Here is a 288,358-nt window from a genome sequence, read left to right as displayed (position 1 = left end):
AAGCAATTCAATTCAACAAGAACCTCATTTATTTGGAACTCAAAACATCCAAGTATCCAAAGAGCGACCCTACAAAGACCAAAGGCAGAAGGTGGCATGGCTCTACCTAACTTTCAGTTTTATTACTGGGCAGCAAACATACAAGCTATAAAATCCTGGACACAAATAGATAAACATACACAGACCTGGGGCCTCATGTATGAACAGTGCGTACGAACAGAAATGTTGCGTATGAACTTTTCCACGTTCAAATCGCAATGTATAAAACCTACACTTGGCGTAAAGCCATGCACTTTTCCACGGTACTTCATACCTTGTCCTACGCAACTTCTCTGGTCGGTTTTGCAGAACGGTGACACCCAGCGTCAAAGCAGTGCTACTGTTCCTGTGTGGCTACTCTTTATTTTCCTGACATGGCTTTATAAATACACTGAAACTAACCACATATTGTTTATTAGTGTAATGCATCTGATTGTAATTAACATGTAACAATATAATGGTCCAGGGAATAGCCATAGTATTCCAAATACCATAACTGCTTTAGCGTTGTTACTGTCACTGCACCTTCTTATTCTTTAGGAGTTGCCACAGTGGATCATCTTTTTCCATATTACTCTCACTGCACCACTCGGAGTATTTATATCACTGTATCTGAGTGGGGAATCACAGCAGCAGCTGATCAGAAAGAGAATTATTGGTATACACTATTAAGCAAACGCTGTCTCAGCCACGGCAAAATGCTTCAAAGCCTTTCCTGTACGAACCTCGCGGTTCAGAAACGGTTTCATCCCAAGAACTTGAAACGCACTCGGTCAATTGCTCCTTGTAGAACTCTTTGTACTTAAGTGCAATCACCCCACTGTAAACTTGCACTACAGTTATAATATTACACAACCTGAGCCACTTTATAAAGCGCATATTTACATATGATGACGATATCATTTTTAAGATGAAATGCAGCAAAATATGTTTATTATATTATACAGATAAAACTTTAGCTTCATTTAAATAATCTATATTCTTCACTGGGACTGGCGTGAAGGATAGAATAATTAAACATGTACTATGAAGATATTTCAATGTTCCTTAAACGTTTTGAAGAATCGACGCTTTAAGCTTACAGATGGCTTAACGTCTATTACAGAGCTGATTATGTTGTGATCGGTTACTTGAGAGAAAGAATAGCAATGACTGCAGGGACGACCACACCAATATACAGTGGTGTGAAAAACTATTTGCCCCCTTCCTGATTTCTTATTCTTTTGCATGTTTGTCACACAAAATGTTTCTGATCATCAAACACATTTAACCATTAGTCAAATATAACACAAGTAAACACAAAATGCAGTTTTAAATGATGGTTTTATTATTTAGGAGAAAAAAATCCAAACCTACATGGCCCTGTGTGAAAAAGTAATTGCCCCCTGAACCTAATAACTGGTTGGGCCACCCTTAGCAGCAATAACTGCAACGCAATGAGTCTTTTACAGTGCTCTGCAAATCTTTGCAGAATTGTTGTAATTCAGCTTTATTTGAGGGTTTTCTAGCATGAACCGCCTTTTTAAGGTCATGCCATAGCAATTGGATTCAGGTCAGGACTTTGACTAGGCCACTCCAAAGTCTTCATTTTGTTTTTCTTCAGCCATTCAGAGGTGGATTTGCTGGTGTATTTTGGGTCATTGTCCTGTTGCAGCACCCAAGATCGCTTCAGCTTGAGTTGACGAACAGATGGCCGGACATTCTCCTTCAGGATTTTTTGGTAGACAGTAGAATTCATGGTTCCATCTATCACAGCAAGCCTTCCAGGTCCTGAAGCAGCAAAACAACCCCAGACCATCACTCTACCACCACCATATTTTACTGTTGGTATGATGTTCTTTTTCTGAAATGCTGTGTTCCTTTTACGCCAGATGTAGCGGGACATTTGCCTTCCAAAAGTTCAACTTTTGTCTCATCAGTCCACAAGGTATTTTCCCAAAAGTCTTGGCAATCATTGAGATGTTTCTTAGCAAAATTGAGACGAGCCCTAATGTTCTTTTTGCTTAACAGTGGTTTGCGTCTTGGAAATCTGCCATGCAGGCCGTTTTGCCCAGTCTCTTTCTTATGGTGGAGTCGTGAACACTGACCTTAATTGAGTCAAGTGAGGCCTGCAGTTCTTTAGATGTTGTCCTGGGGTCTTTTGTGACCTCTCGGAGGAGTCGTCTCTGCACTCTTGGGGTAATTTTGGTTGGTCGGCCGGCCACTCCCTGGAAGGTTCAACACTGTTCCATGTTTTTGCCATTTGTGGATAATGGCTCTCACTGTGGTTCGCTGGAGTCCCAAAGCTTTAGAAATGGCTTTATAACCTTTACCAGACTGATAGATATCAATTACTTCTGTTCTCACTTGTTCCTTTCTTTGAATCTTGGCATGATGTCTAGCTTTTGAGGTGCTTTTGGTCTACTTCTCTGTGTCAGGCAGCTCCTATTTAAGTGATTTCTTGATTGAAACAGGTGTGGCAGTAATCGGGCCTGGGGGTGGCTACGGAAATTGAACTCAGGTGTGATACACCACAGTTAGGTTATTTTTTAACAAGGGGGCAATTACTTTTTCACACAGGGCCATGTAGGCTTGGATTTTTTTTCTTCCTAAATAATAAAAACCATCATTTAAAAACTGCATTTTGTGTTTCCTTGTGTTATATTTGACTAATGGTTAAATGTGTTTGATGATCAGAAACATTTTGTGTGACAAACATGCAAAAGAATAAGAAATCAGGAAGGGGGCAAATAGTTTTTCACACCACTGTATATTGAATATAAAACAGAAAGAGAAAATAACGACACACTAAAAACGCAGTGGCAAATTTACTTTCATCAGAGAACATAACTTTGGACCACTCGGCAGCAGTCCAGTCCTTTTTGTCTTTAGCCCAGGCAAGACGCTTCTGACGCTGTCTCTTGTTCAAAAGTGGCTTGACACAAGGAATGCGACAGCTGAAACCCATGTTTTGCATACGTCTGTGTGTGGTGGTTATTGAAGCACTGACTGCAGTCCACTCTTTGTGAATCTCCCCCACAATTTTGAATGAGTTTTGTTTCACAATCCTCTCCAGGGTGCGGTTAACCCTATTGCTTGTACACTTTTTTCTACCACATCTTGTCCTTCCCTTTGCCTCTCTATTAATGTGCTTGGACACTGAGCTCTGTGAACAGCCAGCCTCTTTAGCAATGACCTTTTGTGTCTTGCCCTCCTTGTGCAAGGTGTCAATGGTCGTCTTTTGGACAACTGTCAAGTCAGCAGTCTTCCCCATGATTGTGTAGCCTACAGAACTAGACTGAGAGACCATTTAATGGCTTTTGCAGGTGTTTTGAGTTAATTAGCTGATTAGAGTGTGGCACCAGGTGTCTTCAATATTGAACCTTTTCACAATATTCAAATTTTCCGAGATACTGAATTCGGGTCTTTCATTAGTTGTTAGTTATAATCATCAAAATTGAAAGAAATAAACATTTGAAATGCATCAGTCTGTGTGTAATGAATGAATCTAATATACAAGTTTCACTTGGAATTGCTGAAATAAATCAACTTTGTCATGATATATTTTATGACCAGTAGCTGTAGAGCACATAGAAGATCAAATACAAAACAAAGTATTTATCGTGCTACTTTAATTACGATATGATTTGAGAAACTGGTTAATTAAACGATTTTAAGATGAAGTTTATGAGGTTCTACTTTAATGACAAAATAAACTACATGATTAAAGTGAAAATTTCGAGATTGTAGTTGACATTTCGTGCTTTTTCCCCACTGTGTGCCTTTTTTTTCCTCTGTACCCTAATAAGCTTTCATATGACACTCAGACAGTGGGCTACAACTCGCCATTTCACGACGACTTTGATATCTGACAACTTCATTTTTATTTCCGGCACTGTGCGACTTTGTGAACGTGATTGTGACGATGTGGGTTCTGGCTCCACACTCACATTGCTATACAGGAGCACTTGAACCCAACACCGTCGATAATGAAACCGAGTGAGCTTGTCAGTGAAGGCAATAATTGAGCATCTGAGCAAGTGGATGGTTAAAAGTGAAACAGTGCTTTTATTAAAAACAGTCCATCAAAACAAAAGTGTCCACAAATAAATAGTGCAGTGCTTTCAAGTTCAAATAAATTAATAAATCCTTTAAGAAAATGTGGAGGTTAAACACAATAACAATAAAAACTAACAATTCTTTTTTAAGCGAGGTTAATGCATTTCTCAGGAAGCAGTCTTAAAACAACAACGAGCTCAGTGCTACTTTTAACATGCGACTCCCCTGCATCTCCCTGTCCAGGCTTCGCAACAGGGGAGCCACTCTCACTATGCGGCTGCCCTTTCTCACTCAATCACGAGACATGAGACCTCCCGATCCCTGGCTCCGGTATGGCACTCATCCCAGTCTCTGAGACTTGATTTCCCCCAATGGCCAGGACGGACACATTGGGGACTCCAACCATCAAGCCTCCCGACTTCCACTGCCTTTCCACGGCCTCTCTGCGGCCAGTCGCCTTCCCTTGGTCACTCCCGCTACATAATCGCTCTGCGGGAGCGACATCCAACTCACGCCTGGGTGTAGGCCCAATACCCCAGGCTCTCGCAGCTGCCCATGAGCACGCATTCACTCGCTCGTCCGCTCGCTCTTCGCGGTTCGCTCTCTTTCTCTCACCGACCTGCTTCCTCTCCTGCTCCCGGTAACCTCCGTCCTCTTTCTTTTCGTTCTTTCCAATCTCCTCCTATCCATAACCGACTCGCGCTTCTTTTAAATAACGTGAGGGGCCATCGCAGCTGTAGCATTAGCCACAGGAGCAATCACGGATGTGGGCAGTTCCTCACCTGTGCACTCGGTGAGAAACGCCCACATCGCCGACTGCCCCGCGGCCCGCTACAACAACGCCCCCCTCACGAAGCTGCCTCGGGTGCGGTGATTATTTATTTAAAATGGCCTTTACTCAACGAGCTGTGGACCCATAACACCACAGTGATCCTTCAAGTTTCTCCAATATGGTATGTCACTCGATCAACTTCCTTTTTTTGATTATGCCAGGGTTTAAATAAGCAAAAAGTATGTTTTTCCTTTGCCTCCACTTGGTATTCGCTGAAATTCTTATTTTCCCCCGTTTCTTTCCCATCATTGTCTTTTCACAGAAGGCTGAGCTTAAGGTCGATTTATATTGATTTGCATAATCAAAGAGGCGTGATTCTGGGAGGAGTTGGTGCGGGACAGAAGGCACGCACGAAGACGTGCACGAGTGTTACGTCTCACGCTGACCAGGATTTATGGAGCGGAAGTATGCAGAAGTTGGAATAAGCACAGATTCCTGCATCTGGATTTTTCTGTGCATGAGCACATTTTGGCTTTTGTGCTTATGTCATGTTATAGTGCAAATTCTACGCCCGGCATTATACATGAGGCCCCTAGTCCACATGGTCCGCAATAGAAGTAAAATCCTGGAGTACTTCTTTATATTCCCTGCTTTGTGCCCCAATAAATGAAAGTTATCGGCAATATACTGATAACCCAATTGTGCTGCAGTCACTCAGAATATGGAACCAATATATTTTAAGATGGAACCAAAGCATTTTAAGATGGAGAAGCTTTTATCTGTGGCACCTCAGCAAGAGAACCACCTCTTTCAATCTGCTCAATCTCAATGACTTAGACACCATCTCTGCAATATATAACATTATTTTACAGTCCCTCCCTCTGAAAGATCCAAGAGGACACTGGGAAGAAGATCTCTTAATCAATATATCAGAAAAGGAATGGAAAATAGCAATGCAGAGAATTCACTCGAGCGCAAAGCATAACATTTTCAACTCAAAATTATATATCGAGCACATCTGTCTCACCTAAAACTCTCCAAAATGTTTCCAGGGCAGGATCCAACCTGCAAATGCTGCAATCAAGTCCCAGCCTCACTGGGTCACATGTTTTGGTCCTGCACCAAATTAACATCATACTAGACCAAAATTTTTAATGACCTTTCAGATAGCCTTGGTGTCACAATCCCTCCTAACCCATTAACAGCTGTGTTTGGTGTTCTTCCAGATGGGCTTAAAGTGGAGAAGGACAAACAAACTGTGATTGCATTCACTACACTTTTGGCAGTAGACTTATTTTGCTAAACTGGAAGAATCCTAAATCTCCTCTTTTAAGTCAGTGGGGAACCGATATTTTATACTATCTGAAAGTGGAAAAAATCAAATACTCAGAGGATCTGTACAGATATTTTTCAAAACATGGCAGGATCTAATCAATAATATTTTAGAATAAGCTTTTAAAGCACCGAGGAAGCAATTATTTCCGCATTTCTTTTTCTTCTCCATTCATCTCTATTGCTTATCAAACTATGTTTATAAGCCTTACGTTTTACCCCATTGGCCATGCTGTCTCTCTCAGGGGGTGGTGGTCGACTTGTTCTCAATCGTACTTTTTGTAAAAATTGATTGATTTGTATGGAATGATTACAATAAAATTAACAAAATAAAAAAAATACACCAAATTTAGAATCTGTTTTTAGTCTGGAGAGAAGCATTTATTTTAAAATGTTCTTATAGTGTATAGTCAATAAAAATAATATACACTAGACTGTGTACCACTGATGTACAGTAACAAGTCACTATATTTCTTTTGGTTATTGAAAATGTTATACTGTATTTAAAATTCTGATTGGTGTTTCCCAAATCAATATTTTCTTCCATGTTTTCACCCCACTCATTAACCCTATATATTTAAAATGTAAACTACTAAAAGACATAAACATGAAATAGCATGGTTGTGAGTAAAGTTGTGTAAGGTATTCAGTGTTTTTTTAATTTGCTGTATTGTTTTCTAACAGCCTTGCTTGTTAAAACAGTAGCATCACCTAGTTTGAAACAGTAGTCTGTCATCACAGAAGGCACTTACTGACATTACTACACTCATTCAAAGTCTGTAGTATAACTCACAGGTGCATTTGTAAAATATGGAGAGGAAAAAAAAAACATTTGTTTCTGACATGTGGAAACCATGCTGATACTACAAAGACAGAGTAAGGGACTATCTGGCCTTAATGTAAAAGAAAGAAAGCATAATACAAACATTGTGAATATTATTTTATATCAAAAGTCACAGTTGTACTTTTGTTATTCTTGACTTGTTTAAAGAACTTTATTTTTGATTTATTAGTGGTTAGTAACAGACATGGTACAAATGCCATATTAAACACATCTTCCTTGCCGTCTGCTGGCTTGAAGTTTCTTTGGACAGCTGCAATTTTCTAGAATGGAAAAAGCAGATTTACAAATAGGTTGTTTTTGTGTGTGAAGTGTTTACTGAAAAGGATATATAAATAAAGCAGTAAACCTGGTAAAGTCAAGCATGTACTACTGAGTAGTAGGTAATACTGATGGTTTCCTCATTGTGATTATATAAAATTACTTCTATTTATTATGTATTTTATTTATGATGTTATATTTTATTTTTATTTATGTTATTTGTTTGTTTTCTTTTATTCTATTATTGTAAATCACTTTGGCCACAGCATTCCTATGTTGTTTTAAATGTACTATATAAATACATTGACATTGACATTTTGGTTGGTATGGCATATCACATTTCAAAAGCCTGTATCATTTGTCAAAAGACCTTGTTTTCAACAAAAGTGCAGGGTCTCATATCTTTACAGCTGAAAACTGCTATAGATTGTTATTTTTTGGACATGAGGCGAATTAACTAGAAATTTGGAGCTGCCTGCCGTCTGCAATATAGATTATTTAGGCTCTGTTTGTTTGGCTGTCCACTGATACTAAGGTTTATGGGTGACGTCAGGATAAATGATTTCTCAAATTTATGTTACAACAATGCTTAACTTCTGAGCTGAACAGGTTGCATATGGCTTTGCTTTTATCCAGTTGTTCTTTACTGATGCACCATTTCAAGTCCACGCATCTGTTTTAAGTGTCTAAGCTGCCGATTTCAGTGGAGGAGGGGACACCATTTTATACAGTCCTACCTGCAGCTGGACTCCTCTCATTCTATGTAAGGTAGTGCATTTTCCATAGAAAGCCTTAACCGGTGTATTATCAACATCTTTTAGATCGGATGCCAAAAACAGATATGCAAAAATGTACTTATAGTAATTGAACAGGACAGAGATTCACAAGATCGATCTTGAGACTTTAGGAGTTTATTTTGAATTGTTTAAACGAAAAATAATGATTAATGAGAAAATTTATATTTTTACCAAGGTCTACCTTCCACATTCTCCCTGTGATTCAATGTTTATTTTCTACCCCATTACAAAGATGTGCATCTCAGGTTAGTTAACAACTGTAAATTTGCTTTGTACAACTATACCCTCTGAGGGACTGAAGCCTCCACAGAAGTTAGTTACTGCCTAGTTGATCAAGCAGGTTCGATGATAGATTAATTGGTGACTATTAGGCTTATGCTTCACTTATTTTGATAAATTTATCAGATTTCAATTGTCTTTCTATTAATTTATAATTTCAATTACTCTGTGATCTCTTTTTCTCTTTGTCTTATTTTTTGCATATAGTGATTCCTGACAGTTCTTTTATTACCAATTATGTAATTAATCATGGTAGCAGTCAACTAATTTTATTTTTCTCTTTTTTTAATTTCAGTTACTTGGAGCAGCATTTCTAGCAATTGGTTTATGGGCATGGGCGGAAAAGGTAAAATGACTCCACACATAAGTGATTCAGTGGTTTTGCAATAGTCTTTGTTTATATGTATGCTAGACACTATTCAGTAGAAATTAAGGTTATTGTTTTTATTTCTTTTTATTCTTGATAATCAAGTGTAGAGTGAGAGTAAAAATAGTAGTGGATTGTAATTAATGCTTTGAATTATTTTTTAATGGTAAGTATTCATGAAAATAATATTAACAATAATTATTAATCTGCCTTTTAAGACTGTTAAGGAGACATAATGCTTAGTTTACCTGCCATGACAGGGAATAATGGAGATGTTTTACTTGGAAAAAATAAAATATAATGTTAGATTTGAAGAAAGCTTTATTATAGCTAATTCCCCTTGTATTTCTCTAGCTTCCAACTCTTGAGTGACCTTAAGTGATCAGTTTGTTTTTATAGCCAAGTTTCCATCCAGATTTTTTGCGACGTTTTGTTATCAACAAACAGAATATACAGAAAAAAAATGTGCGAAATTTGCTGTCTCCAGCCTGTTTCCATCCAACTGGCTTTTTATCGATAAAATGGTGTGGTGATGACGTCATCTCCTCCAAAACGATCTGTCGCATAAGTTTTGTTGTATCGCGAAAAAAAATCTGCCCTTGAGCCGTTTCCATACATAATTTTGTGTATGTCACAAATTATCTACCTTTTGTTTTACACGTTACACCCCCTCCACTAAACAAAGAAACAAAAAAATGGAGAGATTATTCAGACAGTTTTTTGAAATTTGCCAGCTTACTGTTATTTCAGTTTCACAAATAATTGTAATTGTACATAATATCCGAAGACGACAGCAAAATGAAGCAGTTGCTTGTCTGATAGCCCTAGAGCTCGAAGAAAGTACCCCAGTGCGACGGGTATGGGAGAGACGACGGAATAAGACCTTCTGGGAGGAGGTGGTGGGGAGACACTTCACAGAAAATCTCTGGCTGCAACATTTTAGAATGACACGGACGATGTTTGAGATGTTGTGTGGATTCATCAGTCCTGATGTTGCACCCATCACAGGTTGTCACCGACCACTGGTTCCAACCCCAAAGCGGATTGCCATTGCCCTTTACAAGCTGGCAACCTGCGCCGAGTATAGAGTAGTTGGAGAAACTTTCGGGGTTAGTAAAACTACCTTCCATCGATGTGTATATGCTGTGTGCAAAATTAATGCGGCGTTATATCAGACTTCCGACTGTAGCGGAGGCCAATGAAATTGCATACCGCAATTCCTTGGTGCATCTTGTGCCACAGATTTACAGTGCGCTGGATGGCACGCATGTGCCCCGACGGAAGGCTACCGCGATTACATTAATCGCAAAGGGTGGCCATCTATTGTTCTCCAGGCCCTTGTTGATGACAGGTGCATGATACAAGACATTTGCGTTGGCACTCCTGGAAGTGCCCATGATGCAGCTGTGTTTGCAGCATTGGATCTGTACAGGTGAGCCTACCTTTCAGCATCCCTTCTCAGTGCGATAACAACTGAATTAGTACTGTAACCTGCTTCCCTTAAGGTTTTTAATTAAAACTGAAATTTGAATTAATACAAAATAACGACGTTTAATCAAAAAAAACTAAAGTTAATATTAATGAGAGAATTTCTCATATATGCTAAAACATCTGCCATTTAATAATAAGAAAAAAATGTTTAGATAATGAAACACACGGTTTCTTAAATATTTTGACTGGCACAGTAAATTACCTTTGCGTTTTTTGTATTATTTAGACATCCTGAGAGACACCCCCAGGCTACAGTTGATGTGAAGGGAGTTCAGGTACCCCTTTTAGTAGCAGGAGACCCAGCCTATCAGCTACTGCATTGGCTCATCACGAGAAATAACGAGTCTCTTCATCAGACCATGCGAACCGCTCCGCTATTCTCGTTTTGATTGCACGTGATGAAAATGTATCATGTGACACATTTATTTGTGTTAAAGCCCTTGTTTTCTGACAAAAAGTGTTTCCAATGTAGTTTTTGCGACATCTGAAGTATCAATATGGAATTTATGCGCTAAAGTTAAACGGAAAAATATTATGTCGACATGTACAACATTTTATCGATAATTAGCATTTCCATCAGCTAAAATTTGAAGCGCTAAATATTTTTTTCGCAAAAACTCCTTGGATGGAAATCTGGTTTATGATACTGTTTGGATGCTTTTATATATTAATGAGTTGGGTATTGAAAGTGAAATGTATAAAATTCCATTTTTCCTGTCAGCAAAGCCGGCTATTTATGTGTTGGAATAAATTGAATTTAAAGGATTAGTCATAATTTCTCAGAATATTAATTTCAGTATTAATTGAATTACTCAGTTTATTTTCTCTAGGTTAAAAAGTACATACTCTTTGTTTCATGTAAGATTATTTCTTTTGCTGTAACCCAATGTTAATCTATTATTCCAGCATTACTTTGGAAAGATAATTTGCTTCTTTGATGTTAATTATTTCTTAAAATATCAGGTCTGTTCAGTGTGTTACCAAAACTGACAATCTCTGTTTAGCCATGTAGAAGTACTTGACTGCATTTTGTCACTGGTTCTGTTTTACATTTTCTATTAATAGTTCTTAACCATTGTATAGCACAGGTCCATTTTATAGGTGTACTTTATACATTCTGTCTCTATCTAAATGCTGCCTTTTTCAAATAAAATATCACAACTGATTTTATCATTTGAACCCGTTTTACATTTACAGACGTTAGGTAACAGTTTGATACAGTGCTGGGGTTGTGTAGGAGATTTTATATGAAAGTGTTTTCCTCAACATAATGAATCCAAAACTTTTCTAGAGGATAAGATAGAAAAGAAATGTCAACTCTCAAAGTAAGTAAATCATTTTGTGTATAATGGAGAGCTGCCTTAAACCTTATACACCTGACACTCTTTTAATACTGGATTGACTTCATTTGATTCAAGCAGACAGAGCCCCCTGTAGTGTAATGAAAAAAGACAGGAGGAAGACTAGTTATTTATGTGAATGAGGAATGGTGTGAAAAACAACATATTACATTTAAAACTAAAATTTGTAAGTTTCATTATAGTGATAAGTGTTTATGTTCCTCCCAATGCAAATGGGGACTTAGAAACGTAAAAGATTTATTTTGTAACCAATACTTTAATGTCAATTCAGTCCAGTCCTGCAGTTATATTTGGTGATTTCAACTATGTGACTTAGGAAGGAACAATTACAAACTTCTATCAGTATATAGCATGTTATATCGTGGAAACAGCAAGCTGCACCTGCTTTTTTCAAATGTTAAAGATGCCTTTAAGTATAAACTTGTGGTGCCATTGGGAAGTTCTCACACCTGAAAATCTCTGAAGGGCATGCAGAGAGTGCTGAAGAAAAAGCTTACAGGGAAGGCAGCTTACAAACCTAACATAGTAAACAAACTCCCTCAGAATAACTTGAGACGTTTGGAATGGTCTGCCATAATTAATATACTAAGCAATCCAAGTCTCAATTTTTCAAGTGATTACCTCCCCCCCCCCCTGCTGCCCTCTTCCAATAGCCAGTCCACCCAACATCATCTCTACTAATTCAACAACTCCATGTATATTTCTTACTCCTACCACTTCATCTGACATAGTTGTTGTTGAGTCTATCTCTGGCCATCAGTACAAGCTGTCTATAGCTGATGTCCAAATGAGAAAACAATGAAGGAGTATATACTGGAGAAGCCTTGAGTATTTAAGGCCTGTTCCGAACTCTGCTACCTGTTCAATCCAGAAAGTACCACTGCTGTGGAAAACATCTTGTATTTTTCCAGTTCTAAAGAAAGCTGCTGCCTTTTCACCTAATGACTAAGGACCAGTATCCCTTATTTCCCACATCAGGAAGACATTTAAGAGGCTGGTCCTGGACTATACAAGTCCTCTTGTGAAAGAACACATGGACCCACTGTAGTCTGGCTGTTGTACAAAGATTGGAGTGGTAGATGTAATTATTTATCTGCTTCAAAGGCACTTCCTGTCTGGACAAAGCACTCTGAGGATTATGTTTTTGATTTGCCAGTGCCTAAATATCATCACACCATCCCTGTTAAAGGGTATGCTCAGGGATATATCGATGGGGGAGCCAACTATGTCCTTGATAATAAACTGCATGTCTGGCATACCACAGTTTGTAAGACTGAAGGACTTTGTCTCTAAGGCTGAGTTTATACTTTATACAGAACACTTAACATGCACACATCATAGCTGCCACACATTCTCTGTGCTCTTTTGACGTATCCTCTAAGCACCTCATCAGAAATTAATGCGACACTTGTGCAAGTTGCAGTAGCAATAAAAATTTGGGTGATGTGTGTTCAAGTTGTGGAATGCGATGTCAGCATCGTTGTTTACTATGAACATCTTCATAGAGACAGACATGCCTGTCAGAACAGCTGGCATCATGTCACCAGCACTTTGAAAGTGGATGTGGAACCATGAAAGACGAAATGGTAGCAAATTTGAGATAGATCCGTCTGTGCAAAGTGAAAAATGTCTGAGAAAAAAAGTGGGGATTTGGCCTTTACAAAGTCATGTGATGGCAAGCCATGTTGCAGTTCCAACAGGATCAATGTGCATGCTTTAATGTTTTATGAATGGCTCAATGCAGTGAAGCAAATCATGAAACTTAAACGCTGATATTTGAAAGTATATGTGGTGCTTTTCTTTATTCATAGGCAATACAATTATTGCATATTCTCCACTGCAATGACGCGTTACTTTTAAAAGTTCTCACATACTATCTTCTCAGTCGTTGCCATCCTTTTTTTTTTTTTTTTCTTTTGTATCTTCGCAGCAGCATCGGAATGCAAAGAATTTTTTATCTTCAACATATCTCTTTCCTCAACATATAAAACCACTAAACCGGACATTTTTTTTCTCACAGTGATGATGCCTGCCACCTTATGGAATCATCAGGATTTAAATAAAGGATGATTGCAAGTATGCATGCAAGTATAGACTGTACGTCTGCAAGCGTACATGCCGCACAGTGTTAAGTATGCCTCGGCCCTTATATGAATGTGAACGACACTGGAGCAGGGAACAGTCCTGTCACCTTTTCTGTTAATATAACCAAAATTCTCAAATGATTCTGCACTAATGCAGTGTAATAACAAGTTGGATGAGACAAATTAAGAGCTCTGGTGGAAAACTTTCTGCCTGGGTGCTAAGACAATTATCACCAAAATCAAGAAGCTGGTTAGTGACTTTAGATAAACCAAACAGCCTCTATGCCTGGTGACCATTCTAGGAGTGCATGCTACAGATAATAGATGGTTTGAGTTACAGTGGTCCACATTAGTGACTTGTTGGACTGGTCTAGTAATACAGAGGAACTACATAACAAAGCCCAGAGCAAACTTTTTTCTTGGGAGACTGCATTCCTTTTTTGTGGACATTGACATCCTTTATATGTTCTTTAACTCTGTTATAGCTAGTGTGTTGTTCTATGCTGTAGTGTGCTGGGCCAGTAACACTACTTATCACTAGAATCCCTGAAGCTTACAAAAAACTTGTAATCCTGGCCCACCTTAAATCCCTTCGCCCCTCTCCATCTGCATCTTTTCTTTTATAAAAGTGATGATAAACACAAGCAGCGTGCTGTTCCATCCCCCGCCTTGATGGAGCTCAACACGGGCAAAAAGTTCTCTCAGGTCAAGCAAAGGCTCCTTATCTGGGTGTGGTTGCCTGGAGTTGTATAGGGTAAATAAACAGCATACAGTTAGGTCCATAAATATTTGGACAGAGACAACGTTTTTCTAATTTTGGTTCTGTACATTACCACAATGAATTTTAAATGAAACAACTCAGATGCAGTTGAAGTGCAGACTTTTAGCTTTAATTCAGTGGGTTGAACAAAAAGATTGCATGAAAATGTGAGGCAACTAAAGCATTTTTTAACACAATCCCTTCATTTCAGTACAACGAACTTGCACCTCCTTCTCTGAGTTGATGGCATTTATCTCCATTCTTTTCACAAGAGCAGCAATGACCACAGTGGGTGCTGTGGCTGATACCTGCTCAGAACTATTTGTTGCAAGATACAGTGTCCCGTGATCGCTATCAGGCAGGACCATAACAACAGACAGTTTCTTCATAGCGCCTTCGCTGGCTAATATACTGCTGTACTATAACGCAACTCTGCTTTGCATTATAAAGTAAAATGGGACTTCCACCTGCAGCTATAGTCACTTTAGTATGCAAGCAATTTGCCACGCTTGTGTTTAGATCTGAGAAGAAGCCTTTGATTTCAGTCTGTAGAAGCTGCTGCCTGTAAAAGGCGATATTGAAGGACTATAAGCAGACACACATGCTGGTGAATCATGTCTTCTGGGTATCTTTTTGTCACTTGAATTTTTTGTTATTCAGTTTAATTCTTGAATAAAAAAACACACTTGTTTTGTTATACCTTTTGTGAAAGTGTTTATTTTATATTCCAGTAATCACTTGATTGAAATCAAATCTGTCTCTGCCTTTCTCACACACACACACACACACACATTCTTACTTGAAACCATCACTATTTGAAAACGCTATGCTATTTGAACATGAGTTGTCATTCAGACATTTTTTTTTTTTTGTTTGATCTTGCCTGTACTCCATGGCATAGTCTCCTCTTCTAAATAGACTTCTTTCATCACTGTTGGTGCCCTCCAGCATGTAGTTGGATTGAGTGTATGAAATTCAGTGAACTCCTTGCGTTCACTTTCACCACAAAGAGTATGTGCTGCCTCCAAGTTCCTGACTTCCTTTGGGATGTGAGTAATTCTGTATCAGAGTTGAGAATTGAAAAACAAGGCTGTGTGCTAGCTATTCATTAGTGCATTCTTGCAACACCTTTTGCTTTTCCATTTATTTACTTCTGAAAGCACTGGCTGTCTGGCTTAACTCACCAACAAGTAGTGATTTGCTAACTGACCAGTACCTCTCTTTGCCTTTGGGTCCAGAACATTCAGGTACTGACCAGACAACACAAATAAAACATCAAAAGGTTACCTTTAGCACCCTATTCAATTTCTGCATTTTGTTATTGGCCAATATTTAAAATGTGCACACTTCCCTTTCCTAACAAAGAGCAGTGTGTTTTCAATAGCCATTAAGGCTTATTCATGTCACAGTATTTAGTTTAAATGTCCTTAAGGCATCATGTTGTAAAAGATTTCATGTGTATTATAGCACATGTCAATTGTATTCCATCTTGGTGACACCTCACACTAGCACCCAAGAGAAAACACTCAGTCCAAAGACTTCAAGAAAACCAACATTACCCCAGTCAAAACAGGAACAGTCAGGGTATGTATTCAAATGGGAGCTATCACTTCAATACCCACAGACACAGCAAACAAGTAGTGACGATGCCAGGTCAGTGACCAGGTTAGAATGTTCCCCACATAAACCATCAGGCAACAGACATATTATGCTGGGAGGTTATGAACCTGCAGTTGCCTCAGTGGCACCACAAACCCACAGTTGCCTCTATGATGGAAAAGCAACCCTCGACAGACACCTCAGTTGCATTTCGGTGGGCGGCACCTTTGGGGAGGGTCACAAAAGAGCTCAAAAATCACACAATGTGCAGATGTTATTCTTACACATAATATCTGATTATATAGTCTCAGTAGTTTTACCAGACATTATTCATAAGACATGGGCAAAATAATAAACTACTTTTATGATACAATTAAAAATGATTGAACCTTGTTTTTTTATAGATATTATCATAGAAAGACATCTTAATTGTTACTTTAATATTAGTATTCCATCTTGAACATAAGAGCACAGATGAAATGTTGCTAAGCAGAAATTTTACATAAATTTTCTAAGAGAATTTAAGGTTTATGGAATACTGTAAGTTAGTAGGTAATAGTACTGGTAATTTTTAAATCCTAATGATGGTTTTTTGAGACAAATTGATAAGTTGAAAATTAATAAGCTAACTTGCATAAATTGGAATACAGGTTAAAATCTATATGACTATACCAATATTACCTGAATTTTGTATGTGAGCAGAATTAATGAAGAATTAGTGAAAGGGTGAGAATTATACCAATGTTCAAGTATAATCCTTAAAAAAACTTGAAGATTACAGTTTGCAATCTTGGCTAAAACCATTACCACTACATATTAATGGTGCTTTTTTATTTTGATTTGCCTCTCAGATCAGTGCTCAGACATCATGCTCTGGTAGTCTGTATCATTGTCCACAATCGCCCTTAAATGTTGGCAATTTTGCGTTTGGCTTCCATGACAACATCACCTTAGCCATTGTTGCATGTGAAACATCACTAACATGGCCAGTTTTTGTCAATGAAGTTGTAACCTAACATTCCTGGTTTTTAAAGGTTGCCTTAAGTCCCATGTATTTGGAAACATCTTTGAGCACTTTTGTTGATCAAATAGTTATTGAGGCATCAGCATCTAATTAGGATAAGGCATCATGTTCATCCTGTAAGAACTTTTTTTAATGGAAAGTTTCTTTAAAGCCCAAAATCATGATCAGCATTCTTGGGGAATGGGAATAAAATAGTGCAGCTTAGTGAGAACATAAATTGTATTATTATAAAGTGAAAATTTATTTATTATTGAAATGTCACCTCTTTCCCTGTGAACTAATAAGTATTGCAAGTGACTGTATGCTCTAGTCTGTCATGTTATGGCCCTAAAATAGAAATGAACCTCATCTCGTATCGATTGGCTTGGAACCAAAATCTTTGGAATTTCTTTTTTCTGTTTATTTGTTAAAATAAAAATCTGGGTGGTATAATTTCAGTAATTTGTTCATATAATAAACTATTAGTACTTGTGTTTATTGTAAACTGAAAAGATAGATTACAAAAACTATCATAGTCAGTATATTGGGTCCTATATGTGTGTAGAAGGGGAATGGGAGGTGTTAGCTGCATCCTAAAATCAATTTGTAATAAAGTATATCTTCCACTGATACTACGTAGCCATTTCATTCATGTGTCTGGTTATCTCTTCTTTCTTACTGAACTTAGATCTGTCTTCAAAGCCTTCCTTCGCAAATGTTAAATACCAATCCATAGCTATATTTGCAGTCTGCCAGCTCCATTTCTACGCCATCAGATGGTACAAACTTTCAGAGACTGTGCTTTAAGTTGAAGTTTCATTATGAAATAGTTTCTTGTTTATTTCTTGTTCTCGTATATGTTAAACCTCATTTTAATTAGAAATGGCTAGTAATTTCTTTGTAACACATTTAATGTGGTGTTTTTTTTTTTTTTAATCTTCATCCTTTTCTCATATAGGGTGTTCTGTCAAACATCTCCTCAATTACAGACCTTGGTGGTTTCGATCCTGTGTGGCTGTTCATAGTTGTTGGAGGGGTAATGTTTATTTTGGGCTTTGCTGGCTGCATTGGAGCGTTACGAGAAAACACATTCCTGCTTAAATTTGTGAGTTTTTCCTATTGAGTTATTTATGTACAGTATGTAACTATTTCTGTATGTTCTGATAAACCATTTTTGTTCCACACCACAAGCCCAGTTCAGTTGAATATATCACTACAGATTTTATGATTTAGATATTTAGATCTTAGTGTATTTAAAATGAGGTTTGTTGCTATCAGAATAACATATTTCCATTCAGTATGTTTCTTTCTAGGGCCCAACAACTGAGAATACAATTTTGTGGTCCTGGCATAAATGCACTCTATTTCCATTTGTCTCAGTTTATTCTTATAATTGAATTTCCTGTACACATCACTAGGATGTAAACATGAGACCATTCATATTAAGGCCAGGCACTTCTGTACATGTCTAGCACAGTGCTGAGGGTAAAACAGCTAGCATCTCACATTTTCCTTGACCTTTCAATTGGAATGTGAGTTAGACATACTCTTACAAGGTTTTAGATTCTTTTCATTATATGGCCTGTTAGCAACCTGTTTTTATCCATTTTGGTTCAAACACCACCAAGTTCCCTGACAGCAATTTCTTCATCATTTGTGCTAAGATACAAGAACAGACTTTCAGAACATCTAGTACTGAAATGCACTTCACTCATACCCTGCTTTATTTGCTGTATTTATTGGTGAGCAAAAACAGGGAACTGTTTGTGATCATAACTTGACTAATAATTTTTTACTAAGAAGTGTGGTCACTAAAACACATTAACGGGTACATCATACATTTTACAGATGAATAGTATTTTAATTACTTTGAAAAATTCTGTTATACATTGTTGCTCAACAGGTCAGGTATATTATCTAGGTGCACACCAGATTTTTATGTTCAATATTTGTATAGGCCAATGTCAAAATGTAAAAGGGTTGTACTGTAATAATTCTTTCTAAATGTGCAAGTCAAATGTTAAGTAATATTTACAAGAGTCTGTAACGCATACAAAGAATAGGCACATTAGTTATTTTGCAAAATGTGATTTGTGTTTTTAGTTTGTCTTATATATGTGTACAGGTAAACACTTTAACTACATGCATTTTTTATTTAGTACAACTATATGAAAGTATTGAATATAATTTAAATTTAATGAATTTAGTGACCAACTTCATAAAATGGGCAGATTACTGAATACTTGGGCGAATATTCTGGTATAGAACATTCTGGTATTTTCAAACATGTTACTTTAACACATGTTTTCAAGCTGAAGCTACAAGATATTTGTTCTATATTGCTTCAAGAATTTGTTTGTGTCATGTATCACATTTTAAATAATTTACACCTGCCTCTCTTTCCAGTTTTCTGTGTTTTTAGGGCTGATATTTTTCTTGGAACTTACAGCAGGGATCCTGGCTTTTGTATTTAAAGATTGGATCAAGGATCAGTTAAATTTCTTTATCAACAATAATGTCAAAGCATATCGAGATGACATTGACCTGCAAAACCTCATAGATTTCGCTCAAGAATATGTAAGTAGAAATGTATTTTTTCCTTTCTTGTAAACAATCCTATTTACTCCTTTATTCTGGATTTTTTACATTTGTTTACAACATAGCCTGTTTCTTTCTAATTTCAACTTTGCATGCTTTTTTGGTACTATTTTAAAATTTGAAAGTGTCTTCGCTTACATCTACAAGTTTATAAAACCATTAACTTCAGTCTATCTCCACAAGCCTGAAAATTCTCCCATGGTCATACAAAGGACTGTTTATCTTTACAAATGCAAATGAATTGTTGCTCATGTTAGATATTTTATGAATGCAAGTCCATATGGTGGCTTGTTTTATGTTACTGATTCTATAATATAAGGACATAAGACCCTAACCTGACAGCCACAGATTCTTTAATTGGGGCAAAAGGTCATCATAAGATAATTTTATAATTTATTATTAATGTTTACACCACTTTTTGTGTGTTCATTAGTCCAAGCATCTTTGTATACTTGGCGAGTCTAAATAGGCCCAGAATATTGAGAACGGGTGGATTCTCTAAAGGACTCGCTCAGTCCCCTGTAGCACAGTGCTGGAATTTTTCAGTCTATATGTTAGTTTAGTTGACTGATTTGTAAGGCTTTTTGCATGTTCAGCATAGAACAGGTGGAGCAGCTACTTTTGTCCAGGATGCAGCTGATGCAGGAATTTCTTCTCCTGTTGCCACTCTTCCCTGCACAATGCTGTTTACATCAAAGGAGATGAGTAGTCATGGACTTTCTTTCCCTGTGTTTATTGCACAGGTGGTTTAAGGGACCTGCTCAGTGTTACTACTCCGCATTGTCCTTAACCTTAGTTTCTATTACTAGTCTAACCAATCCTTTCTCAAACCACAGTAAATACATGCTTGAATGCCATATGATTTGATTACAAGTGGTGTCTTAAAGCTCTTTATTGACCAGTGTATGCTAGACAATTTACATGAAAACAATTTGCACAACAGCCTATTTCCTTGAGTGAACCAAAATGGGAAAAGCAAATTCTAAAGCATTTCTTGTTGTTTGTGTTTAAGAAATCTATTACAATTGCTGGAGGTAAATTAATCCCACAAAATCAGAAATGAGGATGTGTTAGTTTTTTAACTCTGTATTGATATTGCACTACTAAGTAGCATTCAGTGCAGTCCCACAAATAACAATTCTGGTCAAAATACAATATTCATCCAGAATTGTGCTACACTAATATTTAAAAATACGTAAACATCAGAACCTAGTTATACATTCAATATATTTATGGTAAAAAAGTGGTCTTTTTATAGAGTAAAATGAAATTGCAATGTAAGTTCTTTTACATCCTTGTGTTCAACAAGGATTCGTGTATCAGTACAGAAATAGAGACATCGTCACATTAGAACTATTTATATGCTAAAGGGTTAAAGTGAATGTACTGCTTGGCCATAATAAATAAACTATACGTTTTCTAACCATGTCTTCTCAGATTCATACTGAAATCCATCTGTTTATAGAAGATGACTGGCTAAAGTTAGCCTTCAGACTTGTTCATTTAGGGGTTTATATAACTTTGGAATTTTCTTTCCTGCTTAATTTTTGAATCTGTTATTTATTCATCTTTGAGATCGTATTTAAAATAATCTAAATTTTCAGTCCTTTTTATATCTAGAGCCTTATGTTATGTAAAACATTTAATGAGTTAGTCAAGAACTGTAGTTTAGGAGTTCAAGAGGTGGTCTTGAGGCCATAAATCTACAGAGTTGCTTTGAGTAGATAGCTTATACTGCACATGTTCAGGATGAATAGCCACAGACTATATGAACTGTTTTGTCAACTGTGGGAGTGGGGTTGGGGGAGGTATCTGAAAGTAACCACATAAAATGTAATTTAATGAATTTTAATGTTCCTTTAGCTCTTTTTATTTCTCATTAACAGTGGTCGTGCTGTGGAGCTCATGGGCCTAATGACTGGAATCTGAATATATATTTTAATTGCACAGAAGCAAACCCAAGTCGAGAACGTTGTGGTGTTCCATTCTCATGTTGTGTCAAGGATCCAGCGGTAATTAATTTATTTTCTTTAGGATAGCCAAAAGCATATTGTTTATTGTACTGCATGCAAAACGTGTGATACTTTCACCCCAAATCAATTTCATTGTTGTCTCCTTTGTACTTCTTTGTGTGTTTCTTTCATTAGACTTTAATTTTTATTTTCTGTTTTTAGGAGGATGTTTTAAATACACAGTGTGGTTATGATGTGAGGCTTAAAGTGGTAAGTAACCATCTGAATAGTGCAATGTTTTACTTTCTAGGGGATGGTAGCATTTTTACAGTTTACTTATGGATAGAAAATACGCATTTATTTTCATTTATACAGTTAAGTTTTTCAGATGTAGCTAGTCTTGGTAGATTTCAGTACAAAACAGGGAAAAATCCCAGATGGTACTGCAGAGTGTATACTTGTATTAACTAGACCAGTTTAATGTGTCCAGTCTCTTTGGACTTGAGTACAATGTATCTGTTCTTTGTTGGACTTCATATGGACTTTAAAGGAGCAAAGGTGGCACTGTAGTCTAGAATTAACCATTGCTCATTGTGTCCCATTACCAGCCATCTGCAGAATAGTTTACTAAAGATTTTAACAAATTCAGTCAACTACACATTAGGCTTCAGGCCTTGTTTTGACTTCTGTTTCACAAAGGCTAGTTACCAAAATGATTAATCAGCAATGGTTATACCCTATTACCCTGCAATGCATCAGAGCAGAATCATTTTTAACCTAAATTTCTCAGCTAAACTATTTTGCATAAAGCAGTATAAAGTTACTGATTTGTTTTGAATGTTGCTATACAAGACTGTATCCATACTTAAATATTTTACTGAGTGAAAAATAACCCAATAATTTATTTGTGTATATATGTGTATAGCTGTATAGTATATATGTAGTAATTTATATTCAGTGGGATCTATACAGATCTTAGTAAAACACAGATGTGTGGTGCATGTAAACATGATATCAGTCACTGGAAAATTATTCATTTCTTGTTCAATCAGTTCCCTGAAGCCTTAACAGTGTATATTCAGTAGAGGAATCAGTTCTGGATCATTGTTTGAATGTGTGTTGGGTGAAGGGAGTGGTTTGGAACATGGGCATCCATTACATGGCGCACACTTACCCATACTTACTCACTCCGTCACTTAATCTTAGGGTACACATTATTGATATGTGGAAGGAAACAGGAATAAATTGGGAAACACATGCATAAACTAAAATAGCTTACAAAAATCCACACAGGCAGTGCCTTGAACCCAGATCTCTGGTGCATTTGATACTAAGATGCTATCCACAGTACTACTGTGTTTCCTATAATCAGTTCAGATTATTTTCAGTAAAAGTTTCACAAGTTTATATATATATATATATATGCCATTTTTGTTATGTTAAATTTTGCAGTAACCATTATTTCTGAAAGACCCCTGCATGGACATTTCTTCTCTTTCATCAGGTCTTTAATCACGTGTTAAATTTCAATTCTATACAATTTTCAGGAGTATTATAAGGAATGTGGCACTATGCATCTTATTCTCTTAGAAGGCAGTTTATTGTATTCGGTGAAATTTAAGTAAAAATATTTTATTAAATGTTGTTCTGGGGCAGTGATGGTCAGGGGTTTGTTGGAGGGAGGGAGTCTGCAAGTTTGTGGTTTCCAGTCTAAAGCATCAATCACTTAAAGTACATCCCTGACTTGAGCAAGAGAGATGTAGTGTGCGCAGTGGTTAAGGCTTTGGACTTCAAACTCTAAGACTGTGGGTTCAAATCCTGCTACTGGCACTGTGTGACCATGAGCAAGTCACTTGACCTGTCTGTGCTCCAACTGGAAAAAAAATATAACTAATTATATCATAAATGTTTTAAGTAGCTTTGGATAAAGGTGTCAGCCAAATAAGTAAATATAAATGATGTGCTCACTGTTCAATGGTTGTGTCATGTACACTTGACCTTCAATTTTACATTGTTTAACCACTTTTTCTGTTTTGAAAGTCTAGAGAGTTGTTAACCACCTGTCCATTAAGAGATAGGAATGACTAAATGTGTAATTCTGGAAGGGGGCATATGAATACAGCCTTTCATTAAATTTTGATTGTGATATAAGCAAAGGGAAGCGTAAAGAAACTCTGTTTGCCAATAGTTCTAAATAGTGCTGGGCGGTATACTGGTTCATACCAAAAAACGTTTTTTATTTTTGTTATGATATGGATTTTTCTTATACCGCAACACCGGTTTAAATAGCCTAAACAACGTTCAGAACCGGGGCGTACGGGAAACTGTTTAAGGGGGGACCTTTTTCACTGCTGCACCGCTAAACACGCATACAACGGAGTACATGCGTTAGTGGAGGTATTGAACGGTGAAAATGGACAGAGAACATTCCGTAACTGAAGCTGTAGCAGACGATAAAGTTGAACATGATGACACATAAGAACTTTTGCCGAAAAAAGGAGCCGTATCTGTTGTCTGGAGATGCTTTGGCTTTAAAAGGTCAGATGTGGACCATTTTATGTTCAAATGTGTGAATACTATTTCTATACTACTGGATAATACTGCAAGACAAGTTGCATTTGTCTTGTTTTATTTTTTTTCAATACAGTGTAATGTACCTGGGTACTGTATAATAGTGTGTCATTTCCATTTTAATCTTAATGCTTATGACGAGAATAAAGTCGACATGTTGACTTTATACTTGTAGTTTGTCATTAAAGTAGAACATTGTAAACTAAACTTCTTAACTATTTAACTAGATTTTCTCAAACCCCATCATACGTTATGTAGCACATTAAATGCTTTGTGTTAAGTGTTCCCCGAGCCATGTTAATCTCTACTTAAACTGTCTTCCTCTGCACTAAGAGGAGGCGCAGGCAGCGCCACACAGAATACATTCATTTCATAATATTCCTGGTCTCTGAAAATTTAGAATGTTAAGATAAAAACTTGATATCATTTTCATGATGAAATATATTAAAGCATGTATTAATAATAATAATAATAATAATAATGCATGAAGATCAATTAAAGCCTGGCACAATCAGTGTGGAATGGGTATTTTTTTTTTTTTTTGTTAGTAGTTCTTGGGTTTAGTCTTAGGTGCTCCCTTTGTCTGCACAGTTTTGTCCCAACCAATTTCTGCTTTCAATTAGAGTTGCATAATGATTAGGAAAGCTGTTATTTCACAGTATCCATGTTTTAGTGTCAATAAAGAAAGTGCAGCACAGTGTCTGCTAAATATTTGTAGGTGCTTCAAGTATTTTATGCATGTTACAGGAAATGTATTTATTTTTTTCCTAAGAATTTCATTATAATTATGATTTTCTTTATTGGTTTATGGTGAGGCTGAAGCAGAACCAGGTTATGATCTGCTTTCCCAAGCACAGGCAATGGGGTGGCGCTGTATGCGTCTTTAACGTTTGCATACAGTAGGCCGATAGTCCTATTTCCCCAGGTGTTACAATCCACATACTGGGAGAAGGCAGGTAATGTTTTGTCCAGCGTCACATGGTTAAAGTCTCCAGCGATTAGCACAAGTGCCTCAGGGTGCTGTGTTTGTAACTTAGCAACCGTGGAATGGATGACGTCACCCGCTATCTCCGTGTTTGCCCAAGGAGGGATGTAAACAATAACAACAATAACGTGTCCAAACTCTCTGGGCAAGTAATAGGGACGCAAACTTACGGCCAACAGTTCTATGTCCCTGCAGCAAGTGGAGATTTTAACGTTTACATGTCCAGTATTGCACCATTCTTGTATTTACATAGAGAGCGAGTCCTCCTTCTTTCTGCTTCCTGCAGGTATTTGCGTCTCTGTCCGCTCTAACTGTGCTAAACCTGTGTAGCTCCACGTTGGCATCTGGGATGTTAGTTGTTAGCCACGTTTCACTAAAACACAGCAAACTGCATTCTCTGTAGGTCCTGACATTTTTCACCAGTGCAGCCAGTTCGTCAATCTTATTTGGTAGTGAGTTCACATTTCCCAGGATCACAGAAGGCACCGAAGGTTTGTAGCCCCACTTTCTTTTTAGATGCTTGGCTTTTATCTTTGCGGCGGCTCTGCTGCCCTGATACCGCCTTCTTACCTCGTCAGGTAAATAGGGAGCCACACCGGCATGGGCACTTGTTCTCAGAGCTTGAAGTTGACTACTTGAATAGACAAGTCTCTGCATGTAAAAATCCATTTCCAAGTAGTAAAAAGTGTCCAGGGAACAGGTCCACATAAAAGAAAGTGGTAGGAGTGATCAGTGAAATAGAGAAAAATAGAGAAAAAAGGTAGAAAGATAAAGTCATACACAGTGCTGCTGGAATGGCTGCCACTTGCGGCGCCTGATGACTATGACTGATGACTGTGCCTTCCTATTGTAATTATTCCCACTCCCAATATCGAAAAAAAAAAACAGACACAATATATATATATTTAAATATTCACAAAGCATGGCAGCACCCGATATGGCAGCGGCCACTCTGGCTCCCAACAATGATGTGCAATTTATTTTAAATGTACAGTCTACTTCTACGTAGTTAAATAAGAGATTGGTGTACAGTTGGTGTACTTTGCTCAGGCTTCATGCATCAAAGTTATCGAACATCCTACTCAGTGGTTTACTAGCCTTAGAACTTAAAACATTCCGTAAACTGGAAATTTTACACCAGCAAGATCCAGATGTCTATGTGGGCTCTTCTACCTTAACTAGCCAAAGCAAGAAGAGATGCAAGCAGTGTGAGAGACCATGAAAATGCGACACTCAAACAGGTATCTGCTCTATACTAAAGGAGCCAAACCCCTATAAACCTGCGCTTCCATCTATTGTGTTGTCTAATGTCCACTTGCTGGAAAATAAAATTAACTATTTGAGACTGGATTTAACTACCCAATGCAAGCTGGGAAACTTATCTTCATCGAGATATGGCTAAATTCCACTATTCCTGATAGTGCCTTTCATATTGATGGGCTAATAACATTTTGTGCAGACAGTAGGCCATGCTCTTAGCAGTAAGTCTTGGAAGAGGTTTATGTATTCACACTAACATTAATTGGTGCAGTAACAATGAAATTGTCTCAAGTCACTGTTCGGAGAATATAAAGTTTCTGACATTAACATGCCGACCATTCTACTTGCCAAGGGAATTCACAGCTATATTGTCAGCTTGTCAGCTGTATACATTCCCCCTGGTGTGAACAATAAAGATGCACTATTCATACTTTATTATTTGGTCAGCGCAATGCAAAATACTAATGTGGACTGTTTTCATATCATAGCTGGAAACTTTAACCAAGCCAACTTGAGAACATTTTTACTACATTATTACCAACATGTGGAATTTATAACCAGGGGAGAAAACACATTAGGCTGAGTTTACACAAACATCAAACAGACATTTATGGCAGCCCCCCTCCCCTACCTTTGAAATTTGGACCATCTTTCAGTTATGCTTATTCCAGTATACAAGCCACTGCTAACTAGAAGAAAGCCCTCTGTGAAGGAGATAAGGATTTGGCCAGAGGAAGCAAGCTTCAGCAGTCCAGGACTGTTTTGAATGCACAGACTGGAATGTGTTTAGGGAGGCTGCCACTGTCAACCAACACTTCAGTCTGGGGGATTATGCCGAGTCTGTGACTGGATTTATATCCAAATGTGTGGAAGACATGACCATCCATCAAGAATAACCCCACATGTGCCAACCAGAAGCTCTGGCTCACATGAGAGGTGTATGTGCTTCTGAGAGCACAAAATGATGCCTTCAAGTCTGGGGACAAAAATGCTCATAGATCTGCATGAGCCAACCTGAACCGGGGCATGAGAGCAGCAAAGCATGCTTATCAACTGAAAATCCAGGGTCACTTCACTGATTCAAAAGACCCCAGGTGCTTGTGGCAAGGCATACCTTTGAACACAGACTGCAGATCTCCTCCACCACTCTACACTTAACACTTCAACCAGTTTGAAATAGAGAACAACACAACAATAATGAAAGCCCCTCCTATCCTGTACAATAAAGCACTCTTAACCCAGCTGATGTTCAGAGGACACTGTGCAATGTCAACCCACTGAAAGCTGTAAATCCTGAACATATAGTAGGGTGTGTACTCAGGGAGTCCGCTGACCAACTGATGCACTTTCTTACAGACATTTATAACTCACTGAGGCAAGCCATCATACCTCCGTGCTTCAAGGCCACTACTATCATACCATTGCCAAAGAAGTCATCAGCATCAACACTCAGTGACTATCACCCTATAGCTCTCACCCCCATGGTGGTGATGTGCTTTGAATGGCTGGTTATAGACCATATAACATCCAAATTCCTTGCAATGTTTTATCCTCTTCAGTTTGCATACTGCCTTAACCGCTCCACTGATGATGCCATATTGGCAACACCCTATCTGACAATGGCCTATCTGGAATATAAGAACAGTTGTATGTGGCTGATCTTTATTGACTTTAGCTCCACTTTTAAGGCAGTCCTAACAACATTCTACCAAGGCACTTTATAGATCCTCTTAAAGGCCTGACAGTCTGGTATGGCAGCTGCACAGTTTCGGATCACAAATCCCTCCAGAGAGTGGTGAGGACGGCAGAGGAAATCATTGGAACCATTCTCCTGTCTATACAAGATCTGTACTCGCACTGCCTTAGGAGAAGCCACCAAGATAGTCAGAGACAGTGGATTTTTCATACTTTTGCCTACCGCAGTATACAGTGCAAAAATGCCTCAGTAGGAGTTTCTTCCCACAGACCATCAGACTGCTAAACTCCCTCTGACAACAAATATCATGCTGACCTATTGGAGCTGTTAAATTCCTGAACACACTCACAGACCATTTGAACACATATATTTGTAATCTCATATCTCTTAAAATGTTGTTATGCCTGTGCATTATGCTAATGTTTTTTGTCACTTGAACACTTTATAACTATGCACCAATGTGTCTGTTGTATTATGCGTATATTATGTCTGTTTATGCTGTTATTTCTATGTTGTTGTATGACAAGCACTTATCTTTATGTTTGTGTTTGTACATTGAGCCTGGAGAAATGCAATTTCATCTAGTTGTGCACTCTTTGTTGTATGTTTTGAATGACAATAAAATAAATCCAGTCCAATCAATAATTGCCAGGTCCTCCACACTCATACATTCCATCAGTTCAAGGAGCAGTGTTGAGAACAATAAGAACTTTTCAGTCTGAGACAGAGCTAACAAATTGAAGTCTGTATGTACTTCCTTTCTGCCCATAGTTTACTTCCCATCCTTTTCTCACCTCCTTTACAGACAGTCCCTCCTAATTTTGTCAATTAGTCACACAAACTACTCTATTTGATCTAATTACTTCACTACAAATTTCAATGACACTCTTATATTAACATTGGTATAGCATATATAGTGGGTTGAAAAAGTATTCATTACAACCTATAAAAATCGCAAATGCAGAGTATCACAGTGTACTTTTAATTCTCTGTGTACATATTTTGAAACATTTAGAGCTTGGTGAACTAAACAAATGCAAATTGACAAGTCATTTTGTGAAAAGTGCTGTTGAAAAAGTAATTGACCCCTTCACATGACACACAGTCAATACTTGGCAGAGGCACCTTTTGCAGCAATAACTGCTTACAATCGCTTTGGATAGCCATCTACAAGCTTAGCACATCTGGATGGAGGCAATTTTTCCCATTCTTCCATGCAGAACTGCTCCAGCTGGGTGATGTTTGAAGGTTTTGTTTGTGAACTACAATTTTTGAGATCACACTGCAAATTTTCAGTTGGATTCAGATCTCGACTCTGGCTAAGCCACTGCAAAACCTGGATCTTCTTTCTGTCAAACCATGCTTTGGTTACTTTTGCACAGTGTTTCGGGTCCTTGTCCTGCTGAATGTGGTAGCGTTGTCCAAGTCCCAATTTCATGGCTGACATTTTGAAGGTTTTCTTCCAAAATCAGGATATAATTCTTACTATCTTTTCTTCCTTCAATACAGAAAAGGGGCCCAGTGCCTGCCTTAGAGATGCAGCCCCAAAGCATGGTGCTCCCCCCACCATGCTTGATGATCTGCTGGACAAACGCATTTGTGTTGAGTCCAAAAAGTTCTATTTTGGTCTCCTCAGACCAAAGTACATGACTCCAGAATGCAGGACTCTTGTCAAAATGTCTGTTAGCCAATTCTAATCAAGCTTTCAGGTGACATTTTTTTAGTAGTGACATTTTTTTGGCAACTCTGCCATATAGCCCCTCTTTGTGCAGTCTTTGCTTGTGCACATCCACTCCAGCTGCAGGTCACTGAGCGTCACCTTAGGATTTGCTCTTATTTCTCTGACTAGTCAGGCCGGTTCACTGTGCTTCCAGTTGTCTTCCACTTCACTATGATGGCCTTCACAGTGAACACACTGCGGCAAAGGAGCTTGGCAGTCTTCTTGGCACCATTGCCATCTTTTAAACTTCTTGATCACAGTGGTTCTAAAGTTATTAGAAAGTTCCCTTGTCTTCATTTTTGTCAGTTTATGAAGTTTCACCAAATAAGCCACTTGTACTGATTTCTTAGTTGTATGTTCCTAAGAACTGGCCTGCATAATTGCTTATAGACCAGTCAACAAGCTAGAGGATTAATTGCTTGATTATTTACACCCGGTTTCATAACCCTTATTGCACTGTTAACAATCATACAGTCTCCAAGCTATTAGGGGTTGAATACTTACTCAACAGCAATTTTCACTGATATGATCTTTATCGTTGCAGCATAATTTGATTTTCATGATTTTTTAGTGAAAATTTATTATCCAAGAGGCCCTCATTTATATGTAACAGTATGAAACTAAAGATACATTTTCAAAAAAACTATTCCAGGAAATTTCAACTTTGTCTAGGGGCCAAATACTTTTTCAGCCCACTGTATTACTAATAGATCTCATTCAGCTAGTTTTTAGTTTTGAAGCTGTTACAGTGCATCCGGAAAGTATTCACAGCGCATCACTTTTTCCACATTTTGTTATGTTACAGCCTTATTCCAAAATGTAGTAAATTCATTTTTTTCCTCAGAATTCTACACACAACACCCCATTATGACAACATGAAAAAAGTTTACTTGATGTTTTTGCAAATTTATTAAAAATAAAAAAACTGAGAAATCACATGTACATAAGTATTCACAGCCTTTGCTCAATACTTTGTCAATGCACCTTTGGCAGCAATTACAGTCTCAAGTCTTTTTGAATATGATGCCACAAGCTTGGCACACCTATCCTTGGCCAGTTTTGCCCATTCCTCTTTGCAGCACCTCTCAAGCTCCATCAGGTTGGATGAGAAGCGTCGGTGCACAGCCATTTTAAGATCTCTCCAGAGATGTTTAATCGGATTCAAGTCTGGGCTCTGGCTGGGCCACTCAAGGACATTCACAGAGTTGTCCTGAAGCCACTCCTTTGATATCTTGGCTGTGTGCTTAGGGTTGTTGTCCTGCTGAAAGATGAACCGTCGCCCCAGTCTGAGGTCAAGAGCGCTCTGGAGCAGGTTTTCATCCAGGATGTCTCTGTACATTGCTGCAGTCATCTTTCCCTTTATCCTGACTAGTCTCCCAGTTCCTGCCACTGAAAAACATCCCCACAGCATGATGCTGCCACCAATATGCTTCACTGTAGGGATGGTATTGGGCTGGTGATGAGTAGTGCCTGGTTTCTTCCAAACGTGACGCCTGGCATTCACTCCAAAGAGTTCAATCTTTGTCTCATCAGACCAGAGAATTTTGTTTCTTATGGTCTGAGAGTCCTTCAGGTGCCTTTTGGCAAACTCCAGGCGGGCTGCCATGTGCCTTTTACTAAGGAGTGGCTTCCGTCTGGCCACTCTACCATACAGGCCTGATTGGTGGATTGCTGCAGAGATGGTTGTCCTTCTAGAAGGTTCTCCTCTCTCCACAGAGGACCTCTGGAGCTCTGGCAGAGTGACCATTGGGTTCTTGGTCACTTCCCTAACTAAGGCCCTTCTCCCTCGATCGTTCAGTTTAGATGGCCGGCCAGCTCTAGGAAGAGTCCTGGTGGTTTTGAACTTCTTCCACTTACGGATGATGGAGGCCACTATGCCCATTGGGACCTTCAAAGCAGCAGACATTTTTCTGTAGCCTTCCCCAGATTTTTGCCTCGAGACAATTTTGTCTCGGAGGTCTACAGACAATTCCTTGGACTTCATGCTTGGTTTGTGTTCCAAATCATGTCAAAATCACATTCACTGAATTTACCACAGGTTGTCTCCAATTAAGTTGCCGAAACATCTCAAGGATGATCGGGGGAAACATGATGCACCTGAGCTCAATTTTGAGCTTCATGACAAAGGCTGTGAATACTTTTGTACATGAATGTACATGTGCTTTCTCAATTTTTTTATTTTTAATACATTTGCAAAAATCTCAAGTAAACTTTTTTCACGTTGTCATTAATGGGGTGTTGTGTGTAGAATTCTGAGGAAAAAAATGAATTTAATCCATTTTGGAATAAGGCTGTAACATAACAAAATGTGGAAAAAGTGATGCACTGTGAATACTTTCCGGATGCACTGTATGTCTCAGCTTCAAATGTTCCTTAATTTCAAAACGATTTTGACTTGTTTAATGTTGCTAGAGATCATACCTTTTACCTCAGTGGGAGGCTTGGTATCTGATGAAAGGCAGGAAGTACTGGATGCAGAACAAAAACTTTGCATGTTTAAATCTTTCCTCTAGCTCACTTGGTTAGTTGGAGCCATGGGGTTTTGCTTCAGTCATGTGTTCCTCGCCTAGGATTATACATAAAATAAGGACTGCTAGAAGGAGAGGGCTCTAAACATGGTATGCTTGAAGTGAACCGGGGTCAGCTCTGATGCAAGTTTGCACTAAACTAGATATTTTTATTTTTTTTTCCTATGTAAGTTATAAGCTAAGGATTGTACATAACTTTAGAAATAAACTTCAGACTTTGCAGTTGGTGATTTTTAACTCATAAACAAAACAAAGGAAGTGTAACCAACATACCTCTTTACTCCTCCTGTATTTTCTCTGTTTGAGGTAAATCTGAAATGAAAACAGGTTTTAACAAATATTTTAGAAACGGGTAACATTTACATTTGAAACCTGTCTTCATCTCACCTGTGATGCATTTTTCATGTTGAATGCAGTAGTGGTAACATGGTAAATTGAACAGTCCAGATTACATTATTGTAAGCAACATGTTCCAGCTTTTCCTGAGGAGCTACCAGGTGCTGTTAGTCCAGTCATGAGATATAACACTTTCTAGTATTTTCTAGGTGTATCTCTGGGTCATCTACCAGAGATCCAAGCCAAAGTACATTTCGCTTAAGATATTGCAAGGGACCAGACCAAGTACATGACTAAACGATCTCAGCTGCCTTCTCTCTATTCTGGTAGTTCTGTTTTTAAATCTTCATATATTTCTCTGCTTTTCATCCTATCAAAACACTTTCTGATTTGTGATAATTGCAAGCTGGTTGTGGTTCAAATTGATTGATAAAATTTCCTAGCCTGCTTTAGTTTTTTTTCAGATACAATTTAACACACATATCTTCAGTGCACAGACACAGTTTATCCATGTTTAACAACACTGCTTCAGAGCTCCAGTGTCTTGAGTTTAAGTCTTGCCATGGGTTCTGCCTGCTTACATGTTTTACCTTGTCAGTGTTAGTTTATCATGATTACTACACTTTCTATCCTATTCCAAAACTGACCAGGTGTGACTGAATGTTGACATTTGAGTGTTTTATTGTTGGGCACTTTCACTTCATCCAAAGTATGATTCTGCCATATACCTCATGCTGCAAAGGTAAGCTTTAGCTCCATGTGACAAGAACGAGAAAGAAAAGCTTATGGAAAATGGTGACATTATATCAGACTCTTGTATGCTTTATAAAATGTCTCAAAAGGGGCTATTAGTAAAAATGCAATATTAATGTTGCTTTTTATGCATTTGAAATAGGATTAGTCAGTGTGTCTCAATTTGGATTTTATTCATCATTCTTTCACTTAAATCCTTTTTTAATGTTTAATTCAGTGTAATAGAAGTGAAAAGTATCTTACTGTAAAATTAATTTTCTAAATGATGGGCAATATCAGTCTACATTAACAGCAAAGCTGCAGGCACTGAAGGTTTGTATTTAAAGTTATTAAACATCTTGGTGTCACTTTGGGTACATCCCTGGGAATAGTCATTTTTAAATCATTCTGCAGCTGTACACCGGAGTGCACATTTTTGGTGCATCATTTTATTACTTCTTACAACTAAATCTAGAGCTGTTTTATATTTTATGTACAGAATAAGCAAATGAGTTTCATTGTGTAACTGTTAATCTACATGCACTAAGCATTAGTTAAGCATTTCTGTCAACTATGCTTCTCTCCATCCTCTCTGTTTGTGTCTACATAAAGATATCTTCTGTCGTACAGTACATAAATACTGTGAGCTGACAGAAGCCATGTTTTATCTATGTGGTGTTCCAATGTCCTCTCCTTCTTGAATATTTAATGTATGATTTAGGAGGTACTGTTTGGCCTGCTTGTGCTTATTATGAGCTGTAAATTTTGTTGTCATTTTTTTTTTTACCTGTTGGATGCATATGCTAACTCAAACTGTACTTCTGTCAGTTATTATTTGGTACCTTACGTTATTATGTGCATACCATCACAGGTTAAGTTTGCAAGTTAAAAACAAGCTGAATTGAACTTATAAAATGGCATAGATAAAGTTGTGAATGTTATATATGTGTTATGTGTATATAACAAAAATACCTATCAGTAACTCCCTGCAGTGAAAGCCCACGTTCACATTAACCAGAGTTCAAGTTTCGTAAAATTGCATACAAATACATATTTTATTTGACCATTTTTCTATCAATGTTAATCTTAAAAATAAAAAAATGAAGAAATCCTCCCAATGCTAGAAAGAGGAGACAGAATAATTTGCTACAGTAGCATCATTCTTTATGCTCTCTTATACTCATCACTCATGGTTAAATACAGTACTTGTCCCTGCAGTCTGCTGCCTTCAGAGTTTCAAGAAGTTGACCTTTGAATACCCAAGGAAACAAAAGTCTCCCTCTGTTTGTGTCTGTGCTAACAAAGAAGATGTCTCTAATGCAGTGGGGGTGTGGGATGGCAAAGTCTGCCATGCTTTCTGGGACAAATAAATAAATAGAAATTTAATCTGATAGCTTCCTACATCTCACACAGTGTTAAAGAAGCCCCAGCATGGCAGAAATTACAGCTGCTGTTGCTATGCTCAGCTGCTGTGGTCTATTTTTAGACATTGAAGTATAATGTGGAAAGAAACCTATTATTTCCAACCTCCACCCACCTCTTCTTTTTGCATTTGGTATTGCTTAATCTGGGGGAATTGCACGTAATATTGGTGACTAGTGGTACGTGCTTCTGAAAATTTACCCTGTGTGAACTACTGTTTTTAAGAACGCATTTTTAAAATATTTCTTACTTGCTTTCTTACCTTGAGTGAAGGTGGAAGGTTTTATTGTTAAGCAGTTTGCTATAGACTGGTACAAAGTTATTTACAGTAGAAATGCCTAGTTATTCAGCAGTGATCATTAAGTTATATTGGCCTAAATGACTTAGTATTATTATCAAGAATTTTCTGAAATTTTTTTACATTCTAATATTGATGATGTATATGGTGTTACTTGGACTACAGTTTTACAAAGTGAAATACATTTTTCATATTGAATTTGAGAATATTTCCCTGCTGCTTATATTGCTCCAGGCCAATATTACTGTATTGTTGTATTTTTTGAACCTGACTAGATTTGCATTTTGGCAGTTTGCCACAGTGGTTGTCACTGCTGCCTTATAGTTACAGACTTCTGGGTCTTAATTCTGGCCTGGGCTATGTCTGTGTAGAGGTTGCCCATTGTCTCATGTGGGCCAGAGTGGACTATTGTTCCTACATCACAATGCATTTTTAAAATCTAAATTTTCCCTATGTGTGTGTTTGTGAGTGCGTATATATGTTTATGTGTATTAGTAAAAATGGATTGTTTCTGCCTTATTCTAAATGTTATCATTGGATGTCCTATAGTGGACAGGTAAAGCCTAGATAATTGAAAAATGTGGTTGTCTTTTTCATACAGCCTTGGAACCTTAGACTACTGGTTTTCATTAACCTAGTGAGAGTTTTGACATATCGCATACTGCCAAATTAAAAAACTAAGTTGCTGCTTGCTGATTGTATATTTTTAAATTTAAAAATATCTGCAAATAGTGTGGCTATATTTTTAGGCATTTCTTGCATATATGTGATTTGATTTACTTTAACTCTTAAGAAAATGTATATGCACACACACACTTTTGTGAAAAATACACTCTATACTTGTGAATATTTATCAGTGCACACATAATTTTGATACCTTTATCCAGTGTTGAAATTGCTTGCTGGGTAATGGATGTAATGAGGTAATACTGTATTAGTGAGGGATTTATGAGACTTGCCAAGTTGCTTTCACACCTTAAACTTACACATGTACAGATGTGCTTGAAAGTTTGTGAACCCTTTAGAATGTTCTATATTTCTGCATAAATATGACATAAAACATCATCAGATTTTCACTCAAGTCCTAAAAGTAGATAAAGAGAAACCATTTAAACAAATGAGACAAAAATATTATACTTGGTCATTTATTTATTAAGGAAATGATCGAATATTACCTTTGCTTTCAGTATCTGGTGTGACCCATTTGCAGCAATAACTGCAACTAAATGCAGTTTAGAACAGCTTCAACTCCGGGATGTTGGTGGGTTTCCTCACATTAACTGCTCGCTTCAGGTCCTTCCACAACATTTCGATTGGATTAAGGTCAGGACTTTGACTTGGCCATTCCAAAACATAAATTTTATTCTTTAACCATTCTTTGGTAGAACGATTTGCGTGCTTAGGGTCGTTGTGTTGCTGCATGACCCACCTTCTCTTAAGATTCAGTTCATGGCAGATGTCCTGACATTTTCCTTTAGAATTCTCTGATATAATTCAGAATTCATTGTTCCATCAATGAAGGCATGCCATCTTGGCCCAAATGCAGCAAAACAGGCCCAAACGATGATACTACCACCACCATGTTTCACAGATGGGATAAGGTTCTTATGCTGGAATGCAGTGTTTTCCTTTCTCCAACAATAACGCTTTTCATTTAAACCAAAAAGTTATATTTTGGTCTCATCTGTCCACAAAACATTCTTCCAATAGCCTTCTGGTTTGTCCACGTTAATTTCCTCCATTTGTACACAAACTGTCTGACTGTGGATTGGTGGAGTCCAGACTCTTTAGAGATGGTTTTGTATTATCTTAATAATGACAATTAAAAATGAGTAGAGCAGACACCCAGGCAAATAACACTAAATCATGGAAGGCTGCAACTACTTTAGTGTCAGACCCACTAATGAGAAAATAATGGGTTAATTAAACAGTTGGAACACCCAAAAAAACAATGAAAATCAAGATGAAAATATTGTTTAAAAAAAATTATTATTATTCCCATATAACTGCTTAGTACATTTTTGCATTATTTATATATACTGCTCAAAAGAATTAAAGGACCACTTTTTAATCAGAGTATAGCATAAAGTCAATGAAACTTATGGGATATTAATCTGGTCAGTTAAGTAGTAGAGGGGGTTGTTAATCAGTTTCAGCTGCTGTGGTGTTAATGAAATTAACAACAGATGCACTAGAGGGGCAACAATGAGATGACCCCCAAAACAGGAATGGTTTAACAGGTGGAGGCCACTGACATTTTTCCCTCCTCATCTTTTCTGACTGTTTCTTCACTAGTTTTGCATTTGGCTACAGTCAGTGTCACTACTGGTAGCATGAGGCGATACCTGGACCCTACAGAGGTTGCACAGGTAGTCCAACTTCTCCAGGATGGCACATCAATACGTGTCATTGCCAGAAGGTTTGCTGTGTCTCCCTGCACAGTCTCAAGGGCATGGAGGAGATTCTAGGAGACAAGCAGTTACTCTAGGAGAGCTGGAGAGGGCCATAGAAGGTCCATAACCCATCAGCAGGACCAGTATCTGCTCCTTTGGGCAAGGAGGAACAGGATGAGCACTGCCAGAGCCCTACAAAATGACCTCCAGCAGGCCACTGGTGTGAATGTCTCTGACCAAACAACCAGAAAGACTTCATGAGGGTGACCCAAGGGCCCCATGTCCTCTAATGGGCCCTGAGCTCACTGCCCAGCAGCATGCAGCTCGATTGGCATTCGCCATAGAATACCAGAATTGGCAGATGCACCACTGGTGCCCTGTGCTTTTTATAGATGAGAGCAGGTTCACCCTGAGCACGTGACAGAAGTGAAAGGGTCTGGAGAAGCCATGGAGAACATTATGCTGCCTGTAACATCATTCAGCATGAGCAGTTTGGTGGTGGGTTAATGATTGTCTGGGGAGGCATATCCATGGAGGGTCACACAGACTGCTACAGGCTTGACAAAGGCACCTTGGCTGCCATTAGGTATCAGGATGAAATCCTTGGACCCATTGTCAGACCCTATGCTGGTACAGTGGCTCCTGGTGCACGACAATTCCTGGCCTCATGTGGTGAGAGTATGCAGGCAGTTCCTGGAGGATGAAGGAATTGATACCATTGACTGGCCACCACACTTTCCTGACCTAAATCCAATAGAACACCTCTGGGACATTATGTTTTGGTCCATCCAATGCCACCAGGTTGCACCTCAGACTGTCCAGTAGCTCAGTGATGCCCTGGTCCAGATCTGGGAGGAGTTCCCCACAACACCATCTGTCATCTCATTAGAAGCATGCACCGATGTTGTCAGGCATGTATACAAGAACACAGGGGCCATACAAAGTGCTGCGTACAATTTTGAGTTGCTGCAATTAAATTTTGGCAAAATGGACTAGCCTGCCACATAATTTTTTCACTCTGATTTTTGGGGCGTCTTTGAATTCAGGGCTCTGTAGGTTGATCATTTTCATTTCCATCAAACGATGTGGCATTCTTTCAATATATAATATATTGTGGTAAGAGGCTCGGGCCAGACCCAGCCGGGACGCCTGGAAGGACTGGGAGGCGGTCAATACGTCCCCCGGGCCACGAGGGGGCAACTGCCCTGGATAATGAGGGGACCACGGGGTCAGAGAAGGGAGGCTTAAGCCAGGGGGCACCCCGAGCATTGTGGAGCCCAGAAGATTGGCACTTCCAACACACCTGGGAAGGTGGAGGAAGGACCTTCCAGGGACGCCCAGAGTGCTTCCGGGTACTCATGCTGCATTTCCGTCACACCAGAAAGTGCCACCGGAAGAACGTCGGCGAGCACCTGGAACATGTCCAGGTGACTATAAAGGGGGCCACCTTCCTACAGTCAGGGAGCTAGAGTCGGGAGCTGGAGGTGGACGAAGCTCCAGCAACAGGAGGAAGAAAGGCGGCCCACAGACATTTTGAGAGGCACGTGTTGAGGGGTGTTTGGTGCAGGGGCACTGTGTGATGTGCGGGACTGTGTTGGGGACATTTATTTATTAAACGTGTGTGTTTTGGACTTGGATTGGTGTCTGTCTGCTGGTGTTCGGGTGAGCTCTCTCTCTGTATCTACCTATCTTTCTAAATTTTGTTTTACCAGACATAGTTTTCTAGTTTCTATATTGTTCCCAACCTGCAGCCATGGTGGGTCCCCTTTGAGAACCCCTGCCCTAGGCCATTGTTATTACACCACTTTAATAAATGTTTTTTTGTTTTATATTTATAAACTAAAAAAGTAAACTGCACCTTGCCCATTAACTTATTTAGTTCTGCCCAGGAGCTATTAGGAATCATTTTGTCACCACATTTGAGTCAGACAGATGCAGTGTTTTTCAAGCACTGTACATCATTGGTTACACTCTGTGTTAAATACTTTAGACAAGTTTCAGATATGCCCAAATGAAAAATGTTACTTCCATAAGTGAACCACACTTTGAAAAAGGATGCTGATTATTTTGTTCATTCATATGAACAGTATTGTGCTCAGGGAAATTACTTATTATTGAACTTTCATAATTGAGTTATGTAACTACAGTGGAGGAAATAATTATTTGACCCCTCACTGATTTTGTAAGTTTGTCCAATGACAAAGAAATGAAAAGTCTCAGAACAGTATCATTTCAATGGTAGGTTTATTTCAACAGTGGCAGATTGCACATCAAAAGGAAAATCGAAAAAATAACTTTAAATAAAAGATAGAAATTGATTTGCATTTCATTGAGGGAAATAAGTTTTGAACCCCTACCAACCATTAAGAGTTCTGGCTCCCACAGAGTGGTTAGACACTTCTACTCAATTAGTCACCCTCATTAAGGACACCTGTCTTAACTAGTCACCTGTATAAAAGACACCTGTCCACAGAATCAATCAATCAAGCAGACTCCACACTCTACAACATGGGAAAGACCAAAGAGCTGTCCAAGGATGTCAGAGACAAAATTGTAGACCTGCACAAGGCTGGAATGGGCTACAAAACCATTAGCAAGAAGCTGGGAGAGAAGGTGACAACTGTTGGTGCGATTGTTCAAAATGGAAGGAGCACAAAATGACCATCAATCGACCTCGCTCTGGGGCTCCACGCAAGATCTCACCTCGTGGGTGTCAATGGTTCTGAGAAAGGTGAAAAAGAATCCTAGAACTACACGGGAGGAGTTAGTTAATGACCTCAAATTAGCAGGGACCACAGTCACCAAGAAAACCATTGGAAACACATTACACGCAATGGATTAAAATCCTGCAGGGCTCGCAAGGTCCCCTGCTCAAGAAGGCACATGTGCAGGCCCGTCTGAAGTTTGCCAATGAACACCTGAATGATTCAGAGAGTGACTGGGAGAAGGTGCTGTGGTCTGATGAGACCAAAATAGAGCTCTTTGGCATTAACTCAACTCGCTGTGTTTGGAGGAAGAAAAATGCTGCCTATGACCCCAAAACACCGCCCCACCGTCAAGCATGGGGGTGGAAACATTTTGCTTTGGGGGTTTTTCTGCTAAGGGCACAGGACAACTTAATCGCATTAACGGAAAATGGACGGAGCCATGTATCGTGAAATCCTGAGCGACAATCTCCTTCCCTCTGCCAGGAAACTGAAAATGGGTCGTGGATGGGTGTTCCAGCACGACAATGACCCAAAACATACAGCAAAGGCAACAAAGGAGTGGCTCAAGAAGAAGCACATTAAGGTCATGGAGTGGCCTAGTCAGTCTCTCGGACCTTAATCCAATAGAAAACCTATGGAGGGAGCTCAAGCTCAGAGTAGCACAGAGACAGCCTCGAAACCTTAGGGATTTAGAGATGATCTGCAAAGAGGAGTGGACCAACATTCCTCCTAAAATGTGCAAACTTGGTCATCAATTACAAGAAACGTTTGACCTCTGTGCTTGCAAACAAGGGTTTTTCCACTAAGTATTAAGTCTTTTTGTTAGAGGGTTCAAAACTTATTTCCCTCAATGAAATGCAAATCAATTTCTATCTTTTATTTAAAGTTATTTTTCGATTTTCCTTTTGATGTGCAATCTGCCACTGTTGAAATAAACCTACCATTGAAATGATACTGTTCTGAGACTTTTCATTTCTTTGTCATTGGACAAACTTACAAAATCAGTGAGGGGTCAAATAATTATTTCCTCCACTGTATATTGTATATTTTAACCATCACAACACTTTGTCTCTTAGGAAGTTAATCAGGAATATTGTAGCATGTTTTCTTTTCTGTAAAAAGTATGATTTTAAATGCTTTGAATATTTTGTGTTTTATTTTTTTCATAATGAGAAAAGGTAGTGGCATTATCTCTAGAATACAGTCTTTCCAGGGGGAATATTAAAAATGATAAGTAAAACACAAAGCTATGTTTTGCTTTGTGCACTTGAGTTTTCATCCCACATACAGTGCATCCGGAAAGTATTCACAGCACATCACTTTTTTCACATTTTGTTATGTTACAGCCTTATTCCAAAATGGATTAATTTTTTTCCTCAGAATTCTACACACAACACTCCATAATGACAACGTGAAAAAAATTTACTTGAGCTTTTTGCAAATTTATTAAAAATAAAAAAAAAAGAGAAATCACATGTATTCACAGCCTTTGCTCAATACTTTGTCGATGCACTTTTGGCAGCAATTACAACCTCAAGTCTTTTTGAATTTGATGCCACAAGCTTGGCACACCTATCCTTGGCCAGTTTCGCCCATTCCTCTTTGCAGCACCTTTCAAGCTCCATCAGGTTGGATGGAAAGCGTCAGTGCACAGCCATTTTAAGATCTCTCCAGAGATGTTCAATCGAATTCAAGTCTGGGCTCTGGCTGGGCCACTCAAGGACATTCACAGAGTTGTCCTGGAGCCACTCCTTTGATATCTTGGCTGTGTGCTTAGGGTTGTTGTCCTGCTAAAAGCTGAACCATTGCCCCAGTCTGAGGTTAAGCGTGCTCTGGAGCAGGTTTTCATCCAGGATGTCTCTGTACATTGCTGCAGTCATCTTTCCCTTTATCCTGACTAGTCTCCCAGTTCTTGCCGCTGAAAAATATCCCCACAGCATGATGCTGCCACCACCATGCTTCACTGTAGGGATGGTATTGGCCTGGTGATGAGCGGTGCCTGGTTTCCTCCAAACGTGACGCCTGGCATTCACACCAAAGAGTTCAATCTTTGTCTCATCAGACCAGAAAATTTTGTTTCTCATGGTCTGAGAGTCCTTCAGGTGCATTTTGGCAAACTCCAGGCGGGCTGCTATGTGCCTTTTACTAAGAAGTGGCTTCCGTCTGGCCACTCTACCATACAGGCCTGATTGGTGGATTGCTGCAGAGATGGTGGTTCTCCTTTCTCCACAGAGAACCTCTGCAGCTCTGACAGAGTGACCATTGGGTTCTTGGTCACTTCCATGACTAAGGCCCTTCTCCCCCAATCGCTCAGTTTAGATGGCCTAGGTAGCTCTAGGAAGAGTCCTTGTGGTTTCGAACTTCCTCCACTTACAGATGATGGAGGCCACTGTGCTCATTGGGACCTTCAAAGCAGCAGAAATTTTTCTGTAACCTTCCCCAGATTTGTGCCTCAAGACTATCCTGTCTTGGAGGTCTACAGACAATTCCTTTGACTTAATGCTTGGTTTGTGCTCTGACATGAGCTGTCAACTGAGGGACCTTATATAGACAGGTGTGTGCCTTTCCAAATCATGTCCAATCAACTGAATTTACCACAGGTGGACTCCAATTAAGTTGCAGAAACATCTCAAGGATGATCAGGGGAAACAGGATGCTCCTGAGCTCAATTTTGAGCTTCATGGCAAAGGCTGTGAATACTTATGTACATGTGCTTTCTCATTTTTTATTTTTTTTATTTTTAATATATTTGCAAAAATCTCAAGTAGTACTATGGTGTTGTACCGTGTTAACCATTATGAATGTTGTGAAAAGCCAAGCAAAATGACACCTTTTATTGGCTAACTAAAAAGATTACAATATGCAAGCTTTTGAGGCAACTCAGGCTCCTTCTTCAGGCAAGATCTTTAGGCACCAGAAATCTCAAGTAAACTTTTTTCATGTTGTCATTATGGGGTGTTGTATGTAGAATTCTGAGGAAAAAATGAATTTAATCCATTTTGGAATTAGGCCGTAACGTATTGTGGAAAAAGTGATGCGCTGTGAATACTTTCCGGATGCACTGTACCAGTGATGAACAGGGTAATTTCTTAGGCCAAATTTATACTTCATGCAATGCGACGCATGCTCCAGCGGAAGCTACCGCTACGCAATCATTTTACTGTTTACACTTGTACTTTATGTAAATCTGGTAGATTCCACCAGGTGGCCGTGCAAGATATTATCACGATGAGAAAACGTTCAGCTTCGCTGTGTTGTGAATTCTCTGAAATACCCATTAAATTTCGATGACACCTTGCTGCAATATCTCTGAAAAGGATGTTTAATGATTAAATCCATCAATCCAGGGATGTGCGCATTCCAGCTGGCATTTGGCACGAGGCAGAAATCATCTCTGCACGGGTCATCAGCTCATCGCAAGGGGAATAGAAGCACACACATACAATAGCGTCATTTTAGTGTCATCAAATCCCCAAATCTGCATATCTTTGGAAGGAAACTGGAGCACATTGTGGAAACCCAGCAAGAAAACATGCAAACTCCAGGCAGGGAACACTAGCGATGTGACTCCCTACGAGATAGCAGTAAAACGGCTCCGCCACTGTGACACACATATGTGTGTAATTATTAACGGTATTCATTATTTAAAAGAAATTATGATTTATCTGTAAAATGTAACATACACACTTTAATGCATTTCATCCTGAAAGTGATATTAAGTATAAATCTAAGGATTCTAAATGTGCAGAGAGTTGCAATATCATACATTTAATGTGTTCAGTGTGGTGATCTATTGCTGCTTGATGCTGCTGCCAGGTCAGGAGGAAGCCCCAAAAGCAGGTAGCGATTAACAACTGGCTCAGGTTTAAGATGACGTTTGCGACGGTCTACTTTAATGATAAAGTAAACTATGAGGTTAAAGTGGACATTTCGAGATTAAAGCTGAAATTTCCACTTTTAGTCACAAAATAGACCTTTTTATGATGTCCTTAATTTATTTCTCTGCGGCACAAATACAGCAATGTACATTCTGTTGCTGTTGTGCAGGTCCAAAAAAAAAAGATGGCACAGAATATGGTATGTGAGACTTTTAGAATGAATCGTGTCATAACAATGGTTAATATGCGACCCTTGAATATAAAAGCAGCATGAATGCATTTGTATGTCTGCATTTTGCTTCACCACATTGTACCATTCATCAAACATCAAAGTAGGCACATCAATCCCATGGGATCCTCAGTGTGGCTTTCTGTCACATGTAGATAGTAAAGGGAGAATCTGATGTCATGTTCCAAGTTTTATCACACTGCCAACCCCCTGACGTTTTGCTGGTACTGCAACTCGAGCACGCGTCGCGTTAATTTCTGTGGACGTGCTTAATGGACACGTCATATGAATGCTGGGAACGAGTGGCAGCCATGATGCACGCACGTACATGTTCAGAGCGTGAAGTATAAATGAGTCCTAAGAGTTCTCAGTTGAAATTAATTGTGAACTGAGCACAATGTGCCTGTTTTTTTGTTTTTGTAGTCTAAAATGCATACACTTAAAATTTTCACTGTATGACAGTTTTGAGCATGAGTAGTATCCTACACCCTATGATGGGTCAGCATTGTATCCAGAGTTAGTTCTTGCCTTGTCCTAGACTCCTGCCTGTGAAATCTTGAACCTGATTATACAAATAAAGAGGTAATCCAAAAAATGTAGTCAGTGATTTCAAGTTGTATTTGTTGTTTTATTGGGCCCTAAAGAATATTAAATTATGATTTAAAAGAATCTGATATTTTGTAAAACTAGTGGTAAAGACTTTATCTATTACAACTGTAGAGTTGATTATGCTGTTAACCCTGAAGACCTTAAAATTTATGATGATGGAGCCTATGCAATTATTATTTTATTATAACATTATATTATACCTTTTCACCATTTAGAGTTCAGATGAGTATGAAAGCATATTACTCTTAATATGAACAGTTATACTGTATGCATGCTGTGTGATTCTGTCGCAGCATTCCAAGCTTTGTTCCATGAAAAGGTTGCTTTACCAAATCTGAAGTGTAGAATGTCTAAGCATACATGAGTGAAGCTTCAAGGAGTTCTGTTTTGTATATACAGTGGGATGCAAAAGTTTGGGCAACCTTGTTAATAGTCATTATTTTCCTGTATAAATCGTTGGTTGTTACGATAAAAAATGTCAGTTAAATATATCATATAGGAGACACACACAGTGATATTTGAGAAGTGAAATGAAGTTTATTGGATTTACAGAAAGTGTGCAATAATTGTTCAAACAAAATCAGGCAGGTGCATAAATTTGGGCACCACAAAAAAGAAATGAAATCAATATTTAGTAGATCCGCCTTTTGCAGAAATTACAGCCTCTAAACGCTTCCTGTAGGTTCCAATGAGAGTCTGGATTGTGGTTGAAGGTATTTTGGACCATTCCTCTTTACAAAACATCTCTAGTTCATTCAGGTTTGATGGCTTCCGAGCATGGACAGCTCTATTTAACTCACACCACAGATTTTCAATTATATTCAGGTCTGGGGACTGAGATGGCCATTCCAGAACGTTGTACTTGTTCCTCTGCATGAATGCCTTAGTGGATTTTGAGCAGTGTTTGGTCGTTGTCTTGTTGAAAGATCCAGCCCGGCGCAGCTTCAGCTTTGTCACTGATTCCTGGACATTGGTCTCCAGAATCTGCTGATACTGAGTGGAATCCATGCGTCCCTCAACTTTGACAAGATTCCCAGTCCCTGCACTGGCCACACAGCCCCACAGCATGATGGAACCACCACCATATTTTACTGTAGGTAGCAGGTGTTTTCTTGGAATGCTGTGTTCTTTTTCCTCCATGCATAACGCCCCCTTGTTATGCCCAAATAACTCAATTTTAGTTTCATCAGTCCACAGCACCTTATTCCAAAATGAAGCTGGCTTGTCCAAATGTGCTTGAGCATACCTCAAGCTGCTCTGTTTGTGCTGTGGGCGGAGAAAAGGCTTCCTCTGCATCACTCTCGCATACAGCATCTCCTTGTGTAAAGTGCCAATGGTTGAACGATGCACAGTGACTCCATCTGCTGCAAGATGATGTTGTAGGTCTTTGGTGCTGGTCTGTGGGTTGACTCTGACTGTCCTCACCATTCATCGCTTCTGTCTATCTGAAATCTTTCTTGGTCTGCCACTTCGAGCCTTAACTTGATCTGAGCCTGTGGTCTTCCATTTCCTCAATATGTTCCTAACTGTGGAAACAGACAGCTTAAATCTCTGGGACAGCTTTCTGTATCCTTCCCCTAAACCATGATGGTGAACAATCTTTGTCTTCAGGTCATTTGAGAGTTGTTTTGTGACCCCCATGTTGCTAAAATTAAATTAAAATTAAAGGAGGAGGGAAACTTACAATTGACCCCCTTAAATACTCTTTCTCATTATAGGATTCACCTGTGTATGTAGGTCAGGGGTCACTGAGCTTACCAAGCCAATTTGGAGTTCCAATAATTAGTTCTAAAAGTTTTGGAATCAATAAAATGACAACGGTGCCCAAATATATGCACCTGCTTCATTTTGTTTGAACAATTATTGCACACTTTCTGTAAATCCGATAAACTTCATTTCACTTCTCAAATATCACTGTGTGTGTCTCCTATATGATATATTTAACTGACATTTTTTATCGTAACAACCAATGGTTTATACAGGAAAATAATGACTATTAACAAGGTTGCCCAAACTTTTGCATCCCACTGTATCTATGTTGATCTTTTGTTAACATGATACTATTATTCAATGTCTAGTTACCAGAAGTAAAATATAGACTTTTCCCTCTTTATTTTGACAGACTTGATGCAGGGTGTCATGATCAACTGTGGTGTTAACTTTTTTTCATGCCTTCTAGTTCATGGAATACATTGAATTATTAATTATAGTCACTAAAATTATACATTCTTGTAGGTGTCCTTAACAAGTGATTAAATCAATTGAGTAGTCTATCTGTCTCTAACAAATTGCCAGAAATAATAATAATCTTTAATAGCTGTTTCCCTTCTTGTACCTTGCAGGAACTTGACCAGCAAAGCTTCATTTACACAAAAGGCTGTGTTGGACAGTTTGAAAAGTGGCTTCAAGACAATTTAATAGTTGTAGCTGGAGTATTTGTAGGAATTGCACTACTACAGGTAAGTTAGTTGGCAATTCTTTTTCGCCAGGCAACAGTTACATGTCTTAAGCTGCTCAGTGATCCATGCAATCACTAAGAAAATTCCAACAATGTTACAAGATATAATATGTCATGTATTTAACCTTGTGTGTGCATTCATAGTTAAACCTTGCATTTTTAACCCTCTGGAAGGTCAGTTAAATTGTTCTGTTATGGTTAGCGTTTTCCACTCTTTTACCTTTAGGATTTCTCTGCTGGTATCTTCTCTGTGGAGGGTGGGGTGTGGGTGTTGGGGGGAGGTTTAGGGACAAGACCCTCCTAGATATCTCAGAAGCCTTCCTGCTTACATGCGGTGTCTGTCATACAATTTCTGAACCTACACTACTGCACTGTTAACAAGGCTACATAGTGATTTCTATATAGTTTTGAAAATGATCTGGGTTTTTCTTTTCCTCATAATGTCTAAAATGTACTTTTGAAAGTATAGTAGTTTAAGGACTTTAATTGTTGGTATTGTTTGAGTTCATTCAATCCATCAATGGTATGTATACAGTTCAAATCATGCATTTATATCTCCTGGCAGTATTTATAACACTTTCTCCATTTTTGGGAAATTCATGCGATAGTAAGAAATGGGTTTCTTTTATTAAGTAATAGTACTCAAGTGAAGCTGTTTGTTACCACAGAATTTTGCATTTGTTATATTAATAGTAATAATAATTAAAATTTAAAATTGAAGACATGCATGGCAACCAAAGAATTTAATGGACCTTGAAACTATTTCTGAATGGTATGTAGCTTGTGTGGCAAAGTGCTTTGATTTTTTTTTTTTCTTTTCTAATGAGCAATAGCTTATACAAAAGAGTGTCACTTCCAGATTGGATTCCTGCATATTCTGCAGCTGTCTAAAATCATGTATATTAAAATAACTCCAATCTTACCATTGACCAATAAAGATTAATTGCATATTTATCAATGAGCCAAAACATTATGACCATTCCTTTATGAAACAAATGACATGAAATATCTCATAATAACAGCATACATTTAAGTCTGGGATATGTTAGACAGTAAGCTGACATTAGACACTCATAGTCGACGTGTTGAATGCAGAAGTTGTTAGGTGTAAAAACCTGCATGGTTTTGGGAAGGGCCATATCATTCTGACCTGGCTAATGGGCCTGCGCAAGGTTTGTGACATGCTCACGTTCAGCCGTGATGAGTACTTTGCCAATAGTGGTCCAAGGACAGCGAAACTATGAAGCACTCACAGGGTGTTGGGCAGGTAATACTTATTGATGCAAGACACATAGATATCGATATTTCTCTCTCTCTCTCAGGCTCTGCTTCCTCATTGGAAGGCATGTTAGTGGTATTGAGGAGGTCTTCGAAATACTCCCACCACCGACCCACCCACAACATCCCGAGTCGAGGTCAGCAGCGCACCATCCCCACCATATTCAGTGTTAACACTGCACTGCTTCTCCTTCCTCAGACTCCGGATGGTAGACCAGAATCTCCTCAAAGCCATCCGAAAGTTGTTCTCCATGGCCTCCCCAAAATCCTCCCACACCCGAGTTTTTGCCTCAGCAACCACCGAAGCCGCATTCCTCTTGGCCTGCTGGTACCTATCAGCTGCCTCCAGAGGACAAAAGGGTCCTGTAGGACTCCTTCAGCTTGATGGCATCCCTCACCGCTGGCGTCCACCAATGGGTTTGTCGAGTGCTTACAGCCACAGCTCCGGTTAGCCGCCTCAACAATAGTGGCACAGAACATGGCCCATTTGGACTCCATTTTCCCCACCTCCCTCGGGACGTGGTCGAAGTTCTGAGGTGGGAGTTGAAACTACTTCTGACAGAGGACTCTGCCAAACGTTCCCAGCAGACCCTCACAATAGGTTTAGGCCTACCAGGCCTGACCGGCATCCTCCCCCACCTTCGAAGCCTACTCACCACCAGGTGGTGATCAATTGACAGCTCCGCCTCTCTCTTCACCCGAGTGTCCAAGACATGTGGCCACAGGACACGACCACAAAGTTGATCATCGAAAACGAGGCCTAGGGTGTCCTGGTGCCAAGTGCACATATGAATACCCCTATGCTTGAACATGGTGTCTGTTGTGGACAATCAGTGACAAGCACAGAAGCCCAATAACAAAACACCGCTCTGTTTCAGATCGGGGGTGCCATTCTTCCCAGTCGCGCCCTTCCAGGTCTCACTGTCCTTGCCCACATGAGCATTGAAGTCTCCCAGCAGTACGAGGGAGTCCCCAGAAGGTATGCCCTCTAGCACTCCCTCCAGGGACTCCAAAAAGGGTGGGTACTCCAAACTGTTGTTCGGTGCATACGCACAAACAACAGTTAGGACCCGTCCCCTACCCCAAAGGCGAAGGGAGGCTACCCTCTCGTCCACCGGGGTAAACCCCAATGAACAGGCTCCAAGTCGGGGGGCAATAAGTATGCCCACACCCGCTTGGCACCTCTCACCAGGGGCAACTCCAGAGTGGTAGAGAGTCCAGCCCCTCTCAAGGAGATTGGTTCCAGAGTCCAAGCTTTGTGTCGAGGTGAGCCCGACTATATCTAGCCGAAACCTCTCGACCTCGCGAACCAGCTCTGGCTCCTTCCTCTTCAGAGAGGTGATATTCCACGTCCCAAGAGCTAGCTTCTGTAGCCGAAGATCAGACCGCCAAGGGCCCTGCCTTCAGCTACCACTGAACTTACACTGCACCCGACCTCCTTGGCCCCTCCCATAGGTGGTGAGCCCATGGAAAGGGGAACCCACGTTGCCTCTTCGGGCCCGGCCACCAGGTGCTCTCCATCGAGCCCCACCTCCAGGCCTGGCTCCAGAGGGGGGCCCTGGTGACCCGCGTCTGGGTGAGGGAAAATGCGGTCCAAATTTTTGTTCTTCATAGGAGGTTATGTTGAACCGCTCTTTCTCTCATCCCTTACCTAGGCCCTTGGGTGGCCCTACCAGAGGCATAAAACCCTGGACAACAGATAGTGACAATAGTATTATTTTTTTTTAATCTTTTGATCTATTTATGTTGAATTGCTATACAGTGGTGTGAAAAACTATTTGCCCCCTTCCTGATTTCTTATTCTGTTGCATGTTTGTCACACAAAATGTTTCTGATCATCAAACACATTTAACCATTAGTCAAATATAACACAAGTAAACACAAAATGATGGTTTTTATTATTTAGGGAGAAAAAAAATCCAAACCTACATGGCCCTGTGTAAAAAAGTAATTGCCCCCTGAACCTAATAACTGGTTGGGCCACCCTTAGCAGCAATAACTGCAATCAAGCGTTTGCGATAACTTGCAGTGAGTCTTTTACAGCGCCCTGGAGGAATTTTGGCCCACTCATCTTTGCAGAATTGTTGTAATTCAGCTTTATTTGAGGGTTTTCTAGCATGAACCGCCTTTTTAAGGTCATGCCATAGCATCTCAATTGGATTCAGGTCAGGACTTTGACTAGGCCACTCCAAAGTCTTCATTTTGTTTTTCTTCAGCCATTCAGAGGTTGATTTGCTGGTGTGTTTTGGGTCATTGTCCTGTTGCAGCTCCCAAGATCGCTTCAGCTTGAGTTGACAAAGAGATGGCTGGACATTCTCCTTCAGGATTTTTTGGTAGACAGTAGAATTGATAGTTCCATCTATCACAGCAAGCCTTCCAGATCCTGAAGCAGCAAAACAACCCCAGACCATCACACTACCACCACCATATTTTACTGTTGGTATGATGTTCTTTTTCTGAAATGATGTGTTCCTTTTACAACAGATGTAATGGGACATTTGCCTTCCAAAAAGTTCAACTTTTGTCTCATCAGTCCACATGGTATTTTGCCAAAAGTCTTGGCAATCATTGAGATGTTTCTTAGCAAAATTGAGACGAGCCCTAATGTTCTTTTTGCTTAACAGTGGTTTGCGTCTTGGAAATCTGCCATGCAGGCCGTTTTTGCCCAGTCTCTTTCTTATGGTGGAGTCGTGAACACTGACCTTAATTGAGGCAGGTGAGGCCTGCAGTTCTTAGACGCCTGATACTTCGTTGTCCTGGGGTCTTTGTGATCTCTCAGATGAGTCGTCTCTGCGCGGAGGTTTTATGCGTTATTGTTATTTGGAATAGGAACTAAATTATTATTATTACTGTGATGTAATGGGACATTTGCCTTCCAAAAGTTCAACTTTTGTCTCATCAGTCCACATGGGCCAAAAGTCTTGGCAATCATTGAGATGTTTCTTAGCAAAATTGAGACGAGCCCTAATGTTCTTTTGCTTAACAGTGGTTTATGCGCCTTGGAAATCTGCCATGCAGGCGTTTTGCCCAGTCTCTTTCTTATGGTGGAGTCGTGAACACTGACCTTAATTGAGGCAGGTGAGGCCTGCAGTTCTTTAGACGTTGTCCTGGGGTCTTTTGTGATCTCTCAGATGAGGATCTCTGCGCTCTTGGGGTAATTTTGGTTGGCTGGCCACTCCTGGGAAGGTTCACCACTGTTCCATGTTTTTGCCATTTGTGGATTATGGCTCTCACTGTGGTTCGCTGGAGTCCCAAAGCTTCAGAAATGGCTTTATAACCTTTACCAGACTGATAGATCTCAATTACTTCTGTTCTCATTTGTTCCTGAATTTCTTTGAATCTTGGCATGATGTCTAGCTTTTGAGGTGCTTTTGGTCTACTTCTCTGTGTCAGGCAGCTCCTATTTAAGTGATTTCTTGATTGAAACAGGTGTGGCAGTAATCAGGCCTGGGGGTGGCTACGGAAATTGAACTCAGGTGTGATACACCACAGTTAGGTTATTTTTAACAAGGGGCAATTACTTTTCACACAGAACCATGTAGGTTTGGATTTTTTTTCTCCCTAAGTAATAAAAACCATCATTTAAAAACTGCATTTTGTGTTTACTTGTGTTATATTTGACTAATGGTTAAATGTGTTTGATGATCAGAAACATTTTGTGTGACAAACATGCAACAGAATAAGAAAACAGGAAGGGGGCAAATGGTTTTTCACACCACTGTATGTCTTGAAGGTTAGAAAACAATGGAATGGAAGATGTTTTGTTGATGGTTCTTTCTTAGAATATAATTTTTAAAAACAGTCCACAAATATTCATTCCTGTAGAGAGATGAATGTGAAAATTGAGAAGTATGCTCTAGAGAGCACTTAATTTCAGTAGTGTAACAAGTGTGAAAGTTTTCTTTAGTATGCTGGATTATTGGGCTTGTTTTGATAGCTGCTGCTGAGGCAGTATTGAGTGGATGTAGAGTTTCCTTGGTTTGTCTTTAGTTATTTTTTATTCATGCTCACAAAGATGTTTTGAACGGCAGTGTTAAAGGTTAGTTGTTTATTTTTGTTCAGTTGGGAACCAAGGGAATCAGGAAGAATACTTCTTTTGAATACTTATTTTTATTGTTTAATCTTGTTTAATTTTTTACTGTTTAGTCTAGACAGTGCACATGTTCCGAAAGACTGTTATTTCTACATCAGTACTTATTATTATTTTGCACAATAGTTATTTTGGAATCATTTGATCAAAAATACCCTTATGAAAGGAAACCAAAGTAGAACCATCCAGTGTTAACCTAAGGAGTTGGGTCAGCAGAAGCACCTAAACTTGGTTTAGTCTCAAAAGTCCATGCACATAGATAATATTGTTATATATACCATAACTGTGATCATTTTTAATTATATCATGATATACATTTAGTAGAGTTTAGTAGAGTATCGAGTTAGATAAATGTTGATAAAAGTTAAGTAGATATAATAAAATATGCATCTACATTTCAAAAAAATGTTGGGGGGGCACGATTAAAACTGTTATGAAAACTTGGGTCGCAAATCGGGTCTCAGGTCGCAAATACTTAAAGGTTGAGAAACGCTGTATTAATCGATTCTTCTGCTAATTAAATACACCATTTACATTTTTTTAGCTACCAGTTTTTATCTGGAAAAAACTGAATACGGAAAAAAATGGAGTATCTTAAAAATAATTAAAACACTGATGTTATCTGCTGTACTGTGCTACCTGCATGTGTGCACCTTACAGCACATATATGGCTAGAATTGAACCAGCAGCTGTGAATTTTATACTGAACATCCCTATTGTTTGCTTTTTTCTGTTTCTAAAAGGAATTAAAGTATGTTGTCAAACTATCATATACTAGCAAAATACCCACGCTTCGCAGCGGCGAAGTACTGCCTTAAAATTTTTATTAAGAAGAAAATTAAACCTTTTTAAACTGAGGGAAAATATAACAATAATTTTTTGTTAAGGATCTCTTTGTATACCACATTGTGAGTTCAGCCCTCCGGTTGTAATATGACCAAGCTGTGTGCTAAGCTTACTCTTAAGCATGCAACGTACAGTTGGCCTTGTGAACAGTAATCTTGTTTCAAATCTCACAGCTTGGATTACTGCTGTCATAATCGGTTTGAGTTTCATGGTTTGTTTCAATTACGACAGTATTTGTAGGACTTGTGTTGAAGAGACATTCGTCATCTGTCAAGCGTTGTAAGTATACAACCGGTTTCATCTTTAACTTTACATCCAACTTTTGAGAGTTTAAACATTCATAAACATCAAAGTGTCCGCTACTGAAATCGTCACCTGTGAATCTAAGATGTTTAAGAGGCATTGGCGGTTGTTGAAAGGTGTAAAATATTTGGCCATTTCGGTACACTTGAAAGCGACAACCGAACAATTCACCGGCAGCCATCAACTCACATGCAGATGCATAGGTGAAGGGCTTAAGCATTTCACTCTTCTAGTGCTCCTGTGTAGAATAATTATCTCCTGTTATCAGCAGGGAGACGTGAATGCCGTGGCGAAGCAAGGAAGGGAATGTAGAGACCGGAGCGATGGATGGCCTTATATAGGCAGGCAGCCAACAACGTGGGAGGCATTGGGATGGGGGACCCAACGGCGCCTCACACGGTGACCAAGCTGCAGGCTATGGACGTATATGTACGTAAGTAGGATTCAGTTAGCGTTGGGAACCCGCGTACCAAATTTCTTGAAGATGGGCCCATAAGTAACAAAGACCGTTGAAAAGTTCAATATGGCGGCTGACAGTGGCTTCATACCACCAAAATAATTACCAAATTTCAGCCTTCTACCTACAAGGGAAGTTGGAGAATTAGTGACGTTGGAAAGTTCAATATTGCGGCTGACAGTGGCGTCATACCACCGAAATAAGTACGCACATTGGTTTCGGTTAGCGCAGGGAAGCCGCCTACCAAATTTCGTGAAGATGGGGCCATGAATGAGAAAGTTCAACATGGCGGACGTTGTTGACCGTTATGACCATTATTCGTAGAATTTCTGTAAGGAATGAAACACAGGAAGCTCTGCAGTCTACTTGTGACTTTACGCTGTAGGAAGATAAGTAAATAAATATAGGTAAACAACATTTGATATGGCAATTATATAAGTAACATATAAATGTTTCTCATATAAACACCATCAAGAAACATAATTATAAACAGACCTTTGCATGATAGCTTGGCGAGCTCTGTAAGCCCTGCTGTTTCATTGAAGGACATGTGTGTGGCAGATTCACAGGCAGGATGACGGCCAACCTGTTGCTACATCCAAACAGTGCCATTTTTTGCCTTTACACTTGGTGCAGGTGCGTTGTTCTTATGTGTGAGTGGAGATTTCTTACAGGGAGGGCTTCTGTTCTCTTTCACCAACGTAGAATCCTTGTATGTTTTTACTCTATAAATAGTAATAATAAGAGCAGCTCACTACTCAAAATGGTAAATGTAGGAAGTGCCCAGAATCAAACCCACAATCTCTTGATTATGAGTCGGTAGTTATTTACCACTGCACCACCCAAGTTGTGTCAGTGTCGTACCCTAACCTAATTTCTTTTTCTTCGTTTATATTCTTAAAAAAAAGAGCTTTTTTTTGTTATACTTGTACCTTTTGTGAAAGTGTTTATTTGATATTTTTGTACTTCAGTCTTCACACATTATATACTTAATTTCAAAATTTTGTCATTAGTGCTATAACATGAAAAAACTTTCTATTTTAGGTATGTATTCAACATTTCCTGACCTCCTACATTTACCCAGTTCGTTCTAGACACAGAACAAACATGAAATGCATATGTTCCAAATAACGATGTATTTATCCTATGCAACTCCAGGCACCTCTCACACAGATAAACAGACTTGAACTGAGAGAACTTTTTGTCCGAATTGAGCTGCAGCGGTGGGGGATGGTATAGCAGGCTACTTATTGCTTGTGCTGATCGACACATTTGCAAAACAAATGACACTAATGGAGAGGTGCAAATGAGTTTAAGGTGACCCGGGATTCTGAGTTTTTTCGTAAGCTTCAGGGAATCTAGTGTTACGCACATCATCATTTTTTTTCATTCCAGTTTTCTTGTAGAGGGCCAGGGTCATGCTGATGAAATGCTTAGCTGGGCAGACCTGACAACCCTATCCCAAATAACTTCTGGAAAACTCACAAATGCACCTAGGCCAGTTGTAAAATATAAACTATCCAATATGTCCTGGGTTTGCTCATTGGTCTTCTCACATTGGGCTGTGCCTGGTACATATCCATGACATGCATTGAGGTGGTTAGAATGAAAACTTGTAGCCACTGTAGCCCTCCAGGACCGGAGTTTGACATCCCTGTCTTAGAGTATGAGAGGCTTGAAATAGTGGCCGAACAGTCTGCCATATCTGAACTAAATTAATGTGTTGTTTTTGGATTACTGTGTTAGTCACGGAAGTGTTCAAGCACTTGGGCTAGAGATCGAAGATGGTCTTTATAGTTATGAGACTGTATGTTTTGGACACTTTGGTTAAGAGAGGGGCAGAACTGTCAACTGATCACCACTTGATGGTGAGTTGAATTTGAATCCAAGGGCATAGGCCAGATGAGGGAAGCCTAGACATGTAGCTAGGTTTCCTGGGAATGTCTGTCTGAGGCTTCCATTCATGATGAGTTCAACTAATACCTCAAAAAGAACTTCTCACATGTGCAGAGAGAGGTTAAGGACATTGAGTCGAAATGGACCCTGTTCATGATGTCAGTTCTGGAAGTAGCTACTAAAAGCTGTGGTCTTAAAGTGGTGGGGGCATCTCATGGCGGCAATCCTAGGATCTGATTTTGAACACCAAAGGTGAAGTAAGCTGTCAGACCGAAAAAGATGGCTTTGTGAGAAATGCTTTCTGTGGATCTTCTGACATATTTGAGTGGTACTGACAGGCTAAGAGGACGGATTGTTGGGAAGCAAATGCTCGAGTATGGGAGGAGATAGGAGAGACCATGTAGAAAGACAATGGAATGGCCTTGAGGTTGTTCTGGCAAACTGCTAGACCCCTCAGAAGAGGAAAGCGTAACCTTGCCCAGGCTGTGTTAAGCAGGGATGGGGAGGTTCTGACTTGTTCAGAGGAAATTGTCAAGCGGTGGAAGGAACAAATCAAGGAACTCCTCTACCCAGTCGGCATGCCCTCCAACCAGAGGCAGTGTTGGACATGTCTGGTGGTTTATCTCCCATCACAGTTGCCAAAGTCACTATGGTGGTCCAAGGCCTCTGTAGCTGTAAAGCTGCTGGTGTGGATGAGATCCTGCCAGAGATGCTGAACATTACATGTCTGTACATTAATCTTATATTGTGGTTCATGCGTCTGTTCATTTAGGCTGTTGTGAGCATGAGAATGCGTGTGTGCATAAGTGGGCCTTGTGATGAACTGGAGTTCTATCCAGGGCTCTTTCCTGTCGTGTCCAGTGTTGCTGGGATTGGCTCTGGGCCCTCACAACCCTGAATTCTATGTTATGTCTGAACTGTTATTACATACTTTCAAACATTACTTTACCAATGCAAGCAAATGTATAGCAATCATATTGTGGCAGTTTTGTATAACTGCATTGTGCTTTAAGAAAATAACCAAGGTTCTTTTCATGCAATCTTCTTGTCTTTTTGCTTTGTAGATTTTTGGAATATGTCTGGCACAAAACCTTGTAAGTGACATCAAGGCGGTAAAAGCAAATTGGTGATAACATTTTGGTGAAGATCTGAAGATCAGAAAGAAAGATCCCGACTCCAGCCCTGCTGAAGTGACAGTCTGGAGACCTTTTGCATGGAAGAGAAATTGCAGTGGGGAAGGAGGCTTTTTTTAATATTGAATACTGACAGTAATGGATTATTTCATTAGATGGCCATAGAGGTTTTTTTTTTTAATTGATATATTGAAGATCGTCAGCAAGCCAAGGTAATTTCTCCTTCCAAAGACTTAAAGGACAATGCTGAAGTTGGAGCCTGCCTTGTCATATTTAACAGAAGATCTGAAATAGTTTCTAAGTCCTTGAATTTGGAAAAGCATAGCCACACCTCCTTTTGAACTGAAAAAGCTGCTATGTTCAAAGCTTCTGTCTCTTTTCTGATTCAATGTTTTTTTTCAGTCTTTCTGTTCTTCTCCATTTCTTTTAATGTTAGCCTTTTGCAGAAAGAAACTGCTTTGGCATACTTGGCTGTTTGAATGTTTACGTTCTTGATGAAAAATAACATTGCCCAAAGTCATTTTTTTTTTTGTGTTTTTTTTAATTTATTTATCCATTCCTGACACTGGAGCACTTGAGACATTCCACACAGTTCTGAAATCTGTAGTATCACTACATCCTTTGAGTTAATAAATAAATTTACAGTAAATAAATAGATGTAATTTTAGCCAGTGATCTCCGGAATCCGGTTCTGATCATGTTGGAAATATGCATGTATAACAAGACTAGTTTCAGCCAAACAAAGTGTATCTAGTATAGAATTTGCACCTCCAGGTATATAAGCTGAATACATTTATATTGCAGGTTTTGTTTTCATCCTTATCATAACGAGTACGGAAGAAGTTTGAGTTATTTTGGGCTTTAAAGCACCTGCTGCGTGTTTATTTTTATTATTTTTTTTTTTTTGAAAAGAAAAATTCCAGTTTTTGTTTAGAAAGTAGACATTGTGTTCAGGAAGCGAAAGTCCAGCATCCTGTACTACTTTTGCTTGTAACGTTTTATGTGCATACAGTATGATAATTTTAAGTCTTTGATTGGATGCAGAACAGTTTCGCCATTCTTGCTCTTTTTTAAATAGAGCTTAAATAATTACAGATGAGAACTTCTGTCTGCTACACTAAAATAATCATGGCAAAAGCTACATTTATGTAAGATAAAGGAAATTAAAGCATTTTCTAGATAATTCTGTTATTTTTTTATTTTACAAGTTATAAATATCTTTAGTTTCAACATTTGTTACATTTTGTGGAAAAAAAATATTTATGTTACAATTCAGAGCCTCCTCATGTGCTACCGCATACTTTGCCACTTCCGTAGGTCAGTAAAACATACAGCCACCTGTTTGAAACAGACACAAACGCACAAAAAATTCACACCTTGCATGATTGTTGCCTCTTACTGCTGCTTCAAAAACCAGCCATTTGTAATACAAAAACTTCAGATGTTCTTTTGTATGTCTACCTTTTGTGTTTGTGTTGCTCTTTGTCTATAGCTAGATACCTTTTTTTGTTTCTCTTACAAATCACTGGAACCTCACATAAATCTTCATTAGCTGACCTCAAGTGTAGACAGTTTTGTACTGCCATAGCCTTCCCTCTTGTCTCGAGTGCCTAAAACTGGATCCAGATGTCTCCACTGTCCAGGATATTTTGAGATGAAGATAAAAAATTGGTACATGAGGTTTAATGGGGCAGAAAGATTTTCTGGATCACTTACTTTACAGTCTCAAGAATTTAATAAAAGTACACTATATTTCAAAGAATTTAACAGGAAAATCAAATCACTTTGGTATGGTTACCTGTTTCAAATGTAAGTAATGTAATTATTGTTGATATTTTGCATTAAAGTTATTATTATTTACATCTTTTTTTCATTTTTGTGATAAAGGTTATGCAGTATCTGATTTGGAAATATTTAATTATGTTAATTGTGTCTAAGAGGGGTGATAAATACCAATCACATGACTTTGTGATGACTTTCCAGCAGTTTCACATTTCCAGGATATTGCAGACCCTTATTTCTGTGAGCCAGTAACGTTCTGCCTAACATTGTCCATCCTCTGAGTACTTCACAGGTCCATGGAGTTCAGCCACAATCTCTGCCTTTTTTATGTCTTTTTTCCATTCTGTTCTGGTACATAAAACATGCAATACCCAACTGACAAGCTTCTCTTTTGTTTGCAAGGCCCAAAACACCTGCATTCTTTATGAATAGCTGGATTGAATACATTGTACTTCAGGCTGCGTGCTCATTGGTTCTCAGCTTTTACACACAAAGCCTGCCACTATGATATAAGCCATGAGGTGAGCTAAAAATTTGTTAGACTGACTCACTGGAGATGTCAGACTACAACAACTATGATTATGTAAATGACGTCTGCAACTAAAAATCTGTGTAATGTGACAAGGCCTTAAAGGATACAGAGAGAGTCAATTTGGTACCCACAGTTGAAGTCAGAAATGTACATACACATAGGGTGAATTCTTTAAAACTCACTTTACAACCCCTCCACAGATTTTCTACTAACAAACTGTAAATTTGGCATATCATTTAAGACATCTTATTGACTATATCACAGTTGCTTTGGGTCACAAGTTTACATACACTTTGTTAACTGTGCCTTTGGAAAATTCCAGAAAATTATGTCAAGACTTTAGGTAATTAGTTAGCTTCTGATAGCCAATTAGCCTAATTGGAGTCAACAAATGGATGAATGTTAGATGAAGGTTCCATGCTCATTTTTCAAACAATAATACACAAGTATAAACCCGATGGGACCACACCTCAGTCATACCCTTCAGAAAGGTGACACACTCTTTCTCCTAGAGAAGAACGTAGTTTTGCACCAAAAGTGTAAATCAATCCCAGAACAGCAGCAAAGGACCTTGAAGATGCTGAAGGAAACAGGTAGACAAGTACCTACAGTATATCCACAGTAAATGAGTCCTATATTGGCAAAGCCTGAAAGGCTGCTCAACAAGGAAGAAGCCACTACTCCAAAGCTGTCATAAAAGAACAGTTTGCAGTGGCACATGGGGACAAAGATCTTGCCTTCTAGAGAAATGTCCTCTGTTTTGATGAATCCAAGATCGGACTGTTTGCCCATAATGACCATTGTTATGTTTGAAGGAAGTAGGGTGAGGCTTGCAAGCCAAAGAACACTATTTAAATTTTCAAGCATGGGTGTGGGAGTATCATGTTGTGGGAGGTGCTTTGCTGCAGGAGGGTCTAGTGCACTTCACTAAATAGATGGCATTATGAGGAACAAAAATTATGTAGATATACTGCAGCAAAAACATCTCAAGAGCACAGTACGGATGTCAAAGCTCAGTCGCAAATGGGTCCCCCAATGGAAAGTGACCCCAAGCATACTTCCAGAGTTGTAGAAAAATGACTTAAGGACAACAAGGTCAATGTGTTGGAGTAGACATCGCAAAGCCCTGACTTCAATTTAAAGTTTGTGGGCAGAATGGAAAAGGCCTTTGCAAGCAAGGAGATCTACGAACCTGTCCCAGTTACACTAGTTCTGTCTGGAGGAATGGGTCAAAATTCCAGCAACTTATAGTAAGAACCTTGTGAAAGGCTACCCAAAACATTAGGCTCAAGTTAAACAATTTAAAGGTAATGCTACCAAATATTAACAAAAGGTATACAAACTTGTGACCCTCTGCAATTGTGATATGATTAGTAAAAAGCAAAATACTCTGTGAACATTGTTGGAAAAAATTACTTTTGCCCTGCACAAAGTAAATGTCTTTAGTGATATCCCAAATTTATAGTTTAACTCCTCCAAAGATTTTATACTTACAAAGTGAGTTTTAAAGAATTCACCCTAAGTGTATGTAAACTTCAACTATATCAATAAGCAGTCAAATAATTTGAGTGGTTATTTTAAGCTCTTAACCCAGTTTAAACATAGTATATCTATAAGAAAGAAGTAACTTTCAGGATAAGATGACAGTTACTGGTAGAACCAGTTCAAGGGGCATTAACAGAGGATTGCATTGTTTCATTAGGGCCTCATCTTTGCTTCTTTTCTCTTATATATACATATAGATGGTGGCCAATAAAAAAGTGTCTTGCCTTTACTGAGATGACTTTTGTCTCGCCTGCCACCGGATAGCTCCATCTTCTTTGACACGACAGTGAAATCAGAGGTGTATCTGCAGATTTTTTACCAGTTCTACACACAATTGATAGACTAAGAACACGACCATTGTTACTTCCATCAAGATGGTGCAACTTGCCATACTTCCCAAATATCTATGGCTACTATTTGGGAGCATTTCCTTGGTGAAAGGATTGTTAACAGGGGTTTATAGCCACCATGATCACCTGACTTAACAACCTGCAGCTATTTCTTGTGGGGTCATTTAAAGGGCTGTGTGTATGAGACAAATCAGCTGAAGTTGAAAATGCGATATGAAGAATCAATCCCATGATGTTGCAAAGAGTGTACATGAACATGCTGAAATGGGCACAGAGATGTATTGACGCACAAGGAGATCACTTTCAGCATCTTCTGTAAATGTGAGTACCAGATTTGATCATTTTTCTCTTCGCCACATAATGCAGTTGTCTCGGTGGAGGCAGGCCATTATATATATATATATATATATATATATATATATAAAATAAAATGAACCACATGCTGTGGCACAGTGTAAAGGGACTTCGTCTCTGATGCTGACATCCGAGGTTCGATCTCCGCGAGGGGTGCAGTGGAGTGTGTACACCTGATGAGCCCAAATAAGGGTGAAACACACGTCGTATGCTCTTTGCATTATTTGACAGTAAACTATGTAACATTGCAGACTGGCAGACCAACCACATGAGTTACATAGTAGGTAACCACCCATACAATCAGATCGAGACTCACACTATGGATGCTATGAACTAAAATTCTGCAGTACAGTACAGTACAGTAGGTCTTGAGTTTTTCTACCACTGTCATGCCTGTCATATACAGACAAAGGTATTTACAATATTTCAGCTGTGGGCTGCCCAATGTGACCTCTTAGGCACAGCCATCAGTAGTGTGTTTGTCTGCGGAGAGTGTGTTGACTTTGTTGAGAGGTTTACTTACCTTGGCAGTGACATTCATGTCTGGTGACTGTTTCTATGAAGTCAGTAGACAGATTGGGAGAGCATGGGGGTCATGTTGTCGCTGGAAAGCGGTGTGTGGCGCTCCCGTTTCTCTGCAAAAGGGCGAAGGTCCAAGTCTTTAGAGTCCTGGTGCTTCCTGTCTTGCTATATGGTTGCGAGACATGGATGCTATCCAGTGACCTGAGATGAAAACTGGACTCCTTTGCTACTGTGTCTCTCCGGAAAATCCTTGTGTACCACTGGTTTGACTTTGTGTTGAATGAGCGGTTGCTCATGGAGTCCCAAATGAAGCACATTACCTGCATTGTGAGAGAGCGTCAGTTACGGCACTACGGCCACGTGGTGTGATTCCCAGAGGGTGATCCAGCTCATAAGATCCTCATTGTTGGGGACCCAAGTGGCTGGACCAGGCCAAGGGGTCGCCCACGTAACACCTGGCTGCGGCAAATAGAAGGTCACTTCCAGAGGGTGGGACTGGACCACGTGTCTGCCTTGGGGGTTGCCAACTGGGATCCCGAGCTGTTTCGTAGTGTAGTGAGCGCGGCAACACACTGTACCAGTGCATGCTCCCCAACTTGATTCGACTTGACTTGCTCCCCAATGTTTCAATACAGCTCAAGTATAAACTCTCTTGTATTTGACACATTGTGCTAAGAAGTTGCAAACAAACCATCTCTTGAGGATCCAAAGACTAGTCCAGCAGTATTTGCCCCAAAACAAGATCCAAACAAGATCCAAACCTACAGTAGATGTGGAATCATGTGGAAAAGTGTTGCCCCATGAAATGTTTTTTTTTCCTCGTTTGTAACATATGTATACATATTAAGATTTAATCTTAATTTAAACAGCGTCTTTAGGTAAGTCTGTAGGGATTACAAAATAAAAAATGGAAATGCCATTTTTGTTTGTGGAAAAAGTAAATACACCCTCGGCCTTAATAGCTAATATTTGCCACCCTTTCGCAGAAACAGGCTCAAGTAGGTTCTTCCTATAACAGTCTACCAGTCTTTGAAATCGACTATTTCCCCACTCCTCCATGGAGAATTCTTTCAGCTGTGAGACTTTTTGTGGAGTGACTTGTGTCCACACCCCACTTCAAATCACCTTACAGCATCTCAATGAGCTTTCACCTGACCCTTCCAGAATGCCCAGTTTCTTTCTTTTTAGCCATTCCTTGGTGGATTTAGTGCTATATATGAGACTATTGTCACGTTTTAAGGTCCACTTTCAGTTATGCTTCAATCTGTTGACAGATGGTCTCATCTCATTCTCTAGCATTCTCTGGTACAATGAAGAATTCATAGTGAATTCTATTATTGTGAGCTTCCCAAGCCCTGGTGGAGCAAAACAGCTTCAAACCATATTTTCCACCACCATTACAGGCCCAGCAACTCTTATCTTTGCTTATTCTATATTATTGTTTCAGTAGTCCTAATCTTCTCATAGGTGTTCATGGGCAAACTCAAGTCTTATCCTGATGCTTATCTAGACAGCAAAGGTTTCCTCCTCGAACACCTTCCATGTAGATGTAATTTTTACAGCCTCTTTCTAATGGTAGAGACTCTGGCACTTTAACATCAACAGTGGCAAGAGCAACCTGTCATCAACAACATCATGTATTTATGTACCGTGTAGCAGGTTTTCATGCAAATGATGTAGCTCAAAGTGCTTTAAAAGATAAAGAAAGAAAAATATAACAATAAGAATAGTCAATACTAAATAACAAAGAATAAAGTAAGGTCCGATGTCCAGGAGGACGCATAGAACAAGCAAAAAAATGAAAAACTCAAGTGGACTTGAGAAAAAAAAATCTGCAGGGGTTCAGAGGCCACAGGACTGCTCAGTCACCTCTGGGCACTGCCAGTCCCATGATAAAATTCTGGGGTCCTTAAGAGACATCTTTCAGCATCTTCCATTCAGCTTTTAGTCTGAACTTGCTGGGGCAGCCTGTCCTTGACCCACTGGCCATTGTTAGAAATCTTCTTCACTTGTAGATGATCTTCTGCAGTGGAATGTTTGATTTCCAATTGTTTGGATGTCCTGTGGTGGGCTGGCGCCCTGGCTTGTTTACTGCCTACTGTAGCGCGCTGTGTTGGCTGGGATTGGCTCCAGCAGACCCCTGAGACCCTGTAGCTGGGATAGAGCGGGTTGGATAATGAATGAATGGATGTCTTTTTAAATACCTTCCTCGACTCAAAGGCATTTGGAACCTTTTTTTTTCTGAAGGCCTCTGAGTGCTAACACACTTCAGCAACAAACACCAAACCAAACTAAATTTTTGAGGTTTAAATAGACAGCTTCATCCACTGTAATGAAATTCTAATCATCTGCACCGGAGTCTAATTTTAGATATTTGAGGTAGGGTTGTGCTTACTTTTTCCAGATGTAAATATTGCAATAGTGTCTTGTTTAACTCTTTGAGGGCTGAATATTTTTTCCAAAAAAAGATGGTTTCACACAGAAACCAACATAAAACATCTGTTAATGCATGCTGTGGCTGCTAGTTTGCCAAGAATGAGTGGCAGGCTTGCTGCCAGGCTGTCTTCACATAACTGGGACAGCAGCGACAGCGGTCATGGTCACAGTGCATTACAATTTGGTTTCTACCTCTTATCATTGTTAGGTGGCAGTCCACCCTGGCGAACATCGTCAGTACCACAACTAGCTGGGGACCGATCAGCTGAAGCTGGAACCTCACATTCGTTTTCGATTACTTGTATCAAATCTGAGTCCGACAATTTATAGTCCAGTTCAGCGATAATAAACAAGACGTCGTCCACGGAGTATTTTGCTTTTCATTCGCTTTGATCTCTTGCCATATGTCAGTGCCATTATTGCCGTTGTGTGTGCCTTGCTATTCACGTGAGCGCAGGGAATCTCAGTCAGATCTAACTTTGCTTCTAGCATTTGAAATGAGAGTCCAATGTAACAGTTGGTTTTGTCACAGTTTACAGTTGATTACCATCGTCAGCTCCTCCTTTTGACAAAAATCGACCTCAGCCCTGAAAGAGTTAAAAGATGCAATGGCATGATGTTTGTTATATCACCTTTGTTTATACGTACTGGTTACCTGTGCCATTTATAATTGACTTTAAAATACTGCTTATGGTTTACAAAGCCTTAAATAATCTCGCTCATCTTATATTTCAGAATGTCTTACACCTTACACTCCAAATCGTAACCTTAGATCTTCAAATGAATGTCTACTTGGAATTCTAAGAGCTAAACTTAAAAGAAGTGGTGAGGCGGCCTTCTGCTGTTATGCACCTAAAATCTGGAATAGCCTGCCAATAAGAATTCGCCAGGCAAATACAGTGGAGCATTTTAAAACACTGCTGAAAACACATTACTTTAACATGGCTTTCTCATAGCTTCATTTTAGTTTAATCCTGATGCTTTGTATATTCAATTAATTAACACAGGTCTACAAAAAAAAACTTTTTTTTCAGGTAACAGGGTTTTTTGAATGGATTTAGGGTATTTTGAGGGTGCTGAATTCAACAATCCCATTAATAACAAATGCAATAGCTTTTGGTTTGTCTTTTGACTCTTTAACAGTGTCTTAGTTAATGAAATATCCCATATAATTATTTTGTATTTCAATTTGTAGGCCTACAATGCTATAAAAGCGACTTTTTGAAACCAGAATTCAACTGTGAATTTGCAAAGGAAAGAAGTCGGCTACAGGATACGTTTGTCAACCTAGTCTTGGTTTATACCCAAAAAGTTCTGTCTTAATAAGTATATAAATACATGTAAAAATTATGACTTCATCAAGAAGAGCCTGCATCAACAATCCTGATGTATTCTGGTACATCTGTGGAGAGTACATGGTTGAAAAACAAAGAAGAAATATCACAGACTTTGTGCATCCAGTATACCTGGCTTATTTTGGAGTACAGCTTGGAGACCAGGATAAGTCTTGGGCTCCACATATGGTTTGCAAAACATGTGTGGAGCATCTACGACAGTGGACAAAAGGTGAAAGAAAAAGTTTAAACTTTGGTGTGCCAATGGTATGGAAAAACCACAATGACGATAGTTATTTTTGTGTTGTAAAGATTAAAGGCTTTAATCGTTACAAGAAAGCTCGGTGGGAATATCCTGATTTGGAATCAGCAAGACGACCTATTCCACATGGCAATGACATTCCCATATCATTGTTTACCAGACTACCAAACTAGCCACTGTCAGACTCTGAAGAGAGGCAGGGATTGGATTGTATGGCAGGTAGTAGCAGTGGAAGTGAATTTGAGGGAAGCTCTTCGACACCTTAACCATTAAGCCAAAAAGAACTCAATGACCTGATTCGAGACTTACATCTGTCCAAGCAAGCATCTGAACTTTTAGCGTCCAGACTTAATGCATGAAACCTTATAAAGGAGGAAGTTAAAATTACAGCTTATCTGACAAGAGAAGAGAGTCTCCTCCCATATTTCAACCAAGAGGAAGAACTTGTATACTGCAATGATATCCCAGGAATTGTAAATCAAATGGGACTAACAGAATATCGACCAGAAGACTGGCGGCTTTTTATAGACAGCTCCATTAGAAGCTTGAAATGTGTTCTCTTGCACAATGGTAACCGTTATGCATCTCTTCCCATTGCTCACTCAACAAAACTTAAAGAAGAATAAGAAAATGTAAAAATCGTATTACAGAAAATCCGTTATCATGAACATCAGTGGTCGATTTGTGTTGATCTGAAAATGGTGAACTTCTTGCTTGGACAGCAATCTGGATATACAAAATACTCATGCTTCATGTGCCTCTGGGATAGCAGGGCAACGCAAGATCATTGGACAAAAGTTTCATGGCCTACAAGGGAAGAAATGATTGTTGGTGCTGCGAATATCATCAACAAGCCGCTGGTGAACAAGAACAAAGCCATTCTACCACCGCTTCATATTAAGCTACGATTGATGAAGCAATTTGTTAGGGCTTTGGACAAAACGGCTAATTACTTCAAGTACATTTGTAGATCATTCCCTGGACTGAGCATGGAAAAACTAAAAGCCACAATCTTTGATGGTCCTCAGATTCGTAAACTCATGAACAATTCCAATTTTACCAAATGCATGAATGACATTGAGGCTTCGGCCTGGAAGAGTTTGTCTCTGTTGTGCAGAACTACTTGAGTAATCACAGAGGAGACAATTATAAAGAATTGGTGCAAGATATGTTTGCTAACTTCAGTAATTTGGGAGTTAATATGAGCATTAAGATGCACTGTCGACATAGCCATTTAAACAGATTTCCAGATAACCTTGGAGACTTCAGCGAGGAACAAGGCAAGAGTTTCCACCAGGATAGGAAGGTGATGGAGGATAGATATCAAGGCAGATGGGACATACACATGATGGCAGACTACTGTTGGTGTCTCCAATGTGATTGTCCTGATGACACACATAAAAGGAAATTGCATAAACTTGAGTTTATAAAGAAATAAAAAATAGCATTTTTTGAAGCATTTACGTTAATAACAATTAATAACTAATCAATATTGTATTAATTAATCAAATCATACATAACTTTTTTTCTGTCACTGTTAAATATGTTTAATTTCATTTTTGTATGATGTTAGACGTTTACTTATTAGTTGTAACTAAAATAAAAAGTGTTCAAATTCTGAATGCTTTTCAAACATGTTGCGTTAATAAATTAATTAACTATTAAATATCTCAGAAACTAGAGACAATCTGGCAAAACCAAAGTCATATTCTTAATCAGCACCATAAACTTAATATAAAACCGTTCAGACATCGTTGGCACCAAAATCAATGTATACCAGTGTTATCATTATTATTCATGGTGGCTCCAAAATCCGTACTAACCCCTACTTTCTCTTCTGTTCTTTTTCTAGTTTTCTGTGGTGGTGATCTGCACCACCACCACCACCTAATCAAAGCACCGTGATGTCCTTACATTGATGGATTAAAGGCCAGAAGTCCACGTGACCGTCATCATCAAGTCCTTCAATGAGAACCCTGAACATAATGAGGACTGATTGAGGTCATTTATGTTAGGTAGAATGCCCAGAGGGGGCTGGATGGTCTCATGGTCTCGGAATCCCTGCAGATTTCGTGGCAGCCCCTTCGCCCGCCAATGTCAATATGGTATCTTATTCACGGTGGATGGCCACGTCCGTTGCGGACACTGCATAGCCGCCTTGTGCTCATAACACAAGTGTTTAACTTTTCCCGAAATTTGCTGCTGCGTTTTTAGCTGTGTCGTTATTTTCTCTTTGTTTTATATTTAATATATATTGACGTGGTGGCCCCTGGGATTTGGTGGCCCTGTGCAGGTGCAAAGTTTGCACATGCCTAAGGCCACCCCTGCAGTACTACCTCTTACAAACGTACTAACCTCCAATTCCTGTCCTTTCTTTTCTTTCTCCAAGTAACTGATCACCACACAATCAGCTCTGTAATGGACGTTAAGCCATCTGTAAGCTTATAACGCTGATTCTTCAAAACTTTTAAGGAACTTTGAAATATCTTTGTAGTACATGTTTAATTATTCTATCCTTCATGCCAGTCCCAGTGAAGCATGCAGTGCGAGGCAGGAACAATTCGTGAGTGGAGCACAAGATCCTTGCTAGCGTAGCAACGCCGTGTCCTTTAATTATTAACAATATAGATTATTTAAATGAAGTTAAAGTTTTATCTGTATAATATAATCAACATATTTCGCTGCATTTCATCTTAAAAATGATATCATCATATGTAAATATGCTCTTTATAAAGTGGCTCAGGTTGTGCAATATTATAACTGTAGTGCAAGTTTACAGTGAGGTGATTGTACTTATAAGTACAAACAGTTCTACAAGGAGCACTTGATTGAATGCATTTAGAACTCTTGTGATGAAACTCTTTCTGAACTGCGAGGTCCGTACAGGAAAGGTTTGAAGTGTTTGCCATGTGAGAAGCAGTTCAAATAGGAAGCATGGCTGAGGCAACGTGTCCTTGATGCTGTATACCAATAATTCTCTTTCCGATCAGCTGCTTCGAGTGGTGCAGTGAGAGTAATATGTAAAAAGATGATCCGCTGTGGCAACCCCTAACGGGAGCAGCTGTAAGAAGAAGAAGAAGGTGCAGTGAGAGTAACAACGTTAAAGCAGTTATGGTATTTGAAATAGTTTGACCATTCCGTGGACCGTTATATTGTTACAGGTTAATTACAATCAGATACATTAAACTAATAAACAATATGCAGTTAATTTCAGTGTATTTATAAAGCTGAGTCAGGGACGTGGATCTGAAAAAGAAAGATAAACCACACAGGAACAGTAGCACTGCTTTGACGCTGGGTGCCGCCAGTCTGCAAAACCGAGTGGAGAACTTGCATACAACAGGGTATGGGTACCGCGGAAATGTGCGTGGCTTTACGCCAAGTGTAGGTTTTATACATCTCGATTTGAATGTGGAAACGTTCTTACGCAACATTTCTGTGCATACGCACCAATTAATACATGAGGCCCCAGATGTTGTCAGAGTGTGGAGAAGTTTAGAGGTATAGAGAGTGCCAACTGAAATGTTCCAGGGTTGATCAGGACAGCAGCATGGATCCTCTAGCACAGGCATGTCAAATACGTGGCCCCTGGGCCACATGCGGCCCACAACAGAAATCTGTGCGGCCCGCATGACAGATCCTAGTTAGCACTAAACTTATGCAATATGATTACTATCGTTTGTGATTGAATCATTCTGCATCTTCAGCGTTACTTATTGACTTTTCTTACTTCTGCCTTCTGACAAAAGCACGTTTTCCCATGGCACTATGGTACCGGAAATGTCATCTGCAAGTATAGTTGCAGCCGCGAAGTCGCAACTGAAGTGCTAGGCTGAGGTCCACGGCCCGGTAGAGGGGAGAACTGCCAGCAACAGAGACTCACTCAGTGAAGGGCTACAGAAAAAAGGCTGCCCCCTTTACTGAGGACACTTTTCAGAACGCTAGGCGGGCGGGGCTTTGCAGCGGCACAGAGACAGGAGAGGCCGAGGTGAGAGAGTATTACTACAAAGTATTTTTATGTTTCTCACAGTTTACCCATATGACACGAGTCCACAGAAATCTCGTTACTACGAAGTACATTCAGCAGCAGATACTTTCATTACAACGAAATGACATTGAAATGCTTGAATGAATCATCCACACAGCAGTTATTTCTGTGGTCGCAGCTCAGTTGTGGACATTTGCACAACGATCCCCTAACAGAAACATTGTAAAAAATGTTCTTTCCTCGTACTGTTTTTTTGATGTTTTTGTTTTGTGTGGTTTTAAGTGATATCTTTTCTTTATTGCTTGTCAACATTTGAAAAACATCCATTAGAATTAAACTTATTATCACCCTTCTATAGAAACAGCATACTTGTTATATGCAAAAAAGAAGAAAAATCTCGGGTTGCAAACGTACAACAACACCAACAACAACAACATTTATTTATATAGCACATTTTCATACAAAAAAAATGTAGCTCAAAGTGCTTTACAAAATGAAGAATAGAAAAATAGAAGACACAATAAAAAATAAAAATAAGTCAACATTAATTAACATAGAATAAGTAAGGTCCGATGGCCAGGGTGGACAGAAAAAAAAAAACTCCAGAGGCTGGAGAAAAAAATAAAATCTGTAGGGATTCCAGACCAAGAGACCGCCCAGTCCCCTCTGGGCAATCTACCTAACATAAATCAAACAGTCCTCTTTGTATTTAGGGTTCTCATGGAAGGACTCGATGATGATGGTCACGTAGACTTCTGGCTTTCAGTTCATCAATGTTGGAGCATCATGATGCGTTGAGTAGAAACCGGAAAAAGAAACAGAAGAGAGAGTTGGGGTCAGTACGGATTTTGAAGCCACTATGAATAGTTATTATGATGAATTGAACATACAGAGTATCAGTATTAAGTTAAAGTGAAGTTATAAAAGGCCATGTTAAAGTAATGTGTTTTCAGCAGTGTTTTAAAGTGCTCTACTGTATTAGCCTGGCGAATTCCTATTGGCAGGCTATTCCAGATTTTAGGTGCATAACAGCAGAAGGCCGCCTCACCACTTCTTTTAAGTTTAGCTTTTGGAATTCTAAGGAGACACTCATTTGAGGATCTAAGGTTACGATTTGGAATATAATGTGTCAGACATTCCGATATATAAGATGGAGCGAGATTATTTAAGGCTTTATAAACCATAAGCAGAATTTTAAAGTCAATCCTGAATGACACAGGCAACCAGTGTAGTGACATCAAAACTGGAGAAATGTGTTCGGATTTTCTTTTCCTAGTTAGGATTCTAGCAGCTGCATTCTGCACTCGTTGCAAGTGATTTATGTCTTTTTTGGGTAGTCCTGAGAGGAGTGCGTTACAGTAATCTAGTCTACTGAAAACAAAAGCGTGAATTAATTTCTCAGCATCTTTCAATGATATAAGAGGTCTAACTTTTGCTATGTTTCTTAAGTGAAAAATGCTGTCCTAGTGGTCTGATGAATATGCGATTTAAAATTCAGATTACAGTCAAAGTTACCCTAAGTTTTTACTTCCGTCTTAACTTTTAATCCTAATGCATCAAGTTTATTTCTGATAACCTCATTGAATCCATTATTGCCAATTACTAAAATTTCAGTTTTCTCTTTATTTAGTTTGAGAAAATTACTATTCATCCATTCAGAAATACCAGTAAGACATTGTGTTAGTGTATCGAAAGAGTCGGAGTCATCAGGTGCTATTGATAAGTACAGCTGTGTGTCATCAGCATAGCTGTGGTAGCTCACGTTGTAACCTGAGATAATCTGACCTAACGGAAGCATGTAGATTGAGAAAGCAGCGGACCCAGGATAGAGCCTTGTGGAACACCATATGGATATCATGTGTCTTTGAGATGTATTACCACAACTCACAAAGAATTTTCTACCTGCCAGGTAGGATTCAAACCAATTTAAGACACTGCCAGAGAGGCCCACCCATTGACTAAGGCGATTTCTAAGAATATTATGATCAATGGTGTCAAATGCAGCACTCAGATCTAAGAGGATGAGAACAGATAAATGGCCTCTGTCTGCATTTACCGCAAGTCATTTACTACTTTAACGAGTGCAGTTTCTGTGCTGTGATTTGTTCTGAAACCTGACTGAAATTTATCAAGAATAGCATGTTTATTGAGGTGGTCATTTAACTGCATAATGACTGCCTTCTCTAGAATTTTACTTAAGAAGGGCAGGTTAGAGATGGGTCTAAAATTTTCAAAAGCAGAGGGGTCAAGATTATTTTTCTTGAACAGGGGTTTAACTACAGCAGTCTTAAGACAGTCTGGGAAGACCCCCGTATCTAATGACGAATTTACTATGTCCAGAATATTATCAATTAGCACGCCTGATACTTCTTTGAAAAACCTGGTTGGTATTGGGTCAAGGACGCAGGTGGAGGATTCAGTTGAGAGATTATTTTATGTAATTCAGGTAAATCTATCCTGGTGAAAGATTTAATTTGTTTATAACGAAGTACTGGGGCTTTGGAGGTTCTGCAGTGTTGGGGAGATATACTATATTGTTTCTAATATCATTCATTTTTTGATTGAAAAATACAGCAATGTTCTCAAAGGTTTCACTGGAAGTATTCTTGGGGCATTCCTTTGTGTTACCTGGGTTTAACAGACGATCAATTGTAGAAAATAAGACTCTGGGATTACTAGCATTGTTATTTATAATATTAGAGAAATAGCAGCGCCTCTCAAGGCGGACTGTGTTATTGTATTCTGTTATTTTAACCTTCATAGTGGATAGTTAGTTTAGTTTTCCTCCATTTATGCTCAGCTTTACGACATGTTCTTTTTTAAGTCAGACACTCTTTGGGTCTTCCATGGAATAGCAATGCTAGAAGATTTTTAACTGTCTTTTCAGGTGCAACTATGTCAACAGCAGCTCTTACTTTAGAATTTTTTAGAAGTTTTCCACTTTACTATTTACATTATCCTCGCTATTATAGTTGGCACTATAAACGGACTGATTGCTTAGAATGTTTGTAAGTTTTAAAGCTGCTGATGAGTCAAAGAAGCGTTTTTTAACAAAATGCTTCTCATGAGTGTTTTCTATCTTTATTTCTATATTAAATAGTAGAAGGAAATGGTCTGATAGACCGATATCAATGACCTGCTTTATATCAACTTTAAGTCCTTTAGCAATCACTAAGTCTAACGTATGACCTGCTTTATGTGTAGGCTGATTAACGAGCTGTCTCAAATCAAAAGAGTCCAGGAGGTTCATGAATTCTTTTACTTTTGGTCACACTGATTGTCGATATGAAAGTTAAAGTCGCCGACTATTAAGAGTGTGTCATAGTTCGTAATTAAAATTGACATTAAGTCAGAGAATTCCTCAAAGAAAGACGCATTATATTTAGGAGGTCTATACATGGATAATACTAGAACGTGAGAATCTCCATGAATAAAAACATACTCAAAGGACTTAAATTTACCAAAACTAGCATCTTTACATTTTAACCGGCTTGAGTAAATGTTTGCCAAGCCGTCCCCCTTTTTTCCCTGGCGGTCTGCACGAGTAAAACTGTAATCCGGAGGCGCAGATTCGATTAAAACAGTCGCGCCATCTGAGTTAAGCCACATTTCACTTAGTGCAATAAAATCAATGTTTCTATCACTAATAAGATCGTTTATAAAAAATGTCTTGTTAGTTAAAGCTCTAACATTTAATAGTGCAATATTTAATGTTTCGGAGGGGCAGAGCTGAATTCTATGCTCGTTATTATGCAAACTGCTGCATTTGAAGACGCCGAAAAAGCCGTTTTTATGTGGTTGAGTAATGCTTGTTCAAGAAACATTCCTATTAATGCGGCACTCATTCAAGAATATATGAAATTTTTAAACTCTCCTGGAACCCGGACAAACAATCTCATACACGGCAATAGCGTTTCGAGACGCACTTCGGTGTGTCATTCCCGTTTGGTGGGGGGATCCCAGATCCCAAAAGAGTTCAGAAGCCTCACAATGTGAAGAAGAAGAAAAGAATGACTTGGCTTCTGATTGATAACTGTGCTGACCACAACATGCTTCCGCACTTATCGCGTTGAATACCTCCCACCCAATTGCACGGCAGTGCTTCAGCCTTTGGATTTGGGCATCATTCGCACCCTGAAAATGTATCATCGCAAGGAAATCCTGAGAAAAATTCTCGCCAGCATAACTTGTAGACAGGAGGATATTAAAATAATGCGAAAGAAGCTATTGAAGTTGTTTCCATTTCCAACATCCTATCTTTGTGATGCACGTTTTCTAAAGATTACGGAGTAGACTGAACATAAGCAACACACTTCGCGTGTCACTGTCTTCCATCCTCCCCAGATGGGATCGTTTGGTTGCAGGAAAACAAGCCCAGGGCTCTCACTAATTCTGCATTATGGTAAGCTGTATAATTTCTTTTACTAAATTATAACTTAATAATAATAGAAATGTAATGTAAAAGGTGTATAAAACTGCCCTACGAACCCGCCCATAATCACCTCATAAACTCCAACCTCCAACAGCCCACCGATCTCTGGAAAAATTTGCTTCTAGTAAAGCGGTCCTTGGTGTCAAACAAGTTGCGGACCACTGGGCTACACTACTGGCTGGGCTGCTGAGACTGGCTACTGGGCAGAACTGACCTCCACAAGTAGTAATGGCTCGCATATTTTCACATTTTTTTGTTCTAGTTTTATGTAATTTTGTGCTAGTATTGTAACGAACAGTTAGTGCAGACTACAGCTGAAGATCTAAAGTGGACGCGAGAAGTTTGGTGAGTTGTTTGTTAACAGATTTTTGTGATTTTGAGTTTGTATAATTAGTGTAGGTCAGGGGGCTTTTTGCATATCGGCTTATTTTACAATATAAACTTTGAAGTAAATTTAATAAAGTAAGATTTGATTTTTGGAGGATTTGTTTTCCAATATGAATTACTGAGCAATGAATTCAGTGAGCGTTTTTGTGATTTCAGTTCACACGAACAGGACTTTATGGTATTTATGTCACCATACTTTTACAACGTTGAGAATGCGCCTGAGAATATCCAAATGGAATTGATTGAACTGCAGTCAGATTATATTCTGATGGCAAAATACAAGGAAGTTGGTGTGCCAGGCTTGTATGCTTACCTGCCACCCTCATATGTGCAGATCCATAAGTTGGCATCGAGAGTACTGTCTATGTTTGGAAGCACTTACCTTTGTGAGCAATTGCTTTCATTAATAAAAGCTACCAAAACCCCACATCGCTCAAGACTTACTGTCGAGCACCTTTCATCACTCATAAAAGTTGCAGCTGCACAGGATTGCAAGCCTGAGATTGAAGAACAGGTTACTAACAAGAGATGCCAAGTGTCGGGACAAAAGAAATAGATCTCAGACTGTAAGACTCCTATATAAGGACCTAGCTAAGTGGCTAAGACTCTAATTGTACGCTGTTGTACAGAGATTGTATGTAAATAAATTGCTTTTCTTTAAACTTTAAACTTTAAGTGTTACATTTTTTAAAGTTTTCAGTATTGGAAAGAAAGCTACAGCAACTTTGCATAATAGTATAATAGTATTTGTTACAGTGTGGCCCGCTGACGCACGTATGGCAGTCGAAGCAGCCCACCAATGGTAGTGAGTTTGACATGCCTGCTCTAGCATGCCCAGGGTCCTGCAGTGCAAGCCCTGTATAAAAGCAGTCAGAATGAAGTTTCAATTGACAGCTGTTACTGTATGAATCATATGCATTTTCATTTGATGTATTACTATGTACCTTCTAATCTGTATACTGTATCTAAAAACTCAGCTTTTATTTCTTTATACACACAATGACAAAAACCTTTTAATTAATTTAAGAAAATTTGTTCTCTATAACAGCTTGCTGTGTATCTGAAGCAAGTTATCTCCCAACTTTGGCTTTTCAGCAGTGAATTATATGGAGGCCAAATGGTAGAGGTTCAGAATGTACTATCCCGTGACTTTCATTTCAGAACCGTGATACCTGGACCCTACAGAGGTTGCACAGGTAGTCCAACTCCTCCAGGATGGCACATCAATACGTGCCACTGCCATAAGGTTTGCTGTGTCTCCCAGCACAGTCTCAAGGGCATGGAGGAGATTCCATGAGACAGGCCGTTACTCTAGGAGAGCTGGACAAGGCCGTAGAAGGCCCTTAACCTATCAGTAGGACCAGTATCTGCTCCTTTGGGCAAAGAGGAACAGGATGAGCACTGCTGGAGCCCTACAAAATGACCTCCAGCAAGCCACTGGTGTGAATGTCTCTGACCAAACAATCAGAAACAGACTTCACGAGGGTGGCCTGAGGGCCTGACGTTCTCTGGTGGGGCCTGTGCTCATTGCCCGGCACTGTGGAGATCAATTGGCATTTGCCATAGAGTAGCAGAATTGGCAGGTCCACCATTGGTGCCCTGTGCTTTTCACAGATGAGAGCAGGTTCACCCTGAACACATGTGAGATATGTGAAATGTATCTGGAAAAGAAGTGGAGAACATTATGCTGCCTGTAACATCATTCAGCATGACTGGTTTGGTAGGTCAGTGGTGATCTGGGCAGGCATATCCATGGAGGGACGCACAGACCTCTACAGGCAAGACAACGGCACTTTGACTGCCATTAGGTATTGGGATGAAATCCTTGGACCCATTGTCAGACCCTATGCTGGTGCAGTGGGTCCTGGGTTCCTCCTGGTGCACGACAATGCCCAGTCTCATGTGGCGAGAGCATGCAGGCAGTTCCTGGAGGATGAAGGAATTGATGCCATTGACTGGCTCCCACACTCACCTGACCTAAATCCAGTAGAAAACCTCTGGGACATTATGTTTCAGTCCATCCAACGCCACCAGGTTGCACCTCAGACTGTCCAGGAGCTCAGTGATGCCCTGGTCCAGATCTGGGAGGAGATCCTCCAGATGCCCCGACATTATAAGGCATGCATATAAGCGTGTGGGGGGCATACAAACTACTGAGTACGATTTGGAATTTCTTCAATGAAATTTTGGCAAAATGCACTAGCCTGCTGCATCAATTTTTCACTTTGGTTTTCGGGGTGTCTTTGAATTCAGCCTTCTGTAGGTTGATGATTTCATTTTCATCAAACGATGTGGCATCCTTTCGTTCCTAACAAATTACACAGTCCATATTAGTAGAGATATCAAGCATGATTTTTTTGTTAAACTGTATATTAGCTGGAGTCCCACAGGAATCCACATTACAGAGCACATTTTTCACACTAAGACTTTGAAATTATGTTTATTATTTCTACTTGCTACTTCCTAAACTGAACTCTATTTAACCTTAATGCCCTCCAACATGTCTGTAAATGTGCCTCATTTAAAGTAAACGTAGCCTGTTTAAGTCTCAGTGTGAAATTATTGGATCCTAAGACCAACATGAACAACATGTGTGGACTTCTTCTGATAAATTCTAGTGTCAGAGTAATACTGAATTTTTATAATGTACAGATAATGCAGTGTTTTTAGTATAATGTACTGTAAATGCTGAGTACATTTATATTTGCTCACTCTTACAGAGTGATGTGTACATAATGTGGACTATGGCCGGCCATTTATCCTGGCCAATACCCCCAGGCCGCCAGAGGGAGCCCTCCCTGCAGCATGGAAGTGCCCCGAATGCCAGCAGGGAATCATAGACTATGGAGTTTTAATGCACAGCCCTGCTGGATAACGTCGGGGCCACCAGGGGATGCTGCAGGGAGGCACAGAGACGTTTATTTTCCCTACAGCCCGGAAGTACGTCCCAGTCACATGGACAGAAGAAATGACATACTTCCGGGTTGAAGAAAAAAGGAGTTTTTGGGTCATGGACTATAAAGGACTGTGGGAGATCCTAGACGGGCAAGCTGAGCTGGGAGGAAGGGAACAATGCGTCTGGGTGTGGAGAATTAGTTATTGTATTGTTATTGATTAGTGTTTATGAGTATTGTGGAGTGGAGGGTGCTTTATGCACATTATTGTCCGAATAAAAATAATTATTGGACTTTTACTTGGTGTCTGGCGTCTGGTCTGAGGGTTCAAGGGGATGACAGCGCCCCCTATCTGTCACAGTGGCATAGTTGGCAGGATTCTGTGGCCATCGGTTTGGCAGAGGACCTGAACCAATTTCTGTGGACAGAGGAACCCCAAGAAGGCAGCGTCACGATATGCAGAAAAAACAAAGAAATCGCCACCAACCCTGTTACCAAGTTCGTCATAGGGAAGAAGAAGGCGAAGCAGAGCGGCAGCGCCAGCAGGAGAACCACTCTCATCATGGCCGACGCTCAGGATGAGTTACGGAGCAGCTACACTGGTCAGGAAAAGCCTCCGGAGACAGAAGACTACCACAAGGTACGTGCCGGGGAGTTAATTGAAAATCTATTTAAAATAACTCATTTTGTCCCGTGCACATACCTCAGAGAAGATCACCTGAAGGCTCTGCGGGAGGCAGGAGAATATCCTGAAGACAATGGTACGCTCCTGTTCGAGCCTACAAGCAAAACAGACTTCCACATGTCGGGTGCTGGAAAGGACCACATGATCTGCCGCGATGGTTTGTGGGAAGGAGAAGGTCCGCATCCTGCTGCTTTCAACTTCGCACTCAAGGAGACGAACTTGGACTTTCCGAAGAGGAAGGGGGAGGCGAGCGAAGCACCGCTCAATCCACAAAAAAGGTAAGGAAGGCTAGGAAAGGACTGATTGATCCGCCGACAAATTAATGCAGGTGGGTCGCTATCCACCAAAGATGGCGACCCGGTCCTCTGAGAAGGGTACCTTTGCGAAGCCTGTCAGAGCACATGCCAGGAGCAGGCGTGCTCATCGGCTCCCGGCCAGAAGGCAAGGTGAGTGATAATTTGAGCCTGCCTCCAGCCGAATTAATTAATGTTATGGACTTGCGGGAACTGGAAAAATTAATCCATCCCATAAGCAGTTTTTTGCAGATTGCCACTACAATAAAGAAGATCGTGGAGGAGCTGGGAGCAGTGGCCGAAGCGCCTTTGAGAAAGGTGGAGAAATACCTGCGGCATTTTAGTCGAGAGCCTCCCGTAATGATTAATGCTTGGTACAGGTAAGCGAGACCTGTACCGTATAGGAAATAGGGACACAGAGTGACACAGGCCCGCGATTAATACATAGCGGGTGCCAAGCAGCTGCGAGCCTTACAAGGGAGTCAGGAACCTTGATCGAATGAGCGGGGGAAGAACCGATCATGCTGGAGCAGCTGAAGGGTGCTGTCTCCCGGAGCGATACGGTTCTGAAGACTCTGCCATCGGTCATTTATAAAACGAAAGGGGTACAAACAGTAAAGGGTCTCTCTTTAACAAATAGAGAGACTCAAACTGTGGGAAAACCCCAGATTAAACAGGAGATCCCAAAAGTGAAACGGGGGTCTCCTGACAAACTAGAAAAGGGAGCTGAAAGCTTAAGGGCGGCCGTGGAACCCTCCTCAGCGGAGAAAAGGGTGGAGCCAGAGTTTCCGGAGTGCTTCCAGTCTCGCCAAGGGATACAAACGGGGGGTGGCGATTGTGCTACGAGGGCTGCCGGCCGGGCCACATATGGCGAAGTTGTCCTCGGAGGACAGGGGATAAAATGTCTCCTTTTTACAATGTTCCCCCTAGGTTCTCATGGGAGTGGTCACGACATTGCCAAGGCCCGACCAATGGATCCTCCTGGAGGAAGATGTCCCTGGCGGGGCTGGCCGCTTTGAACTATGGTTCTTTGCTGGGGGGGAGTACTGTGGCCGGCCATTTATCCCAGCCAGTACCCCTAGACCACCAGAGGGAGCCCTCCCTGCAGCATGGAAGTGGCCCAAATGCCAGCAGGGAATCATGGACAATGGAGTTATCCTGCTGGATAACGTCAGGGCCACCAGGGGACGCTGCAGGGTGGCACAGAGACGTTTATTTTCCCTACAGCCCAGAAGTATGTCCCAGTCACATGGACAGAAGAAATAACGTATTTCCGGGATGAAGAAAAAAGGAGTTTTCATCCGACCGAAGTGTTGCCAATCACATGGACAGTGAGAAGAGAAACACTTCCGAGTCATGGACTATAAAGGACGGTGGGAGACCCCAGACGGGCAAGCTGAGTTGGGAGGAAGTGAACAACGCATCTGGGTGTGGAGGATTGGTTATTGTATTGTTATTGATTAGTGTTTATGAGTATTGTGGAGTGAAGGGTGTTTTGTGCACATTATTGTCTGAATAAAAATAATTATTGGACTTTTACCTGGTGTCTGGTGTCTGGTCTGAGGGTTCAAGGGGACAACAGCGCCCCCTATCTGTTACAATAATTTCTCGCCTCTTACATTTATTTATATAAGTGACCTTTTTTCTCTTTTTAAGGTTTACTTCCCTCATGTAGCAGAAGAAGTGTGCTGCATTTGACTAACTTTTATTAGGGTTCCAGTTCTCCATCAGAAGTGGTTGTTGGATGAGTAAAATAATGGAATATACAAAATATACTGTACATGTGGCCTCTCTGAAGGTAAATAATTAGGGTTAGGGGTAGGATTAGTGTTACGCAGGATCTCGCGGAGTGTTTCACCATCTCAAGATAGACGCGTTTACAAATTCACTCCATGCTTTTCAATGAGGGATTTTGAAATTTCAAATATTTATATAACGGGTTGGATAATGGATGGATGGATATTTATACAGTGTATGGAGTTTGAAAATATCTCAATGAAAACTGAACTTTACTGAAAAGTTTCTTAAACAATAACTGTGTAAACTTAAACAAATTCAGACCACTGGGAGCCGTTTTGTTTTACGTGAACAGACAGGCATGGCAATAACAATGGGTGCTTTTCACATTAGATGCCAATGCACCTTAAAAGATTCTTGTACTTTAACTCATTGTGGGTGTTTGTTGGTGCTCTCTCTCCATCCCTAGTGTGATGATTATTCTGTTTTATGTGTAATTTTATGGAAACCTCTAAAAGACAAAGTAGAAAATAATGGATTCTAAAAGCATTTGTAAACAAGAACTATGTATCTGTAACTTGCGGTAATATGTTTGCTTTTAATCTGCTGATTATTTACCTTTTTCTTCATTGTTCAGTAATATAACACATTCAGAAGTAGAGGCAACAGATGAATTTCCACAAACAGTTCTTTGGTAAGACACTGGGTGGCCTATAGCTTCAGAAGGATCATTTTGAGCTGTGTCCACATCACACCTGCTGTTTAACCTGCCATACTATAAGAACATCACTACAGCACAGCCAGTCCTGCTGCAGATAATGTGGCCACCACTGATTTCTCACACAGTAGGCAAATCCTGTGATGGGCCCATTGTATCCTTAAACTTGACATTCAATACAAAAAACAAAGCCATAGAATCAAATAATTTCCACTGGTCTGCATTCTCTATCATCTACTCATCATTTTAGACTGGAACATCTGTCTTCCAGACAAGCTGAAGTGGATTTTTTGTGTTCATCAGAATTACTTATGAGCGCTTCAAATTACTTCAGTTTTTTCGTCTGGTACCTTCTTACTCAGCTCTAAGACTAAAACCCCACATATGAAATATCATTCCACTCATCTTTAATGTTTAGTTATGTAAGACATTGAGCTTTTTTGGGTTCCCTCTAATTTCTTTGCTCTCTAGACCTGAAAAACCCATTTATAGGCCATTTTTGGACCATATTGTGAGTAGAAAATTACACACTTCTGATAAATGGTTAACCAATGGGGGTCTTGAGTAAAAATTATCAGAACGATTTGAAGTTGTGCATACCACATCAACTAACCCCAGGGGTTCAGCCCCATAGTGAGATACAGGGGGTCAAAGTTACTAATTTTTACAAACTTCAAAAAATGGAAATTGTTAATACAGGTATGTGGAGTTCCTTTTTATGCTATTTTGAGGTTGCTGATTACGATTTTGATCATAGATAGATAGATAGATAGATAGATATTTAATTCTTTACCAGTGGTCCTAGCCTATTAAGAGCCACTCCCAGAAAGTTAAAAATGATACATTTTAAAGCATAATTATATGGAGTCTCGTTTTAAACTATTTCAAGGTCAGGGATTTTAAATGTGATGTTATTTTTGAAATACTGATATTTTATTAGGGATCTAGCTCACTATGGACCTCCATCAGAGGGTGAAAATGACCACGTTACATTGCAATAAAAAATATTTAGAATTTAAGCATTTAAATTGAAGCACACATTTTGTATTTCAAATATTTGATGCCACAATTCTTGTTTATTACTTACTTCTACCTCATCAAGTAAATCATTACATTTCTTATGAAAATTCTCAATTAGGGAGGCTTGCACAAATTTCCGACTTTTTAAAGTTGCTTTCAAGAGAATTCTACTGCACAGTTGGTTAAGATGTAATTTTTCAAATATGTTGCAACCTATCAAAGGACAACATGGAACATGTTGGAAACGAAGAACCATATAATTTCCCTTGACAGGGGCGACACAGTTTGTATGTGCAAGTGATGGAGGTCTTGAATAGACATGAAGATTCAAAAGTGGATTTACTTTTCCTGAGAAACACTCTTCAGTCAGCTAAAATATGAAGTGATATTCTTAAAAATGATCCTATTACTAGATTGAAACTTGCAATTAGGCTCACATGTAACTGACTCACAGCTTCTGTTTCAGCGAAATGTATTATCAGTTCCATCGTATGCAATTATGTTATCAACTTTTATTATAAGCTTTGTGAAGAGATGTTTAGAAGCAAGTAGTGTAATTCTCACATTATATTCTGATACAAAAATTAAATCACAATTGAAATTATAAAATTCTCTTCATTGAGCAATTAAAACATACTTTATTTTGCGTGACAGAATCGACTTACGTCATATTCACAATTACTGTGGTTTTCTAATTTCGGGAGACTGGGTTCAAAGGTTGGCTTGTTTGTGCTTTTAGTTTCGCCTCGCATCCCTAAGATTTGATTGGGCAGCTCTTAACTGTGTGCCTTGTAATGGATCGGCATCCTCTCAAGGTTCTTGGTAGTATAAGCACTTGTTCACTCTGGCCCTAAAATGAAAACAGTGGAAATGTCTGTTTCAGTTATTATTGCATCCTCTCTGTGGATTATAAAGCCAAAACTGAAATAAAAATACTTGACTTTCTTTTTCACCTGCTCATATGCTTCAGATACCCCCAGTCCAATTATCTTTAATCTAGATAAGACTCTTACAGACACTGTAGCTCTTCCATTTTCTTTTTTGCTCTAATAACCTTATTGTTTTGGAGTACAATTGGTTCAATGGTTTTGTGGATTGATTCTTTGACATGTGATAATTTCAAAGTGTATTGAATGTCAGAGCTACATGACTCAAGGCTGATTTGCTCACAAAATATCTGGGCTGGGATTGTGATCAGCAATCAGCTTGACCTTTAATATTATATAGATTGCCTTGAGAGAATTTAGGCCTCCCAAAGAAATTATTTTTTAAAGATGGTCTTCTATTCAGTAAGTGTTCCTTTGCTGATGAAAACATTATATTGCATGTAAATAATTGCAGATAAACACTTATCCACAAAAAAAGTAAGAAGATTGCCATCTGTCCATATTTATGTGGCCTCCTTTAGCAAGCAACACTGAAGCAATATACTTTTGTACACTGCTGTATAATATTTTGAATGAGTCCTCGACTGAACTCTTTCAGGCTTCTTACTCCATTTGTCTTAACTCTTCATTTGACTTTGGCTTCTGTTTTTTTCTTATCCCTGTTCAAGTGGTCCTACACAGATTCTTTTATGTTGAAGAAGGGGCCCACAAAACACTATTAAGCCAGTGACATATTACATGACTTCTACTTGCTGGAAATGTCGAAATATGCAACTACTGATCACAGGAATGTTCCACAACTGCCTCCAACTCACTAAGATTATATACAGTCATGCAAAGAAGAGAAGTTTGTGAGAAATGCCTGTCACTGCTTTTTGTGAAACACGGTGGCTGCCCTGTGTCACACACATGCACTTAATAGACAGTCAACAAGCCCAGAGGTGAGTGAATTATCATCGGACGGGGGTTTGTTTTGTGGTAATAATGCCTCTCTATCTGATCTTGTAGAACAAAAGAAGAGAAATAAACCATTATCATCATCAACAAACCACATCCTGGAAAACAACATCACTACAAACCACACTTCTGGCCCCACTATGATGACTTCACTTCCTGCCACCTCACCTTCGGAGGCCATTTTACCTACTGTATAAAATCCCAGCCATACTGTACCTGTCTGTCGAATGTTTGATATCTTTTCAACTAAATTTGGACCAACAAATTTCTGTACGACAATATAAGGGGCTAATCCCCAAATCTTTATGATCGATATAAAGCGCCTAGTGGAAGTGATAATGAAGACTGCTAAAAAAATGAACAGAGAGCATTTTGGTTCTGTCTTTAGCTTACCCAGTTTCTGCACATTTTTCTATGACAGCTTGAACACCACATCTTGAAAATCCAGTCTGGTGTGATGTTGCTCATGGAGTAAAGCTTGGTTGATACAAAACTAATTTAAAATGTTATTGTTTTAGCTTCATCATGTTCAAAATTTTCCTCACTCCAGTATCATGCAATACACCACATTTATTTGTTAAATTGCACCACTAGCACAACTTGGCAGACTAATCACGACCTTATTATTCAGATGTGCTGTTGGTAGAGTTTAACAAATGCGTGGAATGGCTTGGGTGTCTTGGTGAGTGTTTTAGGAACCAAAGCCCTGTTGTGTTGGCCGTCTTACACGATATCACATTTTTGGAAAGCACAGTCATTTTTGTGACTTTTTAGTGTATCAGTGTTCAATTATATTTATCCCTAAGTGATTCCATTTTGCAAATAAACAGTTACTGCCACAACAATTGTTTAAAAATGGGTGTCTGAAGTCTTATACTCAGTACAGTATATCAGAAAATCGTCATGATTGTACAGTATCTAATAGTTTAAAATTGATTACGGTTAGTTAGTGTTACAAGCCGCTGGATTTAATGCCCTGATCTAGTTTGTAGGTTTGTTTCTTGGCCCTATTTTACCATCTTTAAGATATATTTCTGAAAATGAAAACAAGTGTTCAGTGTTGATCTTGTCATTTCCAATATTAGAGAAGACCTCCAGTATTGGTGAAAAGTGCAGGATATTCATGAAGCAGAGTGAATGGCTTAGCAGTACCTCAGTCTGTCCCTTGGGTACAGAATAATGACTTTACTAAGTTCAAATGAATGACATTTCTGAAAAGACTGCCTGTAGCAAAGTCTGTTTCTTCTCAAAGGTGCCATGACTTAGTAGCCCTATACATGTAGTACTAGGGTGTCGTATAGTGTTAGCCATTATGAACGCAGTGAAACGTCAAGCAAAATGACACCTTTTATTGGTTAAAGATTACAATGTACAAGCTTTCGAGGCAACTCAGGTCCTTTCTTCAGATGAGATCTTGCCTGAAGAAGGGGCCTGAGTTGCCTCAAAAGCTTGCATATTGTCATTTTTTAGTTACCCAATAAAAGGTGTAATTTTTCTGGATTTCTCACTAGATCTATGCATGCAATTCCTATTTTGACCACTAGATGGGGGGGACGGGAACAATTTAGAACTATAGAGCTACTATGGAGCAGTAGATCAAAGGAAGTCTTAACTCTTCTTCCTCTGGCTTTTTTATTTTATTTGAATTTACTTCATCAACTAGCAGGGTTTGCATTGTTTTGTGCCTATCAAACTACAACATTGTACAAGACAGAGAAAGGCCACAAATCTATCACACACTGGAGCACATCAGGGAGATAACTGTCCCCAAGTGAAAAGATCATATGAAAATGTTTTATTATTTGAATAATTTATTAATAGTTAATGGTTCAACACAGCTCACTCTGTTTACTAAGGAAGGTGAATTCCACAGCACTCATAGACATTAACTTTACAGCAAGGGTCTCTGCGACCCTGGCATGAATTAAGAGGTCTCTGAAAATTGATGAACAGGTGAAAAGAGTGGCTATAAAGTTTTTTTTATGGAAATGCTGTATAACAGTTGTATGTATTAATAACATAACATAACATTACACTTAATGTGTATATAATAGGATGCCCAGAGTGAAACGTAATGATGTACTTTTGTTGTAATAAAGACATTTCAGCACACACATCCAGGTTAGTCTCCTGGGGGAAAATATTATTTTAAAGGAAATATACATAAATACACAAATATACATAAGTATTTTAAAGGAAATATGCATAAATATGAAAGATAAGGTTAATGCAAATAAATAAAGTACATGATGAAGAAAAAAATGAAACGCTATTACAATAAAGCAAAAAAACAAATATTTACATATAAATATAGGTAGAAATAGCACTATGTAAATAACAGGAAACAGTAATAAATATAGAAAAATAAAAGATAATAATTGATTTATGTGTGTATATAAACAATTACATTAGGGCTATAATATGTATAATATGTAACAGAAAAAATGAAAACATAACAAAAAAAAGTCTATATAAAAATAAAATTGATAAAAAATACATGCTTTCCAAATAAGTTTTAATAGGTATAATGTGTGTAATTGGAAGGTCCTCTGGCTTTGTTTTAGTTGCAAGAAAGTATTAGACTAGAATACAAATTTTTAAATTTCAGGAAAGGAAAAAAACAGGTTTTCAAGGGCACAAGACCCTTGTCTTCAGGGCCATGTAAACCAAACCGTATGAGTCCATTCCTTCAATATGCCGAAAGGTATACCATCACCAATTTGTTGGACTTAAGTGTGCCTGTGGTATAGCGGGTCCACGGCCCAGTTTTTAAATAGATAATTGCCACACCCGCGGCTTATGGAGGGGGCATGATAGTGTGGCTGGAGTGGTTCTCAGTCGCTATATGATGCGGGCGTTTCCTCACTTATGTGCACAGGTGAGGAATTGTCCGCATCCGCAATTGAAGCAGGGAACTTCTAATCACCACACCTGAGCCACGTCCCCATTATGTATAGTAGGAAAGCGAGTGTGGAAGAGGGAAGTGGACAGAGGTTATGGGAGAAGAAGGCAACAGGAAACTGAAAGTGAGTGAGGGAGGGAGGGCAGGCTAGCTAGAGAGAGCAGGCAGCTGGAAGGAGAGCCCCTCAGGAGGGTTAGGCTGACATTTGGGGGGCAGCTAGAAGTGGTTGCTCCTGCTAAGCACTTTGGAGGAGCAGAAGTGACCAGAAGGTGGTTGGCTTGCCACATAAGGTCGCGGGAGTCTGGGACTTGGGAGGTGAAAGCCACAGCATGAGCGTCTTGGTCGTTGGGGAGCCCAAGTATCGGTCTGGTGGAGCCCACCGGAGTCAGGGTCTGGAAGGCGAACAGGCCAGCCAGGAACAGAAGGTCAGCTGCAGGTAGGGCGACTCCCCTGGTGCATAGCTTGGATGGAAGAAGCAGAAGCCACAAGCAGAAGAAAGCACCGTGTTTGTTTTTAAAGAAAGGATTGCTTCCAGCGTTTTTATGGATTTATTAATTGGATTTTGATGTCTACCTTTTCACTGTTTTTTATTGGATTATTTACTTAATGACTTTTAGAAGCACTGCACTATTTATTTTGAACACTGCTTTTGATTTTGCTGTTTTTTAATAAAAGCACTTTTTCACCTTTTTGCACCATACCCTTGCTTCGTTGCGATGTCTTCACTGATCAGCTCATCTGGTTACATTACCGACGCTGCCAGGTTCAAGAGCTGCAAAAAAGGAGATGGGAGCATGAAGTGGAACCCACATCGTCACAGTGCCCTGTCAAGCCTGGAGGCTTTTGTCAGTCCCTTGGTGCGCCTCTTGCTGGCCTTCTCACAAGAGTGCATGCTAATGCTCCATGGCCTGGGGTAAAACTGATCAGTTGAGCAATGTAACCAAACAGTGCAAGTTGGGCGTAGATAATAGTGGCTACATGGGCTCTAACCTTGTATGGGCAGTGACAGCTGAATACATATAAAGTTGAACCACCAGAATTTGGCACTGGCACACCATATGAAAAGACGGGAGTCTTTGTATGTCACAGGATAACAGGGCCCAGGACTCCCCCTTAAGATTTTACATTTTATTGTTCTTCAGAATTCGATGTTCGATATCGACGGTTCGATAGACCATAACTGCTTAATATCAATGCGAAAACAGATCTCTGCAAAGTGACCTACAGTAAATGAATTACAAATATAAAACACAAAATATTGGATCACATAAGTATTCACTCCCCTTTAAATCAGTATTTAGAGGATATAATTCAGAGTTGTGCTTTTCACTGCAATTTTCTCTCCATTCTTTTTCTTTGTAAAACTGCCCATGCTCTGTCAGCTTGCATGGGATTGTGAATGAACAGCCATTTTCAAGTCCAGCTAAAAGACTGAACTGGATTGAGATCTGCATTCTGCTACATTCACATTGTTATTTTTAAGCCATTTCTCTGTAGCTTTGATTTGATGCTTGGGGTCGTTCTGTTAATGGAAAACAAATTTACTTCTTGACACAGGTTCCTTGCAGACTGCATTAGGTTTTCCTCCCGGGGTTGCTCTATTCATTTTACTCTCACAAGCTACACACTAGCAAAATTAACCCGAATTGTTGTCTGATCCTCTCAAATTCTACATGGTTTAAAATGGGAAGGACTGAACAACCTCATTGCTTTGGTCACGTAAACTGTTAGGAATAAATGTGAAAAATGTATTGTAGCAATTCTGACTTGTGAGGAAACATGCAGGTTCGATGCAGTTGCATGGAGGTATGAAGGGCTAAACCATTTGTGAAGGAACAGGATAAAAGGAGAAGGTCAATGGGGTGAGGAGACAACAATTACTGAGGAGAGTTACAAGCACTTCATGGCAGCAGTAATTAGTCAGAATTGTTGTCATGAAAGAGCTAATATGGGGTGCCTCCAAGGGCCATTAACCACTGCTTGTGTCTGTGTGTCAATTCATTTTTTACATACCATGGGCTGTCAACAGTACATTTAGGCTGGAGTAAATAACTCAGCAGCATTTTAGAGTGTGGTAAACTATAAAACTGATTAACTTCTTTTTGCCACTAGATGGAGACCAAGAGCTACAGTTGGCTAACTTGTGTGTTGACTGGCTTGAAAGAATCCTTCTTGAGAAGAGCGGGAGTATTAATACAGACAATAATGAAAAACAAGAAAAAGGGTATTGCAAATGATGGAACCATCTGGAAAGAACACATCAGGCAAAATGGTTTTAAAAAAGGTCACATCTGCTGTACTCACCCATTGTTCCCAAGAGATGACTGCTGGGTCTATCATAACCATTGCAAACACAAACCCCTTGGATTAGATCATAGTTAGTGGCGCGTGCCAGGCAATCAAAGAGTCCTGCCAAATTCAAACAATTTTTCTTTTAATGAATTACAGAAAATTCAGTTATTATGGCCCTGCTATGTCACATTGCCCAGAATAATATCCAGGTATCTCTTGTCTTAAAAAAAAAATGGAATTTCATGTTTACTGTCAATTAGATAATTCCTTATTGTGTGCAATATTATGTTCAGAGCTTAAGCACTGGCAACAACTAACTTTCACAGTGCTGTTTTCCGCATTTAGATTTTGATACCTTATTTTAGATGTATATAGATACAGAAAAAATAAAATTCTGTTTGTTTTTTATGAAAACAGCTTATATGGTATATAAAATTTGTAGCATCCAAAAAAACTTTAAATTAGTTTATTGCCAAATTATGGAAAAGGATCATGGGAGCAGCCAGAAGAAGAAGTTTATTATCAAATGGCTCTTTACATGTGAGGCCTCTGTAGCAACTCTGTGAACAGAACATGAATTTGGCCAAACATTGTGTACCAGAAGTCTTGTACTCTTCCAGTTTAGCTCCTGGAGCTGTTAAATCATAAAGACAGCCTATGCATAAATGTGCAATGAACACAAATCAAAGGATTTACTTATGAATGCTTTGAAATCACTTCAGGTTTTTTTTGCCTCCTGACTCAACAGCATGAGAAAACCCCCAAGTATAGCATACCATTCAACTTGTCTTGATGTTTAGTTTTGGAAGACATCAAATGTTTCCCCCTATATTTGTCATACTAGACCCAAAAAAAACAAATTTTTATGCCATTTTGGACCATATTTTGTGCCGAAATTACACCCTTATGATAAAAAGTAAACCGATATGTGATTAAATGGATGATTAAAAGGACATGAAGATGTACACACCATATGAACCGATCTCATGGATTCACCTGTAATGGGATGTGAGGGGTCAAAGTTGCACCTTTTCACAACACTTTGAATGAATGCGCATCAGTAATATAGGCATGTGGAGTGTTGTTTTATGCTATTTTAAGGTTTCTGATTATGAATAAGATATTTTTGATATTTAATTCTTTACTTGGAATCCTAGCCCTCTAAGAGCCACTCCCAGAAGGTTACAAATGACAAATTTAAAACATAAGCATGTGGGCTGTTGTTTTACACTATTTCAAGGTCAGTGATTACAAATATGTTGTTATTTTTGAGTTTTAATCCTTTACTAGGATATTAGCCTTCTAAGGACCTCTATCAGAGTGTGAAAAATAATAAATGTCTACTATAATCAAGATTATTTAGACTTTAAAAATTTAAACTGAAGTATATATTTTAATATTTCGAATATCTGATGCAATTATTCTTGTTGATTATCTGCTTGTTCTACATTAAGTAAGTCATTACGTTTCTTATGAACACCCTGATTTAGGATGGCTTATGCTAATGCAGATTTCTTTTTTAATAATTCTGATCTCAGCGTGAGGTAGAATGTGATATAATCTACAGTGCAAAATTCATGAAACATTTATGTTTGCTCAGATTTGGCTAAACACATCTGTGGCAGAGAGTCAAAACTTGAAGACAGGTAATAAGTTGCGTCACTGTAACAATGTCCTGACAGCACACTGGTCGCCATTTCCTCCTTTCTGTCAGTCTCCATGTGACTGTGTGCAGTGTCTGCAGGGAGTGTGTGGCTTTTACGTCAAGAGCTGTACTATTATTTCTTGGAGGTTGGGACTTTCCTCATTTACACCCCATAGCCATGACCTCTTCTTATATGTACATGTAGCTCTTCTAGAAGTGTGAATATACCGTCACAGTACAGCTTCTGCTGTGTTTGTTCAACAGATGTTCTGTCATTCTGATTCCGATCACAAACAAAAAGTGGTAATCGACTGACAGACCACCATTACTGCTCTATGCCATGGTATCCACAACATATAGCTTCAGATCAGATAGCAACATTTCAAAGTTGATTGTGGCCTTAGGTACTCTAGTACAAGGTTCAGAAAAGAGTAATTCATTTGTGTCCAAACTCGTCATTTGTTTTGACACAATCCATGAGTACTGTAGAAATTCTGTAACCACTCTCCACTTGGTTTTGTATCAGACTGGCCATTCTTCACAGATATACTCTGGGTTTCTTGAACATTCCCAATGCTGTCATCATAGAGTCAGAGGGCAGTACCATTTTGAGCACCAAATCCTGTAGAAATTGCTAATTATTCTGAATAGTTGATGAACTCACATATTCAAATGATCTAAGGTTTCCTCTCTCCAGTTACAAATCACATTGAAGTGATTCTCTTGTTCACTTTTACAAGCTTCAGGGCCAGGGAGCTTCTTATTTTGAGGAAACTGCAGCGAATAAGGGAGAAGCCACTCATGATCAGAGCCTGTGCTGCGTATAGATGTGAGTCTGAATATATTTAATTTTAGTTAGTCCTTCACAGCTTCCGATGTATGCTTTTGACTCTGTTTCATGTCCTAATAGTCGGTTATCAAGAAAAGTCCTGTACAAACCTGTAAGATCTGCGTGTAAAGCTGAAAGCAACATAGATTTAAGTGACCAAAAGACATGGGAGCAAGCAACGCTGTGAAAGGCAGAAGAACATTTAGAGCATAATCAGAACTGATGCATTAGTGAACAAAAAAAAAAACTGGGTTTGGCAAAATACTCAATCAATACATGAAAGCATGAAGTTGAAAAACATAAGAAAAAGGTCTGGGCATGTGATAGTGAAGAGCTTAATCAGCAAGGAGCAAGTGGTTAGTCCCAAAATGATTATATTGCACCAGTAACGGCGCACTGCACGATAACGTGCAGTGAATACACTTGACTTGAGCATTCATAGTTTTCATTCTCTTTCTCTTACGTTAAGCATTCATTTGCTCAGAGGTTGATGCGCTTGCTGCTTCCTGAGCAGTTCCTCTTTTCTCCATCCTAGTGGCCAGCTTCTTCTCTTCTTTGTTTAGCATCTCTTCGTGTTAAAACTGATTAAGTCAGTGTTTGTATTACAATTACTTTTTCACTTAAGCTGGCAGTTAAATCTTCAATCTGCCTCAAGAATGATTTAAGATTTGAAGAGGTAGGGGAAGTGACGGCAAAGGTGGTAGGGATGAGAACAGCGCCTGTACACAAGCGCCCCATGGCCTCCCTGCTGGCCACTGCCGAGAGTTGATTCTACAATAAAATAAAATAAAAATAAAAAGAGGAATAACATTGGAGGTCAATCATCACCCCGAAAGCAGATAGTAGACGTCATGTAGTATATGTGTACCAAATTTCATCTTGCCTGAAGAAGGGGCCTGAGTTGCCTTGAAAGCTTGCATATTGTAATCTTTTTAGTTAACTAATAAAAGGTGTCATTTTCACTGGGCTTGTCAGGCCTTCTTTGCCTTCCTGAAAAAGTCTTCACTACAATGGGTGTAATTTCCTGTCTACTGACCTTTCTCAGGTTTTGCAGGCCTAAAAGGGATTTAACCCTCCAAAATAGCTAAATTATTTTTAAACATATCACAAAAAGCCATACAACAGCAAAGTTGAATGTAAACCCCTGCCTTGTATTAAAAAGGGCAAACAAAGAATCTTTTTAAATGAAAAATGCATTTAGCAAAAATAGTAAAATATAGAAAGGACTCAGAAGAGCAATGAAGAGGCACAATTTTCTTAATTTTGGCTCTGTGTGCCACCACAATGGATTTGAAACAGAGCAATCAAGATGTGATTGAAATGTAGAATTGCAGTTTCAATTTAAGGCATTTAACAAAAACATTGTATGAGGCATTTAGAATAGGCAGCCATTTTTATACAATCAACTGACCTCAGTCCAATTGGTCATGCATTTCACTTGCTGAAGACAAAACTGATTGCAAAAAGTCCTACGAACAAGCAGCACCTGAAGAAAGTTACAATAAAGGACTGTCAAAGCATTAGTAGGGTGGAAACCCAGCACTTGGAAAAGGTCATGGGTTCCAGACTTCAGGAAGTCATTAACTGCAAAAGATTGTCAACCATGCATTGAAAATGAACGTTCTATTCATGATTATGTTACTTTGTCCCAATACTTCTGAGCCCCTGAAAATGGGGGTGGTGCCATGTATAAAAATGGCTGTCATTCCTAAATGGCTCTCTCTCTCTCTCTCTCTCTCTCTCTCTCTCTCTCTCTCTCTCTCTCTCTCTCTCTCTCTCTATATATATATATATATATATATATATATATATATATATATATATAGTAGAGAAAAGCCAAGCAAAATGACACCTTTTATTGGCTAACTAAAGATTACAATATGCAAGCTTGAGGAACTCAGGCCCCTTCTTCAGGCAAGATGTAATCTGAAGAAGGGGCCTGAGTTGCCTCGAAAGCTTGCATATTGTAATCTTTTTAGTTAGCCAATAAAAGGTGTCATTTTGCTTGGCTTTTCTCTACATTCATAATGGCTAACACGGTACAACAACCAAGTACTATATATATATAGGTCAAATTCTTTTAACAATTTTTATTTGGTTCTGGCCAATTTCTTGTAGACCTTGTGTTTATAAAACTTATTGCAGCAAAGTCTGTTTATCTGCAAAATTCTTTAGAACAAATTCATTTTTTATAAGAAAGCCACAAAATGTGTATTTCTTTTGTACCTCTTTCAAAAATCGGATTCAGGAGATCTGCTGAACAATTAGATTGCATGTTAATTTCATCTGATTTACTTGATAGTTGTCATACCCTTGCAGCTGCTGAGCTCGAGAAGGGTTACTGCAGACTGGAGGCATTGTGGGTATATCTAGGAGCGGGATAACTATCAATCAAATTTGACTTCAGATGTACTTGCAGAGCTCTGGAGGTTTGCTTTGTCCCTTAATTCCCCATTGCTCGAGGTATGGTTTGAGTTCCTGAGCTCATTGATCAGATTGAGGATTCATTTTTGGCTCACCCTTCAGCAAAAGTGCTAATTGATGAGCTCCCCTCATGCTAATGCTACTCAAAAATTTTCTATTGTGTTTCATAAATTCACTGAGACAATCAATCTATTAGGAGATGTCAGCCAAAGTGAGCTGTTTTTGAAAATTAAGGGGAGCACGTTGGTCTTGAGACCATATATGGACATGGATAGGAGAGATAATTATGAGCTGCTGATGGCACAGTACATGTTGTGTTTGTAGAGCCCAATCTGGGAGTGGCATTCCCTCTGGCAATGGATACACAAAAATGCTCACCATACAAGAGATCATTGGGGATTCTTCCATCAGAAATCTAGTGGACATGGCCAATTCAGCAATGTTGGTGCTTCATCAGCAGGGTTTAAAGACTAGGGATCTTAGTACATGTATGGACCTCCTTGTTCATCATGTGATCTTGACATCTTTTTTGTTTAAAGTAGAGCTAATCACACAGGTGCTGTTGTTCCAGACTCTCTGAGTCAACTTGGCAAAGGTTGAGGTAGCATGGACAATGTCCCTGTCAATCTCTGCATCCAGGGGCAGGGTGTCAGTAGCTGCGCAGCCAAGGTAAGTAAAATGATGCACCAAGTTGCAATACAAAAACCGAAAACCAGAATTTTTAATCAGAAGCGCAAAAAATGAAACAAAAGCGGACCTGTCTGTCTTATATGTTGTGTTAGTTGTAATGCAGCAGAATGGAAAAAAATGAAAAGGGGCCAAGAAGGTGACTAAACTTGCTATACCTTGAATGCTTTCATACAATACCAGTGCTGTCAGCTATGTCAGAAAGTTGTAAAAACTTTGCTGTAACTATCATCAATATTTTCTCATTATTGTCATTAATGATGAAATTATTTACTTTGTAATTTTTCCTTTTTTCTATTATTTACCTTATTCATTATTTAATTTTTATTATGTTCACGGTTGTTTATACAATTTGTAGAACCATACAGCTTGGCTGTCAGGAAGGTACAGTTGACCCAAAAATGGATAGGCTGATTTTCTTTGCGGTTTCCTTCTTCAATAAATCTAAAAAATGTTTGAAACCCCGAGGCATCTCTTGGTCTATCAGCCATACCCAACGTGCTCAGGATTGAACACTTCTGGATATACTCATGGCTATCTGTTGATCCGACAATGACGCTGACCATCCATTTGTCCATCTCCGTCACTACCCATCCTATGCGTACGCTGGTGGGAGAGCAGACTAATTCGGGAAAGGCAGACCTGTGGGGCACGGTGGACAAGGTAATTGCCCTCCAGGTACAGTGGGTGGCCATTCTTGTCTCCTCTATTTAATGATGTGTCCATTATTATTCAAAGTGTTGGACTCCTTCATTTATTGTCTGTCTCCAAAGTGCACGGTTCTCAGTAGGCGTCTCAAGCTGCATAATGTGGAATGGAACAGACATTGGGAGAACTCTTCAAGTAGTCCTTTTTGGTCCACCTTGAGGTACCACAGTCTCTCTCTCTCTCTCTTTCTACAGGTAGGGATCTTTCAACAAGTTCACAATACAGGACAATCTGGGGAAGGGGAGACTTATCCAAGTGGATAATGTGCCACGTCCAGTGGAGTGCACGGTTGACCAACATGAACTCAATTCTAGATGATGAGCAGAATTCAAGAATTTTAGTGTGTGGAACCCTGCCCTCCCAAGTGATGCCCAGGATCTTCTGTAGGCAGTGGATGTGAAATGCTTCTAATGTGTGAATTTGCTTGCGGTAGGGAATCCAGGACTCACATCCTTAAAGGGGTGTTGATATACATACTGTGTGATATACCACAACCTTGGTTGCCACGTGGAGATTTTGGTTACAGAAGACATGCTTGTATAGGTGGGAGAATGCAGAAGAGGCTAATTGGAGGCAGTTTGCAATTTCCTAAGTCACTGAGGCATCACTAGATATTATGCTTCTAAGATTAGGGAAGGATTGTGTGTTCCCCATTGCCTCGTTGCTGATCTTGATGTCCACTGGAGGATCTGTATGCTGGAAGGCAGTCTGAATGGTCAGTGTCTTGTAGGTGCTGATTTCCTGGACCATCCAAGAATAGACTGAGTGTAAAGACTCAATACTCCACTGAAGGCTTTCATGGTGAAGAGCTCTGTTGACAATCTTCAGAGGTTGAACAAACTGCCATCCAGTCAATACCAGATCCACACTCCATCAGTGGTGGCAAACACATTTATGGAAAGAACAGTCACAGCAACAAGGTAAATGTTGAAAAGCACTGGAGCCAGGACACAGCCTTGCTTGACACAAATTGATTTTGAAGGGAGCAGATGTTTCCCTGCCTACAAGGACCTTCACCCTCATTCTGTCAGGGAACAAACAGAACATAGTGAGGAATTTTTGGAGACATCCAAACTTACAGAGTACAGTGGAACCTTTTACGACCAAAAAGAACGCCAAACTTTTGCATCTGTTCACGACCACACATATGATATACAAACAAGCCAGTTTCCCTTTCAGTTTGTACGCACCGATGATTTCCGCATGTGTTCAGTCTCTCCCTGTGCATTCCCTGTGCAGCAAGAGAGAGAGAGAGAGAGTGCGAGCGACACACACAGACACACACGTGAGAGAGAGACACACACACACACACGAGAGACACACACACATGCACGCCTGCGAGTGAGAGAGAGGGCTGGACGCATAAGGCCAAGAAGGCAGTTAAAGAATGCACTGGGCTTGTTTTTAAAGAGACAGATTTGAGCATTGTTTTAACCTCGTTGTATTTAATGAAGACTTTTTTCTATTGGATTTTAACCACCATTTCACTTCTGTTTACAGTGATCAGTTCGTAGCATGCATTGTTGCAATGTTACTTTTCTTGGTGATTTATTAAATTACAGATTTTTCAAATGTTCATTTTTTTCCCTGTGCTTAAAAATTTTAAAAAATAGTGTTTTTAGCGAGCAGTTCGTAGCGCTATAGTGCAAACTCTTGCAGTGTTAGTTTTCTCTGTTGTTCAAGGTTTTCTCAGTGTTATTCAATGTTTTTACATTTAGTTTACTATTACGCTGTGCATTCTATCATATACTTAACTATATTTATGCTTAAAAATCTTTAAAAAAATATATTTACATACAGTTTGTATGGTCCGGAATGGATTAATTGTATTTACATACAATCCTATGGGGGGAAATGACTTCAGTTCATGACCAAATCAGGTTACAACCTTAGTTTTGGAACGAATTATGGAACTGAGGTTCCACTGTATTTCCCAGAGCATCTCAGAGTTGACAATGTCAAATGCTTTCTGCAGGTTGATGAAGGCAAAACTGACGTCTCACTGGTGTTCCGAGCCTTCTCTAGGAGTTGGCAGGTGACAAAGATCATGTCAGTTGTGCTGTGTTTGGAACGAAAGCCAGTCTGCTACTCCGGCAGTGCTCTTTCTGCAATGTGATGAAATACCCGGAGAAGCATGATATGTCCAAGGATTTTTCCAGCAACATCTAGCAGTGAAATACCATGGTTGTTGCCACAGTCCGATCATATTTATATATTTTGTCAGATAGAGTGTCTTTACCGGCAGCTTTCTTGTTCTAAAGGGCTTGAATAGCAGTTTGGACACTCATCTAGTTCTGGGACCTAGGGGAGTGTGTGGATCTTCTTGAGGAATGAAGGCTTTGCTGGGTTCATTTGGTTCAACAATTCTGGAGAGTGTTCTACCCAATGATCCAAGATCTGTTGCTTGTCTTTGAGAAGTGTTGCACCATCTGCAGTCCAGACTGGAGCTACATTTACGTTGGGAAGGACCATACATTCCTTTCGGTGCAGTGTTGGATTTCAGTGGACTTGTTGACTCACCAGTTGTCCTGGATTTCATGGAGCCTGCATTTTTTATTTTTCACTTCTGCAGGAGGGAAACTGATGAGGGATTTACATTGTAGTCCTCTGGGAGGGGGTGAATCTTGTCTGTGGCCTCCTTAAACCAGTCTGGACCTCCTCTTGGAGAATACAAGGTTTTTCTTGGAGGTGGGTTGCAGGGCTGTGAGAAGCGAGGTCTACAGTTCCTCAACATCAGAAGTGGTAGTCATGATGTCACCCTCCATGGTTGGGATCTGGATGTGTTCAAGTTGCTTGTGAAGATGACTTATCAATGCATTTTTGGTGTTAATGGTTGCAAGGCTGAGGCGTGGCTTGGGGGATTGTCTTTTGGTAGGTGGTCTAAGTACAGTGCAGAGGATTGACCAGACAAGTCTATGGTCTGCTCAGCATTCTGTTCCTTGTATCGCTTGTGGGATCAAGAAATCCTGGAGATCACACTGATGGACAATCATATGGCCCAGAAGGTGCCAGTTCTTTGATCGAGGATGCATGCATGTCATCTTTTGTTTGCTGGGGAGCTGAAAATTTGTGTCGGTAATGGACAGCTGGTACACCACAAAGAAGTTTGAAATATAGAGCCCAATAGAATTCATGTTTACAGTTCCCTGTTTCCTCATCACATTACTCCAAACATCAGAGCTCCTTCCAACTCCTCCAACTTGAAGTCTCCAAGTAAAGTGGTCTTGTTTGAAGCAGGAACATCTGGACATCAGGAGGAGTTCATTCTTGACAATGAAACTAATTCCTTGGATCTGCATCTCTGACTTTGGTCAGCCATTCCAGAAGAATGTATATCCAGCTATTGTTCCAAGTGATAGATTCTTCATCAGTGAGATGAGTCTCATTGATGGCACAAACATCCATAATTTTTAACTCTGAGGCTATGAGGGATGTTCTCTGAGGTGGTCAGTCAGTAGTGGTGGAATTCATGAGTGTCTGTAAATGCCAAAAAGCTAGTATAAAAGATTTTGTAGTTTTTCAACCACATGTAGAGAGGTGACTCACCAATACCGATGGGAGAAACTTTGTTTAGGACACCATTTACTGTCCCCTCCCCATCAGGGGTAGGCAGTCCTATCCTTGAAGGCTGCTTAGTCATGCCGGCAGGACACAGATGAGGCACTTATCCTGGGTGTGCCTGTGAATGGCTATCACACCAACACCCCCATACGTGCAGGTTCCATACTAATACCATACACCATCAACCAATGGTAGTTCTCTTCATCTGTTGCCCATCGCCACAGGACTTTGATGCAGGAGAAAGGCTGAGGAAGATAAATGGAAGGAAGTGCCTGCGCAAAACAGTTGTTGATATCGGTAGAAGTGAGGGAACTCAATCCTCAATCACACTGCTTCCCTTTCTGTCAGGAATCCACGTGGCAAGCCAGTTGCAAGACGACAAGATACAGCAGGAAGTTGCACCCCTTTGAATAGACCCTTGGTGGGACGGAGTGTGGGTGGTTGAATCAGTCTTAGTTAGGACTTCACCTCTAACCTTGCTGCCATGGGTGGCCCTACCAGGAGTACATGACTCCCGACAGCATTGCTCAGGTGATCATTGAAGCACAGAAACCACTCCACCATATTAAGGCACTGACTCAATGGAGGGACTTCTGCATATAAAACTCATGCAATGGACTACTCCCATCCAACTCTGTTTTTTTGTGGAAACACAATAGCATGGAACTGCTTGGAAATTAAGTATATTGAACTATATGATTGACTATCAATTGTTGACTTATATATTTGGAATATAATTACTGCACTGTTCAACAATTGTTTTTGATATTTTTCATGTTTTGCGTTTATATCAAATATTACATTTATCTTCTCTCTTTGCTATCAGGCACTATTGACTATGAGCCAACTGATTATTTCAGATTGTTTTTGTCTGTGGAGTACTTTTGAGGTGTTGGGTATGGAGGCATGTAGACATGCAGAAGATTCTCCCTGTGAGTTATCAATGCATTCCTATTTCATCATTTTTCAGCCATCTATAATAACAAGAAGCACAAGCCAGACAGTGCAATTTGTGGTAACAGATGTAAAGAATGTCATCGGCATTGCAATCTGTACTGCAAACAATATGAATTAACAGGATTCTTACTCGGCTAGCATACTTCCATAACAGAAGGACCAGGGGAAGGAGCTTGCATGGGTCAATACCTCCCCCAGGATGACAGAGGGCAGCCCCTCTGGCTTGCTACAGTGCCATGGAGCATGGAAGCTCAACCCTGCTGGTGCCCGTGGCCACTGCCAGAGAGTGTATGGAGAATGGCTGAGCCCTCTTCTGCAGGGCTGCCGTCACACCTGGAAGTACAGCTGGAAGAAGATCATTTAACACCTGGAGCACTTTCAGGTGCTCTATAAAAGGGGACAGCTGCCACAACTTGGGGAGCCAGAGTCAGCTGGGGGGAGATGAAGCTGGCCTGGAGGAGTGGAGGAGGAAAAATAAAGAGATAGAGAAAGAAGAAGAATCATGTTGTGTTGTGTAAATTGGGACTGTGTTGTGTTTGTGGGAGACGAGGAAGTTGTTTCTCACAAAGGAGAAGGAAAATAAAAAGTTTGTGCTTATAATTGTGTCTCCTGCATCTGTCTGTGTCAGGTTGGTGCGGAAGTGTCCGCCTTGGTGGTCCACAGTATGCAATGAGTTGCTTTGAATGGTATCAGAATTACCACTTATGGAGTGTTCATGCGTTGGCAATTTCAGTGATAAAGAAGAATTTTCACATCTTTGAGGAAAGGTGAATTATTTAGGATAAAACAATTTGGCCTACATCCATGGTGAAAAAAATGAGACACTCAGAAGGGTTAAGCTAGCTGAGTTATTTCACATTATTTTTCATATAAGACAGCCCATGTAGTCTCTCCGCAGTCAAGCAATAAGCTCCAGGCAAGTCCAATTAATAAACTGCTTCAAATAGCAATTAAATACAGAGCTTAAGGTTTATCTGGTATTCAGGATAGGACTGGCATAAAATAAGCATCATGTCTCCCACTATGCTAAAACACTAAACATCTATATTTATTTATATGTTCAATCAGTTTTTTTAGCAAACTTTCCCACCTGTTTTAAGGCTTCCTCTAATTATATACTCTGCAAAACGCAAACAATAACAGACTTATTGGAGTATTTGTTTCTCCATTTCTCACCACTGATGTTTTTTCTAAAGCCCATCAGTAAAAGACATTGTAGACTGGGGTGTCTTCTTCCTCATGTGGGTAATGTAGAATGGGAGAAAGAAAAACAAATTGTCATTTTGTTTTAATTTGTGCCTTCAGAATAAGACATTGTAGGACAAAGAGTCTTTATGGATATGACTCATTTGGTTGTTCAAACATTTAAGGATTGCCTTTAAATCCCATTTACTTGAGGTGGAGCTAGATAAAGCATTTCCAAGTGTTGAGGACTCTTTCTGTTCACTATTAAGTTATGTTTTAGAACTACATGCAATGTTTGGTTAGCAGAGGGAGGCTAGAAATAGTGAGGGAGAGGTGATGTGTTATCAGAATGTTAACCAGGCAGCACAAGTTTGATTTGATATTAGAAGTGCCTTTGTATATCTCAGGATGACACATTAAGCCAGACATCCCTTTGCCAAAGCTAAACTAAAATAAATTCCCTGTCTTTTAATTTCCGTGTTTATGATAAGACAAAATAAGGGAAAGTGCCTGTACAGCCACAGCTTACTCAATTGTTCAAATATTTAAAGTTCACCTTAAACCTAGGTGCTATTAAATAAAATCACCCTTGGAAGTATTTCTGCCTGCCTTAGTTGACTTCTGTTTATTAAAGAAGAAGTTCAGTATTTTTCAAGTCAAAGTTATTTCTTCACAAACATGGTATATATACATTTGCCACACAATATTGTGTTCTAAAGTCAAGATTTTTTTATAATCTTTAAAAAATATCTTTCTGCCCTAGTATTCTATAATGGAGGAAATGTGGCATAGAGCTACACAGGAAAACAGAAGCTTAAAAACTTACCAAATATGTCAATTTTTCCAAGCCAAGAAATGTTATCGAGCATTGAGCCACATCTTAAGATTACACACATATGTAACAACAACAAAAACACCAATATTATGAGATTCAGCCATTATGCCTGTGTGTGCTGCCTCAGCATCTCCCTCCTTAATAATACTTTACACCTAGGGGCGTGGTTTCCTCTTGAAAGACCAAATCACAGTAAACTTTTCCTGCCACCTGCTATTGTCATGTTGATTTACTTCCTTATTTATCTGAGAACTTCTCCCACAATGCCTACTGCTATTGTACAGGCAAACAGAAAACACATTCTTACCTCAAGAAAAATAGTACCAGGAAAATGCAATAAAATCATTATTTCCAGATTTTTTTTGTTGGCTAAAACATGCATTGGAAACACAGAAGGCATGTTTTCTTATATCAGAAGTTGTGCAGCTTTAGAGTAGATGTAGATGTAAGCTTTGCTTTAGTTTCTGGTGATGCTCTGTGCCCACTAGTCTCCATTAATAAAAACCAGTGCAATCAAGATCTCTCTATTATAGAAAAAAATCCTGTGGGAGGGAATGACTAGGAGACGATACGTGATCTTCACGTTAAAATCATGGAAGACACTTAAAAGATCCGTGAGACTAAAGAGATTGGAGCGTCCTGTGGGGACCTTAAACATGATACACATGTGGCGAAAATTAATGAATATGAAAGTAGGAAAATTATAAAGTATAAAAAAAAGAAAGTAAAGATTGCAGTAGCGCAAACAAACGGAAATTATTACTCGAAAAAGGGAAAATAATCACCACGGACCAGGAGTCAATGAAAAAAAACAGGATAAAGTGAGGACAAAACACGGACAAAGAAGTTTTCTTGGATTTCTATATGAATCAGAAAGATCACGCATGCATATATAATAAACCAACATGTGACGAGTTATCAGCGATAATAGTTTAGAAAGACAGAAATATCAAAAGCAGAGTAGATATTCGTGTTTATCCGAAAGCAGAACATGAATCAACATTTCTGTCTAATAATTCACCACATTCCGATCCATTACTCTTTCCCTTGCTTTTCCCAGATGGAGAAACAGGAAGGTCATACAATAAGAAACACACGAATTCAGAAAAACGAATAACACCACCACAATATTTCGGGGCAAAATTAGCGATACGTTCCAATGTATTTAACCCACTTCTGTCATCTCAACGTCTAATGCAACATTGCATTATTAATGCATATCTAAAAGTCGAAGCTAATCGTCTTTTCTTTATTAAATCGAATCAAGCAAAACTTAGAACGGAACATATGCAAGGACTCATTGATCATGTTCAAAATTCAAATATCAATAGTTCAGACAAATCCAAAATAGGTTAATATTACCATCTTCATATCAAGGTAGTCCAAGAGCATTGCAACAGTTATATCATAATGCAATGGCAATATCCAGAACTAGAGATTCTTGAAAACAATGCCACCAGCTACAGTACATCGGCTCTGGATATTCCGACTTTCGTAAGTAGATTGTTTTATCAGAAAGTCCAATTTTATTGAAAGAACTCGAAAGGGTGTTCGGTCAAATCCGAGCATACATTTACACGATCGAATTTCAAAAATGGGGTTTAACCTCACATGCATTTATTGGTTACTTTACAAAAAAAAAAAATTAACTGCTGATAATGTACGTAGATCGTTTTGTCTGTGCTGAAATTCCAAACAGAGAAACCAATCCTGAATTATGCTATAAAGTCATTAAACACGTCTCACTGACCTCATTTAAAAGATTCAGCATGTTGGGACTTGAAAGAAAAAAGTGTTTAAAAATATTTCCAAAAGCTTTCTTTCAAACAACAGATATGACTAAGGCTGGTTTTCCAGATTATCGCCAAAAAGATAATCGCCATGAACAACACACTTATCATGGAAAGAAAGATGGAAAAATTGTGATGATCGATAATTCAATGATTATGCCATATAACCTGTATTTGCTAAAAAGATTTGATTGTCATGTTAATGTTGAGTATTGTGCATCAGTGATGAGTATTAAGTACATCTACAAGTACATTCATAAAGGGCACAATAGAGTACGCATAACTTTATTGAAAGAACAAGCACAGGATGAAGTTCAAGAATATTTAGATACTTGATACATTAGTGCAATGGAAAGTGGGTGGCATTTAATGAAATTAACAATGCACGGTCGAAGTCATTCTGTAGAATTATTACAGATTAATTTACCAGGACAGAATATGGTTCAATTTAAAGAAGGCAAAGAAGCAGATGCTTTACAAGTAACAAAAACAAAAAAAATTATTGGCTTATTTCAAACTAAATAAAAAGACGTAAATGCAAAGGCATTTACGTATGCACAAATTCCTCAACATTACACATGGCAAAAACAAAAAGAAATATGGCATCCAAGAAAAATTAATTGCAAAAGTGTTGCACGATTAAATATTGTATCACCAAAAGATAGCGAACGCTTTCATTTAAAATTGTTGTTACGAGAATCGAAAGGAGCAATGTTGTATAGAGATGTTCTAACTATAGATAGAAATATGTACGGTACCTTTCAAGAAGCGGCTCGAGCAGCTGGATTATGTAAATCAGACGACTATACTGTATGTATGAAATGACGTCTGATGCCACGTCTGTAATAATGCCTGACAAATTAAGACACTTCTTCGTATACTTAATTATGACAGGGGAAATTGATGCTTTACAATTATGGTAAGCGTTCAAAGGACCATTATCTGAAAAGTCAAATGAACAAATAGCTCTTTCAATCATCAAAGAACTGTTAGAAGTGGAAGATTTAACAATGCAACAATCTGGACTTTCACAAGAAATCAGAGGTGAAGAAAGAGATAAAAGCAGATGAAGATATAACAGTGGAAGACCATAGAAAAATATATCAGGAAATGTACTCACAATTAAACAATGATCAAAGATCCATTTTTGACACAATTCAAAAAAGTATTTTCAGAGAAATTAAACAGCAATTATTCTTCATAGATGGACCAGGCAGAACAGGGAAAACATTTTTGTATAAATGTCTACTCCATTATTGCAAACAGCTATTCAAAAACATGACATCAATAGCATGGACAGGTATAGCAGCAATTCTTCTTCCATATGGTAAAACAGCTCACAAAACGTTTAACTTACCTTTAAATATCACATACGAAAATGTTACATTGAACTGGGGGTTGGCGAGTGAAGCGAGCAGGGGGTGTAGCCCCTTAGCATTTTTAAAAATTAATTTAAAATGCTTAACTTTTTAGAAGCACAATTTCACATGGCAGATATTTATAAAGATTTATATACCACGTGAGTAATAACTTTGAATTGAAAAATACCAAACTTATCCTTTAATATTTTGTTGAAAGTAATGGTGATCAGGGGTGGCACGGTGGTGCTGCTGCCTCGCAGTTAGGAGACCCGGGTTCGCTTCCCGGGTTCTCCCCACATGGAGTTTGCATTTTCTCCCTGTGTCTGCATGGGTTTCCTCCGGGTACTCCGGTTTCCTCCCACAGTCCAAAGACATGCAGGTTAGGTGCATTGGCATTTCTAAATTGTCCCTGGTGTGTGTGTGTGTGCACCCTGCGGTGGGCTGGTGCCCTGCCCAGGGTTTGTTTCCTGCTGGGATTGGCTTCAGGTGACCCTGTGTTAGGATATAGCAGGTTGGATAATGGATGGTAATGGTGATCACATGCAAACCACACCAATGAAAAACAATTACTTTAACTCCAAAATAAGGGCAATTTGGACTTTCGTCAGCAGATGTCACTGCCACACTCTGTATGGTGCTGCTTTGAGACAGGTTTACACTAAACTGGAGGGAGAGATGCTCCCTTTAAAAATGTGTAGGCTTTAAAGAAGGTGAAACAGCAGGGGAGCCAACCGCAACTTGACATCTGTCAGAATGGCATCTGTTATTACTACATTGGTGTATTTATTATGTAGCATCATATACATGCTAGTTTGTGCAACTGATATTCGTTTTAAGGATGCCATCTCAGAGGTAAAGGCTGTGTGTTTCACTTTTTCCACAGACATGCAGCATATCTACACAATTCAAGATCACCCTCACACTGTAACTTTGTTATCTCCTCACTCAAATGCTAGTCTGAGATTTAAAAAATAAAGTAACTGTCAAGGCCTGGCATCTGGCTGAATCCTGCCTTGCCCACTGATGGGACCTTAATTGATGGAAAAATGCCTAATTTTTGGGCATGAAACCGAAATATTTAAATCTCATTATCACTGGTTGAAAAATCCAGTTATACTAACCTCAATAAATTTGGGACATACAGTAGCTGTCTTCAATTAATAATAATACATTCAAATTTACATAGCACATTTATAATGCTCAAAACCCTACAAAAACTCATAATAGAACAATACAAATTAAAGCAGAGAAAAGATTAAATAAACAATACTAGATACATTAATATCAGCATTAAACACCAAATGAATGATAAATAATAATGATAATAAAAATAGAAAAATACAAAATAGTGCAAGAACATCACCTACAAACAGCATCATTTGTGAGCATTCCAGAAGATGAACTCTGTGGAAGGGTAAGAATGTCAGTGTACATCAAAGGTTGGCCTTCCAGTGCAGATGGGCTTTAAGTTTCCTTTAAAAAGAATGAATTGAGTGAGCTGATCTAATTAATTTAGGGGAGGACACTCCAATGTCTGGGTGCAATAGAGCTGAAGGCTCCGTCACCCATAACAGGCAAACCTGTACATAAAAAGTTTGAAAGGTGTCATCCATTAGAATTGATAACTTAAATCAAATTCATTCATCCTGAAGTACTGACAGTAACAGCCTGCAGTTTAGTTAATGAAAGTTCAGCACTCTTTATTGTTTTTACCCATAATATGGTTAAATAATATTAATCATAAATACTTAGGCTTTCAGGCATTTTGTTTTTAATGACGCACAAAACCACATGATAAGGCATCAAGTTCCTGCAGATGGCATTTACCACAGATACTTTTAAATTAGTGTAAACTCTGATTCTGTCTTAGCTATTTTAATAAAGTACTAGTTTAAGAGCACATTAAAATTACAGATATGAAAGACAGATAAAGTGTGGTGGACTGCACGCTCATCTTCTATATGTTTATCCTCTTAGAGGTTTATTTTTTCATACAAGTTGGTTTTCTTACTATTCCTCTCCTGCGTTTCCATCTTTTTTCAAGGTCCTTTTAAGTCTTATGAAGTTGAATTATATTATGTCCGCATTTACTTACACTCTCTTTTATTTAGCTGTATGTCCATGTTGTGTTTGCATTACTAGCCTATAAATTGTATTGAATTGATTGCTTTCCATACAGTGGTTTATTTATTATTTTTTTTGTCGTATTGTGTTCATAAGAATTACTCATGGATGCTTGGAAATCACCTGTGTTTTTTTTTTTTTGTCTGGTGCCTACTGACTCAGCCGTATGAGAAAACCCCCTCATATCTTATACCGTTTGACTCGTCTCGATGTCTAGGTATGTAAGCTGCTGAGCTTTTTGGGGATGCCCCCTACACTTGTTTTCCTCTAGACCTGAAACAAACATAATTTGTTTGGTCATTTTGCTCCATATTTTGTGCAGGAAAAACTACATTCTTATAATAAAGATCAAACCAACAAAACTCCAAAAAAATGGAGATCTGTAATATAGGCTGGTGAAGTGTCAGTTTATGGTATTTTCAAGGTTGCTAATCACAAAATATAATCATATTTTTGATATTTGACTCTATAATGGTGGTCTTAGCTCTCTAAAAATGACAAATGTGAGCATATTAGACTATTTCAAGTTCAGTGACTATGAATAGGCCTGCGGTGGGCTGGCACCCTGCCTAGGGTTTGTTTCCTGCCTTGTGCCCTGTGTTGGCTGGCATTGGCTACAGCAGACCCCCATGACCCAGTGGTTAGGATATAGCGGGTTGGACAATGGATGGATGGATGATTATGAATATTATTTTATTTTTTTTATTTTAGATCATTTACTATTTAGCCCATCAATCAAAATGACAAATTTCTATTACAAACAAGAATATTTAGACTTTTTAAATATTTAAATTGAAGCACACCTTTTAATATTTCAAATATCTGACAAAACTACACTTGTTTATTATATACTTCTACCTCATTAGGTAAATCATTACACTTCATTTATGCACATACTAAATTAGGGCAGCTTACATTAATTCAGACATTCTTTGGTTATTAACATTCATGGCTATCAGGCTATAAAATTCAAACCTGTCTGTTGTTTTACCCCAGGTGGATGTTTACATAAACTGTACGTTACGTATGTCATGGGCCCAAAGATGAACTGTGCACTAGAACGTTTGCTCAAATCACTGAGCATCTGTCGTCATGACTGAGTAGTCCAGTGAGTGACAACCAGTGACACAGGCACAAAAGAGGTTTGTAAAACCAGAATTTCTACTTTATTCTACCAGGCACCAGTCATTCACAGTTCTTAATTCTTCAATTATTATGGCACAATTAAAAGTCAAAAATCAAAAGCAAGTGACTATCTATATATATAATTCACTAAGGCAAGACACCCATGGAAAGCACTCCGGAAGGGGTGTGGATTCACTAAGCTGCCGACAAGTAAGACACCTATGGTGCACGCAGGTAGGAGGCACGCCCACGAACTCCAGGACCATTGGATACGACGACAACTCGCAGAGCCACGCCCACCAACTTGGATGCGACGAGACAGAAAAAACAGCGTCATTTATATTCGTCTGTCATAGAGGCCACATGCACCTCTGAGCCATGTTGACTGTTCATAGAGGCATGTTTCTCATCGGAGGTGAATCGCCATATGCAGCGTGTAAAACGGTTTGAAAGGGGTATCCCGTGGGATCCTTAAAACAATCCTTTACAACTCACATTGTTAAAACACAATGAAGTAAACAGTCTTTAAAAAATGAGTTTTCGGTTACGACGCACGACTGCGTGCACCATAGCAAACTGTTTTACACGCTACATGCAGCAATTCACGCTACTGCCGTGGTTGGGTGTCTTGGTGGATTATATATAGAAAAGCAGCCAAAACCGCACAGAGCAATGAAAAGTCTATGTGAGTCACAGGTGCATGTGGACTCTGCAAAGATGACAAGATTCAAGTGACGAGTTGGAGGTGGGCACATGAGCAGGCAGGGCGCGATGGCGGTAAAGCCAGTTTTCAGTCACGGATGATTGTGTGTTGGTTCGTTCCGTTCATTGTTACAATGTTGCTTTTCTTGCTGATTTATTACATTACCGAATTTTTTTTCAAATGTTCATTTTCTCCCTGTGCTTAAACATCATTAAAAAACCGGCCTGATTATGCGGCGTATACACCGTGGGTTGGCTAGCTCAGTATATTTATGAGGGCTCCAAATACACACAATGAAATAAAAGAAGACACAAATGTTCTTCTTCCTTACTCAATCAACACCATTCAGTAAGGTTCTTTTACCAAAAAAATGAAATGAAAAATAATAAGGAAAATAGACACAAAAATACACAACAGAAAAAACACAGAATCCTCCCTGAACCAATCAATGAATCAATCAGTACAAACACAACCCATGTCTGATGGCTCATGAAAATGTTTACACTCGACAAGAAACAACTCTGACTAGAGATCTTGTCAAAGGCACACATTATACAGGAAGCAAAGCTCTTGGTTCCATAATTGGTTTTGTTTTCGTTGTGGAGCAAAACACTGAGTTCTGGTACAAATTCAATTTCAAGCATTTTCTTCTATTAACAAAGTTTCTATTTTGTCATTTGAAGAAAAAGTGCTTAGCTGGGGAAATAAATTTCTTGCATAAAGGTTCAGAAAATTCCGATTTAGGTTACTGTAACTTAAAAAAAATTCCAATTTTCACTACACACAGCTGAATTAAGTTGATTGAGTTGAAGTTTAATATACGTACTTTGCATAGAGATCACCCCTTTTAGTAAACTGATTTTTTCTGAATTCCATGGGTTTTGTGTGGTCATGGAAGTTGATTTATGATCCTATCTTTTTGATACAATAACAAATTTGGGGCTCACCCTACATCAGAAAAGCACCCTTTTCTTTGTCTTCTATATAAAAGAATCATTAATGTTAAGATTACACAAAAAATGAAATTATTCAAAATAAATGCAAAAATGATTTAAGCTGGTTTACTTAAACTGGGTTAGTAACATGGTAATTCAAATAGGTAATATTAATTACATATAAAATGAACCAACAAGGGTTGTTATAACAGCAGCTGTTGTTAATAGAATTATACTGCTTAGGGTATCATAAATATGTCAGTTTTGAACAGTAAAATCTAAAAACGTTTTGTGAAAATGTTTGAATTTTGTCCTATCAACAATTGTACTTTACACTGATGTAAAGCCATTTTTATAGGTTAAATCAACACTATTTGACTTGAAAGGAAATGTGTGGTATAACTGATACAAGTTCATTCTATTATTTATGTTTTTTGAATTAAAGTGTACTCCATAGATGGAATGCACAGGTTAAATAAGGAGTATTATCATGCATTGGGGCAACAGATAAGAGCTTTCCTGCTTTACAATGTCTCCTACATTGGTTCTATACCTTTAACAAATGGTTGACCACTGAATTGCTAGTAAAGGGAAGATAAATAAGGCATACTGGATCATGGAGCACAGCATACAAATAAGATTTAGAACAGGATTTCTTTTCCATCGCAAATCAAGTAGGTCTAAATTCATGAACTTCTTATGTTTCCAATATTTTATTTTGTGAAAATTTGTAAACCAGTAACAGAACATAAAGGTAGGTAGTGCCAATGGCGCATTCTGCTTTAGATCTTTGTACAGCTGCCTTTATGATGCAAAATGGGCAAACATTTTTGTGCATCTCTTGGATTGTCTTGGAAATCATCTTAGCAGCAAAATGTAGGCTAATGCTATAGAAAAATGTGCTACCACTTTAAGACATGAGCAAGTGCTCTGGTCTTCTTCTGGTGCATCATGGAGCACACTGTATGCAGAGAAGAATGAATGAAGTCTTCAAGCACTGGTATGTATAGGCGAAGCCTGCTACTGAAGCAAAACATTGGGACTGAAGCAATAAAGTGTCCTCGGTAAAAGTGGGATGCAAAGGCTTCGTATCAACCACTACCATCTGGTTATTCATAAATCTGAGGATCCGGGGCCAGGCCTTGAAACAAACTATAAAATCTGCCTCAGATGCAGAAAAAAAGAGAAAGCAGTGGTTTTGGTTGAAGAGGCATCAGCTGGGCTCCAAAGTAGCCTATGCTGAAAGTTAGGTAGACACAGAATAGAGTAATTCTAGGTCACCAGAGTTGTCATTATAACCTCCGAGGCATTGTGGGGTAATTAAATGTCAAGGAAGGAGGATACTCACTTAAAGTACCTTCAGTGCCAACCAGTCTTCACTATCATGGACACTAAGATCATCTCTTGTAAGTACTCACACAATGTATAGTACTTATCCCGTATTTAATGAATCTATGAAATTGTAAATAATGAATTTTTATGAGGATTTGTTTACAGCTTTTTTAGAAAATAGCATGAACACATGAAGATATCTATCATAAAAGAAAAAAAGAGACAAGACTATTGCCAAGAGTTTTTTTTCAAGTTCCGCCCTCGTCTCAGCTATTTCTGGTTAACGGTCCACGCCCACAGTCCTCTCACCTCTCATTCGTGTGAATGCTTTTGTCAGACACAGTTCCTGCACTCTCAGCACTTATACATTTTTTCGTTTTCCTCAATTTAAGTTCCCAATAAAAGAAGACTTATGTCTAAATCTTATTGAAGACTTTCATCCCAAAGTGTTATTAACAGAAGAAATGAGTACATGGGAAATCCCAGCACCAAGAAACGATGAAGTCAGACGAATTAACACAAAAATTATTGATCGGTCACACACCAAATTGGTTAAATGCGTATCAATAGACTATGCTCAAACAGTTCGTGGTGATCGTACAGAAGATGAAAACATCAACTTACAATATCCCATAGAATATCTACAACTGTTAACACTGTCAGGTTTTCCACTGGCCAAATTACTGTTGAAAGAAGGATGTATCGTAATGTTATTGCGTAATTAATGTCTGAGTGATGGGCTATGCAATAGGACAAGATTCGTTGTATTCAAAATTGGTTGAATAATTCTGACATGTAAAATTTTAACAGGTGACAAGAAAGGTAATATAGTACATCTTCTGCGGATAACATTAGACATCAAAGGAGACCTTGATATGCCATTCATATTAAAACGTTTAATGTTTCCCATTAGAATAGCTTTTGCTATGACAATTAACAAATCGCAGGGACAAACATTAAAAAAAATTGGTTTATTTATTAGGGAGAAAGAAACGATATTCACTCATGGGCAGTTGTACATTGCATTGTCACAATGTACAGTAAGTTCAAACACGGAATCAAAATTCAATGTGATATTGACGAAAAGTTAATTCCAAATATTGTTTTTACTGTGTTACAGTAAAAATATGTTTAAAAAGTATTTGCATGTTAATTTCAAAGCCAAACAGAACGAAAACGTATAACGCAGCGAATACCTCTAACGCAACATGAAACATAATTTTCTTTCAATGTAGTACATTTTACTATTTTTTACTATGGTTAATTACTCGCTGTAATGTAAAATATTTAGGTCTATTATGCATATGTAACAATTTCCATTAAAATTGTACATCCGCATCCCCATACGTGAACAGCAGAGCCGCGAAGTGGCTAGTGCGTAGTGCATGACCGGGGGTTGGCCAGCGAAGCAAGCAGGGGGCAAAACCCCCTAGTTTCTAAAATAAATACACCTGACCCATGTTTAGCGTTTGCATTTTGCACTTGTTTCTTGTTTTAACAAGTTACATGAAATTATTTTGATTATGACCTCCTCTGCTACGTTCTTTGATTTATGATTTTGGTTTCACATCTTGACCTTGTTTATAAAAGTATTTTCAGTATTTATAAAAAGCCCTTGTGGATAGAAGAGAAAGAGAAATGAAAAACAAAAACATAAAGAGTTGGAGAGTTACCTTTGTTGGGTTCATAGTGACCAAAGGAAGGGCAAATGAGCTGATCACATTTGATACACCAACTTAACTCTTTGAAGAGGAATAGCATGGCTGGTGAGAAGTCAACAACTTCATCAGGAAGGCCAACGTTAGATCTGTTCCTGAGCCCAATGTAATTCCACATAAGGTTCTTAAGAAATGCGAGAGACTGAGAAGATGGATGTGGAAGCTACTGGAGGAGACATGTACAAAGAATTACTTATCTGAAAGCCGGCTTATTGCTGTGGGTTGTTTCTTCACAAAGGCAGAGAATTCCAGGAAATATAATGCAGCTTCTAACTACCACTAAAAATAAACAGGAAAATCTCCTTTGGAATCCTGGTAAACAGGCTGATCACCTTCTTGTTGGACAACAGTTATATTGACATCACGATACAAAAAAGTGGAAATGAAGTGTGATCTGAAAGATCATTGAGATTTAAAGAGAGACTAAGGTGATTTAGAAATGTTAAAGCTCAACTTCCTAGTGGAGAAACCAATACATGGAATCCAACTGATATTAATATGAGCATGGATGATGTAACAGTAACAGCAAAGTAGTCCTAGAAGACAGGTGGATCTTGGAAAATTTGGTAGATCTTATCAAAGGAGCCAGAAAAAGAGCTTAAAACTATCAAAACGTTGAACTTAGACCAGTTTCAAACCAAGACCGAGACAAACTGAGAGACAGAAAACTTTCCCACAGTCAGAGAGATGCTAATTTAGTATCAATTTCAATTTCTTCTCTTTCTTGCTAGAAATATTTCAAAGAGAACTGGCTGAGCTATTCCTATGAGCTAGACATCAATGTATATTTTAATTTTATTTGTAAGCCTATCAGTTCCTTTTCATACTTGAACCACTGCAATGGATAACCCTGGATGAAAAGTGTGAGGTCCTAAATCAGACACCAGCATTTTCTTTCTTTTTTTAAAAATTATTTATTTATTTTACCGAAATGGCAATACAAACAAATGTTCTTTGGAATTATAAACACACAGTTTCTTGTACAATTTGTCCTGCCCCAGTAAGACTGAACCACTTTATACCTGTGGATACCCAGCTTGACTCCAGTCTACTTGAATTGGCTTCTCAGTTCAGTTGGTTTTACAGCAAATGCGACAGAAGACTTTGGGAAGAAAATTCTGCTCTACGCATTAACCTTTTACTACGGCTCCAGAAGGTCATGCTCAAATTGAATAATGAACGGCAACCTTCAGTCTTTCTGTTCAAAGAGACAAATGGGCTTCTCAAAGGACCTCAGATCCACAGGCTGTAAAGCCTCCAGTGCAGCACCTTCTCTCCTTAATCATCAAGCCATTGAACAGAAGTGTGAATTGCTCTGAAACTGTTTTTTAACACTGCTGTCATTGAACGATACTACATAAAAAGTCAACTGTAAAACTCCTTACTTTGTCAATCTATCTATGAAAATGCCCACTTTGAAAGGGGCTATAAAAACAAAATGAATTCTGTATTGTGACAGTGTTAATATGAAAAGTAATATACAAATAAGGTTGACTCTGTTACTGCTATTTGTTTTGTAAACACTGCTCACTATAAAAGCTATTATATAAAAAACATTGATTCCTATAATGTTATTTGCCTTATGCTGGTGTCTACTATAAAGGGAGCTATATTTAATAATATCAGAAATCACCACAATCACTACTTATTATGAAAAGCACTATGTAAAACTGAGGTTATTTAAAAACAGTTGCTTGGTAAATTGCTTTTAGACATTACTATCTAACAAAGGCTCTGTCTATAAACTAGGAAAAAAATTGCATCTGATATTGAAAAATGCACACCATGAAAGGCTTTACAGTATTTGAAAAGAAGCTTCCTTTATCATTTGTATAATTGCTCACTAATATGTACATTCTTTGGTAGCTGCTCACTTTGAAATATAAACAAATTTTTGTCTGGCTGGCATTTACACTTTTTTGGACATATTTTAACGTTCATTTGTACTATGTGACATCTTTTTGAATGTATTATGTAATGCATGCAGTAATAAAATGAATTGCATTTTTCATTCCAAAAGATGACACATCATAACCAGTACTACTGTTGAGAATCCTATAACAAATGCTGTATATTTGTGGCAACAGACAAACTCACAATAACTTAATAAAGGAACATTTAAATTTAAGAAATCTACATAGGCTGCAGTGGGTTGGCACCCTGCCCAGGATTGGTTCCTGCCTTGTGCCGTGTGTTGGCTGGGATTGGCTCCAGCAGACCCCCGTGACCCTGTGTTCGGATTCAGCGGGTTGGAAAATTGATGGATGGATGGAAATCTACATAGGTTGATTTCTGTCCTTCCGGCAGCTATGGTTAAAGGAGCTTGGTTCCAAGTAGAACCAGTTTTGCTGAAATTCAAGGAAAAGAATTTTGAAATTAGCACTCCCACCAGCATATTTAAGCATTTAGTGATGTCAAATGTTAATAAAGATGTGTGATAAAGAACTGCAGGGGCAGTGTGTCAAGCCTGACAAAATACACTTGAACAAAGAAATGCAAAATTAGAAAGAGAAGCAGCAGCTAAGTGTACAAGGAAAACAAATGTAACTAATGGAGAAGTGTGCAGTAGGCAAGGAAGTGAAACCTAATTATCATTATCAAATAAATCTGAAAAGCAAAAATTTACAGACGTGAGGCAGATACCACAAGAAAGTAAAACTCTGCATCATTGGATGCCAATCGGATGGAGCATCTAGAAGAATTTGCACTGGCAAATAAAGAAATGATTTCCGACTTTTACTGTGGTGTCATAGCTCTCCATTGTGAATGCTGCATAAACTTTGCAGATGAGAAGCCCATTGATGCTTCTGCATTTAGATTTGAATGCTAAGCCAACAGTCTACAGTTTATTGTATTGGATATATATATATATATATATATATAAGAATCAATATGACTATAAGATTAAATGTAATATTTCAGAACACTGATTGCTGTGAAGGATACTATATAAAAATTAATTGAAATATACAGAACTGCTTGGCAAAAGGCTTTGTAACCATGTACATTATGAAAGGTACTGGATACAAATTTGTATTCATGATCCCCACTTATTGTGTCCAAATCAGGGTTACCAGGTCCATGGTCTGTCCTGGCAGCAGTAGTACAGGACTGAATCCCACCCTGGACACAGTATCAGCCCATCGCCGTGCCTGATTGTAATGCTGCGCTGACTAATCAGCTTTCTTTAAAAGGCACCATATTAACCTGAGGTTGTTTAGGGGTTTAAGGGTTTTGCCACAATACCATGGAAGACATAACAAATAAATTATTGTTGGTGCTATTGTGTATTACTTACTGTAGCTAAGTGCTTTAAAATCTGCATTTAATATATGAGGTGACATATGAATGAAAAACTGAAAAATAGACTTAAGAAAATGTTAAATACAAGAAGATAGAATGTCATCTCAGACTTGCATAGTCTATGGCTTGTGCTGACTGTTCGAAGTCGACACAAAGATGAAATAAATAGACTTCTCTTATTTTCTGGAGTGCTTTTTGGCTCTTTTTATTGCCATCATTACTGTTTGTTCTGCTGCTCTGAAGCCTAAATGGGCACAACAGACGAACAACACAACTGGGAAATGTCTGTCTGGATGAGTCAATGGACTATCATGCTTAGGCTGATTCCTTATTTCTCTGTTTTTACTCTCACCCCACAGATTTATATCTAACCTGTCCATGTATGTACAGTTCTACTTGGTAATAAGTTACATGTAAGAAATTAAAACCGCAAACAGTTGAAGGCTGACGACAGCTGCTGCTTTATAAATGCAGCCTCCAAAGAGGCATCAGAGGTACAGGGTGGGAAAGCAGTCAAAAATCCATTTCCTATATATGATGTTCCCGTTACACAGTTCATAAGATACTTTCCAACCTTGCCTGGCTGACCACAGACAACTACAAACACACACAACAGGCCAGTTTAGAACTCTCAGCTATTGAGTTGTGGAAAAGTAAATGGGAATAATATGCACAAAAATGGGGAAACATGCACATTTTCACAGACAATGACTGAGCTGGGAATTCAACCCATGTTTCCAGAACTGTAAGACAGCATTGTGTTCCGCCAATCTGTCAGGTTTTGAATTATTTCTAATATATTATTATTGGTTATTATCATATTATTTCTATAGAAAGTTCGATTGTGACTGTGGTGGGCTGGTGCCCTGCCCGGGGTTTGTTTCCTGCCTTGTGCCCTGTGTTGGCTGGGATTGGCTCCAGCAGACCCTCCTGACCCTGTAGTTAGGATATAGCGGGCTGGATAATGGATGGATGGAAGTTCTATTATGAACAACATGTCAATGAATTGCATTCAGATTTCATTTTATATGGTGAATATCAAATAAATATATATTAAATTAATTTGATTTTATGTAGAGCCTTACTAGTTATATTGCAAAGACCTATCTGAAATTATTTTAAATACTGACCATGTTGTCATTCAGCCCCAATAAATTTTATAGAGCACCATTTGTGGTGAACACTCTCAAAAAGAACCCTCCTTTGGCTATTTATTTTATCTCACTTCTAAAGAGTTATCAACCTATTGCATTTTGATATTAGATTTTACCTTTGATGGTGAAAGCTCTTCAATTGCTCATATTTTTATAGTACTTTACCTTATGGGACCGATTTGGTGAATTTCCTAGTACTGTAGTACACTTTCAGAAAGAACTAACAGGGTAATACCCTTTATATTGCACTTTTTGTGTAGACAGAAATCTCAAATTACATGGCACATATGCTACACACTAGGGAGTTTGAACTTATATCAGAATTAGCAGGTAAAGAGACACTGATAAGCCTCTTGGTTTGGGCTGAATGGCATATTTTCATCATGGCCATCATTTATGTTCCTCTAAGTCCACCCTTTGTAAGGCAAAGAAGAAAGCATTTTAGAAAAGAATGGACATAAAATATGATCAGGCATGTAAAACCGCTAATGTCATCGCCATACTACTATGTTCATTATTGGGAGCCCTGGCAGGACTACTCTTTACGTATTCCCAAGCTGCTGCCCACATAAAAAGAACAGATCTGTGTGCTATGTATTCCATTTCAGTCTCAGATCCTGTGGTGTCAGGACTTGAAACTGAAATGCATCTCGAAGTAATTCACTCACAAAAACTCTCACCCCATGACTTTAAGCAAAGGGCTTTAAAATCTAAAATGAGGCCGTGACACAACTGTATGGCAGTGTAAAGCTGACAGTGACCATTTTGAACTGTGACACTCTTATTTGCCATGCACCCTAATGCCCATATTAGACTTCTGCCTATATGAATGGCTACCATATGATTCATAGTGATGTTTAACATTAATAATTGATATGCTCTGAGACAGCTCTCATTATAAAAGGTGCTATTTAAACACTGAATGTGGTACTTACTATGGCAGCATTTGAATTTGCAAACTAATTTTGAACTCAGAAAGAGAACTGAAACTAAAAAAAACAGACATCAAGAGATTATTTAAAAGCTCCCCATTATCAATAAAAACCCTTCTCAAATGAAATATAATCATTCTAATTGAATAGAAAAGGACAAACCTCATAAAATATGATCCTTGTAATAAATTAAAACAGTGGCAAGTGTTATTTTGGGATGCAGTTTCTACAACCTTATATTAATCCAACTAATGACTTTCATTATTTGTTTTTCCTTCATAATGAAACTCCTCTGGTTTGTTTCATCTAAATACTAGAACATCATTAGTCCTGGGTTGAAAAGTTAGTATGTTCTCACCATGTTCTTATGGACTTCCTCTCCTCAGTACAAAGATATGAACTGGAGTTGACTGGCGAATATATATTGGACCCATGCCATTGCTACCTACCATCAACTAATTTCCCATCCACCTTTGGCTCCTCTCTTGTACCTGCTTCTGTCAAGTAAAGCACGGGTTTAGGTTCCTTGTGATCATGGACCACAAAACCTGAGGTCAGAAAACTGATGAATGCAATTGTACTCTTGCTGTTGCCTTGAAGGCTACAGGAGGTACTGCCAAGCAGACAGTAAAATTATGACCTTACTGTATGTTCCTAGTAAGAGAGGCTGCATGGTGTGGATTAAGCAAGTTTGAGAATTTCGTTATACTCTGTTATGTTATGCTACTTGATACCTGATGTGGTTATAAACGAAAAGCTTCACTGTGTCTAGTAAAAGTAAACATACAATTAAAATGCAAAAATCCTTGATTTACGCATATATGTGAATAGCTTGCTTTGTAACTTGATGTGTGCAGTAGATATTAAAGAGTAACTGTTTGTAAGTAATAGTATCATACAGTATATGATATTGATATGGCCTGAACAACATTTTTCTTGTAAGGTTATACCGTATGTTGCCACATTTATTATTTTATTTTCTTTCACATTATTTGCTGTAATTTAAAATTCTGCCTCTATACTGAGTATTAAAAGAGAAATCAAGCAAAATTACACTTTTTATTGGCTAACTAAAAAGATTACAATATGGAACCTTTCGAGGCAATTCAGGCACCTTCTTCAGGCAGGATGTAAGTTAACTCTAAAGACTGTATATTGTAATCTTTTGAGTTAGCCAATAAAAGGTGTCATTTTGCTTGAATTCTCATTTCATCCATAATGGCTAACACAGTACAACACCTTACTACTACTCAGTATTAAAGAAGGCTGGTTGCAGATGACTGTTGAGCTGTGTTTCCTCCCAGGCCTGGCACTAATACTTAAGAGTATAAATTAAAGAAGACAATGACATCTTGGTCTTGCACCTGATAAAACAACAATTTGTCTCCATAATATTTTGGCGATTCAAATGTTCCAACAAAAATCTTCTTACATCAAACACGAGAAGCAAGTGTCCAGACAACACACCTCAAATCCTCACAAAGGACATAATTCTTTTTTTCCATGTAGACCATATTATATATACTAAAAGTAAATAGTGGAGTGAACAAGATGCCAGAAAAATAACCTTTTATCTCCTACTTCCAGCAGGTTTTAGGCATCGAGTCAAAATAAACTCACATGCACAATACGTACAAAAATATGAATATAGGTTATTGCACTGTGCTTAGGTTCATGGCTAAAGCTTGAGCTTAGTGTTCCATCATAATCGGTTTTTAACAGCCTATAAACATGATACTAATCACCTTAATGACAATGAAAACTAAAATCAATCATCATTTGTCAAATGTTGTACTATTTATAAATTGCATTTTGACATAAGGCTTTCCACACTGAGGGAGAGAGGAGAGCAGAGGCTGGGCGTATGTGCTAAGAGACGTGTAAAGTTAATTGGTGACTCTAAATAGGCTTGCTTGAGACACTAAAATTACAGAATTCAGATCCCTGAATTTTGTTAAGCAGGTCTGAGAATGTTTAGCTAGGCTCGGTTCAGTAAATGAATGGGATAAACAGTAGGATAAGTTACAACATATCACTACTTTATGGTGACCATTTTGCCTTGTAAAATATGAATGTGAATGTAATTAGTTATTAGCTTTTATCTTACTGTATACATTTCTTAACTATATTATAAATAGTGCATATTTTGCGTATTAGAAAGCTGGTGGAGATAAAGCATTATGTAATTTTCAGTTATGCAGTATAAGGTATAATTATGATTCCTGAATGATTTGGCTTTAAATTTTGCCATAGTCATCCACTGTATGCTGTTGACTGGCATGGGATAAAATGCACTGGGTGAGCAATATGGACATGATGAGACTAATGCCACTATTCTGGATTAAAAAGTTAGAATATATGTCAGTAATACATAGTATATAGACTTTCAAGTAAGTTATAGTATATATTTAAGTCCCAATCTCTATTTCTAATACAAGATTTTATATTTAAGTATACAACAGCATAGTCAAACCTTACAATTACTGTCAAAAACAGTATAGTTTGTGACCCTGAATTGTCCTGATGTGGGTGAGTGTGGAGTGTATCATTTTTTGAGATGCCAGTCCAACATGGGTTAGGGAGACTGGGGCTGCTTTTTGCTATGAATCCACTGATTCCCAAAAATAGCGTGATGCCATCTAACATAAGTAATTTCTGGCATACTTAATACAATGCTTTATAGACTGTTAATTACTGAAAATAAGTGAACGCTAAACTGAAGTCTTACCGGGACATGTGATCATTCAAAAAGCTAAAGTAGTCAAACAAGACTTGGCTGAACTGTAGGCCAACAGCTTCCACATATTGCTTCTGTATGCAGTGAAATGTTATAATAAAGGGTTTACATATAAACCTTAGCAGTGTTCAGTGAAAAGCTACATGGGAATATTCAAGAGCATTTCTGATACAAGTGCTTTTCTAAAGTCCTTTTCAGGTAAAGCCTGTCCTTTAATATGTTTGTGAATAAAAGCAAAGTTCCAGGAAATAGTTATTTCTGTTTGTTCCATCACTTGCAATCTAAAGACAAGTTCAGAATCACTGAATAATATTAATTGTGAAATCTTTCCACACAACAACAAAGAATCAAAGTATCATCTACAATGTAAATATCGGTGTTGCACGTCAACACAGCAAGAAGCAAACCATTTCCAGAATGGTTCTTTGTTGGAGTAAGCTTTGGTAAAAATGAGAGATTTCTCAGCTCATAGGGTACATGAAGATATTTCGTTCTTAATTTCACAGCAAAATATGCAACATCTTTTGAAACAACCTTCTTCTTTTTTGGTCCACTGAAATATTTTCTTCTTGGGTGCCATGACAAATCAATTTCATGTTAGGAATGTAATTCCATTGATTGTGTCCCACCAATTGATTGTATTTGGATTAAACTGGGCATTCAAAATGCTTGCAAACTTCCCAAAGAAAAAGATAAGCAAAATGTTTTAGGAAGGGCTGTAGCACAGTCTACAGTTCTGCTGAGATATTATCCTGTTTTATTCTGAGGCTGCCATTCCAGCCTCTAGGGCATGTGTTGTAACTTCGAATACAGGATTTCATGCCAGAGGCTGGAGATCTCATACCAGAGTCTTCAGAGTCCACAGATGCATCTGAATCTGTCAGTGACCTTGCAGTGTACAATCGCACTGGTGACCTCAGTAATCTGCTGGGTGTTTCTGGTGGACTGCGCAACACAGGACTGCTGTGGAAGGACAAAGGGCTGGTAGGATGTTGAACTGGTGACTGAATAGCACCACTTATAGGAGAGATGGAATTTCCTTGTCCTTGGCCTAGTGGGGATGTATATTTTCTCCTGGCAGCATTAATAATGTTTTTAGCCAACAGACGTCTATTTGTTTTAGCGTCAGACCCCAAAGGAGACTGGTTTTGCTCATCACAGGGTGAAAGTAGAGGAGAGGAGCATGTTGAGGAGTAAGGAGACTGTGGACTGGCAACTGAAACTTCACCTCCAGAGGACACCTTGGTGACGTTGGTGCTATTGTCTGGGTGGCTGAAGCGTCTCGACTGAAGTGGCATCCAGGCATTACAGACAGGCTGTAGAGAGAAACAAAAAAGTAATTTTCAGGTGGGTTTACCTGTATCAATAGCCATCATTTTACAAAATTCCCTCAGCCTATGAATAATGTATACTGTATATAATAAATACATAAAAGCTTGGCAGAGACTGCTAATAGATACTAAATAGAACTGCAAAATAATCACTGGCACATCACCTTCAAATCAATTAAAAGCCTGAATCTATTCTTTTTCTTTCTAAATACAACATATTATTAGGTGTTTGCTTTCAAAGTGTAGGACCTAATTAGTTTTGCAGTGTTTTTATATTATTGTGAGTTAAGGGATTTGGATCATGTAGCATTTATTTTTACTTTGGACATGTTATTAATTTTTATCATTAGTTTTATTTAGTATTTATTTTCATTTTGCATGTTTATTCATAGCAGTGGCCATATTGTTGTTGGTAACAACACTTATTTGCCATAGCGTGAGTGCCACTCAATAAGGTGGATTGAAAATAACCTAGAGTCTGCAAAATTGTTACAAATGGATCTAGACACACTTCATGCTTAGGCAGATATTGCATAGTTGAAGCTGAATGTAAATAAATGTAAATACATACAGTATAATGGGATTAAACACTTGAAAGTTCATCTCCTAACAATGTCCTAACAGATGCTGTAGACTGTCCACATCCAAACAGTGTACAAATATGCTTATGAATGCTAGTAAGACATATCAGGCTAAAAGAAACACATTACTCTCCTATGTTCTAATGCTGCTAGATGTACTGGTCAGACAGAAGCCCTTTATACTTGTGTGACTATAACATCTATTCTTGACCTTCTACTATCTCATTCTCCATTAGTTTCCTATTGTTCCTACTCCGAAAAGCTTATGGAATTAACCTTTTTCAGTCTTGAGAATACAAGACTATGTAGGGACCTAGTCTGGTACTCGGGCTTCAAGAAAACTGACTTTGGACAATGCTTTCAGTTAAATAGAGAATACTCAAGGATATAGATGGAAATTAAGGGGAGGTACATTTAAGTCTGGAGCCCAGGAGTGGTTCTCCACACAAAGAGTCATTTGAATCTGTAACAAACATCTGAATCATGTAGATGAAGTAGAACTTCATCTGAATCATGTAGATGAAGTAGAACTTCATCTTCATACTTTAAAAATGTATCTGGAGAAGATACTGGGAAATAGTGGCAAACCTAACAAACTTAATGGACTGAATGGTCTAATGTTACAATTCTTTTATTCTTAAGATTTGCTGACTTGTGTCTTCCAGAATTTTACTTAAAATATGGCCTTGGACATCCACTTACTTTAGTTCATTGTTTCGGCACAAGGTAAAAAACACACGGCATGAATCTACTAAGCACTACAGGATGTCATAATCAGCAACTCAGTTTTTTAAATTCTACCTCTTGCAGCTTCAGTGTATCCTTGCCATCAAATCAGTGTTCCACCAAAACTATGCTGGTTACCTTTTTGCTCTGGAATCATTCACTACAAGGTAGGTACTTTGGTGCTTTAACTGACTGTCTTTAGACTTTAAACAGTTACAGTGTATTGAACCATCTCTGGCTGCATTAACATTCTGGGATAAACTGGCATGATCTTACCAACCCATTTGTAAGTGGGAAACAGAAACACTTATTAAAAGCTGTAATGGTTAAGAAGGGAGACTAATGTACCCTTACCCACCATATGCTGGAGCCAAACACTTTACACCTAAGCAGAGGCTGTAAACTTTTCTGCTTCAGACCAACTAGGTATATCACATGCAAAACACGGATGTGCTTCTCAATAAAGTTAACACATTCATTTTAGGTCACAGCCATATTTCTGTACTTTAAATAAAGCTCTAAGTGGTCTTCAAAAATGGGGTAGATTCTTAAGGAGTAAAAAAATAAGCATTATTACATTATGTGTCTGTTAGGGTAATAAATACTTGAGGTGGTGGTTTTGGTTCATTCATTGCCAATTTCATAATGCTAGAGATGACTTTGCACTGTGGGTAACACAAGTGCAGGGTTAAATTTTCAGCTTGATAATTTGGAGTAAAAACTGTGGCAGTTAATTTATTTATTTAGGGATATGAATAAAAGCTGTGTAAAGCTTCTTAAGGGTTGGTTGAGACTACTGCTAATGGAGACTACTACTAATGCTTCCAGGATTTAGGAGACCCAGTGACATGGATGGCCTTCCATGTGACAAATAAAGATTAGTAAGCACTTTAAATCAACCTATTGATACCAAAAGATGAAACTAATTAATGGAGATACACCACTGTTACTTAAACTGTGCGCAAACTGAAACAAATTGTAAGTGTTATGGATATGCAAAAGATAAAAATACAAACTACATAGATAACTTATAAAATTAAGGTATATCTTGTTACATGAAGCATACACATTAAATATTCTCTGTCTTCTGTTGCTTTGAATTGAGTGGATAAACAAGCATTTGTGTTTATATTACATAGATATTTTTGGGTTTTTCTGGCCATCATAATATGCATCCATCCATTTTCAAATCCTCTTAGTAGAGTAATGTGGAGACCCAGTGCATGCTGGTAACATTTGGCAAGATGCAGATTTCAGTTTGGGAAAGGACTGAGGTGCCCAAATACTCTTTAGATTTTAAAAATGGAGGAATGAATTCTTATACAGGACTGTTTACTTTTTTACTATATGAAGCTGTTACTTTATATAATACAGCACGAAAGTGTTATTTAAGAAAGAAATAACCAAATTGGAGTAAAAAAAAGGAAAGGTGGCCCTTAACAGCCTGAATCTACAGATTAACTGTAATAATACACTGTAACAAGGTCTACAGAGAGCTTGACTGTCTCTTGATGTCTTCTTAGAGACAAGTGACCTTCTTCTGGGTCTGAGGCATGCATGAATAAGACACTGAGTTTATAGTCAAGGTATTATGGGGTACCATACTCATGATGTTCATGGAAAGAACTCCAATGAAAATATTTAATTTCTGTTACAATGTACTTTGTGTAACTGCTAGGTACAAGCATTGTGAATGAATAACCATTGTTGTGAATTCAACTTTATTAGTGCTGAATTTATTTAATAAGAGATGTATGACTATACATTTCTGCCTGACTAATAGTCATCCTTATTTTCCCTTTTAGTTATTGTGAAGATCACCCATGGTTGAAATTACTTCACATGTAATCATTTGATAATGCTGTGATATAAGGTGATAAAGTAACTGGTACATTACTAGATATCATAATTTATAATCAAACTGTCTTAATCCAATTCAGGGATATGAAAGCCATAGTATACACCAGCAGCATCAGGACCAGGGAAGGAATCAATCCTAAATGGGGCACAAAACTGTTGCTGCATCAACATGAGTCTAATGTAATTAGGAATATTTCATGTTAGGTGCTGCCAATTAATGTGACAGTGAGTTTTGTGTTAGTGTGTGGATGGCTCTTCTTTTCACAAGTGCTGCTTCATGCTCCTCCTCTTTACAAAAGTTAAGCACTTCAGTTATGCAGCATTTTCTTTTCCTTTCCTTTTCTTATGATTAGAATGTTTACCAGTTTTACCAAGTGTTCTGTCAGAGACTTTTAGACTGATATGTGTGTTAAGGTAATGTTAAAGAATAAAGGAGACAGAAAGAAGGGCAATGCAGGAAAATGAAATGAACTTTTAATGAAACAGAGGCCCTAAAGACAGTAAAGAAAACAGACAAAGAACAAAAGAAAGGATTAAAGTTGGAAATATGAAGCAGATGTGTTTCAGGAAAAAGGGAAATCAATAACTGAAAGTAAAAAAGTAATAATAATAAAAAATAAACAGTTACAGATTCTTGACAAATATATTCACTCCACTGCAAGTCAGTGTGCTGTCATTGCACAGAATCAGACATATATTTAGCTGAAAAGGCAGATGGTTGCAAGTTTTTTGCCATTAAATCCTCTCCATTTCAACCGCTTATTTCATTTAGAGCAGGCAGATGTCTCAGCAACGAATCTCACTCTGAATGAGCATACATAGTCTGCTATGACATAGAAACTCAAACTCACAATGGCTGAATGCATTTTTGACATCCAGTCAAAATAATAATAATAATAATAATAATAATAATAATAATAATAATAATAATAAATACACACTTAGAAAATCCCAAACTTAAACTTCACTCTTTTACCTCCTATGGGACTATTTACATGCAATATGGAGTGATACCAGATGTGCTATGAATGGGTAGAAAATGCATTAAATTGGCACCACATAGACAATAGACTGCATTCTAATGTGCAATCAGCATTATATATTTTAAAATCCTATATCAAATGCAGTTCGGATCATATTTTGCCAGCCAGATACAAATATGAGACTTTCTAGTAATCGAAGAGTTTGAAACTGTCTCAAAAATGCTAAGAATCAAAATCATGTTTAAAATAAACCAACAACAAATTTCTGAGACACAATTTTGGCTACTTTTTAAATTACTGTTGTGATGTGGTTCATTTTAAGTATATATTTTCAGAAATCTTGAATTACTGAACATTACACACAATAAATCTCCAAATGTGTAAATATTTCCCCTATTAGATGATAAATTTAAATAAAGACTCCCTGACTCACATTCTGAACAATTAGTGGCAACCTTTTATTCCAAAATAAAAAGCCACCTATTCTTCACAAATGTGAGGCATGGTATCAAAGATATTTACCAAACATGATCACAAAAAAAAAAACCAAATGTACATGAACTTGAACATGCTTCATGAACAAATATTGTCCAGACCAACTGCACATCAATAGTTAAACCACAGCAGTTTGAGGAACCCATGGTTTGCTATTTTCTACTCAATACATTAGTTTGCCTTTTTTATTTAGCTAAAAAAAAAAGTAGGCTTCCACACCTGTGGTTCAATCCCTGCCTTCTTGGCAGAGAAAGTTGGCCTTGGAGCTTGGATGGTGGAACGTGGTGAAGAAACTCTTTCAGAAGAGAAGGCCTGAACTGGAGAAACCAGTGACTCTGTTATCTCATAAGATGTTCTATGCTCTGGTTTCGTTCTCATGGCTTGACCATTAACTGGGCACGATTGTGCTGGCTTTAAAAGACATGTGTTGCCCTTAAAAGGGGAAGGGCTGTTAAACTGTGGAGACAAGGGAACAGATGGTGAAACTGGCAAAGAGCTTTGTCTAGTGTAAGCTTTGTCATGGAAAATTGGTTTGGGTGGTGGTGCAGCTTTAGGAAGAGATCTAACAGGGTCTTTTGTGGGAGAAAGAATAAAGAGAGAAGAATTAAGCTTATAGGGTTGGTGCTTTGCTATTTCCATCTCTCTTTTAGAGCAGCCATTTTCCACAGTAGTATGGTCTTCACTGACTGATGAAGCGGCTGGTTGGTTATTGGTAGGCCTAGGAAAGTTAAAAGCGGCACTCGCAGAATATGCCATAGCTTTCACCCGTCCCTGCATATTAGAAGGGTACTTCCAGGATGAAGGCAAGGAAGCAGTAGGTGATGAGCACCTTTGAGAGGCCTCAGGTGGTTTTTCTACTGTGTATTTGTCCATTCTGGATTGCCGCTTAGCAAACAGCTCTGCCCCTTTTCCTCCCACATTTGTGAGCCCCTGAGCTGGTTTGGATTGAGGTAAGACTCTCCCTCCAGAGCTCTTTAAACAGGAAGACCACTCCGGCACTTTAACTTCATCAGAATCTTCTGCCTTTAAGAAGTTGGAAGCTTCTGCACCTAAGACAAGGTTTTCTTCATCATGTCCCTGGTCTACTGTGCGTCTCTGCTTCTTCTTGTCATCAACTCCTTGCACCAGGGATAGGAGTTCTGGGTTTGGAGCCACCTTCGGCTTTTCTTGAAAAGTAAACATGGACTTTCTGGCTGCCCTACGTGTCAGTCCTTCCTCAAGAATGCCACTCTTCACTGGTACTTGTTGTTTTATTGGTACACTGTTAAACTGAGGCCTGTAGTTATTAGGATCTTCCCTTCCTACGAGTGACGCTGAAGGAAATTTCAGTGCTGTTTCTGTTACTGAAATGGATTGGGGTGGGGGAGATGTTATGAAAGATGGTGCTGGTTGAGGAGAAGGAGCAAAAGACAAAGGAGGAGGAGCAATACTCTCAATAGGCCTTTGATTTTCATAGGTCCCAGCCAAAGAAAAGGTACCAAAGGGTTTTGCTGTTCGATTGACAATTCCCGATTGCTGCTTACACTGAAATATGGCTATGCCTTCATTGCACTCAGACTTTAGAATTCCATTCTCAGCTCTCTCAGTCACGTGTAATGCATCAAAGCTTGTCCTACACTCTTCAGCTTCAACAGCTGGCTTCTCTAGTCCATCACTGCTTCCAGGGTCATACACAGGATCTGCATGAAATTCCTGATCCAACACCAACGTGCAAAGCTTGGGAGTCAGGATATTCATTACGTTCTCACCAGCTTGGCCCTCATGCATCTCTGAAGCATTGTGCACACAGTTCTCTTTAAAGACTCCGTCACTAGGCTCTTCCATAGTCCTTGCTGTGAATTGACCACTTCCTGAATATGCTGACCTGTTTTCCACAGGATGACTGAGTACCTTTGGTTTGTAGCAGCTGCTTAGCTCCTCAAAGAATTTTCTTTCCCCTATATCAGTGTGCTTGTGTTGAGGATCCTTGTCCACATTCCTTTGAATGTCTTGCTCTCCTCCTTTCCCAAAGCTGACCAAGGTGAAGGCATCTACTCTCTTTTTACGTCTGTTAAACAGCTGCACACCCCTTGAATTGTTGTTGGGTGGTGTTGTTAATTGGGCAGCTATTATCTGACTCCTATCCTTGGCTTCTCTCAATTCTTTTTCTGAAAGGCTGGCACTCCGTGCAAGGTCTGAAAAAATCAAAATAAAGCACATTCATTAGTACTTTAGCAGTGTCCTTTAACACTAGAATTACCAAAGCCTACGAGAAAACTCGTAGATCCGGCCCACCTTAAATCCATTCACACCTCTCTATGAGCGTCTTTTGTCCTGTAAATGTGGCGATAAAGACAATCAGCAAGCTGCCTTTATTCCATCCCCCAACCGCCTCAGATCGTTCACAAACTTCTCCCAGCTCATGCCTTGATTATCTGGGAGTGAAGTGCTGGAGTTTTAGAGTGGAAATAATAGATCTTACTTGGAACACATGCATTTCATGTGTGTTCTTTTTCTATAATAATCTGTGTAAACACATTGTTAAAACAGAAATGTTTTTCATATTATAGCAATAAATGACAAAATGTAGGCAACACCTACAGGACAAAAGACGCTGATGGGGAGGTTGCGAACGGATTCAAGGTGGGCCGGATCTACAAGTTTTTTCGTAGGCTTTGATAATTCTAGTGTTAATGTAAGTGAATGAAAAAAATACAGAATCATGAAAAACTTGGAGTTAGAATAATGTAAACACTCAGGAAATAGCAGCACACCTCTATACAAAGATCAAGATGAAATTGACTTTATGTGATAAGTTACTAATTGCTCAAATTACAGCTGCATCTGTGTTATGCGACCAAACCTTTTCCCCGATGTGTTATTTTTCATGCAATCAGATGACTCTCCTTGAAAATGTCATCAACATTTTGGTTATTCAAATGTTAAATGAGTTACTTTTTCATGGAACTGACTGATCGTCATAAATGTTGACTATGTTGTTTGAAGAAGACAGGCAGGAAACTACCAACAGATCCCAGGAAAGTGCAATTCAGAGGGAGAACAGGATAGTCTAGAGGTTTACGTGGTTTTGAATGCAACACAGTAAAGATACCAGATGCAGCAGACGGAATGTGTTTGAAATGGCAGTCCTGTTTTTTTTTCCATGAAAGACACTGTGTCATGTTTCCATTGATAATAAGCCACCAGCCACTGATGAAAAACACTGCAACATCTTTTGTGGAGAAATATGCAGGTTACAGTCTGTTGAGCCCAACAATGGGACCTAAAAAGGCTTGTACTGAATGATGCCAAGAAATAAGAAGGTGTGATTGCAATATAGTAAATAATGTAAATTCTGAACTCTAGAGAACTGAATTAACATCACTTTGTAGTGTGCATCCCAGCTCCTGTTCCTTCATGGTGATGGATGGATTGGGTAAGGTATAGCTCATATTCTGCTAGATGGTCAACAATACAGGCTTGTGTTATGGTTTGGAAGTGTTTCCACAGCATAGCCTAAACACCTTGAAACAAGCGATGTTTATAAGCGCTTAATTGTCTATAAGCACTTTCCCACTGCTGGAACTTTGTTTTCAGGAACTAATGAGTTCCTATACGATACAGGCCCTGGGGCACTTTGTGTGTTGCATTCGAGTTGTGTTCCCACCACACAACAGGTACTGTAACATTTATGCAAAATACGTGACATGCGAAGAACAATGACACAGTGTTAAGTAAGACACATTCAAACGTTTATGGGGGACCCCAAATCCACTAATTGCTTTAATGCGGTATATGGCACAGCTATGGAAAGTGATGTGGTGTGAAAAATGGTAAGATCAAGACCTACCCCTACCCACCTTACTGCTTCAAAGCAATTGTGACTTCACTGGGCAGATTACTGACATTATTGCTTATTGCTTTGATGCAGTGCATGGTAAGGCACACTAGGGTGGTGGCTATGAAAAGTGATTGTGGTACCAATTGTGGCACTCAATCATCATAGAAAAGTCTCCAAAATCCAAACTACTAACAGATTTGAAAATGGCTCCAATGCTTGTGGTCAACCAATCAGCAAAATTTAGTCTGACTCATGATAGTTACTGATTGAATAAAAAGTACATACCCTAAAATATGTGCTAAAAAAGTAAGAGGAACTACTTACGAAGAACTATAAATGGCCCAAGTTCCTGCACTGGGAATGTCACAAAAATCCTGCTTTCCTAAATAGTCCCCATTCCTTAAAAAAATTCCAGCAGTGAGAAGACACCATATGTGCTTCAGAGTGCTAAGACATCACTTCAAGATAGCAGCACATTTAGTCTATCTGTTAAGGCCATGTTATATTACATGACTTCGCCAGAGATTTTCAATCACACAATTTATTTATGTAATCTAAATGAAACAAAGGCAGTCATGGCATGCTCCCATGACTACCAGCCATGTAGTTTGACAGAGCAATTAACTCAACGCAATCAGTCAGTGACTCGCCTATATTTAATTTTGTAATAGGGGCAGGCATGTTGCACATGTGAGAGCTAACAACTATTAAGCACTCACCTGGAAGTGCAATACATATAGTATGACTATAAGTAAAAAAGAACTTTAGTGTTTTGGACCTGACAAACAGAAGACAGACTCATTTGTTGCATATTGTGTGTTTTACATACCATGGCAGAATGAAAACAAGGGTGAGATTGTGAATAAAATCAAGTAAAGGTAAACTGTTATCTCTTTCCTCCTTTTGGGCTCACTCTGTGGCACTTTGATAATTTTTTGCCTCTTTTTTGGTCCTGTGGAAGCACCTCAAAATTGGAAGGCTATTTTATTTATTCAAACATGTTCTACGTGTGTAAAGATATATAATACATAAAGATTATTATATCAGTATGTACATCTGGTACACAAATCCATTTCTATGCCACATTTTGCAGTTGCACTATTCCTCATTTTTAGAGAGGAATACCATTGATTATGTTTCATTTTGAACATTTTCCCCCTGCGGCTGCACCTGCACTGTATTAGGTAAGGGCCCCTAGGAGGCACTTTTGCGACTTTGTATGGATATGAAAAGTCGTTTCTTAACAGTGAGTTTAGTTGGTGATATTTTATATTTTCTCTGCGGGGACTTTATTTAATGATCACTTCTATAATTCATTCCACACTGGAAGCCACTAGGTAACCCTGCTAGTCGACTACAGAATCACTAAGATCTGTATGTCCATTCCCTCAAAGCAATCTGATTGGTCAGTTTGGCTTTGGTGTGACTGGTCGGCTTGGCTGAGATATCTCTTGGCTTGGCAAGAGATAGCAAATATTTTTAAATAATTCTATTACCTGTCTTTGACAGGTACCGTGGCTAGTAAGATAATAAAATGCCTTTGTCAATGATAATATAGTTCCTTCCCTTCTGCCTGATATATAGAAAGAACACAAGTTAAAATGAATGTTGGAAATCTCTGACTCAACAATCAATGATTTTTAAAAATGTAGCACTTTTCTACAAGAGAGATAGTGAAATTATTTCCATTTTTATTTATGAAATTCAATAAAGAATGAAATATTACACATTTGGTTGTGCTTCCTTTTCAGTTTGAGAGGGTTAAAAGGAAGCATTATATTCTGGTTTCTTTTTCTAAAAGCATGGCTTCCCTTTTGATATATAATGCCAAAATATGATTTGGAAAAATAGCTGCCGTGCTTGTAGATGAAAGGGTCTGTTTTACCACAAGAACCCTGTATCTAATAGCCCCTGGCACAACCCAGGCTAGGCCATCATAATTACATTTACTAAGATCTTTAGGAAAGAGCAGTAAGATTTTTTTGATACAAGTTATTCATTATTTTTAATTGTGCTGAGCATGTAGAGACTGAGAAAACTGAGACGGAAGAATGAATGCTGTCTGACGAGGCAGAAAATAAGAAACCCGAGAGCCAAGAAAACAAGGAGAGGAGGCCTGGAATGGAGATGCACTTGGCCTGTGTTACGTAACATGTGCACATTTGGGATGGTAAACAGTATTATTGCCAAAACGTTAAAATAAAGGAGCAAGCTGTAATAAACTTACAGTTATGAATGCATTATTCTGGAAAATATGCATTTCTTTTGGTTTAGGCAGCAAGTATAGAAAGCTATCAGCATTCCAGCCTATTCCACCCTTCCCCCAAGCTGCAAGCTGCAGTTAGAAGGCTTCAAGTAAGAGGACTTCAAAGGCTACTTTGAATTGTGCCTCCTGATCAAAGGTGACTAGCACTCCTGTAGGATAGAGAAGCTGAAAAGAGAGCATTTCTCTTCCTTAAATGCCATTTGAATGGTGATTCCTCTACTAAGTGTAACTGAAGAGTTTATCATAAATAAGTGTGCTGAGAAATGAATGTCTTCTCTAGCACTCATGATCAAAACTCTTGGAATTCAGAATACCTGAATATGCATAATTCATGTTAAAAGTAGCACTCTATCCAACATGTCTACACACTCAGTTTTTTTAAAAGATTACAAAAAATCCAAAAAACACACCTTAGGCTTAGATCTTAGGTTCAACATCTTGTTAACACCTTGCTTTAAGTTTTTGTTTTTTTCTTTTTCCCCTAACTATAATACCATTGAGGGGCCCTTTTAAAACTAATTTGTGTTGTTAACACAGAATTGCCTAAAAATAAACATTCTAGCTAGCATACCATAATTAAACCTCAAATCACCACATCCGTGTATTAACCTCCCATCATACTTTTCAGTCGTAACATTCAATGACCTACTTTTACTAAGTGGTGGACAGCAGCAGCACACCTGTGATTGCCAGTCATATCTTGTGACAACCTTTAGTGACTCAGTCATAAAAAGCTGAATCCCCCCTGTGTGGCAAGTAAATTGCTGTTTATTTATCTGACGGCCAATGAACACTCACAAATAAACAAATATAGTATTCTCCAGGTTTTACAGCATATGCTTTTATTTTTTACTAGGGGGCTTCGCCTCCTGCTCACTTTACTTAAAACCACCAACCCCCCCCCACTCCTGCCAGCGCTGCACGCAATTGTGAAGAGCAGGTCATAAACGCACCCCAAGGAGACACAGTCGCTCCACCAAAACCCCTCTTAAATGGAGATACAATCGGAAACAAATAAGAGTTTTTTTTTTACCTCCTCTTTGCTCGATCAGCTGCTGGCTTGCTGCTGCCGCCGTCCCGCGTGATCTGCATCTTGCGCGACACTTTGAACGTTTAAAAGCCTGTACAGCAGTTGTCCTTTTGTCTAACTGCCTTGTCTCTCTTCTCCCCCAGACATCCTCAAACACTATTTGATCTGTTTTCGCTGTTCTGTTATTTCACCGAGTAATAATTTCCTTTTGTTTGCGCTAATGCAGTCTTTACTATCATTGTTTTTTGCAGGAGGTGAAAGTGTCTTTCTGAGAAGGCCACATCATTTCGGTTTTTTTATATAATAGAGAGACATTACAAAGGAAATACAGTGCTGACAGTTTTGGATACTATATGGATGTTTGTTAACTTTCTTTCAGTCTTATTCCAATGTGCTTCACATTGACTCTCCGCCAAAATGTTTGAATCTCGTAATTTTCAAAACCGGGCTGAGAAGTCGTAATGGGGTTGTGCGCTCTGTCACCCTCTGCCAAATCCAAATCATGTAGATAATACCATACCCAGCTGACAGGCACAGGGCAATGAGACCTTCCAACCTCGGTTGTGTAGTGTTCAGCTCCAGCATTATATGCATTATATATCACTGTACTATATATATTGATTATTGCTAGAATGTAGTAATTTTATTATGCATTAATTGCTAAATAGAATGACAAAAAAAAAGTAAAATACTTCACTTCAAAGGATTTGAAAATGTGATTTAGGAAATTATGGTAATCTGGTTATTGAAAATTTATTACAGATCATTTTCTTTATTGAAAAGTGTTTTAAAGATACAGACACCATTCTTTTAGTAGCGGCCTCATCTGATGGTGTTATCTTTATACATAAACTAGCCATCCCCAGCGGCTTCGCCTGCGTATTAGTGAAACAGGACAATGAGAAGGGCCCCGCACAGCTCTCTACTCCTGACGTCACTCTTACTCTTTCCCTCGGCCCGCAGCCTCTGTATGGATATCGCTCCTGCAAGAGAACTATGATTCTTAGTGCAATGTTACAGAAAAAAAAGATCTAAATCTGTTAAGTAGTTCTCTCGTTTGCTAACTAAGTGGAGTTAAAGTTACGCCCTGAGGGAGATGTGTGAGTGAGGATTTGTGCTGATAAATCGGTACTGCAAGCGAACTGTGATACTTAGCGTGATGAGAAAGAAAATTATAGAAAAAATCCCGATCTAAATCCGTTAAGTAGGTCTCTCGTGAAAAGCGGACAGGCATACAAACGGGTCCAATAATCTATACGAAATTTTGCCCTTGTACCATGAAATTTTTAAAACCGTTTCTTAGCAAGCACCTCTGGGCCAAGGGTAACCTACATTGCAAATTTCAAGTCCCAAGTCCTCATGATTCAGGAGATTTAGTGATGAGTGAGTCAGTGGTACTTGGCTTTTATATATATAGATTTCCCGTTATTGAGCAAGGAGTTGAGCTTGGAGTGACATTTAATGATGAAATTGAAATGCCTCATAAAAATGTATGCAACTTTCAATCACTTAAATAGCCAAAGAGCAGATTAACAAATCCATACATATTCATTCTCAAAGACTGGTCGCATATTTTTAAAAATCTAATTGACATTCAAGTAATTAAAGGAATTTCAAGCATATCTGCTATTTAATCTATGACAGTTAAATCCTTTCAGAATTGTGAATTTGTGGTAAAATATTTGGCAGAAATGAAGAAGTTGCTGTGGCAATTAATAAATGAATAAACAGTATAAGAAAATCCCCTAAACCAGAGGTGTCAAATTCCAGTCCTGGAGGGCCGCAGTAGCTGCAGGTTTTCATTCTAACCATCTTCTTAATTAGTGATCAGATTTTGCTGCTGATTACTTCTTTTAATTCACTTGACTCAGGCCCTTTAGTTGTTTCTTTTTCCTTACTTAGCAGCCAGACAATAATGAGACACAAAACAAGACGCCACATCACACAATATCTGAAAATAAAGAAAGGTGAAGGACTCAATAAGGTTGATCTCTCAACTCACCAAAACACTTTGACGATGTTCTTATGAAAAACAGAAAATCAACAGTGTTGGAAATGTCAGCTGTGACATTTGAACGAGAGCAACAACAAGCTGTGGAATTTAACAGGTTTAATTAACAGCAAGAATCGGCTTCTCATTAAGAAACTGGTAGTAGTTTGGCGCCCCAGTTTAGCTGGTCATCTGTTGGCTCGTTTCACATCTCATTTCTGTTTGGCTGTATTTTAATGAGGAAACGAATCAATTCAGAGGACCAAATCCTACTAACAGAGCTCTTAAAATGTGAATTAGCAATGAAAACAGGTCAATGATTAGGAAAAGGGTTAGAATGAAAACCTGTAGCCGCTGGAGCCCTCCAGGCCTGGAGTTCGACACCTGTGCCCTAAACTATTGACCCTGTATGCAGCTTTAAATGAAAATAGAAATAACCTCTAAGAATGATGTATAATTATGGATAAGTTGACCAATTAGAAATTCAAACTGTCAGGCAGCTTCCTGCTAACTTTGACAGTAATGAATTAATATATTTAAATAATAAACGCGGTAACGTTAGATTCCAGGTGGATCATTCAAATTCTTGATTTTGTACTGTTGGATCACAATAATTTACTTGATGTGTACAGCTCTTTAGCAAATTAAAGTTTAACAACAGGGAAGATGGTTCGTTACAGGACACAGTTGTGCACTACCCCAAGCAAGACCAGTCTTAGAGTCACCAATTAACCTCACACGCCAGTCTTTGAGAGTGTCACAGGAAAATCACGGTACTCAAAAGAAAAGCCCATACAGTGACAGAGAGAACCACTTACGGATTTCAAACATAGCCCAACTGGTATGTCAGGCCATATTGATTGGTACGTTAATATGTTGCTTGAAGTGTTAAATGTGTACAACACTCTTGGTCTGTAAATTCAATTGTGCTATATAGGAATAAATTAAACTGAAGGTAAGTGCCACTTGGGGGCAGTAGATACCAAGGCCGTGCTTCCAGGTGCAGCTGTTTTTAGTTTAGCATTAAGCCCCAGGTGCAATTCAAGCCCTGCCTTCAAGACTGATTGGAAAACTGACTGAGAAGGCTATAATGTTTTGCTTAACATTAATGTTTCTATTCCCTCTTTTTCAGTTTTCTTATAGAAAAAAATCTTCTCCAATTATGTTGAATCATGTGGAAAAACATTTCTGCCACTCAAAAAATTCTATTGTGTAATTTCACAAAAATATTGTGTTTTTCAAACACTGTTGCATTATTCTGCAAAGATGTTGCCTGGTGCCATCAGTTTCATCATGCATGTAACATGCAATCAAGCGACAAGAACTGAACAGCCATCATAAGCATACAAGTGTGGAGGAATAATTTCATCTGCTCAGTTTAGGGTGGGAGGGAGCCAGTTATTACACTAGCAGCCCTGTGTGTAAAGCAAGAATCAACTGTGGTGGACAGTATGGCAGGATTCTGAAGGACTCAATCTCACAGACAAACAGAAAAGACAAACAGTAACTTGGTAACAGAAACCCATAAATAAAGTATCTGTTTAGTTTTAATACAGTTATTTGTCGTACATATTATTTTGAAACAGATTGATCTGGTGGCAGAGTGGCTGGTGTTCAAACCATAAATCTTGTAGAGTACAGGTTAGGAATGGAAAAGAGGATGGATGTGTTTTACTTCATAGCACATGAAGGACTAAATGTTTTTTGGTAATTGAGAAGTACTATGTTAATTAATGTTGACTTATTTTTATTTTTTACTGTGTCTTCTATTTTTCTATTCTCCATTTTGTAAAGCACTTTGAGCTACATTTTTTTGTATGAAAATGTGCTATATAAATAAATGTTGTTGTTGTTGTTGTACTACTGTCATATTTCCAGTACTCAGTGTCAAAACAGGTAATCATATGCAGTTAAGCACACACACTGTACCAATTAATCTATAAACACACAGGGAGCACTGTAAGGCAGGAGTCCTAACTCTGTGCTTCCACTCTGCCTAAATATTTAAACATCTGTACTGCACTTACTTACCCTTAACCTGAATACAACTAAATGTACCTATAACTTTTCTTCAGTTCTTGTCACTTGACTACATGCTGCACACGTGGCACAATCTCACCTTCACTACCTGTCATTCAACAATTGAATCGTGCACAACGAGACTGACTGCAGCAGGCAATATCTTTGTGAAATACCACAGATAAATTGGGGCTTAACAAAGCATATGAAATCAAAATTATATTTACAAAATAATATAATTTTTGCAAAATAACGCAATAAACTTTACAAAATGAAGCAATTATTTTGTGAAATAGCACACTATTTTTTTCCTGAGTGGCAGCAAAAAGCTTCCAAAGCATCCTGAATGAAAATGTATTAACAACTCCACATTAATTTGAACCCTGAAGCCATGTTTTATGATAAAATAATGTAATGCTGATATTGTTTCTTTCAGGCCAGTGCCATTTATGGAAATCATCCTATTATACCATTATAGGTTTACAGGGACATTATTGTCTTACGTACAAAATACAAAGAAATTGTTACTTGCATGTGCTACAGTTAGATATAATTAAAGCTACATTTAACATAACATTCTCAAGTTGTTTCAGTGTCCTGGGGGTGCTGAAGCCAATCTCAGTAGCACTGGGCACAAGGCAGGAAACATCCCTGCACTGGCCACTCACACTCACACAAGGGACAGTTTGGAATTTCCGAACAAAATCATCTATTTTGACAGGAAAGCCAGAGCACCTGGAGACATGGGGAGAACATTGAAACTTTGGTGTGGGATTTCAATCCTAGACACTGGATTCTTGAGGCAGCAGCACTACAAACCTGGCCACTGTTCTTTCCTAAAGTTATATTTATTAATTTATGAAATCTTGGGTAAAGACTGAAAATAGTTAAATATTCCAAAGTTTCTGTGAAATGTAACATATGCTCCATTTTTAGTACTTCTGTGTCTGTGCAGACTGGCCCTGTAAGACACTATATTTGGATGTGTGTGTACCCTTTAATGAACTAATGTCCCATCCAGGATTGCATTTTGCCCTTTTCCCATAAAATGCACAAAAAGATAGTAGTAATAAAATAAAAAAAAAGCAACACAATTTTTATGCCAAAAAGTGGTGCTCACTGGCTTGACCTCTATGAACATATATATCTATTTGCTGTTACTTACTACATAAGTAAAGTATTTTATTATTCAACATACCCGATGCACCCCTGCAACCCTTGCATAAGGAAGTACCAGATTTGAACCTCTTTTGGCTTCAGTTCCTCCATTTGACAGTAAAAGGCCAACATTCTTGTAGATGCCTAGTGTTAGGTCATGCGTCCAGTATCTGATTATATTTAAGCTCCGGGCCTTTGGTCTCTCCTTCAGAACAGACACCGGTTCCTGTGTCTGGTTTGTATTAGAGGCCCTTCCTTTGTGTCTGGTTTGGGTTTTATGTGCTAAAACAACATGGAGGGAAAAAAGCAGAAGGGTGTTTTAAAGTAAAGCCTATATAGTTAAAAGCAGATGAGTGAAGAGGATAAATGTATAAGGTCCATAAGATGCAGCTGTGCGCCTTTCATGGCTTCCCTAAGCTTCCAATGGCTAAAATGGATTTAAGCTGGTAAGTCTGTTTCAAGGACAGTAAAGAATGAAAACATCCTTGAATTGTTTTTTTAAGTCTGTTTCAGCAGTATGGCAGACTGAAGCTGGGCTATCCCATATACAGAGGTTATCCTGGGAAAATGCATGAATTTGGTTAAGTAATAACAAAGGGCAAAATTTTAGGGCCATTGTAAAATGCCAATGTACATGTGCATGGCCACTGAGTCTGTGCAGAGCATGGCAAACAGATGAAGACATGATAGAGTAAGAAGAAAAGAAGAGTGCTGCCAGTGTCTGTGAGGGCAGGCAGACACATTTTGGTGATTGCCTATTCACTGTCCACATCTGTTAACAATCATCCTTTCAATCAAAAATATACATGCATGATAAAGTTGCAGAGGTGGGCAAATGACAGCCGAACTGACGCTCAGTTTGTCTCAGTTAGGAAGCAGGCGTGATTCCAGACAGGTGGAAAACGTATGGGGACAGTTTCAAGGCCATTTCTTTCACAATCAGTATGTTTTCAAATACTGCTATCACTGAGGCTTGTTTTGGACCACCCGGGATATAATTCTTGGATTCTGATTGCAGAGCATTTAAGGACATTCCAGACACACTTTGACAAAGTTCATTGAAATTTAAAAAAATGCAAAATATAGATGAGTTTCCAGAAAGCTCAAATGTTTTGGATGACATTCTGCTTGCGATGTAAAACAGATTGGCAGGAAATTAAATTAATTTAAAGAGACTTGTCTCCTCCATCTCCAGGCCCCCGTTCAGCTGCCACATTGAGCAGACTGAGGAGAAAATATTACAGTATACTGCAGAGGCGGAATGGCTGCTTTGTATTTTGTGGACAGTGTAGTTAAATATTTACTGCTGAAGAACTTTCCATAAAGCCAACTATATTTTGGGAGCTTCCAAACGTATTTATTCGTATAATTCCTCATTTTCAAAATTAATTATTAACTAGGTTTTTATGGACAAAGGGTAAAGAAAAATAACACAGAGATGAGGAAAATACTCAAAGTAGTTGGCTGCCAAGCTTACTTACTGTACCTCCAGTTATATAGACAGACAGACAGACAGACAGACAGACAGACAGACAGATAGATAGATAGATAGATAGATAGATAGATAGATAGATAGATAGATAGATAGATACACAGAATTTTATACCAAATGCAATCACAAATTGAGATGAGCATTTTTAGGGAAAAATTTAAAGACTTCGGTAAGCAGAATAGTGAGAAGATAAATAACCTAAAGCATATGAAAAACATGGAGAGATAACTACAGAATATATTTTTATGTGTAAGCTCACAAGTGTGCAGCCATTATCTTCCTTAAATAAATGTGTTCTTAGTCCCTTTTGCTCATTTTTCAAATGAGACCAAAGAGACCCCTCTAGTAAAGCAAAGCCCAATGTGTGTGGTTCGGTTCACGTCATTCCAAAGTGGTGCATCTCACACTTATTATAACACTACTTCAAAAAAAGTTACAAAGTTTCCTTTGACTGCAACAGAATATCTTGCCACGCGCTTGGTATTTTACAATCCTAACCACTTTGGCATAAATAATCAAACTACTAACAGGTGCTGCTCTCTTTCAGCACCTGCATGGCTGTTAGCGTCACCGTTTCATGTTTATCCACTAATGTAGAGCTCATGGGGTGCAGTGTCCATGCATCCTTTCAGTCAATACTAGTCATTACTTATTTTATGTAATTGCTTTGACAAACATTGTTTCAAACTGACAAACATATACACAGATAGTATTCAGTGCAGGTCATACTGTTTATATGTACTGGTCAGAAGAAGAGGAACAAATCCCACAAGCAAAAGATCTAGATAGGCAATGGAGAACCTAGAATCTTATCAGAGTGTAGGGGCACACTCTTTGCATTGCTAAATATTGGTGGAGGAAATGGAAGTCCCCATCAATAAACTGTTTACAGATGATGGCACACAAGGTGTTTATTGGGGTTCTTGAAGATGAAGCCCTTTAATTGGTAACAATAAGCCACAGATTGAGTATGCATTGTGGAGTATGCATAGTGATACTACAGTTGGAAGTAGGTGACTCACTGGCAAAAAGAAAGACTGACCAAAATACAACTGAAGGAGAGACAGGAAAGAATGACAAATGAAAAATGTTGAAGACACAGTAAGCAAATAGATATTATAAGAACAGTAAAGTCTGGTTAACTAGCAGGATAAATCAGATGAAACTGAAGTCACAAAAATTAAATTTTAAGATATTAAGGGAACCATCTACACCATATGAAAGGTCTGAAGTCCTTAGGAATTAATTAATAAAAAAAACAATTAAACCCATTTCAAAAATTGGGTGATCTATGATGGCTGACTGTACCATTTTTTTGGACTGGGTCACCAATGACTAGCTTGGAGAATTAATCTTTTTATCAGCAATTAAATTCTACAATGGATGGCTGTATTTCTATTATTTGGAGTTCAATAAATAATTCCTGTTAAACAATTCAGAACTAAGATGAAAAGGTCAATCTTGTTGACTCAATTGTAGTCACATAAAAAGCCCACTGGAGAGTGAGAATTCCAAATATTTCTAAATTACTGAAGAGTAGCCAAACAAAGTCTGTATATGCAAAGCGTTGTCAGAAACATTCCTCTCTAATCAAGATGTTCTTTGATTGTTTTGACAGACGGAACCTAAACACAACATTTGTGAGCCCCAGTGTTTTTTGCTGATTATCTGGAGGCCGAAAGGCTCTTTCTCCTTTTTTTTTTTTACTGCATGGTCCCTCAGGTACCTCTAAACATGGCCAAGTACAGCTCACAGCTTTACTGTCAGCCACTGTTGCTCCTCATGATACCTGCTGCTGGTGTTCCTACAACCCTTATTTAAAGCATGTATATCCCTCTACCCCTAACATGTGATCTGAACACTTATTGCATCTTACAATTAATTAATAAGCATTTCAATAAATAAAATAACACTTTTCACAGCTTTGCAAACAAACAGGAGGTATCTCTGACAAGATCAAATTTAATTCAGAGATTTTCTCCAGAGTCTACCTTGAACCAGCCTGTCTGCATTTGCTTGTTTCCAGTCATTTCTAGTTGTAAAGGCCATCTCTTCATTTAAATGATTCTAACAATATTATACAGACGTTTTCTGAAGCACCTTATCCCACAAGGATTTGCAGGATACCAGAGCCACATCCTTACCATCTATTTATATATTTTTTGTTTGACTTTTGTAAGTATTATAAATCAAATACATATTTAAGTTTCCTCTGTGGATTTTTAAACCTTGCAGTCAGCATTTGTGTTTTTATGCTGCACACTTGAACTTCAAGATGAAAAAGCTGAACACTGAAGTAATGCATACTAATGTAAAGCACAGAAATGCCAGATATTTCTCTTGCTTTGATCCCATAAGAGTTAATATTTTCTGCTTCATACTTTCAAATTTTGAAGAAGTTCCCATTCAGCATCAGAGGGAAACTAAATGGTCCAGTTAAGATGCAGTAGTGTTTGACAGATGGTGTTTCAAGTATATCTACTCTCTATATATAAAATCCTAAGCCTAAAAGTGCATCGATTTTGTGCAATGATTTTATGTGACTTTTTACGTCACTTTTTTGTCACGTTTTAAATCAGGCTTATTTTAAAACCTACATATACAGTATACGTTTGGTATCATTCTTTTCAGAATTTATTGAACTTTGCTATGATGTTGTTAGATTTTCAGATTCTTATTCAGTTTTTAAAGTATAAACTAAAAAATATCAAGAGCTTACGTCCTGTGAGACAAGACTTGGTGCCAAAAGATTTAACCACGCCCGGGGCCAGAAATAAAAGACAAAGAGTAGGACAGCTGCTGTACAGGCTTTTAAATGTTTGAAGCGCCGTGCGAGATACAGATCACGGGGCATGGCAGCAGCAGCAAGCCAGCAGCTGATCGAGCAAAGAGGAGGTAAAAAAAAAAAACTATTTGTTTCCCATTGTATCCCCAGTTAAGAGGGGTTTCGGAGGAGCGACTGTGCTTCCTTGGGGTGCGTTCAGCCCCCCTCTTCACAATGCAAGCGGCAGAGACGTGAAGTGGCTGGTGTGTAGTGCAGGCCGGGGGGGTTGGTGGGTGAAGCGAGCAGGGGGGAACCCCATAGTACTATTATATTATACTAGATGTGTAAAGCCTGTGCTGCAAAAAGCCCGGGGTCCTAGAAACTATTGAAATCGTCAGAAAAAAAATTGAAATGTAGAGATGTCAGGTAATTGAAAGGAATTACTCTGGGCGTCTCTCTCCTAGGTTTTGTTGTGCTGATGTGCTCTCCTCACTTGTTTATTAGCAGCAGGAGGAAAAGTAAAAAGATGGTTTTATTTCGGCAACAGAGTCGATTTCTTTTTCCGACTCGTTAACTTGGGGCTGCCTTACTGGTTCTCTGAGCTTCATGCTGTAGCAGCTTCACACTTCCGGGCCGGACAAACAGTCATACACACTTCCATGCAGAGACATTTAGTTTTCTGTTTCCTCTGAGACTGAGCCCTTATCCCGACTCCACCTCTCACTTCCGGGCCGGACAGACACACACACATTTCCACGCTTGGACGTTTATATATAAGATAATGTGCAAGTTTTTTTTGTTTGTAGAATGCATATCCATGCCTAAGGTGATTCATATGACTACATTATGCATATCCTAAGTGATAACATTCTCCATATTAAATTTATTGTGTATTCCATAGTACCAGAGTAAGATTTTAGCATTTAGCCAAGGGATGTTTCACATACTGACGATGAGCCATATAATAAAGATGTGCCAACACCAAACCAAGGAAGAAATAATGATTTTCAGGATTTAAACAAAAATATGTTAGTAAAAATGCTGGAGTCTCAAAATGTTGTATGTTTACACTACTGCAGTTTTGCATAAATCACAACAAATTGGCCAGGCACACTTTGATCACTGAAAAACATTATTTAAATACTAAATAAAAGTTTCAGATTTTTGGGAGGGGAGTATCCAACCTTTGTTAATGTGGGGTGGGGCCCACAATCTTTGCGCTAGACCAGTGTATATGTTCTGTTGTACTGTGATTGCCATCGTATGTTTGTCATCTGTGTCTGTTTTTCTGTTCTAATTGGATACAGCTGAATGAGCAAGTATTCCAATACACTTTATAAGGAAAATAAAAATCTCAAGTCTTATCTACTACATGCAGTGCATTGCTGGTTTACTATGTAATGCAAATATCGATAATTTGTAACTCCTTAAAACACATTTTACTGGCTACCCTGCACTAAACATACTAATGTATCCCAGTTAGAAAATTCCAGTGTGTTGATAGATAAAATATAGAGTTTAATTGTTGAAAAAAATCATGAAGCTATATGCATTTTAAACACTTTTGCCATATAAGGTGAGTTAGTCTACAGAAACTTTATAATGAAGAAAAGCATAAACAGTACTACAAAAAACACAGAGTGACAACACTGCAGGCTCTTTCACTGCAGACCTCACAGCCAAGTGTAAAGAAAGACGAATAGAGGTGACACTTGTTTTTTTGACAAGGAGGAGGTGCTCAACATTATGCTTATCTATGAGTCAAAAAAAAAATCTTTGTTTAACACAAAAGGAGGCCTCTTGCAGCGTAATATATCAGCTGACAGCAGAAGAGAAGAATGCATGATGCCGAAAGGAAATTCCACATGGTGTGAGAAATTGGTCTGACCTTTTGTTTAAAAAGTCACGGATGTTTTATTTGTGGGCACAGCTGTTCCTGGAATGCCTACCACCTTTATTGCTTTGCTCTTTCATATCTGCTAGGATAATCATAAAACAATACAGTAAGAAAAATAAATCACAACGGTGATGCTGATTCTGAACTTTGTTGCCCTTCCTGCCCTCTCTGCACCCAGGAATGGACAACATGATGGCTTTACTAAACATTCAGACCTGTCCAAGTGCAAGGCACTTCAATCTTGTCCATCTATTAAAAGCTTACACTTCATAAGGCCAACTTTTTTTGTCTTTACTGATTAATAAAAAGCTGGACTTGCGCAGCCAAAGAGAAAGAGATTAGTCACATAAGTGCCACAAAGTACAAAATGACGAAAGTGAGAGGGCCATCACCGGGGTACAGACATGCTACTTATTACTGCCCTTAAATTGTTTGCATGCTTTGCATGGTTTCAGTTCCAAAAATAATGGCTATATTCTAAGTAAAAGGCAATTCATGATGCATCATGCCTTATGACACAAAACTCAAAAGAAGTGATTTTTTAATCTTGTATATATAGCAATCTTATCCTCGTTTGTAGAAGCAAAGAGGGGCCAGTGGCCAAAGCAGGGGATTGTGTGGCCCAAAGCTGTTTCTACAGTCCTGACTGAATGACCTTATATTGCAACGTGCTTAGTAAAAATGTTAACCACATTAATGAGTGTAATGTATCAGAGACAGCACATACAATTTACTGCAAACTGACAAAAGTAAAACACAAGTGCCGATTGGAACAATTGTTACTCAATTAATTTCCATGTCACTAAATGTCTTGATCAAGATTGTTAACACTTTAAATTTTTTTAAAGTTAATTGGAGTCATGTATAGTCATAGTCTTAGATATCCTGATATCTACAGGATGTTCTTTTTAGAATTATTTAATAAATGTATTCTTTTTTCCTACATGGAAATATATAAAAAGAGCATATATACTTCTATAAATATACTTCTATAAAAATATAGAAATAAGCAATAAGAAATAAAGGCTGGTGGCTATCAGGATTACTGCTGTAGATTGTGGCTGGACTGCCTTCTGCATGGACATTGGATGTTTTCTCAGTCTTTATGTGGATTTCCTCACAGTACTCTAGTTTTCTCTTAAAGTCTGAAGACATTGTAATATTAGTAGCTTTGGAAGTAGTAATGTTAAATCTACATGGTACAGTGACATTCTTACTTGCATGTCCAACCAGCATGCAATATGTCACCACTCACTGGGGTTATGATAAAGCAAGGCATTTATATATTAATTATAGCATGGATTTGCAATCTGTTGTGGGGACTTCAGTGACTTAATTTTCTTTGTACAGATTTAAGGAAACATTTTCTTACATGGTAATTTCTTAATTACCGTAGTTATTTGTGCTTAGTTTGTATTTGCTGTCTACTGTCATACACAAGGATAACTAACAGTATGAAGCATCAATATATTGAAGAGGCAGCTATCAAAACGAACAAATGAAGAAATAAACACAAGTAAACCAAGAGACTCTAGAGGGTAAGAAACACCAAAACAATGACACATAGACAGTTCCTTCCATCCATATACTGTATATTGACAGGTATGAGCACTTAGGGGACACTTTCAGGGCTCCAATAAGGTTAGCAGTATCATTCCATACAAAGAGAGAGTTCAAAGCAAACAATTTCTCCTTTTTCCTCTGCAATTTCAAAGATCACCTGCCAGCTAATTGTTATAACTTCCTTAGCATCCCTGGATGTCAACAATCTGAAATCATAATTCATTGTTGAACCCGCAACTCAGAGAAACTCATCTCCTCACTCAGTGACTGATGTGTGACCATGGCAGAGGGCTTTGACAATGTCTTTGATTTTGTTTTGTATTTTTCTGTTGTTTTCGTTTATTAATGGGATTTCACCACAGAGATTTCCTAAATCTTCATCTTGTTCTGTTTTCTGTTCTTGTAATGTATAGTTTTCTTCACACATTGATCAGAAGAAAGAGTTTTAGTTCAACAAAGAATTCAAAGAAAGTATGCAAATAAGTAATTAATTTGGAAGAATCAAAAGAATATGTTGTAAGTGTTCCTGGAAAAACACTGAAAGACACTCAATCACAAAAATCCTCAACCTCTATTGCACATTTACATTGATAATGCAATATGATGATCTGATAAATTTTTAATCATCAGTGTATTGATTACATATGATGACTTGAACTGTTTATCATATTCATATAAAAGCTAACTCTAACTTAAAGCTATCTCAGACATATTTTAGTGGTACACTGTATAGCACCTGTATGCTGTCAGTGCTAATTTAAGGAGCTTTTAGGCAGTATGGCCTTATGGACCTCTAAACAGAACACAATCAATAGCACTGGTGTACTCTTCAACCTTGAATGAGTTGTGTAATCTTAAAATGATCCAACCGTATAAAAACAGGAACACTTGTAATCGGCTATGCTTATACACTGCTTTGGGGTTGTGTTCAGAGCCAATTTAGATTCCCTATTATGGATATGGGCACGCAGCCACCAATGGAGGGGTTTCCAGCCCGGAGCTGGCTCCTGCCATGTGCCCTATTCTTGTATTGTATAATGTGGGTTCAGAAAATGAATGGATTGCTGTTGCAGTCTTAGAATTTATTCTGTTGTTCGGATGGCAGTGTGGCTATTCTTTTAATCTTTAAACTACATGGCTGATGGTGCAATCCTTGTCTGAGCTTATTTTCTGAAGAAGTTATTAATCCTACGTTTTGACTGATTGTAAAAAAACTTTTGAACATGTAAACAACTACATTGCATCTCTAAACTTGTTAATGTCTTAAAAAGATGGTTGCTATCAGAAGTCTTTAATTTAAATTCACACCGTTTCTGAAAGGGAACATCACTCCAAATATCTAAACAATTGGAGACCTTCATTTAATTAATCAGTATTATTTATTACAGTTGAAGCACAGGCAGATTAAGTGACTTAGTCAAGGTTACACAATGAGTCAAACTGGTAGACTTGCTACTAGGCCACACTGCCTGAACAAACAGTTAACAACTATATAAATCCTAAACCGGTATACATACCAGATGAACGGAGTTTCCCCTTGATGTTCTAGAAAGCTTAAACTTACTCAAAGTGACTCATCGTTGAGACAAGCATCCCCAGGTAAATTCAGTCTGGATTTTTAAAAATTCTTTTTAATAGTTTACTCATTTGTTGTTTAAAAATGGGTATATTCAGGTTGTTTCATAGTGGAATCCCCTGTTTTGTCATCTAGGGATTGGTTCAAAAAAGGCATTTATGAAATTAATTACAACAAAGATTATGGATAGTTTGGTTCTTTTTTGTTGACGATTTCAGTGCTCCTGGTATAAAAAGGAACAAACAGACTTCAGCTAAATGTGCACGATGTTTATTGATCTAGAGAAGACACAATGCTGACAAGGTGAGTACAACAAGAGATTTCGATTTATGTTTTCTGTCTGCTTGGTCCAGTACTTGGTGTATGATGGATGGAATCAAGCACAAGGTGGCACTAAACTTGGACACACTGCCAGTCTGTGGCAGTACATAGAGTCAAGTAAATACAACATTAAAGTGTGATTTAAATTATATATAGGCTGGCAGTTAAGAATTCATCCATCCACCCATTTTTTGCTGCTTATTGGCCATATCACAGCCGTCTAAATAAAAAACACCTAGAGTCCCTTTTCCCCACCATGTACTCCGACTTCTCCAGGTGGATACCAAGGCTTTCCCAGGCCAGCTGAGAAATACAATCTCTGCACTAGGGTCTGCCCTGAGATATTCTCCTGGTTGGACATGCCTGAAACATCTAATCAGGGAGGCATACAGGAGGCATCCCAATCAGAAGCCCAAGCTACCTCAACTGACAGCTTTAACATGGAGGAGCAGTGGCTCTGCTTTGAGCTCCTCCTGAATGTCTGCACTTCTCACCCTGTCTCTAAGACTCTAGACAGATACTCTGCGAAAGAAACTCACTTCTGTGGCTTGTATTCGTGATCTGGTTCTTTTGGACACTACCCAAAGCTTAGTGCCATAGGTGAGGGCAGGAATGTAGATAAACCAGTGTGATTCAGGTGGCAGTCGAAGGAATATGTCTTGGCGGACTGACCCCTGGATGCACAAAGTGACTCTAGTAAAGACTTCAAAAGACAGAAATTCATGCTGAGCAAAATGCCACTTATGGGTAGGCACATTTGCACAAACACAACAAATATCCTGATGCAGCTTAATGCTGCTAATTTATTTTACAGCATAGGAGGAATCTAACATAAAAATAGGGAGAACACGTTAAATGTGCATGGAATGGAACTGGACCTGGACTGTAATTGGAGTTACAAACTAAACACATGTAACACATGCACAAATATATATGCAGGGAGCACAAAATAAGAAAAGTCAGAAAACTGATTAATTGATAGGTACACTTAAGTAACTCTGGTGATTGATTATTTTAGTAATGTTCTACCCAGCAGAATTTGTTTACTGATCATGTTTACTCAACAGAGAAAATGGTGGATGCTACAGAGACTCCAGCCTCCTGATGTAATGGTATATGTTAAGAAATAGATAAATGGAGATAAATGGACAAAGAGCAACTCAATTATCATTGTTAAAAAAATGGACACAAAGAGTCTTTTGCTCTCTGAAAGGGTGTCCACTTCACTGAGGAGTTGATTATTGTAGAAGTAAATTCCATGCAGAGAAAATGCTGCTGAAAAAATGTATACAGTAAGGGCTGCAACATTTTATAACAAAGAAAGGCAACTGAGATCACTCAGATGAAGTCAAAGTAATTTCACCCAAAAAAGGAAGTTGAAATTAACATTAATCTAATCCCAGAAGTAGCACATTCCTTCAGATGTGTTTTACATCATCAGTGAATCACCTTTCCCTAACCTATCCTGCCATTAGAATAATCTAGAGTTCCTCTCTTAAATGGCAGGCATAATTTGAATCTGGCATGATGGCGCAGTAGGTAGGTACAATTTCCAACTTCTAAATACAGTGACATAGGTTTGAATAATGTGCCTGGTCGTTGTCCATGTACAGTTGGTAACCATGTCTGCATATATATTATGGATATTATAAGTTTTCCTTCCATATCTTAAAAAAACTTGTTGGTTAGATTTAATGGTAACATAGCCTTGTGTAGCTGTGTGTGTGTTTGTGTAGCTGAGTGTGTGTGTAGCTGTGTGTGTGTGTGTAAGTGGGCCCTTGTCAAAAGCTCTTTCCTGCTTTTTGTTCAGTGCTGCTAAGATAGACCCCATCCCCGTAAGACCCTGAATTGGATTAAGTGTTTGTGAGAATATTATATTAATATGATAATGGGTATGATGAAGGGCTCTCACACACAGAAGAGCAGCAGAGAGTTTATCGAGGTCCAAGTTCATACACTAGTAACAGTGTTTTGACTTTTTACAACTGAGGTTTACTGAATTCTAAACCACCCTAAGCAAATCCCCTAAAACCTGATATTATTGAAATGGCTTACATTTAGTAGAGTCGGTGAAGAAACGGATGAATGAATTACCAGAATTAATGTGGTGTCTAAACTTCACTGAAACCACATCAATGAGTGAGCCATGATTGAACCTGAACATCACTTCTTCTCCAAGTCTCTGCACTGTATGCTGCTTTACTAACATTGAGCACTTTGGGCTTTTGATCTGAAATGAAGATCGAAATGAAGGCTATTTCATGGGCCAACCTGCTGCACAAGTGCAGTAGGTGTCGAGACATTGCATTGTTTACCTTGCCAGCAGCGTACCAGCTGCTGCTCCATGTAGAATTTTGTAAAGTTAGCTCAGCGTGTTGATCTAACTGATTAAACATCAGGCAGCTTTGCCAAGTGCTTATAGGGGATTTTTTTTCTGCTTTCTTTTTCAAATGAGCTCATGCTGTTGTGTAGTTGAACTCATTCCAGGTGGCCACCCTGGTAGTGCATGCCTAACCCAGACCATTTTATAGCAAGCAATGCAAATTATATATTTATTTAATTAGACTCTGCTCCTGGTGTGCTGTAATTGCTCAAATCACCTCAGAAGGTAAAAGTTATGGTCTTCATCACAGGAAACATTGCAAATAGCATACTTGTTTTGTAATATGTATGTTAGGATTATAAGTCTTGATTAAAAGTACAAATATAACATGGGCAAAGGAAGTGGCACTTATCAACCTAAGTTTGCCGTATCATCAGACAAGCCTTGAAAGTTGCAATGGCAGGGAGGAGAGTAAGAAAAGGAAACTCTTTCCTGTAACTCATTGAATCCATGATCAAATTATTATTTTATATTGTACTCTAAAACTTTCAATAATTAAATTCAAGATAATTCAATGAAATTATATGGTAACTGGATAAAGACAGTTGAATGGAATTCAATGGATTAGAAGATAATTCAGTTGTAGTGTATGTAATAAAAAAAGCAAAACCTACAGAGCTAAAAATGGCACTGACACTCCTATAGTAGTACCACATGTTTCCAGAATAAAGTTAAAGGTCTTTAGAATTATAGGTTAGGAAACAAAAGGCCTAATCTTTGGAGCATGTGCAATAGGTTTGGGCCAGGTAGGGACCACTTAATATCCATACTAGTGTTCATTGTTAAAATTTACCAGCGAATATGCTGTGTTTGCTGGTAAGCTTGTCCGCTGAATATTTTCCTAGAAATATACCATGCAATCAGCTTAGGCAAACATTGTTTTCAAGCATCCTATGATGCTTTGCACAGCCACCGTAATATTACAGAGCTGCAGTAGCAATGGCAGAACTTTTATGCATGCATACTATAAGATTGTTGCCAACTTGGCCACAGCTGGGTTGCAAGCAAAAGATGACAACAAAATGCCAGTTCAGCTACTGAGAGGTGCTATCACAAAAATTGCGGTCTCTTTAAGCAAAAATGGACCTTCCTTTCTGCAAACATGCTATGTTCTAATGGGACCTTCACAATTCACCTCTTTATTACTTCTTTATTCAGTGCAAAACTCAGTTCTAGCAATAAAATGTTTGGAACTCTAATGCTACATTCACCAATCCAATTTTTCCATTTGTGATCCTTATTAAAAAATAGGAATTATAGATACAACATAAACTAACACACTTCTTTATTAAAAAATGACATGTATTCCTGACTAAGCCTGTAGTGCATGAAGTGTTATCAGATTATCTCTTCAAATATACTGTCTGACTGCAAGATCTGCTCGGCACACATCCCAAACTGAAAACCCATTGGGATAAGATTTTTTCGCTCTTTCGCTCCAATTTAGCAACACCGGCTCATCTAACCTGCATGGATTTGGAATATGAAAGGAAATCTGAGTCCTAATGAAAACATATGCAGGCATAGGAAGAGCATGTATACTGAATCAACTAATCTCTGTCTCACAACCAGGTTATCAAATGACATTTTTAACTTTTAAAGTTTTTTTTAAAGTAAATTCTGCAAACTGTTAAGGTGGTCCTGTCCTATATTTTAAAAGTGTTTTCTCAGCATGAACTAGAGCACTGTATCTTTTTTAACAGATCACACTAAATGATGCCTGTTAATATTTCAATATACCATAGTTGTTCTTTTTGTTCTAGAAACTTCAAAGAATTTATGCAAATATCTTAAGGAAGTTTTCTGGCAGAAATAACTTGTTGTCTAGTTAAGGTTTGCAAGTCATTTTTTTAATACAGTTCCCTATATTAAGGCACACACTGAAAGCATGAAATACAAAAGTATACAATGAGTATTACTTCAACTGTTTCAGAATTTTTAGAACATCAGAATAACTGTGATGAAAACTGTAAATGCAGCCCAACAAGCGTGTCCATTCTATTCTACTCCTAATTATAATAATAATAATAATAATAATAATAATAATAATAATAATAATAATAATAGTAATCCTACTCCCCACCACATTGCTTTCTAATTCAGTGGTGGACCTACATTTTTGGTGCCCTGAAGCTTAAACTGTTATGGGGTCCCTCCACAGCCAGAAATGAGTTCTGGGTAACCACTGTTATCTACTATAATGTAGGGTTTCCACGAGAGATCACCACAATTTTTTTTAAAAATTAAGCACTACATCTCAGATTTTGACTTAAATTTCTGTACTAGACTGACTGCAAACAAAGAAATAAGCTTTCATTTTTTTGGATTATGTCACTTCTGTGGCCCCTCCGGGATTAGGGACCCTGAATCTTAAACTTCATTGGATTCACAGAGGGACACCCCCTGCTAATTTATTCCATACTTCCATGGTTCTTTGTGTGAAGAAAAACTTTTCAGTGTTTATACAAAATCTACCCTTAGCAAGATTTCAACTGTGTTGCCGTGATCATGTTGCACAATTTATTCACTACAAGGCTATGCGTAGAAGGAGAAACATGGAAGCAATCCTACATGGAATTTCAATCCACTATATCAGACATTCTTGACAATCTATTGTCACCAACTGTCTGTGAGAGGAATTGAGAGACTCGAGGAGTACACACAAACCTCAGACTGGATCCGGGCCAAGTGCTGCAAGAACTACACTCCATCTACATCACCCAACTATGTGGAGAAAACCAAATAAACAAACAAACAAAAAAATATATAAAGCTGTCTCAGGTAGCATTAATTGCATTTTCTGAATTCTACCTTAGTTTTTTACAAAGACTGTCTTTGACCAACACTGCTAATTGGTCCCCTTACCCATATTTCGAGTTCATACATTATGGAGATTCTTGTTGTTTAAATGTTTTCCCCTGATTTTCACAGAATTCCAAACACAGCACTTGTAGGTTTGTGTTCACAGAACACAAAACTATCACTATGTTTAGCTGGTTTTGGCCAACAAATGAACACACCAAAAAAGCTCTGCTCCTTTCTTTGTGCAAGGGAAAATATTGATGGAAGTAGTTTATAGGTTGCTTAAACACACTAAGATACACTGTTAAACCCACTAAGTCCAATACAGAGAATGGGAGTCTATCTCAGCTGCATAAAGAGGGAACAGCAGAAACCAGCTCAGAAGAAGAAGCAATTGCAGGACACAAAAGTATGTACTACATTCGCAGGTGAAATCAAATGTTATATCTCTGTCTCATGCAATTAGGTCAGGTGGGCAATGCTGTTTTAAACGTTAATCTTAGGGCTGTGACAATTGCATATTTAATAACTTACTATCCATATCCTATTGTGATTATGAACCACACTTATGTGGATTTGTCTTTAGTGTAAGTTTGTCTTTGCACCATCACACATAATCAACTTTTTCCTTTTTTGGGGGTGAAAGACTGGGTTGACAGCAGTGGGCCTAACCACTGGGCCAACTGGTGTACCGTGCAATTAGATAATCTAAACAAATAAATCAACAGATAAATAAATATTGAGTAAAAATAGAGATGTATGCAGAATCAGTGCCGGGACCCTTTTTTGTTTTATTAATACAAAATAAACTACAGAGTTCAAAGTGGAATAGTTCAAAGTCAAATGGCGAAAGTGACGTTTTTATAACAAGGTCAGTACACTTAAGGATGACCTCAAATTGAATGAGTGCTTGTTTCAAGTGACATTTTTTTAGGAGTCACCAGCAGAAAGTGCACAAGTAAAGCCTGAGGGTGGTCCTGAGTAGTGTAGTGTCTCCTTCATATCAAACCTGAGTGGCACAGAATAATGTGCGAGAGTTATCACATGAAGAGAACGTTCATTTGAAAGACAGAGTGCATCTGAAACAACAAAATAGAATTGAGACTTTTGAAAAATGTTTTCAATACTAGTTACATCTGTTTGATTTATTAATTTTTGTGACCAAGACTCTAAACTTGTGTGCCATATTGTAACAGTGGGACGGGTCACTTTCATTACCTACAAGTACAATAAAATTTACATTAGAGAGGATCCTCTGAAAAGCACATAATAAGTCATAACCAATCAGCGCGAATCAAAAGAATTCCTGCACAACAGGGAAGTGTAAAATCATCTTGAACTTCATTTTGAAGTCACCTGGACTGTGAGCTGCACTGCGTGTTAGCAACAAGGAGTGCGTGCGGCGGGCAGTTGGCGAGCACATGTTAGAAATTGAAGCTCAAGCAGGTTTGTTTTAATGCGTTCAGGAATAACTGAGAATGGTTTTAGTCTGCGGGCTGGAACCAGCATAAAGGACAATCAAAACCCGACTCTCATGGATCTCAGCCACAGAGATTATGTGGCTAAAACGCGCGAGTAATTGATTGCAGTCGCCCAGCGTACTCTAACAGTCTAGGAGTGGCGAAAATAAAAATAGGGTCACACAGACGTACGTTATGCAGCTGCTAGCTAAGCAAACACCGTCCACCTGAACTGAAGAACCGGAACAAGAGTATTACCGATTTTATTCGGCCTCCGATTGCAGTTTCAATCTCAATCCATAAAATCACAGATTTTTCACTCAATATAGGGAGTTCTTCCAAGTGATAGTCATGTCCCTGAGAGAAAGTTAGTTCAGTGTAAGGCTATAAAGGCTGTCCACAAACTAACATAACTAGTATATTGCGTGTATGTAACTGGACTATGATAACCATAAAACTACTATACAGGTAAAGCCACATGAAAGCAACCGTTCATTTTCACCCATCCATTTCACTGAAGATCGCAAAGCTCGGAAACTATTCCTGAAGCACAGAGGCAATGAACCCAGAACTGGGCATCCGTGTTTCATTCCATTTTAAATTACAGGCTGACAAAGAATCGTCATGTAATCAGTTTCGAATGTGATTACATTTTTGGAAAAGTATTTTCCATACTTATAATTAAGCACACTGACCAGAAAAAGAACATCTGATAGATAGATAGATAGATAGATAGATAGATAGATAGATAGATAGATAGATAGATAGATAGATAGATAGATAGATAGATGGTCAATCTGCTGATCTAACTCTCTCCAAAGTTTTAACTAATGCGGGAGTATTTGTGGCATCTCCGTTAAGAAGCAAAAGAAACCGAATTTGGGATTGATTAGCTCAAGCGACAACAGTGATTAAATACAAACAATAACGTAAAAACTATATTCATTGTTTCTGAATAATATAATGGGTAATCTTTTATTTAACTATCCGTTTATTGTTTAAACAAATATTCAACTTATCCCATTCCTCTTATAACATTCTGGCAGCAGTGGCTATGAAACGAGGGTGGTATTATATTATCCATCCATTCATCCATCCGTCCAATATTATATTATATTATATTATATTATATTATATTATATTATATTATATTATATTATATTATCCATCCGTCCAATATTATATATTTAGTACACGGCACTGCATCCTAGCTTTAATCTTGACAGTAAGATCAGCCCATCTTTACCTGTACGAAGTACCAAAGAGCTAAAGACATTCTCCTGCAGCCAAAACCACCGTTAGATGCTGCTAATCTCCAATCGAAATCCTACCATTTAGCGAAATCAAAGTCTGTTTTTCCCAGTCACTCACTGCAGTAAAAATCAGTCAAGTGTCTGCATTCAAATCCCAAATGGAAAAAAGATTTTAGTCCAAGATAGTGTTGCCAGGCTTGTCCAGTAATAAAAGTTTTCAGCCGCAGTCAAACGAGTCCTTCCTTTTAGCTGAAGAAGTGCGGATGCTGAATAGTTTTTTCAGTATTTTTCTCTTCCCCCGAGAGAAGGCTAAATTTGAAAAATGTCAAACAATTTATTAAAAACAATAACATAAAATAACTGTGAACAGCTGAAGTTGTCGGGGTGAAATGCGTCTCACTTTCACACGAGTCGCTAGTTTTCCCCGAGTCCAGAAAGTGTCCATGCCACTGAGCTTTTCTCACTTCATTGCGCGAGTAGGACTTTAAATTCCGACAAATTAAAACCTACCAAACTTAGCGTTTAGTATATAAAACTTGAGCATTGTGTTCTACTATTCAGTGAACAAAGTTTACACCATGAAGAAGCTCCAACTTTGTGAGCGTATTGCCATATTTCCCCACGCTTTCGGCGAGCTAAGACATTAAACAGTATATCCTTCTTCCCCTTCTTACCTTTAATCCCTGTAACTCCTTTCCCTTTGCAAAGGCACTGGCAGCTTTCTCATTTTAAGTCTAGAACTGTTCTCCACACCCCTTTTAGGAAGAGCAAAGGATCGCATTTCTTTTTCAGAGCAAATGGCAGCGTCTGTCAAAAGAGAGTGTCTGTCCCTCTCAGCTGAAGCATCCCCTTGTATGTTTTATAAATTGCGTTGCTTTTTTTTCGCTGCAAGCTGATGACTGCGCCGTAGACCCGATCATCGCAACGCAAGCGTGTCAGTCTGCTTGGTCCTAATGTCCGCCATCAACATACAAGTTTTAAAAATGCTGCAAACGTTGAAGGTACAATTGATCCAAACTCATTAACATTCGGGATTATGATAAAATGTAATATACGTTTGTTTATACTACATACTGTTTAAAACTTTCCGGTGAGTAAAAAAAGGCCAATATCAACTGCATTTTGTGCATTCTACTTCTATTTTTTTTTTGCCAGTGCCTCATTAAGAACAAACTTGATAATCAGTCTCTGCCCGTGTTTCTAGTTATTACATTAGGGATATCTTTGGAGTTGAAGTGTTTTCCCGTGATTTCCACAGAATTCCAAGCAAAGCACTTGTAGGTTTACATTCACAGTGCACAAAACTATCTCTATATTTAGTTGTGTCTGGGAGACAAATTAATACACCAATAAAAGCTCTGCTCCTTTCTTTGTGCAAGGAAAAGTATTGATGGAAGTAGTTTATAGGTTACATAACACACTAAGATGCATTATTTAAGTTAAATAATCCAATACGGGGTAATGAAGCCTGTCCTGGCAGAAGAGGACACATGGCAGGAACTAGCTGTGAAGTGCTAAGCAGTCCCTTGCAGGGCCATTGCAGGAGATCTGTACATGCATAAGTGAAAACAAATATTAAACTTCCACCTTGCGCATTCAGGTCAGATAGACAACACTGATAAAATGGCGAACTTGACTTGAGAGCATAATTAATATCAGTCTCAGATTATGATTATGGCTCCCCTCTTGCAAGGATTTCCTCCAAGGTGAGTTTATCTTTGTGCCATCATGCAAAGTCTACTTTTTGGCAGTTCAAAGATAGACGGCAGCAGTGCTAACCACTGGGCCAACTGGTGTGCCATACGATTTGGCAAGCTAAAGAAAATAATTGATAAATAAATATCAAATAGAAATTTAGTTATATGTACAGAATCAGTGCCGAGCCCCCATTCTTGTTTTATTAACAACAAAACAAACAAAATAAATCGCAGAGTGCCAAGTTTAATAGTGCTTGCAAGGAGACTGAGCATGTTTACTAATAATACAGTCACCCACATGCCTGTATTCACTGTATATTGAATAATGCCTGGCTCTCTACAAATACTGTGAAAATATGTGAAAATTTACCAGATCAACCTATCTGATGATTATTCTTGTCCTAATGCTTCAAGTTTGTATTGTTTTTGCTTTCTATGTGCTTCACCAAGCAAATTCTGTTATCATGGTAATAAAGTATTTATTTCATCTTAAATCTACAGTATATTGTATGCTGACTTCATAACTTTGTGACTGAAACATTTAGTTATATTTCATTTACTGTGTACATAAGGATTACTTATGAACCCTTTGAAATCTCTTCAGTCTTTTTATTTTTTGTTTTGTCCAGAGTCTGGTGATTCACCAGTACTACAAAACCTTCACATATGATATACTGTTCAGCTTATCCTGATGTTTAGCACGACATCGAGCTGTTTGGGGTTTCCAACTAGTTTTGGCCTTCTAGACCTGAAAAATGCTATTTTTAAGAAAATTTTTCGACCATATTTTGTGCATAAAATTACATCCTTATAATAAAGAACAAACTAATAGGTGTCTTCAGCAAAAATGATCAGAAACACTTGAAGTTGTGCATGCCCTAATGGGATACAAGGGGTCAAAGTTAGTCCTTTTCACAAACCTTCCAATAAATGAAGAGGTGTATGGAGTGTCATTTTATCCTGTTTCGAGATTTCTCATCACAAATATAAATATGTTCGATATTTTATTCTTTACCATTGGCCATAGCCCTCTAAAGGCCAACTCACAGAAGTTTAAAAATGACAAATTTCAAACATATATACGCAAGGCATTGTTTTTGACTGCTTCAAGGTCAGTGATTGAGAAAATCTTTGATTATTGATCCTTTACCAGGGATCTTGTTCTCTATGGATCTCTATCAGGAGGTGAACATTGACAAATTTCTGTTACAATTGATAATTTATAGACTTTAAACATTTATAAGGAAGCATACAGTTAAAATTTCAAATATTTCATTCAATTATTCTTATTCATTATGTACTTCTACCTCATAAAATAAATTATTACAATTCTTATGGACACCCACATTAGTGTAGCACTAATACAGATTTATGCTTGTTGCAAAGGTTTGCTTAACACTAGAATTACCAGAGCCTGCGAAAAAACTCGTAATTCCGTCCCACCTTAAATTGCTTCTTAAATCCCTTCACACCTCTCCGCCAGCGTCCTTTGTCTTCTAAATGTGCTGATAAAGAGAAGCTAGGAGCAGCCGGCTCTTCCATCCCCCCACCAATTTAGAACGTGCACGAACTTCTCCAAGCCCATGCCTTGATTGAGTATCTGGGAGTGAAGTGGAGTTTTAGAGTGGAAATAATAGATCGTTATTTGGAACACACGCATTTCATGTCTGTTCCGTTTCTACAGTAATCTGGGTAAACACATGTTAAAACAGAAACATTTTTTATATTCTACTAGTAGATGACAAAATGTAGGCATAAACTAGATAATGTATGAAGCCTGAAGTCCAAATATCAAAGAAACATTTTCACAAAAGATACAAATATAACACAACAAGTGCGCTTTTATTCAAAAATATTTTTAACTGCAGAAACAAAAAGCCGCCTTAACATGCGACATTGACACCCATTTGTTGTACCTGCCTCCGTGGTGCAATAGAATCAGTTCCCGCCTGGGAATCAAAAGGTCGTGAGTTTGATCCTGCACCTCTCCATTTTGAGAAGTAAACTGCTCTTAGTCTTACTATTTTTGAGTAAAAGCATACATTTGATTTCAGTCTGTAACAGCCGGTGCAATTTATGATCCTTGTAAAGGTTAGCTTTTTTTTTTAATTCACTTTTCATTCTCTCAGTCGCATTCAGAATCAATCCATACAACCCCATCTGACACGGCTGTTTTCACATAAAGACATGCTATAGCTCTGCAGTGTACCACGATGCATACTAACGCCCCCCCCCCCAAAAAGGGTTCTGACACACAGATGCTGGCGAAGCTGCCTTCTTCATATCTCACCGTCACTTGATTTTCTTTTTATTCAGTTTTATTGAGTGTTCCTGCCAGTCCCCGCATGTTGCTGTATGCTGTTTCTTTTGTACTCCAGGACATGCAGAGGAAAGAAAGGTAAAGAGCAGTAACTTCGGCGCTATATGCAATCATCAGACACTCCCCATCTGCCCGTGTCGCTCAAACACCGGAACATATGTTGGTGTAAAAGTATACCAAAAGTGCACTTTTATTCAAGTGTGAATAGACAATATATGTGAAAACATCATCGCACTAATGCAATATTATTTGAAAACGAGCAGCGTCAAATCGGGTGTGAATTTATGCAGGAACTGGAAATTCTCTGATGTGGGACCTTCCCCCAGGGAAGAAAATACAGTGTCAGGTGTTCATTCAGTGTAATAGGAACCATAGCACAGAGAGGTGTGTACACTACAACAAGTACACGTGTCGTAAATATAGGAAGGACGGTCCTTGGGTGTGTGGTAACTGTTAAAATTTGAATGTGATGATTTTATATAGCACGGAATGGAAATCAGCACTTCTTAGCATTGCACCATGCAAGCTGTCGTATCAATCGCCTACTGTAACTTGCTTTCTTTTTTCTTCGGTTATACAGGTAGTCTTGAATAAAAGTGCACTTGTATTGTTTGCGAAATGAATTGTCTGCGTGCACTTTTTGTGGCATTACACGTGTATTTTTTGAGCATTCCTGTTTGAGCATGCTCAAACACAGGAACATATGTTGGTGTAAAAGTATAACAAAAGAACGGGCAGATGGGGAGTGTCTGATGATTGCATATAGCGCCGAAGTTACTGCTCTTTACCATTCTTTCCTCTGCATGTCCTGGAGTACAAAAGAAACAGCATACAGCAACATGCGGGGACTGGCAGGAACACTCAATAAAACTGAATAAAAAGAAAATCAAGTGACGGTGAGATACGAAGAAGGCAGCTTCGCCAGCGTCTGTGTGTCAGAACCCTTTTTGGGAGGAGCGTTAGTATGCATCGTGGTACACTGCAGAGCTATAGCGTGTCTTTATGTGAAAACAGTCGTGTCAGATGGGGCTGTATGGATTGATTCTGAACGCGACTGAGGGAATGAAAAGTGAATTAAGAAAAAAAAAAAAGCTAACCTTTACAAGGATCATAAATTGCACCGGCTGTTACAGACTGAAATCAAATGTATGCTTTTACTCAAAAATAGTAAGACTAAGAGCAGTTTACTTCTCAAAATGGAGAGGTGCAGGATCGAACTCACGACCTTTGGATTCCCAGGGAGGAACTGATTCTATTGCACCACGGAGGCAGGTACAATAAATGGGTGTCAATGTCACATGTTTCTGCAGTTATATTTTTGAATAAAAGCGCGCTTGTTGTGATATATTAGTATCTTTTGTGAAAATGTTTCTTTGATATTTGGACTTCATTCTTCATACATTATATAGTTTATGCCTACATTTTGTCATCTATTAGTAGAATATAAAAAACGTTTCTGTTTTAGCAATGTGTTTACACAGATTACTGTAGAAACGAAACAGACATGAAATGCGTATGTTCCAAATAACGATCTATTATTTCCACTCTAAAACTCCACTTCACTCCCAGATACTCAATCAAGGCATGAGCTGGGAGAAGTTCGTGCACGTTCTAAATTGGTGGGGGGATGGAATAGCCGGCTGCTCCTAGCTTCTCTTTATCAGCACATTTAGAGGACAAAGGACGCTGGCGGAGAGGTGTGAAGGGATTTAAGAAGCGATTTAAGGTGGGCCGGAATTATGAGTTTTTTCGTAGGCTCTGGTAAATCTAGTGTTAAGAAAAGTAATTTTTCAAGACATCACAGTGTTCTTTTTTAATATGTTTGTTTCTTTCTTAATGAAATGTTTTGGGTAAGTGATCTCAAAGACAGTTCACAGAGATTGAGTAGTAGCTATGGACTTAGAAAATGATAGCTTAAAATCCCAGTTCTGACTCAATATACTAGTGTACACTGTGGGTAGTTTATTTATATTAATATATGTAATGTCATTATAAATAAGTAATAAAGATGCAGAAAAACAGAGTGGTTAATAAGCTTTAAAGATGTATCCAACTATTCACCTAATTCTACAGCCATTACACGACACATCACAATTGAAACTTCACTTTCCCAGTTTCACTACAGAAATGTCAGTAGCCCTATAGAAATCTCCTCATTTGTCTAGAATTATACGCAACAGGTCATTAGTTATAAATATAAACTTACAGTTAGGTCCATAAATATTAGGACAGAGACAACTTTTTTCTAATTTTGGTTTTGTACATTACCACAATTCATTTTAAATGAAACAACTCAGATGCAGTTGAAGTGCTGACTTTCAGCTTTAATTCAGTGGGTTGAACAAAAGATTGCATAAAAATATGAGGCAACTAAAGTATTTTTTTAACACAATCCCTTTATTTCAGGGGCTCAAAAGTAATTGGACAAATTAAATAACTGGAAATAAAATGTTCATTTCTAATACTTGGTTGAAAACCCTTTGCTGGCAATGACAGCCTGAAGTCTTGAACTCATGGACATCACCAGATGCTGGGTTTCCTCCTTTTTAATGCTCTGCCAGGCCTCTACTGCAGCAACTTTCAGTTGCTGTTTGTTTGTGGGCCTTTCTGTCCGAAGTTTAGTCTTCAACAAGTGAAATTCATGCTCAGTTGGGTTAAGATCAGGTGACTGACTTGGCCATTCAAGAATTTTCCACTTCTTTGCTTTAATAAACTCCTGGGTTGCTTTGGCTGTATGTTTTGGGTCATTGTCCATCTGTATCATGAAACACCACCCAATCAATTTGACTGCATTTAGCTGGATTTGAGCAGACAGTATGTCTCTGAACACCTCAGAATTCATTTGGCTGCTTCTGTCCTGTGTCACATCATCAATAAACACTAGTGTCCCAGTGCCACTGGCAGCCATGCACGCCAAGCCATCACACTGCCTCCACCGTGTTTTACAGATGATGTGGTATGCTTTGGATAATGAGCTGTTCCACGCCTTCTCCATACTTTTTTCTTGCCATCATTCTGGTAGAGGTTGATCTTGGTTTCATCTGTCCAAAGAATGTTTTTCCAGAACTGTGCTGGCTTTTTTAGATGTTCTTTAGCAAAGTCCAATCTAGCCTTTCTATTCTTGAGGCTTATGAGTGGCTTGCACCTTGCAGTGCACCCTCTGTATTTACTTTCATGCAGTCTTCTCTTTATGGTAGACTTGGATATCGATACGCCTACCCCTGGAGAGTGTTGTTCACTTGGTTGGCTGTTGTGAAGGAGTTTCTCTTCACCATGGAAATGATTCTGCGATCATCTACCACTGTTGTCTTCCGTGGACGTCCAGGTCTTTTTGTGTTGCTGAGTTCACCAGTGCTTGCTTTCTTTCTCAGGATGTACCAAACTGTAGATTTTGCCACTCGTAATATTGTAGCAATTTCTCGGATGGGTTTTTTCTGTGTTCGCAGCTTAAGGATGGCTTCTTTCACCTGCATGGAGAGCTCCTTTGACCACATGTTATCTGTTCACTGCAAAATCTTCCACATGCAAGCACCACACCTCAAATCAACTCCAGGCCTTTTATCTGCTTAATTGATAATGACATAACGATGGACTTGCCCACACCTGCCCATGAAATAGCCTTTGAGTCAATTGTCCAATTACTTTTGAACCCCTGAAATGAAGGGATTGTGTTAAAAAAATGCTTTAGTTGCCTCACATTTTTATGCAATCTTTTTGTTCAGCCCACTGAATTAAAGCTGAAAGTCTGCACTTCAACTGCATCTGAGTTGTTTCATTTAAAATTCATTGTGGTAATGTACAAAACCAAAATTAGAAAAAAGTTGTCTCTGTCCAAATATTTATTGACCTAACTGTATTTGCAATGGTCTAATCAACTCATATGCTTAATTCTGAACTCATTAATTATGACAGGCCATTTCTTTTATGATTTATTTTCTTCTATTAATTATGTAATTTAAATCATCAGTTGTACCTAGAATTTATATAAAACCATAAAAGTACAATATAAAATAAAATATGATTGGGGATATTCTGAAAAGCAATCATTGTAAGATAAATATTCACATTAATGATGTTGTGTAGATTTCCATTGAGCTTTCGTGTCTTTCAAAGGTTTGTAAAACTCTTTTGTTCACTAATAAAGGCACTACATACAAAAGAATAAAAACTGAATGATGGTTGACAAGTAAGTTTTACATGTTCAGACACATTATTACATTATTTTATGATATACTTTTGAACATTTTTGTACAGTACTTTGGTAGGGTTCATTACAAAAGGCACTATAAATAGGAACCTATGTGAGAAAGAGATCTGTAAAGCTGCTTGATGCTTATCTATTCTGTTAATGTACAATATTTTCTGCAATTCTTTTGTAAAATGAAAGGCTCAGTTTTGATTAAAGATTATTTGTGTTTAATGGACACAATCTTTCTCACCCTGTCTTCCCATATGAAGACTTTTAAAAGTGCTGCCTTTGCTATCAGTAAAAATCACTTTATTTATTAATAATCATAATGATTGCTCCCACTGACACAATCAGGATTAGTTTTTACTTTTTGAACTGCCTTTTTTTAGTTTTTTATTTTATTTTTTCTTCTGTTAAAATGTTTACTATTGTTTGTTGCCTTTTATGCCAAGCAGTGCAGGAAAAAAAATAAAATAAAAACTTCAAGTAAGGGCAGCGTTTGAAAGGCTGTAATCTAGTGACTTTCCCAGGGGTCTATGGTGGATCAGTTTCACTCCTGTTATGAGTGGTATTCATGTGGTATGCTCTCTCATAGGGATTGCATCATCATCTCTTCATTATTTGTATGTCCAATGAGTCTTAGAAAAATTAAGGGGGGCAAAGTACTATGCACCCCAGGCTCTATAGATGGGTTTTTCTTTGCCATTTACTTGTCTGACTTTATGATGAATAAAGTGCTGATGGGTTATGCCTGTTCTGTTACACATTAGCACTTTGAGGGTAGAGGGCTTGAAAGAGACATGGCCCCTGCTGACACATTTAATATTTTGCTAAGGAAACCTTTCTCCAGTGAAACTGTAATCAACCAATGTATTTTTTACACTTTCTCCAGCTGTTACAGTCATTTAGGAATCTTGATAACATAAGAAACTCACTGAAAAGCAGACATTCAGGCCTTGTTTTGAGTTTTTTGTAGTAATATAATTGTCTTCTTTAAAGTTTTGCTGAATTGAAGAAAAGAAAATAATAATAATAAAATAATACTAGATGCTTTGAATGTGCAATGCAAAGTACAGTGTTGGAGGTCAAAGTAAACATTATTTGACTACTTCACTAAAGAGTGTGAGCCAGAGAGTACAATGTAAGTATTTACAGCCCCTAAAAGCTGTGATTCTAAAGTGGTTGGGACATCTCAAAGCAGCAACCCAAGGACCCAATGCTAGACACCAGAGGTTAGGCAAACTGTCAGACTGAAGAAAGTGGCCTTCAGGGAAATGCTCTCTGTGAGTCTCCTGACTTGGTTAATAAGATACCGACAGGCTATGGGGACTGCTACAAAAGTAGTTGTAGAAGCAAATGCTCAGGCATGTGAGGAGTTTGGAGAAGCCACAGAGAAAGACTGGTATTTTTCACTGGACAGGGAAAGGGTCTTATAAACACTGAAGAGTGGAACCCACATTGGTGAAGTGAGAGACAAAGTAGTTAAACAGAGGAGGAGGAGGAGGAGGTTGGGAAAATATGGTGATTACAACGTGTTGCTGCACGCACCACACAATGAACCACCTGGATTGGGACCCGAGTGCAGCCATGCAACAGGGAACTCCTCATAAATTCTTATGTATGGTCAAGTTGTCTTTAAAAGACATTTTTCAAAAGTATTGGTATGTGGGACTGACAAGACACTAGTTGTATTATCCTAGCTGCTAAATGGCTAGCAGCTGGAGGAATAAGGTGTTAGCTATAAATGGCATTTGCAACAGTGAATAAAACTGAAAAACAGTTCTGAGTACTTTGGCTTATTGCTACACACGGGTGCAGTGGAAATTTCTGTCTAGCTGGCTCCAAGTGGACTTTATAAGATATTCCCTGATGCCAATAGTAACTCTACAGTTGTGCTGGACTTGAAACTCTTTAAAGGGTAAAAATGACACTCTCAGTAGTATGTTTTTAGTTAAAAGTCAGAATGGAAGTTGGGCTGATGCCTTGCTGGCAACGAGGTGCTGTAAACAGAGGTATGGGGAGAAAATGATAGATGATAACAGATTTTTATAATATAAATATGTTCTTATTTTAAAGGACTCCTCCTGCTTACGTCCAGTGACACAGGATAAGTCCAGATTTATTTATTATGTTACTGTACATTAAAAATTTTAGTTTGTTTTTCTACATATTAGTTTTTCAAAGGACAAAGAACCAAGCAATTGCTCTATGAGGAACCAAAAAACCTAATAAAGAACCATAAAATTCCATTAAAGAACCATTATTTTTAAGAGTATAGTTTGATGTTTTCTTATTTGAAACTATGTGTTACTCTTTATAATCCTTTTCCAGTCATTTTATCCATCCATCCATCCATTTTCTAACCCGTTGAATCCAAACACAGGGTCATGGGGGTCTGCTGGAGCCAATCCCAGCCAACACAGGGCGCAAGGCAGGAACCAATCCTGGGCAGGGCACCAACCCACCGCAGCCAGTCATTTTATTTATGCATCATTTTTGCTATCATTCATTAGAGTTGTTTCTGTCTGTATTTCAGGTTAGAGTAACACTGCAGAGTAAAGGGTTATCAGAAGTTCATTTTCAACTCATCTGTTTTGGTCACTTGTGTTCCCAGTTCACAACAGTGCTGTGAGTACAAAGATTCAATCTTTACTGGGTGATTTGAATGTCCAAAGAGTGAAACTGAAGGAAGCTGGTTGGAGATTGCAGATATATTATTTATATATCTCAGTTAAAGGGTGGGAAAGTGTCACAGTGGTGTGTGCTGCTCCTTCATGGATCCAGCACATAGTGTTTGAATCTCATGCCCAGTCATTTGCACATTCTCCTCATACCCCAAAGACTGTGATTAGGTTAATTGACAATTGTAAATGCATGCATGTGATGGACTGGCACCTGTTGCCTGTCTCTTGACCTGTGCTGTTGTGGGTTTAAGAATGTTATTTATTTGTTAACTTTATGTAATATTTTCAAAAAAAAAAATACATGTATATATGTATATATACATTAGTTACATCGAAACGTTATGTCTCCCAGCCAGCGTCTCATTGCCAGCTAACAAGTTTAGGAACATGAAACCATAATGTCAAAGGTTGAAGCTCTAATTGCTGTCTGGTTATTTATGTTAACTTGTCTGATCTCAGATTTTCTCATTAATCTTTACTTCATATACTAGTTTCCACAGTCTATGCTATAACAAGACACTTTACAAAATAAGTAAAACATTTCAAAATAAGAGAAATCCACACAATCAGTATTTTGCTGTTTTCTTTAGTGGTGCTTTGAAGAACTTTGGCATGGTGAATGTCATGAAATGTATTGCTGCAGGTAATATAGCTTTTGCAAATTATCCACTGTTCCATAATAGACAGCGAAGAAAATGAATAATAAAATATTTGAAATTGTGTAATTTATAATTATATGGTGCAAGGATTAAGGCTTTGGTTGCAAATGGCATATGCAGATATGAATAAAGGCCCAAGAATAGTTCAGAGTGCTTTGGCTAACCTTCTGCTCAGATGGCTCCAGGTAGATTTTATAGGATATTTCCTGATACCAATGGTAACTCTTGTTGCTAAAGACTTGAAACTACAGTATTAAAAAGGGAAAAAAAAAGATCACTCTAAGCAAGTATGATTTTAGTAAAGAGTCTGAAGAGAATCTGACCTGATGGCTGGCTGGCAAGGAAGTGCTGTAACAGGTAAAAGGAGAAAAGGGATTGGTGTTGTGCTTCTGCCACCTCCCAGACCGAGCTTAGTCAACGTGGAATCACCATTTTATGAATTTTCTCAGTTAGTCTTTCTGCAGGTACCCTTAGTTTCCTCTCATGTTTCAAAGATGCACAAGTAATTCCTGAATCTGAATTGGCCAAGAGTGAATGAGACAGCAAGTGTGCTCTACAATGCACTGACTGCCCAATGTTGGTTCATTTCTTTTGTGTATTGCTTCTGAGATAGGCTTCAGCCCCAGAACACTTTGGATTGAATTAAAACAGGATTAATAATTTATGGAACAATGGCTAATTATGAAATACCAGCAATCACTTAACTTCCTTGGAGATAATCCTGAGTGTGACACAGACTTTGAATTCAATGTTATTATGGTTAAGACTCAGGATGAGTATAATGATCCACTTTACAGTGTTGAGCCACAATAACTCTCGAGTCGGCATTTTGTTGCCACCTAGCGGATACAATAATATCATGCTGCAAAAAATCATAAATATTTTTATACTTGCAAGGAGGCCATCAATGTAGCATGTGGAACTGGTTGCATCTAAATGTGGACAGGGTTAAACCTTTAACTCCACCTTTAATTAAAAGATGTCATGCATTTGGCTCCTGCTGAGCTCAATGCTAAACAGGAAGGATGAAAATGGCATGTTTATGTCGCTTTGTTTACTCAACAGTTGTCATTATTTGAGTCAGATAACCCCCCCACAACCCTAATCTTAACCATAGTGTAACCAGGTACATCATCCTTACAGTAGTTGTAGTCTGACAACTGTCACTACCAGCATACGTAATGGGGTATGAAGCCTGTAGATTAAGAGCGGAGCTAACTGGTTAACTCAACCCATGCTTATCCACACCCCATTCAGCAAGATGCAGTGTGGGGTACTTGGATGCATTCTCCGACTTAATGGAAACTATTTGGTGTGTAACTCATTGATATTTGTGAATGGGGAAGAACCATCAACCAAAGAACACAATGGCAAACGAAAAGCCGTAAAATGAATCACTGTTAAAATCAGGTGATAGTGATGACAATGTGAATTGGTCATCAGACATTGATGCGGACAGTGAAACTGATGCATACAGCACTATGCAGCCAAATCGGCGTGATATGCCTGGTGACTTCTGTTGCATGAAGCTTGACCATGGTGCGACAGTAACTGCATGGCAAAATGGCAAAATGATTGCAATCAAGTGCAAGGACAAGAAAGATATTAGCTCCTAAGGACTGTTCAAAATGCAGCAATAAATAATGTTCTTGTCAGGGGAAATATGGAAGTCACTAAGTCTTACACTTTGGTAGCCTACAATAACTACAATGGGCACATCAATTGTGTGGATCAGGCAACTACCATTCTTCTATTTAATGTTAAAGCAACTAAAAAAATATCAGAAAACTTCTACTATCTTACAGTGTCGGTCTGTGGGTTGGTGGCTGTTTCAAAACATATCACACTGAATGCTGAGAGTATTGGGTGGACAATTATTAAGTAGTTAGAATAACAAGTATTTATGCTATTGTATGTATATTGAAAGGCACCATGGTATGCAAAGAGTGATTCCTAAAATTACTGCATTACCCCACTAAGTAACAGTGATACCTTAAAAGGATGGACCATGTTATGACCCTGCTTGATAAGAGAACTCTCACATGTGACCTGTGTGAGCTACAGGGCTGCATATACTTCATATATTTGACCTGGAACTGCCCTGCAATCCAAGACAGCACAGCAGTACTGTGTGAAGCAATGGGAGAGGAGTAGGCTAAGTTAAACAGTGAACTTAAGAATCAGTCTTTTGGGAGAGCAGAGGAATTGGCATCCCTTCCAAAAGATCAGAATTTAAAACGGAGGTGTTAGGTGAGGCAATGTTACCCCACTGCTCAGTCTCTGGGTGTAGATAGAATTCAGGCGAGCTCTGCTGAAAAGCAAGATTCTGAAAGACTCCCTCGGCTCCACTTAGCTGTTTGCCAGATGAATGATTTCCCAGCCCCGCCTGACCCATCTCTTTCTCTCTCTCTCTGGATCAAGCGGGCATATAGAATAACAGCGGCATTCCACCATGCAGCGCTGAAAGACAGGATTAGCAGCAACTGCCTGCTCCAAGGCTAAACGCTTTAACATCTTCCTCTTGGGAGCATTTTGAATTTTAAAATATACCTACGACTAGTAAATGTGCTTGCTTGTGAATCCCATGTTCTTCAAAACCACATTTAAAAGCAAGGTGACCAAAAGCTTTTTAAAAAGAATTATTCTACTTTTAATTATGGCTTCTGAATGTTTGACAATAGTTTACAGCACAATCAGGCCAGACCATTTTTCTTGTTTAACAGCTCAAACACTTCTAACGATTTTGTAAGTTTGTAAATAAACTGTAAAATAATTTGAAACTCTATCTTCTTGGCTAGCATGATTGCATTGTAGTTAGAACTGCTAACATATAGCTCCAGAATCCTGGCTTTACTTCCAGTCTGGTTACCATTTATGTATTTTACATGGTCTCCCATTTTTTGTGTGAATTTTTCTCCAGGTACACTAGTTTTTCTCCCACACCCCAAACCCATGTGCTTTACGTTAATCGGACCTTACAGACTGTCCCAGTGTGAGTGTGCCCAGTGATGGTCCGGTTCCCTGTTCATTCCAGGTTTCTGTCTTACATCCAGCACTACCTGGATAGGCTCTGCACACCGCAAGTCTAAGCTAGATTAAGTAGGCTTGATTGTGGTAACATTATATAGCTATTATGGATGAACAGATGAATCTATATTTTTTGTCATAACATTTATCAAGAAAAGGGTGCAAAAAAAATAAATAAATAAAATTAACAGTGTAACAGATTTTACTATAATAAAACAATCTTGAAAATGTCTTTGTAACATATGATAATATTCAATATATGTGAAAGGTGCTATATAAAATATTTATTGCGGCATTGTAGAATAAAAAGATAATAAAATACTAATATATTGTAACCTACTAACATGCTGCAGTGAAGCAAACTGGTAGTACATCCTAAGTCACCTGCGACCCTGTATTGGAAGAGACATGTTTGAAAAATAAATGAATACATCAATGATTAATGATAGAAAAATAATGATATAACTATGCTGTCCCTCCTGTTTAATTTAATGGCCCATTAAACCTATAATTAATCAGTGAATTAAGAATGATCATGTCAGACAGACATTCAACTAATGTAAATAAGAATGCATCAAGGCGCCCTAGAAATCTTCCATCCATTAAGTTTAATTCTATTGATTCCTGTAAAGCACTCTTCACTGAGCACTGCGGTTCTTAATTTTCTTGCTCTAGCAAAACCCAGCACCAGCTCTGGACAGCATTATTGTCTATACTTTGGACTGCTCAAGCTGCTCAAAACATGTTTAGACAAAATCCAAGAGGACACAAGGAGAACACACAAGCTCCTCACTGATTAAGCTGGTGTTGTAGCAGCATGACTAAATACTGCACTGTTATGCCCCCTACAAATAAGCATTGTTTGACAATTTTATAACTGGCAAATCAGATCGAGGAAGTGATTATCCTTTTGGCTATTTAAGGTGGGCCAATTTTATCAATTTTCCCCCTGCAGTCTTTGCTAGTTTTTCTGCTTTTTCTTAGTAAAATTACACTTGCTTGGTTTCGAATTCACTGTAATCCAACTGCACAATGGCCATTAGAATTTGAGGGCATGTATGTATGAAGTGTTTAGCTCAAGGACTGAGAGGGGGATTTGAACCTAAAGCTCTTTAGTTTTGCTCCTTTGCCAGCAGGCAAGACCTCCAGTAAAATGAGCTGCCAGATAACATTCTTGCCATTTTTTTGCATCAGTGAAAGGCTATTCATAATGTCTACTTGGATTTTCACTCTTAAAGACTTTGGGTTCCGCATACCTTGTCCTTAGCCATTTGTGACTTTTGTATCACATCCTAGAGGAAATACACACAGCAGTCAATGAAAATCAACATTTACTAATGAAGTGTAAATCAGACCAGTGGGAGGTATGGCCATTTTAGTGTGAATGACTGTGCAGATTCTATGTTAACTTAGAAGATAGGCTAGTAAAAGTTGCGTCCTGGTGTCGGAAGAAATGCACACCTGTCCAGGAAGGAATGCTACGTGATTAATTCTATGTTAGAATCTGCATCGACAGAGAGCGGGTGCCGCCCAGCATGCTTTACAGCCTTCATGAACTGTGGCATGCAGAGCCAACTGGCTCATTCACAACTCACTTACACAGACTCTCCTTTAGACTTCCTGCAATGGGAGTTTCCTTTTAAATGACTCCAAGTGCAGCCTGTGGTTACATTTATTGGGCTGGTTAAAAATGTACTTTATTTTCCGTTGGTTTGTCTAAGGGAGGCTTTTATTTCTGTTTTCCTGAAAACTCCCATATTATTGTTACCATTGTGCTTTACAGACTATTCAATAAGTTCTCTATTTGGGATAATGGATGTCTATCTAGTTTGTGCATATAATTTACAACATTACAGAAATGGTTAGTATGGAAGGTTTAAGGAGTCAGCTCGATCAGTTTATGGAACCGATAGCAGTTCAAGGATAACTCTATCAGTATACACAACCCACCCTAACTTTTTAAACTGGGGGCATCAACTTGGGTTCCTTTGCTTTTTATAATTCATAAGTTTGAGATGCCAGGTATCAAACTCCTGACAGTAGATACTGTAAATATAAACACACATTATACTGTATTTGAGCTGAAAGGAGCTCCTTCTCAAATGTAATAGTTTGTGTAGTTTTATCGATTTCAATGTGCTTGAGATTTCAGTGTGTATTTAGGTATGGTTACCACTGTGACAAAGTGGCTTGACTCTGTGTGCCATACAAATTACTGTTGGGAGCTATGGGACCATATCCAAGCCATTGACATTTACCTATGTTGCTGACACCTTCACCCAAGGTGACTTACAACATCTGAGACACAATTGGTTACATTTCTTTTGTTTTTCCAGTTGGAGCACAGGCAGGTCAAGTGACTTCCTCATGGTCACACAGTGTCAGTAGCAAGATTTAAGCAGGATTTCAAGGTTTGAACTTCAAAGCCTTAGCCACAAACTGCACTGCCTGACATCTACTGTATTTTTCACTTACAGTACAACAATTCAGGTCCTAAGGAACTGGCATCTATCCTGTCAGCAGTAAGGGCAAATTAAGAACAAACTTCATGGGTACCATCATTTATAGGAAACACTCACACTTGGAACTTAGCCAGTAATCAAGCTAAAAATCCATGTGGAAAATCCTGGAGTACATAAAGAAATACCCACAAAGATACAAAGGGGTCATGAAAAATCACAGAGGCCTTTTTGTGATAATGGAAAGGCTTTTACATAAAATAAAGGACATTGTGGTGATGCAGCACTTAGTGTTACCGCCAGGTTCAAATCCTGTACACACATTTATCCAGTGTCTTTAGGTGATTCCATCCTAAATGCATCTAGTTTAGATTCCCTAACAACTCTCAATTGAGAGTGAGAGTGTGCCATGAAATGGACTGAAGTCCCATCTAGAACTGGCTTTTGCAATGTGGCTAATGCTGTCAAGAAAGGATTCACCTCTCTACAACCCATTCAAGCTTGGTTCCTACATTGTGCCCAAAGCTTCCAGGATATATTCAGGTTAAAAAATGGATGGATGAATGGATAGGCAAACTTAAAAAATTTTACATCAAATAAAAATTCACAGTGTTTGGTATATAGGGCACTATATAAAATAAAGACTTCATTTAAATGCATGAGGCTGTCTGCCTCACAGTTCTAGGTAGCAGAGCTTGATTGCTAAGTTGGCCACTGTCTAGTGCTGAGTCTGCATGTTTTCCTGATGTTTCATTTCCTCTCACATCCCAAATATGTTCTTGTTTCTTTCCCTAGCAGGTCTGAACTGGCCCACTGAGAGTGACTGAGTGTGGAGGTGTGCATTTACTGTATGTGCATGTGTGTGTGTGCTCTGTGGTGGACCAGCCTCCTTAGGCTTTGGCTCCCTACAACTAAATGACACAAAAGTGGGACCATAAAATGGATAAATGATCAACTACACTTTGTATAACCATTTTCTAAGATTAAGAGGGCTTCACCACAAAACTTCTGGTTCAAAAAAGAGCTACATATATGGCTTCAGTGGGAGATAGGCCATCGTCTGGGCAATCAATAGTGTGAAGTGCATACAGTAGTTATAGAGTCTTATAAAAGGTAAACCAGGACAGTAGACAGAAGCAATAGAAATTCCATGCAGGGTGGTGGTCATGATCTTTTTCCATGTTTCTTTTTGCTTTTCACTTAGGTGAAAATTTGGGCTTTATTATTGTATATATTAATTTCTGTAAATTCTACATGTTCTTACTAAACTTCAATAAAAGTGTTAAGACAAAACATAAACTCAATGAAATTAGCACTAGAATTACCAGAGCCTACGAGAAAGCTTGTAAATCCGGCCCACCTTAAATCCATTCTCACCTCTCCGTCAGCGTCTTTTGTCCTGTAAATGTGTCGATAAACAGCAAGCAGCCTGGCATCCCATCCCCCCACCCACTGCTGCAGTTCATTTCGCAAAGAAGTTTCTCAGTGTTCAGTGTTTATCTTCAAATGAAGTGCTGGAGCTTTATAGGGTAAAATAGTACATCATCATTTGGAATACATACATTTCATGTGTGTTCCGTGTCAACAACAATCTATGTAAAACGTAGTTAACACAGAAATGTTTTTCATGTTTTAGTAATAATTGAAAAAATGTAGACATGAAATGTATAAGGTGTGAAGCCAGAAACACAAATATGAAATAAACATTTTCACAAAAGGTACAAGTATAACAAAACAAGTGCAGTTTTATTGAAGAATTTAACCAAAGAAAAAAGAAAGCAGGTTACAGTAGGCAGTTGATATGACAGCGTGCGTGGTGCAATGCTAAGAACTGCTGCCTTCCAATCAAGAGGTTGTGGTTTCGATGTCAGCTGCTTCCAAAATTTACCATTTTCAGTAGTGAGCTGCTCTTATTGTTAATATCATAAAATAAAAGCATACATTTGATTTGTGTCTGTAAATTTATAGTTAAAGTGTTTTTTTTTCAGTTTTATTCTCTCACTCAAGTTCAAGCTCCCACACCCCCCGGGATCTGACGCCTTTTTCAGATAAAGACATGGTATAACAAACAAACTTGTTTTGTAAAACCCCCACTTTATTTGAAAACCGTGTCAGATCTCGTGCGCGAATGAGATTGGGAAAAATGTGGACATGGATGTGAGTGGTGTGCGTAACTGAGAGTGACTGTGGATGTCAATTTTTTTATTCAGTTTTATTCTTGAGTGCTCCTGCTCACTCTGAATTAATATGCACCTTCTGATCCATTATGTCAAAGTCGCACTGACAAAAAAGAGAGACTTAGGTATATATGACATTTGGAATAATTCATTTTATGACCTGTATTGTACATTTCGGAAAACGTTGTTGCACTAATGCAACATTATATTCATTTGCATACCTTCATGTGGTTGTAGTTAGTGACTGCGTTTGGTTTTTTGTTCTGATCTTGTTGCTGCATGTTGGTACTTCTTTTGAACTCCAGGAGATGCAGAGGACAGTATAGTACACAGAGGTCAGTTCCACGCTATATACAATCATCAGATTCAAATGTTAACAGTTCCCACACACACCCAAGGACCGTCTTTACCACATGTGCATAAGGTGTGAAGCCTGAAGTCCAAATATCAAAGAAACACTTTCACAAAAAGTACAAGTATAAAAAAGCAAGTGCACTTTTATTCAAGCATATAAACGAAGAAAAAAGAAAGCAGGTTACGGTAGATGGTTAGCATATTGCAATGCTAAGAACTGCTGACTACCAATCAAGAGCTTCTCGGTTCAATGCTGGCAGCTTCTCAAGTTTACCATTTGAGTAGAGAGCTGCTATTATTGTTAATATTATACAATAAAAACATACATTTGATTTGCGTCTGTAACAGCCGCTGTAAATTTATCATGCTTGTCAAAGTTAGCATTTTTTAATTCAGTTTTATTCTCTCAGTTGCATTCACGCTTGCCCCGATCTGACCCTGTTGTTTTCAAATAAAGACACACTATAACACAGGTGAACTCAGATCGGAGAAAGAGAACAGAAGCCCTCTCTGCAAGAACCATCCACTCACATATAAGAACAATGCAGCTGCACCAGATGTAAAGGTGACAGATGGCACTGTCTGGATACAGAATAAAGTCCGACATCATCCTGCCAATCACCTGTCCTTCAAATAAACAGCACGGCTTACAGAGCTTGCCAACGCTACACCGTCCAGATCTAAACACTAGCATGGTGTATGTGCCCAAAAAAGTCTAACTGCATACTTGTACCATTGCTCGCATACTAAAGTGTCAGGAGGTATTTTTCATGGCATTACACATGTAATTTGTGAGCATGCCCTTGACGATCAAACAGAGGAAGCTCTGCAGTATACTTGTGACTTTACGCTGTAGGAAGATAAGTAAATAAATCAAGATAAGTAACATTCGATCTGGCTTTTATATAATTAACATATAAATGCTTCTTATGTAAAGACCATCACAAAGCATAATCACAAACATGAGTTTCTACGATACGTTGGCGAGCTCTGTAAGCCATGCTGTTTCTTTGAAGGACAGGTGATTGGCAGGATGACGCTGGACTTTGTCCTATATCCAAACGGTGCCATCTTTCGCCTTTTTGCCTCGTGCAGCTGTGTTGTTCTTATATGTGAGAGGACGTTTCTTGCAGGGAGGGCTTCTGTTCTCTTTCTCCGAACTGAGTTCACCTCTGTTATAGCGCGTCTTTATTTGAAAACAGCCGTGTCAGATCATGGCGAGCATGAACGTGACTCAGAGAATAAAACTGAATAAAAAAAAAAACGCTAACCTTTACAAGTACCATACATTTACACCGTCTGTTACAGACTAAAATCAAATGTATACTTTTATTGTATAACTAGACATTAAGCCCGTTACAATAACGGGCGCTAGAACAGTAGTGCATAAACATTAGTAGGAACAGTCTATATTAAATGGTAAGGGACCTTGTATGTGGCTGTAATATGCGTCACTGTATTGTGTGCCTTTAATTTTCTCTCTCAGTAATACTGGTTTGTATTTCTGTAAAATACCTGTAATTTTGTCGGAAAGTAATACAGTGGAACCGAAGTAATTTCCCCCATAGGACTGTATGTAAATACAATTAATCCGTTCCAGATCATATGAACTGTATGTAAATATATATTTTTTAAGATTTTAAGCACAAATATAGTTAATTACACCATTGAATGCACAGCGTAATGGTAAACTAAATGTAAAAACATTGAATAACACTGAGAAAACCTTGAACAACAGAGAAAACTAACACTGCAAGAGTTCACACTATAGCCTTACGACCCGCTCGCTAAAAACACCTTTTTAATGAGTTTTAAGCACAGGAAAAAAAATGAACATTTGAAAAAGCCATAATCTAATAAACAACCAAGAAAAGCAACATTGCAACAATGCACGCGTGCGCCTGTTTGTGTGTGCGTGCGTGTCTGTCTCTGTAGCGGGCCTGCTGTGTGTGTGTGAGTGTCTGTCCCCTATGCGGGCCTGCTGTTGTTTGTGTGTGTGTGTGTGTCTCTCTGTCGGGCGGGTGGATGTGCGCGTCCTTCCGTCTCTCTCGTGGGCCTGCCTGCGTGCGCGCATGCGTGCCTATCTCTCGTGCACGTGTGCGTGTCTGTCCGTCTCTCGCGTGGGCCTGCCTGCCTGCGTGCGCTAGTGCGTGCGTGCCTCTCTCTCATGCGCGCATGCGTGTCTGTCCGTCTCTCGCAAGGGCCTGCCTGCCTGCGTGCGCTAGTGCGTGCGTGCCTCTCCCTCGTGCGCGAATGCGTGTCTGTCCGTCTCTTGCAAGGGCCTGCCTGCGCGCGTGTGTGCGTGTGTGTGTTCGCGTGCATGTCTGTCTGTCTCTTGGGCGGGCCTGCGTGTCTGTCTGTCGCGCGCACGCACCTGTGTATATCTCTCTCTCTGCACGCACAGGAAGAGACTGAACATGTGCCGTGTGGCCCCACGCATGCGCACTTCACCAGAAGACACACACACACGGACACTGGACGCACACAAGGGTTTTATTAAAGAGGATGATAGTAACAATAAGAACAGCTCACTACTCAAAATGTTTATTTTGGGAGACGTTGTTCTATTATACTTGTATCTTTTGTGGAAGTGCTTATTTGATATTTGGACTTCAGTCTTTACACATTATACACCTCATGTCTACATTTTGTCATTAGTACTAAAACATGGAAAAAGTTTGTCTTTTAGGTATGTGTTCAACATTTCTATCATCCTACACTTACACAGATCTTTGTGGACATGGAACACACGTGAAATGCATGTGTTCGGAATAACAATATATTTTTTTAGCCTAGGTACCTGACTTACTGATAAACAAGGTTTCATTTGGGAGAGGTTTTTGCAGTTTCTCCAGCGGTGGGCGGGGATGGTTAAGCAGGCTGCTTGCTGCTTGGAATTATCGGTACATTTACAAAACAAAAGACACTGAATGGAGATGTGCAAGTGGATTTAAGGTGGGCTGGATTTACGAGTTTTCTCGTAAGCTTTGGTAATTCTAGTGTTAGTTAACTAATTTTAGTGTGATGTCCAGCCTAGTCACTATACATGACCAGTTTGTATGGTCTACCTGTGTACATGGTGGCCTTCTCCAGTACTGTGGTTTTTTTTTCATATTCTAAAGGCATGTAGATTACATTTGCTGGGGACTCATAAATTTGCCCTAGTGTGGTTTGGGTGAGTGTGCCCTGGTATCTCACTCAGGGTTCATTCTGGCCTTGTGACTATTACTGTGAAGACTGGCTAAACATGCCTTACATGGGTGCAGTATGACAGTCTATGGTTTTATATCATGTATAATTAGATCTTTTTTTCCCTGATTGTCTTGAATAACATAACATTCCCTGATGTACTTAGTCCAATTCAGGATTATGAAGGTCCGAACCTATCCCTGCAATACCAGGCACATGGCAGGAAACGGTCTGGATAGGGTTCCAGTCCATCACATGACAAACTCCTGCACTTATTCATGCCCAGTCTCACACAGGACCAATTAACTTAGCACACACACCTCTTTGGGGACTTTGGATAAAAACAGGAGCACACAGAGGAAGACACACACACATATAGAGGGACTGCACAAATTCCACATGAACAACAGCCACTCACAAAGTTCAAACCCATGCTGTGCTAACAGCTGCATCACTCTTGTCTTCCATATACAGGCTTGAATATGTGCAATAAATCATTATAGAATATCCATGTTTTTTTAATATTCAGTATGTGGACTCCATGCTTTAGTTTGCACGCACCAGTGTGTGTGTGTGTGTTTGTGTGACAAGTCTTGAAGCTTTAAACTTTAGAGCTGTAATCCTATTGTATATTTCACTTCTAATCCGGGGAGTGTGCTTATTTCTCCTAAATGTCGCTCCTAACTGTGAGCAGCTGCTCATCATCAAGGGCACTGTTGGATCTTGCTTAGCATCGCCGTCTGATGAGTAAATCCAGCTGTAGATTTCTTTACATGATGGCTTTGTAACTTTTTAATAACTGTACACAGGAAAAAGAGCAGCGACATTTATAGTTTTCACATATCATGAATACTGCAGCATTGGACTTGCATTCTGTGTTTTAAATTATCTTAATGTTTAGAACGTCTCTGTCTGGGATTAAAAAAGTGAAAGAGCAAAGAGCGGCTTCAGCGCCTTGTCTTGGAATGCTGACAGATAATGAAAGCTGCTGATTAAAAGGATGTGTGTTGAATCATCTCAGGCTGGGCAGTTTCTTACATGTTGACAAAAATAAATTCAATTTGCTTGTTCAAAGTCCTTAACATTTTTCTTATTATAGTCAGTCTACAATGTGAGAAAAAAAACGGAAAAAATATTGCCTTTTTGTTCTTTGGGAATGTAAAACCCATTGCTATACTGCATTTTCTTAACAGTTTACAGTATATGGAAATACGAGACGCAAGGGATCTTCATGGAAGGGAGAGTGAATTCCAGGCCTGGGGGGCTGTGCTGTCTTCTGGTTTTCACTCAACCTGAACATTTAGTTAACTTAATTGCCTTCATTATTGGACTAATTGGATACATCTGATACTTTCCAGGAGCCTCACATATCTAAATATTCTGTACAACAAGTCATTTGGTACATTAAAAAAGGGAAAAATTGCTAGTTAGACATATTCAAACAAATAAGAAGCAATCAGTGGTGCAGGGGTTAACAGTGCTGCTTCACAGTTTTGTATTACAGGGATCAGGTCCCAGTCTGGTCACTATCTGTATGGAGTTTGCTCAAACTCTGCATGTCTGCATGGATTCTTCTCCTGCGTATCACAAAAACATGTCAGGATTATTACTGACTCTAAATTGTTCCAGTATGTGTGAGTGCATGTACCCCCTGTGATGAATCAACACCTGGGTTGAGAATTATTCCTTATTTTGCAGACCCTGTGAACTATAAACTAAACCAGTAAATGAATATTAAAAATGTTGCCTTTCATAATTTTGACTTCAGACAGTTACTCCAAACCACTCCAAAAATCTGACTGGTCTTTCTAAATTATTTGCAGTATACTTATTATTAATGCATTATGAGTACCACTGGGTAATAAATCCATCTATCCATTATCCAACCAGCTCTATCCTAACTACAGGGTCACGGGGGTCTGTTGGAGCCAATCCCAGCTAACACAGGGCACAAGGCAGGAAACAAACCCCGGCATGGCGCCAGCCCACCGCAGGGCACACACACACCAAGCACACACTAGGGACAATTTAGGACCACCTAACCTGTGTGTCTGTGGACTGTGGGAGGAAACCGGAGCACCCGGAGGAAACCCACGCAGACACAGGGAGAACATGCAAACTCCACGCAGGGAGGACCTGGGAAGCGAACCTGGTTTTCTTAACTGTGAGGTAGCAGAGATACCCACGGCGCCACCATGCCGCCCCACTGGGTAATAAATAATTTGTTAAAATGTAGTTATAATATCGGTATACCACTTGCTTATAAATTAATTCTTTTAAACTCCTTTACTAACTACAAAAACCTAAGGCTAGAAGCTTATGTCTTGTGATAAGCTTTTCTGTCACCAGCAATTAAATTTAAAAGACTTCATGAGTAGCTTTCATTTTCCCTCTAGCTCTGGAATGGGTTGATTTGTTTTAGGGTGACTTCTGGCAGGGCTCCTCAACACAAAAGGCTGATGGGTGACCTTGCTTCTTGATTTTCACTAAGGCTACTTAATAACGGGGAGAATACAAATCTGGGGGCAGCTTGGTGGCCAAAGCACAAGCTGAGCACCAGAAATGGTTGTAGCTGATTCAGTTGATTTAATTTTAAGAATAATTGTGACTGAAAATAGAAAAGGAAAATTGTTGTCAACTTGAAAAAATAATAACATAGAGATGAAGCATCTCACTACAATTCATAAAACTGCTGAGTCAACACACTTTAAGCTAACATAACTGTTAATATATTAGATTTTACATTTAAAGAGTTTACTAAAGACTTCATAAGAATAATGCCTTTTACTACTTGACAAAACCAACACAAAAATGGAGAAGGCAGAATGGCACGAAAGCGTTACAGCTATACTACTCCAATAAATTATCAGCTCAGCGTGAATGAAGTTTCCTGAACCTAATGGTGTCCCTCACTCCTCTTGTGTACAAAAATGTGGCAAAATCAAAACAATGGGTAAAGCATGTGACCTATGACTTACATTTTCACCACAGACTCTGTGATGTCACTGGGATTTAAACGTGTGTACTGCTGGAGGCAATTTTCCCCATCTAATTTTTGACGCAGAGTGATTAGCGAAAGAAGGGTCAAGAAGAGAATTAGGTCTCATAGAAGAAGAAAAAATGGGCTTGGGGTTAAAAATCCATTCATTGGAGAAAATTACTAAGAAATTTGGTTAATGAATAAATTTGAAAAAATCTGCACAGTGCTAACTGGGAAGCCTAATATTACATGCTGTACATGCTTTACAATCTAATGAGTGAGTTTTATAGGAGCAGAATCATTAGTCTTAGCGCGGCCAAGTGTCCAGTCAAATATATAATGGCACATGTTGACCATATTGATGTGACAGCTGAACAGTGCAGGAAACCTCCCATGCCTGTCTAGAATGGTGTGGGAAGACCACAGGAATAACACTGTAGGAGGACAAGCAGAGTAAACAGCAGGCTACCACAGTACAGTACATATGTCAACATTTTCCATCTTTCATGAGTAGCAAGAACATGCTGCTAACTAAGGGCTTACCAAGAACTCGCAGAGGTGAGACTCCAATTACAATGTCCATTACAAAATCTGCTATGGGATGATCACCATCACTTACTGCTTCAAAGCCGGCCTTGGACTTGACTATTGGACTGCCTAGAGTTGGTATCAGGACATCTTCAGGAAGAAGTCTTTATTCTAGCTTGGGAAAGACAACTATTGGATTTGCACAGTGAAATTACAAAGTTTGTGGTGCAAGTCAGACAATGCTCCTGAATGGTACATATCTTAAACAGTAGGTATCATGGTGATTATTTTTGTCACACAATGTTGCTATCTCACCTGCTATCTTTTAACAGTGAGACTCTCTCAGCCCGCATAAGGTTTCCATCTCCTGTGTTTGCCTATGTCACAATATTAGCATTCCCTAACAAGCTGGGATTTTTCTCCAATAAAACCGATGTGGGGGCATTTAGAAAGGCCACCTACAGTATGCTTCTGACCCTCCATGGACAATATATTTCCTCTTGGAAGAGAATCAACATAATATTTGCTTTGAGGTGCAGTGAGGTTTTCAATTTACTTCTTTTATGACTTTGATGCCCTGACATGTAGCCCTTATAGTTGTGAGTTAAGTTTGACCCAAAGTCTACAACCCATTCTAGACCAATACATAATTCCTTTGATTCTTACACATATGCAACCTATGTATTATCTCTGGTTTCACACAAACAGGACCACTGCTTCTTGGGTGCCACCAAATACTCAAATATTCATATTACATTATTAAACATCCATCTATCCATCCATTATCCAACCTGCTATATCCTAACTACAGGGTCATGGGGGTCTGCTGGAGCCAATCCCAGCCAACACAGGGTGCAAGACAGGAAACAAACCCCAGGCAGGGTTCCAGTCCAGTGCAGATTATTAAACATCATAAGCACAATTATTAAAAAAAATATTAGAATTATTAACAAGCTGTAATCTGGAAAATGTAACACTGATGTATCTGTGTGCCATTATATCTTAACAACTTACATTGTAAACCTGTTGCTCCATTTTAGTGATTACTACTTACATACCGTATAAATTCTTCATTATTTATCTACAGGACATATTTACCCAGAATCATTATAGTACAAATCACTGATCCACTATTCCACTTAGTCCATTTTGGGACACAACAACTCAAAGTTTGAAAATCTTTTGCCACAAAACGAGAAACAATGCAGGCTAAGATGTCTGTCAATTGCAGGGAATACTCATACACATGCCCAGGCCAATGTATAGTCAGCAATGGCTGAATAAAATAGAGTACCTGGAGAAAATCTATGTGATCACAAGTAGAACATGAACACTCAAAACAGACAATGACAAGGCCAGGCTTAAATCCTTTTCTTTGGAACAGTAGTAATGGCTGAGCCAACTAGGCCAAATAAGTTGAGTGAATACTAAAAAACGGACTCTGTTTGAAACACAAGTATATTAAGACTGAGAAGCAATATTTGCAAGATGTAGCGTCCCCTTGACTGGTCAGTAAAAGCTATTTGCATGTTTTTTCATTTATGTTTAAATTCCTTATCAACCACTGCATTTTTTACATTTGTTTGCTTTTTTTTCTAGTAATAAAAGGCACTGCAGGGAAATGTATTATACTGTGTATCTTTAGTGAGAAGTCAAGCAAAATGACACCTTTTATTGGCTAACTACAAAGATTACAATATGCAAGCTTTCGAGGCAACTCAGTCCCCTTCTTCAGGCAAGATGTGCATCTTTTAAAATATTTACACAAAAGGATTAAAAACAATGTGACTGATTATTTGTAACATTGCAGATAATGAAATCTACTGTTATATTTAAAGTGGTTTGGGTCCATTTGTTGTCTGATGTCCGGTGTAATTAAAAGATAAAGACTTTTGTCTGTTGTTGTCAGACACATGCTTCTCGGATGACTTAGTGGGGAGGGGTGTCTGGCAATTGCTCATTTAGTAAAATGTAATGCTTCCCGCCAATCCCTTCATGTTTTATTTTTGGTTGGACAGATTCTGTCTCACCACAGTCATGCAAAGAATGTATATGGTTCTGTTTGTTTTCCGTACTGTTATTTAATTAAAAGTTAAAGACCACACCAGAAATCACTTTTGTTGCACTTTTGCTTATGCACACACAGACAGTATACAAATAGCAAAAGTATAAGATGGCTGTCCTTAACTCTGTCTGCTCTAAAACAACAGTCTGACTTACCCAGCTCCAAAACAATCATTTTTCACTCTTTATATCAATTCATTTTTATGTCCAATTCATTATAACTTGGCTTCCTGAGACAATTGCAAAGTGTATAATTTTAGCAGTTGCCCCAAGTGTGAAGATGGCTATACAGAGTGCTTTCACCTCATGGATATAGCCAATACATTTTTTTTGTTTAGGTGCTCTAGTTTGATTACATCTGAGGCTAGAAATATGTCCCAGCAATGATTTTTTTTAATCTATTCACACTCAGACAAAGACAGAAAACACCACAAAGTTATATCCTCCACAACGTTAGCAACAGTGTAGATGCCAAACCCGAGACTTTAACCTGGTCACCTCCATCTCATTTTGGCGTTATGCTAATACTGAACATTCTATCCTCAGGATACCTTTTAAATTCAAGTCTTCAATCCTGGGGTTATCACATCCTAGTGTCTATCTATTATTTAATGAAGCCTTAGGACTCCTACATTTTTCCACTTGCTGCCATTGGTTACTTATGTTTATTTTTTTCTTTACTAGTATGACTCCCAATGGACCTTTAGCTGCCCTTTATTCCTCAGGGAGGCTTAATTTCCTTTTTCACATCCTAAGGAGGAGACCCTGGGATCAGCCTCTCATTGCATTTTGCGTCACAGGCAGCTCTGTGCTTTGCATTTAGTTAAATAAGTATTTCAGTTTATCTCTCATCAGGAAAACAGTCAAATGCTTCCAAATAAAGCATGACTGAATGGCACAAACTAAAGAAAACAATGATTTTTCACTTATAATGGAGATGGCATATAAAGCTGTGCAACTCCAAGTTAAAGAGATGTGGGCCATTTACCTGAGCAGTTCTCAAAAGCCCTGCCAATAGCAGGTGGTCAAATGGCGAAGTGTCCTCTTTACAGTATGGCCTGGGTGCTGGTAGTAATTGTTCTTCCATTATACCTAATTTCTTTTTGAGATGTTAGTTAGACTGAAGTGTGTATAGAGTATGAAATCCATAAAGGTGTGCATTTTCTTTTTTGCAAGAAATCGGGACTAATGCAGGTATGCTGTCTTTTTAATCCAAGCATTAATTACAATCATTACCTTCTTAAATGCCTTGATAGTGTATTTTGCCTAATTGCTGTGCATTTAAAATGCACGTTAAAGTACCGTCCTTTCAAACAACAATTGAAGGGAAATGATATAATACAGTTTGGATGACTATACCTTTGAAGATGTAATCCATGTATGCACAGAAAACAAATAGTTTTGTTTAAGATTTTATACTTTTCAGATACTTCTGAGTCTATTAGTGTCAATGCAGAGCAAAAACAGAAAAGTTATCACTTGCTTATGAATACATTTTCAGTATACCTCCATATCTAAATTACAGTCATATCATTGCTGAAATTCACCTTATCAACGGTAGCTAACTCTCAAATACACCTCTTTCCACTGGATTAATCTTGTTGCTCACCTCAGATTCGGAATCTGCATGGTTGACTGGGAAATCACTCAGGGAATTTTTATGTCCCAATTAAGTTTTATGCAGTCAGCCTCCTTGGGTTGCTTGATAATTGTGGAGATTGCTTGTTCTAACTCCAGAATAACAAACCACCATCTTTTAGCGAGGGCAGTGTCTTCAGTTGTCATTCAGTTGTCATTTAACAGATGCTAATACACTCTGCATTTATGCCAGGGGGTTTATTCAGTCACTTAATTACAGACTATACTAACTTCTATGCCAATAGTATTGTACTCTTAAAAACAAGGTGCATCGTTCCAAACAGCAAGCTCTAAGAAACTAAAAATGTCCACTCAATTACAAGAACAGTGTTCAAATATGTGGACAAAGGGGCTCTGAAAAGCTTATAGAAAGTGCTGAAGAAAATGCTGAGTGAAGGGAAGGAAGATAGAAAAGCTGATAGAGAAAATGAACTTTCTCAGAATAACACGAAAGATGTTTGGAATGGACTGGACATAATTACTGAACTCAGGCAATCCAGGACTTGGGTGCTGGAGGCACACGTGGTTCTAAATGGATTTTCCTTATAACTGGTACCTTCTTCTGTTATGTCCAATGATGAATCCACCAATAGTTGGGCTGTCCATAACTTATGACCAAGTGAGGAGACAAAAGAGAAGGCTGCACATAGAAAAAGACCAGATGAAGTTAGCTTTCAAGTACTTAATTCCTGCGCTGAGAAACTCTGTGGAATCTTTTGTTACCTGTTCAGCCTGCCATTAAGGCTCCAGAAAGTGCTGCTGCCATGGAAAGCATCCTGTACTGTTCCAATTCCAAAGAAAGCAGGCACCTATTCACCTAATGACTAAAAATAGGTCACACATCATGAAGACCTTCTTGTGAAAGACCACTTGGACCCAATACAGTCAGTCTATCAGACAAAGATTGGAGTGTAAGATGCAATTATCTGTCTGCTCCACAAGGCTTATATCCATCTGGTCAAAGCTGGCAGCACTGTGAGGATTGTGCAATTCATCAGTACATTCAATAGCATCTAGTCATCCCAGTTAAGGGGTGAGCTTAGACTTATGCAGGTGGATAAGCCTGTGGTGTCCTGAACTATCTGTCGGCACACCACAGTTTGTAAGGTTCAAAGCCTGTATCTCTGATGTGGATGTGAACAACACTGGAACACCACAAGTAACTGTCCTGTCACCTTTTTTGTTTATCCTCTACACCTCGAACTATAAATATAAGAAAAGGTCATGTCACTTGCACAATGTCTCTAATGATTGGGGTATATGGACAGGTGAGGTGAGACAATATATAGTAGTCAGGTTGAGAACTTTGCTTCTTGGTGCAGAAAGAATGGTCTGCAACTCAGCATCAGCAAAACCAAGAAACTGTTTTGAGTTTTTCTGTGCCAAAGAACCTCTGCCTTGGGGGTCCGCATCAATGACAATCTAGATTAGTCTAGTATCACATAGGAACTATATAAGAATGTTTTCCTTCAGTGTAGGTAATGACATCTTTTACAGCTCTGTGATAGCCAGTGTGCTCTTCTACACTGCAGTGTTCTGTGCCAGACACTTCAAGAGAGGCCCACCGAATCAACAAGCTGATTAATAAAACAGGTAAAGTTAAGGGACACATTCTTGAAGATGTTTTTTCTTCTTTTCTTTAATACTTGTATGTTGTGCTGTACATTGTTGCTGTTGTTTGTTATATTTCTTAAGCTTCTTGAAAAAGCTAAAATTCACCTTGGAACAAATAAAGTGCTATCTATCTATCTATCTATCTATCTATCTATCTATCTATCTATCTATCTAATCTGTTTTTCTATTTTATTCACTTAACGATACCAAAAAAAGAAAACAATATTATAACTGACTTATGTGTCACAGTGAGTACATGACAGCTTTAATGCTGGGGTCTCTGACTGAGCTAAAGTACTGGTGGATTGCAATGCCCTCAGGTTTCTGCCGCTACCAGTTTTATAATTGAGAGCTCATTCATGCCACTATTTTTACTTTATTTAATCGTATGGCTTGGAAGTGTAAAGCAAGTTTCATTAACAGTGCTACCTGACTACACATTTAAAAAGTGTCTGGAATGAAAACCAGATTTTGAGACCCCTGATTTATATGTAGTTGTTCAAAGTCTGTTGGTATTTACCTTTAAATTTTGCACGTCTGACAACAATTGTAGTTAAATATTTGGTTACAAGTTTCGCTAAGTGGGTAGATAAACGAACATGTGGATTTATACTGCAGTAAACACAAGGCGTTTGCAGCTGATGAGTTAATGTTTAGTTTCTAAAGTAGCAGAGGAACCGCTGCGGGGTTGTAGACTCAGCTGTTCAGTTGCGTGTTTGCTGAACTAATCTCTTAATCGCCCACTTTATAAAAACTGCATCAAGCTACTAATCGTGAAAGACGCTACATGAAAATTAAGACTAATTTCTACTTTAAAACCACTTTTGAAATACATATGCACGCCAGTGATCTATTTACTTTTTTTTTACTCTATTGTTAACGTTAAAATGAGCGTGCACATCACTGTGAGTTTCATTCACCTGATATAAGACACGGATAGCTTTGATGGTCAACACATAACTGCACCGTTTACGATAAAACATGAATTCCCTGCATAGTTATGCCAATTCCTTATTTAGTTTTAACAAATAGATGCGCATATGGTTAAAAGAGTAAAGAAAAGAAATTACTTGTTTTTCTGCTCCGAGTTGCGCCGGCAATGACCACAGGCTTCACTTTGTATACTTTCCACTCCGCAGGCGATTCTGTTCTGTCTGTCTCTGTCGCAGTGGACGTTGGTACCAGACAGCCGGCTAAGCCTTCTTTACGCTCTCCGGAATTTCTGGGTGAAAATGAACTTCTCGATAAAGAGCTATCTTCAAGGCTCATGCCGCGTGCCACCCTCTGTCGCATCCCTCGCGCCTCGCATGCCTTGTCTTCACCTCGCAACTGAGTCGTAGACATCGTGCAGTTCTTGACAACTGAACTTTGATTTTCGATAGCTGCTGTTGCGCTGAGTCTATCGCTCTCGGCGCTGGTAGGCAGGCATCCGTCTGCAGCACTGCTGCCTAATTCACACGATCCTTTTGCTCCGCTCTCCTGCCCCTGGGACTCAGGATATTGGCTGACTTTCAGCATCGCAAAGCGCTGGTAATAGAGATAACTCGATAGAGTTATGTTTTTTATTAGAGGTTCCTTCAGTTCTCTTCTGTTACTTGTGAGATATCTTAATCCATCCTAGCCAATAAAAAGAAAACATACATCATTTCAGACTTCTTTCTTTTTTCTTTGAAGATGTTTGCTGTTAAAATAAAAATACACGTTTAAGAATTCCTGGAATATCTTTTTGGAGCTTAGCAGCTTAATTGAGTAGTCCAGTCCGCATCAATTGCGTGTCGAAACTTTGGGTGAGTCGCGCTACACCTCAAAATTAAAACGTTGGACAGATGCAGGTATCTCTTCTGGATAGTTTTGAGTTCCGAGTTGTAAACAATGTAGTATTCATGTGTTAAGATGTTACACAGCTAAAACCAGTAAATTACAACGTTGTTCACTTACAGTTCTTCACCTTTGACATTTTAGAGTTTTAACACAACCATACGTTCGTGTTTAGAATAAATGCTTCCGTGACCACGGAATGGAGCGAATTACACTCCTCTCTTTTATCATAACCATCTCCAAATCAGTGATACCTATTTGAAGCCGAATGCTTTTAGACAATGGAATGCGGCGCTTTGCAGTTCAGGTCTCCACTCGTGTCTCACTCGCACCTTATTTTACTTCGATTATCTGTATGTCTCTGTGAATGCAGTTCCTTGGGATGACATTTTCAACACTCATGGACGATCACTTGGATTTTCTGCATGTACGATGAGTACGTGTCTCTGGAACTTCTAAGGTATCTGACATAGGGGTTGTTATATGCGAGCAATGCACTTTATAAACACAGCCAGATCTATTGGTCAAATCACCCCCATATGCTGGTAAAAATACTTTAAAGTTGTCCCATGCCTTTGGATTCAGCTGTTTAGGATTCACTTGGGCCTTAAGGAAGAGTTTAGCAAAATCTCCTTTCCTGTTTATTTTGATAAAATTATTTATATTTGTTTATTGTCTGAGTTCAGAGGGGAGTTTTTTTGTTACTGTGCCATGTTTCCACAATATGAGGCATTAAGCTCCTTGGCAGCATATCAAAGGAAGTAAGCTTCAGGAGGACTGATGAGGCTGACAAAGGTTCTTCCAGCTCCAGAACATTACCCTGCCTCCTGGCTCTGGATCATCTCAGAAGATGCCTTACTTTCTTGTTATCTTTCCTCATACATCTGAAACGTTTAGTTTTGCAATAAAGAAGACATGTTCTTGCAGTCATTTTTTGATTTGTAGCTAACAACTTAAACAATCAATGCAGGCAAATTTTAGAAAAATGATGAGGTGAATAACATAAAGGAAGGCCTTGCTAAGGATCAGGGAAATTATGTTCTCAGCATTTCGGTTAAAAATCTTTTAGTCTTCGTTGCAGTAACTTTGTATAAAGTTTCTACATGTTGAAACTTTCATGATGTTGTGAATCACAGCAAGAAAAGAAGAATAATAATAAGAAGAAATCCTTAGCCTTGTGTGAAGCATTACGTTTTCATTGTTGTATTTCCAAGTGTATCTGGGGATATTCAAGTGAAAAAAGCGTTGTGGTGTTTGGAATATTCCAACTTGAAAATGAATATCTGATGTTTAAAAATATGTGTCTATGGAAAGATCTTCATCCTGAATTCATCAATCAAGCAAGTAAAGCCTCTGGAAAAAAAAAAAACAAACAAAAATACAGCAGATTATTAATGACTTTATCCCTTTATTGGCTACAGATAATCAAACATATGCTCGAAACATATGTGTTACTATTGTAATTATAGACTTGATGTACCTGGGTCTAGAAAATGGCTCAATATTATTGTTAACTATTTGAGTTAACTTAACAATGTCTCATTAAAATGAGGATATTGACCAACAAGGAAAACATTCAGTATGATTGTATTTTTACAAGTACAATGTCTTGGAAGAATATAGATCACTAATACAGATTGTGACAAACAATCTATGAGCATCTAGAATTCTACAGGAGGGATATAGTGGCATTCCTTCATGAGAAGGTCAGTCATCTCATATACCCATAGTGAAAGCAGAAAATTCTACATTAGGCATTAATCCAGGTTTTCTGAGAATGCTTGTCTGGTTTCATATTTTGTGTCATAAGGACCACTGCATGTGGATAATTTAACTGTCATGTTAACCAAATCTTTTTAGAAAGTGAGGGAGCATACTCTAATCGTCCTAGATAATGTTTTTTTAGGGGTCATAAAGGAAGTATTTCAGCACTAGGTGAAGGTGACCACACAAAATCAATAGAGACATAAGTATTGTTCTTGCCCTCATGGATATGAGTGTACTCAAACTGTACCTAAAAATACACTACCATTGTAGAAGGTCCCAGGACCCTTTGTCATTGAAAACAAGCACTGTTAGTTTCTGTTCATGTGGAAAGCCACAGCATGTAGAGAACATAGTAAAGGGAAATTCATCTGACCACATCCCATTTTCCTGTGCTTGACAGTCCATTATCTGTTGGTTGCAGCTTGACTATGCTAACCCAACATTTAAAGATTATGACCATCCAGTCTGTAAAAAAAACACTATATTTATTTTTACATTTAACAGATTTTTATTTTCATCATTGGTTAGTTTTTTTCTATGAAGTTAAAGGTCATGGATTAAGACTCTCATACGTAAAACCTGCATACTCTCAGAAAAGTGTGTAAGCCATTCCTTATACAAAAGGTGAGATTTATAATCTAATTTAAAACACAAACTTGACTTGGAGACTGTTAACAGCTACACTAAGTTTTGACCACCTGTAAGTCCAAGGCAGTCTTTCTTTGGTGATGTTATTTTAGTGACTTCAGGCGGCAGGACAATGAAGTGAACAGACAATCTCATTTCATTACACATTTCAATGATGTGTCAGTCGCATTCTGATGTTTTTGAACAAATTATATCACAGATAATTAACACATTCTCTCAATACAACTGTATTCAGTGTTGGTAATAATGCTTAATTCCTTTGCCTAATATTAATTGCTTTTAGTGTTTAGCTGCTCTGTTTTGTCAATAAAAAGGGTGTGCTGTGTGTTGTGAAGCATAACTGGCAAAGGCAGCACTTGGTCTTTTGGAGGAAATCACCAATAGCAAGCTAAGGCAAGTTTTCGGGGATCACAACAATCTTTGGCTCATAATAACAATTATAAGCCTATTAGACTTCCTAGAGCTGTCCTCTTAGAATGCTCTTCTGATTTGGAGCCTACATTACAGAGACCATCACACAGAAATCATGCATTCTATTACAGGTTTTAACAACTGTAAAATACTGGTGTCATGTACTTTTTGTGATGAACTGGCTGACCAGTCAGGAATCTCACAGTCATCACTAAGCTGACTCACATGATGTGTATGGGATGTTATAAGATCCTACCAAAATACATGCAATATGCTTATTTTCTGAGTGATGAAGCACAAGGTCCTAAGGCAATTAGTAATGATGGCTGATTTTCCTAATGTAACTAATACAACTGACTGCACACATGTTATAGTAAAGACACCATCACATAATGATTTTGCTTTTGTTAACAGAAAGCACTTTCATTCAAATAACGTACAACTAATATGTTATGCTCAAATGTGTATGACTAATGTTGTTGTGCAGTTATCCCCATGATTTATTTATTTTATCAAACTGTGATGAGGGTTATGCTTTTTGTGATATATAAGTCTAATTGGTAGGACTGCAGTTAAACTTAGTACTTTACAAACAACTTGTAAAATCTTTCTTTCAAGTGATAGTGGTGGTGATACCTGGGTAACTCTAGTCTTAGTATCTTCTTGAACCCGAGACATTGATGATCATAAAATAGTGCAATGGAGACCCAGAACAACAAGGTAGGTGTAAAGTGCATTGTGCAAGTGTAAAACCAAAGGGTTTTCCGTTTCTATTCCCTGAACCTCAGTGCCTTTCTTCGTCACCCCACTCATCCATCGTGTCTCCACAGCTGGGTTGAGATGCTGGCATGCACAGTCAACAGGAGCGACCGTACCCTAATGCCATTCCTATTGCTCACCATGGGTCTGCCTCCCAATCACCATGCCTACTGTCTGCTGCACAAGTTCACAATTCCAATTCCCTGCTTGCTCACACAAACTCTCTTTCTCCAAAAATTTTGTTTCTTGATTTTCTCCTATACATCATTTTCTTTCTCTTTTTGTTCTCAGTCTTACATTTTTCCTCATCTCTATCTTACTCAGACTGCTTTATACTCTATCGGTGCAGGTGCTTAGCCAAATAACCTGCAGAGTGTCAGTGAGGACCAGCTAAGTCAATCTTGCCTACGAACATGCTATCAACTCATTTCCCCATTGAACACCCCTTAGCCTTATGAATTTGCAGCAGCGAGCATTCACACCTACCAAGCCTGAGGTGCAGTCTTTTTATTACTATTACCTTTCACTGCCATGTAGTAATGCATTTTATTACTACAAATGTTTGTGATGTGCTGTCTGTTGGAATGACAAATGTTATACGTTTAATTATTTCATATATTACAAAACACATTCCAAAAGATGGTGCTACGTCGATTACTTAGATTTCAGCCTATCTTAGATGGATAGTACAGCTAGTTGTAATTAAATAATTAATGTGGTCTGACATGCTTTAAGGTACTTAATTGATTTAAAATCTTCAAAGCTATTAGTTGGTCTGACAGCTTAATGATACGGGAAATAAAAAGTACTCAAGACACAAGTTTTTCCAGCAGTTCAGTGCTAAAGATGTATGAAGGAAATGCTGTATGTGTGAACGATTATGTGAGTACCCAGATGAGCTAGTGATTCATTGTTTTTAAAAGATGTTTGTCTGTCTGGCCCTGAAAAAGAAAGCAAATTCCCAAATCCATCAGCCAAAGAAGAATTCATTAAAAATCAATGTTTAGACAATTTAAAAATGTTGTTTCTTGTTAATATACAGTTTCAAGTGCTTAATATATTTCAAAGAATGAATTAATGAATTACATCCAAATGACCCCAACCACAATAAGAAACCAGAGGGAACAGCATTGGAAGCTGTGTATTTCAAATGGTTTGATTGTTTGTTTTGATTGTTATCAACTGATGTATTCTAATTTTCTTTGTTAAAAACTACACTGTTGTTTTTGAAGTTGGCGTTTTTTTGTGTTTTACTACAATGTCCAAAAGATGTGTGTGCTAGGCTGTCTGGTGACTCTAAATCGGCCTTATACAGTATGAGTAAGTGTGGGTGTGCAAGTGAATGATGGACTGGTGGTCTGTCCAGAGTTGGTTCTTGCCTTATTTCCAGTACTGATAGGGTTTGGATTGGTATCTGTGACCATAAATTGAATTAAGTGAGTTTAGATTCACAAAGGAAGTACAAAATATCAGACATTTGTATTCTTCATAATAGCTAGAAAGTGACACCCAAGCCCTTAAAAAATGACATAATACTGCTGACTTAATCCACTTCAGGATTACTGAGGACTGGGGCTTGTCTTGGCATCATCAGATGAAAGACAGGAACCAGCTACGCACAGATCATCAGTCCATAGCAGGGCACACATATAGTGGACAATTTAGAATTACAAATTCGCATACCATCCACATGTTTGAAATATGGTCAGAAAACCAGAATATCAAGAGAAAATTCCTTAAAGACAAATAGAGAGAACATTCAAACTGCAGGCAATAAGTGACTGGGTGCAACAACATTAACCTCAGCACCACCAGTTAAGATATTACACACAGGACTTTTTTCTGTTTTGGGAATGCTAGGGAAAAGAAGATTGATCAAAAATAGTGTTAATTCTAATTATAACTAATACTTCTGTCCATCTGTGCATAAGAAAGGATATAATTAAATTATCGCTAATTGGATGAAATAGCCTCTCAATTCATGTTCATCTTATATTCCCAAAATAATATTAAGTCAAGATGTGCAGGTCCCTAAGGTACTGCTTAAAGCAACACAGCTGTGTGAAGCTACTCTGTATTTTCAGATAATTGTACAAAAGAAAAGTCGTAAACAGTTTTCCTCCATTTATTAAAGCTTATTTTAAAGCAATAACTTATGATTACTTTAATGATTCCCCTTACAGTTTGAAAAATGTTTAAAATTCCTTAAATAGAACAAATGAAAGATATGTCAGTGCCTTCTGTAACCCACAACCTGAAATCTTTCAGTAAGTGTAGTACCATAAGTGTGGCATTAGTAAAAGTATTCAAACACAGCCTCTCCCGTCATGTACAGCACCAGTCACACATTATATATACGATAACTCAGCACCCCTTTATCCATTTTAAATACTTGTGTATGCTTTCTGCTTATGGAAAGCGATTAATCCTCCAGAATTCCACATTCATTAGATTTTGTAAGATGTACCTTTTATTGCCATCCCTCTAAAGTGCAATTATTTTAAAGACCACTCTACCATTGAGGAAGCTTTTTAAAAGTCATGGTAAACAGTCATATCCTCTACTGCTATAAAATGGTTTTGTTGCTTCCTCATAAAACTGCATCATGTTAGTTAAGTAGAATGTGCCCCTTTTAAATCTGTTAACACACCTGTAACTGCATCACTGCTTTTCCACCTTATATTTTCTTAATCACCCTATTAATTTTATTTTCATATAAAGTAAGCTAACTGAAGAGTAATTACCATGCTTTTAAATGAAAAAATACTGGATTGTCTACAATCACTGGGAACCTCTCAATTTTGTGGTAAATGACAAAAATACTCACCAAGGCCTCTAAAAATAATTTCATAACTTCAACACAAATCTGATTAGTCCTAGCAAGTAATTTAACTTTAGTCTTTTTAATGTTTGCATTTATAGTCATCTGCGGTGGGCTGGCGCCCTGCCCGGGGTTTGTTTCCTGCCTTGCGCCCTGTGTTGGCTGGGATTGGCTCCAGCAGACCCCTGTGACCCTGTAGTTAGGATATAGTGGGTTGGATAATAGATGGATTTATAGTCACCTCTTTAGCATTTACTCTGATTTTAATATTCTTAGTTACTATTATGGATACCTTTGTTAGTTAATTCTTTGATTGTTTATTGAGTTACAGCATTAATAGAAAACTGACTTAAAGAAAAAAGTGGAGTTAAATACAATGAAAATGGATATATGCTATATAAAAATTTCAAAAACTGGATGGAGTAGACACATACATTGAAACAACATGTAATAATAAGGTCATTTAAATGTAATAAATATAATTTAATTATGTTTATCTAGCAAAGAAGTCAATATTTTGAGACTATGATAGTCACTAAACAATTCTGAAACCAATGTGAATTATGTTATTTATTTGATATTTATATTCTGCTCAAGATCTCTTATAAGCAGTACATAGGTGTAGAAGATTTCTTTACCCAATAAAATTTCAGGGTATATATTGTAATTTAATTTTGCCTTTGGAAATTAGTATTAATAATTTTGTTATTATTTTGCAACATCATTTTGTTTTGCTATTGGACGCTGCCATGTTAACAGTCTGCCATGTTAGAAGACAGCTCCTGGTTTGCCAGGGATAGTGGTTTCAGATCATCAGCATGACACTTTAAATACCGGTTCACTATCCATCCACGATTAAGGATATAAACACTGAGCTTTGTGTGCATTTCTTTTTGAATTCTTTTTTTTTTTGTTCTAATAGCTTTCCTTTTTGTCTTCGACTTTCAGTTTCTGTTTGGCTTTGGTAACAGAATTAACATTCTTTTCATATTGACCCATTTTTGGCTTTGACTACGATTCATCTCCTGTTCCTTAAAGTACTCTTTCCGTCCTTCACTCAGCCTTCTGGCAGAATAAGCATCAACTTTATTTTTAATACACTTAGCAGAAAAAAACACATTTTGCCAATTATGTCTATGTGTACAATCTTTTACTAAGTCATACTGTTGGTACAGTGAATGGACTGTAGAATCAGCATTAACATTTAGTTTAATATTTAAGCCAATTATTGCTTCCAAGAAAAAGATTTGACATATTTTTATTATTTTCATTATTTTCTGATTTTTTTAAGTGTATTACAATTGTTAAACTGAATGCAGAGTCATTCAAGAGAATGCATACCATATTATAGATAATAATAAAAAAGCAGGAAATGAAATTATCCTGTTGACATTTGGAATTTCACAATGAATGCATTGAAATGCCTGTTTGCAAGTCCTCTTCAGCACCTCATAAAAAATGCTGGTCCTAAACATCATCAAGAATGAGCTAAAGAGCTAATGGGGAAATATAGTTGCTGAAGAAAAAACTCTAAATTCTCATTTTCAAAGCAGCATACTGTTCAATTGCTGGTTTGACTCTTGATTAATTTATACTTTGTGTGTGATTATTCAAAAAAGAGCCCAAAATACCTGAGAAAGAAACGTAAAGGAAGTTTTGCTCTCTGGGCTTTGAGTTTACTGGCAGTATAGCCTATGTGCTGTAGTCACATTTTGTACATTTGTTTTTTCGATTGGAGGGGCATAAGCAGTGGCAGACTATCAACCTGTAGGAGATGGCAGTTAATGGTAGAAAACACTGGTGTATGCAATCAAATTTACTGAATAAGGGCCAATTATGAGTCACTAATTAACCTGACAGAATGTGCAAACTACACAAGAAGGCTCCTCAGCTGGGAATCAAGCCAGGGTCCAAGTGTTGGCAACACAATCTGCCTGGTGTCTGAACCCATTTTTCCCATTAGAGGATGTCAAGGTGATTGAGCTTATTTCCACAACCTTATGTCTAATGTGGAAGCCAACTGTGTAAAGGTCATATACCCTCCCCCAAAGTGATATGCACCTGGTTAAAAGTCATCATAACCATAACATGATGAGGGAAAAGCAGGAGTATCAGGAGAACAAATTCATGGCCAGCACGGGAACCTGCAGACTCTACAGGAACAATAACTGAGCAGGGAATCAAAGTGATTCCCTGCATTTGTATACTTTCTCCAGTAAGCCTGTCTTCTCAACATTATGAATATATTACGTAATTTTATTTGGTATTACTGTCAGAAGGTAGACACCTTCTTATTTCATTAAATGGATTTTTTCATCTATCTATTCATCAATCCATCAACAGAAATGTACAAAGTTCTCGTCCAGTGCTACTTATGGTATTATTATGAAATTTGGTCCATGTGTGACCCTTGCAATGTTTACTGGCAATTAGAAGGAGAACCTGTTAGCTCAAATGTCATAGTGGTGAAACACATTTCAACAATGTCTCAGTCAGAACAATATGTCCAGTCAATTTAAACAGTGCTAAATTCTTGTATGAAGAAAGATTAACAAAGAGTTTTGCGGGTTGTGGCTTTATAAGAAATAAATATGATCACTGCCCTCATTGGACTGCACAAATTTGAGGTACAGTGTAAAAAGCGCACTCAAGATGGACTAGTTTTTGCTAATGAGAGTTCGGGGTTAGAGTTGTGGATGCCTGTTATGTTGCTTTTCTGTTTCATTTGGTCTATAAAGCATTTTAAGGTGGAACTTGCCTCCCAGTTCTGATTCTGTTACTAGCACTGTTTGCATGGAGTTTGTATGTTTTTTCTTCCGTGTTTTCTTCCTTTATGCCAAATTCCCATATGTTAAATTAACTAGCCATTCTAAACAGGTCCAAATATGAGTGAGTATGGATACATGCTTGAGACTTCCCTATGACTGGTAGATGCATGTACAGGGTTAGTTCCTACCTTCAACCCAAAGCTGACAACATATGTACTAGTTCCCCATGATCCTGAATTACAGAGTCAGGAGATGAGTCTAGGATAAGTGTTCAATTGACAGAAGAAAAAAGGGGCAAGTTTGGGATAGTGACCTTTTAATTAGAATATTAGATTAAGAATTGAGCTTAGTCATTGATAGGGTATACTACTCATCAGTTTATGCAAATCACAGACTAATGTAACCAGAATTCATAAAACGCATTTTAAAACATTAGAAAATGAGAACTTTAGAACAAGTTTGATTAGTACAGCACATTCAGCCCAATAAGCACTCCTGTCATATTCATCTAATTTCTGCAATGCATTACCAAGTTGAGCTTTGAAGTTCTTTAAAGTCTACACTTACCATGCCTCAGCTTATCTAAAATGTTCGCTGGTTAAAATCCTAATTGGGAATGATGTTGTCTGGCGCTCACCTTGCTTCTTTAGAATATGATAAGACTTTATTAATATTGTCATTAATATTGTTGGCTGGGTTTCTGGTAACCTTCTAGATGCTTCAGTATTTCTGCACTAATACTTCATATTGGACTACTCAGTTTCATACTTCTCCACATGGGTTGAGTTGATGATGAAGATGAAGTTGATATAAACATTATATTATTTATTGCATGGCATGTCCAGTATCGTATTTACAGTATTATAAACAGAGATTAAGAGAAAATTAACATGATCTGGTGAAATGGTGGAAGTGGACAAGTCAACAAATTACCTCACTTCCTCAGATACTAGATTAACGGCCATACAGGCAAGCCCAAAGAGGGCTTCTCTTTCTTTTCAGTTTAGTTTAAAAGAACACTCCACCAAAAATGATATTTTTAAAATAAGAATCGAAAATTAAGAAAAGGTTTATGATATGATGGAATGCAATAGTGACAAATGTGGCAGAACAGCAAACAGTGAAAACATTCATGGAAAACAAATCTCTACTTATGAAGGCAGAGGAGAGGCTTATCTTCCATTCAAACCACAGTATTATAGGAGTATGTTTCCTGTGTGCTGATTTTTCTAGAATTAACCATGTAATAATATGGAGGAAGAAAAGTTTTTCATTGCTGTGTGCATCTCCTGGCCGGGGCTGAAAGCTCAGGAATAAAAAACACTTTATGATACGTGATTTGTCTTCTTCCTTTGTGGATCTCCAGTTGCAAATATACAAACCGTATCACAGACCTTCGCCTCCATTCGTACAACCTTCGGGCAAGAAGCCTTCCAATGTATTAGATGATGGGAAACTTCGGCAATCTGAGAAGCACACAGCTATGAAAAACTTTTCTTCCTCCATAGTTGTATCAGGCACGAGGTAACTCCAAAATGTTTACAATTTAAACCACCGACGAACACTCCGAAGATGGCAGACATCATGGAACAATTGACAAAACGTGTTTTATACAAACTTATCACAGAAACACACCGACAACGAACCTATTACAGATCCGAAACTACGAAGCAACAATCCAAACTCCTTACAAGATGCAGACAGACGATTACAGAGGAATGGACCAAACGGATCCAGGACACAGCTTCTAAAAAACGTATTTCTAAACGAGATACACTCAACAAAAAATGGAATAAACTCACTGGAAATATACATATCTACAAACCACAATCCGGAGTATACAACTTCTCCAAAAGATAGCTGTCCCCACCACAGAACACAATATTCTCGCCAGAGGAATGAAATTCAAACACAAAGACGCATCTGACATGAACTTCCTAGGTTCCCTGGAACACATCTTATTAACCGAGAAAATACCGACAGACAACGCACAAGAAATATGGTGAACCATTGCCAGCCAGTTACACACAAGACATCCGACCACACATATTTAGACAAAAGAACAGAAAGCTCTACGATTGCTACCGAATGATAAGAGCATCATTAACTCACCAGCCGACAAAGGAGGCTCAACTGTCGTATTAGACAAGGAACAATATACCACAGCAATGGAAGAAATGCTTTCTGACACCAACACTTATCAACAGCTGAATAACGACCCAACTAAAACCATGCTTAACAGAATAAACACCACTCTGATCAAACTCCGAAATAGCAACCGGCTAGATGCACAGAATTATGATAAAATGAAATCCAGCGATGCTAACTGCCCTGAATTTTATGGACTCCCAAAAATACATAAAACACCACTGGAATTCAGATCAGTGGTCTGCCTAATAGGTGGACCAACTTACAACTTGTCAAAAAGACTTTTCCAGATGCTCAAATATTTAACTTATGGCTCGGAATATTTGGTGAACAGCACTGAGTTGGCATTGCAGCGCTTGAAAAATGTATTCATCGCCAAGGACGAGGTCATGGTCTTGTTTGATTTCATGTTGCTATATACCATGATTCCGATTCATTTGGCCACAGAAATACTACTAATGAGACTGAATAGTGACCCCACCATAGAGATAAAAACTAAGCTGTGCACTAAAGACATAGTGCATCTAATATCACTTTGCCAAAAAACTCAGTTTTATTTCAACGGAAAATACTACATTCAAAAAGAAGGCATGCCAATGGGATCACCATTATCAGGACTTCTAGAAGAACTGGTAATGCAGCAATTTGAAAACTTGTCTCTCTCTCAGTTCACACCCAAAATTTGGATACGCTACGTAGATGACACATTTGTCATATTAAAAAATGGCCAGCTGAGCGAGTTCTACAACCACATCAACACAATATTCCCTGCAATCCAATTCACCATGGAAAAAGAAATAAACTGATGCATCAGCTTCCTGGACATATCCATTGAAAGAAGTAAAAACGCCACCCTGATCACAAGTGTTTACCGTAAGGAATTCCATGCAGACAAGATATTACACTTCACCAGCAATCACCCAGCATCTAATAAACTGAGCTGTATTAAAACTCTATTCAGAAGAGTCTACACCCATTGTAATACGGAGACAAAAACAAACAAAAGGTGCTATCTTTTCCATCTTTTCACTTCAAATGGATATTCAAAGATATTCATTAAACAAAGCCTACACAGGAGACGCCAGAGAACTCAGCATACAATCGACTCGAACCAGACCCCACATCTCACCTGGCACACACTTCCTTATCATCACGGGGTGTCAGAAGGCGCAGCACGCATCATGTCCAAATCAGGTATCAGAATAGCACAGAAGCCTTCGAACAATCTGCGCCCTGTCCTTTTCAATGCCAAAAACAAGAACTCGACAGCAGAAACACGAAACACAGTTTATAGCATTCCATGCAGTTCTTGCCCAGCAGTATACATAGAACAAACATTAAAAAGAATCGCAACACATATACAGGAACTTCACAACACCATCAGAAGGAAGGACTAACGATCACTGATCTATATGCATATAAAATCAACCGGACATACATTCAACTGGGACAATGTACAAGTAAAATTTAAGACCAATACTAAAAGTGCCAGAGAGTTGGCTGAATCTTGGCTATCAAATGAAAACGCCATTAACAGACATTTGGACATAAACTCAGTATATGCAAACTTAATAAGAACATGTTCATAATAAATAAAACATAACGACCAATACTCCTCCCAACCCATACACTGACCTACCCCGCCCACCCCATTGATATATATATATATATATATATATATTGTCACACACGTGTGCATGGAAGGCAGCTAAAGGGCTTGAGTGAAGGCAGTTCGGAGGCATGCCGGGGTGTGGCAGAGTGCACTGACTCTTTTTCTCCCTTGCCTGTAGACCATCCCTGGGGGATTTCACCTGGCTCTCCTGACATCACTTCCGGGATTGAGCCAATGGAAGTCGGCCACACCAGCTCCAGTCCCTCTGATGTCACGTCCGGCTATGAACCAATGGTGGAAGACCACGTGCCGGATCCATATGACCTCACTTCCTGTCTCCCCCTTTAAAACCTGCCCCTTTTCCTTTGTTTCCTCAGTCTTGTTCTGGACTCAGGTGAATGCACTTCAGTGCTGATTATTTGATAAAAATGACCTTTTGCAGCCAGGATACCACATTATACGGGTGGCTGTCTCGTTCTTGTAACAATATATATATATATATATATATATATATATATATATATATATATATATATATATATATATATATATATATATATATATATATATATATACTAGGGGGCTTCAAATCATTATTTATGTTGTGTGGGGCATAAGCTATCAAATGAGACCAAGATCAAACTTCAAGGGCCAAGGGTGCATGAGTTTTTGCATAACAGATAACACTTAGCATTTTATATATAGATAAAAAGAAATATACATTTATATCTTTTTGCTTAGTAGATGCTTTTATCCAAAGCAACTTACAAAAGAACAAAAGAGGTCAACATATTTGAATAAATACTAGTCTGTTGGAACTTTTACAACCAAGTGTTACAGGACAAGGTTGCATAATTGATAATCATAAGCACAGAGCTTTAAGCCAAACAGAACTTTCCTTAGTTACAACAACAACAACAACAACATTTATTTATATAGCACATTTTCATACAAACAGTAGCTCAAAGTGCTTTACATATTAAAGAATAGAAAAATGAAAGACACAATTATAAAACAAAATAAATCAACATTAATTAACATCGAATAAGAGTAAGGTTCAATGGCCAGGGGGGACAGAAAAAACAAAAAAACTCCAGACGGCTGGAGAAAAAATAAAATAATAAATATAAAATCAATTATAAAATCAATAAAATAAATAAAATCAATAGTTACAATAACCTATCAAAGCCATTATCAATTAGGCAGAAATTCCCAGAACAAGAGAGCCTTCAAACACTTCTTAAACACAACAAGGGAGTCAATGTGCTTTGTCAATGTATATTATCTGTTGTTAAGAATAGACTCCTCCAGGATTTAGTATGAAGAGCAACTTATGTTAACTTATTCCCATTAGGAGATGCCTATCATAATGGAAGAAAAAATCCGTTCTGAAACGCAAAACATGTGGGCTGAAATGCCAAGTAAAAGTAGCAACAAATAGACTTAGAAGTGGTAGAAAAAATACCCTTAATATTAGCCTGATGAGAGGAGCTAGCAACAGTAGCCTTGTAGTAAAGTCCACAGAAACGTATTTCACTCATCTGAGCCTAAATTAGCAGAAGTGAGTGCCTAATTATCCTTTCTCTAATGAGTGGGAATAGATGCCATGGTGTTGGAAAAAAGGAAACCTGAGAATCAAGAATCATGCACATTCAACAGTTCTGGGAAAAATGCACAAACAAGAAATTATTGCAATTGTAACAAAATATTTACAAGTCCTACTTTATATAAAAAATTACAGGAGCTGACATAGTGACACATAATGCCTACAGATGCCCTTTAATAGAGAACATTACCAGCAATGATGCCATACATTATTACAAATACATGTATATGTTATGGTCTGGCCTAGCCTCAGACCTTGAGTTTAGCTTGTTTTATTTTACTTCATTTTTAGTTTTCAAATTTTGTTAATGTTTTTGTTCCTAAATATATTTACTTTTGAATTATTTTATTCTTTAATGAGTATTATCTTGTGTATGAATGGTTATATATTTGTTAAGAACTTCATTTGAATCCTCCAATTTTTGAGATTAATAAGTGTTGACCTGTTTGTGGTGTGACATTTTCAAGTCTACACCTCAGGTGTGGGATCCAGGCATCCACTGAACTTGTGATGTTTTCCCTGGCATTTTTCAGGCCTGATTTTTGACTTTGAGGCATATTTTTAAAAATGGAAGTAATCTTTTTCTGTTTTGTTTTGTGAACATTCCAATCAGGGACGCAATGGAAGGTATTATCCATCCATCCATTATCCAACCCGCTATATCCTAACTACAGGGTCACGGGGGTCTTCTGGAGCCAATCCCAGCCAACACAGGGTGCAAGGCAGGAAAGAAACCCCTGGCAGGGCACACACACACACACACACATACCAAGCACACACTAGGGACAATTTAGAAACGGCAATGCACGTAACCTGCATGCCTTTGGACTGTGGGAAGAAACCGGAGTACCCGGAGGAAACCCATGCAGACACGGGGAGAACATTCAAACTCCATGCAGGGAGGACCCAGGAAGCAAACCTGGGTCTCCTAACTGTGAGGCAGCAGCGCTAGCACTGTACCACCGTGCCGCCCATGGGGGTTATTAATTTTTACTTATTTGTCTTATGCTTTTATCTACGGTAACTTACAACATTCGACATACAATTGGTCTCATGTTTTTGTTTTTCCAATTGGAGCACAAGCAGGTGAAGGGAATTCCTTATGGTCAGAGAGTGTCGGTAGCAGGATTTCAACTCGCAACCACAGGGTATGAACTCCAAGTCTTAACCAAAGAGTATGAAGAGTGTGTGTTTCATTTGGGCCCCAAGCACGACCAAAAGCACAGTTTTTGATTCCTATGAATTTTTTTGCTTTATGAAATGGATGCAGAATGGGGGCCCAGAAACAAATGATGCATAACCCCCTAAAACAGCCTGTTGTGTCCCTGCCTGCTCATACCAGTCATGAAAAGGCCTCAGTCATCATAATAAAATGCAGTAATAAAACAAAACTAGACATAACCAGAAACAAGAATCAAGTAATAAATATGCACAGACAAAGTGTGAAATGCCGCCGATATGATTTACCTGTCTGATTGTTTACAAAAATAAATTCTATTTTCATTGATAACCTAATGATATTTAGGTGAATTAATTAGTAATGAAGAAGAAATTTAGACATGATTTATTGTTGTTTCCCTTTACAGACTCACTTAAATAAGTTGGCCACCATGATGTCATGTTAATGGTTCTCATTAATGATGAAGATGTGGAAGGGGTGAGGACATGCAATTTCTTGAATTACAGGCTTGTGTGGAGTACCTACACAGAGGATGTATACAGGAAGGGTCAAAGTGGTCACTGTTAGAGAATATTTGGCATATGTAGGCCACACAAACATGTTTTCTACTAGCCTGTATTGGTCAGTGCATTTTTCTGTATGGTAGTGTACTGTGGAAAATCATTAATGTAGGTGATTTCAACAGACTAAATAATCTGATTAAAAAGTTAATTCAAACTTGGGGGACAGGCTGAACTCACAGGAGAAAGTTCCAGAACAGTTCACCCTAAAAGCTGCTTACCATCCTGGACAATGACTCAGAGGAGCACTTTTAATAACAGACAGACTGACAGAACAGCATTGTTTTGTTGCTGTCTCAGGTCATTTTAATCCTAGGCCATCAGGGTCAATATTGAGTCAGTCTTTGGCTGAGAAGGTATTGCCCCCCGTGTGCTGAATGGTACCAAGCTGGTCAAGCAGACATCTTAACAGACAATGACACCATGTGCAATATACTATAACAATAACTGACATCCTGTACTGTAAAAATTTGTACCTTGTTAGTACACTTAAGATTATGATAATGCTTGTTATATGTATTTTTGTGTCCTTTTTGTCTGCTGCTGTAAACCTGTAATTTCCTTCAGGATTCTATCTATCTATCTATCTATCTATCTATCTATCTATCTATCTATCTATCTATCTATCTATCTATCTATCTATCTATCTATCTATCTGTCTAGTGTGGAACACTTAAGACACAAAATATAAATAAAACAATAATATATTGTATCATTCACTAAACAATGTGTAAATAATCAAAATGATGGGATAAGTAGCAAGGTACGGCCATATCCTGGCATTGAATAATAATTTTATTCATTTGTTGTTAACTCATATCTCAGTGAGGTGAAATAATGAATGAGTAATAATTGCTAATACTCAGAAAAGCTCCATTTTTATGTATTGGTGATACTTTTCCTAGCTTACTTTTACTTTATTAGTTTTTACTTAGGAATCAGTTTTAAAATCTTTTTGATTTGCATCACCTATACTTTTTAAAACTCACCTAATGCCAATATTACATGGGCCTTTATCTCTAAAGTCTACAATTTTACTTCTGTATGGTGTATATGTTGTTGATATAGCTACTGATTTCACTATCACTATTGTATTATTTTCTGATTTACTTCATTTATCTGTTACAAATCCTCTCTGGTTGTGTTTCTGGTCTCCATATCTTGTAATGGCATTTGGTTACATTGTTATGTTAATTAAATAGCCTGTACTGACCTTGAAACTGGACTAAAAAATGGATAGGAATGATCAACTGGTGAGCTGCCTGTGCTGTCGTATGTTGCACATAGAAGGATTACGTGTTCAATTGGCTTAGTCCAATTAGACGTGTGACATTAGAGTTTACATTTGTTTGTCTTTGTCACTTTATATTTTATGCATATTTTATATGTTTTTGTATATATTTAAAGGTGTTGTGTTTTTCATATTTAGAATTGTGAATAGTTGTATAAGTGTGACTAGTGGAAATTGTGTGACTTGAGAATAAAAGGAATTTATTTATTATTATTATTTTTATTATTATTATTTCAGGTAATGCCAGAGTTTTTTGCAGGACTACTATAAAGCTGAAACATGTAAAAACAAGTTTCGTATTTTACTTTGTAAAGATATTAGTAACAAACATGGAGTTAAATGGGACAGAGAACTGTTAAAGTGAAAGAACAGAACAACTGAGGGGCTGATCTTGGCTTATTCCCCTCATTCCTTCGTTAAGCAATGTAATACTGTTTGGAATTAGAATTAGAAGCAGCTTTATGTGCCTACTAGTGTAGAGAGCCATGTAGGCGGAAACACTGCAGCTTTTAAATTACATGACGGCTCATTTATTTACAGGCACCTTGCTGAGTTTTATTGTGTTATTATTTTCATATAATGTCGCCACCTATCAGAAGCAATTCAACTCATGTAGGATATAATCAACTTTAACTGTTTCAAATTTTTTTTGCAGGAGTAGAGTTCTGCATCATTTCTTTGAAGACAAAGTCTAGAGTCTGTCAAGGGCCAGAGCACACTAACAAATCCTTATGTTAAGGAGCCAAACCTACAGTGGACACTGTGAAATCATATGTTGAATATACACATCGTGACCGATGTTCTGAAAAAACTGGGCATGGCTTTGTTTGTTGCAATAATAATGTATATACCATTCCATTTTCAGTGACCCGTATATTGTATGTTACTTTTTGCAAATCAGAAAGGGGTGGTGAGCGGCATGGTATCACAGAGTAATGGGTTTTAGAGATGTCATCTTATTAATTCAAGTTTTGTTTCCTAGATATTACATTACACAACTTGGCAATAATGCTATATAAAAATGGGAATGACGGTAAATGCATACCTTTAATAAAATGCATCATACTGTTTATGATCAGCTACAAACAATGATTGTTGTAAACATTATTTGGAAAAGTCCTCTGTCTGCTTCAGTGATATCAAAGTTTACATCTGAGAAAACAATTAAACAGCAGTAAGCAAGGACTGGCTTTTGCAGACATGGTGGCACAACTTAAGAAGCTTGATTAGCTCTCCTTGAATTTTATCAAGTACTCTGGGGCTTTTCTATTGCTAATCTAAGAGCTTATAACTGTCAATTGTGTTTGAATGCTGAATTTAACTTCAAAGCTGAATTATCTAATTTTTCTATTTTCTTTGTAAAAGGCCTAGAGGCCACCTTTATCTAAGTCACAAATTGCATTGTAAGGCCTTCATCACCTCTTGCCTGGTAAACAGCCAGTTGTCTCTTCAGTAATCTTACAGGATAGAATAGTTCTGTCCTTCAATCTGTCTAGCAAAATGTTGCCAGAATCCTGTAGTGCTACAAATGACAAAACCTTATTAGCCCTCAGCTAATATTTACTGGCTTAATCTACTTTAGGATCCTCTTTGGTATCTTACTATTGAAATAGACATACCTTATTGTTGTCTAAGGTGGTTACTACAAATAATTGTGCACAACAGCATTTATCTTACAGCACCATAACTTCATTGTCCCAGTTCGGATAAGGCTCTGGCTTCCAGTTTTGAGTTCACTTATTGAGTTTGTCTGCTAAAAGCATTTTCTGTTCATATTTAAATTTAAAATGAAGATGTGTCCTAAAACTGGTATTCTTACCCTGAAACTGTACTTTTGATTCTTGTCTAAATTCCCTTTTACTTATTTAGTTTACTGATGAGTTGGTTTCTCCAAATTGCATGTGTACTATAAACTCCTTTCTGTATGTATGAACATACACAAAGATTTTATATAAATTGTAAAATTTAAATGTACAAAACAAAGTGTTGGTGCAGAGTGTTCACAGTGAATGTGCTTTCCATAAAGGTGTTCACTACAGGGAGATGTATTTATTGGATGAAAGTGCATGGAACCATTGACGTAAAGTGCTAAAGTGGTGTCTTACCTTCCTATTGCAAAGAAGTACACACAAATGACTATCCATTCTCCATGTGAAACTTTCAAAACGGTGCTCTGGGCATTTTATCCAAGATTGATATAATCCAGGAGATGTCTAGCAGAGATCACCCCTCATCAATAGGATAAAACAGAAAGCACTACAAGAAGAGAATCAAAGAATTAAGAAAATGACACAGCAGACTTGACTGCATTGTCTTAGTCTTCCTGGGGTAACCAACTCGCTAATGTCTATTGGAAAGTCTTCTGATGCAAAAAATTAAGAGTCCAGAAGGTTTTTATTTTTTGGCAGGATAATATTGACATTTTTGTTTTATCTTCTTTTTTCTGTCTAAACTCCGCTTTTTGTCAAATATTAAATTTTAACGAGAAACCACTGCACTCCATTGGCCTTACGTAAGTTTCCATAATTTTAAAAGTAAACTTTTCCAGTAGCAGTGAAATCTATGTACTAAAATGAATGTGCTTGGAAACATTTTTCTGCTTCTATTACTTTTATTTTGGGAGATTCTACTTTTAGTGTGGCTTCTTTCATTAGAAAGAAAATGGTTATCAAATTGTGTGCTCTGATTTATAAATGTACGTAACATTAATTGACCCCCTCCATTTTCTGATATTTATTTCTATTACAAGGACATTCTGAGTAAAAAATATCATCATATCATGGCAGCAGAGGTTCCAAGGTTGGGGCCAACCTTTGATAGCATGCCAGTTGTGACAAAAACACAATTGGTTGCTTCTGCCCAGGCCACCTTTCATTTGCATTTGCATCTACTCAGTAACAGGAACAATCAACTGTTATACTCTTGAGAATAAAAATAAATAAATAAATAAAAATAAACAGAACAAAAATAAAGCCCTAATATAAATGTATAATTGAGTGGTAAAAACTATGAACAAATAAAATACTTCCATTAAAGACTGGAACTGGCCTCAGTTTAAAACATTACTTACCATAAAAACTCCTGAAATAGATTACACTTAAAGTAAGAAAAACTCCTGAAATAGATTACACTTAAAGTAAGCAATAATTGATTTTGTTTGTAGTGCAATGTTCTATATACACATAATACTGTTGCTGTTCAATCCACTCCCTATGAAGAACATTTATAATAGATTATTCCCTGTCCACAAACAAAACAGCATGTTATTGGAATTCTAAGATGTAAATATTAAACAGGATAGTGATTTTTATGTATTAGTACATGAAATACAAGTCCACCCAGCATCTGTTTAAGTCATATAAAGCACTTGTCTCATTCCACATCTGGAATACTGCAAATAATTTTGATATCTGTTTCACATGAATGACACACATAAGCTTTATAAAGCAGGAAAAAGTCTGATCTTGAGGCCATTCTGAACCTAAACTCAGCACATTAGTTATCCACCTTTCACACACTTTTAATTCTGTAGCTTATAAATATTTAGCATGTTAGCTCATTGTGCGGAGGGCAAAGGTTTTCACTTCTATCATTTCCTACTTTGTTTATAACCACAATTCTTATTACACCTCTTGGATATCCAGTTGTACTTAGTATTATGAATCAACACATTGTCCAAAGGATTCATATATTTGTATAAAAAGTGATATATGACTGATCTTAAAATATTTACTTATTTTATTTTTATATGTCTGAGTTTATTGAGTGCTAATGAACACATATGTGAAAATGTGGATGAACCACTTCATCGTTCCTTGTTATTAACAATGTTTTTTTTTATAAGTCTTTATTAATTTTTAAATCATTAATAGTTAACAGATAATAATTGTTGCCACCCATTGCACTTCCAAGTTTTTGCTTAATTCCTTGATTTAAATGACATTTCACTGTGTTATTACTGTATATGTTTTGTTCTCTTTAATTTTAATATAAACACTTTTTTTATTTTCCTACTTCATTTGACTATTTCCAAATAATCACAGTCAACAAAAATCAAACAGTTACAAATGACAATGCATTCTAAAAAAACACAAACTCGGTTTGATTTCTGAACAATCATTAGCATCATGGCCGGCTCCTTGGGTCATGTAGCCGGGCTAAGCCACACTAAATATCATGGTAAGCCCCCCTCACCCCCAAAAAACACTTTTGGGTATAATGTCACTTGCAGTGACCACTCCTAGTCTTTCAGACACCCCCATTAAAATTTTGGCCTGGAGCAGTGCCTGATGAGAATGCAGTACCCTAAGCAACCAGAACATTTCAGAATAAAAATGTAAATGTTTAAGATCAGGAAATCTTTACTCTTGGGCCTTTCCTTGCTTTGTCTTACCCTAAATCTTAAAATGCTCTCTTCACTTGATGCAATAGTTGCTAAATTAGCATTAATATCCAAGATTATAACCTGACTTATCTTTAACTTTCAACTGTAAAGATTAACTGATAATCACAAGCTAACCTTAACACTTGGCAACAGATAACACAACTATTACACACCCAGATCATTCCTCCCGGCATTAAAGATGAGGGAGCGGGGTGGTGCTCCATTTCTCACATCTGGACTTCAGAATTTGAGTTTAACCTTTCAATATATATATATATTTTTTGGTAGGAGCATGTTTTATTAAAGCAGGGCAGAGTGGTGTCTCTGAGGATAAGGATCTGCCCCAGTATTCTGAAGGTTGTTGGTTTGAATCCCCGTTACTGCCAAAAGAGATCCTACTCTGCTGGGCCTTTGAGCAAGGCCCTTAACCTGCAATTGCTCCAGAGGCACTATACAGTGGCTGACCCTGCACTCTGACCACAAGGGGTAATCAAAAACTGACAAATTCCTAATGCAAGAAATTGTGTAAGGCAAAATAAAGAACAAAAAAAAATATATGCACCAGTTTCATTGCACCTGTTTTACTTGGCAAATGACTTGTTTACCTTAATAACGATTTGATCACAAAACAAATCAGAACAATGTTGTGATAATAATTAAATTCCTAAGAAGAAAAAAATATTTTGGATGAAATTATTTTTCTATTAATTCAGAGATTCATGTAGGTCCAGTTAGAAATGTTCCAACTCAAAAACTGAGCATCCATGAGAAAGTGGTTCAGTAGCCCTAGTAAGAGATAGCAGTGAAAAAGGGTATGTCTGTCTTGTAGCAAAACTTACAGGAAGAATGATTGAGTACCTTATTATTTATATAGATATAATCTTCAGTATGTGAATACAACAAATTTAGTTAGGCTTTGGTTCTTAGGATTAACAAGTGCCGCTTGAAAAGTAGATAACCATTATCACTATTTGTGAACTTTCTGATTAACCTCAGTTATGAATTTTTGGAAAATGTTTTAAAATCTAGAAAGAAGTACATATATAGGTAATGGCATAATCAAATTTATAAGCAGTGACTAGATCAGCTACAACTAGCAGCTTTGGTACACCAGCTGATATTGATCTCTTCTACTGCCAAATCACTTGTAGATTTTTACACCAGCTATTCTCCAAATGTATTCTCCAAAATGGATTTTTGCAAGATTGGTTTCAATCAATAAAGCACAAACATAAAAAGAAAATGATTGAAATGATAACTTACTCAGTAATTCAAGCTAAGAAAAATTACACCTTTTATTGGCTAACTAAAAAAATTACAATATGCAAGCTTTCGAGGCAACTCAGGCCCTTTCTTCAGACAAGACAAGAGGCCTAAGTTGCCTCGAAAGCTTGCATATTGTAATCTTTTTAGTTAGCCAATGAAAGGTGTCATTTTGCTTGGCTTTTCTCTACATTCATAATGGCTAACACAGTACAACACCCTAGTACTTCAGGAATTCAAGAAATGGCTGATGCTACTCCTCCTGCAAACAATGTGTATCACCAGTGTGTAGATTAAATTTGGCAGTGTAAGATATTTGTGTAGTATTAGACTTTTGATAATACTCGGACAGCCTTCATTCATTCTGATAAGCCTTATCAGAAGTCTCCAGACGCTGTATTTATGACATAATGTTGAGACGGTGAGGCATGCATGAAATCATTTCCACTTAGGATATTAGATTTGCCCTACATTGTGGTTTTCTAACAAAGCCTCAGGTGTCAGTAAATTGTAGGCATTATACAGTACATAGTGTATGGTACTTCTTTACTCCATTACAAAGCTGTGGTGAAATGGAGTCAATGCATGAAAATAAAATTATTTACTATATTTTTGTAATGTTAAAGAATGTCAGCAGTATTTAGAACAATTCCATGTAAGACTTTTTAGTTGGTTGGCTGGCAGAAAAAATTCATTTTGCAGTCTTTTTGAAGACAGGATTTCCTACATGCTTTGAGAAATTAATTTGATCTTTCCTGAAAAAAAATAAATAAATAAACCGTGTTTCAAGCTGCAGGCAACTCACAACTCAGGTGTATTTCATACAAATTACATGGGCTATGCAGGAATAATAGGATTCAAAGTTTTGAAACTCATCACTGAGCGCTCCACAATTTTACTTTTCTTTGTTTATTCTAACCAGTACATTACCTTCATAAACTATTTAAAAATGTCAAAATATGATCATTATTCCTGTATTATGTGACTGAGAGGAAATTCTGAATCTGAATTTTGGATCCTGGTCTGTGGCATGGCTGCAGAAAGAAGAAGGTCTGAGGCAGAATTGTGGAACTGGAGGGCAGGCAATTCAGTTGAAAAAAAGAAGCATTTATTGTGACTGTTAATGTATCATCCAAGGAAAACAAACCACCACACAATTTGTGGAGGGTGGAGGTGATGGGGTTTGTTAAGGGAGTGGTGGATTTGTTGTTTATATGGCTTATCTCTGTTTTGGTATTTTCTTTAGATGAGAAATACCTCAAATAAATGTTTTAATTGGTTATGCATTCTTGGTTTCTGGCTATCTGTTTCGTAGTGGGGGTGGTGAGAAGGGTGTCTCCCTGCCGAGTCATGCTTTGGTTAAGGGCAGGCTTAGTAAAGTGTTTAGGGCCCAATGGTGAGAGCGTATCGGAACTTGATTTCTAATAGAACTCCTAAAAGCACTCAGTCAAACTGGCCACCATTAATTAATTAGCAAAAGAAAAGATAAATACTGACATCACTCACTTTTACATCAGGAGTATTGCCTTTTTGTTTTAGTTGTTAAGCATGACACATTATGATTGAAAGTGCAGCAAAAATGTAACTCAGAAGCAGGAATATTATAAACCTGTGCTTCAAAAAATAGGTTCTTTATTTGGCACCACTATAATTTTAATATAAAGTGTTATTATTTTAGCATTGTATTAATGAAAATCTGACCAATGGAGTGGTACAATTTTGTTATACTTTAACTATTAACATATTAGTAAAGTTGAAAAGCTTTTAGAGAGGAAAACTGCAGATAAGGCAAAAGATTACCAAAAGAGATTCTTTCAGTACTTAACTTGTAGAGAAAAGCCAACCAAAATGACACCTTTTACTTAACTTGTAAAAACATAGTTAAAGAGGAGGTGAAGTATGTCAATAGTAAGGAGGAATTAAAATAGTCAGAGAGTAAAATGGCAAATGCTCAAAGCTTTCACTTTTCTGTGGTCTTCATATGTGAGGAATTGGATAACCTCTCAGCAATAACAGGAACTACTAGGGAGGATTTTAGAGATCTGGAAATTGTAGAGGGAGAACTACTGTTTGGATTGAAGACGCTGACATCTAACATATCACCAGGACCAGATCAAATTTATCCTTGAATGCTTAAGGAAGATAAAATAGAAAGAACACAGATAGATTAGAAAGCCTTTATTGTATTTGAAAAAAAAATTACAACAAAATTATGAGCACCACTCCAGGGACCTCATGTATAAACGGTGTGTATGCACAAAAATGTTGTGTAAGAACGTTTCCACGCTCAAATTGCGATGTATTAAACCTAAACTTGGTGTAAAGCCATGCACATTTCCACGGTAGCTCATACACTGGCGTACGCAAGTTCTGCACTTGGTTTTGCAGACTGGTGGCACCCACCGTTCCTGTGTGGTTACCCTTTCTTTTTTAGTTCCACATCCCTGACACAGCTTTATAAATACACTGAAATTAACCACATATTGTTTATTAGTTTAACACTAGAATTACCAGAGCCTACGAAAAAACTCGTAATTCCGTCCCACCTTAAACTGCTTCTTAAATCCCTTCACACCTCTCCGCCAGCGCCCTTTGTCTTCTAAATGTGCTGATAAAGAGAAGCCGGCTATTCCATCCCCCCACCAATTTAGAACGTGCACGAACTTCTCTCAGCTCATGCCTTGATTGAGTATCTGGGAGTGAAGTGGAGTTTTAGAGTGGAAATAATAGATCGTTGTTTGGAACACACGCATTTCATGTCTGTTCCGTTTCTACAGTAATCTGTGTCAACACATTGTTAAAACAGAAACTTTTTTATATTCTAGTAGTAGATGACAAAATGTAGGCATAAACTATATAATGTATGAAGCCTGAAGTCCAAATAGCAAAGAAACATTTTCACAAGAATAACACAATTGCACTTTTATTCAAACATATAACTGCAGAAACAAAAGCCGCCTTAACATGCGACATTGACACCAGCTTACTGTAACTGACTCCGTGGCTCAATAGACTCAGCCCCGCTTGGGAATCAAGGGGTGCGTGTTCGATCCTCGCCCTCCGTTTTGAGAAGTAAACTGCTCTTGTCTTACTGTTTTAGAATAAAAGCATACATTTGATTTCAGTCTGTAACAGCCGGTGCAGTTTATGATCCTTGTAAAGGTTAGCTTTTTTTTATTCACTTTTCATTCTCTCAGTCGCGTTCAGAATCAATCCATACAACCCCATCTGACACGGCTGTTTTCACTAAAGACGCGCTATAGCTCTGCAGTGTACCACGATGCATACTAACACACAATCACCCCGGTTCTGACACACAAACGCTGGCGAAGCTGCCTTCTTCGTATCTCACCGTCACTTGCTTTTCGCTTTATTGAGTGTTCCTGCCAGTCCCCGCATGTTGCTGTATGCTTTTTCTTTGTACTACAGGACATGCAGAGGAAAGAATGGTAAAGACCAGTAACTTCGGCGCTATATGCAATCATCAGACACTCCCCATCTGCCCGTGTCGCTCAAGCACAGGAACATATATTGGTGTAAAAGTATAACAAAAGTGCACTTTTATTCAAGTGCACTTTTTCCATCGCCTTTTCCTGTAAGAAGCAGTGTACACACTTCTCTCTATCCAGCATACAGCAACATGCGGGACTGGCAGGAACACTCAATAAAACTGAATAAAAAGAAAATCAAGTGACGGTGAGATACGAAGAAGGCAGCTTCGCCAGCGCCTGTGTGTCAGAACCGGTGGGGGCGTTAGTATGCATCGTGGTACAACGCAGAGCTATAGCGCGTCTGTATTCTGTTTCTTTTGTACTCCAGGGCACGCAGAGGAGAGAATAGTAAAGAGCAGTAAGTTCGGCGCTATATGCAATCATCAGACACTCCCCATCTGCCCGTTGTTTTGTTATACTTTTCAATACTTTTATACTGCTCAAACTGGCATGCTCAAAAAATACACGTGTAATGCCACGAAAAGTGCACGCAGACACTTCATTTCGCAAACAAAACAAGTGCACTTTTATTCAAAACTACATGTATAACCAAGAAAAAAGAAAGCAAGTTACAGTAGGCGATTGATACGACATCTTGCATGGTGCAATGCTAAGAAGTGCAGATTTTCATTCCGTGCTATATGAAATCATCACATTCAAATATTAACAGTTCCCACACACCCAAGGACCGTCCTTCCTACATTTACGACACGTGTACTTGTTGCAGTGTACACACCTCTCTGTGCTATGGTTTCTATTACACTGAATGAGCACCTGACACTGTACTTTCTTCCCTGGGGGAAGGTCCCGATCAGAGAATTTCCAGTTCCTGCATAAATTCACACCCGATCTGACGCTGTTCGCTTTCAAATAATATTGCATTAGTGCGATTATATTTTCACATATATTGTCTCTTTCTTTCAGGTGTGTAATAGAAACCACAGCATAGAGAGAAGTGTGTACACTGCTTCTTACAGGAAAAGGCGATGGAAAAAGTGCACTTGAATAAAAGTGCACTTTTGTTATACTTTTACACCAATATATGTTCCTGTGTTTGAACGACACGGGCAGATGGGGAGTGTCTGATGATTGCATATAGCCGAAGTTACTGGTCTTTACCATTCTTTCCTCTGCATGTCCTGTAGTACAAAAGAAAAGCATACAGCAACATGCGGGACTGGCAGGAACACTCAATAAAACGAAAAGCAAGTGACGGTGAGATACGAAGAAGGCAGCTTCGCCAGCGTTTGTGTGTCAGAACCGGGGTGATTGTGCGTTAGTATGCATCGTGGTACACTGCAGAGCTATAGCGTCTTTAGTGAAAACAGCCGTGTCAGATGGGGTTGTATGGATTGATTCTGCGACTGAGAGAATGAAAAGTGAATAAAAAAAAAGCTAACCTTTACAAGGATCATAAACTGCACCGGCTGTTACAGACTGAAATCAAATGTATGCTTTTATTCTAAAACAGTAAGACAAGAGCAGTTTACTTCTCAAAACGGAGGGGCAGGATCGAACCGCGACCCCTTGATTCCCAAGCGGGGGCTGAGTCTATTGAGCCACGGAGTCAGTTACAGTAAACTGGTGTCAATGTCGCATGTTAAGGCGGCTTTTTGTTTCTGCAGTTATATGTTTGAATAAAAGTGCAATTGTGTTATTCTTGTGAAAATGTTTCTTTGCTATTTGGACTTCAGGCTTCATACATTATATAGTTTATGCCTACATTTTGTCATCTACTACTAGAATATAAAAAAGTTTCTGTTTTAACAATGTGTTGACACAGATTACTGTAGAAACGGAACAGACATGAAATGCGTGTGTTCCAAACAACGATCTATTATTTCCACTCTAAAACTCCACTTCACTCCCAGATACTCAATCAAGGCCTGAGCTGAGAGAAGTTCGTGCACGTTCTAAATTGGTGGGGGATGGAATAGCCGGCTGCCAGCTTCTCTTTATCAGCACATTTAGAGAACAAAGGACGCTGGCGGAGAGGTGTGAAGGGATTTAAGAAGCAGTTTAAGGTGGGACGGAATTACGAGTTTTTTCGTAGGCTCTGGTAATTCTAGTGTTAATGCATCTATAACAATATAATGGTCCACAGAATGGTCAAACTATTCTAAATGCCATAGCTACTTTAGCGTTGTTACTCTCACTGCACCTTCTTCTTCTTTCAGCTACTTCTGTTAGGGGTTGCCACAGTGGATCATCTTTTTCAATATTACTTTCACTTCACCACTCAGAGTACTGTATTTATATCACTGTATCTGAGTGGGGAATCACAGCTGTACAGCAGCTGACTGGAAAGAGAATTATCGGTAACAGCATCTAGCACACGCTGCCTCAGCCATGCTGTCTATTGAACTGCTCTCACATGGCAAACACTTCAGAGCCTTTCCTGTACGGACCTCACGGTTCAGAAACAGTTTCATCCCAAGAACTATAAATGCAATCAATCAGTCCATCAAGTGTTCCTTGTAGAATACTTAGTACTTATAAGTACAGTTACCTCACTGTAAACTTGCTATACAGTTATAATATTGCACAACCTGAGCCACTTTATAAAGCGCGTATTTTCATATGATGACAATATCATTTTTAAGATGAAATGCAGCAAAATGTGTTTATAATATTATACAGATAAAACTTTAACTTCATTTAAATAATCTATATTGTTAATAATTAAACATGTGAGGACACGGTGCCACACCATTAGTGAGGCGCTGGCGCTCCATTCACAGATTGTTCCTTACTCGCACTGTATTCTTGCTGGTGCTGGCACGACACTGGAAGGATAGATGGATTGAATAATTAAGCACATACTATGAAGATATTTAAATGTTTCTTAAAAGTTTTGAAGAATCTGCATTCTAAGCTTAATGTCTATTACAGAGCTGATTGTGTGGCAATTGGGTATTTGGAGAAAAAAAAGTAAGGACATGATTTGGGGGTTAGTATGTTTGAAAGAGACAGTACTGCTGCAATAAATTATTTCATTGAAGGACATGCATGGCGCAGCAAGCATCTTAAGTGAGAAATGAACAATCACTGCACCACTGTGTTCCCATGTTTAATAACATGCTTTTACTCCTATCATCATGAAAATATCACGTATACATCTCAGTATTTTAATTATTTAGAGAGCTTTAATATCACGAATGTAATGGATTCTGTGAACTGTCTGAGGAAAAGAAAACCTGTTTAAGAAGCACATAGAGATTCACATACATAGAGCACATAGAAGATCAAATGCAAAACAAAGCATTTAACGTGCTACTTTAGTTACGATGGGATTTGAGAAACTAGTAAATTAAGCGATTTTAAGATGAAGTTTATGAAGTTCTATTTTAATGACAAAATAAACTATGTGATTAAAGTAGAAATTTTGAGATTAAAGTTGACATTTTGTGCTTTCTTCCCCACTGTGTGCCTATTTTTTTTCTCTGTACCTTAATAAGCTTTCATATGACACTCAGATGGTGGGCTATGACTAACCTTTTCACTGCGACTTTGATATCTGAAAACTTCTTTTTTATTTCAGGCACTGTGCGACTTTGTGAACTTGAGCTTTCGAGTTTCTCTGACACTATGACACTTAATAAACTTTCTTTTGTTGTTTATACCACTGTTTAAACCAAGAAATAGTATGTTTTTCCTTGCCTCCACTTGGTATTCGCTGAAATTCTTCTATTTCCCCCATGTACTTTTGCCATTGCCTTTTCACAGAATGCTGAGCTTAAGGGCTATTTATATTGATTTGCATATTCAAAGGAGCGTAATTCTAAATGAATAGGGCTCTGCTGTTCCAAGATTGTAATAAGAAAACTAAAATTAGTGCTGAGTTTAGTTAAAGGATGTTGTATTTAATTATTTGACTCCAATTATCCCTTTAATTGGGTGGATTAAACTAGGCAGCAATTACTTTCCCACATAGTACCTGTTGGTATTGGATAGCTTTTTTTCTTTGGATAATTTAAATTAATTTTAAAAAACATAACAGGTGCCCTTTATCTAATATTAGGCTTTGGTTGAAGACCTGAAACTGTCAGTCTCTAAACTTTTCATAAATAAAGGGGACAAATACTTTTTCACACCATGGTATGCTCATATACTTATAATAACTATTTTATCTACTTCACATTTATTAGTGTGATAATGGTGTATTATCCACTGGCTTTAATTATCCCTTCTTTCCTCATTCAAAATAAGAATAAGAATTTCTGTCCCCCTACAGTACTAGGGTGTTGTACTGTGTTAGCCATTTTGAATGTTGTGAGAAGTCAAGCAAAATGACACCTTTTATTAGCTAACTAAAACGATTAAATATGCCAGCTTTCGAGGCAACTCAGGCCCCTTCTTCATGCAACATCTTGTCTGAAGAAGGGGCCTGAGTTGTCTTGAAAGCTTGCGTATTGTCCCCCTACAAAAACACAGCTGAGCTGCTCACATGAATATATGACTGGGGCTAAACTTCTTCATCACATTACAGGCAAAATGCTGTATAGTCATATAGTCCTAATATAAGGCAGTCAACTCAAAACAGGGAGTTTCTGGTGGCATTTGTTTCTCACATAATCTTAGGGTTACTAATTGTTTTTCCAATCAGTCTCAATTAGTTTTTGATGCATTTCAAATTCACTTTAATACTATTTTCATAAATATGTAAGGACAGTTATTGGAGGATTTTGAGAATGTGGGTCAGAATAATATGTTCAAAGGTTTTTTATTGTAATTAATAAATATCAATATTAGCAACTTCCCATGTGTCCTTAACATTAATTTGGAGAAACCAGATTTTTTGATACTGCAGATATCACAAAGATCACAATGAGTACCCATTTTAATCTTTGATTTCAGCCATAGTTTTGGGACAACCTCTTCTGTGTTTGTTTGAGAGTAAGTTGGATGAAATTTTTAATAGCATTGCACATATTTCATGTTATGTCTTCTCAGGTTAATGACAAGTTTTTCTAGATTATTCTGAGCCTCATGCCAGCCTTGTGATCTTTTCCTGTGATCTTTTCCCATTTTTAATCATTTCATTCACAATCTTTAATTACTCTTTGGAGATGGTACTTTACTTTTTGAAGTGTTTCTTTTTTATTTTGCTTTCTGAAGTTTTCATTTTTGTCTCTTTCCAGTGTTAATGTTAAGGAATGCCTTGACTCCGGGTTATACTGCTCAGAAGCTCCAGACTTGTCCTTGCCTGTTAAATACCTGTTTGTCACAGCTGCAGAGCACTGAGCATCAGGGCCACAGTAAATACATTCATTCAGTCGGCTTCTCCTGATGATAAAAGGGACCCTTTGTATCTCCCTGGAACTTGGGACTTTTAATTTTTTTTTGACTTTCTACAAAATGTTCACTAACAAATACTTTCAAGGAAGCATGAAAAAAAATGCCAACTCCTAATGCATTACATGCCTTGATTGCAAGGAGCATCCTTATCTGTCAGTTATTTGTTTTGAACATCCATCATTCTAACAGGCGAGGCTTTAACTGAAAGTGACCTCTGGCCATCCCCAGCTGCTCTCCCTTCAGATGTTTGTCTGAAATGCTTAGCTCTAATGTTTATGACACTTTTAAATAGGAGTGTGAAGTTGAAACATGACTAAGCTTAAAAGCACTGCTCGGTAATATGGTTGGATGTTCAAACATGGGTTAGCAATCTTCAAGTGGCAAACAGCAGGTCTAACATTGCCTTTCCTAGTTAATGGAGATGTTCACAGCCCTAAACTAAAGCATGGGTGCAGAAGAAACATTTGTAGGTGAGGAGCCTTAATGCTAGCCTATTTATCAACTAGCCTATCACAGATTTGGTGTTACAGTATTTCAGAGAATTTCTAAAGTCTACTGAGTAGCATTGTGGCACCTCAGCTCTAGTGTGTTGGGTTTTAATGTTCCAGTATTTTTAAGCCTTTTTGTGTTATTTTGTGTTACTGTAATGTATATTTGTAACAAGTACATTAAAACACTCATTTCCACCCAATCTAGCATTAACAGATAAAGAAAGTAAAGCAGTATGTTTTAAAAATTCTCAGTAAGCAATATTCCACACATTACATAGTTCAAGAAACATGTCTTTCATCAGTCTGGGAGTGAAGGCACTCTTCAGAACACTACAATTACGTATCTGAAAAGATCTGAAGCAGGTACCCATTTCTAATGGTGTTCCATCAATGATCCCAAGGTCTACAACAAGTTCCTTCATGAAGTGATGCTCTAGACTAGGTTGTTTTCCATGAGATTTGCTGGGGACTTCAAATCAGATCCCAAGGACCTTGCTTCGACTTTTTTCCTTTACTGATTTCATACTGCCATCAGGATACTGAGCTTAGGTGCTTAGTAAATGTGATCCTTATATGCTGCCTGGGAAACTAAGTACAAGAAATCTACTTTTATCACAGCCATTCTGCCACAAGCAATGTCTGGCCATCATGAGTAAAGTAAAGTGAATGATCTGGAAACTGCTAAGCTGTGCACAATAGCAAGAGACAAACATTTTGAAAGGTAGAGATTGGAAAGCTTTATCTTTATCAAGACTTGCCAGTGGACATGTTTTCAAACTAATGGATTTAAGCTGAGGAACAAGTCCTGAAGGCACGGCTTTTTAAGTGCTTAGTCAACCCTCTCTCTCTCCCACTCTTACACAGACACACACACACTCTTTGTATAGGCTCTTTACAAGGTCAGTTAATCAGGATGGCTTCACCCCTTTTGATAGTCTGAAGACACCTTTGCACCAGATCTATACAAATTTCATGTCAAAAACACCGCTGATTCAGAGAATGTAAATTTTTGAACAACTAATTTCTTGTGAAAGTGAAATGGTTTTAAAGATATTAGTACTGTCATCTTAAGAATCTGTGATACAAGGTTTAAATCCCAGTCAAGGGCTTTGTCTATGTGTGGAGTTTGCATACATGTTTATAAAGTGTTTCTTTCGGTTATTCCACTTTGGTCATTCTGCCCCCCTAATCGTCCCTTGTCTCTAATTAATAATAATGATAATAATATAGTGATTTTCTCTCTACTCAAAACACTTAGACAGAGGGGAACCACTTCAATCACCACCAACAGTAAGCATGTAGCATCCACCTGGATGATGAAACAGCAGCCATTATTGTGCCTGTATGCTCACCACACAAGTTAAGTTAGTTGGCAATTGTGAGTGTGTGTAAGCAAGTCCTGTAAAGTACAGTACATGCACCTTGTCCAAAGAACTTGGTGCCTTATGCCCAATACAACCAGAATAGACTCTGGCCCCCTTTGACACTGAATTGTATTGAGCAGGTTTGAAAATATTGCTTTTGTAAGGTTTTAGTGATCTTAATGTAACAGGCTTCATCTGCAAATATGAAAATAAAAAACAGACATACTGTATATCTACTACAAAAACTAAAACTTCTCTATCACTAAATAAAGCACTTGGAGAGCTACTGTTAAAAATGAAATAAGAAATATCAAAAATCAGACAGAGAAGAATATCAATGGTTATGCAAAAGGTAACTGAAAAAGATTTTCTGTTCATTACAAATACTGGTCCAGCCCCTCAGGTCCTTAACAATGAAGATCCCGTGAGCTGGATCACCCTTGGGGAATCACGCCACATGGCCATAGTGCTGTAATTGACACTCCCTCACAATGCAGGTAATGTGCCTCTTTCGGGACACAAAATCAAACATTTATTATATTATTACAGTATTATATTAATATTATAAATATTAATGAAATAAAAAACAATTTGGAGATTGCAGAGAAAGAAGTATGAATAGGAATTTAAAAGGCAAAGCCAAATAAATAGCTCAACACTCAAACATTCATCCATCCATTATCCAACCTGCTATATCCTAACTACAGGGTCACGGGGATCTGCTGGAGTCAATACAGGGTGCAAGGCAGGGCGCCAGCCCACTGCAGGGCACACACACACACACACACACACACACACCCACACAGCACACTCTAGGGACAATTGAGAATCGCCAGTGCACCTAACCTGCATGTCTTTGGACTGTGGGAGGAAACCGGAGTACCCAGAGAAAACCCACACAGACATGGGGTGAACATGCAAACTCCACGCAGGGAGGACCTGGGAAGCGAACCCGGGTCTCCTAACTGCGAGGCAGCAGTGCTACACACTCAGACAAATTTGTAAATATATGTACAGTATATACTGTACATTTACAGTGGAACCTCGGTTCACAACCATAATTCATTCCAAAACTCTGGTCATAACCCGATTTGGTAGTGAACTGAAGTAATTTCCCCCATAGGATTGTATGTAAATACAATTAATCCATTCCAGACTGTACGAACTGTATGTAAATATATTTTTTTAAAGATTTTTAAGCACAAATATAGTTAATTATACCATAGAATGTACAGCATAATAGTAAACTAAATGTAAAAACATTGATTAACACTGAGAAAACCTTGAACAACAGAGAAAACTAACACTGCAAGAGTTTGCGCTGTAGCACTACGAACCGCTCACTAAAAACACTTTTTTAAAATGAGTTTTAAACACAGGGAAAAAAATGAACATTTGAAAAATCCGTAATTTAATAAACCACCAAGAAAAGTAACATTGCAACAATGCACGCTACAAACCGATTGCTGTAAACAGAAGTGAAATGAAGGTTAAAATCCAATAGAAAAAAGTCTTCATTAAATACAACAAGGTTAAAACAACGCTTGAATCTGTCTCTTTAAAAACAAGCCCAGTGCATTCTTTAACTGCCTTTTTAGCCTTATGTGTCCAGCCCTCTCTCTCGCTCTCTTGCTCGCTCTCTCTCTCTCGCGTGTGTGTGCGTGTCTCTCTCTCTCTCGCGCGCATGCGTGTGTGGGTGTGTTTGTGTCACGCTCTCTCTCTCTCTCCCTCGCTTTCTGCACAGGGAATGCACAGGAACAGACTGAACACATGCGGAAATCATCGGCGTGCACAAACCAAAAGGGAAACTGGCTTGGTCGTATACCGAGTGTGTGGTCGTGAACAGATGCAAAACTTTGGCAGACTTTTTGGTTGTAAACCAATGTGTACGTGTTCCGAGACGTTCAAGGATCAAATGGTGGAAGTTGAAAAAGGAAGGCTGCAAGGTTGAGTTTAGGGAGGAGGTGAGACAGGCACTGGGTGGCAGTGAATAGTTACCACACAGCTGGGACACTACAGCAGATGTAGTTAGGGTGACAGAAAGAAGGGTGCTTGGTGTGACATCTGGAAAGAGGAAGGAGGAAAAGGAAACCTGGTGGTGGAATAGGGAAGTACAGGAGAGTATACAGAGGAAGAGGATGGCAAACAAGAGGTGGGAAAGCCAGAGAGATGCAGAAAGTAGACAAGAGTACAAGGAGATAAGGCGCAAGGTGAAGAGAGAGGTGGCAAAGGCTAAAGGCTAGACAGAGGGACTGAGCTGGGAAAGATGTGCAATGGGTTAGGGTGATAAAGGATAAAGATGGAAATGTACTCATAGCGAGGAGGGTGTGTTGAGCAGATGGAAAGAGTACTTTGAGAGGCTGATGAATGAAGAGAATGAGAGTGTGAAGAGGTTGGATTATGTGGAGATAGTGAATCAGGAAGTGCAATTGTGTGAATTTCCCCTTGGGATCTATCTATCTATCTATCTATCTATCTATCTATCTATCTATCTATCTATCTATCTATCTATCTATCTATCTATCTATCTATCTATCTATCTATCTATCTATCTATCTATCTATCTATCTATCAATGGATTAGCAAGGAGGACGTAAGGACAGCATTAAAGAGGATGAACAATGCAAAGGCCGTTGGTCCAGATGACATACCAATGGAAGCATGGAGGTGTTTAGGAGAGATGGCAGTGGGGTTTTTAACCAGATTGTTTAATGGAATCTTGGAAAGAGAGAGGATGCCTGAGGAGTGGAGAAGAAATGTACTGGTGTCGATATTTAAGAATAAGGGGGATGTGCAGGACTGCAGTAACTACAGGGGAATAAAATTGATGAGCCACAGCATGAAGTTATGGAAAAGAGTAATGGAAGCTAGGTTAGGAAGTGAGGTGATGATTAGTTAGCAGCAGTATGGTTTCATGCCAAGAAAGAGCACCACAGATGCAATGTTTGCTCTGAGGGTGTAGATGGAGAAGTATAGAGAAGGCCAGAAGGAGTTGCATTGCGTCTTTGTGGACCTGGAAAAAGCATATGACAGGGTGCCTCAAGAGGAGCTGTGGTATTGTATGAGGAAGTCAGGAGTGGCAGAGAAGTATGTAAGAGTTGCACAGGATATGTACAAGGGAAGTGTGACAGTGGTGAGGTCTGCAGTAGGAGTGACGGATGCATTCAAGCTGGAGGTGGGATTACGTCAGGAATCGGCTCTGAGCCCTTTCTTATTTGCAATGATGATGGACAGGCTGACAGACAAGATTAGACAGGAAGTCCCCGTAGACTATGATGCTTGGTGATGACATTGTGATCTGTAGCGATAGTAGGGAGGCAGGTTGAGGAGACCCTGGAGAAGTGGAGATATGCTCTAGAGAGGAGAGGAATGAAGGTCAGTAGGAACAAGACAGAATACATGTGTGTAAATTAGAGGCAGGTCAGTGGAATGATGAGGATGCAGGAAGCAGAGTTGGCGAAGGTGGATTAGTTTAAATTCTTGGGATCAACAGTACAGAGTAATGGGGATTGTGGAAGAGAAGTGAAAAAGAGAGTGCAGGTAGGATGGAATGGGTGGAGAAGAGTGTCAGGAGTAATTTGTGACAGACGAGTACCAGCAAGAGTCAAAGGGAAGGTCTACAGCAGCGTTTCTCAACCTTTAAGTATTTGCGACCCGAGTTTTCATAACAGTATTAATTGTGCCCCCCTCCATGTTTTTTTGAAAGGAGCCCACTAATACCAATTTGTTCTTTTTAAATTAATTATATATCCATCCATCCATCCATTTTCTAACCCGCTGAATCCAAATACAGGGTCACGGGGGTCTGCTGGAGCCAATCCCAGCCAACACAGGGCACAAGGAAGGAACCAATCCTGGGCAGGGTGCCAACCCACCGCAGTAATGATATATCATAGATGCATATTTTATTATACCTACTTAACTTTTATCGACATTTATCTAACTCTATATTTATTTTTTTAGTATCAGAATGTAGTTTAAGTTAATTTGTTTTGGTTTCAATAGATGCATTTTTCATATTTTTGATTCTTGTTTTTTTTTCACATCTTCGCACCCCCCTTTTTGTTACTTTGCTCCCCCCTAGGGGGGTCTGCCCCACAGTTTGAGAACCACTGGTCTACAGGATGGTAGTGAGACCAGCTATGTTATATGGGTTTGGGGACGGTGGCACTGACCAGAAAGGAGGAGACAGAGCTGGAGGTGGCAGAGTTAAAGATGCTAAGATTTGCTTTTGGTGTGACGAGGATGGATAGGATTAGAAATGAGTACATTAGAGGGTCAGCTCAAGTTGGACGGTTGGGAGACAAAGTCAGAGGGGCGAGATTGCGTTGGTTTGGACATGTGCAGGGGAGAGATACTGGGTATATTGGGAGAAGGATACTAAGGATAGAGCTGCCAGGGAAGAGGAAAAGAGGAAGGGATAAGCTAAGGTTTATGGATGTGGTGAGAGAGGACATGCAGGTGATGGGTGTAACAGAACAAAACATGCAGAGGACAGAAAGATATGGAAGAAGATGATCTGCTGTGGCAACACCTAACGTGAGCAGCCAAAACAAGAAGAAGAAGACAGAGTATTCAGGAATTGACTTTTTAGCCTGGTACATACAGAGCTTCTATCTTCTAGACGAGGACAAAGCCCCTGAGGCATCGATCTCCTCTCACAATCATTTGCTAGATAAAAATCTAGATGATATCAGAAGAAGACTGGCTTTGTGGAGGGATATCAAATACGACTGTGCTTTCTGTTTCTCAGAAAACACAACTGACTCCGAACTGAGAACAGAGTGGGAAGTAGAGTGTATTTTTTTAATAATAATAAGTGGTGCAAAAACTCAGTCACTCAGATCATCTTTTTGTAGTCCAGTTTTCAGCCAGCAGAGACTAAACTGTGAGGAGCTGCTAGACATTAGACATTGTTCATCAAATTAAGATGAGAATGCAATAATCATCTCTGGATTCAGCAAACAAAATGTGAATTACTTTAAGCCTATTAAAACAGTCACTCATTTCTAAACAGGAAACTGCTGGTCACTAGTGAAATCTGCAATTCAATAGTCTTATACTAACACTAGTGATATGGAAACATACAAGAAATACAGGCATATGCAAAGAAATGTTAATACAGTCCCTACAAGTCATTTCCATGGTAATTTCAAGCTGAATACAGCAGTACTTGTGATGCACATGAAATGTTTTTGGAACAGGGTACTGTTGTCTGATGGTATCTGTGGGGGATTAGTTTCAGGAGGTTCCTCAGATGTAAAGTCCCTTATATAAAATGGTGAAGTATTAGCACATAATATATGCACATCCTTCTCCTAAATAATCTCTGTATTTCTTATAATAGCACTAGCAGCACCCACACAAATGTCTGCTTCTTTCTGCTTTATTGTATGAATGATTGATTCCTTCTTACCAACCTAATGGCCCACTGGCAAGATACATGCCACTTTTCAAAAGGTCGAAGATATTTATTTTTTCATTGAGAGATGACACTTTACACTCATTCTTAGCCTTTGAGTTCTCACTGATTAAATCCCTGCAATTTGTACATACCATTCATCACTATTATCAATTCAATGGTTTAGTGAGGTTCTCAGACTGGCTCTGCCATAAGCGTTTACAGCCTCTGGGGGATGGCCAATAAGATGGTCAAACTTGATTACAGAGTATGTAAAAATGGCATCAAGGTTTATGTAGTTGAAACAGTAGAAGGATCATTACTAAACCTTAAGGGACGAGAGTCTCACCGCACCAGTACTGCACCTGCCTACACATCACTTTATTCATGCGGATTCAGCATAGTGCTTGGCAGCCTGCACATTCCAGTTTTGCTTTTTAGAACTTTCTGTATTTTTTTTCATATTTTTAATCCACAGTTGGTTAAATCTGCAAATTTGAAATCTGTGAATGTTGATGATTGAACGCATACAGATGCTTGTGGGATAGAAAATAAAGTCTATTCAGTTGAATCCATAATTTCTATTCTGGATTAATTTAGTGCTTTCTATGTATGATTTGATTGTGACAACAAATATTGTCTTGTGCGAGACACTGCATGATTGATTCTCCCCTGATTCTGTGTATTTTTATTTTCATTTTAAAATGGACTTCAGGATCATTTTGAGCAAGAGAAAACCATTGCTGTTTTTTAGGATTCGTCAAAGGCATATTTCATCAGGCAAAGGTGTGATACTAGTCCCTTAAATTGATTTCAGATTATGTGACTTCTAGTCATGAGGTACCTCGGTTTTGCCAACTACAGTCACTGGTCTTGTCACCAGACAATATTAGTTTAAATGACTGAAAATCATTACCCATGTATACTTTAACAACTGAATGTCAACTCTCCAGCACAGCCATGCTTACTTCTTTTTGTGACAGCCATTCTGTCTGAAGGATTAACAGGTTAACAGGTACAGAGAGTTCAGCCACAGCCTTAGCTCTTGTTTTCTTTTTTCTATTCTCTTTCAGTACATAAAACATGAGACATCAGAAAGACAAACCTATATTCTGTTTGCAGGATACCTTATACCTTCATCTCAACATTCTATGCATTATACAGGGTGGTCCAGATATAATTATGCAGATTCAGATTGTCTGGATGACTTTGATTTATGCGGGGATGATTTCAGTTGGTTCAAAGACGATTCTTCATGTCGTCATTTCACACACTTCTCAATGGTCTGGGATTTTTCAGGTGATTTTTCTATGTAATAAACTGAATAAGTTATAGCTTAATGAAAATTGCATAATTAGATTTGGATCACCCTATAAGTGCGGATGATCATTCATTGGTTGACAGCTCTCATGCACACAGATGACTAAATGCAAAATTTAGATTTTATCAGAGGGAGTCGCAGACTAGTTGAGAGAGTGGCAGGTTATGTCACATTAGATGACTGCCTCTGACTCACTAAAATTGTGTTAATAAATTGCATTACTGAAAATTGCTACTAAAGATGTGTATTATGACCTATGATTCTTTACTAAAACTAATTTTCTGGCTGTTTCCTCATTTTCTGTAGCAATCTCACAATGCTTTCCTTCAATGATACAAAATTTGGATGCATTTCGATGCACACCAGGAGTGTAGCATTGAATGCAATGATGACAAGCCATGGGTTTATGCAGCTAGCAACAGGCTTTATTACAATTAACAATATGGCAGTGCCTATGAAATTAATGCACAGAATGCTGGCACCTCTTGGAAATATCCTGAAGAAAATAGCATCATGATGACATCATGAAAATAACAATAAAATTATGTAATGCACAAAATAACAACTAGAATAATTAAAAAGGTGGACTAAAACAAATATAACATTGTTAAATAAGATTCTGACAACAGACATAGAAAAAAAAACAAATGATTAAAGCAAATCAGAATGTCTTGTAATGACATCTTGACACAGAAGGCATAAGGAAGATTTTAAAACAAGTCCATTAAGCAGCTGGTCAGGATGGAGAGTCGGTGTATGTTTTAAAAACCTGCTGCAACATATTACCTGTTATTTTAATGCCTCACTGAAAGAATCTGTGCTCCTCACCTACTTGAAAAGACAATTATCCCTGTGCCAAAGAAAACCAAAATGGACTGTCTTAATGATCACAGACTGGTGGCACTAACTCCCACCAATGTGAAATGTTTTGACAGACTGGAGTAAGGATACATTAAATGTACTTATTACAGCAACTGGTATATAACAAATGCTGTATCCCTTGTACTTCATACCATTCTGTCACACCTAGAAAGTAAAAACTACTATGACTGAGCAGTGCTTATAAATTAAAGCTCAGCATTAACACTGATATTATCAATCGCTGATCACCAAATTGCAAGATTAGTACCACTCTCTGCAACCTGATTTAAACTTTTTACATGACAGAACCCAGCATGTGTAGACTGTCAGCTCAACACAGGCACTGAAGCTTACTGAGCCTTGTTCACCTATGACTGTATGGCTAGACACAGTTCAGTCTCCATCACTAAATGTGCTGATGACATCTCAATTCTAGGCCAGGTCACCCCACAGATAACAGGGCATACTAAGAAGAGATTTTTCCTCATTCAACTTGTTATGATAAAATATCTCAAACTTAATTTCAGCAAAAGGAAAGAAGTGGTCATAAATTCAAGAAGAAGAAAGTGTACAACTTTAGTGAAACGCATGTTATGAAGAGTTTTAACAGCAGAACTGAATTTAGCTAAAGCTTAGGGTCTCACAGTTTGAAGGGCCCATTGAAAATTTTTATTTCATTTGTAACAGTTTTAATTGTATATTTTTAAAGTTCTAAAGGAACAACCCTTCCCCACTCTTGTATGGATTTGTTATAGGTTTTGACAGTATTCTTGTCTAGTTCTTTTGTTACATAGCCTTATACTTTGCTAACATTTTCCAAATAGGACATCTACAGTGTCTCATACCTAAGAGCTTCACCATGTCTAAATATGGCTCTTACAGATAAGATCACTTATATAATGAAGTGTGTACAACATGTCTTTGCTATTGTCAAGAAGGATCACCCACTTAGAATTATGTACTTCCTCAGATGTCTGAGGAAACCACAGACATCTCCACTTATGCCCACTAACTTCTGTAGGTACACAATACATTTTGTCCTCATTGGCTGTATTATATCAGGTATGGCCACTATTCAGGACTAGAAAATACTGTAGGTCTTTCTGGATTTGGAGCTGAACATTACTTGCACACAACTTCCTTCTCTGCAGTGCTCATACAAAACACACTGCTTTGTACATCACAAAGTTAATTATATTTTGCTTATTTACTTATTTTTGTTTATTTTCCTCGCTATTTATCTGACATCATTTCAATTATATGATCATAGTATTTCACAACTCAAAATTTGCACCATTACCACATATATTTTCATCTCATCACAGGCAAAGCTGGGTAACACAGCTAGTATATATGCATTTGTGGGGTGTATTGATAAGGAAGATGAGACTGAGTATAGGAGACAGCAAGAGAATTTGTTTCTTGGTGTAGAAAGAATTATCTATCTATCTATCTATCTATCTATCTATCTATCTATCTATCTATCTATCTATCTATCTATCTATCTATCTATCTATCTATCTATCTATCTATCTTGTTTGCAGGAAGAGACAAAGGATTGGATTTAATGTCAACTCCAGAATCTCTTTGAACTGGGATAAGGGAGGTGAGTTATGACAAACGTTCATCTGGGAGGAAGAGGAGCCATAGCACAAGTGAGAAAGAAACGAGAATTAAATGAATGATAATGATTGGAGAATTTTTGTTAGTTGGCAGGCCACCTCATGTGATAGGGAAAGACAATTACTTCAGCTCATAATTTAGACACAGATGAACAGCTTTATTTGTTTTTACTTATTATTTTTCTTTGGAATCTGTGGGTGGGATGGTGAAAAAACCTTTAACACATTATTGTTGCTCTGATTATTTAGGCAATACATTATTTTTTTTTTCTCTTTGCAAGAGTTCTCACCAGTTTATGTGAATGTTAAATATTTCTAATTTCACTTAACAAAACAAAGCATTTGAACAAGTGACTTTTTCTTGCATTTGCTTGGCTCATTATAGAAGAAAAAATACCATCACTATCCTTGAATTTAATGGTTACACCTATTCCTCATACAGAATATTTCAAAACCTATTAATGATTTGAAGCTGATGGAATAGATCCCAGTAAAACAAAACTTCGTCTGGACCTGCTTCGATTTCATTTAAATGGAGGGCACAATGCCAGACCTGGCATTTCTTCTATTGTTAATTCTATCCAGCTTTTGTAGTAGACATGCTATAGCTTGTACACAGAAAAGTGAAATTAGTGCAAACAGTTTTGCTGGTAAGTGGCAGGATTTTCAAAATCTCTCTTCTCAGGAACACAGCTCTCTGATGATGTTTAAGGCTTCTAACTCATTATTAATTCATAAACCTTCAAGGCACAAGATGGCAGTAGATTTAATGGTCAATGCCATATTAGACCTCCTTAGATATAATATATGGTAATGTGTTGTGTGTAATGGTAGGAGATTGGCAGGTTCAATGACAATATCAACTGCTAAACCAGAAGAGAGATTTGTAAGCAGTGGAGACTTTTCCTTCCTGTTCCCCTGGGCCAGCCAAACAGAACCAGGTTTTGTTTTAATAGGACAAACTATACGAATTTAAAGAGGGATTGGATTAAACATTTTGCAGTGGTGGCATTAATAGTGTAAACATTGATATCTTCAAAAGTAAATAGTAAAGAGGCTGTTGCTATACTTAACCAAATCAAGTCATATCTTTGCAGCTCTCTTAAAAAATGGACACACTTTAAATATGTACTGTGTAAGTGTATACTGAATGTTTTATCAGACAGACTTACAATGATGGGGCCCAGTGCTTTAAATAAAATAGCCTTGAGGAAGAAGCACTTCTCAAACAGTAGCCTTTTTAGCACTTTATAAAGTGCAATCAGGCCTGGTCTTGACCAGTCATTTAAAACAGTTGGCAATTAGCAGACTCCTTATGTGTATCTCTCCTTGAAATGACACGCCATTGGAGCAGATGGCTCAAAACAAAAAGACACTGAATGAAAGAAAAAGAGTGAGATGAAGACACAGTTGGCTGGCTGGGAAATTATTGAAAAAGCATAACGAGAAATCGAAGTAAGAAGAGACCAAACTGTGGATGCTCAGAAAGGTATCTCTCATTGTTAGTGACAGCATATAACAACAACTATAAGCAGACATGTAGAGGAGTTGTTACCCATTCATATAATTTTTGCATCCTTCTTTTAGATTAGAGAAACATTAGAAGAAAGAGGGAGACAATCTTGACAGAAATAGGTGTAGAGCACGAACAACAGGCACACACAAACACTCACTTATACTGGGCCAGTATATGGATGCCCAGCTAACTATTATAAAATATTGTATTTCGAAATACAAACAGTCAGAAAGAAGACCAACTGCAAACAAAGGACAGCCATCCTCTCTTTCCTAAGTTTCATTTGTTGCCAATAGGCTGAATATTTAGAATCTCAAACGTCAAATGCAACAGACTTAAGAATTCTTTTATCTTCAGATCTATAAATTATTACATATTCAAATACTTGATGTTAATATAGTTAAAGTTATCTATTCTAATTTGCAGAAATCTTATGAGTGTGTGAAACTAATTATAACAATGGTTGTTTCTTTGATTATTGTCTTGTATCTATATAGCAATGTTTTATGTTTTGTATGTTTCTGCTGCAAACAAATCTGGGATAATAAAAGGTTACCTAAGTCAACAACCTACACACAGTGAGCAATGAGACAGCCAACTGAACTTAGGCCTTGGACTACCCACTGTGCTACCAAATTTTACTTGTCTAAATATTTTGCATGTTACTGCTGGTGTTAACAACTCCCCCTTGTTTACATTTCTAATCCTATTGTAGTATTTTATGGCTTAGCAGTCTTTTGCTTTTGGTATTTGGCTTCACAAGAGGTGACACTATTTGCTTTTTAGAAGGATTCAGTTCCTATTATTTTGCACATGTGTTTCACAAAAATGACAGATCTATATTCAAATGTTATATATTCATATTTATGCTGAAAAGATTGCTAAAATTGATGAAACACGTTAAAATTTCTACATAGAAAATAATTTGATGAACAGCATACATTTATACTGGTTCTGTACCAGTTAATCTGGTAATGACAAATTATGTTACAAACTTCTCTTCACAACTCACACGCACATACATGAACCACTACTGTAAGTTTGCATAGTGAGGCCATGAATTTCAAACAACCATAAAGACCAAGGAGCTTTCAAAGGATCTGAGAGACCATTAAAATTTCTACAGACAAGTTATACAAAACAAATTATTAAGAAGTGGAAGGTACATCACAACACCAAATCTTGGTCTGGATCAGCTATGGTGACTACTCAAGGAGGAAACTGAAATGGGTATCAGGAGTTATAGGATGGGCAGCACGGTGGTGCAGTGGGTAGCACTGCTGCCTCGCAGTTAGGAGACCCGGGTCCTCCCAGCGTGGAGTTTGCATGTTCTCCCTGTGTCTGTGTGGGTTTCCTCTGGGTGCTCCAGTTTCCTCCCACAGTCCAAAGACATGTAGGTTAGGTGCATTGGTGATTCTAAATTGTCCTTGGTGTGTGCTTAGTGTGTGTGCCTTGCGGTAGGCTGGCGCCCTTCCGGGGTTTGTTTCCTGCCTTGCGCCCCGTGCTAGCTGGGATTGGCTCCAGCAGACCCCCGTGACCCTGTGGTTAGGATATAGTGGGTTGGATAATGGATGGATGGATGGAGTTATAGGAAATAAACTGTGGGTTAAAATGCCCAACAATCAGCCACTCCATAATGCTAATAGGACAATTCAGCACTTTTCCCTAATGTATAAAAAATGTTTTTCTATCGGTCTCTTGAAGGTAGGTGATTTTTGTTCTTTTTCAAACACACCTCAGGAACATTTTGATTATTTTTATTTTTTATTATTTTTTTAATATTCCTTTATTTAAGAAGAAAGCACATCATGAGAAAGATAAGGCTCAAGTAGCAGTAGACATTTTTTTTATTCCTACCCTGATGGCCTTGGCACATAAAGGCAATGTAAAGAATTTAGTACATTCAGTTTTTGCACCCTGCAGCAGTCAGTATACTTAGCCGGTGCTAGCTTTAAAACAGTATCTTTTTCACCTAATTAAAGTTAATAATAGATAAGTAGGCACTGTCAAATGCACTGCTGTATTTGATATGCTTTCCACAGGTTACAGAGCCTGCGTTCAAATTACCTCCACACAATGGGAGCTGAAAGGTGGATGCTTCTAACAGGCTCATGCGACAGTGAGGCTGAAAAAAAAGTTTGGTTTTTTCGTCATTATATTCATTTGAAGTAAGCTGACTTAGCCAAAGCCAAAACATTTCCATGGACAAGAATTCATCAACTCATGTAAAGTTTAAAAGTTTTCAAAGTACCTTTTTACACACATTGCACCATTTGCTAGATAAGAGCAACATTCTAAACTCTGAAAATCGTTCTATTAACCTGTTAATAGTGTAAACTTCATCAATGTTTGTTCAGAAAAAGATAAATGTCAGTTTTACACAACTGGTATACACAGACCCTGAAGCTGTCTCTAGCAAACTTTGGACAGACCAAAAAACCTAAGGTAGTGGTTTCATTTCAATGACTGTCACACTGACCTGCTGCATAATAGCTGTGTTGTTTAAATCCTTTTTATTATTCAGCACTGATAAATGACTCAAACTAGACTGGCCACATTGTCTTAATGTTTGCAGGAACACAGCTTCTTTGCGTTGCTCACCTTTCTGTAGAAACTGGCTTTTTTGGCATTTGACCGCCTGAACGTCTATAGTGACTACTACCTGTGCACAATTAATCTTACATTTTACATTGATTCGTAATTACAAGCAGTAAATCAAGTGAATGAAAATGACAAAAGCATTCCCACCTGAAATCCAGTCGGCAGAGACAGGCAGAGGTGAGCGGCTTGCAGTTTTCGCTCCTGTGTTGTGCGCTGCACCACTTAAAGCTGCTGCTCGGCGTCTCTCTGTGTCTCCTGCTCCTCTCTGTAACACTCAATCCTTTTCTCCCGAGACGCAAGCACCGAGAAAGGGGGAGTGGAGCTGCAGCACTTGGAGCACAGAAGGCTCTTTGTCTGCCTGCATATGGTTTGCTTCAAGCACACTGAACACATTATACTGTTATATATTTTTATATGTAAAACACGTATGTTTTAGAAAGTCATGTCGCCCAGTCAAAGGGCCATCAATCTTCACCAATCAGAAGTGTGACTTGTGGCTTTATTTTGGTTTATTTAACAAAACAGGAGAAGTTCAAGACTTTTTCAAAGTCATAACAGTGACCGCTAGGAAGGCACAAAATAGAATTAAAAAATAAAATGATGTTTTACTAGTCCCAACACTCCAAAGCATCCATGCTTTTTAATTCTAACACTAAGTCATGGTCGGCACTGGTGCTGCTCTTTGCAATCAATCCAAGGAGAAACATTTGTTAACTAAAATCAAAAAATAAACCAGGTGCTCCTTGCTTGCGTGAAACAACCAAATTAGTCCTTTTCAGATATCGCCCAGTTTATTACTATATTGACATTATTAACATTATTCTTCCAGGATGTCTGCCATCCTGTTTCATTGACAGTTTTTTATTGCTTAAATACAAGTGGAAAATGTATTTTTGTTTGGGTTCATTTACATTGATTTTCTTGCTTAGGTTGCAGGGTCAGCAATTAGCTGACTCCATATGAGCATCTCCCTTTCCAAAGACACACCAAGAGAGCAGATGGCTCCAGAGGAAGTGACAGAGAGAGAGAGAGAAAGAGGATCAAGCACTTCAAAAGAAGCACTTTCACGTTTCACTCTTCTACTTAAATCCATTGGTCTAGGTACATAGCTACCAGCATTTCTTAGGAAGGATTCTAACATTGGCTCACAGCATTTAGAACAGTGAGTGCAGATGATGTTGCCTCTGATTCCAAGTGAGTTCTGTGAGGTGAAGCCAGTGGCATGAGTATTAGGACAGCGGGCGTGGCAGAGAAGGAACTGTGATGGTGGTGATGTTGGAGGGCAGTCAAGGAAGGAGAGTCAGTTATTCAACAAGATTGCAGCAGTTCTAGATGTCCATAACTATGCCATATCACTGGGCAGGGGCAGTTTAACATTGTTTTCACCAGATCACAATGCCCTATCCAAGGATGTTCCTATACCAGAAATCAATCCAAACTGTCTGGTTGAAAAACTCGGAATTCTAGCAGATGAATAATATGGAGCCACTTTAGGCCCCTAAGCAAGGCCTTAAATCCTGCAATTGCTCCGTCCTGGGTATGACATTAATCTGCATCCAGCCCTGCATGTAGGCCCTCCAACCTGCAGGGAAAAACCTGGGGGATGGTGGCAGAATTGACACTCCAGCCACCATAAAAAAACCTCACACTGTTCCATTCCATCTGAACTAGTGTGGTGCTGAGGTATCACCCATAGCATGGCTGCACTTGGGTCCTAATCTGGGGATCCTTAGTTGATTTGCCATATGGTGGGTGCAGCAATACGCTGTATCAGTGCATGCTCCTAACCTCTCCTCTCTCCTCTTTAAAGAAGTGTCTTCATCCTGGGAATAAACATGCAGATTAAAATATCTTACATGTTTGTCGTAATATCATTTCATAGTTTATGTCTGTTTAATTTCTTACAGATCATTTTCAAATTATGGCTCTGTCCCAATATACTGTTTGTAGATATTGTAAATTGAAAATGAGTGTCAATGAACCTGAGACGGCTGCGTTCTTCACTCCTGCAAACATTGGTTGGATAAGCAGTGATCCTGGAAACAGGCTGGGAATGGTGGCCTTTCACCTGTTTTTTTTTTCCTCACAGATGACTCTTTACATCTTTCCTCCATGCTCCTTCACTCACCATTGCATTAGTCCATTGACTGGGTTCAGCACATGTACACCTGATCCCAATGATCCTTACAGATGTAATTTTTTCCTATTAGTGGGTGTCTCCTATTACCAGAATTCTGCACATCTGCCTAATTGACAGACCTTAATGTACATGTTAATTGGATGGTCCAAATGTATACTCTCTGGCTTGCTTCTTAACAGCCATGAAATGTTTTCTTCTTCTCTTTAAAAGAAACAAACCAGTGAACCCTAACAAGCTTGTCATTAATTTGGTGAATATGCAAGTGACATCAAAAAACTTTTTGAACATTATTTTTTATGTTCAGAAGGTCTAACAGAGAAGCAGGACATTTTCAAGGACACCGTTTTACTGACATGATTTTAATAAGCCAATCTGTATTTAATGAACTGTTTTCCCATCCCACTTTATATTTTCTTATTTAATGATCAGATATGGTAAAGCTTTCTTACCAAAGTCAACCTAAAAATAAATATTAACAGTAGGTTTCTCAGCTCACCAGCACAAATAAAAAAACAAGTTTTTATCGGCACTCAGGTCTGCTCCTTATGACTGTTCACCTTTTAAAGAATTGTTTAAACAGGAGAGCTCTCTTAACAAGCAGGTCAATGAGACATGATGCAGCTTGGTGAACCAGAGTTCTCAATTGTAATTCACACTTCTTAGCAAAACACACACCTCCGGGCTTTTCAAAATTCACACCAAGAGTGCAGAAGTAGGTCAACAAGAAGTGAGTAACTAGGCAAGGAAGTCAATGAAAGGCAGGAATTCCTCTTTAATTGAAAAAATAGGTAGATAAAAATGTGCAGACATTGTGACTCTCTAAGTTTGGCCACCTTTGAGTTGGTGTATTTCACTGTGTAGGCTTTTAAATGAATTAAAATGAAGATTCTTTCTTATAGTCAAACAAATAACTTACATTCACCCAACTCTTTACTGAACCCACTTAATGCTTCTTTCAAACAGTTGTAGCAATGGTTTTGACCAGCCTGCAATTCTGCTGCTTAGAGGATTTTGGTCCAAAGCCTGTGACTGTTGTAATCCTTTTCCTGGCAGCAATGGACACCTAGTCTTCAGCCTCATTTATATGGGGTTATCCACTCTGACAGTCTACATGGGTTTAAACTGGCAGCTACTAAAGGCTAGACCGATATGACAAATTAAATTAGAATGACTTTAAAGAGGAGTGTAATTAAGACAGTGGACGATATGGAACAAGATGATCTGCTGTGGCGACCACTAATGGGAGCAGCCGAAAGAAGAAGAAGAATTAAAACAGTGGAACATAACTAAGAAGGAATGCTAGTGACAGCCTTGGCTAGAAGAAGAGAAATCTATTGTTTTGGTTTTTTTTGCATTTTATTGATTTTATTAAAATCTAATAACATTCTATGCAAGCAAGTCAAGTTTAACAATAACAAATCAACCCCCACACAATGTTACACATAAAAATGCATTCTCAAACCTTTTTAAACTAATTCAGAGTTACGCAGTGCTGGAGCCTATCCTAACAATGCAGTAAATAATCGAAAAGCAGTGGGCCAGTCCATCACAGGATACACACACACACAAACACTCACACATACACACACAGAGTAAATTACCAATCTAAGTGGCCAATTTACCGAATTAATCTGCACATCTTTGAGCAAGTAGGGGAATAACCAGAGAGAAAAAAACACAAAAAGAAATAGGGAGAGCATGCAACCTCCTCATAGAAAATAACCAGGCACAGGATCTGAACGTGGAACACTGGATCACTGAGACAGAAACTGTAACCATTGCACCACCATGCCACCCTAACACCAAACTTAAATATAAATAAATAAATATAATTTTCACATTTACTGGCTAAGATTTTGGAAAATGAGTAAGTCTTGAGACAGAAACTGTAACCATTGCACCACCATGCCACCCTAACACCAAAGTTTAATATAAATACATAAATAAATGAATAAATAAATAAATAAATATAATTTTCACACTTACTGGCTAAGATTTTGGAAAATTAGTAAGTCACTTAACCAGATATTTATCTTGCCAATATTGTCAATATGACAATAAAATGTGTTTTATAATTTATAAGTTACTTGCAAATATTAGTACTATATACTGTATTCTTAAATTTGGATTTATGAAAAGAAATGATTGCTGTTATTGCTGCTTCTCTGTATATTTATACAGTAATTCAGTTAAACTATACTCACAAAATGAATGTCACTCTTTGTGTGGGTTGTTAGCTATCTTCAGTAATAGCACTAGTATGTTATGTCTAAGATTTGTTTTAAAAGTTTGTCTGTCTAGTGTTTATATGGTTAGCTTTTAGCCTGAATGGTATGTCCAGTGTTGTGAGGTCTTCAGAGTCAGGAATGGCAAAAGTTAATCATTTCAGTCTGTCGAGAAGGAGATCAAACACTTATGAGTTGTGTGCAGAGATCCCAAGGTCAAGGTACAAGCAAGGAACAGTTAATAGGCCTTCAGTTCTCTGTATCAAATTGCCCAGCAAAAGCTCAAGTTGCATACCATGAGCATTTGTTTAACGTATTTGTTGAGCAGAAACTATAATTGCTGGAAAATAATAAAATAAATTGACTGCAAACTCTTTTACCTATTTTAGTTATGTTTGACAGGAATCTGGACAGTTCAGAGAATTGTTTAAACCGGTTGACACTTAGCAAGTGTGTTAGCTAGTTTATCTTCATAAAAAGAGCTGTAAGACATTTATGTGGCATTTGGAGAAAATCTACATAGCAGTTTAAAGCTTAATGGATCAAAATGACATGGTGTTTTTGCTTATAGATCTATCCATCCATTTTTCCATTACTGCCTTGTCCACATGATTTACTGTAAGTTATTTCAAAATCTGCAAGCAAATAACTTCTGCTGAGTGAAGGAAGCATTGTAGATTGTTGTCTGACTCACATACATTCATCCCTGGCAAGCTTGCAAAAACTGAGCGCCTTGAGGAAAATCAAAAGAGGACCCAATCTTTAGAAAGAAGGCATCTTAGCCCAGAATAAATTCACTCTCTCAAACCTTACCATAGTACAAACCCCACATGTAAATACAACCTTTTGAACATCATCTGAGACCCATTTAGTTCTAAAGCACTAACATATTTAACATATTTAAGCTTAAAAAAGATCTACGAAAAAAACTAAACAGGCTAAAAAATAATAATATTTGCTTAAAATTACAGGCAAAATAGCACCAACTGTATGAAATCCTAGGAAAATTAATTTTTAAAAAAGAAAAAGTCTAGTTTCACTAAAATAATACAATGGTCTAATGATCTTACCACTGTTCAAGGCCTGCTTTTATAAAGGGAAAAATGGCTGAGAAGATCACATGACCACACCCATATTACATCAAAAGCTGACCATATGAATAATGTATGTCATCATAGGGTGGTGACCATATTGAATCCCTAAAACAATGAAAGACCAACATCAAAAAAATTCAAACTAAACAGAAAAGATATCCTCCGAATACTCTGGTTTCCTCCCACAGTCCAAAGACATGCAGGTTAGGTGGATTGGCAATTCTAAATTGTCCCGAATGTGTGCTTGGTGTGTGGGTGTGGGTGTGTGTGTCCTGCTGTGGGTTGGCATCCTGCCCGGGATTGGTTCCTGCCTTGCGCCCTGTGTTGGCTGGGTTTGTCTCCAACAGACCCCCGTGACCCTGTGTTCGGATTCAACGGGTTGGAAAATGAATGGATGGATAAAGGAAATAAAAAATAATCACAAACACTTTGAAAATGTTTTGAAAGCTAACATATTCAAGGCTAAATTAAGCTCACCAGACAAAATATTAGTAACCTCTGGCTGAATCCTACCTAATAGCAAATAACATCCTCCATGAAACTGGAGAAGAGTTCGTCTGGCCTACCAGCTTGTGGACTTAGGGGACATCAATTTTCATCTACTCTTCCAGCATCAAACCCCGCAGATTGGCCACATTGGTTAGATGGCTTTGCCAGCGTTTCATTTGTTGGTCCAAATAGTCCCACATTTTTTTCTATAGGACTTAGAATTGAGGATTTTATGGGCCAGTTGAAATTCAAGAATGCTTCAGAATCTTTGCCAAATGTCGTTTTGGAAGACTGGGGTAGCCCTTCTGTGTTCACTCTAGAGATGAAGCACGCAAGGTAACACACGGTCATCCAGAAGCCCGGCGTTGTCCTTCTGGTTAAAGTTAGTCAACCAAACGACCCATTTTCCTTGTAAATTAAACACCTCAAGAACTTTGGAAAGCTGCCTCCCACTTGAACAGCACCAGCGCACAGTCCTCATGGAAAGGTTCATGCAGTTTACAATGTACCTGCCACCTCCCATCATTCAAATACAAGCAGACTCATCAGACCAAATAACCTTTTTCTAGGCATCAATACTCCAGGTTTTGTGGCACTGCTCCCCGTGTAACTGTGCAGCTTTGTAAATTGCTGCTCCCACAATACTCTGCTACAGATATCCATGATATGTGCTTCTCTTATGAGTGCTCATTTGGAAATAGCTTGTTGAGGACTTGCATTGCCTGTCTGCAGTAATTCTTGCCTAGTGGCAAAGAGGTTTGTTATCACAAACCGTGACACATGGTGAGCATCATCCCTCAATTGCATTTTTTTTCAGCTCTTACAAGGGCAGTAGCTTATTTTTTGTCCAGTGAGCTTATTTTGTGTCAAATTTCAAGTTGTGACCAATTCAATCTTGCCATAAAGGGGTACCAAAAGCATCAATATCAGCAATTCCGTTTTGTTAATAGGCTCTGCAATGTACTGATGCCACGTTCAGGTCAGTTTTCTGGCCGTCCACAATTCTGAATTGGATTAAGCAAATTTAAGAATGTTATCTTTTATATGTTTACGAAACTGAGTGTGTTCTCACCTTCTATTGTTATATTTTTTTTGCTTGATCTATGAACACGAACACGAAAAAACATTAGTTTTGCCTCTGTGTTAATGGCATAACTCTATAAGCAATAAGGCTCAAGTGAAGCCAGTAACTGGGATCAAATACCAACATTAGGTAGAGTCTGCTTGGGGTGATAACTGAATAGCTAAGTAACATTAAACCACCTACAGGTCAAGAAAACCAATATGAGTGCAGAGCTGAATGTCTCATTGAAAGCAGTGTGCACTGTTGTGGGCACAAGACAAGCACTAAGTCCTTCAAGCACTATAACATAACTGTTGTGAACTCTTGGGAGGCTGAGGTACTCAGAGTAAAGATTTGTGTTAAATGGAAAATACCAGGAGATGGAATGTACTATTTTGGGAAAGACAAATATGTGGTCATGGGAAATGGTGGACAACAATTTAAAGCCAGAGACCAGAAAAGACCAAAAATAGGAATTGAAGTAAAACTTCAAGTAGATTGAAGCTAGAAAGCATCATAATGCAGTGGGCTATTTTGCCCTAACTCACACAAACATACAGTTTTTAAAAATGATTCACAACTGAGATAACCACAGATGTGCTCTGTCATCTTAAATGGCAAGCTTTGTCCTCTTCCACCCGACTCTGGCTCCTTGAATGGAGTGAGGTGGCTGCTTTTATAGCGCACCTGGAAGTGCTCCAGATGCTCTTCTTGGTGTGGAGGAAGTGCTGCAACCAAGGGCTCAGCAATCGTCCAGGCGCTTGATCACTCCTCATCAATTAGTCATTGAGTACATGTTATAGAGTGAACTTGTCTCCTATGCCTCTTGTGATTTTTGTAAGGTGAAATATGAAGGATCTTGAAGAGCAATGTGTTTCTGTGAAATTCCATGTGAAATTGACAAAAACATTTACCAAGGCTTTTCAAATGTTACAGCATGTTTATGGAGAAGATTGTTTAAGCCACACACACAATGTTAGAAATGGCAATGACATTTCAAATCAGGCAGAAGATTTAATTCAAATCAGGCAGACAATCCCAAAAGTGGATGGTAATCATGTTGACAAAGTGCATGCTTTGATTCGTGAAAATCGTTGCCTAACTGTCCTTGAAGTTGCTGAAGAATCAGACATTAGTAAAAGTTTGTGTGACACAACTTTGAATAAAAAATTGCAGTTGCATTGTGTTGCTTTTGACAGATGAGCAAAAAGCAAACTGTATCATAGTTAGTCAGCAGAAGTCTTAATAGGTGATGAAACGTATATGTACAGCCTCTGCAGAATTTGTTTGTTTCTAAAGTTGAAATTTACTCTGAACGGTCACCAATTGATAGAAAATTCACAGCTGGACCTGATGTAGGTGACATTCCACAAAACAAGTTCCAGGGCACATTCTAGAAATGGAAAAATTTTTAGAAGCAGTGCGCAAATAGAGGTGGAGTATAATTTAAGAAGAAACATCTGATTAAGTTATAAGCATATCAAATGACTTTTGTAAAAATGTAGTTTTTTTTTGGATAGACCTCATATATATATATATATATATATAAGGGCAGCACGGTGGCACAGTGGTAGCGCTGCTGCCTCGCAGTTCGGAGACCCGGGTTTGCTACCTGGGTCTTCCCTGCGTGGAGTTTGCATCTTGTCCCCGTGTCTACGTGGGTTTCCTCTGGGCGCTCTGGTTTCCTCCGACAGTCCAAAGACATGCAGGTTAGGTGGATTGGTGATTCTAAATTGGCCCTAGAGTGTGCTTGGTGTGTGGGTGTGTTTGTGTGTGTCCTGCGGTGGGTTGGCACCCTGCCCAGGATTGGTTCCTGTGTTGGCTGGGATTGGCTCCAGCAGACCCCCGTGACCCTGTATTTGGATTCAGTGGGTTGGAAAATGGATGGATATAGATATATATATATATATATATATATATATATATATATATATATATATATATATATATATATATATATATATATATATATATAAAATTGCATTGATATCCACAAGTTTCAGTCCAACATTTGACTGACTGAAAACAAGAAGTGGTGTGGGATTTATGGTGTCTGCTAGGAAGTAATGTCTTCAGGGCTGGAACAGGAAGTGATGTAGCCAGAGCCAGAAGTGACGTCTTCAGGGCCAGAACTAAAAGTGATGTAGCCGGAACCAGAATCAGGCAGAATTTCCACTTTTTGATATACAGAGTGTGGTATATGGCCGGCCATTCATCCCTGCCAATACCCCCCAGTTGCCAGATGGAGCCCTCCCTGTAGCATGGAGGTGCCCCGAATTCCAGCATTGGACATTGGAGTGTTTATTCACAGCCCACAGCTGGATACCATGGGGACCGCCAGAGGACGCTGTAGGGAGGACCAAGGACTATTTGCCCTACAGCCTGGAAGTACGTCACAGTCACGTGGGCAGAGAAAATGACGTACTTCCGGGTTGAAGAAACTGAGTTTTTATCTGACCCGGAAGTGTTACCAGTCACATGGACAGAGAGAGAGAGAAACACTTCCGGGTTAAGGACTATAAGAGACTGTGGGAGATCCCAGACGGGCGAGCTGAGTTGGGAGGAAGGGAACAATGCATCTGGTAAAGGAGGATTGATTATTGATTATTGTAGTGTTATTATTTATGAGTATTGTGGAGTGGAGGGAGCTTTGTGCACATTATAATTGTAATAAATTCAATTATTGGACTTTTACCTGGTGTCTGGCATCTGGTCTGAGGGTTCAAGGGGACGACAGCACCCCCATTTGTCACAAGAGATGACAAAGATAACAAAGAAAGGCTTAGTGCATCCGGCAACTCCCTGGTCTGGCGTGGAATTACCTTCAGTTGGACCTTATAGCTGCCTCATAATCACACATGTGACAATATATATATATATATATTATATATAGTAACCACAAGGGGCTACAGATAGCCCCCAAACCTCACTATACCACACAATAATGCCCAGACACACTTTGAACTCAAATAACTGTTTCATTTAGCCCCAACACCTTCTTCACTGGAATTACAAAAAAATGAAGCACCAAACATAATCCTTCTTCCTTCTCCAAGAGTGTAGCCCACTGCCTCTTGACTCTGACTCATTAAACCTCCGGTCTCCTTTCCAAGTCAGCCAGAGTACTTCATTGTGCAGGATCCAGGCATTCCTCTGGTGGTCCCCGAAAACCCCAACAAGGTTGCGTCACCAGACTCCATTTCCAATGCAACCCTGCAGGTGTCCTAATTTGGTTTAGCCCTGAGAAACACTGCCACCTGCTGTGTTGCGGAATGACCTGCTTCTGGTGAGTCCATTCACTCAGTCCTTCAATTAATTCCTCCTGGCTGGGTATGAAATCTTCCATTACTCCAGTCAGGATGCCTGTCCTTCCTCCTGGGCACCCACTACTCACTGGTGTGACAGATAGGGGGCGCTATTGTTCCTTTGAACCCTTGACCAAGACGTCAGACACGAGGTAAAAGTCCAAATATTGACTTTATTAATAATGCACAGTACACAAAGCACCCTCCTCTCTACTATACTCATAAATACTCCACAATACAATCACAATAAACCAATCCACCACTCCCAGACGCGTTGCCACCCAGCTCAGCTCGTCGTCTGGGAGTTCCCACAGTCCTTTTATAGTTCCTGACCCGGAAGTGTTTCCCATGTCCATGATTCCTTATCACTTCCGGGTCAGATAAAAAGTCCTTTTCTTCACCCTGGAAGTACGTCATTCCTCCTGTCCATGTGACTCGTACGTACTTCCGGGGCGTAGGGCAAATAGTAGTCCCTGGGTCTCCCTGCAGCGACCCCGGTGGTCCAGACATTATCCAGCAGGGCTGTACAGGAAAACTCCATAATCCATGATGCCCTGCTGGAATTCGGGGCATCTCCATGTCGCAGGGAGGGCTCCCTCTGGTGGCCTGGGGGTATTGGCCGGAATGAATGGCCGGCCATGGACCACACTGGGCATAAGGTGAATATATAGTTGGGGTGTGGTCAGAGGTCTTTTGTGGCTTGCCCTTCCGAACTGCAGGTAAAAACAAAATGGCCATTAGTGACAAGGCTCTCTTTCATCCAGTTGGACTTACCTTGGCAGAGCCCTGAGAACATTCTCCAAGTGCATGTGTGTGACAATATACCTGTATATCTATATGTGTATATAATGCAAAGTTGACTGATTGACTCACTCACCCACTCACTCACTCACTCATGAATAAGAAAACTATTTCCCGTTTAATTAAAAAGCTGAAATTTGGCAGGATAGTACATCTAAATCAGTAGGTATCCACTAAGAAAGGGCATTCCTACAATAGAAAAACTTAATATCAAGAAATCTCATAAGTACCTTGCTTGAAACCTGTTCACGTTATAGAATAAAAAATTGGCAAACACTTTTTTAAATATTTATTAATGAATTGTGTACGCTTGCACACTCCATTTCTGCTAGCCTAACATTAATGAGGTATTCTGGTTTTGGGCCACCATCCTGTAATATCAGCTGTGCCAGATTTCCCCAAAGGGAACATGCTCCTCTCATTCTCCTGCTCATTATTGAGATCTCCTTTCATGTGGATTGGGATAGACATTGTAGGTCTGCTTGAGTCCTCAACAGGGGGCCATAGATAAATTTCAGTGCTGGTGGACTATGCCACCCAGTATCTAGAGGCCATCCTCTTGAGAGTGACAAATATCAAAATAATTGCTCAGCAACTTTTGGGAGTGTTTGTTTGAGATAGCATCCCTAAAAAAAGTTTTTACCTGCCAAAAAACACCCTTTACCTTTCCTACAGTAAAGAAAGTGGCTGCCAACTGAAGCAATTTTAAAAGGCAATGAAAAGGCAATTCACAGATCACAGATGGTGTTTCAACCAGTCACTAAAACAGATGTTATGGAACATTGCACAGCAGGACGGGAAGAACTGGGAGCAACTACTACATCTCATTTTGTTTACCGACTGGAAGGAGCTACAGACATCCACTAACCTTTTGAACTGTTTCATAGAAGGCAACCCCAAGAACTACTGGACATTGTAAAGAATGGATGGGAGGCTGAAACTCTGCTCTCTGTTAAAATATTACCATAGAATACATAGCAAAATGCGCAAACACCCCCTATTACAGGAAAGTATGGAACATGCACAACAGATGCAGGGCAGATTGTATATCTTTACACAAGTTTCAGCTGAAGGACCAGGTTATGGTGCTGATCCTGACATCCCACTCAAATTTGCTAGCCCACTGGCAAAGGCTTTTTGAAATAAAAGATAAGAGGGGTTGGACTGTCTCATAAGTCAACCAAACCACTGTCCCCCAGACCGTATTTACTATATAAATTTATTAAAACTGTGGAAAGACCTTAAGATCTTGAACCCTTCACAACAGGGGTCACCAACTCCAGTCCTGGAGGACCATTATAGCTGCAGGTTTTCATCCTAACCTTTTTTTTAATGAGTGCCCTGTTTGTGCTGCTCATTAACTTTCAATTTTAATTGAATTGCTTTTTAAAGATTTGTTCCCCTGAATTTCTTCATCATTCCTCTGAATTACTTCATTTCCTTCCTTAAATGGCACCCAAACAGAAATGAAATGTGAAGTGTGTAAGCCAACAAAAGACCAACTAAGTCAGGGCCTCATACTACAACCAATTTCACTCCATCCAGCTGCTTAATGAGGTGCCGATTCTTGTTGTTAATCAAACCTGTTCTTTAATTTCATGGCTTGTTGCTACTCTTGTGGTGCATTAACAGACATTTTTGAAATTGTTCATTTTCTCTTTCTAAGAGCACTCTTATAATGTTTTGGGTACCTGAGCAGTTTGACATTCCTGAGACCTTCATCTTTCTTTATTTTCAGATATTGTATGTTGTTTTGGCTGCTAATTAAGGAGAAGAAACAAAGGGTCTGAGTCTTCAGGAGAAAATCATTTAAAATGATTTCAAAAGAACCTAATTAGCAGCAAAAACTGGTCACTCATTAAGAAAAGGGTTAGAATGAAAAGGGTACCAAACCTTTAAACTATTTTGCAGGCAGTGAATAATATATGGGTGGCTGCCCAAAATCTTTCTGCGGCTTCTTTTATTTTGTGACAATATATATATATATAAATATATTGTGGTCTTTGGCCAGCTTGTCATCCCGGCCAATACTCCCAGGCCGCCAGATGAAGCCCTCTCTGCAGTATGGAGGTGCCCCGAAGACCAGCAGGGAGTCATGGACTCTTTAGTTTTTATACGCGACCCTGCTGGATACCACATGGGCCGCAAGAGGGAGCTGCAGGGAGGACCAAAGAATCATTCGTGCCCTATAACCCAGAAGTGCGTCATAGGAAGAGCAACATGCTTCCGGGCTGAGAAGAAGGACTTGTACCTGACTCGGAAGTGATAAAGAATCACGTGGGCTGGGGATTGGGAACACTTCCGGGTCAGGGAGGATAAAAGAACTGTGGGAGCTCCCAGATGGCGAGCAGAGCTGGGTGGAAGGGTGGCAACGCGTCTGGGAGTGAAGGATTATTGTTATGTTTATTGTTATTGTGATTAGTTTGTTTATGAGTATAGTGGAGGAGAGGGTGCTTTGTGCACTGTGGCATTTAAATAAAGTCATCATTTGGACTTTTATCTAGTGTCTGGAGTCTTGGACAAGGGTTCAAGGGAGTTAAACAAGCCCTAATCTGTCACAGTGGCGTAGTCGGCAGGATACTCTAGCATCTATTGCAGAGGACCTGTAGACAAATTTTCTATGGGCAGAGAACCCTGAGAAGACAACGGCGTCAGGACTCACCACAACATCGCCAGAACCCGAAATTTTCAAGTCCGGAATGGGGAAGAAGAAGGACAAGCAGATCGACAATGCCAGCGGGAGAGCCATGCTTGCAATGGCCAACACTCGGGAGGAGTCACAGAGCGGCCTTACAAGTCCGGAGAAACCTCCAGGGACCAACGATCACTCTGAGGTACGTGCCAGGAACATCATCGACAACCCTTTTAAAAAAACACACTTTGTCCCGTGCATGTACCTCGGAGATGATCACCTGGAGGCTCCGAGGGAGAAAGAATTCTGTCCCGAAGACGATGGCACGCTCCTGTCCGAGCCAGAGCACATGGGAGAAGTCTTCCAGCGAGGGACACATCAGCAACCCCGGTGCTGTCTGGGAAGGAGGAGGTCCACGTCCTGCTGTTTGCGCCTTCAAACTCGAAGATACGGACTTGGACTTTCCAAAGGGGAAGGGGGAGGCGAGCGAAGCACCGTTCACCCCGAAAAAAGGTAAGGAGGGTCGGTAAATGGCTGATCGGGATGTTGATGAATTAAGTAAGACAGACTGCAGTCCGCCGAAGGAGGCGACCTGGCCCTGGACCAAAAAGAAAAAAGTCAAGTCCCGGAAGCCTCCGCGAGACCCGTCAGAGCACGTGCCAGAAGCGGGCGTGCTCATCGGCTCCCGGCCGGCAGGTAAGGCAAACAAGGAAATAAGTCTACCGCCGGCCAAAGTAAATAATATTGTTGACTTGCGGGAACTCAAAAAACTGATCAAGCCCGTACTAAAATTTTATACAAAGTGATAAAGAATCACGTGGACTGGGGATTGGGAACACTTCCAGGTCAGGGAGGATAAAAGAACTGCGGGAGCTCCCAGATGGCGAGCAGAGCTGGGTGGAAGGGTGGCAACGCGTCTGGGAGTGAAGGATTGTTTATTGCTATTGTGATTAGTTTGTTTATGAGTATAGTGGAGGAGAGGGTGCTTTATGCACTGTGGCATTTAAATAAAGTCATCATTTGAACTTTTATCTGGTGTCTAGAGTCTTGGACAGGGGTTCAAGGGAGCGATACAAGTCCTAATTTGTCACAATATACAGTATATATATTATAAAAAAAATCTTGGAAGGAGACGAGACGTGATTGTCTCAGAGACACTTTCACATCCCAAAGGAAAACGTGACTTCGTGTCAAGTAATGTAACCACGCCCAGGGCCGGAAGCCCCACGAGACAAGAGCTTATGTAAAGACATTTGGAAAAGTCCTGTGTGGTTATGTCAGACACATTTCTTGTAGAGAGAAAGACATTGTATTCACTCACGGGCAGTTATACGCTGTATTGTCACGATGTAATTCCGAACATGGAATCAAAATTCAATGCGATATTGAGGAAAAGGTAAAAGTGAAAGGAGATCGAATATATGGACATAGATGATGTGACAGAAGTGAGCAGCGCAAAATGCAGATCACGCGGCACTGAAGCAGCAGCAAGCCAGCAGCTGAATAAGCAATTAGGACGTAAAAAAAACTGTATATTGTATGTTTCCCATTGTATCAGCGTTTAAGAGGGGGTATCGGAAGAGCAATCGCATCTCCTTGGGGTGTATTCAGCCCCCCTCTTCACAATGTGAGCGGCAGAAATGTGAAGTGGTTAGCGCGTAGCACAGGCAAGAGTTGGGTGACCGAAGCGAGCAGGGGGCAAAGCCCATATATTGTAAGAGATGGCTGGCATCTCAGCCAGGCTGGGACACCCCAAGAATGGAAGGATGGGGGAAGGCAGCAACTTTTGGACACTGCCTCCCCCAAGACACTAGATGGCAGCTCCCCTAGAGTTTAGCAGTGCCCCGGATTCCCACAGGGCATCCAGGGCTTGGAGTATGGTATCGCAGCCCTGTTGGGTGCCGCCGGTGCTGCCAGGAGGTGCTTACAGCCTGATTAAAGAACTCGAATTCTCCATCACGTGGGAGGAAGAACAAAAGCACTTCCGGATCAAGGGCTATATAAAGGACTGTGGAACACCCAGCAGGCGAGCCAGAGCTGGGAGAAGGTGGACAATGCTTGCTGGGATGTGTGGAGGAGAAAAAGAGAGAATATTGTGCTTGGTGATTTTTACTTGCCTGTTTATTGTGGCTGTGGTGCTGGGCGACACTATTATATAAATTACTTCTTAGTGCTTTTACCTTGTGTCCTGCGTGTCCGTCTGTTAGGTTTACCTTAGCGTCCGCTATGCATACAGTATATACAGTATATATATATATATATAGTAATGGACAGCTGGGTCCCATGCCCGGTCGGGACGACCCTGCTGTATATGGTCCGGGGGAGCAGCCATGGACTTCTCAGTACCTCCCCCGGGATGCTTGGTGGCAGAATCCCTGGTTGATGATGCTTCAGTTTCCCGCAGGGTTTCATGGGACATGGAGTTCTCCCCAACCCTGTGGGGACCCGGGATGGCCGCCAGGGGGCGAGGCAGAGATTGTTAAGCCCAGCTGCTTTAATCATCTACCTCACCCGGGAGTGCGATTGGGAACAGGTGAGCAAGCACCAGGAGCACTCCTGGGAGGGCCATAAAAGGAGCCAGCAACAACCACTCAGAGCCAGAATCGGGAGGAAGAGGACAAGGTTGCCTGAGAGGAGTGGTGGTGCCAGCGGAAGGATTGCTGTGTTTCAAGTAAGGTGCTTTGGGACTATGTTATACCTATGTGGTTCACAGGGAAGACGTGCCCCACGGGGAAGAGTGTTTGGACTGTGTTTAAGTGTTTGGGACTGTGTTGGGCCTGTGGGACACATGGAACATGTACCCCACGGCTGAAGAGAAAATAAAAAGATTTCTGTTCAATTTACACGTGCCTCAGTGTGAATCACTGCCGGGTCGGGCACTTATATAGGGCCTTATTAACTATATATATATATATATATATATATATATATATATATATATATATATATTGTCAGGGATGCCAGGGGCCATGACCCGGCCGGGACGACATGAAGGACCGGATGTGGGTCTGCACCCACCCTGGATCACGTGGGGGTCGCCTTCTTGGTTGCTCCTGGTTACCCTGTAGGGGCCCGTGGTCACCGCCAGGAGGCACCCCAATGCCTTGGGGACCTGTTACCCCAGCACTTCCTGGTGTGGCGGAAGAGTTAGGACGGCGCCCGGAGAGCTGCCAGGAGGACAGCCGGCACTTCTGCCACGCTGGAGCGTGGCCAGAGGAGACATGCTGGGAACACCTGGAGCTCATCCGGGGACTGTTTAAAAGGGGCCGTCTCCATTCATTCGAGGCTAGAGTCGGGAGGTGGAAGGACGAAGCTCAGGAGAGCTGTGGAGGCGGCCCGAAGAAAAGGCATTGTGAGGCCAGGACTGAGTGTTTTGGGGTTTGTGCACAACTTGGTCTTAGTGACCATTATCTGGGTCTGTGTGACCATTGAACTTACTGTTGTAAATATATTGTAAATAAACGTGTTTGTGGGTGACATGAAGGTGTCTGCCTGTCTGTGTCCAGGTCAACTTCCACAATATATATTTGCAAGCTATACATACTTTTTAGTTGTTTATTTATATTTATCATTGTTTATTTATATTTATCAATTATTTTTTGTTGCCAACTGTTCTGAGGTGATATGCAAGTAAGAATGTCATTGTACTAAACATAACAATAAACTTGCCCTGGATATTTTTATAAATATATTGTTGTATACTGGTGACGTTTATGTTTTTTATTTTTGGTCCATTCCTAATTCAAATAATTCAAATGTGCATTATTTTTAATACAGCGTAGAGCTAGAATGCTAAAATGACGATGGGTGTTTTCCAATAAAACTTTCATTTTGATTAAAAATTAACTAATGAATGAAATCAAAATTGTATTACAAGTAGAATTTAGATAAATACATCAAGACCAGAAATAGCAGAATAACATGTTGAATTTTATTATAAAAACATAAAAAATTATACTAAGGTAAAAATACCATTCAGTTATTCAAGCTTATTTAGCTGGTTGGGTAAGTTGTTCTAATATCTCATGTCAACATCTAATGTTATCAGGTCTCTATTATAACCTGTCAGAAACTTGAGACAGAGTCATATAAAGGTTTGGGGCAGCCACAGCACTGATGTGCACAAAACCGAGTCCAAAACAGAACTGCGGGAATAGGGAAAATGTGGAGGCTTTTAAAGGGGAAGACAGGAAGTGAAGTCAAAAGGGGGCCGGAGCCGGCAAGGTCTCCTTCCAATAGCTCGGTCCCAGAAGTGATGTCAAGAAGACCAGGTGGAATCTCACGTGAATGTTCTGCAGGCAAGAGAGAAAAAGAGTCAGTGCACTCTGCCACATCCTGGTATGTCTCGGAACTGTCCTTACTCAAGCACTTTAGCTGCATCCCATGCGAACGTGTGTGAAAAACTACATATGTCAATAATTTACCCCAGATTCGCATTACTCTTGGTTGTGTGTACTGACTGCTCTGAGCAGCAATCATTTTGAAAAGTAATTGAATCAGAAGATGGATCGTACAATATACAGGTTCTGGTAATAAAATCATGACAAAGTTGATTTATTTCAGTAATTCCATTCTAAAAGTGAAACTTGTATATTAGACTCATTCATTACACACAGACTGATGTATTTCAAATGTTTATTTCTTTTAATTTTGAGGATTATAACTGACAACTAATGAAAGTCCCAAATTCAGTATCTCGGAAAATTAGAATATTGTGAAAAGGTTCAATATTGAAGACACCTGGTGCCACAATCTAATCAGCTAATTAACTCAAAACACCTGCAAAAGCCTTTGAATGGTCTCTCAGTCTAGTTCTGTAGCCTATACAATCATGGGGAAGACTGCTGACTTGACAGTTGTCCAAAAGACGACCATTGACACCTTGCACAAGGAGGGCAAGACACAAAAGGTCATTGCTAAAGAGGCTGGCTGTTCACAGAGCTCTGTGTCCAAGCACATTAATAGAGAGGTGAAGGGAAGGACACAATGTGGTAGAAAAAATTGTACAAGCAATAGGGATAACCGCAACCTGGAGAGGATTGTGAAACAAAACCCATTCAAAACTGTGGGGGAGATTCACAAAGAGTGGACTGCAGCTGGAGTCGGTGCTTCAAGAACCACCACGCACAGACCTATGCAAGACATGGGTTTCAGCTGTCGCATTCCTTGTGTCAAGCCACTCTTGAACAAGAGACAGCGTCAGAAGCATCTCGCCTGGGCTAAAGACAAAAAGGACTGGACTGCTGCTGAATGGTCCAAAGTTATGTTCTCTGATGAAAGTAAATTTTGCATTTCCTTTGGAAATCAAGGTCCCAGAGTCTGGAGGAAGAGAGGAGAGGCACAGAATCCATGTTGCTTGAGGTCCAGTGTAAAGTTTCCACAGTCAGTGATGGTTTGGGGTGCCATGTCATCTGCTGGTGTTGGTCCATTGTGTTTTCTGAGGTCCAAGGTCAATGCAGCCGTCTACCAGGAAGTTTTAGAGCACTTCATGCTTCCTGCTGCTGACGAACTTTATGGAGATGCAGATTTCATTTTCCAACAGGACCTGGCACCTGCACACAGTGCCAAAGCTACCAGTACCTGGTTTAAGGACCATGGTATCCCTGTTCTTGATTGGCCAGCAAACTCGCCTGACCTTAACCCCATAGAAAATCTATGGGGTATTGTGAAGAGGAAGATGCAATATGCCAGACCCAACAATTCAGAAGAGCTGAAGGCCACTATCAGAGCAACATGGGCTCTCATAACACCTGAGCAGTGCCACAGACTGATCGACTCCATGCCATGCCACATTGCTGCAGTAATCCAGGCCAAAGGAGCCCCAACTAAATATTGAGTGCTGTACATGCTCATACTTTTCATGTTCATACCTTTCAGTTGGCCAACATTTCTAAAAATCCTTTTTTTGCATTGGTCTTAATTGATATTCTAATTTTCCGAGATACTGAATTTGGGACTTTCATTAGTTGTCAGTTATAATCATCAAAATTAAAAGAAATAAACATTTGAAATACATCAGTCTGTGTGTAATGAATGAATCTAACATATAATTTTCACTTTTTGAATGGAATTACTGAAATAAATCAACTTTGTCATGATATTTTAATTTTATGACCAGCACCTGTAACTAGCAGGGGTATCAGGTAGTATTTACAAACTTATACGATGAATGTTCCATGTTGATAGCTTATGAGTCATCATGCTAATGATATCATTTGGTGATATTTCCAGGAGACACTGCTGGGCAACCCGTGAAGGCTTCCCTATCTATGGTCAAGACAGCGGCAGCTATAATGGAGAAAAGATTGTGCCACTAGAGAAAATACTTAGTTTTAAACACTGATACATCATATACAAATAATAATAATCAGATTCCTTGACTTCTAATAGATAAAATTAAAAATAAACTCATGACATCCACTTTCTTTACCGAATACACTTACCAATAAAGGGAAAGTTGACACTTTTAAAAATATGTTTTTTTTATAACATCTTTTAACAAATGCAACATTTCCCTTAACCATTTTTATGCTTTTTACTTTAACTAAAAGACATATTTAGATAATTTTATTCTACATTTGCTCAGCATTCTAAGATGAAAAAGTGAACAACAGAGCAACAGTCGCTCCAGGCCTCAGCACATCTGTGAGGATCTTCAAAGCCTAAAAATATGCTGCAGCTGATCTCATGCCAAAAGATACTAATAGATTAGAAAGCACATTTGCTTATGGTTCAAGACCCTTATATTGTCATGATTGTATTGTGCACAAAAGTAAAAATAAAATCTCAATTTCAAAAGTAAGCCTGTACTCCAGAATACTCTGAAAAATAAAAGTAAACCTCATTAGCACAAGATACAGGGGCTCCTCAAATTCAAGAAGTAGGCTTTGCAACCTGTGGAACCAAAATGAGCCAAAGCTTATAAATATCCTAAAAGGAAAGGGGAACTTAAAAATACTTGTGTAAAAACGCAAATTTGATAACAAAGTTTATTTAAAAACAAATAAGCAAAAAGCAAAATACAGTGGTTTGCCTCAAATGAACTAAGCCATGATCCAAATTAAATAATCTTTAGCAATACCTAAAAGTCCAGAAACCAGAAGAAAAAAACAAAATGTTTTAAAATCTAAAAAATCAAGGGAATCCAAGAACAGGTGAGCCAAACAACATGAGGAAGAATTGATGCCTCAGCAATGGTTTGAGTCCTCTCAGACTTTTATATAGGCTGAGAGCTGACCCTCTGCTGCGAAAGCTGGGGTCTCTTCCGACTCGGTCTCACCGAAGAACAGTCAAAATATGTAACAAACTAAATGAACACTCTTAATAATAACAACATCATTTAAAAATCATACATGTTACATGAAAATAACAAATATTAATATATGAGAATAAAAAAAAGATAAAAAAGTAACAAAATAAAACAGAATAACTTAAAACATGGATAGTGCCTTTAAAAAACCATGACTTCTACCATTAAGTTTATTTTACTTTTTCTGAATCTGAGCCAACAATATCCCATCTTAAGCCAGGTCTTATTTATTTTATCCTGGCTGCCACCCATGAAGCAGACTGAATGCAGTAACAGCACAAGCAGAGAACCTTTAACAATCTATTGCAGCTTGTGCTGGGAACATCATAATTGCTGCTGATGTCTGTTATGCAAGGGTCTGTATTTTTGTGCATTTTACATATTATTGTCATTTTCAAAATATTATTAATCATATTTTATGTATTTCTCTTATGTTCATAGTTGTGTTTTGTCCCTTTAACTGTACTTTCATTCCTTGTACTTTGAGGTTGGACCCATAAGAGGTGGATTCATCCTGACATCAGTCCTCACTTGAGTTATATTTAAGGCCAAACTTGAATACACTCAAATCGGGAGATCATTGCATTCGTGTTAGGAGATTTAATGAGTATTGCTATTTTTGTTGGATTTTTTTGTTTTTTTTGTGATTTTCTTACTTCTCTTGAGGGACGACATCTTCTGGAAAGTGATTTGGACTCGTTTGTTTAGGATTATTTTTTAGATATCTAATTTTTGCATATTTTCACTATTTTGAGCATTTTGCTTGTCTTTTTCTAATAATTCCTTTTATTTATAAATATTCTTTATTTGCCCTGTCCATACAAGCTGTAAGTTTATTGTCATTCTTCTTCTGCTGAGGCCTTTACTATTTTTTGTGACTTTTCTCATTTTTTTGTCAGCTCACCTCATCTGCTAGGCCAGAAATTTGCATTTAGCAGTTTCAAAACTTGATGGATTATGTGTGAGTTTCCTTGAGTAAGCTAGTTAAGTTAAGGTCATGCCTTATGGTCCTTTAAGGAGTCCACACGCCAATTTTTGCTATGTTTGGGTCTCCTTATCACCACAATGCCATGATCTGAAATAAGGATATACATGAAGATCCACATGAAGTTTAAAGATAACACCAAATAAATTTCATCATTGTTTCATATTGGGCTTTAGACCATCTCGATTACATTTTTGTTCATTCTGGATCCTATCACTTGTGTTTTCTCATTATTAAAATATTTTAGTTTTTCTAGCGACACGGTTCTGTTTGTTGTTTTGTTATGATCACCACCCTTTTGTGTTAATCTTTGCTTGGCCATGTTGTTTATGGATGCTGTACTCATTGCTCATGTCACATGATGTTATATATTTAGTCATCTTGTTACACCTTGTTACATAAATTCTGGTATCCTCATTTTTTTATCCCTTGCAATATTTTTGCATTCTTTCTTAGAATAGTAGAAGCAAAAGTATACTTCTGATAAGATTGCACTGTTAATATGCTTTCGGTGTTATTTTTCATTACTAGTTTGTGCAATTTTCTATTTGGTTGTTTGATTCTCTTTCTATTTTTCAGTATTTTGACTACTCGTCTATCCCTAGATTAAAAAGGTTTCTATTCCTTTTTGTTAATTTTTCACCAATCATTTTTCACATCCTGCTGTGCCTGGTCTTCATTACACAGTCCAGTAAAGAATGCTAATAAAGTTCAACTAAACATCATTTAGAGACCATAAGTATTGTTTTACCCAATTTCCAGTTTATGGGACTTTTACTGACAGTAATACTAGAGTCTTTGCATCAGACTCATCTACTCTAAATAATCATCATATAGAGCCCTACATTTTATGGATAAATAAAAAATGGCTGCAATCATCTGACTGTTATATTATTTAAAGCTGAGTGTCTCTTTGTAGATTAGTAGCACTCATCAAAACACATATTGTAGATATTCTTCTAAGTGCATGGATTCATTAGAAGTTACACACTGGAACAGACTGTTAAGTATTTATTTTCCCTTGTGTAAAAGTAAAATTAGTAACTGGTAACAGACATTTCATGTTTTCTGCGGAGTAAACATTGAACACCATGTCTGCTGCTTTTTTTAACTGCCAAAAATGAAGTTTAACAGCTGCACATTTGCTGGTTTTAGTGAACCAAATAGGGCAATATTCCTTTAGGTCTGTCTCTGTTAATGACTTCTTGCAGTGCAGTGTGACTCCAGCAGTTGTTCCAGGATTGGGACTGGATGTAAATCATCCATCCATTTTCCAACCAGCTATATCTTAACTACAGGGTCACCAGTAATATATAGACCAAATGAGTAGAATAGGAAAAACAGCCAAAATGCCTGCCTTTGTCATGGCTTGTCCAAAAAGGACTTGTAAGAGTTGAATTTATTTGCTACTTTTTACTTGAATGATTGTATTACATTATGTTTCTGTTCAATGTACTTAAGAATGTCAAAAAGATGTCCATCAAAACAGAAGCATGTTATGCTTGTAGTGTATAAATGTAGAACATAAACTCTGGAGAAAGAAGGGAAAACAAAGGTGCAAATAAAGGAGTAGAAAAACAGTGTACAACTGACCAAGTAGCATCTCAAAAGATTTTAACAGATACATTTAGTAAGTGTGTTTGAAAGCTATAGGATAGCTAAAGGATAGTCATGTAACTCTGGAACAATGGATCTGAATGATTGAAAATAGAGCTTACCAGCAGTGGATGAAGGTACCCATAAGGAGGTCATACAGTATATGATGCAGGTAGCAAAAAAACCCACAAACTATTGATAGGACACATGGTGATTGCTATAGACCAGTCTTCCCATACTATGTGCTGCAGCCTGCAGCACTCCAGTTGTCCAACAACCTTCATCTAGCAGCACTTCCAGTTATAGCATAAGTGTGGCCACACAGGGTGCAACAGTTCCTGCAAGGCCACTGGATGCACCCACGGAACCCAGCAGGGTTTCTCCAAACTCCAACTCTCAAGGAGCCCTGTGGCAGTCCGAGACACCACTGCAACCTAGGGGTGCTGCCCTGAATAAGCTCTCTCCCCTGGTCCTTCCACTGTTGAGGCGTCTGGACCGTCCACCACAGTGTTTTGAAGCCTTCAGAATGCAGTAGACCTGTTGGTTTTAGACCAAATGCTGGTGCTAATTGCAAATCCTATTGCCTTGCCTATGGAATGTGAGGCAAACCTTTCTTTGATCGAAGCTCGATGTCCTAAATTTATTTCTAGATTATTGCATACATAAAAGATGGAATACCAGAGTTTACACCACCTTAAACATAGTTTGCCAATGGGTTGGTATTTGCTCATTTTCATGGATTGTTTTTGTAAGATATAATTTTAATTTGCTATGTTATTTTTCATTTAATTCAGTTGTGTTTTGTTATTATGTTTTTCTCCTTTAAAACAGCCAGCCTCAGACATGCAAATTCAGCCAGTAGGATAAATTGGGGCTACCTCTTCACTATTCAGATGCCCCTAATGCCTATAGCAGTACTGAATGTGGTTATTATGTAATTTAGGAAACTTCTAAACCCTGAACATGTGTTTGGTACGTGAATCTTCACATTAAGTTATACCTCACAAAACAAACTAGAGTCTACAATTTGGTGAAGAATTGTAAAAGAAGAGATTGAAGTATGTAAGTCAACAATACAAAAGTAAGATTAACAAAGTGTTTTGCTGAGGGTAAATAGATAAGCTCCAAACTCCAAGGCAGTAATTTTGAATTTCTGCCCCTAATGACTAAAGCCCTTTGATGTCTTAAAATCAAAATGTACTTAATGTATGATTTTCAAAGCAAAAGAAAAGAAAGAAACAGACACTTTCAATGTTTTCAATGCAAAAAAGAATGTTCCCTCTTCTTGAACAATGCGCATTCCTTTTTTTTTTTTTTTCTGCCGGTATGTTTCTGCACACGATCAGCTCACATTTCGTCTGGCTCACTGCAGACTTCTTTCTGACTGTTTGGGTTAAAAAGAGAGCTTGCTGTCCCAGATAAATATCAGGCCTCTGCTACACAAACCTTGCTTTCGTGACTTCTCAGCTAGGGTACCCATGTGGGAGGGAGAACAAGAGGAAATGTTCTCAGACATTCCAGTAAATCGCTGCTTTTGTTGAGAGAGTGTGCTTGTGTTCAGGGCAGATCATCATCAAGCTTAAGCAGCTCTCAAATTAAGCTTGCAACAACTGGAACTATTTAAAATTTCCTGCAAGTTTCCCTAGAAAACTGTTATAATATAATATAATATAATATAATATAATATAATATAATATAATATAATATAATATAATATTTGGAAACTGGAATTCAAATTCCATTCACTGTTTGTGTGGTGTTTGCACTGTAGTAGGGACTCGAGGCAAAATGGGGAGTATAGGAAGGGCAAGGTGCCACCAGACAGGGACAATGCCATACACAGATCTCGAAGGCTTTATGCTGTGAATAGCAATTGAAATTGACATTCCAGTGTAACTGATAAATTGCAAGGGGACAGTATAGATGAGGATTGGGGGTGCTCCAGCAAGGACATATGCCAAGGCATCACATGTGGAACTGATACATGCACAATTTCCCTGGTCTTTGAAGGGCAGGAAATAGAACACTAGAAGACACATAGTCCAACAAACAAATAGGTGTAACCATGAAATGCCTCAGTCAGTTTAGATAGCCACAAAGCTGTTTTGTAGAATTACCTATTTAAGGCTTATGAAAGGCGCAAGACTGCATGGAAACCAAAGGAGTCTAGGCAGGGTCTTAGTTTAGTGTCCACGGAGAACAGGGAATGTTACCATGACCAAGTAATTCTGGGACATGACCAAAAGCGATCCTATGATGGGGCTTGAAGTTTGCTGCCTGCTAGAGGTTTGCTGTACAGAGCTGGGAAGACAACTGTTGTCTAGCACTCAATTAGATGGATTAATGGATGGATGAATGGGTGGGAATTTCTCTGTTTGTGATGTGTAACTTATAATGGACAATGTGAGTTTTAAAAAACTAAATCTTTAATTTGATTATAGTTAAAGATTTGAGAAGAAATTACTATTTTAGGCACAATGTTCTTATTAAATGTGTAGCTATTATGTTTTTGTCAAATGCACACATATAGTACATTTGTTATAGGGAAGGTTTTCAATGGTACACTGGAGAAGAGTTTGAAGGTTGCACTGTTGTTCATTCTCCTTTTTTTTAGGAAAAAAAAAACAGCAAAAGGCCCTTCATTAACTCTTCACTTTCTGCCTGTCAGCACCACCCTGGATTTGAGCATCATTTACAAGTGGAAGCAGGATGGTGAGAGTCACCAAATATTATCTGAAGGTTTGTGTTTTACCTAAGAACATATACTTAAGAAAACTTTAGATAGATAGATAGATAGATAGATAGATAGATAGATAGATAGATAGATAGATAGATAGATAGATAGATAGATAGATAGATAGATAGATAGATAGATAGATAGATAGATAGATAGATCACCACACACTCTTGCACTTTTGTTTATGAATCAACTGATGCCTAAACTAATTGCAAAAAATGAATATACAATAATTCAAATAAGAGGAGATATAGATTGTTTGGAGAGTACAAGATATAAATAAATAAAATTTCACAGCCAGTCCTGAAGAGGGACTTATGACTTGGCTCTGTTATGTTTCAGCCAGTGTCTAATCTCTGACTTATGCATGTCTTCTTTTACTTTAAAGGAATACTCTGACCAAAAATGATATTTTTATATGTAACTTACACCATGTACTTTGTAGTGCTGGACAAAAAAAAAACTTTTAATCTCATGTTTTGGTTCGGAATGGCAAGAAAAATGTTTATGTCATAATAGAAGGCAATAGCAACCAGCAGTGTTCAATGGCAAATGATTTGAAAAAATCCAACTGAAAAAGGAGAAACAATCTCACATTACTTCTGTTGTATAATCCACATGTTTGTTATCCAATTATTTTGCTAAAACCATGCTAAACACATGCATTTTTGCTAAAAAAATGTTATATTATTACTTCATGAATTATCAGCACACATCATAAGCAGTAAACACATTTCCATAGTACTGTACTGCACTTTTGAATTGAAGACACGACTCTCAACCAATGAATTAAGGGGAGAGGCAGAACTTGAATCCAAAAGTCCAGTATTATGGGAATATGTTTTTTTATATCATTATATATAATATGCTACCATGGCTGTTCATTTGTCTGTCCAGGATTTTAAATCACCTGTACCTTCGCAAACCGTTTGACCTATTGACCTGAAATTTGGTACACATATACTACGTGGCGTCTACTATCCACTGTCGGGGTGATGACTGACCTCCAAGGTTATTCCTCTTTTTATTTTTATTTTATTTTACTGTAGAATCAACTCTCGGCAGCGGCCAACTGGACGGCCATGTGGCACTTGCTTACGGGCACCGTTCTCATTCCCTACCACCTTCTCCGTCACTTCCCCTACCTCTTCATATCTTAAATCATTCTTGAGGCAGATTGAAGACTTAAGTGCCAGCTTAAGTGAAAACTTAAAGAAAACATATTAAGTAGTTGCAACACAAACACTGACTTAATCAGTTGTAACGCAAAAAGATGTCAATGAAAGAAGAGAAGAAGCAGGCTGCTAGGGTGGAGAAAAGAAGAGTTGCTCAGGAAGCAGCAAGCGCATCAACCTTTGAGCAAACGAATGCCAAACATACAGAGAAAGAGTATGAAAACTATGAATGCTCAAGTCAAGAGTATTCGTGCAGTGCACCATTACTAGTATATTATATTTATAGAGTAATCGTGCAAGGAATGGCAGCTCCACAGAATAAATGCCGAGGCATCAATACAGCCATCCCCATTTACTTCAATGTCTTTTTTAAAAAAACAAAAAGGGCATTTTGAAGCGTGTAACAAAAAGCAGTTTTAACAAAAGAGCCTTTCTGGGGCTTGCAATGATAAGGCTTTCCTTTTTATTCTTGCTTGATTAGGGGGCTCTGTCACGAGGCTCACTAAGTCACCTAAATAATTCTTCCACCCGGCTGACTCAGAATTTATGAGCCAGAGTCTGGAAGGAGTGGAGTCAATTGCCCTCACTGAGCATCATCTTGGCCCTGTGGAGGGAAAAGGAGAGAAGAGCACCAGCGCCCCCTCTCAAAAAGTTAGTCCATAGCACAAAAGAGCCTTGAAGGTGATCCTCTGACACACATCTGTGACTATACATATTGTCCTTTCTTCAAACAAGGGGCTATACCAACACTATGGGTATGCAGGTAAATAAACATTTTCAAAACTGCTAAATCAATTTCTGAGATATTCGGAGTGTAGTCCATCCAAGCACAATGCAGGAATAGAGAACTAGTGCATCACAGGGCGTTACACATATATTTATTTGGTAAATATGATGTAGATGAAAAGAGCTGATTGAAATAACTGTATATTTACTATGAAACAGTTAAAAGAAAAGTCAAAAAGCAGGGAGAATGAATTAATGAATAAATTATCACCAAGTATCTAGAAGCTACCTTTTTGAAATACGCTGTTATAAATTCACTTACATAGTTTCAAATAAGTTGTGATTGACAGTACATTGTGTGATACTCTCCCCTTTATCTAAAGAAATAATTTACAGGGCTATTGAGTATAAAGTTAAAGCAAATAAGGAATTATAAGGAAACTTAGCCATCTGGTGCTCAATGAGGTTGTCAGGCACCTTTGATCTCTTGTTATGATTTCATGGAAAATAGTTCAGTGTGTTGCTGAAGAAATGTGTGTGGCGGCTTCTTTTTTTTTCTTAATATGTGGCTGACAGCTGCTCTTCCTCTGAGAGTTTCTATTATAGTGATACACATTAAAGGAGGATAATCATAATTGTCTGGTGCCTACAAAAGTCACAAATATCTTTCAAACTCTAGACATGGATACATTTTTATTTTATTTCATTGTTTCTTGGATTCAGTTACCAAAGAAATGCTTAATATATTTACTACATCAGCTAAGCCTTCACTTAAAGAAGAATTACATTTTACAGAGAAATGCTTGAAAAATAAATGTACTGTAGTTTACCTCATAATCATTGCTTACTCATTAAAACACATGACACTAATTCACCGGGAGCCATAAATTATTACTGAAATGTACCATGTTAGGCAACAAGTCCCAGCATCCAGTATCAGTGCATACCAGCATTCCAGCTTAATCACCATTTTACCAAATCCTGTAAACAAATAAATTTAACAGTTTAGACAGAAATAAAAACAGCAATGGTGTACCATTTCAACTCTGAACTGGTAATAGCCTTTATTACACATATAATTAACTCTTTGACCTTTTAGTCTTAGCTTTATGTACTGTTCAAGGCATTTCTATAGCTATATAGTGACCCCTTAGCCTGTTGCAGATTGTTGGAGCAAACAATGTCTTGACTATTATGTAAAAACATTTGCTTTCACAAGTTTCCATTTGTTTTTCACACCAAACACTTTTCAGGGTAGGGCCCTGTGGTGAAAATCAAAATTCTTTGCATAATTCAGTTCAGCACTTTTCAGCTGAGGCTTTGGACTTTGGACAGAAATTACAGCTCTGTCATTACAAAGGAGTTCTGAGTTGGGAGAACAAAATAAATTAGAATGCCAGATGTAAAGTCTTCCACCATGATGCTCAAGAGATGTTCCTTTACTGTATATTTGGATTTATACTTAATAGATTTTGTTAAAATCACATCTCAACAAACCTTGATATAGTAGGCGATCATTCTTCCTACTTGAATCTTAAAGAACCTTCAGTTCTTCTCAGATCTGAGCCTGGTCCTCCTGAGATGAGTTAATGTCTTGCTGATTCCTGTGTCATGTCTGGTGTGATTCTGATGTGGATTAAATGGGTTTAATATTAGAAATATTGATAGAGTTTATTGTAAGGTGGCAGGTTATGTTATCATCTCACAGAACCTTGTCCTCAGTATAATGTTGACCGTGTTGTTTTCATTATGAAATTTATATTTTCTTCCTGTATATATTAACATACACTCAGGTTAGGTACACACATTTAAGAGAGTCCAGTATTAGAAAATGTGATACTGTGACATTCCTAAGTCAAACAGTCTTCATCTTGTATATATATTGTAGATTAAAATGTTACTCTACTTCAGTCTCCAAGCCCAGAGTAACTCCAATATCAATTACAAGATTAAGTCATATACGCAATCACAGAGGGAGCCTTAAAAACAAAATAATTATGAATAAAAATAATTTGGGCCTACTTAAAAATTGATTGAATGATTGGTCCACAAACATCTGGGATTGATCTCACAATTAAATAGGGTATATGGGGTGAACCTTGGGTTATGGACAAGTTTCATTCCTGCTGTGTGTAACCTGATTTTGTATGTAATTTGGAATTTGCACTGAAACATGCCTTTTAATGGATAATTTGATAAAGTAACAAGAGCTTTATTACTTATTTTATAGAGAAAAATGTTTCAAACTTACTAATCAAATAAAAAATAATTTAAACTAAATTAACACATGGATTTGTACAATATCCTGTAGTTTATGATAATGATACAGTATGTCAGGGAGTTGGAAAAGGCAATAATAATGGCATGAAAATCCACCACTAACTGATAATTGTGAGGCATATTCTGTCTCTACTGAGGAATTGCTCAGAGTGTTGCTTCCCTCTCCCGGTGGCTACACTCCCTGAGATGACAGGAATTCCTGTTTAGGGCACTGGGAATTACGAGCAGTGGGTTCCAGCACTTAGCTGAAAGATAAACTGCCAGTCTTGCAATTTCCATATGACAGCACTTACAGCAAAATCAATTACATTTGGTGACAATTGCAAAAGAAAGAACACAATGATTAAAAATGGTCACCTGGGACCTCATGTATAACGCCGTGCGTAGAATTCCCACTATAACATGACGTAAGCACAAAAGCCGAAATGTGCTTATGCACAAAAAATTCCAGATGCAAGAATCTGTGCTTTCGCCAACTTCCATGTTCTTCCGCTACATAAATCCCAGTCAGTGTGAAAAGTAATGCTTGTGCACGCACCTGCTGTCCCACCCCAACTCCTCCCAGAATAACGCCTCTTTGAATATGCAAATCAATATAAATAGCTCTTAAGCTCAGTGTTCTGTGAAAAGACAATGGGAAAAGCACAGGGGAAAATAAAAAGGAAGTTGATTGAGTGACACAGTGCCCAAAATAAAAAAGAAGTTGTCACATATCAAAGTCGCCGTGAAAAGGTGAGTCGTAGTCCACCATCTGAATGTCATATGAAGCTTATTAGGGTACAGAGAAAAAAAAAGGCACACAGTGGGAAAAAAGCACGAAATGTGAACTTTAATCTTGAAATTTCCACTTTAATCACATAGTTTATTTTGTCATTAAAGTAGATCATCATAAACGTCATCTTAAAAATGTTTATTAGTTTCTCAAATCCCATCGTAACTAAAGTAGCACGTTAAATGCTTTGTTGTGTATTTGATCTTCTGTGTGCTCTATGTGTGTGAATCACTATGTGCTTCTTAAACCGGCTTTCTCTTCCTCCAACAGGACACAGAATCCATTACATTCGTGATATTACAGCTCTCTGAATAACTAGAATACTGAGATGTATACTGTACGTGATATAATTTTCATGATGATAGGAGTTAAATCATGTTATTAAACATGGGAACACAATGATTGTGTGCGGCCTTCGATGAAATAATTTATTGCAGCAGTACTGTCTCTTTCAAACATACTAACACCCAATTCCTGTCCTTCCTTTCTCCAAGTAACCAATCGCCACACAATCAGCTCTATAATAGACGTTAAGCCATCTGTAAGCCTATAACGCCGATTCTTCAAAACTTTTAAGGAACATTGAAATATCTTCGTAGTACATGTTTAATTATTCTATCCTTCACACCTGTCCCAGTGAAGCATACAGTGCGAGGCAGGAACAATCCGTAAACAAAGCACCAGATCCTTGCTAGCGTAGTGACAACCGTGTCCTTTAATTATTAACAATATAGATTATTTAAATGAAGTTAAAGTTTTATCTGTATAATATAATAAATATATTTTGCTGTATTTCATCTTAAAAATGATATTGTCATCATATGTAAATACGCGCTTTATAAAGTGGCTCAGGTTGTGCAATATTATAACTGTAGTGCAAGTTTACAGTGAGGTGATTGTACAAATAAGTATAAACAGTTCTACATGGAGCACTTGATGAAGTAATTGATTGCGTTTAGAGCTCTTGGGATGAAACTGTTTCTGAACCGCGAGGTCCGTACAGGAAAGGCTCTGAAGCGTTTGCCGTGTGAGAAGCAGTTCAAATAGGATGCATGGCTGAGGCAGAGTGTGCTTGATGCTGTATACCGATAATTCTCTTTACGATCAGCTGCTCCGAGTGGTGCAGTGAGAGTAATATGAAAAAGATGATCCACTGTGGCCATCCCTAATGAGAGCAGCTGTAAGAAGAAAAAGAAGGTGCAGTGAGAGTAACAACACTAAAGCAGTTATGGTATTTGGAATAATCTGACCATTCTGTGGACCATTATATTGTTACAGGTTGATTACAATCAGATGCATTAAACTAATAATACACAATATGCAGTTAATTTCAGTGTATTTATAAAGAAAGATAAACCACACAGGAACAGTAGCTTTGCTGTGATTGCTTTGATACTGGGTGCCGCCAGTCTGCAAAACTGAGCGGAGAACTTGCGTACAACAGGGTATGAGCTACCGTGGAAATGTGTGCGGCTTTACGCCAAGTTTAGGTTTTATACATCGCAATTTGAACGTGGAAACGTTCTTACACAACATTTCTGTGCGTACGCACCTTTTATACATGAGGCCCCAGGTATGTAGTGTGTTATACTAGCCTCAGTGTTAGTGATACATGCTACATTACTCTTGATTGACAAATCCAGCTTAGTTCACTTGAAAGTAAAAAATGGAATTTGCTAAATGAAAATGAAGTAAAATTCATGTTAAAACTAAAATCTAGGAGATTTCATGTGCTCATTTGTACCTGTGGAATTGGTGAGAGTTAAGAGCACTCACAATCTGAGACACATTTATTCCATTTAAAATGAGCCATGTTAACTGGAAAGAAAACTAGTATTTTTAAAACAGCTAGTCTGTAAAGTTAGTCTTATTTTAAGTAAACTAAGCTGGCCTAGGCTAATTGGACAGAAATAATGAGGCCTTATGGGCTCAAAGTGGTTAGCTCTGTGGCCCCATAATTCCAGACAACTAATTTAACTTCCTGGTCTGCTAACTGTCTGAATTCAATCTAGAGTGGACTGTGCCCAATCCAGTGTGCTATCCTAGGCTGTGCCCTATTTGTCTCGATTAAGCTTTGGTGCCCAATGACTCTAAAATTGGATTGATCAGATTTAGAAATTGATGAGTCAATGGTAATGGAATTTAGAAAATTTGGTATTCATTAGCTTAACTGAAATTTCTTCTGGGATCTGTCAGTCATGGTATACTCACCATGAGAACTAATCATAAAGAACTTCAGTGTTCCAGCTGTACCTTAAGACTTACACATTATCATTATCCAGCACTCATCCAATACACTTTTTAAATTTTCCAGATGTTAAGTGTGTTTTCCCCCACAGAACAATTGGCAGTTTTATCATCTCCACCAGTTCTTTTTCAGTCACACCTCAGTCATTCTTGGCGATATTCTTTTAAAGTTGCCAAAGTACTGGATAGATCATTTTGCTCATAAATGTTCTCAACAGAAATGGCAGTAATTGGTCCCACTGCACCATCTACATATTGCAATGCCATTTATCACATTTGATTTTTTTTTTTGAATTCCTGAAACTGATTCAATTTTCCTCAATGACCAGGACAGCATATGTAGCCAGCTCCTTATCTTCCCTTCAGCTCTAATCCAGCACTCTATTTATCAGGTACAGTTAAAAACATTATGAAACAAGAGATCCACTGTAAATTCAATTCTATTATTTTTTTTGTTGGATAATGCTCTTCACTAATTGTAGGCTTGAAGTGCTTACACTATATGCGTAATGCATAAAAAGGACAGAAAATTAATTTTAATAAATATAAAAATACCATGACAATTTTAATTCCTTTTTAAATGTTATTTTGCTAGTGGAAAATTTAGATGAGGAAAAGAAAACCTCTAGTCAACAGAGCATCTATGGAAAATAAACCTTGGGGTGATATGGGAGCACAGTCACAGTTTTGATATCCTAGTCCAGATAACTTCTCACTCCTGTTGTGAATTCTGTAATATCATAAGTACATGCCAGATTAAATCCTTTTCTTATTTACCACATGGTTTCCACTATCTCTGGTGTCAAATGTCATAGGCCAGAGTTGCAGTGTGGCAATAAAGCAGTGAAACCAATTGCCATAGGAAGATCTTATAAAAGTTTTTTTTTTTTTTTTTACTTATTCTGATTATTTATGTATCATAAAATTTCTTTCTATCTATCTATCTATATCTATCTATCTATCTATCTATCTATCTATCTATCTATCTATCTATCTATCTATCTATCTATCTATCTAGGATATTGACCAATTTGACCCCAGTGTTTAAAAGAATAACTCGTGTGAACGCTGGCCCTGGCACAGACAGACGGACAACATATTTTGCACCCACACACCGTTTATTCACACTATTTACAAATATATACAAAGTAGTCCAATCACATGCACTCACAACCCCAGTGCCCTTGGCACTGAATCCCCTAAAGTCCAGGGCCCACAGTCTCTAGTGCCTTTCTTCCTGGCCGCCTCCTGTCCTCTCTCCAGCTCCGTTGTACTGCCTCCCGACTTCCACCAATGACTGGATCGGCCTCTTTTATGGGAACCCGGATGGGCTCCAGCTGCTTCCCGGCTCTTAACGTTGGCCACACCCCTGTGTGGCGGAAGTGCCGGCTGCGCACCCGGAAGCTGTCCGTGTCTCCCCGGTCTTCTTCCCCCCGGCACTTCCTGGTGTGGCGGAAGTGCCGGGCTCCTGGGATAAATAGGCACTGGGGCGCCGCCTGGCGGTGGCCACGGGTCCCTACAGGGCTGGGCTTCAAAGCCCCCTACCCGAGGCCTCCTGCATAACCAGGAAGGACGCCCCTTCTCGGTCTGGAGGAGGCACACGCCTCCTCTGGTCCTCAAGGCGCCCCGCCGGGCTCCAGCCTCGGCCGAGGACCACACGGGATGAACCGGCATCAGGGCGCCGCCTGGTGGTGGCCACGGGTCCCTACAGGGCTGGGCTTCCAAGCCCTCTACCCCCAACAGAACCAGGACGGACGCCCCCTCGCGGTCTGGAGGAGGCACCAGCCCTCCTCACGTCCTCCTGGGCGAGAGCCCGGCCGGGGACCACACTCGTGACAAGAAAAGGATTTGGAGCAGCGCCGCTAATGAGCTTCTTGCCACGTACAGCTGAGGTTAGAAAGAAATACATATAAAATTCTGTTACAACGAACTGTCAGGGACCTAAAAAATCGTTGTCATGAAAATTTTGTAGTAATGAAATTCTCTATTTGTCATTATAGTGCTTTCTTTAACTTGCATCCATGCATTTGCAATTATTTCAATGGCTTCTTTCGCGTTGATTTTAATCTCCTCCTGTCTACAGGTTATGCTGACGAGAATTTTTCTTAGCATTTCCTTGCGATAACACACTTTCAGGGTGCGAATGATGCCTAAATCCAATGGCTGAAGCACTGCTGTGCAATTGGGTGGGAGGAATTCAATGCGAACATTATCTAAATGTGGAAGCACGTTGTGGGCAGCACAGTTATCAATCAGAAACTGAATCATTCTTTTCTTCTTCTTCATGTTGTGAGGTTTCTGAACTCTTTGGGGATCCCCCACACCCCCCAATGGGAACGACACTCTGAAGTGCGTCCCAAAGCGCGATTGCCACATATGTGGAAGACTGTTTGTCTGTTGCTGGGACAGGGCAACAGTAGGCTCACAGCGCTGCAGTGAAGTGCCACAGAAGCAAATCCTAAAAGATTGGGGTCGCACTATAAGTTCCTGTTTTGCACCCCAAAACACGAGGCTTAGTCTCAGTACTTTAGCAAAACCAGCTTTATTCAGCTTGACACAGCAGGGTTATTTATTGTAGCATGATCTGCCACTCTCCTATACACAGACACAGCAGCCAGGCAGGGTCGAGGCCAGGTTAATGGCCAAGTTATACTGTTCTCTGCATTTACAATGTTCCTTGCATCACCCATTGTGATCTTTTCTTTTTGCTCCAGTGAAGAGCCGCAGCAGAGCTGTGAGTCTGCTGATGCCACGGCAATGGATAAACAGTCTTCCACAGACGTGGTGATCGCACTTCAGGACGCTCTTCGGCATGTTATCCAGTTGGGGGCGGTCCCAAGAAAGTTTAGAAACTTCACATTTTCCTGAATGAGTGCCACATTAATAGGAATGTTTCATGAACGAGCATCACTGAACCACATAAAAACTGCTTTTTCAACGTCTTCAAATGCAGCAGTTCATATACGTTTGCTTTTTTTTGCTCAGTCTTTCAAGAAAGTTGACAGTGTCAATGGCGAAATTCCAAATTCACTGGCAATGTCTTTTTTCTTTTGGCCGCAGTCGAGAGCTGCAAAAATTATTATTTTTTTTTAATATGAACTGCTATTGTTTTTTCGTGTCTGCCTTTTCTATAGGAGGGTGACAATGAGTTGAATTCCAATGGATGTTTTTCAAATGTTGACGAGCAATAAGCAAAAGATATCACTGAAAACCACCAAAAACAAAAAACAGCAAAAAAAACAGTACGTGGAAAGTTCAAAGAAAGAAAAAAAATTTGACAGCGTTTCTGTTCGGGGATCGTTGTGCACAACTAAGCTGCGACCACAGAACTAACTGCTCTGTGGATGGTTCATTTAGGCATTTTAAGGTCTTTTGGGCACTTCGTTGTAATGAAAGTATCTGCCAAATGCATTTTGTTGTAACGAGATTTTTATAGACTCGTGTTATATGGAGAAACTGTCAGGACCATAAAAATACTTCGTTGTAATGAATATTTTGTTGTAAAGATATTCATTGTAACTGAATTTTACCTGTATGTTCTAGGGGGTAAGAAGGGGGGGGTCAAATAATTGTACTGCCAGTAATGAAAAACCAAGTTGGAAATCTCATTACTATCCTCCAAAACATGGGGCAAAAAACCAAGGCAAAATTGAATAAGGAAGCATCCCTCATGAACATAATACTCCGCTTATTTGAACAGTCAATGATATAGAAAATAATGAAAATGTACTAAAGATGTTCAGCAACATACTGGGCATAGAGAATATACAGGTCAAAGAGAGTCATGTTAGTGGTATTTCAACAGGGCTTTTTAATCCACTCAGATTAAAAAATTAACCTACAATTAACTCGTAAATTCAAGTGTAAATTTTAAGTCATACTTTATAATACAATTTCTACTTGCATGTCTGAAATAGACTAATGGTAGTATAACAATACCAGCAACCAATTATAAATGCAACAGTTTTTATTACACAAACAATAGATAACAGAGTACTTCATACCTCAGTATGTACGAGTCATTGTTATTTAATAGTCTTATGACCTTTGGATTGAAACTGTCCATGAATCTTGTAGCGTTAGAGCAAATGGCCTCATGCAATTTGTCAGAATGGAGGGGGAAGAAAGGTCTTTAATTGTATAATTTGATTTTTTAAGACAGTGTGTGTTACACTGTCTTCTTCTTTTGGCTGCTTACGTTAGGGGTCGCCACAATGGATCATCTTCTTCCATATCTTTCTGTCCTCTGCATCTTGTTCTGTTACACCCATCACCTGCATGTCCTCTCTCACCACATCCATACACCTTTTCCTAGGCCTTCCTCTTTTCCTCTTGCCTGGCAGCTCTATCCTTTGCATCCTTCTCCCAATATACCCAGCCTCTCTCCTCTACACATGTCCAAACCAATGCAATCTCGCTTCTCTGACATTGTCTCCCATCCATCCAACATGAGCTGACCCTCTAATGTACTCTTTTCTAATCTTATCCATCCTCGTCACACCCAGTGCAAATCTTAGCATCTTTAACTCTGCAACCTCCAGCTCTGTCTCCTGCTTTCTGGTCAGTGCCTCTGTCTCCAACCCATATAACATAGCTGGTCTCACTACCGTCCTATAGACCTTCCCTTTCACTCTTGCTGATATCCGTCTGTCACAAATCATTTCTGACACTCTTCTCCACCTATTCCACCCTGCCTGCACTCTCCTTTTCACATTTCTTCCACATTCCCCATTACTCTGTACTGTTGATCACAAGTATTTAAACTCATCCACATTCGCCAACTGTACTCCTTGCATCCTCACCATTCCACTGACCTCCCTCTCATTTACACACATGTATTCTGTCTTGTTCCTACTGACTTTCATTCCTCTCCTCTCTAAAGTATATCTCCACCTCTCCAGGGTCTCCTAAACCTGCTCCCTACTATCGCTACAGATCACAATGTCAGCAACCATCATAGTCCACAGGGACTCCTGTCTAATCTCGTCTGTCAACCTGTCCATCACCATTGAAAATAAGAAAGGGCTCAGAGCCGATCCCTGATGTAATCCCACCTCCACCTTGAATGCATCCGTCACTCCTACCACAGACCTCACCACAGTCACACTTCCCTCGTACATATCCTGTACAACTCTTTATTACGTACTTCTCTGCCACTCCTGACTTCCTCATACAATACCACAACTCCTCTCGAAGCACCCTGTCATATGCTTTCTCCAGGTCCTGCTGCTCACTAATCATCACCTCACTTCTTAACTTAGCTTCCACTACTCTTTCCCATAACTTCATGCTGTGCTTCATCCATTTTATCCCCTGTAGTTACTACAGTCCTGTACATCCCCCTTATTCTTAATTATCGGCACCAGTACACTTCTTCTCCACTCTTTAGGCATCCTCTCACTTTCCAAGATTTCATTAAACAATCTGGTTAAAAACTCCACTGCCATCTCTCCTAAACATCTCCATGCTTCCACAGGTAGGTCATCTGGACCAACAGCTTTTCCATTCTTCATCCTCTTCATAGCTGTCCTTACTTCCTCCTTCCTAAACCGTTGCACTTCCTGATTCAATATCTCCACATTATCCAACCTCTTCTCTCTCTCGTTCACTTCATTCATCAGTCTCTCAAAGTACTCTTTCCATCTGCTCAACACACTCTCCTCGATTGTGAGTACGTTTCCATCTTTATCCTTTATTACCCTAACCTGCTGCACATCTTTCCCAGCTCGGTCCCTCTGTCTAGCCAATCGGTATAGGTCCTTTTCTCCCTCCTTAGTGTCAAACCTCTCATACAACTCATCATACACCTTTTCTATAGCCTTCACCACCTCTCTCTTCACCTCGTGCCTTATCTCCTTGTACTCTTGTCTACTTTCTGCATCTGTACGACTAACCCACTTCTTCTTTGCTATCCTCATCCTCTGTATAATCTCCTGTACTTCCCCATTCCACCACCAGGTTTCCTATTCCTCCTTCCTCTGTCCAGATGCCACGCCAAGCACCATTCTTGCTGTCACCCTTACTACATCTGCTGTAGTTTCCCAGCTGTCTGGTAAGTCTTCACTACTACCCAGTGCCTGTCTCACCTTCTCCCTAAACTCAACCTTGCAGTCTTCCTTTTTCAACTTCCACCATTTGATCCTTGGCTCTGCCCTCACTCTCTTCCTGTTCTTGATCTCCAATGTCATCCTACAGACCACCATCCTATGCTACTTGACTACACTTTCCCCTGCCACCACTTTGCAGTCTTCAATCTCCTTTAGATTGACTCTTCTGCATAAGATGTAATCTACCTGTGTGCATCTTCCTCCACTCTTGTACGTAACCCTATGTTCCTCCCTCTTCTTAAAATACATATTGACCATAGCCATGTCCATCCTTCTGGCAAAATCCACTGTCCTGTGACTTTCTTCACTCCTCTCCTTGACACAATATCTATCCATCACCCCCTCGTCTCCTATGTTTCCTTCACCAACATGTCCATTGAAATCCACTCCAATCAACACTTTCTGTCCCTTGGGTACATTGTTCATCACTTCATCCAACTCTCTCCAAAAATCTTCTTTCTCATTCACTGCACACCCAACGTGCGAGGCATATGCAATAACAACATTCATCATCACACCTCCAAACTCCTGCTTCATAATCATTACTCTGCCTGACACTCTTTTCACCTCCAAAACACTCTTAACATACTGTTCCTTCAGAATAACCCCTACTCCATTTCTCCTCCTATCCACACCATGATAGAACAATTTGAATCCACCTCCAATCCACCTGGCCTTACTCCCCTTCCATTTAGTCTCTTGCACGCATAATATATCAACCTTCCTTCTCTACATCATATCTGCTAACTCTCTCCCCTTACCAGTCATACTGCCACTGTTCAAAGTTCCTACCCTCAGTTCCACTCTCTTTACTTTTCTCCTCTCCTCCTGCCTCTGGACACATCTCCCCCCTCTTCTTCTCTTTCTTCTTCTTCAGCATATTCAGCATAATATGTACATATTCTAAACAGAAGGCATTTTTGCGCCAGTGATATTCTATGCCACCTTTGCTTCCTTCTGCAGTGCTTTGAAGATCAGGACTGAGCAGGTACCACACGGGAATGTTAGCCAGCCAGTTGGGACTAATTGTACTGTACAGCTATAAAAGCTGATAAGCACTAATGGACATATCATGCTTGCCTCAGACATCTGAGGAAGTAAAAGTGTTTGTGGCTGTTCTTGATTATAGATGAGGGTGCTGTGACCAGTTCATGTCATCAGTGAGGGAAATTCCAAAAAATTGAAATTTGCTGACCCTATTCATTGCATCCTGCTAAAGCAGATTGGAGTGTGGTCTGCTTCCTAATGTTGTAATTTTTAGTTCTGGACATTTTTTTTATTAATTCACATTATTAGTCATTTTTAACATTTTGTTGGTGACATCACTGCTGTACCATTTTGGTTTGCTTAGAGAGCCTTTGTAATATACATGAACGTTTATGTACTGTATGCCTTTTTTGCATTATGTTTTTCTTACATTTAGAATCTTTTTCTGATGCCTGTTTTGCATTTTTAATTGTATTCAAGAAGTTATCTACTTTGTCATCTTGATTTTCATGATTTATGTAACATGTTTAGTGTTGATATTATGAACATGTTGTTGCACTTGTGACATCACAGGGCATTGCATCTGAATATGGCAGTGTTTGTACCTTCAAATACGATACAAAACTTTCTCATTTGTAATAGTGCTGGTCAGCTTATTTCTAAGTAGGCCCTATTGTAAGGTTTGTTTTCCTGGTTTTTGATCACTTTAATTTTTTACTTTCTACTCTGTTTGCCATCTGGTTTCTGGTTGCCTGGTTTCATTTTATCTCCTAGTGTTTTTAATGGTAGCTTTCCCTTTTTTGATGATTCTTCAAATTTTAATCATCTCATGGTCTCACTCACAATAACCTTTCATGTCATAACAGCCTTTTGTTGTTGAAAAAAATGATTGACAGTGACATTGTTTTGTGATAATTACTGAGAAAATGTAAGATGACAGAAAAGTAAAATTGTGCCCACTATTTCGCAAATGGTTAGCTTATTTAGTGAAAGGCTTTTTAGGCAGCTAAAACTTTTTTTTTGGTTTTGTTTCACATTTTGAGTTTAGGCAAATGATTTCTTTAACTTACTGCTTCCGACCTGTTACCTGCTTATCTGACTACTCCTTAGATTGCAACTGTTGCTTTTTTTCATTTCCTGCTCCAGACTACATGATGAGCCTTTTTCTATATGAGCTTATAACAGCTCACAACAACTGGTCCCTTAAGTCTATGGACAGCTCCATTAAGGGAGAGATTGCTGTCATGGCACTACTCTGTTAGGATTGGCACCACCTCCCCATGACTGTAAACTGGAGAGGCTGGTTAGAAAAATGGATGGATGGATGAATTCTAATTTCATCTCTGTATCATTCTTAAACCACTTGTTCAGATACCACAATGTAAAAAGTCACAGCTGATTGGTCACATTAGCACACAAAAATAATGTATGTTTTTCTGAACTAACTCTACAGTAGGAGAAAATGGAAATAACACAAGCAATTTTAATCTGAAATTCCAGCTGAATGATCATGTTATATTAAGTTAAACTATGTCCGATTTTTAAATAATTGTCACAATTCCCACAGACCCAAAATTCAAGCACTTGGCCATTAGTCCCTTAATGCAATACTTGTTAGGGTAATTATTCAGAGAATAGCAAGTAAGTTATAAGAAATATCCAACATATAAAAGAAGTACTAGGCTCAACTGTTTAAAGGACTTATTTTTGTGAGCAACTCAAAAGTCTACTTAAATTTATCTCCAAACCAAAATAGCATCAAGTGCATCTCATCTAAATCCTCAACTCTGAACATGCTGCAAATCATGTACCTTTTGATTGGTCAAGAAGACTGGAAGAAAAACAGGTAGCGGAATTAGTTGGACAAATCAATTATACATTATATTAAGGTGCTAGTAACTGCACCTATGTCCCCAAAAAAGAAGTAGGCCATTACCAGTGTAGTAGTTGGCTACTGGATATAGACATGGGATATACTGGAACTCACTGGATATAGCATTCTTTGTGGACCAGTACCAATGACATGCAAACTGGAAGTTGTCCAAAGTACCTGAACAATTTTCTCTAATGTATCACAGTCTGTTGAAGCATTTCATCAGAAGGAAGTAAATGCCAACAGTATGCATTCATCGGATTGGCTGGCCCAGTGCTGACTCAGCTTTGGAATGGCCAATATGAGGAGGCAACTTGATGGCCAAGGTCTCCATGACTCTGAACAAATCCAAATCTTTTATGAAATATCATCTACTGTTCAATTCTTGTCTGCTTTTGTAATATTTCTATTGTACTATTATATTGTATTGAGGATTGCTTGTATTCTTTTCTGTGTATTGTATTGTGTCTGCCCCCTTTTTTTGACACCCACTGCATGTCCAACCTACCTGGAAAGGGGTCTCTCTTTGAACTGCCTTTCCCGAGGTTTCTTTAATTTTTTTCCCTAGAAGGGTTTTTTTTGGGAGTTTTCATTGTCTTCATAGAGAGTCAAGGCTGGGGGCTGTCAAAAGGCAAGGCCTATTAAAGCCCTTTGCAACACTCCTTTTGTGATTTTGGGCTAAACAAAAATAAATTGTATTGTATTGTATGCCTTCATTGAGACAGTCCACTTTTGTGTTTTTTGCCACAAGAATACTGCTTGTTTTTTGAAGAAAGCAGGAATCACATACTTACTCAGTGAGGTATTTACAACGTTTATGAATACCACAGCTAATTGTGCTGCAGTTGGTTTTCTCTGATGTGTGCATTTGCATAGGATCTACAGCCTTTAAAACAAAGCTGTTTACATTTAATGGCCTTTCTCTTTTTGTTCTTGGTAATATGATCTACAGCTATGTTCTTAAATGTTTTTGTCTTCTTTAGCTCTTTTATGCCTCTAAGCTTAACATTTTTTTGCCCTTGTGTTCTATAGATTTCTATTGGGATATTGTACAGGCAGGCTTGATGCTTTATTCATAAAAGAGTAGTCCAGTCATCCTTATTATCTGTTGCAAATCTGAGCAAAGCCAAGGCCAAGTCACCTCTACAGATAGCTGTGGTGACATCAAGTTACATGGCCAGGACAATGGGAGCAGAGTAAATGCATGCCAATTGTAAGTACTATGCTGAATGCTATGCCACATAGATTCTGCCCTGAATCTGCCCTGTTTCTTGAAGTAATTAAGTGTTAAATTTGATAAAATGTGTTTCCACAAAGTCTGGATTTTTTTGTTTTCAGCTCAATGTAAAAAAAAAAAAAACATACTAACACAAGTCTGTTCTTTTAGTCACTGCTCTGCAAAAGAGGTTTGTTATTCAATTAGTAGTAAATGGAACTTTTTAGATTGTTTTAAATGTTTACACAGAATAAGCCTTCTTGTCTGCTGAACAGCTCTGTGAAAGTTTCACAAGGGTCAAAACATCTGCAAAAGTCGGCACATTGTTGCGCAAGATTCAAAGTGGAATTTTGGACAAAAAAAATGAGCTGTGTTAAATGAAAAAAAAAAAAGTTTCTATTAATATTGCTCAGAGCTTTAAGCAAATAGCTTGTAAACTTTACAAGATGATATATGTTCTTGACTGAAAAACTCCAGATTCCAAGTCTATAATTCTTATGAATAATCTTTCAGATCTTACTTCTACATCTCTGAATGGAATAGACAGGCGGTGAAGCAAAGCCTTCACTTTACTAGTAGCACTCAGCTCCCTGGCTGCTGGGAAAGGAAAATTAAATGTCAATCCCTAGTGTGTCATAGTGACTAGCTTTCCAAATGTTAAAAAAAAATATATATTAAATGTTAATCCATCGCATTTCTTTGTTTTGAAATACCATATGTCTTCATTGCTCCTCATCCCATTGGTGCATTGTTTTATGTCCTTCTGAATGACCTAAACTTAACAGTTTCTCTTCAGTTGCAATGTTACTAAATGCTTTATACAGTATACTACTGTATGAAAGAGATAGTTATAAGTTATACCAAGTAGCAAACCTGTTGAAAGCTTAATAGCAGAAATGCTGTATTTCACACTTTCATTTTACTTTTTAGTATGTAATTCATTTTGTCTTCTAGCAATTAATAATGATGAAGCCTTTCAATAACTCATGTATATGTAAATTATGATAAAAGTAATCAACATGTCCATTTCACAATTCAAAAAAGACATGAACAGAAATTTACTTTCTTTACACTTATTCAAATGTTTGGATTAGTACTGCCATTCAGAAATCTTTAGTAGAACTCTTCAAACAGCATACCAACAGTGATGCATTACTTGGTTGCTCAGCCTCTTTTTTGTTACTCTTGATAAAGCTAGTTTGTAGGCAGCTCTTATGGGGCTGATCAGTGATGTTTCTATTTCCATCTTTAAATTGCTTCACCCATCATCCCATACAAATATCTCCTTTTAAACATTGAAGCTGAACAAAAATGTCAACCACAAGTATTTCCTTCTTCACAAGAGATTAATTTAGCCAACATTGTAAAAATGACACCTCCTAGTCAGGAATTCTCTTGCACCAAACTATGCGTGATGTCATTTTACATTTAAGTGTAAAGTGATAGATATAACTGCTAGATACAATTTCACGGATTTCAGTGTTGTCAGACATTTTTAATAATCTCAATATACTTACTTTTGGTTCAACCCTTGCTTGTTGGAAGATGCCAAAAAACGAATACTACAGATTCTAAAAATTAAATGTCTGATTTCCTGCCTTATTAAATATTTAACACAGCAAGATCTCTTTTTAGTCTTAGAAAATTTACAGTCCTCATGTGTATGATATGTATTTCCTCACTAGTAAATGATGTAGGTGAATTAAATTGGTAAATGATATTAGCTGTTTGAATACTTGAGCTAATAATCAGATCTGATTTAGGCCAGCCATGCCCAATAAAAATCTTAATAACTTTGGCCTTTAATTATGGAGTGATATCAGTAGCACACAGGTTCCTCAGATACATCTTCTAATGACTAAAAAAAAATTCTGAAAATATATAAAGGCATCTTTAATACTTTTGTACACCTCCATATCTTAATCAGAGCCACCATATCCAAATGGGCAATGCTTGAAGCAGGAGTCTGTCTTTTTAGGAATTGCGAGCCTGCTAAAATTAATTCAAGAACTAGGTATATAATTTTTCTGTACTGAGGGATCTCCAAGATTCTCTCACCTTAACAAAACTCAGTAGTTATGACTCCACCATTTGAAACACATCAGGCAAAAATGAGATCCATGGCAGAGTAGCAAAGCAGAAGTTACTGCTCACTAATAATCTTGTGAGTCCTCACCTCACATGGGCCAAATTATATTAAAGTAATTCTTAAGAACTCTGAAACAATGTGTTGTACAGCATATAGATGAGCCAGAAGGCCACACAGGCCTCATTATGTCTGGGAAAATGTAACATTACATTCTACAGTGAAAACCTCAAACCAGCTGTCAAGCATTGTGGTGGTCATGTTGTGGTTGGGAATATTTTGCTGCATTAGGACCTGGAAAACTAGTCATTATTGAAGAAACCATAAATTCCATTCTGGATCAAAAGATTCCATAAGGGAATGTCACGGTATTGATTATGTATTGAACCCAAAACTCATTTGGGTTATGCAAAAAAAAAACAATAATCTGAAATGAGAATATCTGCAGATAAAAAACTCTAGATATAAACCACTTTGATCTATTATAACACAATTTCAAATAATAAAATGCAAATGGGCCACAGTAGAAAGATTTGTCAATAAGTACTCATAATATGTGGTTGCAATTATTACTGGTAATTTAATTTAATACAACTGCAGAGTCAATTGCTTTTCACATGAGGTATTAGATTGTTGATAACTTAAATTGAATAACTGTCAATATTTTGATCTATTTATACACTAACTTTACTTTTAATTAGGACTTTAATAAAGAACTGGTTACCGCTGTACAAAATATATAATAAGGCAGAAAATTAAACTAATAGCAAAGATTTTTTTGTGGTGTTATGTAAAAGGCAGAACAGTTGTGCTGTGGTTCCAGATTAAAGGAAATGGGCTTAATTCCTGGCCTGGGTGTTGTCTGTGTGGAGTTTGCATGCTCTCCCTGAGTTTGCAAGGTTTTTTATGTCCAAGTATTCTGTTTTCAGTCTCACAACAGGAATACAGGAAGTAACCTCAACCAAGCAATACACAGAAGCAATTAAAAAGACAAATAAAATGTTATATCATAAAAACTGTTGAATTTAAGTCAAAGGACATTATGCTCATACTATATAATGCACTAGTAGACCACATCTGGAGTATTGCGTGCATTTCTGATCACCACAGTACAAGAAAGACAACAGCACTTGAAGCTGTACAGAGGAGAGCAACTGGGTGCATCCCAGGACTTAAGGCAATGTCCTGCTCTGACATATTTGGAGAATTAAACCCATTTAGTCTTGAGCAAAGGAGACTGTGTGGGCACCTGCTCCGGGTATTTACTATCCTTAACGTGAATGATAGAGTAGTTTGTTTTGCTTAAGGATGAATCAAGTACTCCAAGACATCAGAGGAAATTAAGGGGAAGTGCATTTAAAACTGAAGGCAGGTAGGACTTGTTTAGGAAAAAAATACTGAAACATTTAGTTGAAGTAGAAGCCTTCAGAACCTTGAAGAAATATCTGGAGGAGATATTGGGACAGTTTAGCTATCAGCTAAACAAACAGACTTGGTGGACTGAATGGTCTCTTCTTGTTTGTCATATTTCTTATGCTGTTGTGTTCTAATTCACTGTACTTGTTAGATTAACTGGTGGCTCTAAATGGTACTGGTATGAGGGACTAAAGGTGTTTGAGTGAGTATCCTGGGGTGGCTTCTGCCTAGTGCCCAATTCTGTTGGGCACTGGATCTAAGCCTCATTAAGCATGTTTATAAAATGTATGAATGAACACCTTTGTGGAGTAGTGGTGCTGTTCTGGTTGACAGCCAATGAAGGGTCAGAGTGCCGAAATTAAAAAATGGCGAGACGGAAGTGATCGAGAAGAATAGTCGCTGTGCATTACAAGGGAAATAGGGCGGACACTATCAACACAGGACAACAACAGGAAAAAAAGGCAGAAATGTCTCACCCCAACGCCTGGATAAGGTTAGTGAGGTGGCCACTTACAGTAATTTTTTTCCTTTCTTAAGACTGTCCATATGACTTGGCTTGCCAATTTCGGAGGGTGAGATCTGTGACCTTTTTTTACTTTCGTGATAGTGGCGTCATCCATCTTCCCTCGATCTATCCCAATCTGATTTCCCTCATTGCATGGTTCTCCTTCCTTCATGGACAATAACCCTTTGGACTGGATTCATATTTATATATATCTGTCTCTAGTGTTTTGCTTATATTTGTGTTAGCCCCAGGTTGCTGAAAACATGTGCTATACCAGTTCTGCAGGATCCTACAACACCTGCTCTCTCTGTACCTACATTTGCAGAAGGTTCCTAAGCTGTGGAAAATATCCTGTGTGGTCTCTGTGCCAAAGAAAAGCCATTTCAGTGATCCCAAGGACTTCAGAGCAGTTGCTCTTACTTCATACTTCATAAAGACCTGGGGCCTCATGTATAAATGGTGCGTATGCACAAAAATGTTGCGTATGAACATTTCCGCGTTCATATCGCGATATACAAAACCTAAACTTGGCGTAAAGCCACGCAAATTTTCATGGTAGCTCCAACCCTGGTGTACGTAAGTTCTCCGCTTGGTTTTGCAAACTGGCAGCACCAAGCATCAAAACAGTGCTACTGTTCCTGTGTGGTTTCCATTTCATTTTTAGATCCACATCCATGATGCGGCTTTATAAATACACTGAAATTAACCGCATACTGTTTATTAGTTTAATGCATCTGATTGTAATTAACCTGTAACAATATTATTGTCCACAGAATGGTCAAACCATTCTAAATACCATAGCTGCTTTAGCATTGTTACTCTCACTGCACCTTTTTCTTCTTCTTTCAGCTGCTCCCATTAGGGGTTGCCACAGCAGACGCATGAGCTTATTCAGTGCAAGCAGGACCAAGGCACATGTTGATCTGTTTTTTTCTTTCAGTACATGTGCCTTCCCTGTTTATTTATATACAGTATCTAGTGACTTCTCTGCCTGTCTGTCTCTCTGTTATGCAGTGCTCTGTCTGTCTGTCTGTGTGTTATGGATCTTAAAAGTAACAGTTATAATAACACTTGTTCATGTTAATTGCAGTCTCAATTGTTAAACATTATTTTAAAAGGAGCATCCCACATGAAAATGTAACGATCTCATTAACTGACAGTGCATAATGTTTATAAATTTTATGTCTGTTAAAAAGAAAAAAAAAACCAGTCTCTCCCCAGGAGAGGAATTGAACTCGGGTCTCTAAAGTACAGCCAGCCCACTGTGCAGAGTCAGCGACTCTTACCACTGCACTAAAGAAACCTTTTTAATGTTCTTCAGCCTTTCGTGAAAGTGTTTATTTGACATTTGGACTCTATGCTTTTACACATTCTATGGTTTATGCCTACATTTTGTAACGTTTATTACTAAAATATGAAAAAGTTTCTGTTTTAACAATGTGTTTACACAGATTACTGTAGAAACTGAACCAACATGAAATGAATGTGTTCCCAATAACGATCTATTATTTCCACTCTAAAACTCCACTTCACTCCCAGGTAATCAATCAAGGCATGAGCTGGGAGAACTTAGTGAACGTTCATCACATGTGATGCAAGATGTTTTCCGAAGCCTCGAGACTCTCCCCTGTTCCAGGCTGAGGTTAAAGATGCCCTGTAGAGGACTCCCCAGCTCCAATGCACAGGCCTTCAGCAGTTGTGGCAATACTCTATCTGGACCTGCTGCTTTGCTGACACGAAGTCTCCTCACCTCTCTGCACACCTGGGCTGATGTAATTGTGGGTGGGGAAGTCTCACCTATGCTGGTACCAGCAGAAGGATGGGTTGAGGGTGCAGTACTCCAAGGTGAGAGTGGGTTAGGGTGGTCAAACCTGTTAAAGAAGTTGTTCATTTGGTTTGCTCTCTCCACGTCTTTCTCAATGATGGCACCCCGCTTCGAGCTGCAGCCAGTAATGATCTTCATCCCATCCCACACTTCCTTCATGCTGTTATTCTGCAACTTCTGCTCCAGCTTTCTCCTGTACTGCTCCTTCGCTGCCCTGAGCTGGACTCGGAGTTCCTTCTGCACGCGCTTGAGCTTATGCTGATGACCGCCTTTAAAAGCCCCTTTCTTCTGGTTCAAAAGGCCCTTGATGTCACTTGTAATCCATGGCTTGTTGTTAGCATAGCAGCGTACTGTTCTTACTGGAACTACAATGCCCATACAGAAATTGATGTAGTCAGTAGTGCAGTCAACAACTTCCTCAATATTCTCACTATGGATGGAATAATTAAACATGTACTACGAAGATATTTCAATGTTCCTTAAAAGTTTTCAAGAATCACATTCTAAGCTTACAGATGGCTTAAAATCTATTACAGAGTTGATTGTGTGGAGATTGGTTACTTGGAGAAAGAAAAGGAAGGGCAGGAATTGGGGGTTAGTACATTTGAAAGAGACAGTACTGCTGCAATAAATTATTTTATCAAAGGTCGCGCAATGCACAG

At 38.5% G+C, this 288,358-nt stretch overlaps 2 protein-coding genes across 2 annotated transcripts in view; one reads left to right on the top strand and one right to left on the bottom strand.

The window, feature by feature from the left end:
- The window catches only part of tspan17 (tetraspanin 17), a 103,806-nt gene extending 44,546 nt beyond the window's left edge, over positions 1 to 59,260 (top strand). Inside the window, exons 2-8 of the mRNA XM_039774847.1 lie at positions 8,655 to 8,705; positions 17,983 to 18,129; positions 19,431 to 19,601; positions 21,509 to 21,634; positions 21,797 to 21,844; positions 47,282 to 47,398; positions 57,332 to 59,260. Coding sequence (XP_039630781.1) covers positions 8,655 to 8,705; positions 17,983 to 18,129; positions 19,431 to 19,601; positions 21,509 to 21,634; positions 21,797 to 21,844; positions 47,282 to 47,398; positions 57,332 to 57,397 — 726 coding nt within the window. The 3' untranslated portion in view covers positions 57,398 to 59,260. The remainder of the gene's footprint in view (positions 1 to 8,654; positions 8,706 to 17,982; positions 18,130 to 19,430; positions 19,602 to 21,508; positions 21,635 to 21,796; positions 21,845 to 47,281; positions 47,399 to 57,331) is intronic.
- A 61,309-nt stretch (positions 59,261 to 120,569) lies between these two features.
- LOC120542211 (synaptopodin) lies at positions 120,570 to 238,323 on the bottom strand. The gene is made up of 4 exons (XM_039774506.1): positions 238,253 to 238,323; positions 190,174 to 190,720; positions 127,950 to 129,904; positions 120,570 to 123,070 (listed from the first exon to the last, which is right to left on the bottom strand). The coding sequence occupies exons 2-4, from the start codon at positions 190,619 to 190,621 to the stop codon at positions 122,483 to 122,485; spliced, it is 2,991 nt and encodes a 996-aa protein (XP_039630440.1). The 5' UTR covers positions 190,622 to 190,720; positions 238,253 to 238,323; the 3' UTR covers positions 120,570 to 122,482.
- Positions 238,324 to 288,358: the final 50,035 nt, after the last annotated feature.

This window comes from Polypterus senegalus, chromosome 13 (genome assembly GCF_016835505.1).
Source record: "Polypterus senegalus isolate Bchr_013 chromosome 13, ASM1683550v1, whole genome shotgun sequence".
Taxonomy (NCBI): Eukaryota; Metazoa; Chordata; class Cladistia; order Polypteriformes; family Polypteridae; genus Polypterus; species Polypterus senegalus.
The sequence above is the reverse complement of the archived record's forward strand: the minus strand, read 5'-3'. Positions and strand labels throughout refer to the sequence as shown.

Excerpts from the sequence above, each read along its gene's own strand:
- LOC120542211 (XM_039774506.1), bottom strand. The coding sequence starts at position 190,621 with ATGCTGAAAGTCAGCCAATATCCTGAGTCCCAGGGGCAGGAGAGCGGA. Across the intron at positions 129,905-190,173 it reads AACTCGGAGCAGAAAAACAA|ACCTTGCACGGAGTGCCAGC; the intron begins GTAATTTCTTTT and ends TGATTTTTTCAG. Across the intron at positions 123,071-127,949 it reads AGGCAGGGATTGAACCACAG|CCTGTCTGTAATGCCTGGAT; the intron begins GTGTGGAAGCCT and ends TTCTCTCTACAG.